This window comes from Artibeus jamaicensis, unplaced genomic scaffold (genome assembly GCF_021234435.1).
Source record: "Artibeus jamaicensis isolate MK-2021 breed Jamaican fruit bat unplaced genomic scaffold, CSHL_Jam_final scaffold_833, whole genome shotgun sequence".
Taxonomy (NCBI): Eukaryota; Metazoa; Chordata; class Mammalia; order Chiroptera; family Phyllostomidae; genus Artibeus; species Artibeus jamaicensis.
The window spans coordinates 17,486,174-17,774,531 of record NW_026522056.1 but is presented as its reverse complement, the minus strand read 5'-3'; the positions used below and the strand labels follow the sequence as shown (position 1 = coordinate 17,774,531).

At 39.0% G+C, this 288,358-nt stretch overlaps 1 protein-coding gene across 3 annotated transcripts; it reads right to left on the bottom strand.

Annotated features, from left to right (window-relative positions):
• Nucleotides 1-137,776: 137,776 nt before the first annotated feature.
• On the bottom strand, nucleotides 137,777-255,777 carry TUSC3 (tumor suppressor candidate 3). Of its 3 annotated transcripts, none has more exons than XM_037128855.2 (10): nucleotides 255,474-255,777; nucleotides 229,782-229,951; nucleotides 203,152-203,269; nucleotides 199,027-199,167; nucleotides 195,310-195,450; nucleotides 195,104-195,193; nucleotides 160,511-160,574; nucleotides 152,920-152,994; nucleotides 151,514-151,604; nucleotides 137,777-145,024 (listed from the first exon to the last, which is right to left on the bottom strand). In XM_037128855.2, exons 1-10 carry the CDS (start codon nucleotides 255,609-255,611, stop codon nucleotides 145,009-145,011), a joined length of 1,044 nt encoding a protein of 347 aa, XP_036984750.1. In that variant the 5' UTR covers nucleotides 255,612-255,777; the 3' UTR covers nucleotides 137,777-145,008. The 3 variants fall into 3 exon arrangements, with proteins under 3 accessions (XP_036984750.1, XP_036984749.1, XP_053516007.1); XM_037128854.2 differs by lacking the exon at nucleotides 137,777-145,024 and adding an exon at nucleotides 150,984-151,046; XM_053660032.1 differs by lacking the exons at nucleotides 137,777-145,024; nucleotides 151,514-151,604; nucleotides 152,920-152,994; nucleotides 160,511-160,574 and adding an exon at nucleotides 165,559-165,611.
• Nucleotides 255,778-288,358: the final 32,581 nt, after the last annotated feature.

Here is a 288,358-nt window from a genome sequence, read left to right as displayed (position 1 = left end):
TTGAGGGTGGGACGTGGGGATAAGTAGTGTAGGGAAAATGGAGACAACTGTACTTGAGCAATTTAAAAAGAAAAAGAAATCCTACAGTCTCATCTGCTTCACAGCCTGCCACCATTCGTTTCCCGAGTAGCTGTCCTAGCTCACTAGCCAGTCTGTCTGACTCTGCCATGGCTTCCCGAGAGCCTTCATCCACACAGCATCAGAGGGATCTTACTCTAGGGACCAGCAAAAGGTTACCCATTTCACTTAGTGAAAAAAAAAAAAAAAGGGTCTCACAATGGCACGCTCACCCCATCTGATCTGTCTGCACCTCACTCGCACCCCCATTATCTCTTAAGCTTGTCTCCTCTTCCTCTAACTCACTCTGGTCCCTGGTTGTCCATCATGCGAGGCATGCCCCTGCCTCAGGGCCTTTGCACTTGCTGTCCCCTCTGCTTCACATGAACAGATCTAGATAATGGATAGCTAACTCTCCCTCTTTTATTAAGGTGTTTGCTCACATTTTATCTTGTCAAAAACCCAGAAGCTCAATTTAAAAGCTGAACCTGCCTCCCGACACCAGTTCTGTAATCCTTCTGTTTTTCATAAGTGAGATAAGCATTCCTGTGCTTAAATCCAGGCAAGAGAGGCCCCCGTTCTCCAGCTGAGCTCTGCTTATGGGGTGAGGAGCAGTCCATGGGCCCAAGGGGCTGCCAGTGGAAACACAGGCTTCCCCTTTAGACCAAGATCCAAATAGCAGGAATCCCCCAATTCCTTGGCCTGCATCCCCTTAGATCCTCTTCTGTGTGTGGCCCTAGGAGATTCTATAACACTGTATTTGCATCCTTGGGAGATAAGGAGCCAAGGAGAAGCTGCTGAGGGAGTAATGTGAACTGAGCTTGCAACATGTAGACTGGATCGTCCACCTGGGTGTGCGTAAAGCTCCCTCAGTTTGAGACGAAAGGATTGGAAGAATGGGGCTGGGCAAGGAACCCGTCTCGAGTCTTCACTATCATTTTGCCTTAGAGCTTTGAAAAGGCTGAGAACCATAAATAGAAGTTTGGAAAATAATTGTCACACAGCAGGTCTGAAATCCATTCATTCCCTTTAGACAGCTCTTGTTTAAGAATTCTTAGGAGAAGAAAGTAAACTGCCTTATTCCACACCTCACACCCATGATTTGCTTTTGTGTGTAGAGTTTTCATTTTTCTTTTGTTCTAAACTGATAGCAAGAGTCAAATACATGCAGATACATTTTGACAAGGAAGAAACTGTCACATGCTGCTGTTGAAAATATAAAGCTTTTCTGCAAGATAAAATGTGCCAATATGTATCAAGTCTTAAAAGTGAATATATATATTTTTAAATTCTAAAATATCACTCCTAGAAATGTACATAATGAAAAGATGCATAGATGACACAGTATTTTATAAAAAAGGGAACTCTTGCCAGTGTTGTATCATAGAAATATCGTATACCACATAGGTCTCCATGAAGAAAAGTGTTTAAATAGTGTGTGATGCATCTGTATATTACAAAACCACACAGCTCCTAAACATTATATGGTAGCAGAACATTTCATGCCACAGAATTATATTTACACCCTATTAAGTGGAAAAGCCTGCGTAAAAACAAATTGAATATAATTCTTTTTCAAAAGAAGAAAGTAATAGAAGTATTTGTACACATATAGGAATATTTGTTAAATATGTAGTTTGCAGTTAACAATGGTTGCCTCTAAATTTGATAGATGATACAATGGGTTTTTTGGTTTCTTTTCTTTTTTTAAAAGATTTTATTGATTTATTTTTAGAGAGAGGAGGAGAGAAGGAGAGAAATATCAATGTGTGGTTGCCTCTCATGTGTACCCCACTGGGGACCTAGCCCGCAACCCAGGCATGTGCCCTGACTGGGAATTGAACTGATGACCCTTTGGTTCACAACCTATACTCAATCCACTGAGCTACACCAGCCAGGGCAGATTTTTTGGTTTCTTTATGTAGATGTTTTGTGTTGATAATAAAATAAAGTAAAATACTGAATATTTTGTTTAAAAAAAAAGCATCTTAGCATTTATCTACTTTTTAATCAGATAAATTCTATTTTAAGAAATTTGTAAGGTTTTAGAACAGTCAAGTCTCTAATTGGCCTGTGCTCACTCTAGTGCCTTGAAACAGAATTCTAACATTATCTTGTTGTTTATCTTTCACGTTGTTTGTTCTTTATATTGTTAGTTTTTATGACAAAAATCCATGTTTTTTTCTCATCTGTAAAACAAGGACAATAATCATCCTTATTCATAAGGTTGTTTTTCGGGTTAAATGATATAATGCATGAGCAAAGCCAAGTAATGAAGAGACAACTCTCTGAGAATCCCAAAAGTAGAGCACCAAACATAAGGGTTTTAGGACAGAAAGGTAGGGGCTTTGGGAATGCTGTAACGCCAGGCATCTTTGAGTTTGACTAGACAAGGCGAAGAGATCTAGGAAATTATCACAATAAAATACCTGGTTAAGAATGCAGAAATGCATGAAAATTTTCTCAAGTGAAAAGAAATTTGCATCATTTGTATTCCAGCAATTATTAAGAAAACACACTAGAAAAATAAAGTAATTTGATATGTAAAGCAACAATTTAAATGCTGTTTAAGAAACAGGGGAACTGTGGAAAATCCACTTTTGCATGACAAATTTCTCACTAGGGCTTTTGTAAGAAAGACACATAATATTCTTTGTTGTAGGTAGCTTTTTTCTTTTGATATCTGCACTGTGGCAATATGTTTTACAGTGACTTAATAAACGACCTCAATTTAAATAGCTATGTTTTCTCCTCCTTTGTGATTTAGCTTGAAGAACAGTAAAACAGTTTCTGCACTAATCTATGGAGTAATAGAAGCCAGCAACCAGGAAACCATAATGCTAATTTTTAAATCAGTCCCAAAGTTCCGTTCTCGCAGGGACTTTTAGGCAATCAACAGGAGATTATTAAGAAACAAAACCAAGGCCGTCTTAGAAAGTGTTCTTTTTAAAGAGCTGTTAATGCTCTGTGGTGTTCTTAAGACTTTAACACACAGCATATCATACCATGGGATGAAAGGGAACAATTCCACAGAGCTACAAACTAATATTACAGAGCCTTTGTGGCATGATTATTAGCTCATTAAAGCCATCAACACCTTGTTCTTAATGAAAATGACTGAGTCACTACTCTGAAGTAACGCTGTGTGGCTACCCATTGGCTACAATAAAGTCACAAAGTGATTTATTGGAAGGTGACAGAATGCTGCCTGGTAGGGGCATCAAGAAGAAAGGACATTTGGGGGGGTTTTTCACCAGTAGAAATTTTTCTGAACTAGCTCAATCTCATGATTAAACTGGTAAATTGGTTACCTGACCTTTTCAGCATTTCTTCTCCTGCTCCTACTCCTGCTTTGTAAGTTGAATGCGTGTTAGTGTTTGTGAAAGTTTAGTGGCCGTGATGGTTCCGGAGATGCTGGCTCCTCGTGAGTCCACAGGAGTCAATTGGCAGTACGCTGCCCACCCAGGAGATGGGCTCAGCCATGCCGTCCCTGAGCCGAAGGTCCTTCAGCAAAGTTGTTTACGAGGACGGCAATGAGTATCAGCAGAAAGAGGTCAATGCAACAAAGTCTAAGAAAAGAACTGACTTTCTGTTTCATGTGTTTGAATATAACCTTTGGAACATAAATCAATATTGAGGAACAAAGCAGGGAGATAATTCCATTGTTCAGGTTAAGTCAACAGATTTTTACGTATTCTTTCTCAAAGATCCTAACTACCCATAGGCATACTTTTTTAGATACTCAAAATCTTAGGAAAAAACTAAAAGCACCAAGCAATCAGAACATACAGGCATCATAATCAACATGAAAAGATTCTCACTGTAAACTTCTAATATGACATTTTGCAAAGTCCTGATGTCACTCTATGAGTTTCCCCCACAGACTGTCATTTCATTCATTCATTCCCATTAACTCCTCTTCCACCCATACCTACCTAATACTTCCCAAGGGCTGAACTTACTAAAAAATTTAAGAGGTCAAAATGAGGAGCAAGAAAACTCATCAGTGTAATCTACTGAAAACAGCACAAACTAAAGTCAGTTTGCTAGTCATGAGTTTGCTAGACTTCATCTACTTAACCTGAATAAATGACCTGGGACTAAGTATGACACCCTATGAACATCTCCTTCCCTAGATGTAAATTGAAAATAAAATAAATTATTGAAGAATAAGATGAAAGCTATACAAAGTGTAATTAGCCACTAGAGTGTTTTACAAAGGTTAAAAGTATATGCAAGCCAGTCCAATTCTTTAGTGGGTGACATATACTAATGCTAATGAATTAAATCCCTATAGCCAAACAAATGGTGATTTTCAGTTTGATTGCATCAAAACAAGGAGAAGCAGGGCAGTATGACTGCTCAAAAAACAAAATAGGGAACAACTGTGTCCCTTCAGCCCTTCAAACACCACTCATCACTCTGATTCAAGGGACCTGCAGTGGTTATGACATCTTGGTCAATTTGGGGGGAAAACTGGGGGTTATCATCAGATAATGTATAACATTATCAGTAAGTTAACTCTAAGGGAGTAGATAATAGATACATATGACATAGGACATGTTGGTTTCAGTAGCTCTTATGATCCATTTAATCAAATGATCAGTAATCCTTTGCTGGTCTCTAATTTTGCTCCCCTCAAAGAAGCAACTATATTCTTCTCTTTCCCACTGAATCTTGTTGAGCAAGTGCTCATGCAGTCAGGCATGAGCTTCCATGGTGGTCGTGTAAGAGGGAGCACAGCTTAGATCAAGATGGGTGGGGGCGCAGGAGCAGTGCTAGCAAAATACTTTTTGAGGAATGCTGCACTGGTGGAAATTATGTAGGCTTTATACTGGGGGCTGTATTTCGAACACTAATGCTTAATTTTTATGCTTTTACTAGATTTGCATAAGTTAAATAATGTGGAAGGTAAGAGGAGTCCCTGTGGTAACTAGAACATAACATGGAACCTGAAGTCTATTCTCGATTATATTTCTCAGATTAGTTATATTCAGTTAATAACATTGAACCCTTGTTACACTGAAGTTAATTGCCCTCTGCTTTTTGAGCCCTATTAAAAGCAAATTGACTGTATGATCATGAGCCTTAAAAACAGTCATATTCATCGATATAATAAATATACTTCTAAACATCAATACAAAGAAAATAATTTAAAATATAGAAAGTATCTGAATACTAAAATGTTTCTCTGAGAGCTATTTATATTTTAAAAATATTGGAAAGAACAGTAAAGAAATAGTAAGATAAAATCAGCTTTATTCATAATGTGGAAAATTGTACATTCAATAAAATGTTTATGAAGTTTCATAGGAGCAATATGATAGTTTTACAATATTAAATTGTTCATGTAGAAGTCATGTACATTATGATTTTGAGTGTGAAAAATGTTCTGAGACAGATGTTTAAAAGAAAGACATGAAAATATTAATGTTGATTTCTTGTGTAAAGAGAAATTTTTCTACTTTTTTTGACCTCTCGTACTCATTACTATGCATATACTCCATTTCCAATCAAAAAACAAGTTATAAAAGATAAACAATTATGGACAGCATTTAGCTTTAGAGAAATTGGCAGTTCAGAGAAAATTTTAAAATGTGTAGTCATTTAGAGATTAGATCTCAGAGGAAACTGAACTTCCCAAATAGTACTGAAACCCCCTCAAAAAAGATTTTGATTTATTGCTGAGTTATTTCTGTATACTGGTAAATCTGATATGAAGACTCTGGAAGTCTTTGAAACTTCTATATCAAAAGCATCTTTTCACTTCCTAAGTCAAGCTAGAATTTAAAAATCAACATGTTAGTGATTTTTTAAGACATGTCACTCCATGCACTGCCTTTAGGATGCTTGCTGAGGGTATCTGTCACCCCAGCAATACATCACTGTGGCGTGTCACGCAGGGAGGACATCCTGATGAGAGATCACTTGCAAGACTGAGTGACATCTCTAATAATATGCTGCTTGAATATGTCCTTGACATAACTGATAGCTGCAGAAGGAATTTTCTAAAAGAGCCTCCAAGGATCTCATGAGAAAAATAATATATGGTTCACTTTTAAGTTACAGATTATCATAACGGAGAGAAACATTGGTGCGGATGCATGTATAGTGTATACATGCTTGTTGATAAAAAGAAAATCTGCTGTGGAAGCCAGGCTCTGACAAGGAAACTTGTGGTATAATTATCAACTGGCAGTCACAGAAGACTATGGGACAGAGGCCATATGTAGGCCACCAAGCTGAAAACAGATGTGTCTTTACAGAAAAGGTTGCTGACCTCTGTTCTATAATGTCACACATTAGTATTACAGGGAATGAAAGGATACAGATTTTTGCAATGTAAACGCTCTTCAATAATAACTACAATGATCAACATATAAACTTCCCAGCCAAGTAAAGATCATGGAGTCAGTGAATCTCTAAACTAACTGAATGTATTCCATTAAAAGTGTATTAACAGACAACTTATGTTTCTACTTTAATGTAGCTTTATAAACAGAAAAGTACAATACCCTTTAAACAAGAGGCTGTGCTCTCACTCCCATTATCAAAGCAGGATGGCTGTACAGAGGCAGAGCAGAGTATCCCCGAAGAACACGGATTCCTGCGCCAGCCGCCTGGTGCTGGATTCCCCGGCTTTGCCACTGACTCACTGTGTTTTTCATTCCGCGTTTAACCACTTTGAGCTTCAGTTTCCTCATCTGTAAAATGACGGTAAAAACAACACTTATATCCCAGTGCCCCATGATGATTAAACGTACATGTAAAGCATATTACAATGGTTAAAACACTCCATGAAATATGTTTACTGGTAAAGTTATTAATTACATACCATAATATTCATTGTTAACACAGCCCCCAAATTAACAAATTATTCACATCTCCACCATCTTAAGGAGCTGATTCTTTTCCGTGGTAGCTTGCCTTTATAATATTTGAGGAGTTTGCTATTATCCATTCATTCATCACATATGGATTAACAAGCTAGCACAGTTGCCATTGCCGTGAGGGAGGTTATGATAGAAAGGCATTTGGCAAGCCCTCATGAGGGCTTCACAGAGGGTGCCCTGATCCTTGAAATTAGTCCAGTCACAAACCTGTGTATATCACTCAGTATAAATGCAGGTAAATAATATTCTATAAAATCTAAGTGCCTGCATGTAAGCTATAGTATATTTAAGTATCCATATCAACATAATAGGTTTCTATTACCTATAGAGCAGAAATCTTGAAAACATAAGCAGAAAACTAAAAATAAATTGCTTTATGACTATGGAGATATAAAAATGGTTAGGCTTTTTTTTTGCAATAGGAAAAATTACCTTAAACTTTGTGTTACAGAAATAAATCATGAATCATTCTAATTCTGGCATAAAATTACTGTATACAGTTTTTACATAATAATAGTGAAGCAGACACACAAAAGAATGCCTCATTCTGACTGCAAGTCATCTAAACTGCATCCACCTGGGGAAAAAAAAAACAAATTTAAGACTATGAGAGAAAAAGCTACACTGAGCTGATAAATCACAGTGAAAAGGCAAACCGAGCCTTGCTGATGTACTATAATGATCAGAGTCTACTCAACCGCAGGCTAAAATGCTGCACACAAGAATAAGCTTTTCTTTCTGCATATTCATCTGTTTAGCAGAGTTGGTTGTCTTCCCAAGTCAGCTTTAAGATCTACTTTAAGCCCCGGGTCATTGTCTGCAGAAGATGCCAGGCTGAGTCTACTTTCTGCAAAGGGAATCTCCTCCCTCAGTTGTCCCCTTCCAGCTGAGTTGTTCTGTTTCCCAGTTACCCAGTAAAGTCAACGCCTTTGTACTAAACAGCTAATAACCTTTTGGGGGAAAAAACACACAGTTTTTCATTACTAAAAAGTAGGAAACATAAATATTTAAAAAATGCAAGTGAATTTCTCTACAATCTTCTATAAGAAATTAGCTTCTTTGTAGACCAGTGACTGAAAGGAGATCCCAGGTTGTGATTCTACAAAATGCCTTTAATTCCAAATTAGGGAACATTAAAAAAAACGGGAATATTTAAATCCAGTCCCCGAAGTGTTTTCTCTCATTAATCACGTCTCCTCAGTCACTAAAATCTTTAACTAGTAGTGTATCCATTGCAGTCAGAAGGCACAAGGCTGCTGGTACCAGCACATAGACCAGATGGGGAGGGTATTTAGACTTTTGTGTGTATTAAGCAGTAATACTTCACTTGAGATACCCTTTGCCTTGTGCTTTGTAAAAACTTCATTTAGGATGTAATAGAAATCCTAACTTCTCTGTATCATAAAAAATACCTCCTAACCTACTAAATCTCTAGACAAAGGTCATTCAATCTGGCTTTAAGTACAGTCTATCTAATACTCTACCACAGACATATCCTGTTCACTTTCAAAACCTCAAAGAGGTTCCTCAATCCATTGAGGAACGCAAGTAACAATTTCATGATTGAAATATGCATACTTTCACTTTTCTTTTAAAATACCATTTCAGGTTTCTGAGTATGTGAACAAATTTGTGTGGCCCATGTCTCAAATAATTTTAAAAAGTAATCTCAATCAGACATAGAATTGTTATTGAGCTGAGTTCTCAGGGCTTGTCAGGCTTTTGATGTACATTTGACCTTGAATGAACTAATGATGGGCATATATTAGCTAAAGAAATTCTGAAGCTATCTTGTTTGTAGAGGCAACCTCTTAAGTCCTGGATCCCTAAAAACTCTTTCTCTGTCGCCAAATTGGAGATTAAATAACAATGTAGTCATTGTTTGTTCTAGCATCCGTATATATTCAGCACCATAAATGCAGAGAAGCATAACAGAAAGTAATTACAGGCCTATATTTATGCCATGGGTATTAAGACAAGGCATACTGCAACAGGTAACTACATAATTTACGTTAACAACTTATCTCTCAGGCAGCTGTCATTCTGGTTAAGATAAGGAAGCCTCACATCAAATGTAAATTACTTTCCCCCTCATCCATCAGAGTCAAAAAGGAGCGTTTAAAAGTAAACAAAACCACTACAATGCTCAACTCTCCATATGATTTAAGGCAATAGTTGGCATGAATGCTGGAGGTGAGAAAAGAAAAGCACATGCCTTTCACTCTTATCTTAGACAAATAACTTCCAGAAATTTAAATCAATTAACCAAATATTGACCAAGTCCGTACCTTGGGGAAGGCAGAGCAGGCCTCTCTCTATTCAAAAGTCAGTAGTCTATTCAGGGGACAGAAATGGGCTGGAGAGCGGAGAAAGGGGAAGAAGGAAAAGGAGCTGCTGTGAGAATACAAATAACTGCCGATTGAGATGAATACGCACACTGCCCTGAAGAGTCAAGGGAAGGAGAAATCTTGTCCAGCAAAGAAGAAGTGGCCCAGTGTCCATAGCTAAATACAACCCCCAGTTTATGTTTTAGGGAAATAAAGGCAGTGCAGTATATAAGACTTGATCTTTCATGGAAAGGTCTAATTAGGCCATAAGTAAATCTTGAGCTTCAAACAGCATTAAGCAGAAGCCCATAGTTGGTCAGTTGACTACTAAGTTAACAACCTGAATTAACAAACCTGGTCTTGTCATCCGAGTGTCATAAAATCTACCCCAAAGATGAGGACCCCGCCAAATGACTTGTTAACATTCCTTCAAGCTTCATGTTTTTATAAAATTAGAACAATTGGCTGAAATAGAAAAATTAACCAAGTCATGTAATTGTAAACCTGAACATCTGCGTTAACAAGCACTGATATGACTAGATTAAGTTTTCATGAAATAAAATGAAATTGCACAGTTATATCGGTTTAATGATCATTAGTTTCAGAATGATGTAGAACAGGGGTATCAAACTCATTTTTACCGGGGACCACATCGGCTTCACAGTTGCCTTCAAAGGGCCAAATGTAATTTTAACTCTTTAACAGTTAAGGAGTGGTTACATTTATACAGTACTATAATTATTTTGGCCCTTTGAAGGCAACCATGAGGCCGATGTGGTCCCCAGTGAAAATAAGTTTGACACCCCTGATCTAGAATAATCCTCCTTTTACTGAAATTGGTACCAGGTTTTTAAATTCTGTCATGCGGATTTATCATGTGGGTAGAAGTGGCCCTTTGAAGTATGCGTCTAGCCCAAAACAACTTTCTAAAAGTTCTAATAACATCAAAGTTGTATCAGATAGAATTAGGTTGAGCTACATGTAGCAGAGTCAAAATAACAGAGGTATAAATGAAAGAGGGGTTTATTTCTCTCTCATGTAAAATCTAGCATAGGGGTTTCCAACCTTTTGGCATCTCTGGGCCACAATAGAAGAATTGTCTTGGGCCACACATTAAATATACTGACACAAAATCACACACAAAATCTCATAAGGTTTTAATTGACAATTTTATACTGAGCTACATTCACAGCCACTCTGGGCTGCATGTGGCCTGTGGGCTACAGGTTAGATACCCCTGATTCAAGCCCAGAAAGGGGGCACTTAATGGGAACTTAGGGTCCTTTCAGTTTATCAGCCTGGGGCACAGTCCTTATTATACCCATGACAGAGGATGACTGTGAGTACCAGCCATCACATCAAGTTCCAGGAAGCTCAAAGGAGGAAGGAAAGAAAGGAGGGGTCAGCAGGTACCCATCAGTGATCTTTCCTAGAAGCTGCCACACAGGGTGTTCGCGTTTCATTTCATCTCGCTCAGCAGAGCTGAGTCACAGGGCTGCACTGGGTGAAAGAGAGTCTAAGAAGTGGGTTTCTTCCCAGCTGTCCTGTGCCAGCCAAACAGCAGGGCTCCTCTGAGAATCGGGAGGACAGTGGACACTGGTCTCTTCTGTGCTGGTGGAAAAAGTCATCATAAAATGACAAATGTTTTAGTTCATGGCTTTTTTGTAATCAAAGTGTGCTTTGCTATGGTGACAAAGTATTTGGAAATTTTTATCCAGCAATTTCACTCCTGCAAAATCATTCTGAGCAAAACCAAAATATAAAAACTGCTAATTGCACAAAATGTCTATCACAGTATTATAATAGGGAAAAGTAGGAAGGTTAAGTGACCAATGGTAAACAAATAGACAAATAGTGACAATTCCACATAATGAAATAACAAGCAGCAGTAAAATATACATTTAAGAATTTTATATGGGCTCAAAGAATATATTAACTGAAGAAGTATGTAAAATGCCTATGTACAAATTATTATAGTAATTCAGTAAGAGTATATATGCATAGAAAAAATAGAAAGTTATACATCCACATAATACTAATGTCTATTTTGGAATGGTATAATTAAGAGTAACTTTTTTCCTTTCTCTCTAAATGTTTTCCACTAATAATACAATTTATTAAAATATTATACAATTCAAATAATGATTAAGAATTTCCCCATTTCTCACATTCTTTCAAGTCATGATATTCTACTTTTATTTGTATTTCATAACTCTAATTATATCTTTTATGTTTAACACCCCAGTTATATGTGAAGCTTTCAATTATATTAAATATTAACTTTGTCACTTATGAGATGTGAATGAATAAATATATTGAACTTTGACATATACATGTCAATATTTATAATACAATTGAACCACTATTTAAATGATTCTATTATTTGGAAACTGCTCCTGTTAAATATGTTGGATCTCCATGGTAAATACTTCAAGTGTTTAGTGAGATCTGTACTTTTTCTGTTTGAAGTGTGAGAAATATATTGTGTAAATGTGCTAAATAGTGAATTTTGTTAAATGATAATGTACTAATTATTTAAAATTCATGCAAAATATTAGTATGGAATATTATTTACTGGTTATTATGTATTACTTAGTATCAGTTATCATCATTTATTTCATTGGTTTGAAGCTGTCTATAGTAAATCCAAGAAGTGATAGAACCTATTTGAATAATTCAGACGAATGACCACTTTCTGCACTGCCTAGACAGTAGGATGCCTTCTGTGACTATAAGGGTACTTGAATGTGTCCTCAAAAAATGACAAGGGAAACAAAAATGACTCATCTTATTCAAATGACATTCAAAAAAGGGCACTGAAAGTAATGATATGAGAGATCAACTGGCATTTAACGTTGCTAATGATTTTTTGCACTTTTCATGTGACAGTGTGCAAAAAGCAAATTTTGTATAAGAAGGATGATAAAAGAAAAACAGAAATGACTCAGTAGCAGGTTGAACTTCCTCTTTGTAAGACAAGTTGGGCAAATTCTTTATAATTCTGAGGAATTCACATACAGGAACTTAACTCCTATGAAAAAACTCAAGACACTCTGAAGACAGTCTATAGTGTTCCTAACTACCTGCAGACTCGGACCACAAACCCCTATATTGAGAGAGGCAGATTTGCTAGGGGAGCAGAAGGTGGAGGTAGGTGTGAGAGAAAATCCAACTAAAAGAAAAAAAAATGAGTGTCCACATGCAATCACTCACAGACTCTGCCTCAATCACAGACTCAAATGCAAGTACGTCTATCCAATAAATCACTTACAAAGATATCACAGATTAAAGAAGAGCATTCTCAATACGAAGAGTCATTTAATGAATGTTGTGCATTCCGAATTCTACCATCTAAGTAACCTCTGCCCTAGTGTTTGTGTGCCCTGTTGTTAAAACTGAGAAGAGTTCTTCAGCCAGGCACAGACATCATTAGAGCCCCATGTGTGTGAACACAGTGCCCTCTGTTTGTTCATGGGCGATTTCCTGTCCAATTATTTAATTACCCCCCTCACACCATGAATGCTGTCTGTGGGTAACGTCCTGACATTATCAGGGAGCCTCCTTGCCGTTCCAATTTCCACGCAGTTCATTTTATAGGCACTCACATTTTCAACCACGCTTGTTAGTACTTAATGAGGAAAATGGTTATCTCCCCCCAAAGTCCTATTCTGCCCCTTTCAGTGACTTTAATTGATTGGCTGGGTTAGTTAATGAGGTACTGTGCATGAGTAATTCTAAGGAAAGACCTCTATCCTTAAATATTTCACAATGGCACAGATTGATTGCTCTATATCTGCTGGAGACTGGCAAATGTTACTGGATGTTTCCTGTATTTCATTTTCTGTCTATGCTGCTGAGATACTGTTCGATGCTTGGGAAATTGACATTGGATATACTACTTTTAATAAAAATATGTAGAGATGCCTTTTAAATTCTAACTTCAGGAGAGCAGCACAGCTTGGAATTTAGTCTAAAAAGAAAAACTTTTTCATAAACACACATTTAATAGAAACCAGAAACATGCACCAAATGAGACCAAGAAAATATGGCATGTAGTATCTAAAAAAATTTAGCATAAGCTATTTACCCTCTCAAATGTTATAAAACTAGAGATGATTTATTTCTCAGGCAAAGGAAAAATAAAACAGAAATGAGATTTCAAAGTTCATCAAGAATTCGCAGTTTGTTCAAAAGTCAAAGCTAGTTGTTTACTTGTTGACAAGAACACCCCCCAAAATTTCCTAGTAGTGAATATCCTACTCAGAATATCCTACTCAGTCCTATTCAAATACTCAGTCTTGAGCATTTGAATATTTTCCCACTTTTAATTCATTTGGAGTTCCACTAAGAGTCATGAGTCTTAGCTCATGCTGCTATAACAAGATACCATAGATGAGGAGGCTGAACCAACAGAACTTTATTTCTCACAGTTCTGGAGGCTGGGAAGTGCACTATTGAGGTGCAGAACACTGTGCTTCTCAGGAAGAGCCCCCTATCTGGCCTGCAAGTGGCTGCCACCTGTCTCGCTGTGTCCTCACATGGCTTTTCCTCAGTGCATGTGTTGGGGGGAAACTGAGAGGAAGCAGCTCTCCAGTGTCTCTGATTACAATGGCACTTATCCCTTCCTCAGGAACCCACCCTTCCGAGCTTGGCTCGCCCTCATTATCCACAAAGACTCTAATCTCCAAATACCATTCCGTTGGGATTTTAGGCCTTCCACCTGTGAAATTTGTGGGGCTACATTCAGTTGGTAGTATCATATATTTTCAGAAGAATGGTTGACTTTGAATTCTAGCCTTGAGGTTTGTGCTTGGTACAATGTGGACATATATAAAATATTCAAAAATATATACTATTTTAAATGTGAACGATACATTTTGCAATAGCGGGAAGTGTAAAGTTATTTGTGATGGACATAGAGATGATAAAGACCATACCTCATGTAGTCTGAATATAGACTTTATTCAGCCTCAGTGAAAATAAACAAATGTGCTTTAGTTGAGACAAGAACATTAAAAAGTAATAGTTTTTATATACAGATATTTTTAAATAGTAAACTTTCTAACAATTTGTCATGCCAGAGCTTAATAAAGATATTTGTGTACAATGTCATTCAGCACAGCAAATATATATAATAATCGTGTTACCCTTCATGACTATTTCAAAAATTGTTATTAACCCACTTATTTCTTCATTTTGTTTTAAATTTATTTTTCAATTATAATTGCCATATAATATTATATTAGTTTCAGGTGTACTGCATAGTGATTAGGCATCTTTATACCTTACAAAGTGATGACCTTGATAAGTCTGGTACCCATTTGGCATATTTCTTCATTTCTTGAAGTTGCTTGCTGTGTTCATTCTTAGCTTTATAAATCTGCTTATAATGAAAAGTGATATTACAACATTTACCTGTAGCTATTACCAACCATTACATTATTTCATAGATACATGAGACAATACTCTTATTTCTACAAGTTTCAAAATCTTAAAATACTCCATTATCTAAGCACCTTGTGGGGCAGAACTGTCACAGAGAGGTAAGCAGGAGTGGAGATAACAAGGCAGACTCAAAGCCCCAGAGTGAAGGTCCGGGTACTATTATCACCAGGCAAATCCCACTTTGGGAATCTGTGTAAAAACCTGTTTGCTTTGACCAGGTGGGGCAGGGTGGCGTATGTGGGACTTCACTCTGTTCAGTGCTCTGGGTGGGGATGTAAACAATGGTTTTTCATCAGTCAATCCCTAAGAGGTCAATATCCTCCCTTTCCCTAAACCATCAACCTAAGTAGAATTGTCTGCAAAATCATTAAATTCTATTCCTTCCAAGTGCAGTAGATAAGAAATCATCTCAAAGGTCAGGTTCCCTTGGAAGCACACTCTGGAGATTTCTGTGTAGGGTATTTATCAGCGACTGTGTTTAGAAATACCTGTGAGTGCTGAGGGCCACGGGGTCAGCAGAGAGAGAGAGTGGGCTGCGCTGCAGTTGTGACAGAGGCCATAGGAAGTCCCTTGGGACGCCCTCAGCTACCTCTTAAATTAAAGCAAGGGAATGCCACTAACCTGGATGCACACCACAGGAAGTGAGGCAGGGTTAGGGTTGAGGCATCCGGTAGAAATTTCCAGAAAGCACTTGTAAATGTAGGTCGGGAGTTCTAAGGAAAAGTCAGAACTAAAGTCCTAATTTAAGAGACAGGAAAGCAATTATTTAGGGGAAACGCGACAACAAAGGAAGTCCAGTGGTGGTTTGGAGGGTTAATAGCCGACTGAAGAGGATGAATGCGTCATCAGAAACTGGGAGTGAGACTGGAGACAGCTAGGGATGCTCTTTAGCAGGGGTGGAAGTGGGGTCAAAGGTTGCCACCAGGTAAACAGAGCTAGGTTGAAATATATCAACTAGAACCAGAAATGTGAAATACATTGGTGACCACTGAAGACGTGTTGATATTGCCATAGTCAGCAGAATTGGAATTTGGGGATAAGAAACAAAGCAGTGGGTTAGCAAATGTTTGATTTCAAGAAATGTGGTTCCAGACAGAGAAAAAACAGTCTATGCATAGCAGGTAGGCAATGGGCATTTGTTGAAGAAAATAACATAATATATAGGCGTAAAAGACAAACAAAAATACAAAAGGGAAGAGCTCTCTGAACTTAGGGAAAAAAAGGTTATTCCCTTTAGTTTTGTGTGATCCATATTTTATTATTTTCTCTTAGGAGGCTTGGGGATTGTATTTGATTATATTTTATTTTTGGCTGCCAGGTCTATTCTCTTAAGTGTTCAAGAAGCAAAGGTAGAAACACCACTTAAAAAGGTTCTGTTGGCACAAAGTATTCTTATTTTTGACACAGGCATTGAGAGGAACATGCCTGCCATCACCCTTCCATGGTCTGCCTACTCCAAACACATCAGCTGAACAGCATTGTGAGGGAACACCAGACAAACCTAAACTGAAGGGCATTCTATGAAGTCGCTGCCCCGTACTCTTCAAACACATCAAGGTCAAGAAAAATAAAGGTTGAGGAAATTGGTACAGATTGAAAAAATTCAAGCAATACGACAAGTATACACAAATCAAGAGGTTAAATTGGATCCTTCATTTGCAAAAAATAGCTACAAAAGACATTTATGAAGCAAGCAGTGATTATTTGAATATGGATTGTGAATTCAATAGCATTGTTGTACCAATGTTCAAATTTCCAATTTTGAGCATTGTTGTGTGTTTATGTGAAAAAAAGTCTTTGTTCTTAAGAAATGCACAATTATATCAGCGTAAATAGGCACAACATCTCCAATATCCTCTCCATTTATTTAGAAAATAATATAGATCTAAATTATAGATAGATGATAGAAAGATAGATGCATAGAAACATAAAATAATAAAGTAAATAAAAATGTGAACAATTGATGAATCTGGATAAGAAATATGAGAGTTTCTTATGCAACTATTGCAACTTTTGTAAGTTCGAAATTATATTGAAATAAAAAAGTTATAAAAATTACTCTAGAAATGAAAACACAACATTGTATTTCCAAGGGTAAATCTCCACGTTGGGAATTTTTAATTACACTTTAAATTACATTCGAAAGGTGCCAATGCACTGCAATCAGATGCTGCCAAGCAAATGCAAAAACAGCTCTGGGGAGAAGAAAACAGCCATTTCAAGTTGTACAGGCAAAGGGAGTACAGAAATGAGCAGGTTTTGGGTGAACAGCACCTCGGCAGTCTATGGAAACTGTCAAAAAGTAGTTCATGAAACACATTGTCAGAAAATTCATCCACATAAAGACTGCTCAAATTAACAGAGAGATGAAATGAGATCAGCTCACTGGATTTTATGAACCCTAAAATTTATGCCTGGTGCTCTTTTGAAAGATGGCACAGTCAGGCGTGTTTGTGTTTTCTCTGACTTTGTAGGCTTTGAACATTGATGCTGATCAACATTAATGTATCTTAATGGTTTGAAAAGAGCTAACAGAACGAAAGATATGGAGAAAAATACAAGAAACCGATGTTGAATAGAATGGGAATCTCTGCCCCCAAATGAGAAAGTGACACTTTTTTGAAGATCAGCCTGAAAGGTCACATTGGCAAGCAAGAAGACATCTGACAACCAACTGCTAATGTTGGCTTGTGTTCAAGGAAGGCTCTTCTTTCATGTCCATGAGCTATTTTCATTCTCAAAGTCTACTCTACAAAGAGGCCGTGGTCCACTTGTGAGCTAGCAGCCTCAAGTCATAAGTTTATTATTCTTTCAGCAACCAGCTCCTTCTTAAGTCACCAGGATCTGCATTGCCATTTGACAGAAGGCTGAAGCTTTTGTGAATACACAACTAAGTCACAAGCAGCAAACCAGCCCTGCCAGGCAGGCCCATGGTGGCCAATGTCACCACCTTACTTTTGCAACACACACACACACACACACACACACACACACCACACCACATTCTAGTCACTGCCCAATGTCCGGTAGCCATGGATGTGAGTGCTAAGTGAGCCTTGCCGAGACTCTAACATGAGATGCCCTCTTTGTAGAAAGTGTTCTAGCACTAAGGACAGGCATTTTACTGTGCAATCTGAATGTGAACTCATAATCTAGGTGTCCTCATTGTTTTCTTATGATTCTTCAAGTTTACTGCCAGAAGATATATATTTCAGAATAGCCTGGTAGAGGCAGTAACATCTGACTTATGTTATAACATTGACTGTGTCAATATTAAGCCGAAACAGCAGGTGTGAAGGGCTTATTATCCCTGGGAACGGGTGTGAAAGCTGGACAAGCACAGACACAGTGACAAGTAACCTTTAAAAACATGTCATCTTGGATTTCACTTTTTGAGAACACAGAGTCAGTACTAATGACAACAGACAGTAGTACATGATATATCAAAAGACACTTCAGTAAACGAAGAAAATGCAGGAGACATTGGTCTTTTTGCTTTCTTGCATGCTCTAATAAAATATAAATCAAGGTGCAAATTATTTGGTAGGTTAGTGTTAAGATTTTAAATTCCTTTTCTAAAACATTTGTACTTTTTTAGACAAAAAGAAAATGGGTTTCATTGAAACACTTCTAAATCCCCCCCACCCTCGAAAATTCCGATCATCCGATTCATTTGACTTACTATCTTTATACACTTAAAGGGTTTTTCAAAACCCCAACTGTGATATGTGTTACTTTATGTGCAGTGAGACTATGTTGCGCATTTCCTGTTTATTCTTTGCCTCTTCATCCTCTAGCCATGTCCCAGCTAAAGATGTCATGACTATAAATAATAATTATCACACAGGTTGGGAATTTGTCAAAATAGTCTTCTCTCCCTTCTAGAAAACTAAGATTGTATGAGAGTACCAAGATTATATTTTATTTACTTGAAATCATTGCAGGATTTTTCTTTTTGTCTGAAAGCATCAGCTCCAGGTGATTTAGGCAGCGCTGTGATTTTGTGACATAAGGGAAGAAAATGTATGTTAAGGTGCCGTTGGCTTGTTCCTGACTAGTTCTTTCTGTTAGTTTCTGTGGGGAAGGCTGGCGGGGTGAAATACATGAAATACATTTTTCCCCCTGCTGAGCTTACGCTGTTGAATCACTCTTGTTTTTCAAAGACTCTCCCTACTTTTAGGAGAAAAAAGAAGCTGTGAACTATTTTGTTGTGAAGGGAATTTTACTTTTCAGAACATTTAATAAAGAGATCACGCAGTCATGATTCATTATTAGAAGCCCAGCTTCTCCTGTTTCTTTCCCTTCCGAAGCCACCCAGGCACACATGTATTCTCAGTACACCTTTTGTGCACATCTCTCATATTAATCTTCGCTGATGATTTTCTGCTTAAAATATAAAAACATTGGGTGGGTGAGTGAATATTGATTAAAACTTCAAGGACAGCTTCTAATGAAATCCCTGCATGCTAATCCCTCAGAGTCTGCTTGTCAGACATTGGAATGTGTGACTGTACCCTTTTTCATAAATGTCCGACTGTCCCAGGTCTACAAATACTTTCTCCACGAGTCTTCTCCAAGAAAGGCTTGTTGTGAACATTTGGGTGGAAACCCAGTAGTTCAGGTTGACAAAAATTCTATACACAGGTCAGGTTCCCATTTATTAATATTAGTAGTACTATGTCTCCCCCCCCACCCCTCCACCCCCCAAAAAAAGCCCACTGGCAGTCTGCCTGGGCTTGTGTGCTAAACATTCTAGTTTGTTTCTATCATTGTTCCATTAGCTAAGCTTTAATTACCCTTCACGTTAGGGGACCAAAGGGAGTTACAGAAACACACTGAATTCTTTCATTCACATTGGTTAGGAGAGTCAAACAGCTCCCTGAATTCTCCATGGATGTTCATAGACAAACCTGGAGGTCAGGGGGACCCTGGCAAACATGTGATCTCATCATGCCTTTTCCACATGTCTCTGCTACTCCTCAGTGACGATTTCCACTTAAAGCATGACAGTCATCAGATTTGTGTGTGGACACTGACCAAGTTGTGGATTTGGCCAAGGTGACAACTCGTTGCCAACATCCACCAAGTCTGTCGAAGATGAGGATGGCAGTGTGGTAACATGCTGCCTCTGCGTTCTGTTTTATTTCTGTTCCCTTTGTCCTCATGTAGTAAACACATTACCTACTCAAATAATAGGAAAGTGAAGCATTTTTTAGAAAGCAGTACTGAGGGTAAAAAGAAATTTGGCAAAGGCAGAAAATAAGGGACAGTGTAATAAAGGAATAATTAAAATGTTAGTTCATTGAAAAAAATCACTGAATAAAATTTTGCCTTGTTGCAAGATAGTGTTTTTTAGGTGACAGTGCTCCAAGAAAACAAAGCATAAATGTGGGACACCTTGGGTATGAATAAAACAGGGAGAGGAAGGGGGTGGTTAAGCATAGCACACACTGTGTTTGCTTGTGTAAGTAACGTAAGTTCAGGAATCATAAACAGTGGAGAACTAATACCACAGCTTTTATAAACGTATTTTTGAAGCCATTCCTGCCAGAGCTGACAAGGACCAGAGAAAAATGTGTGTTTATCTAACCCATCTGGTTGCCGGTGTTACATCAAAATCACGCACCAGACAGGTAGGGGTTGTGACTGCAATTTTGAGCAACAGCATTTCAGGACTGCAGAAAATTGCCACCTGAAATCCCAGAGCAGAGATGCCACAATAGATGAGACCCAGATCTTAATGCTTTTGTTTTTAAATTAACAACTCCATTCTTGAAGGAAAATTACTACCGATCCCCAACTAGTGGAACTAATGAAATCCTGTGCAATTAAAACGGAGGGCTTATTTGAAGATACTGACACTATTGGTGGCGGCAGCCGCTGCTGCCACGGGCAACACTGATAGCCCTCGCATTGCAAGAGCTTTCAAAAACAAGTGCGTTACCCACCCCTGACTGTTCTTGGTTTTCTGGTAACTAATTTCTAACTTCTTTGCCAACTCTTCACCCACTCACCCATTAAATATCAGTGGTCACCTCCTGATGGATAGGCTCTCCTGTCCATCCCATATGACCCCTTGGGTGGTCGTATCCCATTTTCATGGGTTACAACCATGGGCCCAAACTTGTATCTCTCACTCGACGTCCCTTCTGAGCACAAGATTCAGACATTCAACTGCCTGCTGAACACACTGAATGGAACGTCCTACAGGCAATTCAAATTCAGTGTGTCTGAAACCAAACCCAGGACTCCTGGTTTTTCTTCCAATTCGCCTTCAAACTTGCTGTTATTCATATATGGTCTCTTTCTGTTAGCAACATCCTATCTATGAATTATATCTCCACCCTTTCTCTTCTTATTATTCCAGCCATGTCAGTTCCGCATGGATCCCCTGCCCACCCCACCCCCCAGCTCTCACTTAGACCATTGCAGAACCCTTTCAACAGGCTGCTCTTTCTGCAAATCCCTTCTCTCTACAGTCCATCCCCAAACTCCTGATACACTCATCCCTCAAAAAACACCCTTCATGCCTTCACATTCCTACACAATCAAGTCCAAAGCACATGCTTGATGGTCAAGACCCTTTATAGGTAGGTGGGTCCAGCTGTGCTTCTGGTTGTCCTTTGCTGTCCCTTTTCCAAAGTCCTGCGTGCACCTCTGGGCTTCTGTGCTTTCACTCTGGGCTTTCTCTCTGCCTGCAGTGTCTTGTCCTTATCCCACGCTTGACGAGCTCCTTAAATGACTGCGTAAACCTTAAATTGCCCCATCTGTGAGGCCATGCTTCTGTGCGAGCTTAGTTACCCCACGCTGCACACCACGATGCCTACTACGATCTTGTACTCACATGTCAGGAGCGCTTGTGCTGTGGTTTACTCAGGTTTATGAATCTTTCTCACCCCCAGTCAGGACAGGGATTAGGTCTTACCCTCGTGTGTACCTGCCCAACTACACTAAAGGATGACTTGTCCGACGTTTCTCATCAAACATCTATTTTGAATAATTTTTCTATCAGAACCTTGACTCTAAAACCATGTGGCTGATCCAGACTTTCCCGATGTTGTGTCATCAGCCGATGCCATTTATCTTCCCTCCCCAGCCTGTGGCCCGACACCTACGCTCCGGCAGCTGCTTCCTGCCACTCGCTCGGTTTCCATGCCCCGTTTTGTGCTGCGTTCACATTCACCCCAGATACGGTTTACTCTTTGTGGTGCTTCGTGTACTAGATGAAACAAGTTAATTTATTCCAAATTACATTCGCTGCATGCACACATGCTTTGCTAAATGTGTAGTTGTGGTAAATGTGTTTATTGAAACTTTAACAACCTGAAAAAAAATCCCGAGAATATTGATTTATGTGTCTGTAAGAGTGTAATAGAAAATGATAATAGAACTCAACATTTGTATTTTCTTATCTCTGTAAAGCAAATGTTGTTTTCACTGGGTGTTCGTTCCTCTCCTGACTATGAGGCGATTCTAAAAAATGATGTTCATGGATATCAATCACATCCTTTTCCAGGCTGAGCTCTACATTTCTGCTCAATGTCTGTTTTCACATTCTCAAGCAACTTTTTTTGACTTTCTATCCATCACATTTTTCCTGTGATGCAATTGGTTTATTTTGTAGTTCTGTTTAAAATTTAGAATTAGCCATTTTCATGTGATATATATGTTGCAATGATGAAAATCAAATTTTATAGCTCTACCAAAAATAATGTACACTCAAATGGTACTTAAAAATAGAAGTCAGTAGTTTTAATTTTATTTAATATAAATATCTTAAAGTACTTCACAGTGCTCAGTTTTTTGATTAGTGGTGAGTGTGAAAATCCTTGTCATTTATTCCATTCTTTTACATACACCTCTTAAACATGAAAATTTCTAATATATTTATCTATAAACAATACCAAAGCTTAATGTAAACTTAAAATAGTTTATGAAAAAATATTTCAAATAATGCAGCAATATTAAAATAGTACATATGCAACTCAGAATCATAGACATTCTTGCACAAAGTAAGATAATAATAAATTAATAACATTAAGATCCCCACACCAAAAAGTCTCATCTTACAGCATAATGATTCAAATGTAAATAAATATGAAACATTAATTCTTATAAAATATGCATGCCTTTCTAACGAGGACCTATGAATGTCTCAAAGTAACTGCTTCATTTTAAATCATTATACAATCATGTATGAATACATGCATAATTTGAGTTTCATAATTACCTTTTAATGGAAACAGTATCTTCATATTCCATTTCTTTTTCAATATGCATATGACTAAAGATAGCAGAACACATTTGAAGAAACTCCATCTGGGGGAGTAGAGCTTCAACTCTGTAGTAACATAAGGAAAGGTTAATGTGGCACTCTGCAGTTAATTAAAGCAGAGTCCCCCACAGTCTACTTCTGAACTAATGGAATGTTCTAAATAAGACATTCGTTTTATCTTCATTTTAGTGATACCCAGTGGTCCTGGCTTGCCAGCCTATGGGGTTAGAGAAGTTTCTCCTCATCCTGCATTTGGTGAACCTTCATGGTCAAGGAGAACTTATTCTTTGTCTGCAGTCAACATTCTTTTACTTCCAGCAAGTACTCGTGTGTCCCCAATAACTCCTATGGGCCTAGAGCGTGTTGGGGGGTCAGAGTGGACATTCATAGATGCAGCTATGGGAAATTAGTTGGGAGCTTCTGTGTTCCTACTCATTCCTTTAGTGCCCCCCACCCCATATCCTGGTGCACAGAAGCCAAAAATTCATTTTAACTCAATTGATAATATCCTGATCATACAGCTCAATTCATGTACTGCAGTTACAAATACCCACCTACACACACTCCTTGTTTTGGATCCTTCTTTTAAGTCTTAATGTCATAAATGAAGTGGCCTGATTCCCAGTTTGGTCCCCTGATCATGGCATAATGAGTAACAGTGCTCTCTGTCATTCTCAAAGGTGACCTTGTATAGGCAAACAATGTCCCCAAAGATATCCATGCCCCACTTCTCAGAACCTGTGAATAGGTCATCTTACTTGACAAAGGGATTTTGCAGATGTGATGACAAGTACAGACCTTGAGATGTGGAGAGTATCCTGCATGAGCTGAGTAAGCCCAGCCAATGTACCCTTCAAGGCAGAGACTCTGTCCTGAATGCATCAGGGAGATGTGGCAGAAGAGGAAGAAGAAAAGATTTCATCTATGGGAGGGACTGGCCTGTTTTGGGGGTTTTGAAGGTGGAAGATGGGAGTAAGAAATGATGGGCGGCTTTCAGAAGCTGGGAACAGTTCTCTGCTCACTGCCAGCTAAGACAGGTGGCCCTCAGTCTTACAATGAAATTCTACCAATCCCCCAAGTGAGTAAGGAAATGAATCCTTCCCTAGAACCTTCAAATAGGAACACAGCCTAATGACACATTTGATTTTAGCCTGAGGAGACCTGTACCGTATTTCTGAGCTATAGGATTGTTAAGGTAATAATTTGTTTAAGCTGCTGACAGTTAAGTAATTTTTAGGGCAGCATATTATTCAGCTCAGGCTAGCATTAAAAAATACCATAGACTATGTGCCTTAAACAGCACACATTTATTTCTCACAGTTCTGGAGGCTGGGGAGTCCAAGATCAAGGTGTTGTCATATTCAATTCCTGGTGAGAATTGTCTTCTGGCTTGTAGATAGTCCCCTTCTCACCATGTCTTTACATGAAGGAAAGAAAGAGAATCTCATCGTGAACCAAATGACCTCATCTGAACCAAATCACTTCCCAAAGCCCCTGTCTCCAGACACCATCACCCCGGGAGGTAGGTTTGTAATGTGACTTTTGGAGTCACAAACATTCCATCACCACAGCAGCAACAGGAAACCACCTGGACCTCAACTGCAGGGTCACTGTATTTGGGGAGCTTGCATGCAGGAGCTGGAATCGTGAACTCACTTCAAGAGTCAGGCTGAGGGCAGAGTGCAGAGAAAAGCTAACCCTGTGTCTTCTTTGGTGTCTGTCCTCGCACCTGCCAGCTCTTGAAGAACAAGAGTGTCTATTTTAAATGCAGCAAGATGTCAGGTGCTGGTCTGGTGTGAATATGTGTTGAAAGTTTAACTTCATCTCTTCAAAAAAAGCAGTTTACAGATATATGCAGAACGGCAATGTTGGTATTTTTGAGAGCATCATAATGCAGTGGAATGAATATGAGCTACAGGAAAGAAGGAAGAACTCAAGTATCTGAACCAACGCAGCCCTGGATTTCCACTGATGGAGTGCTGACTTCTGCCACTGCCTCCTCGGCTGTTTCAGGCTTCAGGCTCCAGGTTCAAGTGCTACTCTATCTTCTCATTGGACAGGCTAGAAATTAGTTGCTTTAGTTTTAACTAGCTCATTTATTGTTCAATGATAAAATCCATCTCTTCAGGAAATCATTTTTCTCCCTAGGAAAAGAAAGTACATAAGTAATATGAACATACAAAGTTGGCAATTGAGTGGCAAATTCCCCTAGAGTGACACAGCCAATGTAGTCCTGAAGGAAGATTCACAGTTGCCCTGAATGGTGGGTCCCATGGAAACAGATGTGGGGACACATGGGGAGTGGCCTGGGTGGAGATGAGGAATATTTTGAAGACAGGGTAAAATGTATCAGAAAGTGAGGACGTCTGGGTCCTTCCCATCTGCTAGCACTGTGGTTGTCTAGAGGCTGTGACCTTCTAGACCAACAGCATCAACAGCATCAACAGCATTGGACACCTTGCTAGAAATGCAAATTCTTAGGCCCTACTGCAGATGTATGGAATAAAAAACTCTGGAAGGGGAGTCCAATAACTTACACTTGAGCTAGCCCTCTGATGGATTCTGCTGTGTGGTGATGTTTGAGAAGGTGTCCCAACAACACATAGCAAGCCCCAATCAGTCACTTTCCAAATTTTTCTCTTAGCTTTCTCTGAAGTTATCTTGTGAGCTGCCTTCAGGGACATAAACAGCTGGTCGACTTAGGAGACTGTTGAAGCTGGAAAAATGTTCTTTTGGGGAGCTATCTTCTAATGGTCAAATTCTTACTGTTTGTCAGGTGGGATTCTTACACAGCTGGTGCTTCATAAATGCAAAATAATAATTAAAATTGATGCTAGGATAACATTTTAAATGGTTAGCAATCCCAAAGAAGAGTCAAATGCATCATAGTATTTGGTTAATTTGTGTTTGATTTGCTTTTTGGCAGAGTAACGATATTACAGAGGAAAATACTTTGCAAATGTACAGACTGACAGATTCATACACCTGTTTTCTTCCCTGCAGATTACCATATATTTAAACACAACATAGGTTGACCTACCTATTTAGCTCTCTATGTATTTAGTTTCCTGATAAAAGTTTGACCTTGACCACTTTTGCCTAGAACTCTGATAGCCTCCGGAGTAGCTGGAAGAGCAGCTTAAAAATTAACATCCAAGTAACAGAAGGTTAATGATGTCAGACCTAAGAAATACAGTATTTGAAAATAACAACCCATAGTTGTAACACTCTAGCTTTTAGGATGCAAAGCTTATCAGAAAAATATTAATGAGGAAGATAATTCAGACAGTATGGGATTCTTAAAGCCTCTGCATAATTAAAAGATGATTTTTAGGAAGAATGACAGCAAGTAGGGCCTATACAATTGTAGATTTTAAATTCAGCTTAAGTATCTTGCAATGCTTGTTGGTTTCAATGCACATTAGGCTGAGCTATTGTTAAATAATGTCTTTTGGAAACATTAATTCTTGTTTCACTGAGTACCTTAAGTGATTAGTGCCAATTCTGTGCTGTGTACATTTTGATAGGTTTGCTTATTTAGATTTTTATGACTAACCAGTGTTCCCAGTGAATCTTAGAAGTATTGTATGCAACTAAAAGCAACCCCAATGGCAGGTGAAAAAATTTATAGGCAATATCTGGGTTCTGAAATCCCCTACCAAGCTTGCATAAGTTGGGAAAGATGGGGAAAAGTAGTTCATGGTGATTAATGAGAACAATCTGGTTATTTTGGACTTTCACATACACCACTGTATTAAAAGACCAACATTAATATTTACCATCTTCAAAATCATTAAAGGCTCAAGTGTCCGCTCTCAGGAAAGTTTCCATGGAACCAATTTAGATGACACTCATGTAGTCTCAATTTTTTTCTGTTACACTGTAGAACAGAGTGCATGATACCACTACTCATACCTTACTGTGTCTGCTACATGCCTTCTCTGCTTTCACGGCTGGGTCACAGTGTTCCACAGTCAATTTGTCTTCTATGTCCTGTCTGTCAAAGTAGTTAATGTGTTGTGTATTCTAAATAAAACCAACATGGAATGAGTAAATAAACAAATGCTTATATCTAGCCTACACAAACATGACTAACAGTTAAAGGAAAATATGGTTGATAAGCCAATGGTTTTCTCAATTATATGCTAGTTTTTTAGAAACCTGTATTGAGGTTTTATAAAATCGTTGTGGTTTGAAGAAGTAAAATTTTTAAAAAACTGTAGTAATCATGTTACAACCTTTCATAAAATAATACATTTATATATAGTAATATTGAATTACATTGTCCTTAACAGAACAAGAATTAAAGGAGGGTGTGTTCAACAATGGGTACCAGTCAAAGTGTGTCTGCACCTGCTTCCTGCCTACTTGTCTTCTCTTAGTGCTTCTTCCTTCAATCCCATGTTATGAGAAGTGATGGTTCTGTGAGCTTTAAATAACTAACTTACTCGGTTTTTAATGTAATTTTTAGCGAGAAATTCTGAAGAACTGACGTCCTGCTTTTCATACTTAAAGTCCACTTATGACAATGGCAGAAAAGCCCAGGTGACTGGTGGCCTTTATTTTCACCGTGTCTGGAACTTTCCCGCATATTTTCTATCATTTTATAATAGTATGAGCCCCTGGAGTAGTTTCTTTACTGTCATTACTTTTTCCTTTCCGTTCCTATCTGTCAAAAAGAAAATATACCCATATTTTATACACATAATGTACACAGACATCTTAGTCAATGTTAGAAATTATTCATCTGTAAACTCTGCCTGCTGCTTCTCAACTGGTGAAGGAAAATGAGGTTTGCTTTTTAATTCATTAAAGTGCTGGACAGTCATGAAGTGAGAATGGGAAGTGAAGTAACACAGGGCCATGAACTCATTGTGTGGCCCAAGGTCAGGTAACCTTAACGCCTGTGAGCTGCTGCTCCACCTCCGAAGAATGACATCTGCACTTAGACCATGTCAGAGGGCCCTTGTGTCACAGATGAGATGCGTCCACATGCTTTTCCCTGTCCCTGGAGTTTTCTGAGCTGTTTCTACCCCAGGTCACACAGTCCCTTTCAGAGGGTAGAAATGATGTCTACTGGTTCGTCCCTGTGTCTCTTGAATGACCTAGAGTCATAAATTGATATACTGCTGACTCCCAGCTATAATATCAAAACAACTTTTTCAGTTTCATCTTCAAAAGCTTTCTTTGAGAATATTTTCAGAAAAAGTGCAACACTGCTTCCTTGGGAGCTGGGATTGCACATGTATGTATGATATATGAAGAAAACCTCAAAATATAAAAGTTGTAAGAGACACCTCGTACAGAAGCTGAATGGAGGAGAATTTTTAGTGGGAAGAGCTTCAGTGCATCTCGGCCTCAGGTCTGTGTGCATTTTATATGAGACTTTGCATTTGCTACTTACAGAACCAAATAAGTTTTTATAAAACAGAAAGAAAATCAAGATACATTTGCCTTTTAAAATATATATGACAGTATTTGTTTCTCTCTCTTCATGTTCTCTAAGTTATAAGTGAGGAAACTTGAAGGAAATCTGTGCCACACTTTCATTAAAGACAAAGTCTCTTAGAATGGCTTATAAATACTTTAGATTAGATGCACATGAAGAGTTCTGTTAACCACCCCAGGTATCATGAGATCTGGTCTTTGTCAAGGGCTTTAGAAAAGTGAAAGTTCTGTTCTGTTCTTTGCCTCTATTTGCCACCAGAAGATACCTGATAAGTATTTCTCCCAGAGAAAGTGCAGTCTCAGATATATCCTTGAGGCTCCATCAATACGCTCATTTCGGTTGCTACTCATAAATAGTTAGAAAGCAAACGAGGTCAGGAATATATGTAGCGTAACCTTTATATTCCATAAAAGCTCTTAGCCTCTAAAAAAATATATCACCTTCGTGTAGGGAACCGGATACAAAGCAAGGACACAGGTTTGCAGTCAGAGGTGGAATCAAATCCCAATTTTACCACCGAAGTTATGTAATTGTTAGCAAAACATTGAACTTCTCTACAACTGCATGTGCTCGGTTGTGAACAGTGATGTCATCATGCTTCCTTTTCTGCACAGATGGGGAGTTTAAACAAAAGCATGCATGGGCTCCCTCTGGGGAAGTGTCCGTTGTTGAAGACGCTCACCCTTCCTCCAGCACTGCAGAGTGCGTGGCTTTCATGGGCTTACAAAGCAGGTGAAGTCACACAGAAACAGCCTGAGAATGACAGGGTATTCAGAAATAATAAACACAAGAAAACAGAAAACAAATGTGGATTATGCTGCAAAGTCAAGTCCGCTTGTGGACAAGAAGAGGATCCTAGCTGTGGCACAAGAACCAGTGGTAACGGATGGCCGGTCGAGCTGCATAAAAGCAGAATCTGAGGTATATGTGATATATGCAGCGATAACTCTCTGGACTATGAAGTGAGACAGGGGAGGCATATTCTTTTCTTATGCTATTGGCATTAGCTATTCATATTGTCACAATCTCCCTCCTCTCTCCCCTGATCCCAAGTCCTTTGCAGATAATCTCTCCATGTAATACATGTTTTCCTTGCACTGTTAACAGTACTCCGCCTGTCAGTGGAGGCAGTAAAGGTTAACACTCATTTAAAAAAAGAAGTTAGCACTTTGGAGACCTAACTCATCTATTTATCTTTCCGCATGGATATTTTTTTTTTGCCAAAAATAGCCTTGTTGTATTACAGACGAGTTCCTTCTAAGAGGAAGTCAAAATGTTTCTACTTAAATCTTGGCTGTCACCTTGGGTTTATTAAATGCTGACATTCCAAGCATATTTTTCAAACCTTTAAGCACCGTTTTTATTTTAGGTAATATACATCTCAATATTAAGACCTCACTTTGACAAGATAAGCACCTCCATCCATTCTTTACTTATCTCAAAACTGGGTTTCCAGGCTGCGTCTTCTTTGTGCACGAAAAGATCAGGAGGAAAGGCTTTAGGCTGTTTCCGACGCCCTTCGGAAACTCTCCTTAACTCTGTGTTATCAGGCATTACCAGGTCCAGTGTGGAAATCGTTACAGTTTATTTTTGCTGACAGCCAGGTAATTAACCCACACCTCTCAAGGATGGAGTGACCAGTAGAACAAAACAAGACCCTGGGCAGAAATAAATGTTAAATGATTAACTCACAAAACAAGTTCTCTGGCCTCTTGGCTCACTTTCCCCTACTGACCAAGGGAATCCAAAATTGTGACACATCTTCCAATGTGGACATTGTCATGTAATCTACACCCTAGGGTGGACCTCACCGCCAGTCTTGGCGTTTTATTATTCTCCCAAATAATGAGTTGCTGAGAACCTTAATTAGGTAAGATATTAATGGGGAGTAAGACAAAAGCTTCCACAGTCAAACTCTTGGGAATCACCTAGTTAAACAACATTAAAGGGATACCTTCATTGTAGGACTTTTCAGAGCACCTAACACACTGATCCATAATGCGAATCTCAGATAGATAGATAGATAGATAGATAGATAGATAGATAGATAGATAGACAGTTCACAGCTTATATATTTTTGGGGAACATTTACTGTTTTTCAGGTAAGACACTACAGACTATGTTGGCAGGAAATCTATATCAATATGAAACATGAAATATTTAGAGATAAATTTAACAAAATATGGGCAAGACCTTTTCTTGGAAAATTATAAAACATTGCTAAAAGAATTAAAAAGATAAATAAATGGAGACATGCCAACTTCATGGGGTGGAAGCCTCAATGTTGTTAAGATGTCAATTCTCTCAAATATATCTATATATTCAATGCAACCTCAGTTAAAATCTCAGCAAGCTGAAATGTATAAATTAATAAAGTCTAAACTTTACTTGAAAATGCAAATGACTTATAAAAACTGTACTTCAAGATGTAGCACTTAAAAGAACAAGAAGTGTTCTATTAGTGTAATAATATAAAATAAAGGTCTATAGAACAGAGTCCAGAAAAAAACCCACACATATACTGTTAATTGATCATTGAGAAGGATCCGAGGTAATTCAATCAGTGAAATGATAATCTTTTTAAGCAATGATATTGAAACAACTATGGAAAAACTGTGAACCTTGATCCTAACTTTTACAATATACCTAAAAATTACCTCAAAATAGGGCATGGATAGGATATACTGTAAAAACTAAAATTATAAAACTTGTAGGAAAAAAGAGAAGAAAATCTTAAAAATTTTGAGGTAAACAATCATTTCATAAGAAAAAAACTGTAAAAGAAAAAAATGACAAATTTGACCTCATCAAAATTAAAAACTTTTGCTCTTTGAAATATACCATTAGTACAATAAAAAGTCAAGGCATAGATAAAAAGATATTTGAAGTACATGTATCAGACATGTATTTTATGTTTGTATCCATAATATATAAAGAATCCTTACAACTAAATAAAAAGACCAAAATATATTTGCAGAATTGGTGAAAGATTTGAACAGACACTAAACAAAGGGAAATATTAAATGGCTAATAATCATATAGAGTTATTTTTCATTAGGGAAATTAATACTAAAATAATAAACTATTATAGACCCATTAGAATGGCTAAGATGAAAAAGTCTAGCAATACTAAATATTGATAAGGATGTTTAAAATTCACAGATGTTGCTGGTGTGAATGTAAAATGATACAGCTACTTTGGGAAACAATTTGATATTTTCCTATAAAGTTAATCAAACTCTTACCACTGGACCCTGCAAGTTTATGCCTAGGTAATTAACCAAGAGACATCAAAACTTCAAGCAATACTTGTACATGAAACAAAAAAAAACACATTTGTTCATTATCAGGTGGATGGATAAGCAAACTGATATATTTATACAACACTACTAGCCATGAAAAAGAATGAGATACTGTTTCCCTAATCAATACATGGGAATTTAAAAATACTTCTGAGAGTGAAGGAAGTCAAAGATGAAAAGTTGCGTGATTCTGTTTGTAAGAAATCCTAGAATAGGTGCAATTCGTCTTTAGTAATGAAAGCAGACCTGCGGCTGCCTAGTTCTGGCATCAGAGAAGATGTTGATTGCCAAGGGCATAAGGGAAGGTGATGGAAATGCCCTATATCTTGCCTGTGGTGACAATTATATGGGGATGGCCATTTGTCAAAATTCACTGAGCAGATTACTTAAGGTATATTTTATTGTACACACATATATCACAATAAATCTGATGAAAAGGAAAAGATAAAGAAGAAAAAGGAAAGAAGGAAGAAGCCCATGCAAAGGACGCTACGTTGCCTGTCTACTCAGGAGAGTGAACTTTGCCCTATCCCATTGGTAGAGCCCTAGAGAGTCCAAATCCTCAAGGAGAATTTGAGGATAAGGTAGGGAGTTGAACATTAAAACATCAGCTGAGAGGGGAGTGATATTGTATTATTTTATGAAGTTCGAGTCCTATATCTCATCTTCTCCAAGTGAAAATTGTGGCCTAAATGTCTTTATATCTCTTAAGTATAATCAATATATTCTAGTTTTTGATGATACAAAGTAAGGCGAATTATGAATTAGTTGCTTCTGTTCTCACAGATTAGGAGTTTATAGACACAGGACATTGACCAGTATTTTGTTTTTTAAAATATGAAGGCATTTCTAAAGTTTTATCCATAAATATTTTTGTATGTGTCAATAAAGATAAGGTTGCTTTTCTAACATAACCACATTAACCTTATCATATATTTAAAAATCAATAATAATTCCACCCTGACTCAATGGGTTGAGTGCCAGTCTGTGAAAAAAAGGGTCGTCCCTGCTTCAACTCCCGGTCAGGGCACATGCCTGGGTTGTGAGCCAGGCCACCAGTAGGGGGCATGTGAGAGTCAAGCATATATTGATGTTGCTCCCCCTCTCTCTTCTTCCCTTCTGTTCACTAAAACTAAAATAAATAAAATCTTTAAAAAATCAACAACAATTTCTTGATATCAAGTCTCCAAACAGTATGCCCCAAAGTTATAATTAAAAAAATCAGGGTCTATATAGGTTCACACATCGTAATTGGTTTATGTTTATTTTAAATCACTCAGTCTATAAATTTGCCCTCCACCTCTTTTGTCCCCTTGCGATTATTTGCGTGAAGAAATGGTGGGGCTGGTCCTGAGTTCCCTACAGGCTGGCTTGTGAGGATGGCATCAAGGAGTAGTTTAAGGAGTTCCTGGGTTCTCTGCATCCTCGTAAGTTGGGAGTTGGAGCTGGAACTTACATAGCCTTCACATTCGATGTATTTATTAATTACCTACTTTTTACAGCATTGCTTCACAGACAGTAATAAGTTCCTCCCTTACCTCTCACTTTGTGGTGTTGAGTCGTTGACGGGCAATGTCTAGGTAGGGCAGCATTTTTCTAATGAAAATATCACAGAAATACCTGGATGCATATCCTGTTAAAAAAACAATCCATTAAAAATTAGCAAGAGCTAAGTAGCAGCTATGTACTTTTGATGAGGTCTGTGTTCTCTGACCCATCAGTCTCCACCAACTCACTCCCCAGGGGTCTGCACTTGGCTCACTCTTCTGTTTATATCGCCTGCACATTTCCTCTTGAAATTTCAGTTTGTAGGATCTCACGTGGAACTTTCTGCTTTAATGCAAACAAAATCAAAACTTGAAGCTTTCTTTTTTTAATTAAAGCTAGTAAACAAAGAACAATTACAGTAGAACAAGAAAGAAATAAGATATTTGCATTGAAGAACAAGAAAACTTTTTGGTGGTAGAAAATAAACAGTAGTAAATATGGCAACTAGTAAATAAAACATAGCATGCATAAAGGATTTGTAGTTTGAATATATATTAAAACTCAAGGAATGACAACTCAAGGAGAATTTAGCAATATCTCAAATATTTCTCTAGCAAGGACTGATTATATTTTATGTCTAGTCTAAAATCATGATAGGTTTTATTTATTCCAGTCTAGTAGTATTGAGGTATCATTTTCCAAATACAGTGTAACTCTGCCAAGGTTACATTATTTTAGCCTAAGTAAATTGCTTCTCCATCTGCCTTACCTTCATCTTGTAGTTATGAATCCCTCAGAGGAAGATGTCTTTGGGTTTTCACTGTAGGTTCTCTAATCATCAGGGTCTGGCTCACTTGATTATAAATACAAAGAGGTTTTTAAATCATAAGCAGTGTCCCCCAAAAGAAAGCAAAATCAACAAATGTTAAACAAAATCCTAGCTTAAAAGTTCATTGAAACCTATTAAAAGAAGAAAAAGTAAAATATTCTCCAGCCTCATAACCTCTATGGTAAAATAATAAAATCATTTTGAAGGGGTAAAATTTGCACCTAGATAATCTTCTTTAACATTGTCTTGATATTTATTCTCTAGGTCTGTTCTGGATAATGAGAATCATTCTTCTACCCTCACAGATGCTAAAATCATGTTCCTTCCCTTGTGGGAAATCTCGTATTTGGAGGACAGAACAGAACTGAAGTGTTATTAACAGTAATGCTCTGTGTAATATTCCAAGAACAGAGAACTCATTAAGAACATACTCAACCCCTCCTCCAATCATGTCTGGAAAGATTTGTGGAGGATTATTTATATTGCAAGACACCTGCAGGATTACTATTTTCATTTGTCAGTAAGCACCACTAGACAAAAATAGACTCAGAAAAGGAAAGCCAGAGGGGGAAAAAGTCATAGTTACACATTTTGTGCTTGGACAAGGCAGCCAAGCCCATCAGGCATAGATGAATGCATTTAATGAGCAGCTATTAAGCACTTACTGGTGTTAAAATATACACTGCTCCTCCCTGTACACAGGGGACATGTTCCAACATGCCCCCCAGTAGGTGCCTAAAACTGTGGATAGTACCAAACCCTACATACACTCTTTTTCTTATAGATACGAACCTATGATAGAGGTTAATTTATAAATTAAGCACGGCAAGAGATTAACACCAATAACCAATAATAAAATGGAATAATTATACCAACACACTGTAGTAAATGTCTTCTGAATATGGTCTCTCTCAAAGTATTTTATTGTCCTGTCTGGCTCACTTGATTATAAATCAAGTATTTATAGTTAAAGGAACAATTTGCAGCTTTTCTTTGGCATGTCTAAAATGCCAGGATTACTACTCTTGTGCTTTTGGGTCATTATTAAGTAATAGAAGAATATCTTGAACATAAGCGCTCTGATACCACAGTAGCCCATCTGGTAACCGAGATGGCTACTGTGTGTCTCATGGGAGGGAGGTGTGCATGGCGTGGAGATACGGGACAAAGGGAGGAGTTGTGTCCCCACTGTGACCCCTCTGAGAGATTTCATCATGCTACTCTGAGTGGCGTGCAGCTGAAAACTTAGGAATTGCTTATTTCTGGAATTTTTCATTTGATATTTTCAGACTGCCATGGACCCCAGGTAACTGAAACCACGGAAAGTGAAACTGGATAAGGGAGGAGTGTTGTAGGTATAGAAACTCTGACACCTGTTCTTGAAGAGCGGACAACCTGTGTGGAGCAGCAGGCTCACAGAATGAGTTATAATGTAACGCGAGAAGCACTAATAAGACATGAATATATTGTTGCAAGAACACAGATGAAAAAGAATTTTTTTGCCTGAGTCAGGAAATATTCACAAAAGAAGTAAATTTTGAGCTGGGACTTAAGGAATGATGACAAAAAGTGTGCCAGGCAGAGAAGAGCAGAGAGAGAAAAGTGAGTCCAAAGATGCAAAAAAAACAGCTTCCATGTTGTATCACATGTAGCATGGCTTAAAATACAAGGCTTTTTCATAGAGAATTGGATAGGTGGTCACTGGCACTAATGAAGTGGCCCAGTGATGTTCGAGGTGGCATCTCAGAAATTCTATTGCTTCCTCATGCTTGTCATTTCAAAGTCACCAGATGGCTGCTGCAGCTACAGAAATCACGTACACATCCAAGGTGAGAAGACACGTAGAGTTTTGTCAGCAACGTCTGTCTGCTTTTGTCATGAAAATAAAACCTTTCACAGAAATTGCTGGTCAGTTTCACTTACATCTTATTAGCAAGAGTTGTGCTAAAGACCACCCGTTGTAGCTATGAAGTCAGAGAATGAAGGCATTTAGCTAGCGTGTGGCTTTAGTATTCTCTCATTAAGAGAAAATGCGAAAAAATGGATACTGGGTAGGCACAAGTACAGGTTGTACTATATATTCAAGAGGTGGAGAGAAAACAATGACAGTCTAAAAGTCCGCAGTCAGTGGAAAGCTCTTTTAAGAGTGAGGGAGGCCGTGGCCCAGTGGCTCAGTTGGTTGGATTGTTGTCCCATACAGCAAAAAGTTGTGGGTTCAATTCCTGGTTGGGGCATGTGCCGGAGTCAACTGATCGCTGCTTCTCCCTTGCTCCCTCTCTCTTCGTCTCTCTCTAAAATCAATAAACATATCCTTGGGTGAGGATTAAAAAAAAGGAAAGACTTGAGTTTAAAAAAATTTTTTAATGAAAGACAGTGAGGGAGAAGCAGGCCAAGGTGCTCTCTCCTACTAGAATTTAGGACGGTGGTTATGTGGAGGAAAGAGTGGAGAGTAATGTTGGCAAAGAACACAAGAAAGACTTCTGCAGTGTAATCAGATGCAAAAAGTACTACTGAATAAAACAACTGGGAGCGATGTGAGTAAAACCTCGATAAGTAAACAGTAATACTGAACAAAACATTTGAGACATGTGACTAAACTTGACTGCATATAATGATAACAACCATCACCAATTTGGTAAGATTAGAAATATAGATAAGCTTAAACACTAGACAATATTAACATGTATGATTGGCTAGGTTAATGAACACTAAAACATTCTAAAGTTCTTACACTCTTCAGATAGGAGATAACTATACTGATAAATATTTCGTTGGTTAAATGTACATATAAAGTTTTAAGCTCGGCAGTCAAGTGAGATCTTTCCTGCTCTCCTTTTAACCTTCCCTTCTCTTGCTTTGACACTAGGTCAATCAGAAACTCGTCAACAGGAGACAGGGATGGACTCCAGCTCCTGAAGAGAAAGTGAGTACCATACTCCTCCAGCAGAGGGCACCCTATTTAACTGGGGATGAGGGAGGAGACTTCTTTACAGGATGACTGATATGGAAATGAACTTACTGGATTGGACATGCTAAATTCCAAATCAAGACTATGTTTGTGTGGTTCTCAAACTCTGGGTAGTTTTAGAAATACCTGAGGAATTTGGTAATAGTACATGTCAAGCCTTTTTGTTTTTAAAATTGGTTTTCTTTTAAAGTTATTACAAGATAATATGCTACCTAAGATTTATCAGGTAAGCCATGCATTACCTGCATTTTTATTTAGGAACGGGAGTGTGTTTTCTTCACTGAATCAGATTTTTAGGAGTAGTAGGAGACAAATACGTGGCTGCTTTCTGATTACAGTTTATGAATCTTGCTTATTCAATGACACATTACATACATACATTACAATTCTAAGGGCAAGCACTAGAAAAAATAGAGTAGAATGTATAACTTTCAAGTCCATAGAAGAGAAAACATTGAAAAGATGAAAGTGAGTCATTTTGAAGAATAGGGGGAAATCTGCCCAGCACACCACTGGGTCAGGAATATGCCAAGTGAATAACAAAACATTTTAGAAGTAGATGGTCTCATTACGGTAAGGGATTCTAGCTGCTCCGTCTATCAACCCCAAAATATCAGTGACTTAGCAATTAGATTCTCAGTCACGTAAAAGTCCAAAACAGGTATTTACGGCAGGCAGCTTCTTTGTAAATAAGGACTTAGAGACCCAGGGTTCCTCTATCTTTTGGTTGCTATCCATCACCAAGCCCAGAAGCTCAGATAGGAATATGTACACCACCTGTTCCTGTATAAGAAATCATCCCCTCAACTTGGAAGCTTAGAGCAGCAATGCTGACTACCTCAGAGTATCCGTGGGTCAGAAATGCACCCACAGTTCAGTGGGGTCCTCTCCTTCAGGGCCTGTCACAAGGCTGGAGTCAGGGTTTCTTCCAGGGCTGCTTTGGTCTCAAGGCTCAGCTGGGAAAGGAGCCACTTCAAGCCCATCATGCATAGTGGACAGGACCCAAGCTCATGCAGAGTATGGGACCTAGTATCTTGTTGACTGTTGACTGGTGGTCATGCATAGTGGACAGGACCCAAGCTTCCTGGACTATGGGACCTAGTATCTTGTTGACTGTTGACTGGTGGTCACCCTCAGTTTCTTGTGATGTGGCCTCTCTCTGGGGCAGTTCCCAAACACGACAGCTTCAGTATATTGGAAAGAAAGCACCTCTCCTCTTTGCTCCAGAGGGGCAAGCCATCACTACCTCTGCAGTCTGTTCACTGTGCTAACATCTTGCCAAAGACAGTAAAGAACAAAAAGGCAGCAAGTTGAGCAGAAATGCGAGAGACCCTAGAGAATTGCCTTGCAACAAGTTCTTAATTTCAGACAAATTACTCTAGCCAGTTGAACAGAATTAATTAAAGAGTATAAATATGCTGCAGAATTATCATAAAGGCTGAAAACTTGCACTGTACACCAAACTTCCAACAAGGACTTACCACTGAGCTGGACCACCAAGATAGATGCTACCTCTCCCACTGATGGGGAAGCTGCAGGTCAGAAAACTTATGCACAGGTGCTAGTTCCAGCGAAATCCCTCTGAGCCTGGTTAGGGAACAGCCCGAGCAGGCAGTGGTCAGCCAGGTCATCAAGTTGCTATGACTATTGGCTCCAGCATCATTTCCCGAAAGCTTGATTGATGCCTGACATCCCTTCTCCTACTCCACCCACATAACTCAGTTCATGAGATTGACAAGGATTAAGTTACTTCCAGGTCCTCAGCAATGAGAGTATCACAAAAATATTTTTTCTTTAGTTTTCTAATCCCTAAAATAAAAGACAGCACATCAAAAGGTATTGGAAATGAGTGTTTGGAGAGACAATCTTTATATCTACTAAACTTCCTACCCATTGGTTGGCCTCTTTCAAAGTTTCTGGTCAACTGTTTTCTACTCCTTTCCTTAGAAAATTCTCCCTCATGTGCAGGGGGACAATTTTTCATCACCTCAGTTCCTCTTTGTGTCTTGCAAAATCTAACACTTTAGAAGTAGTAGGAGAATTATAGACCCAGGGAGAAGGATGATAGTGTTGGTGGTGACTTTTCCCCACTTGCTGGGTGGCATTCTTCCGGTGCGTGTGTCCCTAACTTGGCCCCCTGTGGCCTGCAGTGCTGACACTGTGGGTCTCAGGAGAACATGGCCCTCAGGAGTACTCGTGCCTGAAGGTGTTCTGTTTACATCAGAAGAGGCACCACGAGAGTCAGAATTGGTCCTCCCCTTCCAATTCCTTCAGGGTGGCCTCAGTTTACATTCCCTTGGTTACAAGTAGTTCCTCCTGATCCTGAGAAAGGGTGGGAGTATGAAACCATTAATCCTGTTGCTGTTAATAAATTATTATACTGTGTTTCAGATAGTAGAGGTAATGATAGCCTTTATCAGCTTGTGTTAAATAGTAAATTTTCTTTTCTGGTGTTGTTAAGTAGTCCCATAATTTGAAAAAATTAGAAGAACAATTGATCCCATAAAGAATGAGGGCTTGTTTCTGAAATAACACCCTTGGGAGAAATTAGTCAGTGAGAAGTAAACTATAGTTTCTGATGATAAAAAGAAAAGGGACATAATAAGAAAATTAGACCCTGGTCATAGAGAGTGTCCATCCTGCTTGTCTACACAGGATTCTCAGACCTACTGAAACAAGCACTCTAAGTCATGGTGCAATGATGCTCAGAAGGAGTTACCACCCATGTCTCCACTGCTGGACATACCCAACCTTCAGGAAGAACCCTTGGTACCCAGCATGGGGAACAAGGCTCCCAGACTAAGGGGACAGGGTGTTTGGTGCTGGTATTTCTGACTTTATGTACTACACCACCAACAAAAAGCCATTTTGCATAGGGATCTGTTATCATTACTGTAGTCAGCTTACAGGGTTGTGTTTGTTCAGTTCAGGAAAAAAAAACTATTTCTAATATTGGGCTGGAGGAAGTATCCAGCAACACTCTGTCCACAGTTTCTCTCAAGAAGGCTTCCACCACGTCTGATATTAATCTCATGTCGTTCTAGCTAAGGACACCCTCTTTACATCCTCATGTTTTCTTTTTGCTAATTCTGCCTGCTCCTCTGTCTGTTAGAGTTTAGGTGGATGATTTATATCTCCTTTTCTCCTGAAGCCAGCCTCTTCAACTGTGTACAGAATTCTGAACTCAGCTGTACCTCTGATTTCTGAACCTTTGTTTATTCAACTCTTATTATGTTTTGCCTTGAGACAGGCTGGGTCCTAGTGAGCTCGTTGTCCAGGTAACTCTGCATGAGCTCACACAGTTACTGCCACATATCCCTGGTCTCTTCTTGTTCTCTCCTCGCTCTCTCCCTGGTCTCTGCTCCACTAGGTGGCCAAAGTATCCAAACCCAAATTAGGAAAGACCTTCTGTGGGCATCCGAGGAGGCCCAGCTGGACCTAAGAAGAAGTGAGAGACATTAAGGGTGTTCTTTTGTCATTGTACAATTGTTTGTTTGAGAGGGGACAGAAGAATAGCATTGCGTGGTAGCTTTTTGATCAAACCATCATTCATGCTTTTGGTAGACATTTACCGAGCACTATGCCTGCAGAAAGACACTTCTCTTTAAGGCTGTGCTTTTGCCCTGCACAGTAATAAAATGGCATGAAGAGAGCCCCTGCCTTCCTGTAGGCAACTGAGAATCACCAGCAAAGCTTTTGCAAACCCTGTGGGCATCCCTCTTTCTTCAGATGCCTCAGTAAAACAGGCTTAACTCGGTGTTTGAAATCCCTGCACCAAAACACAACTTTTATTGCCGGACTCCACAGTGCACCTCCACAGAGAGGAGAGAGAAGCAGACTTGGAAAAGACTGTTTCTGAATGTGAACTAAGCAAGAATCATTCCTTTTAAAAGCACTGGAAGAAGCAAAAACTTAAAGTTTATAGTTTAGTGTACTGAAGAGGAATAAGATAAACCCCAAAACTTTATTGTGTTATTTTTCCACTTAAATATCATTTTCTCCCATGTTTAGCCCTTTCTGAAAGCCTTAGGTACAGATAAAGTATTAAACTTTCTATCTCTCTGACTTCGTGTAAACACATAGGTTTCTAATGGGTGAACTGGGAGAAGACGCTCTAATCCTAAGGTGCAAATATCTTGAATCATCAGTCCTTCCCCACCAGAGTCAAATATAAAGAATCAAAACATGCATTATTTTCCCCAAATAATTTTAAAACTTTATTCAAATCATGTAATGGACAACGTTTGCATGTCGCATTTTATAAAGCCATGTGACTATTTACCCTCAAAATTAAAAGGAGAAACATCTGCACTAAATTGTGGATTGTTAGGCTGTACAGCTTGATAATTTATCCTCTGTGAATCATTCAAAGTTTTATAGATTTAAGAAAAGCTAGAAATATCCACCCCGATGGCTCCAGTGTGTAAATAGGTCCTGGAAGTGGATTAAGTACATCGAGCAGAGTGCCCACTGCTCTTGCCATGCGGGTGTCATTGAGGAAATGGCTGTTCCAGCAAAATCTGTAGAGGGCGGAAGAGGGAATACTTCCCCAGCTGATGAAACGAGGTCCTTAATAGGACTTTGTGCCAGCAGTGTTGCTATTCTGCACTTTAAAATGTACCATTAGATAGTACGTGTTTGCTGGGGGTTTTTCTAATTTAAATGAAAGATAAAATTTTTAGTGTCTAGTCCAAACTTGCTTAAACTGAATGTAGAAAAGCAATTTCTTCAACCACTGACATATGTTATTAAATAAATTGGACGTCTTTTGTTGATCAAACAAATTTGGTAAGCACAACATTACAAAAAGTTAAGCAAGACTTTTTTTGATGGGCACAGAGTGCCGTGAATTGTGATCTTCCAGAAATGAAATGTATTACATACATTTATCAAACAGAGATGACCAAGTTATTTTTATTTTATTTAGAAAAGTGTTCACTAACATCTTGCAGAAGATCAGGTCTTAGGACACAGCTGATCTTGTGTGGTATAAAATTTGGGTCTTTTCAAAACACCTTCCACTCACAAAGCCCTGTTACAGAGCGTCATCGCAGCGGCCAGAGAGCAAAGGCAGAGCCTCCTGTTCTCATTTCCACCTGCAGATGGAGAAGCTAACCTCCCGAGTTTAATGACCTGACCAAATCTGCATGAATAAGTATGGCCAATAGACGGGTAGACTCCCAAGTCCTGATCTCTTAGGATAATTTGGTAACATGGTTTTTAATGCTTGCTCTGTATACTTTTATTATTACTTTATCATTATGCAAGATACAACATTAGAAAGCTCATTTATCTATATTAACATTCTACTTTAACGTCTATTTAATAAGTTCTACTATGTCCAAATCATATTAAGCTTAAAGGACTAAAAAGCTACAAGACTAAAAGACATGAACAGGTTGGAACTTTTCATTACAGAAATTAAAATGGAATCTCCAGATGGACAAAGAAGCTTTTAAATATTTCATTGTACATAATTACAAAATAATAAAATTATGTAAGGCAAGTATTTAAACTATAAATAGAAGTTGAGAAATACGCATGCGTTTGAGGGAATATAAGTAATTAAACACAAATTTAAAAGGGGAAGAACACAAATTTAAAAGTATAACTTTAAAAAAACTAGAAAAATTATCTTTTATCAGCAAATATCCTTTAAATAATAATCATTTACTAAATAAATGTTCACATAATGTTTTCATTACCCATTGCATTAAGCATTGAAAAAACATAAGGAGAGACTGGTGGTAAGCTCTCCTGACTTCTTGGACCTTTGGGGTTTGTAAGGAAGATGATTCATGTACGTAAATGATTAAAATATGAAAAACTAAGGTGTTACAGTGAATCCTCAGGATAAAAACTGCGCTGTGGGATTCTGGAAATGGTGGGGCCACACACAGTCCGTCACTGGGGGAGAGGAGAAGTTCAGTTTAGGCAAGGACTCATCATTGGCCAGACACAGAAAATAAAATATAGGGGGCAGCTTGATTTTTAATGTGCTCTTCTGCTCTCTTGAAGAGATATCTGAATCATGCGAAATTAAGACATCTACAGAGTTTGGGTTAAAATCTCCAAGTTAAAGTGACCCATACAATACATTTATAATTCAAGGTGACGTTCCTTCCAGGTAGTGTAGCCAGAGGCAGCCTTACAGGTCAATGAAGTATTTGAACAGAGCTTCCAGGAGCCCATTGCACTGTGGTCATCGAAGAGATAGGAACAGCATTTACTCATGTAATAACTTTTTGGAGTACCTACTATTTCCCCTGGACTGTTTATCCATAAAAATACTGAACTGTTGTGACACAGTCCCTGCCTTCAAAAAATCTATAGAATATTAGAAGAGACAGAACTATAACTGGAGGTTGAGAAATGCACATGTGTTTAAGGGAATATCAATAATTAAATGGGAAAGAAGTCACATAAAACAGTACAGCTATAAAAGGCTGACATAATAAGTTGTTTCAGACTTCATATTTCATGCCAGCAAATTTAGAATAGAGGCTCTGGGAAGCCACTAAACTGTTCTGTGTAGAAAATGCTGGTAAGCCTAGCAGGAACCCATCCCCTCCTTCACTAATGCACTGGGTTCCATAGACACAGCTCAAGCAGTCTTTCTGTCCCACATGCTTTAGAGGTGAGTCACACATACTCTCCATGATCAGTGTTTACCCTTCAGCAGGACATTCACTACGTGCACACAAGAAAAGCATCCAGAAAGTTGTAAGAGCATTGATTATTGGTGAGGTTGTACCTGAGATTATATCTGAGATCAGGAAAGATTACGTGGAGGAAGCAGAGTGTGAGAAAGACACCAGGCTTCAAGTTCAAAATGAATGTAGTGAAGAAAGTAAACCAAGCAGAAAAAGTTGTGTACTTTTGCTTTGGGGGAACTAATAGGCTGTTCTGAAATCTATTTTTGTACATTGGTGGTTTTCCTCTCTCAACTGGGAAAGCTTTTCTAAAGAGTTGGTCCTTGAGGGTCTGTGGGAAAGCCACACTGCTGACATGGAGACCTGTGGGCCTGCCTGGAACCTGTGGCTGATGAGAGCCTATAATACCTGCTTTCAAAGACGCTTGTTTACTGTGAATTCATCTGCCTTCCCTCAAGGCTGAGACTTACACAATGCTGTCTCCGCAGGAGTTTATCCCTCTGCAGGAACTGGTTTTACTTTGCAGACTGCATTTCTAGGAGACCGGTTCATTAATTCAAAGGGCGAGGCAGTTACTAAAATCTGCCAAGGCCCAGATTACAGCTACTGAAGTTTCAAGGGTCGGGCAGGTCAGTTCATCAAATACTTAGAACTAGTGGCTCATTGCTTGCCAAACACTTTTAAATAGGTTTTGTTTTGTTCTTTAAATAAATGGCCTGTTTGCATTAGGGACTTTATTCACAATTCTGAAATGTTCCCACAGGTTATTAACTGGATCATAAATGTATTAAGTTATTTTGTGGCATTAAATCTAAGTGGCGACATATTTTATTGGTTGTGCAAATACAATCGGTTTCATACAGCATACACATATAACATTTCATTTCATGGAAATATAAGTGCTGTTTCTAAAGAAAGGGAGAGCAATCTTTATTAATCAATTAGTGAATAAACTCATTCCCAAATGCAAAAATAAAATAAAATATCAGTGACTTTTCACGAAAGTTAACATACCTAAAACATTTTGTGTTTCTTGTTTAAACAACTCTGAAATTATAACAAAAAATAGCTGGAAAATAGCCTTAATGACAAGAGGCACACATTATGGCACCATGATTAGAATGCTATTACCAGCTCACAAATCAGGGACCCAGCTCTCTTGGGGCTATCGTGATTGATTTTTGGGCTATTGTGATTGACTCCAGAGTTATTGTGAAGATTTCATAGGCCTCATGTCATTGTCTCACAGAAGTTTCTGGATACAAATTATCCATTTGTAAATTCAGTGGCTTTTTCGTATCGATTGATTCTGTTTCTTTACATTCTTGACTGGCTTTGGGGAAGTAGAGAAAATATGAAATTGAGATGATAGCCATTCAAACATACCCAAGTCTACTGACAAATTATAATTAAGTTAAAATATTATTCAGGAAATGCTCAGGTACTAAAACAATCCATTTGTCCCTGGTTTGATCTATTTCCAAAAGGAAGTCTTTTTTTTTTTTTTACCTTAATAGTTCTTTTGCATCCTCAAGGAACATTCATTTTATTTTTGGACCTCTTTTCCCAGGAGAGAAAAGACCTTTGAACCATTTCTTACAAAGATTCCCTGGAGGATAGACTGGCACAAATTTGGAGGCGGCATAAAACGATGCTGCCTCCATCACTCTGACTGTACAGCATGCAGTTTGCCACCGGGGTCATTGGTGAGGGTTCACGGAGATCACCTGTGTTATCAAGTGCAGGAGAAGGAATTAGCGTTGGCACTGCCTAGAGCAATGTTTTGAGCAATGGCACATGAGAAAAGGAAACAGATTAAAAAAAATAGGGCTCAGTCAGAGGCACCTAAAAACTAGAAGCCATACAGAGGAAAGAAGGTATGAGAAAATTTTGTAGACAAAAACTCTAAGGCCAGTGTCTGTCTTCTCTCTTTTAGTCTCTTAAGTGAATAAATTTGTGGTGCTAGGAGATTTATGCCTTTGATTTCCTTGGTGTTTCAATAAAGGAGAGAATGAAAATTATTTTGTTTCAGTCTCAGATGCTAATTGGTGTCAACTGAGTCAATTTGTTGAAGGTCCTACTTGCTCAACAGTTCAAGGGTCTCAGGGCTGATACCTCAGTTGTTCCTTGCTTGGCATTGCTTCACAGTCATAATGTGGCTGCCACAGCCTCAGCCATCACTTCCACATTCCAAGCTGGAAGACGAGTAATAGCCTTTCCAAGTAAGTACATTTAGAAAACTGAGATAATTTGGGAATTTTGAAGGAAAAACAAAAGCTTTTCCCAGAACTTACACTCTTTAGTGGAGTTTTATTTACATATATTGGCTAAAATTAGGTCCCATTGCTGGCTCTGGGTGGGAAAACAACCTGGAGAAATGGGGAACTTGAATGCACCACTCCTACTACCTGAGCAGAAAAAGCTGTGCCAGAAGAAGAAATCTGATAAGGAGTGTGAACTACAATGTATCTATCATATAACATCATATGCCCGTATACATATTATATACATATACTGATCTTAAGACAGGATGTCTCCCAATAAATTAACATCTCCTTGATGGCTAACCTTGGTCCATTTCCCTCCTGGTATTCACGTTATAATGTCTTTTGTGAAACAAACATGGCCCTAGACCCAGGGTTGGGCGAGTTTCTTCATTAAGGCCTTGCAGCCACACTGTTTCTATTGCAACTACTCAGTTCTGTTGCTGTAGTATGCAAGCTGCCACAAAAATGCAAGAATAAACATGTGTGCTATAATAATAATTAAAAAAACCACCTCACTTCACGTATGGAATGAGGTTTGAACTTCATATAAATTTCTGTCAGAAACATTGCTCTTTGTCATTTTTCAACCATTTAAAATGTACAAACTATTCTCAACAGAGATTTACATCTTAAAATGCTCATACCTCCCAGCTGTTCTCCATAGGGCCCATGCGTCTTTCCTAAAAGGCACCTGTTCCCCGTAATAAGTGCCCTTTTTCCCTCATTTGTGAAGGTTACACAAACCTTCCCTGTTTATACTGTAGGTGTGTTAGTCCTAACATCTAGCTGCCTCTTTGAACTACATTTCCTGTGAGCTCCTGCCAAAATAGGTGAATAACTTTTCTTTTTCTCACCAATTTTTTCCCCAAGTTTAATTCCTAGCCCCTAATTCTGAACCTCAGAAGGTAGAGGAAAAGGTTTTCCTCGCTGACAACCCAGAACAATGGGAACCGCTCCTCTGATCAGAAATGGTTACTTGGGGAAGGGGTGTGGCGGAGGTCATGTAGCTCCAGGCGCTCTCCTTGCCAATTTCCGTGTAAAATACAAGTTAATTTCTATGGTGCCCATTATGAGATGTGATTAGTAAAATTTCCAAGATCGTGGCAGCCAAAGCCCCTTTGTTTGGTGGCAGCGTGGGATTTCACATGACCAGTCACCCTAAGTGACAAAAATCTTCTGCCTGGGTCTCTGCAGTCTTACATCTGCAACTCTATTTTCTGTGCCACAGCCGTGGTGACCTCCTACAAAGCAAAGTGTTCTCAGGTTAATGCCTTAAATGGCTTCCCATTGCCTGGGGGAAAATAGCTGCAATTTTGTGGAGAAGAGACTCCTTGATCAGGTCCAGCCTTAGAAATACTATTGATATTATAAATCATAATGCAACAGTGATGTTGCTTCTTTTTTGTATTTCTAAAATGTGACTTCAGGGTAGATTTCTAGAAATGGGATTGCTGGGTCAAAGGATAAATGTACCTGTGAATTTGTGAGATGCCACCACCAAATCTCCTCCATGTGGTGCCCGGTGCCCGCCACCAGCCATATGTGAGTATCTGTTTCTGTACAGCTTCATCATCAAAGTAGTTTATCTTTTTTTGGCATTTGGACAGATGAGAAAACTTTTTCAAACATTTCATTTGCACTTCAATTACGAGTGAAGCTGAAAAAATTTTAACCTTTGTTTTTTAGTGAACAATCTGCTTATGTTTTTGCCAATTTTCTATAAGGTTCTTACTCTTACTAATTTAAAAAAAATTCTTTATGTATATCAGGAGTTGGCCCTTTGTCTAATAAAGTTCAAACACTTTACCCTTTTTTTTTTTATCATTTTTTGACTTTATGTTATTTCCATGCAAAAAAAATGTATTCAGTGTGTTAAATTTATCAGTCTGTTTTCTCTTACTTCTGGATTTTATTCCTTATTAAAAATACACTGCCGCTCTCAGATTATAAAATAATTCCCTTCTGTTTTCTTCCAGAACTTGCATGCTTTAGTTTTTGTCATATGTGTCTTTGACTCACTGGATCATACTTTGTTTACTCTGTGACATAATAACCAACTCTATATTTTTCCAAGTGTTCATTGAATTTTAAAATGAAATTTTCTTAAAAGCACAGCTTTTCTCCAACTGCTTTGAGATGCCACCTTTATGATAAAATAATTTTTCGTAGGTACATGGGTCAACTCAGAACTTTCTTTTCTGTTTCATTGGTCTGTTTGTTCTCACATCAATAGGTGCCTCTTGTGATTATCAAGGTTTTATATTAGGATTAACTCTCTGGTGAGGCTGATCCCCTTTGCTCTCCTTTTCCAGAATTTTCCTGGATATTTTTGCTTATTTACTTTTTGCATGTGAGTTCTAAAATTAAATTTTCTAACTGCCAAAACAAAGTTATTGGTGTTTTCTCCTGGGCCATGCTGAAATAATATATGAGCTAAGAAAGCCATTCTATTAAAAACTTAGGGTGCTTTCTATTTCTTCAAGTGTATTCCGTGGTTTTCAGTCCCATTTTTAAGTTTTCCTCACATAAGTTTACTGATTTCTTGTTAAGTTTATTCCTAGATTTTTAACTTCTTTCTTTTATAGATGGAATTTTTGTTTTTATTTATCTTCTGTTCAGAGTTTATGTATCAAAAGACCAGCGATTTGTGTGTATCAACAAGATCCTGCTGCTTTACTGAATGACTTTAATGTTTACAGAAGTTTTTCTTATTGATTCTCTTGGGATTTCTAGGTACACCTTTATGTTATCTGCATATAGAGATAGTTTTATTTCTTTATTTCAATTCTTATCTCCCATTTTTTAAATATGACTATATCATTTGATACCTCCAGTATGAGTTAAATAGTGAGGTAATGATACCAAAAATATCTCTGTGTTTCCCCATCAATCCCCATAGATAGATGACAGGCAGAGGAACCTATAGATAGACTGATTGATTTTAAGGTGTTATCCATTTATTGCTGTTAAGTTTTCCTTTTGCATGAAGGGTGATTGAATTATATGAAATCCCTTTTTAGTATTAATGGAGAAGATCAATTCATTTATTGTTCTTAGATCCAATTAATATAATAAATTCTGTAATATATTTTCTACATTTCAAACATTCTTCGATTCCTGGAATATAGTCTCCATAATCATATTATATTTCTATATGTCATTGAATTCTGTTTGCTAACACTCTAGGATTTTTGCATCAATATTTACAAGTGAAACACATCTGTGTCTCTTTTATGTTAGTCTTTTCCAGTTTTATGAATGAATTTTACAGAAAAAAATGGACTAATTTTGAGAAGTGATCATAAAGTATTACAAAGCATAAGTTCCTTTTTTACCTTTTCCCTGATGATACGATATACTTTCTGAGCTTAACAGGGGAGGTATATATGCCCTTTCCCCATGGTCACTAGCAAGGTGTTAAGCCAACAATGAAACCACCTACTGTTCTGCAAACCATAACAACCTGCCTTTCCTAAGTTCTCCCAAGTCTCAGATGGACCATCAGAACTGTGCTAGTAAGAGAGGGTGTCTCTCACAAAATAAGGTCATAGGATGTCGAAGGCTAGAACACATTTTATTCTAAGGCAAAAATATATCCAACATCTATCTTGTGCTCAGTTTACAGTACGGAGGGTTTGGGAGTGGCCTTGATCTTCAGGTATTCTGTAGCCACTGGGTCTTGTTCCCTTCTTGGGACATGGAAATGGGTCAGGAGTACTCCTCTGTGTTAACATGACAGAGAATAAAATCCATATATTGGGGTCCGAGGAATTAGAGCCTTTGGTAAATGCACTTAAAATAGCTCCTTGTCCCTAAGTTATTATTATGTCAACTAAATTTACAACTGCCTTCTCATAGACACATTAGTTTACACTATGGATTGCTTTAGGATAACCGGTGATGTAATAATATAGAGCATGTTAAAACCTCAGTATATTCTAATCACTCATGTTTTATCGTATTTAAATCTTAAAAACCACAGCTTCATATAGTTCACAAATGATGTTTCCTTCTTTTCTGTGCTGAGCTGTTTTCACCAGAATTCCTAGTTTGAAGCTAAGTGTACAGTAACTGGCTTGTGTGTCGTACCACTGAGACAACATGTACCTTCACTGTTTATCCAGAGCTCTTTCTCAGCTGCGCCTGTGGTTAATGTCACACTGTCTGCTGGACTATCTTACAATAATCAACAATGTTTAGTTCATGTTCAATGTCAAATTGTTTATGTGGTAGTAGAATCAATGAGGTGATTTGAGGAAGCACAGTTACTACAACAAATGTTTCCAAAGTCAGATGATATTAACCACAGATTGATACCTTTTTTCACCCTCTTCATACTGCCCATATGGTCAGAGAACACTGGACAAATATAAGAACACAGACATAGATGAAGATGTATTTGGACATAGGCCTGCCACCCTCCAGGACTGACTTGTGTTACTGGTCAGAACGTTTGTAGCCGGGACATCCCAGGACCATTAACTGATCCTTGAAAGAACTTTATCTTAGAAAAAGTAAGAGAGCTGAGAGAAATTGCTATATCAAAGGCTGCAAACCTCTGGCTCCTCACAGAAGCTCAACCCAGGGCAGAAAAAATGGAGCCAGGCACATATTACTGATAAAGACTGTCAACTAATGTTCAGTTTTGTATTGGAAGACAAAGGCAGATATAAGAATCTGATTGACTTCATGAAAAACAAAAATCAGTTCTTTTTAAACAAGTTGTAGATAGGCTTTCTAGGGGGTATTTATTTCTAATATTAATGAAAATTTTAAACAGAGCAGTATTGGTATACAAGGGCATCCAAAATACATATAGAAATAGTATATTCTTCTCTAAGATACAAGAGGTTTACTTTCTAAAGTAATGAAGATCATGTTTCTATAGTTTAATAGTTCCTTGCCTCCCTCATTTCTAAGGGCCCTTGACCCCATCCCAGAAACCCGAAGTCACCCCAAAGGACTTGCAGCCCCTGTCTTCCCAGCTCCACCGCTCCCTTTCTCCCCTGCAGCAGTTCTTCCACGTGGATTAGACCTCTTTTCACCCTTCCATTTTCAGCCTTGTTTCCCTTTTAACTTCACTTCTTTCCTAACCTTTTTGATCTATCCCCTCAACTACACCCTTCCCCATGTTCTGATTTCCCTTGCGTTTCTGCTCCTTTCCTGAAGCCTGGCGGGAAGAACTCTCCAACCGCAGATCAGCCCCACCCACCTGCACTGCGCCTGCACCTGGTCCCTGAGCTCTGGGCAAATTCCCGAAGCCCCTGCCAAACCTGTAGCTCCCTACTCACATCTCTCTCCAAAGTGGCTATTTCAAAACCTGTCTTCTTTGCTCAGTCACTCTTCCTTTATAAACACCTCCAGTTTCTTGCTGTGGAGTCTCACTTCCTATCGCCTGCCCCTTACCATTAAATTATATCCATGAGCGTCTTTTTCTCCTTCTCTCTGGTCTTAGTGGAAGAAACAGTCCAGTTCCTGCTCCTACATTCTGGACCTCATACTTTTCCTAACTCCTCAGAGAATTCATTTATTCAATTATAGCCCCTCTCATATTTTTAAAGCTCTCTATTTTCTCTACGCCAAATATCCTCAGGCCTCTCTTGTCTTAAACAATCCTTCTGTGACCTGATGTGCACCCCACATAGGTATGGAGGACTCTCCCTTTCCTTGTCAATAAAACAGTTCCATTCTCCACTACAGTCCTCACCTCCTGTGTCCTGGGTCTCATGTGCCCACCTTCCAGTGAAGTCACCCTTGACAAGGAAGTTGCTGTGGGCCTTGTTGCAAAGTGCCCAAAATCCAATGGAAAACTTCCAGTACTTCTTTTTATCTCTTTATGATACTTCACATCATTGATCAAATCCTTAAAACACATTTTAAGTACCCTTTTTTAAAAAGTGCCATTTTTCATTGTTCCCACTGACCTTGTGTGGCCTGGACCCTAATACGTTTTCATCTGTAGTAGGGGGACTTCCTAACTGGCTTCATGGCCCCCCAGTCATGCCTCCTGTCAATCTTATTGTTTCCAAAATTAAAATGGGGTCCAATTTAAAACTGTTTAGTGACTCCTCATTACTGTTGGGATATGATCCAACTTTTCCAGAATGTGAGGCATTCTCTGAGCTGCCTGCAGTAACCAGATGCTCCTCCCTCCCTCCCTCCTTCCCTCTTTCCCTCCCTCCCTCCCCCCCTCCCTCCCTTCCTCCTCCTTTGCCTTCAAGCCACTGACCTGGGCCTCCTCTGCTTTAGGCTTGTCTGCTTCTGAACGATGTTAAGCATCAGTGTCCCCAAGCGACCCATCGCTGGCTCTCCTCTCATTCCGTTCTCTCCCCCAACACGATCATTCCCTGCTTATGACTTCCATAGCCAAGACTCATCCCTGAATTCCAGAATGTGCGTTCTTTCTCTATGTAGAAGTCATATACTCTTTGATGAACCATATCTTTAATTCAACTTCTTTGAAACTAAATTTATTATCATCCCTTGTAACCCTACACTTTTTATCCTAAATTCTCTATCCCAGTGAGTTTTACATGCTCAGATGCTGGAAGAAAGACAAATAAATAAAACCTGACACTAATTTTTGGCTTTTACCGCTCCTTCACGATGTCTTAACTTTCCTCCCAAAATCTAATCTGCTTTTCCAACTTTCTTAATATTCTGCCAGTGTCCTTCTGCATTCTCTCTTAATCCATGACCTCTTCATTTCTGAGAAATATTGCTTCCAGTGTCACTGCTGCTAAGCAAGTCTTCACTCATCTGTCACTGGAGCTTTTCTGGACCATAAATCTGACAAGGTCATATTCTTTCAAGTGTGCTACACTGTGCTGAAGACAAAAGCTGGCATGCAAGGCTCCCAGTCTGATGTGACCACGCACTCCCCATTCCTCACGCTTCGAGTGGCCTGCCGCACCACCCTCCAAAAACTACATGTGGAATCACACCAAATTTCCCATCCGCCCACTAAGAGACCGCACTGCTCTTCGTTCACGTTTTGCTTTTGTAATTTGCTTTGGGCATTTGGTCCTACCACCTATGTTAACTGCCAGAGTAGAAAGGCAACTCAATATTTACTAACTGTGCCCAGTAACTTCACTAACTCCTGCAGCTGTGATGCCCCATGTATAGGACTCTGAGCACATTTCTCATGTAATATTTATTTAAAACTTTATTGTAATTTCCTATTTCCCAACAGTTTAGGAGTTTCTTGAAATCAGAGGCTTTGCTTTCAATTCGGTATTCACGATGTCTAATTCAATGGTGGGCAGGTAATAGGTACTCTATAAATGCTTAGTGAATGAAGGCAGCAAATCTCAAACCAGCAAATCCAACTTCCCATACTGTGGAGAATGTGGGGAGGGAGCAATGGGGCCAGCGTTTTATTTGAGCCCCTGTTCTCTTTTCTGTAGAGAAATCCAAGGCTAACATAAGAAAGTGCCACTAGTACATTTGAGATCATTCCCAAATTCCAGAACAGGCCTTCATCATTCATAATATTTGTACTTGCATGGACTACTTAGAGTTTAAAATATAACCTACATATGACCAATAAGATATATAGAGAGAACTGGCTTGGGAAAATAGTGAGTATGTAAGATAGGGAATTCTCTCAATCTAAATTCTTTCTTATTCCTAATGAGCATATGGATTCATTCATCACTAATTTATTATTGAGAACCCACTGTCTGCAAGATATCGGGGTAAATCCCAGGGTCACTAAGATGAGCAAGACATGTCCACTGCCATAAAGAAATTCATGGTGGGGAGGTTGCACTTGAAACTAAGTACTATGAATGAATAGAGACATATTCTCATTCTTCACCATCTTGCGGAAGTACAGAGAAGGGAGTACTCAGTGCTGAGTAAGACCGAGTAGCAATGAATTGTTCAGGAAGTTGCTGCAAGGGAAATAATTTGAGCACAGGAGTGAGGTTGCCTCAAACATCCATCTCTTCTGCTTTCTCTTACAAACCCGTATAGTCGGCATCCCTTATCCACACCTTAGCTTCAAGTCGTGTTTATATACTTTTAACTTTGTGAATTTTGTGTTTCCTTAATGAGATTTCAAAATACCTTAAATACAGGATTATATTTTCATAATCCTGATACTGAATTATGTCCCTGTGGGTACTTAATGAGTACTTATTGATGCACTGGCTAATGTTCCTAGCATCATTAAATTGTAAACATCAGGTTTTATGTTTGGTGATTTTCACTTTTTATTAATTTATGAGTAATAAATTACATTGTTTCAAAAAGTTCTCTAATTCATTTTTTGATATGTAATTATTCATTATAAATTATTTCTCTCTTCCTTCATAATTTCAATCAGTTAAGGTTTCAGTATACAAATAGTATCAACAAACATAGCTTCTTAGTTTGTTTCTCCTGTCAAGGTTGTAGTAAGTTGCAAAAGGACTCTTTAAACCCCCATAGAATGTCAACATAGAATAGACTGTTACATCGTAAACTTTCACCTAGTATCCCTGGTAACTTACTAGGAATGATGAATGAACCAAAATAGGCTGTAGCGTAATAATACGTAGGACCTGGGTAATTAGATCTTTAAGAGCCAGGTCAGGCTCTAGCACTCGCTTCTACACAAGCTTGAAAAAGCTGTAGGAATTCTCCGAGTCTCAGTTTTTTCACCTGTAAAGTAGGATGGATGTGCAGATCAGTAAACTAATGAGCATAAAGCACTTACCAAAGTACCTGGGCATACACAGGTGAATGGCTCACGCATTAGCACACACATTAATACGAACTATTAGTGATGTTATTTATAAGAGAAGGTATCAATATGGCATCACAATCATTGTTAAAGAAGGTTTGGAATTAAGAAGGTCACAATCCCGATGGTACCAGAGAGTGCTTGCCTCATCATAAAACTACTTTCTCAATTTTAGCAAGGTTATTTTCATTGTGCAAAAGAAAAGAAAAGCTTCGGTTGCAAGAAAAAGAGACTACTTTAAAGAGGAAACCACTTTCACCTAGGGCAAGTGAACTCCAAAGTGTTTTCCTCACTTTACAAATTTCTCTTCTAATGAAAGTGGAATCTGTCCTATGAACTGTCATTCAACAACCTGTGAATGAATTTTCTGCACTGGTTTGATAGCATGACATTTGATTTAATAAGACTGGAAAAATAGACCGTGTCTGAACAGATCATCTGTATAATTTTAATATGTTTATAGAGATGATACCTTCATGGAGTATGTCATTTTATTAGCAAGGGGAAGTACAGAAAATCAATTTTAATTTCTTTTTAAAATCACTTTGTGTATTGGAAGAAACCCCAACTTTGGGGCTGTTTAGAGAGCTCTTTGGAAATGAGGGACGGCTCTACAGCCTCGAACTGAGGTTCTGCTTCCTAGTCATCTGTCTGGCTTAAAACAAGAATGCCAAAGCTCCCCCCTATACGTTTTCCCCGGGGAAATTACCTTTTAGGTTCTTAAAGATTACGGTTTCTTTTTATACTCTTAAACTTTAAAAAATGTTTTTATAACCTTGCTGAAAGGTTTGGTCTACTAATAGAAGATATCTTTCTAGATCTCTCATCACTAGATCATTCTATACCTATATGGAAACATACCTTCTCAGGGGTCATTCACACTTTTACATCACAGTTTTATTTGTCTGGCAGGAGAAGAGTCTGTTCAGAACCTGACAACGTTTTTCATATACTTCCAGAGAATAATACATGATTATGTATTACGTCAGTGTCTTCTATGTCTTTTCAGCTATTTTAACTGCATATTACCTAATCTTTAAATTAGTTAATGTGGGATAAATAGTAAGCACTTAAGTTTAAGAAAGATACTTTAATTCAATTACTTCTTTACTTTCTAAGAGAACACATTTAGCTCTATGAGTATTTGAATTATTATTTTTAAGGGGATAATCGTGTTCTCCATTCTTAAATCTTCACTAAAGAATCTCGAAGTAGCCCTGGCTGGTGTAGCTCAGTGGATTGAGTGCTGGCCTGAGAACCAAAGGGTTGCTGGTTCGATTCCCAGTCAGTGTACATGCTTGGGTTGTAGGCCAGGTCCCTGGTGGGGATGGTGCAAGAGGCTACCAGATATTTCTCTCCCTTTCTTTCTCTCTCCCTTCTCCTCCCTCTCATAAAAATAAATAAATAAAATCTTTAAAACAAAGAATTCCCAAATACTTCATTCCCAAATTACCAAATCGTATTTATTACCAGCGATTAGTTACAACCAGTTCCTCTTCAAACCAGTATTCATTAAGTATTTCTTCAGCATTGTTATAAGGGAAAAGCTGAGTCCTCCTGGGAGACTGGTGTGTGTGCGGGGGAGATGGGAGATGATGGTAGATTACGGTAGATGATTGATGATAACCACACTCATCCTCTCTAGAATCCTGGCCACTCTGATTTTGTCCCAGCCTTGAATTCACAGCTTAGCTAAACCAGGAGAATTAAGCAGACCCACTCCTTACAAAGTTTAGCAAGCACCTACTGTTATTTGAGCATTGGCCCAGCCTCTCAATCTGCTTGTACATGCTCTAACCAAAGTCCTGGCCAGCACACCTGTTTGCCTCCCAAGTCTGCAGTGGTGTTTTCTTACGTCAGCCGTGCTCGGTGATGCCGACAGGAGGGTGCCGTGAAACACTGCTCAGCTAGCCTACCCTTCAATCCACTGTAGCTCGCTACTTACTGATTTCCTTGAACTTCACTTTGCCCACCATGGCTTCTTGTCTGGCAACCCTTATTATGCTCCCCTCCCCCACTCATCTCTATTCCCAAATCCTAAATACAATGTCAGGCAACCCTCCCCCCTCCCCCAGGTGGACAGTCCCCAAAGATCTGGGTCCTACTCTCTCTACTTTCTCTGTCCTGTAGTAAACTCGCCGCCTTTCATTGTCCTGGCTGTTACCAACACTTCCTTTACATTCTTAAACTTCAGGCCTGATATCCATTTCTCTGCGAGATTTTTACCCTTTCATTTTCAGGAATGCCTCAGGTTGAATATGTCAAAAAATCCATAAATTTCTTCTAAAACCTGCTGCTTGTCTTACTTTGTTTCTGTAGGTAACATCAGCCTCCGGAGCAGACTCAGACGAGGGTGGTCTCACGCCCCCACGCTCTAACCTCCTACCCCTCTGCAAGCCTGAGTTAACCCCCCACCCGCCTGCCTTTCACCTCTGCTGACAGTCCTCTAGCTCAGGACATCACTGCTCTTCTTCACTTAAAGTTGCTGTGGTCTGAACGACCTCCTCCTGCGGTTCCTTCTGAAATGCTGCCCCATCTCCCTAAAGTGCAGCTCTTCCAACCACTGATTCCCTGTTTTCTTCTGATTCAAGTCCACGTCCCAGGTGATTTACATCTCACACTTCCTTTGGGTGGTTTTACCGGTATTTTTACACGACCCAGGCTTGAGCTTTGGAGATGTCCCGGGGGTAGACTCTGTACTTGCCCTCCCATCGATATTCTTTTGTGTATGTTCAACTCAGTAGCACGAACACTGTCTCCATCGCTGATGCCACATTGAGGCGTTCTTTGCTTATCCTTCCTAGCCAGCTCTGCCACAGCCACTCAGTCATTCTATAGAACCTGGCTCCACAGTTTGTGTCATTCAGGGCTTTTTACATTTTGACTTTTATGGAAGGGTTTATATGTTTGTTCTCCAAGACTTCAACATTCAGAGGTAGGAACTAAGAGGTTTTTTTGGTTCGTTCGCTTGCTTTTTATTTTTGAATCACCAGTACATTCCTGGTATGAAGAAAACTGGGAAAAGATAAAAATGTGCATAGAAGATGCACACCATTGTACCGTGTGCTGGGCATTGTCGCGTTGTGGTGAGGTGTTCTGGTTCCATGATTTGGGCTCCCAAAGCATGTTCAATACAGTATTTTAATGACAATTAGATTGCTATTGAGAGACTTTATTCAGAAGTCAATTTTGGGAAATAAACCCCATTTAGCCAATCTAACTTTTCATTAATTGATGCAAATTTCTCAGATTATTTTTTATTATCTCACTAAAGTTATTTATACCAGTTCAACTTTTCTCCACTTCAGGTGTTAAACTAATATTAGATTTTTATTCAGTTTCTATTTGACCATAGAAAAGTTTAAATATCGACATTTCTGCTATTATATATTTTATTTTGTAGTCATTTTCTTCCACCAAGTCTTAAATCCTTTAGGTCCTATTTGGCAGTAAATGATGCCTAGATTTTTTGCTTCCTCTATTTCTTATTGATAGCAGATTTTAAAACTTCCATATTTAGCCATTTTCAGGGTAATTTTGTTGATTATTGCTACTAATAATATCTATTATGGATTAGAAATAACTGATGATTTTATGTATTCATTAAAACTGTGATCAGTTCAGTAGAAGGAGAGAAGAATCGGGGGCACTGACTCCAGCATCAGCTCTCACGCAAGGGTCCAGCTGCCAGCTGGGCCCCTCAAAGGCTGCCCTGCTCCACCCATCCACTGATCCCTCCCCTTCTCTGCTCCGCTCACCATTGCTCTTTATTCCTTTCTCCCACTTTTTCATGATATTTGACTTATTCTGAAATTATACCACTTATTATTTATCTACTGCATTTTGTCTTCCTAACTAAAATGGAAGCTTCACGAAGGCAGGAAAGATGCCTGTTTTAGTGCCCGTTTATCCCTATTGTATAGAAAATACTCGGTGCATAGTGATGGCTTGATAAATATTCATGCAGTTGAGTAACAATTTGTAGCATGCCATTTTGATAACATAACTGCAGAATCACTCCATCATCATGAGCCTGACTATAACAAATTAAAGGCAGTCTCCATTTGAAGCACATGTACATTATGCAAAATATGAATAGTTTTGCATAAAACTGTATGAGAAAAATCACAAATGAAACACAGCAGTTATTCATTTTTATCTCACACTCTAGAAATCTGTGGGCTTCACTGCTTTGACAAGTTCCTTGACATAACACACACAGCTTCTTTTTGTGGGCGTGTTGGGTCCCAGCAGGCCGTTCTCCCAAGTTTAGTTTTGTAATAAGGTAGCAGTGGTCTATGCGTTTCATCTGAGATGGTGGGTGATACTGGACATCGATGCTGCTGCTCTGGTATCTTTACTGACAGGAACTCCACTAAGCAACTGCTGCAGATTAACTGACACTCAAAGGCACTTGGTTCAACACTTTTTCTTAAGCTTTTGAGAATTATTTTGCTAAGTGTTCTAACACATTTGTCCACCCCACAGGCTTGCTGATTGCCCCAGGAGGAGGACTTGGGGAACAGGACAGGAAATGTCTGCCATCCCTCAGCCAGGACTCACTCTGCTCCCCAAACAGCCTTCCGAATAAGCAAAAGGTAGGTCTAGCTTCAGTGCTTATTAAAACACACTTTATTAAAGTACACTTCGGTGAATCTAAACTGTAACTGAAAAAATTTTAAATTTAAAAGAATAAAAATAAAATATTGGTTTTTACCTGTTCCTCATGAACAAAATTAAGTAGTGTTTATTTCTCTGTACTTATGCCTGAGGAAATGACTCACTGGGCTTAGATCACATTTAGCCAAAAAAATTCCTTGGTGCCTTAGGAAACAGCTGGTCCCAGGGGCAGAAAAAGGGAGTGAAAGTCATGTCTCCTTGGGGAAAGGGTGCTGGGGAAGCAGGGATTGGTCTTCTTGAATATAGGTAACCATCTTAAGAGTAGTTCTTTTCTCAAAACATGGTTTTGTGTTTCCCATTTTGTCCTTTTCTTGTGAAATTTATTTTTTATATTAAAAGATGCTTAAAGGAAATGTTTTATTTTTTTTCTCTCTTTTTTTAACCACATAAAGATCCTATACAGCTGCCCAGAGTAGGATGATATTGTGTCATTAACAGGCCATACAAGTGCAGAATAAATAAAAGCAACTAAGCCCATGTTATGTATGAATACTTAGGCAATAATGTTCATAAGCCTATTTGCAATTGAACAAATGGAAACAGTAGATGTAGCATGAGAGAAACCAAAGGATGCACAGGGTCAGCCACTTAATGGTCAGTCTGCCCCCAGGAGCTAATGCCAGCCAAGCCCTAGCATCTTGTGCTAAAAAAAATAGCAAGAACTAAGGGAGAATAAAGCACTGTCTTGCAGAAAGCACATGGCGGTCTATTGTACTAAATATAGAGTGGTTTTGTTCCTAAAAATATGTGGAAGGGATCTAGGGTTCTGATTATAGAATTAGATACTGAGCCCTTCGAGCCAAGAACTTGGTACCCCCCTAAGCGATGGGTGCTAGTTGCCCCCAGCACCATGAGTCTCTATCCAGGAGTGCACCACAGGCAGTTACCGAGAGACAGTGAGCATTCTCTAAATCAAGGATTCAAAAGTATATCCAAATCCTGGCAGTCTGTTCACCACTTAGGAGAAGTCTAGAAAAAAATGGATGTTTTGAACCAAATCCCTGCCTACAGACGCCCTTGAGGGTACCCGGGTGTATGAGCACTTAGAAAACACTGAAGTCTCCAGTTTGTCTCCAACACGAAATTAGCCACTATCCCTGTGACAGAGCTACCAAATATGTCATCTAAAGTGACTTTCTGACCTACAATGACACTGCTGGGCATGTTGATGCCCCTGTAATATATTCAGTTACATACAAATAGGAAAGATGAGATTCTCACTGTTTTCTTCTAGGCTGAATAATTCTTTTTCCTTTATAAAAATAATAGACTGCATTTCTTCTTCGAATTGCCTAGTATTTTAATTAGGGAACCGGGGAAATTTCTCTTGCCTAACCTTCCCATCTCTGTTGAAACATGACGATTTGTTTCAAGCTGTCAGTACAGAACTGATATTTGCAGCTGCCCGGTTACATGGGTGGTTCTTTTCCTCTCCTTCAAAGCCGGATCCTTTTCACTTTTGGTCTTCAGTGAGCAAATTAGGAGAAAGGTAAAATGAATAAATCTTCATTACTTTCCAAAAAGAAAAAAAATTATAAAGTGCTTGCTTAAGCTCCGCCAGGCAAATTTAATGGAAAGGAGGTCATTATTACACCAGAGGAAGGTAGGATGACTTTTTAACAATTGGGAAGAGTCCCTGCGTGTGTAAATATTCTAACTTCACTCCTGGCCCGAATACGTCAGGAGTGATCTACCTTCCACATTTGAAACATCATCCTGTCTAACTAGACAATGGAGTGGGCTGCATTTGAAGTTGAGTTCTTAAATGAAACTTTTCAGGCTGCTTAAAATTCTGCTTTCTCATGATACATGTGAACTTGTTTTTTTCTACAAACTTTTCTCTTTACCCAAGCTTCTCTGCTCAGTTTATATTAAGTAAAGTAGGCTCATTTTCCAAAGGGTATTTTTATTCCAAATTTTAAACTTACGTAAATATTCTGCCTGACAAGCTTTGGCCACATCTGGTGGTCTCAAGGCTGTCATCCAATGCAGAGGACAATGTTGGTGAGGTACAGTGGACTGTCACATCTTCTCCCAAATGAGCTCAACACACCTTCCATTATTCATGGCAATTGACGATTAGCATCCAAGGATGCTATCTGTGTAGCAACCAAGGATGCTTATGTCTATAGGCTCTCAGTGTGTGAGTTATTTTTCAGTCTCTCCCTAGGCTGGTGCAGGTGTATTCAGCAAAATTTAAGCGGCCCACCCTTCTTCAGAAAACCCACATCAACTGCAACCTGTGTATGCCAGTGACATTCACCCTCATCCTCCCTATTATGTCTATTATGCTCAGATAAGAAGCAAATTCAGTTGAATTCAAGTGTAATACAGTGTATTTAATTCCATGGAATTTTTTTCACACATGAATTTATATAAAAATATCTTACTCATGTGATCTTTTAAAATACAACTTTATCTGTGTTTTATATGGATTTTTACTTTTTATTTGAATGTGTTCCCTCAGGGGCATTACCATAGGACATTTCATCTTATGCACCGCGCTTGTGACAACAGGTATTCATAAAGTGATGCTGGCTCAACTTTTAGCAGCACATTAAATTTTAAAAGTTGTACAGAAAATTTAGTGATAACCCCCATCGTTATTATTTTGTGTATGAATTCCTAGAGACAGAATCTGGCTCTCCAAATAATTAAATGCTGACACAGTCTCATGAATGAAATAAAACTATTTAATATCACTGTTTTTAAAATTACTCTTTCTTAAGATCTTCAAATATTTATATATCCCAATATTATCTACCCTGCAATATGTGGACTATAATCTTTCTCAAAAATTAACAATCTTTAACAAAAATGAACAATTCTGTGCTGTTCTATCAATGCCTGAGAATAACTAATATTGCAACATATAAAAGGAAAAACTTTCAAACTTCAACATCTTTTGTATTCAGTTCCCATACAGCTGGTGCAAGCCTACCATAAATGCAATGGCTCTCTGGTTATTAGGGTGCCCTCTTCTTTCTCTCTCTCTCCCTCCCCTCCTCTGCCAACATCTTTCTTACGTTTGAGATCCAACACTACAGTGAGAGAAGGGATGTTCTCATGCAGCACACAGAGGTCGGGCTCCTCCCTGCCTTTGGCAGCTGTGCTCAGACCTCCTTACTTTTTCCAGCGGTTTCCTTGGCTCCCACTTCACTCACCTTGTTACCAACACCTACCCTGCAAGTCCGTGTGCTGGGGCTCCCCCTCCGAGGGCCTCTTCTAGAGCAGGTATTGGTCAAAACCAAGGGGGTTAGGGGTTGTTTTGTTTTTTGGTTTATTTGTTCATTACTTTGTTCTGTGTTGGTAGTGTGAAATTTATTTTAGTCGTCGCTTTTCTACAACTCACAAACAATGTTTGTTACAAGCGTATGTTTTAGCAAGGGAGATCGATAACAAACAACAAATATGATAAGGAAATTATCTAACACTTTCAAAGGTAAAAAGTGCTATGGAAAAAAAAGGGGAAAAAGAAGAGCCAGTTAAGGGGAATCTAGATTTCAGGGTGGGAAGGTTACAATTTTTAATAGGGTGGTGAGGGAAGGCCTCATATGATATTTGAGCAAAGACATCTTTTCGACTATAATTCATCAAAGAAGGCTAATTATAGGGTATGGTGAATAACTACAAGAAAACAAAACTATGCGGGTAGTTTTGCTGGGTAAAGCTGAGTCACTGACTGTTTAGTGTTCTGTGAGCACAGACCTGATTTTTAATATAATATTATAGAGCACCAGGACATTGTAGCCAATACCTGTGTGTTTTACCACTCAACAATCCCAACCGACCAGAGCTGGTCACACACTTCTTTTCAAGGAACATTACTTTAAGAGAGGAGTTAATATGCTGGTTCCAACTTGTACATTTGAGAAATAACCTCTTCCTTTGGTAAACACACACATTTGAAGGACACAGGCAGAATTCTTTTTTTTTTCCTTTTTGGTCTATTTCCCTGTCACTGAACATGGCTTCTTTGTGTATTTAATGGGATAGAATTAGCACCTTCATCTCAAATCAGCTGGATTCAATGCTGGAGATGATCACCTTAGAGAAACTTCCCTCTGAAATCCTTTGGTTCTTCAAGTTTTCTCCAATTAAAAATTCATATATCTGCTTACAAAATGCATTGTTTTTAAGCAGGTATATTCAATGGAGAGGGAAAAATAGTTGCTGGAAATGGACAGGTGAATTGAACCTACCAGCAAATACATTTCTGGAAAGGCGTGCTGTCGGGGATGTGTTATTGATTTAGGCTGTAAGGGGTCTAGGAGTAGCTTATTTTTTTCATTTCTTAGCATTAACAGCCTCATTTGTTAGAACCAGCAGGTCACTTTTAAAAATGCATTTGGAAATGACTTTTGAGCACACATCTACCAGGTCTGTAAGTGTTTGGAACATTAACTACAGAACTCATAAGCTATGATGGAAAGATTTTCTCCCTTACAGAAGAAAGAGTCTATGGTCATACAACAAAACAATTGCAGTTATCATAATACTGAAATCTGTGAAAATGCAGGGATGAGATAGAAAAAGAAGCTTTTTACTCATCAAACCAGCCAAAGTTGGGCTCCTTTATCTTTGGTTGCTTCAACCCTTTGTAATTATTTTTACTCCCTGGCATTCCCTGAAATACAATCTAATAAAGTGAATTTGGATTCAATTTACTTATTGCTGTACTTTTGGAAATACCAAAAATCAGTAATAGGACCAAGATTCGAGGAGGCCTTTTCTGTCATCTGAAGCTCGCACGACCTAGTTTGCAGAAGCAGGTTCATGCTGTGGGGTTCTGGTGCCCTTCCTTGTCTCACTCCACAACTAGTCCTGTTGCTTCTGGCAATGGAACATAATTTAGACTGCCAGGAGTTCACAGCTCATGGGAAAGCTACAGACTATTTCTTAAGAAATCTGTTCCCATTACAGCATGTTGTGAAGGTTTAGGCTTCCATTGTTACAATTTTTTTAATAGGGTGGTAAGGGAAGGCCTTACTGCAAAATAACATTTGGGCTTATATACACTCAAAGGTGTTCTAGTTTTTGAGGATGGGCTTGACTAAAAGAGTGTATTTGTTTGTCTTTTAAAACTACCAGTGTTCCTGACAATCAGTGTTTGCTTTCTTTGCAGTGCTAAAGACATTTACAGGCATTTCCTGGTAACATTCCAGAAATATGAATGGATGCTATTTCCATAAGTCAGTAAATTTCAGTAGGGTTTAGAGTGTGTGTTAAAATCAAGTGCATACACTCTTCATTAAGCATACTTGATGCCTAGGTCGTAGGAGCCAAGAAAAGTGCCTCAACCCAGGCAGTATTATTCTCCTTCTATAAACATTTTTGCCTCTGCTCTGTTTTCGAATGGAGCCTACAATTAGCTGAAGAAAAGTTATTTAAGTTCACAATCTCAGGGAGCAGTATTGTTCTAAAATGGAAAGGAATAGTCTCTGAGGAGGTAAAGTAAATACTGTGTGAAGAATTTATCTCTAGAGCAAATATTTCCCATTTTCAGTTTCGTACAACTCAGCCCTCACCAATGACGTTTCCTAATACTTTCATTTATAACCCAAATGCTATTTCTGACAGCATGTCTGCCTCCCCGGACGCCCTATTCACTCTCACCTCCCCACACACCGTGGGGTCATAGGTATTAATTAGCATGGGCCCAGACAAAGCTTTCCCTGAGTGTTGAATATGTTATTATTAACTTCACCACAATGTACAGGGTCCAGTACAAGGAGCACCCCTTTTTATTATAAAACCTCTTATTAAAAAAATCATAAGCATGTAATTCTCTAACACCACAATATCACACTCAAGCACACTGTATGACATTTTAGGTGACATGTTCAAATTAAAACTATAAATTATTACACCCATATTATTACTCTACCAACCACACTCAAGCAGGTGTTACTTCTGCTGGACCCTCATGTAGAGGAAGTAGACAAAAACTATTTCTGCCTTAGGAATTTGCAGTTCTCACTAACTTTTGAGCCTTCCATACTGCTCCATTGTGAGTTTTCATGCTGCGGGTTGTTAAGAACTTATAGTGGTATAGTTGCCTCAGAGGTTACCGAAGCACTGCCCTGAATGTTTTCTGGTGTGGGTCATTGCTCTGGGAAATAAGGCAGAAAGCAGTTATTACCCCATTTTACAGTTGATGGAGGTGCGTATAAGAGAAACCTCCATCCTAGGGATGGAGCTGAGATTGAAAACCCTGTTCGCTGCACACCTTAAATGCTTTCTACTACTCCATAGACTCGGTTCTGATAACATATGGCTTACTTGATACAAACCAAAAGGCATTAAATCATAGACTGCAAATCAGTTCATTTTCATGGGCAAAACGTCTCAATCTGTAAACTCAACTTGTTGAGATTACTTTCCTGAAATTATTACTCTGGGAAAAGCCATGAGTAATGGCTTTATTTCCCAATATGTAAAATATATTCTCCAATAAAGAGATCTTTATTTCCAAGATCTCTTGGAAGTTTTCTTACCCATCACTGTCTAATCAAAGCCACTAAAAACCAAAACTAACATAATTTACACAAGGCAAGATGATAGAAGAAACTACCTTTATACTTACATATTAAAAATCTGTATTTAGATACCTCTAATTATTACATCTGTATTCAGAAATCAGAATATTTATTCATTTATTGAGTCTGGCATTAATATACTCAGTAAACCTTACTTTGTATCCTTCATATTCCCGTGCAGATTTTTCTGGAATAACATATAATACAAACATATTTTCCATTAATAGGGAGTAAAGCACTTGCTGCCTCCTCATGTCTTAGGGACACATCCTTCCCTCTGGTTGTAAGTAACCAGGGACTGGCTGGAATGGCCATGGAATGGAGTGAAGCATGTATGAAAGATTGATGGTACCACCTTTTCCCTTTTATTGCTTCATTGATTTTAAATCAAACTGAGTACAGATTCGAACTGTGATGTGTATGTGTGAGTTTAGAGGAAGCAGGATGAGTGGACCGAGGACATAATGCTAGGGAGAATGAGAAGAACAAGGCATCCAGGTGAATGATGGGGCAGGTAGGGTTGATAACCGTGTGAAAGAAGTGATCCGAGTTTACTTCTCACACCCACTCCTACCATTTACCCACTCTTGGCTGTGTGACTCTCTCAGAACCCTTATCATCTGCTGTGGGGCTCATGACCCAAAGTTTGAAAACCTGCTTCCTAGTAATAGCCAGATGCCAACTACTATACCAGATGCCAATTACTATGCCACACCCTTTAAATATGTTTTCGCATTTAATCCTCTCCACCATTTTTAGCCTAATTGTTCATGAGAGATTTGAGCCAGAAAGGAGCCCAAGTTTGATAGCTCCTAAAATAAGGAGCAGGGAAATAAACCCAGACAGTTGGCCTCCTAGGGATGGAGTTCTTGACCACCTCACAGCTCTGTTTCTTCCACGTTCTGTGAAAAGCTTTGGGCATCTCCAAAATAAGGGTTTCATTACCCTCAAAGCTGTGCTTTCCTTGCCTGTTCTGTCCCACAAGAATTTCCTAAGACTATTAGATTTATCATTTTCTTTAGTTATAAGCCTTATGTATTTTTACCAGTGAAATTATTTCATGCATCTTGTGCAAAAAACAATGTATATTTTCATCTGCTTTCATTATCAGACATAGCTTAGCATAAACTAAATATAAGCATTTCTACACCTAAATGAAACCACAGATAAATAATACAAATATGGTTTTCATTTAATTTTCAAGAAGCAAAAATTCTCACTACTCTCAATGGCATGGTTCTAGATGTGGACACAAAGTGTAAAGGAGACTAAAAGCACCTATTACCTCTAAATAGATAGAACTGCAGGCAAATGCCTTTGATTCACCACGTCATTATTCACCAAAGAGCATTGCGAACTCGGGTGACATGCTTTATTCATTTACTTATGAACTGTCTACTAATGCTCGCTCGCAAGAAGATTGGACTCACACTGCCAAGGACAGCAGGTTGGTAAGATGGACAGGTAGTAGCAATGGAGAAAACGTCGGAATGAGCAGGGTGTGTTCTTAACAACTTCTACCTCTAAAACTCAGACTTCTCTCATCACTTCTGGACACAGGTTTGCCAAAGAAACACAGCCAGACTCCATTTGGGTTGGGGTGGAAAAGTGGCGGCAGAGATATGAATTTGAGAAAGTGTTCCTGATTTTTAGGTGAAATGACACCGTGCCATGGATTTAATTTAGTCAAAACTTCTTACCCCAAACTGTCTGACTGGAGGTAGATGTGTTACATAACTGACTCACTTATCCCAAAAGTCTGATATTATAAGACATTTCTTCAATGATGATTGTTACTGTTGTTACCGGTTTGTCATCGATAAACTTGTATTAAATCCCCAGCATTTTAAAATATGTATATGGCATCACTATATATATAAGCATTTCCAATGATAGTGCCGTGTAACATACATATGCACATATATAAATATATGTGTATATATGTATATGTAAATATATATAAATATATGCACATATAATATATTTCTGTATTTATATATATATTTTTTCTGACCAAAGCAGAAATATAACTCGAAAAAGTAATTTTTAGTACTGAACTGAAAAATTATAATAAAATTGGTGAGTTCTTTAAGAAAGTTTTAAAACTTTGTATGTTCTTTTAAATCTAACATTATTCTGAAAATTAAAATTTTATCATATATTTTCTTAGCTTATGTTATAATGCATAATGTACATTTCTCTCTAAAAATCTATATTGTATTTATCTCATTTCAAAGACAAATATATTTTAATGTAAAACTAGATTTTAAATAATAACAGTTTTATGCTAGAAGGCTATCATATAAATATACTAGGTAGAATATTATTGATCAAAAACTAATGAATACTACCCAGTAGCAATAAAATGTCAAGACACTGGTGCGGTTGATAAATGTGTATGGAAGGGCACACTCACTTTTTTTTCTGAAGCCAATAAGAAGGTGTAGATTTTTCAGAAAAGAATATAATTTTCACCAAGTACTTCAAGATTGTATTCTCTGTGTCTTATTTGTCAAGCAAGAACCAAAGATTTCAGAGGAGGCACCAAAGAAGCCAGAGTTTCAAACTGAGAAAAATCACAGGAAAAGGGGTTGAGACAACAGGAATTAATCAAGTAACCAGAGACCTAGTCTGGCTCTAATAATGAGCAACAAGGGAAAGTGGGCTTTTGGAGGGTTTCCGTGGGAGCCAAGAGGGAAGCTGAGCACGGGGTCTCTCAGCTGGTGGAAGCAAAGAATGGGGTCTGGTCATCTGTGAGACCCACAAAGCCTGAATTGGAAGATAAAAAGACTGTAAACCTTGGCCAAAATTTCTGAAATGAAAATCTAGTAAGGTCTCAAGTTAATTTTAACTGAAATTAAAAATAGTCCTGAAGAGGGAGGAAAGACAAAAACATCTAAAATAAGATGCAGTTGCATAAGTGCTCTGAGATGACCTCAGATTTTTAATATGGGAAAAGCTTAAAGACAAAAAGCAACAATACATATATGATAGAAAAAGCATAAAATATATTGGTGCTTACTTCTGCATGGTGTGGTTTGTATGTATGCTTTAATTTTTTAGGCTTTTCAATCTGAACATTTTTTCTGCAGGGACCTACATTGCTTTTAAAACTTGGAAATTGACAATAAATATTACTTTAAAATAGAATTAAAAAATCATAACCAAAGCCACATGTAGAAAAGTGACACAAATATGTAAGGTGAGATCTGATAAGAACTATTTTGGTGACAGGAAGAAAGGAAAGAAGGAAGGGAAAGAGGGAAAAATTAATCATAGACCAAAAAAAGAGAGGAAGGGAGGAGAAAGAGGAAGGAAGGAAGGAAGGAAGGAAGGAAGGAAGGAAGGAAGGAAGGAAGGGAGGGAGGGAGGGAGGGAGGGAGGGAGGGAGGGAGGGAGGGAGGGAGGGAGGGAGGGAGGAAGGAACAGAGGGAGGGAGGGAAAGGGAAGGGAGAGGAAATCTCACAAGATTGAGAGATGGATATTTGTTGATAAGAAGAGAAACAGAGCTATTCAATTCTTATTTTGTGTCTCTGTGTTTCCCCCTTTATTTGTTAACATGATTTAAGTTTAAATTATTTTTTAATTAAAGTATAGTTGATGCAAAATAATGTATTAATTTCATATGTACAATATAGTGACCTGACATTTATATACCTTATGAAGTGATCACCACAAAAATTTAGTAACCATCTGTCACTGTTACCACTTTAACCCCCACAAATTACTGCATTAATTATATCAACAGAATATTTTAGCACATGTGAGAGGTAACAGAACTATTTTAGTTAAGAGTAAGAATTAATAAATAACAGGCTATGTTTAACCAAATATAACTTAAAATTTTAGAGAGCTCTAATGTTTAAAATATATCTTTCTTCACACTACCTGGAGAAATATATTTGAAAACTGGCAGATGTGAGAAAGTATTTAGAAGAGAACCACCAAGTAGGATAAAGGTTAAAACATCAAGGGAGACAGAAATATACTTGAATTCTTATTATTTATGCTGGAGGAGACTCAGGAAGTTACCTCTTCATAATCAAAGAACTGTAAATAGAACAAGAATGAGACTTTACTGTTACCACAAATGATAACTGAGATCAGTAGGTAGAAGCAACACAGAAGTAGATTTCATTCAATATAAGAAAAATTACCACAAGAGGGAGAGAAAAAAAGGAAAATTACTGCTGAGAGAAAATTCTCTGTCACCAAAGGTGTTCAACTACAGACCCAACCACTATTTGGCGAAGGTGTTATAAAGAGGATTTCGTTCTTTAGTGCATAATTGTCAGGCCACCTCCCCACTGGAATCAACATAGAATATTAAAAAAATGACAGGTTCTTAACATTTACTCTCGCCTGTAGTACCAGAATTTCCAGGGTGGAGGGAAGTATGTATATTTAAAAGCTTCCTAGGTGATTCAGATGATCATCCAGGTTTGACAACAATGGAAGTTTCTAAGGCCTTTTTCCTGGTATGAGATTTTATGATGAAGCCCATTAAGGACCTCGGCTAACATTAAAGTCTGTAGCAAAAACAAATGAAAAAAACAATAGAACCATTAATAAGAATAAGAATGGGGACCATAAATATTATTTTGCATCCAAGTTGTCTTATGTAAGGTTTATATAGTATGCAACAATATTTTGAGAGTTTTTTCCAAATTTGTTTAGTGATCACGCTTGTCGCATTTATATTTCCTGCTAGATGTACATGCTCATGTACAACTAAATATGCATATGTGCTTTGACAAGTGTGTTATGTTATAAATTATAAAGACTGAGATGTTCAAAGCCTTTACTGACATCTTAAAATGAACCAGTTTTAAAATGGATATTATGGGTCAATATCTTGCATTGACACAGATGTATATGAAATTTAATGCTCTTCCATTGGAGTAAAATAAATCTGAAGCTAAAATTTTCAGTGAGAATTCTAAAGAAATGATCATTCAGCATTTTGAAATGACAGTTGTGAAGCTAATATTTATATAGTTTCACACTATCATTGTCTTTAAAGAGAGAATAAAAGTACAAACTGAAAGTTCAGTCGAGAAGACATGTTCAAGTTACTTTATGATGACAGTTATTTGAAATTTGAAAAAACACATGACAATATGCATTTGGTTTCCTTTACTTTGAAAAGAAAGTTGCAGAATTCCAAACTGGCCGAAGTGCTTCTCTTGGGTTCAGATCCCCACAGGCAAGGCAAAAGGGTCAAGAGATGGGGCACATTTATGGAGGGAAAGGTGGTAATTATAAGAACAAAGAAACAAAGGAAAATTGGAAGACCCCAGTAACAGGAAAGCCGTGTTCTCAGCCACGTGGCACCGTGGATAAGCCAGAGCACACCCTGGTTTATTTCCTTCGGGAGATGACATGCTTCCAATTCTCCATCAGAGCAACAGGAGTGGGGCCTCTTCACGACAATTAAATGTACTTAGAATATACTGGGGACAAAAATAAAGGTTTCAGGGTGCATAGTCAAAGACAGGAACTTCGGTTTTCACAGTTTGGTGTTTGAGGCTTTCAGTTACGTCATGGTGAACACTTTTACGGGAGAAAGTTGACAGAACTTTGACAGAACATTGACAGGTGAAGAGAGGGGAGGAGAAGCAGCCTAGTGATATTTGGTGGGTACCTACTGTATGGTGGGGACCTTGTAAAGGGCCACAGTTAATATTCACAACAACTCAAAATAAAAATATTATCCTTCTTTGACAGATGAGGAAACTGAGGCCACGTCAGACTCTAGGATTTAGTTTTCACTTCAACCATAACATTATGGGATTCCAATGAATTTTACATTTTATCCATCACAAGGGGATCCAACAAGGCTGATGGCATATCCTAGTCCATCTTAGATACGTGAGTAATTCAATACACACATAATTGTGTGGTAACTTCTAATTATAGAAATGATGGACTTGGACAGCTAAACTCGTGTGTGCATTTCCTTATCCTAAAATAGGGATCGTATACTCGTTCACATACACTTCACTGATTTTTGCAAGCTTATAAAGTATGTGTATTCATTCTCATTTGTTTAGGATGAGGATATCGCACACAGGAGTTAACAGCTGCCCAGTTTGCGGGGCTGGTGCAGGGAGGCCAGGTTTGGACTTTGTTCCCAGGAAGCTACACTGAGAGCTCTCCCATACGCTGCCTCCCAGACCCAGACTGCAGCCACGAGTGACATAAAGAAAAGAAGCTGTTCACGAGAGAAAATGGCTTTTCCAAACCACTTCTAAAGAGATGATGAAGTTGAATTTAATGGATCATATCTTATTATGTCACCTACATATATGTTGTGTACGTATAGGCACATCATAAAGACTTTTAGTGATAATCTGATAATACAATTGTGACCAAACATGCAACTTCCTTCTCCCCAGCTCCCTGCCTTTTGGACATCCTTTTCATTCTCATTGTCCTGCTCTGCCATTTTCATTCTGAGTAAGTAGAAATGGCAACCCAAACACTCTGATGGAGCTGGGCCTTCAGAAGTACCTTTCAGAGACCAGGACCTGCTGAGCAGGAGGATTTGCACTGCAGCCAAATCAGTGCTGGTGACCTGAAGGTGTTGCAGAGCCAGCGGGTTGGATGGCCAGCAAATAGAAATCCATTCAAGACTTAAGATCATTGACTAAAATAAATTATTCTGAGGCTTCATCAATAGCAGAAATCACTGTATGTAGATAGCTACTTTATCTCCCTTCTACCTCCTCTGCTAATGTTAGTCGATTAGCTGTTTATGGTCTCACCTCAATGCCAGTCGGCTAAGGAAGAATTGTCATCTATGCCTATTTGGTGCATCGTTCCTAGTGTTTAACGCACATAAAGGTTGAACAAAGCATCTTCATCTGCCAAAATTTAGAATCACAGAATTATCTGAAGCATGTATTGCTTTGCATTTTCCTGCTAAATGCAATGGGAATACTAACGAATTGAAATTTTCCCCAGCCGAAATAATTTTGTAGTTCTTCCCTCTGAGATAGGGGAAGGATTTACAGGAATTAGTATAAAGGACACATGGACGACAACTAAGGGGGGTGGAAATGGGAGGGAGGTGGGGAGCACTGGGGGGCGGCGGCTGGGGTGGTAGTAAAAGACAATACTGTAGTTGGAAAATAATTAAAGAAAAAAAAGAAAATGTGCATATTGAAGGCACACTAAAAAAAAAAAGAAAAAGAAGAAGAGGAATGTGTTTCACTGGTGCCGCTGCCATCTGAGAGTGCAAGGAGTCAGGACCACAGGCTACCTCTGGCTTGTTGACAGCACGGAGGCCTCTGCCCTCAGACCAAAACAGGTGGAAGCAGTCACCTCCGCATGGCAGGCTCTCCTGTCCCAGCCACAGCAGAACTCCACCCTTCCTGCCAGTCACTGGATGTCTTCTGGGCACAGACTTCATGAGCGCAAGGGGACCATTCACTTAGTGGGATGTACAGTGTGTGAGGGCGATTGATCATTCCCCTGAAAAAATGTAAAACTTAGAAGGGAGTAGAACTATAATCTCAAAAAAAAAAATCTAAACAGAAATCAATGCAATGAAAAAGCCTCATGTTTATTTAATCAAATCAGCCAAACTCACTAATTCGGTGAAAAAAAATTCAACAGAAAGTCCAAAAATTACCTGGCATAAATATTTAAAATGTAAACACCCACAAACTGAAATTGATTGGCTTAAATAGGTAACTTTTAAAATTAGTTTTGTGAAGCATATACAAATGTGAGCTTATAGCAAAGAAACACAAAATATTCTCCCACAAAAATAATGAAAAGAATCACAATGGAAACATACAACACAGCCTATAAAGTCTTATCTTAAAAAGATTGAAATTGATTAAGTGTCTACATCTAACATCTAGTTTTCAGGGAATGCACAGGACAGAGGAACATCTGAAAGGATGGCATAGAGACAAATGAGCAAAATCCAGGTTGTAGAACCCACTGAATCCAGGTTTTCCATCTCACACTTTACAACGGGAAACCAAACCAAGCAGTTTCCATGTATAAAACTCATTTAAACAACCTGTACAAATATCTGACAAGACAGTTGGGATGTGTCGACTGGATATTTCTTGCTATTAAAGGAATTATTAATGTTTTAGCATGATGATGGTGTTCTTGGCAGTCTGCTACTTTTTCTCTCTGATACTGCATTTTTCATTTGGAGCATATCCATTCAGCTCTTGAAAAGATGCATAGTTTCGATCTTTGTTGAAACTGGCCATCTGTTCGCACATGTTGTTCACCCTCTTGTTCTACCATGTTTATCGTTTTTAAAGACCCTCTCTGAAACTTCCAACATCTGGACCCCTTTAAGTCTGTTTCTGTAGACCCTCTCTTGATGATGGCCTCTTTTTATGGCTTCTTCACAGTGCTTCATAATGTTTTACTGTATGTCAGGCCTTATGTATAAAACATCAGTAAAAACCGAAGTCAAGGCATTCACTTTCTCCTGTTAAGCTCCTGTATGAGCATGGGAGCTGAGTCCCCCTCCTCTGTTGTTGAACTGAGTCTGTGATGTGTTGGTACTTTAATTGGATTCAGTTCATTGCTGGCTTCAGATGTTTGGTAGGCAGGATCAGAACCTTCCTCTTAGCAGGACTTGAAATCTGATTGTCTCTAGAGTTTTTCTCAGTTCTTTTACCTTGCCCTCAGGCTTGGGCAGAGCCCCTCAGCATTCCTGCTCCTCCCACCACTGTCGTGGCCTGTCACTCAGGCTCCACACGTTCCTCTTATTCTTTCTGCCCTGCTTCAGTCCTGGGTGTCAGCGCCTGGCGAGGAAACATGGCCAAGAGTGGACAGGTGAGCCTGACTCTTCCTGGCTTGGGCTTCCAGGGATTCTAAACCAAGCAGCCAGGTCATATTCAGCCTTTAACAGTTTAGTTAAGTCATACGCTGATTTCTGTTCACCAAATCTGTAGTGGTTCTTTTTTTTTTCTTTCTCCCATTGCTTTGCCAAAAATTAAAGCAACCTCGGATGGCTGCGCCCCTAGCGGGGGTGTCCAACCTGAGGCCCGTGGGCCACATGCATCTCAGGACGGCTGTGAATGCGGCCCAACAAAAAATTGTAAATTTATTTAAAACATTATGAGATTTTTTTTTTTTTGTGATTACATGCCACGATGTATTTACTGTGTGGTCCAAGACAACTCTTTCTCTTCCAGTGTGGCCCAGAGGTGCCCAAATGTTGGACACCCCTGCAAGGGACCATTTTAGAATTTAATGCCATTTACCATTTTTTAGATTTCATTTTATTTAGGTTTCCTTGAACGCTTAGACGAAATTTTAGTGGTTTTATAGATAATGGTGTTGGTTGTTCATTTTGAAATGAGAGCCACACTGTCTTACAACTTTCTGTATCTTCCTTACCAGTAGAAGTTCCCCGGTGGAATCTTTGTTCTTTAGAGACAGATACTGGGATAAATGTAGATAAAATGACCAGATGCTGGGAATTACTTCCAAATGGCCCAGTGAGGGAGGAGGGAGGTGGGATGGAGACAAAAAGATGGGTGTGGCAGTGGCTGACGTCAATGTTGACCTGAGTGTTAGGGAAGCAGAGGTTTGTGATACTGTTCTTTCTCCTTCTTATGTGTTTGAATATAATTTTCCTAATAAGCAGCTTTTTAAAATAGATACTGTAATATTTGAATACCATGCTACTGGAAGGTCACAAAATTATCTCTAAGTTTTCTAGTGACATATCCAGAAAAAATCTAGTCAACCACAGAATTCAAACTGTCAATATAGAAATGGGAGCAGGGGGAGAGATTTTTCACAAGTTGCTCTTTAAGTCCAGACAGAAATCTTCCCTGAGGGTTCTCATAAAGAAAACATTGGGTAATTTAATAACAAAAAATGTCCATAACAATCTACTCTTAACAGAAACAATGATGAATTTCTCAGAGACAATGTTGAATTTCTCAAAACTTTTATTATAGCATTTTTCAATAAGGGTAGATGACATTCCACAGAAGTATAAGTCAGCAGAGATCATTTAACCAATGCCTTGCAAATTTGCTCTACTCATCCAGATTATCTGGGAAGACCCATAAAGTTTGTTTCCTTCAGATTACTCTCCCCGAGCTCCCAACCAGAGGTGCCAAAGCTTTCTTCAGACCTCTCCCCCCCTCTCAAGCGGGATGGCCCCTGGGCTCCGAGTGGAAGGCTAGGTACCATCAGGGGCAGGCGAACGGGGCCTGTGGGCCTCCTGCTGTCCCTGGGCTGCCATGGGGAAGGCTCCTTCCTTCTCGTCTTCCACTCCAATGTAGTTCGTTACCTTTTCTCAGGCAGTTACAATGATCGCTTTGAAGCTGCTAAGCCCCTTTATGTCTCTCGCTGGTCCTGCAGGCCCCAAACCCAGGCATCTCCTCAGTCTGGCTCTGGCATTTACTTTGACAGGTTTAAGTCCCCTGGCTCCATACTGCTAACATCTCCTGGGAAAACCACTGACGCCTTTCTCAGCCGCTTTCCTCACCCCAGTGAAAGAGCCTAACAGCTTAATTGCATATCACTGCACCCCAAACCTATGGAGCTCCAGTTGGAGAAAAGAGGTTGGCCCCATGGCTTTGCTCTGCGGGAACTCCCCACATACTATTCTTGTTCATGCAAAGTTATGCCACAGGTTCTGAGTACCATGGACATTCCTGGAGAAGCAAAGCAGAATTCTCTTGATCCTCTGCTCTGCAGACACAACACTTGATCAGCTTTTCCTCCTTCATCCTGTAATTCAGCTCTGGTAGGAAGCAGGAACAAAAATGCATTCAGAGTCATTCTCTTATCTTTCTCTCTTAAAGCCTCTCCCACCACCCTGGCTGGGTTTTTATTGCATTCACGACCTTAACTCATATTCTGACTCTACTCTATGATTAACTTGGAAATCCTTTGCTCTTGTGCTCCAGGACTTGGCCCAGTCATTCAGCATTGAGTTCAAATGTCCTTAATCTGATAAGGTTGACAAAGATTATATATATTTAATGGTGAAATTCTAAAACACTCCTTATCTTTTAGATCGAAAATGAAATACTAGGTGGTCATTTTAATCAATTTGTTCCACATTTTAGTGGTGTTCTGAATTAGTAAGGGAAGGGATGGTACTAAAAGCACAAGATTAGAAACAAAGAAATGAAACTGTATTGTAGATGATATTACTGTGTATGTACAGAGTCTTGTAGAATAACTATTAGAGAATTTAGTAAGGTTGCTGGATATGAGGTTGATATACAAAAATTAATTGCATTTGTAAATATTAAAAACAAATAAAAAATAAAATTTTGAAAAAGGGAACATTTGAAATATCAAATATATCAACTATCAATAAATCTAAAGAAATGCGTCAGACCTCTTGGCAAATAAAAAATTCTATAAAACATTGAGGAAAATGAACACTCCAATAAATTGAGGGATATTCTATACTTATATGCCTTAGAAATCATATTTAATGATGTCAGTTCTTCTCCAGATATATTTATTGCAATCCCAAATTTCCAGCAAGATATTAGTGAAAATAGACTAGCTATTCTAAAAATTTTATGAAAAAGCATGTAGCAAGAAAAGCTAACAATCTTTAAAAAGAATAACAGGGTATGAATGTTTGTTTGACTGGATATCAAAACACAAAAAAGTTACAGAAACTAATGTGGTATCAAAAATTAATAAACAGAATGGAAATTATCATTAACTTTGTCATATTAAAATTATGAGTTTTGATGCATCAAAAGACAGAGTAAGATTTAAAGGACAAGCTACGTACAACCAACAAGTGACCTATGTCCAGGAGAAGGCAGGCAACCATGTCAAAGAGGCAAAAATTCAGCCATGTAGCTGTGGATAACAGTCAATAGACACATGAATAGATACTCGGCTTTGTCAGCTACCAGGGAAAAGCATATTAAAACTTTAATGAGACAGCTTCACACACATACATCCCGGCATCCAGAATTAGTGAAAGTGAAAAGAATGCCAACGACAAATGTTGACACGGATCTGGAGCAAGGGTTAACTTCCTACGCTGGTGGTGGGACTATTTAAATTGGTATGCACATTTTGAAAAATTGTTTGGCAATATCTACAAAAGCTGAACATATGTATAGTTTATAATCCAGCAATTCTATTCCCAAGTACATATTCAGCAAACCTCATGCCTGAATGGGAGTGATAAAAATTTTCATAATAGTATGATTTCTAAGCTAAAAACAGAAAATAGCCAAGTTGTCCCAAGATATTCAGGCTGTATAACCAGATGAATATATTGTGTTCTGTTTATTAACTGAATATTATAGAGGAAAATTGCATATGAATGGGCAACCATTACACTCAACAAAATGAATGACTTTCACAATTATAATGTTGGGAGCAAAAGAAGCCTAATACAAAAGCTCCAGATGTATAAACTATCGTATTTAAACTATAGTATTTAGTGAAAATGTTTGAAAGGTAAAGCTTCCAAGAAAAGCAAGTATGGTAGTTACTTTTGTTGGAAAAAATGAGTCACGATTGGAAAGGGGCATGAAGGGAGTTTCTCTGTTGCTCACAATATTCTCTTTTTGGACCTACAGCTGTAACACAAGTGTTTGCTCTGTGGTAACCTCCTAAGCTACCCATTTTTGCTTTGTGAACTTTTCTGTATGTGAGCCTTATTACACACACACACACACACACACACACGCACACACACAAATAATTGACAGAAGACTATATCATTGAGTCTTTATTTTGATAGAGAGTTTAGCAGTGGTAAATTGAGTGGAAATAATGAAATGAAAATAACATCACTATTTGTCAAAAAGTGTATAATCAATTAGCTGAAAGTTCAATGGAAACAACAAGCAAATCTTCTTTACCGTATAGATGCAACTGAGACTTGTTCAAGTATAAACAAAGCAAATGTTACAGGTCAGGCTAATGTTACAATATGTGTTGGCTTTATATATTAAAGGAGTTAATGTTATAGTGAAAACAGGCATTAAAAGAAAGGAACAGTTAGCATTTTAACGGAGAGAATAGATTCCATGCGGCCTTTATTCAACGAAGGCAAATCCTTTAAGCAAGTGCCAATCGAGTCAGAAAGAATGGCTCCTGAATGCAAGTGAAAATGTCAGGTGTATGCCACTGTCATCGTGGGGAACAGAAAGGAAAGGGAATATACAGTCACTGAAGACATTCAAAGGAAACAGAAACATTAAGAGTGGCACAGAATGTGTGAAGATTTGGGTCTCCTCCAGGTTGAGATTATAACCCATGGGCAGCAATGAAAAGAAGGTGGGAGAACAAAGCAGTAAGGTATTATTGTCAAGAGGAGGTTTTAAGGCAACTCCAGTAAAACTGGTCAAGAAAGACATTAAGAAATCAAATATTTATTGAGTACCTGCTCTTTACAAAGCATTTTGTTAAATACTAATGGATGGAGGGAGATGGTGTGTGTGTGTGACAGAGAGAGAGAGAGAGAACATATGACCTCAGAGAAGCCAGAATATGATTTATTCTATTGTAAATATAACAGAAATGTGCTTTCCTAGGGCTTATCTGAGGGACGCAGAGAGAATTCTTGGAGGAAGTAAGATTTTGACAGGGCCTTATAGAGAAACAGTAGAAAGGGGACAAAGTATGCAGGAAGAGAAGCACAAAATGTACTTGGCATTCAATAAAGGGTTGGTTTTGCGAGACTGTATATTTAATCTAGGAGATTGCAGAGAGATAGGATTGGAATTGTTAACTGGGAAAACACATGAAAGAAATTTAATGTCAGTCGAGGCAGCTATAACTTCTTTCTAGCAGAAGCCATTAAAGTTTTTTAATAGAACAACATCGTAAAATTCTTTTTGTTGTTTTTTAGTACTAAGACACACTTTTTTCTTTTTCTCTTATAATTAAAAAATACCTCTAATTATGGTCACTTGTGTATAAATAGCTGTCTTCTCTGTCTGGATTATAAACTCTTTGAACAGAAATCACCTTGTGTGCCAGAGGACCTAACCCAAAGTCTATCTGGTTTGTGAGAGAATAACGAGACTGGTGATTTTATAATAGTTGACAAAGGATATGGATACAAGGGAAGCAGTGAGGGAAGTTTCTAATTCTTTTCTGAACTCGAACCAGAGTTGTAGCTGTTGGAGCACAGAGGGATAGGTGCTGTGGGCATAGAGTTACTTTGTCCCCGGGTGTGTGCGGCGAGAGAGATTCCAAAATGAAGAGAGTGGAGAACATGGCAGTATTGCCACTCTGTGACATTTTTCCTCTGTGAAAGGCAATTTGCATTAATAATGACATACCCCAGGTATATCAATAATTGGAAAAATAATGACATATCTCTGGTGCTAAAACAGTTCTTGGCACCAGATGGTATTCAGTAAATTGTCATATAATGAATGAATGCATGAGCAAATGCCAATTTCATTTTTCAATATTCTCTTCCTTTTATGGCTGATCAAATTCTCCAACGAGGCATATGTCATGACTTATTTATATTATTGTAAGCCAAGTTCAAATAACTAATATAAACATTTCTTTCTTTTTATATAAATAAAGCACGAACACTTCTTTCTCCTTATGGAATTAAACTCCTGCAGGGCATTTAATTCCAGGAAGGAGGATGGTAGTATATATTTTTTTCTTGAAGAACTAGGTCCAAACTGGGCTGACCAGGACACATTATTTATTCATTCTGGCTTTAGTCTGTTTGTCTCAAACAAACAACCCTCCCCCTTGTATTTTAATGTATCTTCACTGCACCAGTAAACTCATCTGCCTGGGTTGCTACTCACACTAAAGAAACCTTAGGGACAAAGTCTAGTCTTATGGAAAAGTGTGACTGTACCCACCAAAAGGGTAAAGCAATTGACAAGGAGACTTGAAGAGAGTGTTGGTGATGGGCAGGTCTTCATGTTGAATGACAGAGAACAGAAGGGTGCAGGACACATCAGAGAAGGGCCAGGTGACAGAGACGGTGACACAAAGTCCCGATTGCTCCTCAGCTGACATAGATGACCCATTGAACAAGAAGGTGAGACCCAGCAGTACCCTGACCACCCTCCCACTCATTCTGGCTTAGAAAACTTTTATACACTAGGCCTTGGGAATTCAGAAGTGAACAAGGCCTGACATCAAGTGACTGTCAGTTTACTGGCGGTAACAGCCATGACAGAAGGTCAGTATAATGCATAATACTAGCAGTATACACTGAGCAGGAGACCCACTGCAGAAATGTGTGTGGACTGCATCCCGGGCAAGGAGTGAGAACACTGAGAGCGTTTTAGCCTCACAAACATCTTCTGTCTTCGGCACCTAATTCTTGCCCTCTTCTGGTCTGAGCTCTTTCTGAAAGCCAAAGTGCTAGAGAGCTATTCTAAATAGAATCAATGATAAAATGCCATATTTTATGGGCGATGATTAAATCTCTGGGCATTTTGAGATCATTGATGTAATGTCTCCCCCCCAAATTTGTATACCTAAAAATGCCATGACTGTTCAATTTCTGAGCCTTACGGGGTTTTGTATGTGTCTTTCTCACAAGTGAACAGGCTAGTTTTGTAGGAAGCCGCTCAGTTCCATGGCTCCGATCATCAGATAAGTGCACTGAACAGGGGCATGCCCCGGCAGGCTGTTGTAGCCACGAGTGAGATTTTTTAAGTACTGACTGTCGTCCTAGCTGCAGCTCTATCCTGGCCATCAAAAAACAGAAGTGGAAAGGGAGAACAGGCCATAGACAGGCACAGCACACATCACCATCTTCGACCTCCACAATGCCCGCATGGATTCGGTATTGTTTCCACAATACGACAGAGAAGAAAGCATCCTTTAAGCAGTAAAGTAAGTTGAAAGTGACACGGGCTAGATCAGTGGCAGGACAATACTGAAAATGAAAGCAGCAGAGTCTGAGGGAAAGTCTCTTCCCAGGACCTCAGCACCACATTGTCTCCAAAGTGGCAGTAAATCCATGTGAGCAGATGGATTCTGCAATGAATCTGTGACATCTGGTGATAAATGGACGGTCTGTTATCAATGTCATTGTCAGGCTTCTACATTCCCATGTATTTGTCCAGAGAAAAACTGCTGAGTAGGCTGTACATTTTGCAAAAGTGGCATACATTTTTCATGGTAAAACCAACTGCCAATCCATGAATGCCTTGAGGGTTTCATGCCAATAATACACTTTTGTAGTCTAATGAAGAGTAATGTGTTCCTAAACTCTTTATTGATGATTTAGATAAGGGTGGGAAAGATGAAATGCCTTGTTCAAGATTACATAGCCCCTAAGAGAGAACCCACAAAATGTTAGATTCCAAAGTCTTTGTTGTTTTGACTGTATTATACTCCCTCCTTCACTACAGCAAAAATTTCACAGTTTAAGCTCATCATCATAAATCATAGAACTGCTAATGGCAAATGAATTTGTATGTCATTTTGAATAGCCCTTTAATTTTCCTTCTTTAACAAGAATTTGTAGGGTTTTTTATTTTAATTTAGAGAGAGAGGAATGGACGGAGAGAAACATCAATGTGTGGTTGCTTCTTGTGTACCCCCAAGTGGGGACCTGGCCTGCAACACAGGCATGTGCCCTCACTGTGAATCGAACCAGCGACACTTTGATTTGCAGCCCCCACTCAATCCACTGAGCTTCACCAGCCAGGGCCAGATTTTTAGTTTATGCACAAAGGAAAATTTTGTTTTTGTTGTTGTTGTCCTGTTCTCATCCCCAACTTGAGTAGGGACCACAGACTCAGAGCATGTTCCAAAGGAAAATCGGATCCACAGAGCAGGTCATCTGCATTCAACAATGCGTGGCAGAAACACTGTTTCTTGTGTGTACTGATGATGCAGTCTGCGAAGCCAAAGAATGTGAGCTTCTCTAGCACCCGGCTGGTCTCCAGGGTTCAGCCTGCTTGGATTTCTCCTCAAGTCGAAATAGGGCAATAAATCAAACAATTTTTGCCTTCAGGCTCTCACATGGCATTAAGGAAATTGAAGCAGTTTAATAACTTTATTTCTTTTAAAATGGTTTATAGTTTAAGCTTGTTCAGAAGGATATCCTTGAGCCAATTCCAGTGAGTGGCATCTAGGAAGCAAAGACAGGAGTTCTGGGTACATCTTTTCTCATGGACCACAGTGGGTGGGGTGGGGTGGGACCTCTAACTCACAAATTCACCCCGCCACCCCAGTAAGGCAGGCTGTGCGGAGACCAATAGAAAGATGAGGTAAATCCCAGATTAATTTTTCTCCTGCTCTATCTAAAAGTGCCACAGAAATTTGTGTTAGAGTGTGTAAAACAAAGTGAGGAATATATTAAAGTTTAAAGCAATCTGATTTGTTGTAAAGCAATGTTTTCTGCAACCCTTTCACTGTTTATATAACCATGTGATTGCTTGAAATGATGATCGTAGATAGCACCTACTAAAAGCAATGACTATATTTACTATTTGTGTTATTTTTGTTCAATGAGAAAATTTGTACTATATTTGTGCATGTGCATTTCTTTTTATAAAGGTAACATTAACATGAACTATTACTCTATTAAAGAGGGACATTTTATTCAGGAGTAGAACTGTATTATATATCTTTTTTGCTTATGCATATTCTAATGAAAGTATTTGATATTTTCCAGTTGTACTGTTATATTTTTTAAAGTAATAATTTTATTCAACTATAAATATGTATGAATACAGTTATTTATTCCTCTCTGAGAAATAGGAGTAGCTATACTATTTTTTATTTTAAGGTCCTTTGTCACATTTTTATTTTCTTACTAAAACATCTATTGTTAGATGACAACTGTTTGTTAGTGACTTGAGGGGAAAAAGTGAAAATCTTTTAAGTGAATTTATACTTTTATACCCTAAAATGAAAAGGTGAACAATTATAATTGTGCTGAGAAGACTCATTTTTCTTTCCCTTCCCCGGCCCATGCAGGCCTTCCTGGGCGTGGTGGGCACTAATAGAATGACAGAGTGTTTTCTATGCAGCAGCTTGAGAGAGAAGTCGGAATCTCACATGTGTGTATTTATTGTTGATCATTCTCCAGTGAAGGTGAGGACAGACTCTTACTTGACCTCCTAGTATCCAATGGCATTAGTTTGTGAAATGCTGGCCAGGTCAGAGGTGCAGGGAAAGTCAGTGACTCACGGAGGAGGCGTCTCTCAATAAAACCCCAATGGGGGCCCAGCAAGGTTCACAGAAGGTCATCTGTGTTCAGAGTGCTGTATTGCGTTTTTGTTTGTTCCTTTGTTGCTCTTAGTTTATTTAACTGAAAAAGTAACTCTAGGGGTAAACAGAAGAGAATGGCTTCTTCAGATGCCAGGAAGTGTGAAGAGAGGTTGTGATAGTGAGCAAAGAGAATGACCCTCTAGCTGTGTGCTATTCATTTTGACCTTTTATTCATGAGTCATACTTAAGTCTGGCTTGTATTTCTAAAACAATACCTTACAAAACAAATCACAATATAAAATGAGATACAGGGTAAATTTTAAGACAAGAGAGACCATAGAAATTAGTGTAAACCAGGATGGTTAAAGCATTTTCCATGGACAGATAACATTTAATCTAGGTTTCAAATAAAAGGATTCAGTATGCATAAGCCAGGCTGAAAAGGTAGGATTTTCATGTAGTATTTGGGAGGACTGAGAATGGTAAACACTGAGTCGAAATTCAGAATATGGTGGTTGTCAAAGATTAGGTCGGAAAAGCAGATTGGCGTGACATTGAAGAGACCTTTGAATGACAAGATGGTATCTTCTTTTTTTCATTGAATTTTATTGGGGTCACATTGGTTAATAAAATGATGTCCCTTTCAAGGGTACAGTTCTGTAACACATCATCTGTACATGGTACTGTGTGTCCATACTGCCCGAAGTCCAGTCTCCTCCCATCACCATTTATCCCCACTTTACCTTCTTCTCCCTCCCCCACCCCGCTTTCTCTGATAATCACCACACTATTGTCTGTGCGTAGGAGTTTTTATTTGTTTGTTTGTTTTTGCTTAATCCCTTCACCTATTTTACCCAGTCCCACCCTCGCCCTTCCCCCCACAGCTGTCAGTTTTTTCTCTCTATGAGTCTGTTTCTATTTTGTTTGTTTATTGGGTTCTTTAGATTCCGCATATAAGTGAAATCATATGGTATTTGTCTTTTTCTGACTGGCTTATTTCAGTTAGCATAATACTTTTCAGGTCCATCCAAGATGTTGCAAAAGGTAAAATTTCCTTCTTTTTAATGGCTAAGTAGTATTCCATTGTGTAAATATACAACTGCTTTTTTATCTACTCATCTACTGATGGGCACTTGGGCTGCCTCCAAATCTTGGCTATTGATAACACTGCTATGAATATAGGGGTGCATATATTCTTTCAAATTAGTGCTTCAGCTTTTTTTCAGATGTATTTCTAGCAGTGGGATTGCTGAGTCAAAAGGCAGTTCTGTTTTCAAGAAACACTGTGCTGCTTTTCATGGTGGCTACACCAATCTGCAGTCCTGCCAACAGTGTACAAGAGTTCCCTTTTCTCTACATCCTCTCCAGCACTTGTTGCTGATTCACTGATGACAGCCATTCTGACAGGTGTGAGCTGAGATGTACACAAAGGAAAATGCTGAAATTTGAAGAAATCATAAATGCACTGCCTTGAAAATATTACTTTCATTGTAATGGGTAGTCCAGATGCAAAGCAGGAGATGCTAAAAAGTATGTGTAATGAGGGAGCAACCAGCAAGCCGATACTGGAGACGTGGAAGAGAGGCAATCCCAAGTATCAAAGAAACATAGAAACAAAGTTGTTCACAAGTGGAGGACTGGAGTTACAATCTCAAGACTTGGAGCCCTGGCCCTGGCTCTGTGGCTGACTTACTTGACCTTTCTTCCTGGAAAAGTATTTAAACCTCTCTAAGCACAGTTTATTTACCTGTAAAACAAAATAACATGCACTTCATCATTTTCTGTGTGTGTTAAACAAAGTAACATGTAAATAATTCACTGTGGCCTCTGATCAAAATTACTTATTGTATAGTGTCTGTTTTTCTCTACAATGTAAGAAAATCTGCAAGTGCAGGGATTCTTGTCCACTTCGCTCACTGACGAACAAGGCACCCAAACCTAGAATAATGTCAGACACAGCAGATTCTCAACAAATAATGAGTCAAAAAAATTATCACCTTGATTTTGACATTGGAAACTAGAAAAAGAACAGGATTTTCATCAAAATGAGCAAGTTGAAAGAGGGCACTATGTTCTAGCTATTTCCAGATGTTTTCAGATAATGAAACATATTTTAGATAATTGTGAGCTGTTATTAAAATATACACCTTCCACCTAGCACCAATCATTGCTTATATGTGTTATACCCATTTAGCAGAAACGCTCAGTGAATGTGCCATCATCACTAAAATACAGACTCAGAATGTGGGGAAGAACATGCTTACCAGCTCTCAGGACTCAGAAAGAGAAGAGCTCCCTCGCTGTGTGCGGAGGGTATGTGATTACGATGGGAGCACAGGCAACAGGACTTCCACGAGCGTTTCAATTCACGGAAGCTAGAAAAGAAGCCGACCTGTTTCTGGAGATTCCCAGGCCCTTCTGTTGCTCACGGAAAGAACTCTTCATCTCCTTTTGTCTTTTTTTCCTTCCTTTTTCCTTTTTGGCCTAAATATTATCTCAGGACTTCTTTTTGATATTTACAATATGCTTTTAAAATTAGTTATCATTCACTCTCCCATTTCTTTCTAAACTGTTTCATTTTATTTTTAAATTAATTTTGGTTGACCATTTCGGACAAATAGAATTTATACAGGGCCAATGGTAATTTATTGCTATTGAATTAAAACAGTGGAAGAGAGGTGAAAAGCAAGATATTTTTTTATAAAGGCTGAAAGTATTATGAAAAATGAGCAAATTAAATATTCCAATGAGTGCTAATAGAATATATCACTAGTGTGTTAAATAAGCAGGAAATAATTATATAAATGTCAGAAAGTAAAATGTATTATGTATCCAATGATATAACTACATAAGACTAGCCATTTTATACATTCAATATGAGAGAACAAATCCAAACTATGGAATGATGTACTGAGGACAAATACGCATTTTGAGATTAAAGACACCACCTCAACATTTCTGATGGAAATAACAGGTTTTGTATGAGTCTTAGCATTGCACAACATCAACGGATCTAGTATTTACTTTTCTAGTTTCGGAGTTCCACCAACCTTATTGAGAGAGTCAGGTTAAATTGGACGTATGAGAGGTGTAATGTTTGAAAAATAAGCTATGGCGATAAAAGATAAACGTGGTCTGACATCTTGATAACTCGCTGTCCCGGCTACTTAGGCAGATCACGGATGTAGTAACGGGCCCTGGGGAGCCAGAGGATGGTAAAGGTGAATGGCATTCAACAGCACCCTTCGCGAGACACACTTGGGATGGGATGCTCTCGGCATGCAGGCTTCTCAGCGCTGCTCCCTTTGTACTTGTGTCTTGCTTTCCTTCTCCGTTGGGAAGTTGATGCACTGCCCGGACCACGTCTCTAGAGTTTAGCACTGGGGTGAGGCACGGGAAGGCTGTTTTCCAAGCTGTCTGCTGTGCTTTCTATGATCTTTAACCCAAGAGAAAGGCCATGGGACCAGAATAGTCGATTGTGTTGGGGGCAGAGAGCCAGTCACTTCAGTGGACAGGCACTAGGTGGGCTGAGCAAAGCTCAGTTCCATCACAGCCGTCTGTCCCTACCCTGCAGCCTCCCCAACAGGGCGTGGGAATCTGAGGGGGAGGCTGGAAGGTGCAGAGGTCTGCGGTCAGGGCTGCCCCACTGAAACCGCTTTGTTGCAGGGGAGAGTGCATGTCCCTGTGGATTTCTTTGAATTAGGCTTTGTATATTTTATGTTGTTGTACTTTATGTTATCTTCTACAAATCTAACACAATACCTTTCCCCAAAGCCAAATATGCTTAAATTTTGGATTTACCATGTAGAATTTTTATTTTGTTTAAGGGCTGATGGACCTTTATAAGAAAAGCAAATATATGTCTTCCATAAAACAAATTATGGGATGATAAAGCTGATGCTTACACAAGACCCCTATGTAAAATTAAGGCTATTCTTTTTTTAAAAGATTTTATTTATTTATTTATTTATTTATTTATTTATTTATTTATTTATAGAGAGGAGAAAGAAAAGGAGAGAAGCATCAGTGTGTGGTTGCCTCTTGAACACCCCTACTGGGGACCTGGCCTGCAACCCAGGCATGTGTCCTGACTGGGAATCAAACCAGCAATCCTTTGGTTTGCAGCCTGCGCTCAATCCACCGAGCTACACCAGCCAGACAAATTAAGGCTATTCTTAATGTCTGATTTCAGGTATAATGTGTTCTATATAATACAGTCACCCCCAAATATTTCTATAGATGTAAAGTAAGTTACCAGTTTTAAAATGTCCCAGGCTGAGTGTTTGAACGCTGACCAAATAGAATGTTTTTATTTTTAAGCCCCAGAGTCTATTACATAAATCTGAAATATTTTCTATTCCTCTTGCTAATCAAAGAGAAAGGAGTTGAGCTCCTACTTCATTAAAGACTGTTGTGAGCATGCAAGGAATACAGGAATACCTGTCATAATCTCTGTCTATAAAAAGTTTTCCATTGGGATAAAGACATAAGACTTGAAATAAAAGAACACACTGTAAGATATTCCATGAGGTTAAGTGCAAGGTAAGTTCTAGGTTTTAAAACAGGAAGTACCTTGGAGATAACCTAATTCAACCTCCTTGTCTTAGGAGAGATGGAAGTTAGTCTGGAGAAGTTACCTGTGCATGAACTTGAAAACCTACTCAAACGAATGCACTCTCCTAACTCCAAGTTGAACAGTCTCTATCGTAACCTCGCTATTGCATGTAACAGTGAGGTGTCAGGTGAATTGGTCTCCTGTGGTTGACTACAGACAGAGAACATGCACTTCCTTTGCTTGCAGAGAGGTTCAGGATGACAGACAGCACCAGGCTGGGGTCTGCACTGGGAAGGAAAAGCAAGGTCCCAGCACCTGCCAACAGTGAGTCATGGCCAGGGGTAAGGAAAGGAAAAGCAAGTTAACATGTGGTGTCTGTGTCCCGCTGCACTGATTGGTATCAATAATTTGTATGTAGCAATTAATAGTTGCTTAATAAAAGAATCAATGATCACCTTTATTTCTTGGAACAATCCTGCAAGGTATGGTTATTCCTAGCCTCAAGGACATCGAGGCTGTTCACTTAGTCAGCAAATGCTTACTTCTAGCCTGCTGAGTACCAAGTCTTGGATTAGACACAGCAGTACAGAGAGGGCCCCCAGTTCCTTCTTGATTAGAAGGTAGACATATTAGAGATTGAACTTTACATGAATTGTGTGTACACTCTGCCTCTGAGTTTTAGTCCCATAAATGTAGAAACGTTATCTAACATTTTCAAAATTGCAGGGTTTAAAAATAAAAAAAATAAGTTTGCTTTTCAAGTGAGAGCTTTAAAAAAATACTTTAAAATTCCTATTACAACTTTTCATTAAATTCTTTCCATTACAACTCACAGCTCACCATGTGAGAGGGCCACAGAGATGATGGTGTCATCTGAGTAGAACCAGTTTGGGTTAGAAAATGCCATTGAGAAGAACAGGAGTCAGTGGGAGCACAATAGGAGCACAGAGGACACCCTGCACACACCCTGTGTTCAGGACAATGTCACTGAGACAGCTGTTTAAGTGGACAAACACCCAGGCACTTTGAGTGAGGGATTTGCACTCAGACAAGGTTGGAAAGTAAGAAGCATCTGGGAGAGGAATGGGTAGTCTTTCTGGAAGATCAAAAAGAGTTAAAGAGAAATACACCAAATGTACCAAAGACAGATTTTCCCTTACTGCAGAATTCGCATAAGAACTCACTCTTTTCTCCCCTGTCTCATAAACACCCTCCCATGTGTGCCGGAACCCAGTGGTTCACAATTCTTCCTTTGCTGTCCCTCTAACCTCCAATCCCCAGTAATCCATGCAAACCCAACCAGAGATCTCTTTGAAATCCTGGGGACACAATGGAGGTAGGAGGTTGTATCTAATTTCAAAAATCGTGGGCCTTCTTCTGGGCTTGATGTAGATTTGGGCTCATGCTGAGGTGCTGAGAGATTCCTTTTCTGGGTCAGGGTCTATTGTTGTGAGTCAGAGAGTTGGGCATGAGTGTGCAGTGTGGTGAGCAAGAAATACGTATTATGGAATATGTTTTCTCCAGTTTAACTCTGTGCATTTTCAGCCTGTCTCTGGAAAGAGAGCTTACCAAGCTTAAGTGAAGCAGTCTTAAAAATATAGAGGCATGTAAACTTGTGCTGGTTATGTAAATACAAGGATCTCCATCTTTGTGTCCAAAAGAACGACTGTGAGAAAGTAGAATTGTCTGAAAGCAGGCGTCTCTTACACATGATGACTTTAAGACTGGCCTATAGTGTTGGGATAAACATCTACCTGTAGTGAGATGGAAAAGAATAAAAGGCATGCGACTTTCGTGCTCACTTTTCCAGACTCCTGGAGCAGAGGAAAAGGCTGCCCCCCCCTCCCCAGAATATGACAGCTCAGGCCTTCAAATGGATCAGTTATTTCAAGGGATCTAATTTACTCCAAATGCTCTCTGTGCCCTGAGAAAATGTGACTCAAATATAAATGGTAAAAATCACAGAACCTTAACGTATTGTCAGCTGAGAGGGAATGTTAGAGACCAGCTAGTTCAGTGGTTATTAACCTTCTGGCAGGAGAAGAGAATCCAGTATAATTTAGGAACTTGTTCTCTGAAAAAATACCCAAAACTGAACATGTGCATAACTAGGCAGTCTGCATACAATTTTAGGGAGTTCCGAGAGTTCTTTAGTCCTGGTTACCGAAGGAAGATCTCCTGAGCTAGTGGAACCCTCAGTTAAATCGGAAGTCTATTTTCCAGAGCACCAGCGCCTTCCCTAGGATCACGGGGCTAACTGGTGTTGGAGCCGGACAAGGACCACATAGCCCAATAATTACCCCGTCTTTGACGAGAGTTTCCACCCAAGTGACAGGAAGCCATGATCTGAGGGACTTAAAATTACCTAATAAAGTTAGCCATCAAGGTTCGTCCGTGTTGTTGCAATCCAAGAATATGACCGACGGGAACCAGTAATAACTTTCGAGTTAAGTTCAACTTAAAAAAGTTCAACTTATCATTTTTGATAAGGTTGTACTATTTTCATTTCACAAGTTGCATTTAATGATCTGCTGTTTTCCTTGTATTTTTAGTTTTTTGTTATTTTGAAAAGTCAAGATAATATATCTCTTTAAATGCAGTAGGAAAAAAGTTAAGACCACTTGTGATCATCCCAGGGATAGTTCTGAGCATCAGGTATTCAGGCAGCTCCATTATTGCTCTAAAGTAATAATAGTCATTTCTCAAAGTGGATTCTAGAATAAGCAGGTTTTATAAAGATCTGAGTCAGTATTACTCCTGTTGAAATTCACAGGAGGGTCATCGAAAGTAGGTGTTAGGTTTTCTGATGACGTAGGCATGCTTATCTTAACACACAGGCTTAAGGAACGACTTTCCTAAGACTAGTAGGCAACTGGGGGTTATGAAGTTCTCATCATGCAATAATGGAGACTATGAGTACCATAATATGTGACCATTATCTCTTTATTTTAATGACATTCATGGGCAGATAAAAAAGCCCCACAGTTCTGAGTTCTGTAGTCTTTGTCTGACTTTACCTCTGTCTTCTGGGACAGCAGTTGAGTTCATCACACCTTCCTCTGTCCCTCTCATGATGGATTCTGTTACATTAGAACAAAGAAAAAGACGAGGAGGAGAATCATTGCTTTTTTAGAGGTAGAATAAATCAGGAGGATGATAAACTTACAGATTTATTAAAATTGATTAGGACATTTGAGGAGGTATACCTAATGGATTTGCCAGAGAGAAGGTGTCCCTTCTACCTCCCAATAAACCAAAGAAATTAATTAACAAAAAACAAGTGCTGTCAGTAGGGCTTAAGAAATAATTACCTGGAGACTTTATGTAGTATTTGTGTGATTTGATTAATGGTTCAGAAGATATCTTATGGATACATCAGATATTCAAGGTCAAAGTCATCTCTTAAGTTATTTTTAAAAAAGATTTTATTTATTAATTTTTAGAGAGGGGAAGGGTGAGAGAAAGCGAGGGAGCAAAACAACAATGTGTGGTTGGTTGCCTTTCATGCATCTCCCAATGGGGACCTGGCTGGCAATGGAGGCATGTGCCCTAACTGGGAATTGAACCGGTGACCGCTTGGTTCACAGGCCAGCACTCAGTCCACTGAGCCACAGCAGCCAGGGCTTAAGTTATTTTTATACTCTCAATATTCAATATAAAGTCTGACAAATAATTTGTGGTACACACATACACACACACAAAGGTCTGTCCAGAAAAGGTCCAGCCATTATTAATATAATGAGAAAGGTTTGCACAACATTAATGTAACGTGACAGCCAAGAGTAGACATGAACAATAATGACTTCACTGTACTAGTTAGTGGGGACAGCAGATGCCCATGAGCAAGCATGTATACTGTGTGGCTGTCGTGTTCAAAAGGATTGAGCAAGCAGAGCAGTGAATCTGCATCAAATTTTGCGTTAAACTTGAACATTCCTCTGCAGAAACTATTTGGATAATTCAGGAGGCTTTTATGGAAGATGCAATGAGTGCAGCGCAAATAAAACTGTGGGACAAATGCTTCAAAGATGGTTGAGAATCTGTTGAAAGTGATCCACGTTCTGGAAGACCTGCAACAAGCAGAACACCTGAAAATGTTGAACATACAGGCTGCAATCCACAGAGATTGGTGACTAACAATGCAAAAACGAGAAGCTGATTTGGGGATACTGAAAACTGCTGTGTCCAAGATTTTCATCCAGCATCTTGGCATGGAACATGTCATGGCAAAATTTGTTCTGCAACTTCTGCTACCAGAACAGAAGGAACATTGTGCTGTGGTTGCTAATGACCTGATTCAAACAGGTACCAATGAACCAGATTTCCTCAAGATGGTCACAACTGGACATGAATCATGGATGGGTCTCTGTCTATGAACTGGAAACAAAGGTCCAGTCATCCCATTGGAAGTCACTTCGTTCTCCACACCCCAAGAAGGTACAGCAAAGTTGCAGGAAGGTCAAGGCCAGTTAATTGTGGTTTAGGATTGGGAAGATGTTGTCCATCAGAAGTATGCCTCCCCATGCCAAACAATTAATGAGTACTACCTTCCTCTGTTGAGAGATACAATACAATGAAAATGGCCACAGCTATGAGTGGGCAACTGGTAACTGGCAGCTTCATCGTAACAATGCACCGATTCATGCATCACATCTCATGCAGAGTTTTTTGGTGAAACATCAAATCTCTCAGGTGACTCAGCCCCCCTATTGCCCACATTGGGTGCCCTGCAGCCTCTGGCTTCTTCCAAAATTAAAATGACCTTTGAAAGGGAAGAGATTTCAGACCATCAGTGACATTCAGGAAAATACAATGGGGCAACTGATGGTGGTTCCAGTAAAGGATTCTGGAGAGTGTTTTGAACAGTGGAAGAAACACTGGGAGAACTGAGTGAGGTCCCAAGGTGCCTGCTTTGAAGGGGACTGAGGCATCATTGTCCTATGTACAGTGTTTCTTGTATCTTGTGTCTTCAATAAATGTCTCTATTTTTCATAGCACATGGCTAAATACTTTCTGGACATAACTTGTATGTATATATGTATTTATGGGTGTGTATATATATATACATATAGCTTTGCTATATATCTTTATGATATATATATATATCTTTATATGTATAGATATAGATGCAGATCTGTGTTGAACTGGTGTTTTCCTTTGTCAGATGATGGTTGAGGTGGTAGGAAAGCCCCACAGTCTAAATTATGTCTTCTGCACAGTTGCCTCAGGATCTGATACGACACTGCTGTAGATTCATTCTTTCTTTAATTTTCATATTTATCTTGAGAGGAAAAGGGAAGGAGAGAAATAACAATGTATGGTTGCCTCTGGTGCGTCCCCTGCAGAGAACTGGCTTGCAACCCAGGCATGGGCCCCGGCCCCCCGGGGAATTGACCGAGATTGTCTGGTTCTCAGGCCTGCGCTCAATCCACTGAGCTACCCCAGCCAGGGCCAGATTCATTCTTTAAATTTTGCTCCTTGCACTTGGAGTTTTTAAAACTAACAAAATTTCAACAAAGCTTAAAATGTGTAGCATAGTTTTGTCTTCTGACTGTTCAAGAGAACCTAGCCATTCCTGAATTTATTTGACCCAGAATCTTTTTTCAAGAAACTTAATGTTTTAACTCATGTTGCATGGACTACCCAGTAGTGATAGATGCTGTGACTACTTCACACTATCATATTATGGTTTTACTGTCATAGATAAAGTCCAAGAGGGCCCTGCCATGTGGAGAACGTCCATGAGGAGATATCCGAAGTAGTTAAATAGAAGAAAAGCAAACTATGAGGACAAATGTCATTATTGTGTGAAGGATGGGTCACTTCTCCAAAACTCTCTCTCCTGGGACATACACCCATGTTCCTATGCTGTAGCTGTTGCTAATGACGTTTACAACAAGGCACACAAGTAGTTACAAATGTTGTCAGAAAACAATGTGACTGTTTTCCTTTTTCTGCATGGTCAAAAATTACTGGCTACCTGGCTGAAAGAATAAGCTTACAGCAAGAGCCTGAAAATTCAAGACAGTTCAACAGCTCAGGGAGTTATACAGGTTCCCCACCCCTGTCTCTCTTAGCCATACATTTACATTCCAAAGGGTGGTAAACACCAAGGCCTTTAAAATTTTTTTTTTCCTGGAGAGGCTTTGTTTACATTCCAAAGAAGTTTTTCTCCCTTCTTGGGAGGGGGAGGGTAAGCTGTCCAGCTCCTCTATAAACCGACACTCATAACTTCAGGCTGCTGTGCTGGGTGAAAATCCCACCTTTGCACACAGGGCCCCTGCTCTCCCGTGTTCCTCTGTGGGAAGCAAGGGTGTGGGAACAGTGCTGAGAGTACCAGGAAGCAAGTCATTCTGCCTCTGGTCCAGAAACCTTGAGGTTAGCGTAAGGATAACCTAAATAAATATAAATGTTATCAGTCATTATTTCTTCAAATAGGTTCTTGCTCCCTTGCTCTCTCTGTTTTCTTTCTGGTACCTCTATGATGCTGCTGCTGTTATGCTTCACATTGTCCCAAAGGCCCCCTTAAACTATCCCCACTTAAAAAAATGTTTTTTCCTTTTTGGTGCTCTGGTTGGGTGTTTTTTGCTGCCTTGTCTTTCAAATTGCTGATTTAATCCTCTGTTTCATCCAACCTACTGCTTAGTCCTTCCAGTGCTTTCTGCATTTCAGGTACTGTGTTCTCCCCGAGTGGTCTTTTTTATGGTTGCTGTGTCCTTTTTCCTGCTGTTGAGCAACCTTCCGAACACCACTCTGAACTCTGATCTGACGATTTGCTCGCCGCTGTTTCATTTTGACTTCTTCGGGAGAGTTCTCCGGTTCTTTCACTTGGGGCGTGTTTCTTCATCTCCCCATTTTGGATGCCTCTGTGCGCTTGTCTCTGTGAATGGGGTGGATCCTCTACGGCTCTGAGTCTTTTCAGGGTGGCCTTTTGTTGTAGGTGTCCTGCGGAGTCTGTGGCATGGTCTCCTTGACTACCTGAGCTGGGTGCTCCAGAAATGTCCCTTGTGTGGGTTACGTGGGCCCTCCTTGTGTCATTGAGTCTTCAGTGCTGTGGGTCCACTGGTGCCTGGGGTCACTCCAGGCTGACTGTTTAAGCCAGGCCACAGCATGTGAGCTTCTGTGCAGGATAAACAACACTTGTGCTCCAATAGAATGAGGGAAAGATTTTGACCTCGGGTAATATGTTTATTTACTGTATATTTCCATGTAGTCTAGTAATTACTACAATGAATTGTGTTAAATATGTAACCGAACCCCTAGCCCAGTTAACCTACAGAATACTGAGTTTGGAACCATATGTCTGGACCCATAGAAACTGAAGCAAATGAATTTTAAAAATTTTAAATAGTAAGATGTAGCTCTCTACAATTTTAAGATTCGTAGCAGCTGAAGAACAGATGAACAATAAATTTGGATACTTGCTGCATGGCTGTGGTAATCAAGGCCAAACTAGGGAACAACTTCAGCTAATGGAAAGTATAAACAGAAGTTTTAATTGGACGAAAGGGATTCCTAGCGCCGTTAATAATGGATGCTGAAACACAAAATACATGTCCTCTAGCAACCCCTCTAAATAAAACAGCGGACCAAAAATCATTTTTTGCTTCAAGTTAATCCATATATGCACACTGCATTTGCCATGAAATTAATGACTTTTTACTCCTTGTTTATCACACCATGAAGCTCAGGGATCTACACAAGTTTTTAATTGTCGCTTGAGCATTGTAATTCAATTGGATGTATGATTAATTGTAAGACAAAGCCATTATTTCTTTCAAATAGTGAAATCATGAGCATGATGGGATTTTCTCTGGATAAATATGCTCAATTTGTTATCACATTTATTCTGATTTTTTTTTGAGCTGGGTCTATTTTTTCTTTCCAATTGTTAAAAAGCTATTGAGTGTTAACTGGAAATTTATTTTAAAACACTTCAGAATTAGAAGCTTACTCTTCCTGTTTTTTCTTCCAGGCCCCAGTAACATTTCCTGCTTTCACTGTCTTATGTTATTAAATAGTGTCATCTATGAAATTTCTGAGCGCTTTAGTCTTAGAGTTATCTCTTACCAAATCTCTAAGACTTATTCATTTATTTACTTATTTATTTGCTTCTGCTGTACTGAATTTTGTTTTTTTAAGTAAAGGTTCCTATTGAATAACATCTCAGCCTCCTTGAGCATCACATGGATCAAAATTTGGGTCTAAATGTGGAAGGCGACTTTATCACCCAAAACATTGGGAGAGAAGTGATGTGAGAAGGTTGTTTGTAGTCATGATACCTAGCTGAGTCTAGAGACCGGACTCCTTTGGAATGAGAATCATGGCTTTGATTAAAATGTAAATAATCTACAAAATATCTGGAGTGGCCTTGAAGCACTCATAATCTAACTGGGATGGATGCAAAATGAATCAGAGAGAAGACACCATTCTGTGTCCTTACAAATACCTGAAAGTATGTGTCAAAGGTAAGTGATACGCATTGAGTTTCTAAACTAAAACCCTCTGTTTACAATAGTAGAACATAAAGCTAAAGCTGGTAGGATGTTTTTAAAGCACAAACAATAGTATGGGTTTTTTTGTTTGTTTTTTGGCAGATCACATTTGCAGGGGGTGATCTGTAGATGAGGCAAGGGGCAGAGACGGAGACTTCATTTATCTTCATGCACATCATAAACAACTATCAAGTTGACTATTTCCACTGGGGAAGAAGTACTGCATATGTAAAATTTAAACAATACAGTCAACAAAGTAGGACACATTGACACCCTTCCCACCAACACCCTTCCCACCAACAATGAATGCAGTGAGCGTAAATAACGTCTTCTCTAGTCCCATGGAACATTCCAAAACTACCATATACTAGGTCCAAAAAAAAACTTCCATAAATTTTAAGTATTAAAAAAGAACATTATCCGGATTCAGTAGGATAAAACTTGAAATTAAAAACAAGGTATGGGAGGCATGATTAAAAAGTTCTCAGAGGAACATTCATAATCCTAAATGTTAATAAAGAAATAAAGCTAATTAGGAAACTAAAAAATGAGTATAAAAAGAAAATAAAAGTAACAAATAACTATAAAGGCAGGAATTAATGAAGTAAAAACATTTGAACCATTACTGAAATTAGTGAAAGAAAGGAAGGAGAACATAAATTCTAGAATAATAAATTCTGCAGACAAAATCATGGAAATATGAAAGGAAATTTTAAGAATCATAAAACATTGTTTTGTCAACTCTGTATAAATAAGTGTAATTACCTGAATAAAAAGGATAATTTTCTAGGGAAATATGGATTACAAAAGTGACTTGGAAAAGGACAAGTCTAAACAGATGAATTACCATAGAAGAAAAATTGGAAGTTACTAAAGAGCAGCATAGAAAAGAAATAGTGTTTAAAAATTGTTTTTGAAAGGAAATAAAAATGCCATAAATAATACATAATGTGTGTACTATAAAATGATAATACATACAGAACAAAAACTACCACAAGTCACTGAAACAAGTTTTATAAACAAACTTTTAGAAAAAGAAGGCAACAATGTGTTAAAAGAATGATATGCTGAGATAAAAAAAATGGAAAGTAGATTGAATGTTAGCAAATACATGAATTTATCATATTCATAAAAAAATTTAAGTGGTAGTTTATTTAAATGCTAAAAGTGCATATAACAAAATTTATTGTTATTCTTGATAGAAACTTTTGAAAAGGAGAATAAAGGGGCACTTACCTAGCATAATAAAATATGAGGGAAAGATAGCAACTCTCCCTCTGGAAGCAATAGCGTGACAAAGCCATGTATTACGGCCACTGTGTGTGTGTTCTGGAGGACTGTGCCACAAAAGATAAGAGGAAGAAATTGGGGATATAGGAACTCGAAAGAAAGAGTTAGATTTTTTATTATTTTTGTATATATTTAATGTAAAATGAGCAAGGTCAATATGAAGAAGACAAAAATTCTATCCATAGAAAAGGGAGACTTAACAGATAGAAACCTGTATTATGCCCTGAAATTTAAAAATAAAAACCTCAACATTACAGAAATTTTGGTATTAAACAACCTGATAGCATAAGTATCAAGAGAATTTGAGGACAGCACTGCAAAAAAATACATTATAAAACCATGAAAATCAATTTAGTGTGGTACTGAATTACAAATAGTGTAGTAGACAAATTAAAATGAAAAGAAAAATACAAAAATAGTTCCACATGCACATACATATTTATTTGATAAATGTGACTTTTCATACTAGAAGGTTAAAGGTGTTCCAAAAAGAATAAGCATTGTTAAGATTAGAAATCTAAAAAAAATATTGGATTTATGCCTCACATTTTAAAATGACTTCTAAATGAATTACAAATTTAAATAATTGTTAAAGTAACCCAAAATATTTTTAAAAATTAATGAAAAATATTTTCATTAACTCAAAGTTAAGGACATTTTAAGTGTGATACAAAAATCCAACAGTGTGAAAATAAGCATTGACAACTTATATTAACATAGGTGACTTCTTATGCAAAAAATTAAACTTTTGCAGAGCCAAGTTCACTATAATCAAAGATAACTTAGATATATATTTGCAACTCACATCACAAAAGTCTAATATAAAAAGGTATTTAATATTACACACAATAAGAAAAATATAAAACTGAGATAGCTCCCTCTTATCAGATTGGCAAAGGTTGAACAGTTTGGCAACACGCATTTACAAAAGGGGGTGGCCAGCGTCCTTGTGATCAGCCTCCTGAAGGGCCATCCCACGAATGTTTTTGAACTCCAAGTCCACGCAGGACTTTATCTAACAATTCCACTTTACGGACTCTATCACACATGTGCCCAACATTCGCAAAGTGACACGAATGAAGTTGATTCTTTGCAACAGCGTTTCTAACAGAAAACAATCGAAACAACACAAACCTTCCTTAATAGGGAACTGGCCGAACAAATGGTCGTATGTGCGCAGTGGAAGTGCGGGACACACAACAGAACACAACAAAGCAATAAAACGTAGACACAGAAAAAGGGAAAATGGTAGGAATGGGAATGATACCTAAATGGAACTTTGGGGAGATTTGATAAAAAGGGCACGAGTTAGGAGGCTGACCTGAATTCTGCTAGAATTGGATGCACCTTGCTTTTCGCCAACATGAAAAACACATTTAAATATTTAGTGGATTCCTCTGTGTGTGTGTGTGTGTGTGTGTGTGTTCACTACAACCTTTTGTTTGTTTGGCTTCCCTTCCTACCCCAGTGATAAAACAAATGACACAGAAAGATTTAACACACAAAAAAAGGAAAACAAAAGAAGCTGTTTTCGGCCTTAATAGGTTTGTTAGTCTAGCATGGTTGCTATGAAGATAAAAGCAACAAACAATTTTTCTAGCTTCTGTCTGTGGGACTATAGATTAACTGAAAAGTCAAATATTAAATAATACCTACACTATGTTTCCTTAGAGTTTTATAAAGAAAAAATATTTCCTGTTTTCCAACATGGCATTATTTTTTGATCCAAAAGCAATAGTAGATACATGCCGTTGAAATTTAGTTTTTCTAGTAAAGATGTATTATAAAAAATATATAGTTCTAATTTGTTTGCTAGTTAAAATGAAAGCTTGATAGCACATTCCAGCTATTAGGAAAGTTACAGGAGCAACTTGTGGAAAATTAAAAAAAAAAACTCAGCACCTGAGTCAAACCACATTCTGTTAAATGGCAATGGGAACCAGGACATTAGCTGCGAAGGTCTGAGAGGGAATGAACACCTGCAGCTGTTCACGTAAAACCCAACGGCCCAAATTGCAGATCAAAAATGGTATCAAAGTCTATGTTTCCTGGGGCTGCCCTAACAAAGTACTGCAGACTAGGAGCTTATAACAAAGAACTCATCTCGTCGTTCTGAGGCCAGAAGTCAAATTGGCAGCTGGCAGGGCTTTGGCCCCGCTCGGTGCCGGAGGGCGGAACCTGTGACCGGCCCCCTGCCTTGTTCCTAGTAGCGTCAGGTGCGCCGTCAGGTGCAGATGGATGGTCGGGTGTTCCCTGTGAGTCTCTCCGTGTTATCTTTCCCCTGGACTTGTCGGCCTCTGTGTTCAAATGTCCTCCTTTGCATGAAGACAGCAGTTACACTGGATGAGGTTCTACCCGGATGACCTCATTTTCACTTGATAACTCTGTAAATACCCAGTTTCCCAACAGAGTCACACTCTGTGGTAGTGGGTACTAGGATTTTAACATCATTTGGGGGAGCAATTCAACCCAGAATAGTCTCCCTCTGTCCCCCCAGATTATGTCCTTCCCACGTGTAAAATACATTCACTCCATTTCAACATTCTGAAAAGTCCTCTTCATTCCATTATCAACAACCCTCATCTAACTTACCAACATCATCAACTCAAAGTCTTAAATGCCATCGTCTAAATCAGGGGTCACCAACCCCAGGGGGCTGGACCTATACTGGTCCACCTGTGGTCAGTTAGGACCTAGGCTGCCTGTTTGAGCTCTGCTTCCGATCACCCTCCCCATTCCCAGCCCTCACTCATGGAAAAACCAGTCCCTGGTGACAAAGAGGTTGGGGACCAATGATTTGGGAAGCAAGTCCTGTGGGTGAGAATCAGGATGCGATTCATTTTGAGGCAGGTAGTTACATTTACTGGCAAAACTCACAAGGGGCAGGCACTCTGATAGAAGAACTAAGTCCAAAGACCAAATATATAAATAAGCAAAGTCTGGGTGGGTGAAAACATTTTTTAAGTGCTTCAATGGTGAAATCAGAGCAACAATTCCAAAACTCTAGCAATAAATACTTACATTTTCTGGTTTTCTGAAGGCATTTTTTAGGGATATCAACCTAGAAACAAGAAATTATCTATACAGTATTCAGTGTAAAAAATTTTCTCTATCTCAAACTCTTAACAGCACTCCCTGACCCCCTCTTCATATACCCTGTCCAAGCTGTTGCAAACGTATACCCAACTGTCTTCAGGTTACTCGTAGAGGAAGCTCCCACCATCCTTTAAGAAAAGAATATGCATAAATATGTACCACACTAGAGTTTGGTGGAATATAATTTGATAAGTGTTTTTCTAATGTGTCTTAAGTGAGATGTTATTCTTCCATGAATAATATAGTTTTTCAGTCTTACATGCGTTAGAATTAAAGAATGTTTGTATCACACACACGATCCCATGCTCAACTTATAAATGCTCTTGCTGAAGCCAGTGTTGCTCCATTGGTGACTAGGGATAATAAAGAGGGGTATACTCTGGGCCCTCAATTTGTCTTCCTATCAGGGAGAGATAGTAGACAGTAGTGGGATAATGTCACAGATGTGGGGAGGAGTTTACAGGGAGAGACCTTATACAAACGGACCATGAGCAGACCATTTATAGCAACAAAACTTTGACCACAAGTTTAGCCCAGAATGGTCAGGACCTGATCCTAGGCTTGGACTCTCTAATTATTTTAACCCTCACTTCCAACTCAGGACAAACGAGAAAGTCCAAAATGTTTCCCAAACCACCTAAGACATGCTCTTCCTAGTTAGCCCAGCTCCACCTTCCCCTGCCAACAACTTGCAGCCAGAGCACATCCCATCTCTTCCTCCTTTTCACTAAATCTTTCTTCTTCCTCTGCCTACCTTTGAACCTCTGCCAAATGCAATTGCTGAGCTGACTTCTGTGCCATAGCAGTCTCTGAATAAATAGTTTCTGCTTGTTCTCATTCGGGTGGTTGTCATTTACTTTCACAGAACACTTAGCCCTAAAAGCAGAGGCAAATGGCTCAGATGAAAACCCAGACCCAGGGTAGTTGACTCCTGAGTGTGGCAGAACAGAGCTACTCAGCCAGCAGGGGAATGGTGCTCTCTATGAACAGCTCCATTGTATTCCTATTTTGTGCCTCCTTGTAAAGCTAGAAAATCCTTATTTTCCTGTACTTTCTAGAAAGAACATACTGAAAAAGCAATTAGAAACATTTTAAAGGTACAGAAGGCACTAATTAGTATTCACTTGTCAGTTTGCTGTTTGGAAGATGAAGGTCTGGCAGCTAAATCATGTTAGTGCTGAAAATCCCCAGGGTCCATAGTAACTCCATGAATCTCAAAAGGCCCACAGCAGCCAAAATGCCACCTTTCAGAATTACATTCTTAAGTGAACCCTAAATTTTTAAAAAAGGTGTGTGGCCTCTATTTAAACTAATCAGAGTCATGTATCATGTTTATGCATTACAGACTCTGAGCTCAATTCTCAAGCAAATATAACGTATACCTAGAAATACCCTGTGAGGTAGAAAATGCCACGCCGATGGCATTTTATTAGGAGCTAAAAACTGGGTCATGTAGCAAATTTCCATTTTATTATGCTCAAATTTGTACATGAATTTTCCCATGGAAAGAAACTTATTACTTTAAGAGTGTTGAATCTTTTTTCAAGAGTCAAAAAAAAGTTATTAGTGACCCAGTAATTGATCACCACGAATCATTATACACTAAAGAGAATGAACTTAAGGTAAAATAGCCAAAACCATACCAACAGGATATTTGGGTAAAAGATACATAGGAGCTTCTTTCTGGCTTGTCACCTCAATGGGTGTATCTCTTGCTTGTCTGCCTTCTTTTAATAGACCTTAATTTCCTTAAGAATAAAGACAGTGTTTTATCAGTGCTTAAGTATCCTAGCACTTTGTTGCCAGAATAAAACATGGTAGGTGCTTAATATGTGTGGAATAATGATAAATGAATGAATGAAAAGTTTATTATTTTCACTTTGTCCCTTGGCACCGATTATAATTTCTGGCAGCTGGTATCAGGAATGCCTTGAAAGGACACAAGAGCATGACTCTGGAGTTTGGTCAGAGCTGAGGTGCTAGTCCAGGGAATATTCACTCTGAAACTTTAAGTGAATAAACTACAAAGAAGTTAACTTTTGTCTCAAGTTTCTAGTTCATATACTGGAAACCCATAGTCAAGCAAGGCAGAGAGGGTGTTCCAAGTGAATTTCACCATCAGGCACTAAAATGTTTAATTCCAGTTCAAAAGAGGCAGGAAATGCTACACCATGGGAGAAGTAAGAGATTGGCTTAAATTTGTGATGAAAATTCTGTGATAATTACAGTGGAAAGATATAGGACATTGAACATCTCCAAAGAGTTTAAAGGGCCCCAGAGCAAAGATTGTACATATTAAACCTACTGGTTGATACTCTTGCCTTGCTGATGGGTTCAAGGTCTTTGGGAAAACATTACTGGGTGTTAAGTACATTCACTTAGACTCTGTTAATGTGCAGATGTTTAAAAGCACCTTAGTGAGGAGACTGGGGGGTGATTCATGCACTGAGTAATAGTTAGACACTAATAATAAAAAAAAGATATCTTCTACTTCTGCGATGGTTTAGTTCTATGAGACGACAGGACTATTCTCAGTTCGGCTCTGCCATGAGTCAGGTCTACTGGGCACTTATGAGCCTCATCTTCCTCCCCCTTCTAAAAAGACAGGGTAAAACTAACCTATTCCTAAAATATGTTCTTGCTCTAAAATTGTAAATAATTTGAGAAATATAATTTTATAAAAGAATAGAAAACAGTGCTTCTTACATCTAAGTTTTCTTAATGCTGTGTCAATATAGCAGGGGCATCGTATTTAGTTCTAGGTTATGTTGCACCTTAATGAAAAGTGCAATAACACATAACACTGTTCAACAATGATATGTGGTAGATTCTTGTTATGCGCTGCTCCTATACCGAAAACAGGAGTGGCTACCTTTTAACAAGCTGAATTTGGCAATCACAGTTTCATTTGGCTGTATAATTAGAAGCCTGATTTCTGTACTATTATTTTAGATCCAATAGTTAATTTCTCTAAATAATAAAATGTCCACCTAGAAGTTATTATTCTCTCTAAAGAATAGAAATGTTACACACATCTTACATGGAGAAATCCTCATTTGATTAAGGCTTCTTTTGTACTCTAAATATTTCCCCAATATTCTGTAAAATCAGATTTTTATGAAACAGACACTTTAAATACATAATGGTAGCTTTTATTTTGAAGAACCTACAATAATAAGTAAGTAAGAATTACCCTAAATTCTAACTATGATGTAAAAATATGGAAATTTAGAGGAAAAAAAAGTGACCTGACTGCTTTGTGAGTATTATCTTAAATGCACAGAATCATAGAATTTTAAAGGTGAAAGTAACTTTTGAAATTATATAGTCCCAAACCCTTGCTTCACAGAATCTCTCCACATGGGTACATGCAATAGTCAATTCTCAGTTCTTATTTTCTGGTTGTGTCTGTAGCAGATGACAGCTGATTACATCTCCTTCTCAAAATATTCTTTTCCAACAACATTTGCCTGGTGTTCTGAACTCACAGGCGGCTCCGCCTCTTTCTCCAGTGCTGGTTCCTCAGTTTGTCTCTGATCTCGACACTCTGATCCCCAGGTTAGTCCCTGAATGTCTTCTCTCCAGCATCTGCATTCCTCTCCTACAGCGGTGCTTCCCTAAGGGTGGTCCTCAGACTAGCAGCATGAGCAGGACCTAATTCTTCATAAACGAGGATACACGGGTGGTCCGTGGCACATGAGATGCTCTGCGTCATTCATTATAAGAACAGCGCAGGTGAAAACCACAGTGGGGAACCATCCCATACCCATTAGAAAAGCTGAAATTGCAAGGTGACCATTCCTGCTGCCTGTAAGGATACAAAGCAACTGAAATTTCTCCTACAGTGCCAGGAGGAAGGGAAATGGTACAGCCATTGCAGAAAACAGTTTGGCAGTTTCTTGAAAAGTTTCACATATGATTTCTATAGGTTTTTAGCCTTTTCATGGCAAGGAAACAAACAGTTTATGTCCTCATAAGACTTACATCTTTAACTCATCTCCATAAAGTCTGCCCTGCCTGCCTTGTGTAAAACTGCTATTTTCCCCTCGTCTGTGCCATCTGTCTACTGCATCCATTTTACTTTATTTTACCTAGAGATGATCTCCTTATAACATTTTAAATGTATCTTTCCTTCCTAACTTTACAGGAATATAAAGTTTAGGAGTATAGGGACTTTTTTTTCTGTCATATTTATTCCTATGTCTCTAGAATCGAGAACAGTATCTGGCACCAGTGCTGATATCTGTTGAATGAATAAATGTCTGTCAAGAAGTATCCGAGGAATCATTTATCCTGAACTCGATAGCAAGAAACTGACAGTGTATTACTTTTTAGGCTCCCCATTTTCGTTTCTTTATTACACTGCTGTGTGCAACATAACCGATCAGACTTTAGCTTTCTTTGTAATATTCCTCCTCTAATTATGATTTCTGTAGACAACCTGTTAGTTGTATTGATTGTTATTGAGTTGATAAGGCAGTAGTAACACTCATGGTAATAGGTAACACTTATTAAGGGCTTACTCTGTATGAAACACAATATTGATGCTTTATAAATATTTTATTTTTTTAATCCTTGTAACAACCCTGTAAGATAGGTGTCAGGCTTCTCAACACCCCACAGGTAAGGAAGCTGAGGGCTGGGTGCTGAGTCACTTGTGCAATGTCAAACAGGTAGTAGTGATACCTGAACTATGAACTCAGGCCCGTATCCTCCAACTAACTACTGACCCTGTTGGATTTCTGTTTATATATAGTCACAGCAATTAGATGTTGTTTTGACACATTTAACTTTCATAAAGCAACCTAATTTCTAAGATCATGGAGGAGGACATATGTTGAAGGCTGTTACTGTATCCTTCAGTAGGACTAAAGGCCCAGAGAGGTACGTAAAGTCCCCAAGGTCACACAGCCACCTGATGACCCATCCAGGATGAGAGTCTTATGGATCCTAAGATACCTCCTCTCCCACAATATCACAGTGGACATAAATCATAATTTATCCAGCAAATTATAGATTTGTGGCTATTTGCCAGATGACTACTTAACCACTTTTGGTGAAAGATTTCTGAATAGTTCTCAGTTATTCCCAGGAATGCAGTGCAGCAAAAACAGGAAAACAGAACCACACTTGATTTACTAGTGAGCGCCTTGAGAAAAGCAGGATAATTTAAAAAGTCAGATTTAAATCTGAAATGCTCAGCAGTGATTTCCTTCTTCTCTTACATATCTAATTCCACTAGAAGGATGAGAAAATATAAACGTCATTAGTATTTGACATTTTAGAGAACTAGAATGGGTTTGAGGTAAATGAGAGGAATTCTGGTTCCTGCCTTCAGTCAGGGGCTATGCCTGAGATTGGGCTGGTTGAATAACAAAGAATATTTAGATAAGGGAATAAATGGAGATAATAAAACAAAAAGGGCAGATCCCATTTTCTTTTATCTTAACTAATCCAAGAATCTAGAAAAACTCAGTATCTCTAAAATGTTTATATTGTGATTCGTGAATTAGAACATTTCAGTAGCTCCTCTAGCCATTTGGTATCCTCTTTGTACAGTAGATATTCTCCTAGTGTATTGCCAGAAGCAACAATATGAAATTCAGTTGAATTTAGTGCAACAAAGTTTCATTAGTTTTCAAGTCTGTATAACAACCGTGGTGCAAAGTACTGAAAGACATACAAGTATGAGAAAAACCCAGTTACTATCCTCAAAGATACCATTAGTGAGTGTAGAAATAAAGGCGTTGGTAGAGGCACCATTATTACAAGAAGTCAATGAGACAGTCACATAGATATTCATGGGACAGTTACATGAGGACTCACACTCAGGAAAATTTCAAGATATAAATATAAGTTAGGAAAGATCCGCCTGGATGTGATACTGGGGAAGGATGAGATAAACTAGTTACAGAGAACTCCATAGAGCTAGGAAGAGGAGGTGGGACAGAAAGGGGACTAGTTTTATTTTAAGGTTATAAAGTTAAAGCAGGAGAAGAAAATTGAAAAGCATGTTAAATGGTGCAGAATGAAGATGGGGTTAGTAGTGAATTAAAATAGTTCTCTCTGTTCAGTCTACTGACATTACAGCTGGGAGAATGCTGAATTACATTTAGGCATCAACTTTCAGAGAACCATCAGTGAGTTTTGATAATGGAAGATGAAATAATCTCTATAATCAAGAATTCTCTGAACTTTGATCCAAATAAAAGAAATGATTTTGCCCATATTGATTTGTTTTGTTAAGAAAGGCAAGGTGAGCATGTTGCATGTTTTTCAAAAGCCCTTATCATTAAGTTAGCAATGACACAAGAACCACAATGGTGATTGCATGATTGGGATGAGTCAGGGCAGCAGCAATTTAATTCATTTGTGTAGCAGAAGCCAGGGAAGTGACATTTAGTTCTTAAAAGAATAATTACAAAAGTTTAAAACATGCATCCCAGATGTAGGTTATAATTGTGGTTGCTGTTTACATCTATAACCTTAAAAGGCGAAGTAATCTTATTTGTACCATTTTGCTTACCTTTCCTCTTCTGATCCTTGGTGTCAGTCACAGAGGATTTGGGAAATGAAAGAGCTCTATACACTTCAGATGCTCAGGTTTAACCACCTGTCAAATGCAAGGGCTGAGTGGTAAGGATGAGAAAGGTGACTCGAATAAATTGAAGCTGCACAATGAACAAATCTAAGAACAGTTGATTTTGTAAAAATTAAAACTAGAGTACATCTGAAGGTATTTTAAAGAGGCAGGTAAAAGTGCCATGATAATTTAAACAGAAAGACACTTCTAAGGAGAAGGCTTAAAGGCTGTTTGAAAGAATTTCTACTGAAGTCGTACAATCTTATGTGAAATCTTACATGGTATCTGCTTTGAATACATGCTCTCTCGGCCACTGAGAAGAATAATGAACAGTAGGAACCATTTCAGTGTATCACCCGAGGAAAGAAAACTTTTTAATGGTTGGATTTGACTGCATCCTGTGACAGGATCTCATACTAATCCTGGGCCTCTCACTACGGAATCAACCTAGTCTTCTTTTTGATCAATTCTTCTAGAATTGAACCTGAAAATGTGGTTCCCCTCCCTGCCCATCTTTCCCACCTTTGTAACCGTTTCTTCGGCAGCCTCCTCCTTTCCACTCTGTGGGTCACTGGTGTGTCACAGCTTTTGACTCGATTCTCATGCTATTGCAGTCTACTGAGCTTCCCTCCTTCTCAGCTCTAGCAGGTTTACTTTAGCACCACAGGTCAAGTTCACTGGAAGAACAGATAGAGTTTAGGGACAAGATCTTTAACAGGAACCAATACCTGTGACAGTAAGGGGGAGGAAGCAGATTTGGAGAGGAAGGAAGACTATGATACAGCCCCATGAAGCCTCACTTAATCATACATAGCTTTCTACAGGGTTGATTCTAAGAGTGCCTGCATGGGGCTTTTACTCCCCAAGCCCCAGCTCCCACTCTCCGAAGATCCGTGGAAAACTCCAGCATAGGGGGACAGCAAGGAGGCTTTGTGCTAACCAGGCCTAGGAAAGGCCAACAGCTTAAAACTGGGAAGACCGCAGTCTCCAAACCTGGGCAACATTCTTGCCTGACATGTCAGCCACATTACTTTACTAAAAAATATATTTAAAACATTTGTTAGTTTCAAGAACATGACCTTTGGAGGCAGAAAGACAAGTATATGAGTTGCCGAATCTTCCAGTTAGTAGATGAAAATTTCTGGGTGAAATATTTAATTTCTCCAAGACTCCTCCTTGTCACATCTCAAAAAGTGATTGCACACACTTATTTGGGTGGTTATGAAGACTTAATGAGGCCAGGAATTCAGATTTCTTAGAATAGTGCTAAGATATAGTAGGAATTCAATCAATGCCCCTACCCTCCTTGGCTATAGTAACTCAGTAAATATTGTTGTCAAGCCTCTTTTGCTCAAAATATTATAATCTCATCCTTTTCATGATATTGCACTTTCCTGCTTCTTCTACAACTTCAGTGACATTCTTCTCTATTACCTTTTTGCCTCCAAGCTTTATTGAGCTATAATTGACATATAACATTGTATAGATTTGTATTTGTATTTATTTATTTGTATTTGTATTGATTTGTATTGTATAGATTTAAGGCATACAATGTGATGATTTGATACATTTATGCATTGTAAGATGATTGCCTACTTTTCACCTCTTAATCATTCATGTCTGTGTTTAAATGTATATTTCAATTCTCCGGCTAGCAGAAAGTCTCCATTTCAGGCCCAACTCCTTAAGCTTTTACCAGTTCAATGGTAGCCACATATTGAAAATTCAAAAAACTTTATTCTTGATGATACCTTTTGAAAATTAATAAGGCAGAGGAAATACTGAAATGTCAGTAAAGCCAACATTTTCTTAAAATATATTTACAATAAGAACTAATCAAGAAAACAAAGACAGGAACATAGAACATGAAACAAGTGTTGCTTCAGAAAACTACAATATGCTCTTATTTCGAGTCAAGCCCAAGGAGGTCTTTTTTATGCATGAATTTTCTCCTCCTCCTGTCTTTTGATCTGCAAGGTAAACTGGCATTAGAATACCTAAATCAGGTTATCAGTTGCCACATACCACTATTGAAAATATCAGGTATTTTTTTCTAGGCTGCAAATGGTGCTCATAAATGTTTCTTGGTTAATGACTGTACAGTGCATCTCTAATGAACTTCATATGTATAAATATTGTGATCTTTATGCATTTTAATGTAAACATGTCTTCTCAATATTTCCTCTCTGATGTCAACCAATCGTCTGCATTCTCAGAACTATGTCCATCACATCCACTACTCTACACAAGTGGATTTGACCTCCTGAACTCCAAGAGATTCCTGCTTTCTGTTCAGTCCCACATCATGACACGCTGGCTGTCATACTCCAAAGGATGACTTAGATGGTTTCTCAGACTCATCATGACTATACTCCCATTCTTGTTGCTTCATATCCAGACCAATGACTCTGTCTATCTAACTGTGTGACGCTGAGGACCTCTCTGGCTCTTTGGTTCCATCCTTCAAAATCTATCCTGTCTAGAATCATCCAAATCTTCTTCAGGCTGCTCATTTTCTAACATCCTCTCCCCAGCTCACCCATAAATCATCCATGATCTTGTCCAAGGATTTCCTCTGCAGTTTACCCTATTAAAATTCCCTTTCACCTTCTGTCTATTTATCAATTTCCTTCCAAGCCCCAGAGCCCACAGCCAGTTCTTCCTCCCATGTGATATTTCACTGATGGCTCAGCCTACATCATCTCTGTTCTTTTTGTATTAAGCATTTACTGAGAACTTATATCCTTTTACATGCAGTTAACATACTTTTATATGTTATTATTATCAAGTGCTCTATATCAGTAGTCTTGTAATTGTAGCAGCATTTTATGTATATATAGATAATATCTTATTTGTTTTATCTATTTTATCAACTAACATCTAAATATCTTATGAATAGCCAATATTTCTCACATTTCTCTTATCCTAAGAAGTACTTAGTACAGACCTGACTTTATCATTAGCATTAAATATACAGAAGGCACTTAAACACTTGAGTCTGTTGGGTTTTCAGTACATCCTGAGACCTCCGTGAGCATTATTGGTACAATTCATTAAATGACACATACCACTTACACAGTGCTTTTAATCACGACATGAGGGAACACACTTTATTTTATTCTTTCTCTGACAATACATGTGTATGTATGAGCATCACCTACACAGATTCTGCTGTTGGGAATTAGCATAACATTTCCTGTTTGAAAGGGTCCTCATATTCCAACCTTTGCTCTTTATGTAAGACAGTGGCTCTCAGATGTTCTCATGCATTTAGAACGACTCAGAAGCTTGATGTAGCACAGAATGCTGGGCCCACCTGGGAGTTTCTGATTCGGTGAGTCTGGGACGGGGCTTGAGAATTCAGAAGGCTGACAAGTTCACAAATGACACCGCCGCCACCGCCGCCACAGCCGCTGCTGCCAGGACCGCACTTTCAGAGCCAGTGGTCTAAGAAATGAGAAACTCAGGTGCAGGACCATATTTTTGTCACCGAAGGGTGTCAAAAAGGAATTTGGGAAAAATGCCAACACAAAAATGACACAAGTAGAATAGATTTTCAAGACAGAACAGTACTCTCCTATATTAAAATTTTACAACTATTAATTTTGGGATCTGTTTGCAGCCTATCCACGTACAACCAACTAAAGGTCAGCTATGACTAAGTCGATGTATTGTTATAGTTGACAGTTTAAAATAAATGAATGACCATTTTTTATTGTGATCTTTTCAAATAATTGTGGTTTTGGTTAAAATATTTTTTCAGCTTTACACACTTGATATATAGAGTGCTAAAAGAAAACAAGTATTATTGACTGGGCCCCTGTTCATAATTTAAATAGCAATGTTTTCTTTTGGAGGAGTAGTATATATGTGTTCTACATGCGCTTAACTTATTTCAGAATATATATATACACACACACCATACATATAGACAAGAACACATTTTAAACACGCACACACAGACATATTCATTAGTGCCATCGATAGAAGGAAGTGTAATGTTTGGGTTAGGACTAGCCAGAGCTCTGATCTCTGAGGGATCTGAACTTGAACTTGAGCACACTGGCTGTAAGATGTTAAACAAGGTGTTTCACCTTTCTCAGCTTCCATTTCTTCGCCAGTAAAGTGCAGATAATAATGCCTTCTTTAAAGTCTTACAAGAAATAGACAGGGTAATGTATATAAAGTACTTAGCAAGTATCTTAAATATAAATGGCATCTGAAAAATAATCACTATAGTTATCATTAATTAGATATTATATTCTATTATGTTAATGCTTGCATTATTGTTATTAATAATAAACAGTACCTGTAGAAGTTACTTAGTAAATGCTTGATGAGTAGAGAATAGAATAATTCATCTTACTGCAACCTTAAAAATATACCACATTCAAATTAAATTGAAGAGACTTATACCTTGGAAATATTAACACACATCAATAAGCTAAAAAAAATAAGCCCATTTCTTGACAGGATAATCACAGACACAATATTTGTGATGGTCTTTTTCCATGTTTCTGTCCATATTTATATTTTATATGCATTTGTATTTAGTCACATTTAGTATGATGTTTCTCCATGGGGTGGGGCTCAGTGAGCGCTGACCGATTACCTACAAACAATTTGGAACATAGAAGGAACAGTTTCTGTTGTGTTATTTTCCAGCTCATTCTATGCATTTGCGAAGTGTGTTATATTGTCATCCTCTGAGCATGTACACTTCCCGATTGAACTCCTTTGTTCTCCACTTGGGCAGAAACCCAAGTGCTAACCGGTAGAGATAGTCAGGGGGGCAGTCACCCAGCACCATGAACAACCTAAATCCTGATTAGTATTTTCATACCTGTGCTTATTCCACTACCTCATACTCCCAGCTAACAGAGGGAAGACAGCATGACTGAGTTTTTAAAGGTGCCGTCATGAATAGCAGTAGTCTGAAGGGCAGTACCGAGGGTCCCTTTGAGATGATGGCCAGATTATATTGGAGTTACAACGTAATGATTCTTAGTAATGGCAGGCTCCACATTACTAATCAGTAATTTCAGCTCCTGGCTCTCACATCTTGGATTGTATTCTCCAGTCAAAGAAAAAAGGAGAACATTCTAGAGCAGCAAAAATAGAAATAAAAAACCTTGTTTTTGGCCTTTCTGTGTCACGTCAGAGGGCTGGCCCTGCTAGGCACCGCAAATCTTCAGTTATGCTGTCAGCACAAAAGCCAGGCTGAATGATGATGGCGAGTTACAGACATGTCATTTGAATGGCACTGGATTCCATGCTCAAAACACAGTTACTCTGTGAAGCTTTTCAGTTGTTGGCAAAGCTTGACATCTGCGGCCAGTGTGGGAATAAATGTGGTAAGTCTCCGACTCTAGGGGTTGAGCGTGGATAAAAGCCTTGACCTAAAAAGATGTACTGGATGAACTGGATGTTAGGGCAGAATCACCATATGAATTAATAATCTGACTCCATAGCGCCAGCCAACTCTGCAAACACTCGGGATAGAAGAGTCAGCCCTTCCAGCATTCACTGCTGGTTGATACAATGCTTGGGTACTTCGAGATCTATCTTGTTCCATAATCTCTCCCTTCTTACTTTGTTACCTGAATTCTCACCATGAGAATTATTAGTGTATCAGATGACATCAGTTGGACGTTTGTTCCCAGGACAAGAGTTAAAAATGCATTCACTGCTCTCTTTTCCACTGTATCCTCTTTTTACAAGTATTCCCAGCCTGCACTTGTGATGTGCAGCCTAAATCAGAGCATGGGACTTCCCGCTGTGCCTCCTGAAACTCAACTTCAGTTTTCTCCGTTATCTAAATCAGTTCAGAAAGTTGGGGGTCTGACGCAAGCTCTAGGACACAGACAAAGAAAGCTTTAGGCTTATCGAAGCCCAAGACACCTCTCCTCGGGTTGTATTTGTCCAAAGATGCTGCTCCCTGGGAAACGTAGTTACTCATCCTGACTGCCCTTCATGTCGAAAGCTCCCCGGATACACTGGGTAGACGGCTTCACTGACATGTGCATGCAGTGTGTCTAATACCACTTCCTCCCTCTTCTGACAACTTTGCCGGAAGACAAAATAAAGCTTGTCCCATGACTTGCTATTGATGAGCCTGTGCTGGCACCCAACAGTGCACTTTTTCCATATAAAGTGCCCTTAAGACGATTTGTTCTGGAATGCTCCCAGGAAACCATGCCAAGTTTGCTATTATGTAATTTGTAGCACTCACCTTTAAAAACAATGATATTATCTGCAAGTTCTTTAGTAAGGAGCTGAGATGTCATGTATCTGAATCAGGATGTTTGAACTCCTTGTTGAAAGAACCAGAGAAAGAGAGGCAGCGTGCCAAATGGAGTGGGACGTGCTGGTGTTAGAAAGCTTAACTGTCTAATATTTGCTCCAGGGACAGGCCACAATTATGCAGCCCAGTGTGCGGACAGACACCTCCGCTCCTGGTTCTACTGGTTCTCCTTGTTCCTCCTGCGTCTCCTCTCCCTGCTTGAGTTTCTCCTGTATGTTGCTCTTGGTTGGAGCTTCAGATACAACATTTTCATGTTACTGCCCCATTCAAAATCATACAATGACTCCTCATTGTCTACTACATTTAGTAAACGCACATCTGCCTATCAGAAGGGTCTCTGAAATCTGACTGAATCTTGAATACTAAATATTATTTCTTCTTATTTCCCCCAAAAACTTCATCTGATTCGGGATGCTCACTTCTTACTATTTCTCCCAAATCCACTCCCAAGAACCCTCCAAGATCATATCCATGAATGTGCTCCTGCTTTCCCCTACGAAAGTTCCCTTCCACCATCTCTCTGCTTATTAATAGTCTATCCATTCTTCAAACCCACTTGCTTCACGGTACCTTCCTTGAAGATTCCCAGTCACTTTCCTCCTAAGATTTGAATGTACAAGGCATTTACTGACAGCTTATTATTCAATTAATTTCTTTTTACACACCACATTACTATCTCATTATCTACATTAATAGTTATTTAATTATCACAACATTTAACTGGTGTGTTTTTGTATATCTTTTGTGTTTTATGAAGTATATTCTTATTATTTGCATGATAACTAATTTGTGGGTCACTGGCCTATCGTATATGATGCATTTGTCTCATACTCATTACACTTAGCAGCGACCTACCTTGACTCTTATCGTTAAATACAGAGTAGGCACTCAATATATACTTGAATGCTGGGCTACTGGGTTTTCAGCACATTTCTAGGTGGTCATGAACATTTTTGTGCAATTACTTATTTGACAAAATTTCTCAGTCTCGGTATTTGATATTGGTGCATCTCTGACCCCAGAGGCCATCTGGAATCGTCGGTTTGCTCAAAGGAAGAACTTGCATAAGGCAACTCTTTAAATAATTGAAGTGAACAAACCAAAAGTATATCATATGTATGTTTGTGTGTTAACATGAATGTGTTAACATTTCATTCAACTTCTGGGCAAGTAGATCTTTGTGAACTTGAACAAATTCTATCAAAGTCCATCCGTATCCTAATCCCTTGAACACTTTTGTATCAGAAGCATATTTAGAAGCAACGCATTGCATGGGAGTGGCTAAAAATGAGGCATCTTTATTTATACCTTCATAGATCAAAAACTGCATCATTCTCAGTTCTCCAAAGTGCTACTCATATTCAGATGTGAATTTGTTCCTGCAACAGGTCAAATAATACAAAAGTAAAAATTGGCTTTAGTGGGCTTACCCCTGAATCTTTCTAGAAAATGATGTTTTGATTATTGAACTTTGTACGAACACTACGTACCCTGTCACGGAAACACTAAACATAACTACAAGTCACTCAAAAATTAAAATGACATTATAATCTCTTAATTATGGCAGGAGAAACCTGCTGAAGCTGTATGAAAATGATGAGTAAATCATTTATTAAGTCCCCAATTTCCGGATACTATATGCATTGTTTTCTAATATAGAACTAAATTAATACTAAAGTTTTCGGTGTCCAGGCACTAAAGTGCTTTACAAGCAGAATCTCCCGTAGTTCTCACAGTAACCCAGTGAGAGAACTATCACTAGGAGTCAACTGGGACACAGAGAGGCTAAGTGACTTGCTCAAAGTCCCAAAGTAAATCATGTCAGGGCGCTTCATTGCACCCAAGTAGTCTGCCTCAAGAGACCTCGTACTCTTCACCATTTCATTATATTTCATTGGTGTAGTACTTTGATAGTTACCATTCACACTGAAAAACTAACAATGACTAAAAGAGAAACTTTTCCTTGCCAGGGAATAAGCCATCTAGATCTTTCCAGGAAGGTATAGATAGCAGGTAATCTGTATAAACTTGTCAAGATCAAACGATTCTATTTTCTCATATATTGCATCTCACAGATTCTAAGAAACATCATTTTGACATTTTAATCATTTAAATTTTTACAGTTGACATCATTTTTAATGTAAACATTTCAATGTGCCTTAAAACTTATACCACTTTCCAGTTACTGTCAGCAAAAGAACATTTGGAAGGTGGTTACTGTCACTTGGTACTTTTTGGTGAGCTTAAGTAAGAATCAGCATCAGAATTTGCAGGACATTATTAGAGACTCACGAGAAAACCCCAGGGACTGAAGTGATACATTTTGCTTTGTTGTTAAGAAATGCTACATTACCATATTCTTATTAATCCAGAGGACTCAACTACTTTGATTTGAAAGCTATTTCAGAAAAGTCAGAACCTAAATTGGAAGAACTTTCAAGAACATTTTAACCAATCTAGTTTCATTACCCTTTCTTTTGGTTCATTGTATAATGTCAAAATCTAAGCGAACTTTTCCAGCAAGTATAAAAGGTAAATTCTCAGTGATTCGAGGGCATTGTGCCCTGAATTAATGGTGGCACTTCCTTCTTTCTCAGCATTGTGTAAAGTCACAATGCCTCTTACATTCCATGAGACAGTGAGATCAATGGTATAGGACAAAACATATGTAAAATATCGCCACTCACATATTACTAACAAGATTTATCTATGGATTTTTCCACTACTGGGAGCAATTTGAACACCCACTTTTTCTTCTGTGTCCAATAAACTGCCCTTCTTGGGCTCAATGGCAGCTGCTACGCAAATATCCATTAACAATTGTATTTTTCCTAACGAGAAGGATGGGCTGCTTCTGGTTTCCATGTTCTTAACTTAAAAAAAAACAATAATGGCAGGTATGAAGGTGAAATAGAAATGAGTAATTCTAAGAAATCTGACCTCAGGCTGTGGAGCAGAAATGCCCAATAAAAGGTAAACATAGAAAGAAAACTATAACTATCCCCTTGATTTTTCTTTGTCCAATATCAAAAACTCTCATTTCTGATACTCTTATAGCTTTCAGATAATGCAGAGGAATATCAAGAAAGTCTTGGCTATCTACATAAAATATACTCATTTTATCTCCTACTACTTGCAATAGACTTTTTTTTCAAAATTATGTTGTTTTTGTTTTATAATTTTAAATATAATTCAGTATGGAAATGATAATAGAATAGAATTTGTGACAAGTCTGTGTGATGCTATTAAGTTCCTTAAGGAACATGTTTTACCACATCAAGGAAGTATGTGATAAGGATGGTAGGCAATTATTATGTAGTCAAATCTATCCTAATGCAGATCAGAAAATGAAGCATCCATAAAATGATATAGGCTAGTACTTTAATAATATGTTGATAATCTAGTTTATGTAGGAGGCTTAGACATATCTATTTAAGGTTTAATGCTACTGTCAATTTTTATTTTAACCCGCTATAAAAAATGTTTTGTTGTCAGATTAAATTCTTCAGTTCATTTTGCTAAATATGACCTTTCTTATGTTTAATTAGAAATGTTCTATATGATTTCAGAAATTATAATGTAGACTGAAAGGAGTTACACATTTTTATAGTTATATAGAGGCTTATAAAGTTATTTTACAACCTAATAACAGTAACAGGTATTAGAGTGTTTTACACTGCCTTTTATGTGTCTGATTCAGATAGTAATTTACTAAATTTACTAAGACATATAAGCATTTCAGTGCAATATTTCTCATTAGGCTTTACTTTTTTTTCTGGAAAAGAATGATCAAAACTAGCCACACAAGTGCATTGCCTGAAAGAGAACTCCTATTTTCAGAAATGAAGCACTTCTTGAACAATTTGGAAATGACATATCCCTCACCATTGACTGGCTGCCAGGATTATTACATCATAAGGGGGGTAAACTTTCAGGAGAACGGAGTGAACATCAGCACTGACCTTGTTCTTTTACTTCATTTTTTTCCTTCTCCCAGCCAACATTTGTGTGAAGTCTGTGCAAGGGTCACACATTTACTTAAAGATAAAGTGGATACTGTCTTAATCCAGCAAGATTTGCAAGTGCCATAGTACACTTATCAGACTTGCTTATGATTATAATTTTTTAAGAAGTGAATGCTGGAATGACCACTGAGTCTGTATATAATTAGCAGTTTTCTGTGACATTTAGCCAAATCCTGGGTACGTGATTACACAAACAGCTTTTCTTCGTGAAGTTCTGCCTCATTTGAGCTACCTAAGAGTTCTGTCTGCTATCTGATTGGTGTGTCTCAGACAGACCGCAGGGTGGATTATATGACCAGGAAAGAGATATTTCTAGATCAAAAATAACTGATTAACCTATATCTATTCAGTAGAAACAATTGTAACCAAAGTTCATGTGAGGAAACATAGGATTTTCTGTGTAGATCTACAAACTTAACAACAACAACAGCAGCAGCACTATTTCCAAAGACACCCTAACACTCCCCTTATGGAAGGGGTCACACAGATGTCACCCTGTGTCAGCTTGATAGTCGCTGTATTTTAACTGAGGTGTCACACATTCCTCCTCCTATTGCTGGTGAGGAATCTTTGAACCCAGTGTGGACAAGTAGGAGTCTGTTTTTAATGGCGTTGCCATTTTGAGGCTCTCACACTGTGGCCTTATCCAAGATTCTTCTCTGCTGAGACAGCTGATCTAAGTTGAGGGGTTAGGGCACAGATGGAAAGTAAATATGCAACATTTTTGGCATTTTATGTCATGCTATTTCAATAAAGGTAAAAAAAAAAAAAAACAACTGAAAAGCCAAAAAAAAAAAAAAAGATTTGTGCAGTACATGAAGAATGTGCTGTGACTGATCGAATGAGTCAAAAGTGGTTTGCAAAGTTTCTTGATACTATTGATATTTTGACCAAATAACTCTTTGCTGTGGGCTCTCTTATGCATTGGAAGACGTTTCGCAGCACCCCTGACCCCTACCCACAAGTAGGCCAATAGCGGGAGACAGCCGACATCCTCAAAATAACCAAGTCAATAAAGTTATCGGTGAAAATGAAAAACGTGTCTTTTATTTTATGGAAAAAACTAAATGGGCTTTTTGGCCACCCCAATAAAAGCATATCTAAGCTCAGTTGGCGATGTCTTTTCCCAGGTCCCCTGAGTTATCACTCCCTTCCTAACCACCCGCCCACCACCTTGCTCAGGGGCATTGCTCATTCAGTTCCTGGAACAGAGCAGCACCAGCCACTACACTCAGTTGCTACGAGTGCCTCCAACTGAAAGGAAAGAGTTCCCCCAGTGTCTGGGGGCCCCTTGTGGCAAATACCATCCCACTTTTTTATCAGTTGGTTTTCTTGTAGCTCTCAAATCATCTGAGGCACAGAGAAGGTTCAGCCTTCACAGACTAGCACACCTCCCTTCTACAATGTCCTCACAACCGGCGTTGTGGTTTTAATGTCTGTCTCTCCCCGGATGTGTGTCCAGTTGCCAGGGTCCGATTTATCCTGCGGTTCACAGACTCTGAGCCATCACATTTATTAACACTACAGGGTACATAACGGACAGGACATGTTGTTTTATCTCCTCATGAACGCTAGTTAGTAGTAGACTTTGATTATTACTGCAATACAATTTGTGACGCTGTTTTATCACAAATATGATCTCTTCGGTAAACATGCCGTCTACAACCATATGCATTATCGAATTCTCCTTCCAACTGTCCATCTCACTCCCCACAGCTCCACACCACCAGGCTTTAAGCACTAAACAACATAGTAAAAATTGATCCCTGAAAAGTTTAGGAACACACCAGGCATAACACTCAGGGAAGGGCTTAATGGACAAAGAGATTGATTTGCTGGCCTCACTAAATGCCTCTCCTTGCAGCAATCTCAGAGTCTATGATGGCTTTGTGGCCCATCAGGAATAACTGTAGTTATAATTTTATTAGTAGCTGAGGGATACAGTTATATTTCTTCCCATCTTCCTTTTCAGGCAACGTTGCTGTGGACTTTTCTGCATCTGAATTTAAGCAATGAGCTTGGAGCACCCCCTTGCCACTCTGCATTTGGGAGTGCACAACCATTTCAAGGCATTATTTACCACCCCCCAAAACTCTTCCTATTCTTTCCATGCTTCCGTCTCTTACCAGGTCTTGGCCTAAGAGGCCTTTTTGCATCATAACTTTCAGTGCAAATGCTTATATTTAAGAGTTTGTTGCCCTCACCAAGGGACTATAACCTAAAGGACACAAACATTCTTACTTAAAGGGAACCCTTGAGTGCCTGCACATTTTAAATTTGTCAATTTGGCCTGTGTCTTCCTCACTGTTAAAGCCTCCTATCCTTTTTCCCCACCTGCGAGTTGTCGACCTTCATTCTGGGGCTCTCCTGGTGAGATTCCGAACACGCGAAGGATGTACCTTAAACATCTCTCAAGCCCTGGAATTTTAAAAAGACACTCCAGCCTCATATGGGAGTGCAAGGGAATTTTGCAGAGAAAGATGTTTCCCGGTAGAGCAGAAACTAACTATGTCTGTCCTCCAATGTGTAACTGCAACCCTGCTTTTACGATCAGGGCCACCTGACTCTGAAGCTGTATTGAAACGAGCTGGTTGTATATTAGGAGAGTGAGACTTACTGGAGTCAGATGCTCCTTGAAACAAGCCACGGCCTACGTCTAACTTGTCATTAACATTAGTAGTTTGGAAGGACTAGAACTTGTAAAAAACAAGGTGACAGGCCCCAAATAGAGTTACTTCTGCGAAGCCACACATCACCACACTGAGACTTAACTACGGTTTGGGCTCTCCCAGGAGTGGAGCTTGGAGACGGCACAAAAACGCAGACACTCTGACTTCTGCTTTTGGGGGAAGGGATGCACTGTCTTTCATCTGTGACCGGGATTTTCATGACATCTGCCACCATCCGTGCAACGATGGCAGGCTAACTTATTTGCTTGCTAGCAGGGTCGTGTTTATGACCCTCCACAGGTTTTGACAGTTAGGTCAGTGAGGGTGGGATGCTGACTAAGACATGCCCTTCTGGAAGGTGAAGAATGAGGACCTCATGGGCTGGTTGACCAGGTTCGATGGGAGTCCAGGGGAATTGCTAGTGAGCCTGGAGACCAAACGGTATGGTTAGCTGGAAACGCCTGGCCCTTTCCCATGGTCCACTCTTCTTTTTTTAAAATTGTTTTTTAAAAGATTTTATTTATTTATCTTTAGAGAGGAAGGGAAGGAGAGAAGGAGAGAAATATCAATGTAAGGTTGCCTGTCGTGAGTACCCTGCTGGGAACTGGCCTGCAACCCAGGCTGGGAATCGGACTGAGATCGTGTGGTTCGCAGGCCCTCGCTCAATACACTGAGCTACACCAGCCAGGGCCCCATGGTCCACTCTTGAGGAGGGGTGGTCACAGGCTGACGGGACCAGGAGGCAGGTTCAAAAGCAGTGGCCTACGTGGTATGTCATTGTTTCAGACAGCCCTACACGGCGTATGTACGCTGTGAGTGTGAAAGGAGGGGCGTCTGGGACTACTGTTTGGAGAGGCTGAGCTAGTGGTCGGCAGGTTGGCTGGTTCCTTGGGACCGGGGTGGAGCTGGTCGAGGAAAGTCAGCAGCTGGGGCCTCTTACAGCTTAACCCCTGGGGGCGGGGAGTGGCAATCAATGCAGCTGCAGGTCCATTGGAAGACCACAGTGTAAGGACTGAGAGGGTTGTTGGTGGTTTTATTTTCCCACAGATCCTGGCTGTGATAAGGCAGTGTTAAGCCTCTCGGGCGGATTTCTCTGAGACAGGGAGACTCATGGGGAAAAGAGGAAAACCACGGACAACACACTGATGGGTCTGCATCTTCCTGCCCCAGGGTGGCTGTACAGTGCTGATGAAGGAGACCCCGGTGGACAGTGGGAAACCGCCCCAAAGCAACGGAGATAAATGCTTGCAGTCAGCCCCACCACCCTGGGAAAAAGTTCCCGAGCCCTTATGCTAAAGTGAGGTGAGTGGTTAAGAGGTGTTAGGTGGGCAGTCGGGCCGCAGGTGTTTCGTATTAACTGGGCTCCTTTAAAATTGCTGTTGTTGGTGCTAAGCGTGAGTGAGCCGGCGGGTGCAAAGCTTGTGGTCCCGGCGGGAAAGCAGTGTGCCTGTGCTGCTGAGTCGGGGGGGGGTCTCCTAGACAAGGAAGACGGCTTACCCCCCAATGTGGATTGCAGGGTGGGGTGAAAGCTGTAGAAATTCATTTTACTGAACCAGAATGGCTGTCCCACTCCTCAAATGCGAAGGTGAGTGTGCAGCCTCGTTTAATGGTAGTTTCTTTCTGTTTTTTGTCTTCATTCCTCTCTCTCTCTCTCTCTTTCTCTCTCTCCCTCCCCTGTCCTCCCTCCCTTGTCCTCCCTCCACCCCCAGCCTTCACTTTTCGTCTGTGCTGACCTCCGTTATTTTAAGTAGAAAAAATGGTCAGAGGTAGAATCGAGGTCTCCCTGTACCCAAGTGGGAAACCACAGACCATATCCGCCCACCTGAATATGCCTGGGGACTTTGAAAGTGGAGCAGTTCAAACTTTTATGGATTTAGGGGCCTCAGGCAGGAACCTACACAGGATCGTAAAAGGAGAAGGTGCCTGGGTTCAGCTAATTGGGTTTGGAAGGAGTTCACAGTGGGGAAGAGGATCTAATGTGACCTTGTGTGCCTACTCTATGCCCTGTTAGTGATTCTACATCTGAACGCAGAGTGGAAATTGATGTGTGTTAATTGTCCTTCCCTGTCCCATAGTGCCAGGGGCAATTCTCTAGATTGGGAAGAGCCACATGTCAAGAACCGCTAGTGGGACATAAAAATTGTACCCCTGGCTAATCTAACAGAAACAGTATAGCATCTCAAAGAAATGAAAATTGCAGGCTCCATTAAGAGTATGCAATAGCTCAGCACAGCGACCTTACACGGCAGAAAAAGCTAACAGGAGCTAGAACTTCACAGTAGATTATTGTCAGTTGAATTCAGCTGTTCCCCCCATAGTCTCAGCTGAGTTGGGGCAAATGCCATGTGAGTAGTCGAATCCATTGCACAGACTGATGGCTCTTGGTGTGTCTTGTTCCCTCACTGTCTCGGCCTGGTTCACTGAGGAGTTGGCTGAGCTGAAACCCACCAGCATAACTAGGCTGCTGGGACTATTTTATCTCAGCTGCAGCTTGTAAAAAAAAAAGATGCGGTTCCCTTGGCCAGTGGACATAATTCAAGGCCATTCTTATAGCTCTGGCTACAACAATTGTAGATGAACTTTGTGATAATTTTATGGATTCTTCGGCTGTTCCCGATAGCATAGCTATTTGGTATGCCACTTGGAAAACTATCTACTGGCAGATGAAATATAGCCCTTTTGGAGGTCAAGAATGGGGCAAACAGTTCAGAGCTGCTAATGAAATCGTCCGGGTCACTCATGTAGACTCACAGTAAGGGCCCATTCTCTAAGCACAATTTGGAATTAAGTACCAGATTGTTCCCTTTGCTTCCTGGATCCATCACGACACCAGGTATGGTAACACATCTACGGATCTAGACTGGGTCGGGGGCAAAGGGCTGTACTTCTGCTGCAGAGGCCGCTCATACAGCCTGACTGAGGACTCCTCCAGAAGCTGAATAGTTTGCGTCAAGGGGAGGGGCCCTGATCCGATCCACTCCTGGCAGACTGAAGGCGCTGAACCTTTAACCCCTCTCTGGACTATCTGTGGTGCTTCAGGACTCTTGATACGTTTTCAATTGGCATTGTTGCTGTTTCGGTCTGTCCATCCGACTCTGGGGCTCTCGGTTGGGTAGATCAATGCCACTCAGCTGGTGGCATGAACTGAAGGACAGGCTAGGCTCAGTGACCTCAAGCAATCCCTCCACAACAGGGACTGACCACATTACCCACGCTGAACTGGAGATCGGCCTTTACCAGCCAGCCAGGAGGCTAACACATCCTGCTGCACTTGGATTAATACATCCTGTTGTACCTGCTGCTCCGGCAGGTGAAAAGGTCAATGCAAAAACATAGGGAGAAGGCCATCTGGTGTTCTAAGGTAAACCCTGGCTGCCTATGGGGTTTGCTCGGATGGCTTGCAGGCTAACTTCTCAGCTTGCAAGTATGTAATATTTCAAATCCTTCTGTCCTTGATCAATCACAGCAAATTCAAAAAATATATTAGGCCTCTCCTTGGATTCAGGAGGGATCATCAATATTATATAATAAAAATATAACCTGATTTCCTGGCTAGAGGGAAAGGTGGGAGACCCAACTGTCCCCTCTTCAGAATGCAGCTTATTAGGAAGTACAAAGCTTTCAGACTGGCTGTGTCCTTCCTCTCAGAAAAGGCTGGGTCCTCAAAAATGGGACGGGCAGGAAGAGCGGAAAAGCCAGGAGTGGAAAGAGAGTGACTCCGAAGGGCCAGACAGGCTGAGGCTCTGCAGCGGTCTGTAGGGGCCTTTAGGGAGCAGAACCTGTGTGTGTTCCGAAAGTGCTGGGACGGAAGCGCACAGCACACTCAGCACTCGGTGCCTGGGGGCCATCGCTAGGAGAGCCAGAGAAGCCCAGCCCATGGCAGGCGTCACTCAGGAACCAGGGAAGACAGTTGTCAGTTTTCCAACTCTCACATCCTCAGGGGGTCGTGTTTTAAACCCGTCTCTGCCTCTTCTCATCTGTTCCAGCCACACCGGCCTTTGCTGGTTTCCTCAAACATGCCAGACTTTTCCCTGTAGAGGGACCTTTGTGTGAGCTGTTCCTTCTGCCTGGAATATTCTTTCCCACGATCCTGGCAAGGCCAGCTTCTACCTGCATGCATTTCAGTTCATTCAACAAATATTAGTGAGATCCCATATGTGCCAGCTTCCCCCTACATTGTGAGATAAAGCAATGATAGAAAAAAAAACAAACAAAAACAGGGAGTGTTTAATAAAAAAACCCCTGCCTTCCTGGAACTCACACACCAGTGGCACCTGTGAGGGCAGACTATACAGTATATAAATAAGTGAAACATGGTGTTCCAAACGATGAATTTGAAGTGAGAAAAATGAAGCTGGCAAGGGAGGTAGTGAACAACAGGGTACCAGTGAGGAATAAGGTCTGGTATAAAAGGAAAACCGTTCTAACAGCTGGCCAGCAAGGGAAGACAGTGGGTTTCCCAGCCTGTCGTCCAACAGAAACCAGAGCAGGCGATTTCTCGTCCAGGTTCACTGTTGAATTGATGTCAGGCATTCTGGTGGGTAGTTCTGTGTGCATGCATTAATGTCCAAACAAAAGGGTATGTTCTGTTACTATTTTTGTACACAAGTGATAAGAATACCACTCTTTACCATTACACATAATCACATAGTCAAAGGCGGAGTCGGCGGAGGGAATTCTGCTGGTGATTCTCATAAGACATTTAGTAGAGAAGAGGTTTATTTTTTCTAAGATAAAATCTGTTTTCTCCATCCTCTCTTCCATTTCCCATCATTACATTTCTGCCTTGAGTATTCCAACCTCCTCCGTACCTGCCCCAACCCAACCTATTCTCCACACGGTAGTCCTGGTGCCGTGTCTATAAATGCACCTCTGCAGGCACCACTCGCCTGCTGACAACCCCCAGTGGCTTGCTGATGGGTCAGGACCAGGCCCCTTGGCGGGTTTCAGGACCCTTCGTGAGGAACCCAAAGGTGTCTCCAGTCACATCTCTGGCCCGTCCTCTCCTACACCATATAAGCCCTGTCGAACTAATCTCATCTCAGATTGTACCTTGATTGTCCTCAGGTTTGAGTTTCTGCCAGCAATCCTCTCCTTAGAGGGCTTTGTTGGGGGAACCCCTACCATGTTTCAGGTGTTTGACTAACCAGCACGTCTGCCCTTCTGGGGGCTGGGTGCCCTTCCTATGTACTCCTACAGGCCGATCACTTTCTTTTCTATTGCCACTTGCTTTTTTATCCCCTGTCATTGGTAAGCTCATTAAGAGCAGGGCTTGTTTTTTTGTCTTATTCTTTATTGTAGCCCCAATGCACGAGCTAGTGTTGGGCTCACGGCACAAGTTCATGGTAACTTTGCTGAACCAGTAAATTCTCCCTCATTGTAATAGATTTAGAATTGATTGCATTTTAATTATGTATCTGCATGTACAAGATAGAATGGATACACACACAGGTGATCTTCATTTTGTTTTTTGTGAGGGTGATTTACACTTGCAGAATGCTTTTGATTCATAAAGTTTCATGGCCTCATTATGTTAATGGCCTTAATTAGGCATCTGTATGAAATTCTCTGTCAATAAACGTCTGAGCTGTCTCATAAGACTGCATCATAAATCCAATGAGCCTACGATGAAAAGGTGTGCATAGTGCCATCAAAGCAGCCTGGGTTTAGACAACAGGAAGCACTATTTTGGGAAGTGGTATTTTCTGTCAGTCTCCTTGCAGAGACTTGGGATTGTCTGTCCTTGCTCCTGTGCTGTTGTAGGGGATCAGATCCATTTCACGGTACACTGAACACTGCAAAGGCCACCGAGACACACACACACACTTCCTCTGAGCCGGTGATGTGAGGTGCCTCGGTGTAACCCACTGTGGCGGCTAGGAGTGACCCAGAAAACCCAGAGCGGTTTGTGCCTAAGACTCGGGGATGATGCGGTGGTGCTCTCCGTTCACGGGGCTGGGCACGCTTGGATGGTGGCAACAGCTCTGTCTCCTCCAAATGGCAGGAGCTTGATTAAACAAGCATATGGGAAGCTAAGCCTGAGGGTAGGAATTCCTGGCAGCTGAGGCAACAGGGAGGCCTTGTTTGCCAAACCCCATCTGCTTGATTTTTCCCTAATAATCGAACACCTGCCAATGAGACTCATCTCATTTCCCCCAAATGGCTGAGAACAGTAGAAACACGAATAGCTTCTTCCAAGCACCTTGCTCTCGCAAGGAGGGGACTGGTTTTCCAGCTTACCTGTTTGCTCTAAAATGATGCGGATGATCCAGCTCTTGGTGACATCACCATGGCCATAAGTCCTGCTTCCTGAAAGCCCCCAGCATTCTTGGTGCGCTCGGCAAAAAGAGGCTGATGAGAGAGACCAACCTCTCACTCGGTAGACAGGGAGTCTCAGTAAAAACTTGCTCTTCTCCTCACCAGCTTTGAAATGTTATTCTTGGAAAGTACTTGCCTCCCTTACAAAAAGGGACAAATGCCTGTTTTCTAATGGAAAGTGATCACTAGTTGTTTTAATCTGTGTCTAGATTACTTAGATCTTGTTTTGTTAGTGTTGACCAAGTTCTGTCAATGTAGAATTTTCTCCCCAATACCGAGGGCAGGTTTTTGAAGGCCCACACAGCTGTGGTTTGCTAAAGCCCTTGTCACCCTGTGAAGGTGGCAGACACACAGGGCAGAGGGGGCTCAGGCCAGACAGCACCGGGAAGTTTGAAAGTATTCTCCTGGGAGTTACAAACCTCTCCCGAATTATTACTACTTTTTAATAGAAGAGGAAGAAGAGTATCTGTGAAATCATAATTGGCCTGTTGTGACTAAACTCCATTCATCTCTCTGAATGATAAATGGTGACTTCACCAATGCTAGGGCTTATGACTAAAGTTCAATGGGCAAGCATGGATTCTTTGAAGAGTGAGAAGAATCTATATGAACTGTGCTGTTAGCGTTAACCCTGGGAAGCTGGTTCACGAGCACTCTGGCGATACACATCTTCTGGTCAGGTTGATTTTTGTTGTGTATTAAGATCCTAAGCAGAAAACAGCTCTTAGAAGGCAAAAGCATCAAATTCTAATCTTTTGGAAATACATATCCCGAGAGAAAGAAGTGAGTGGTTAAAGCGAGAAAGTATACAGCGGCGACTGATATCAGTTCATTATTCTAAGGTTTTTATTGGCAATGTAAAATCCTTTAAAATAATGTACTTTCTTGACAGTTTTTACAAGAATTTGGCCCAATCACTTCAGAAAATATCAATGATAAATACATAATCTATTGGCAGAATTTGACACAAATCAAATCACCATCTAACGTGTTCACTGCCTTTTGTATTTTTTGCATAATATGGTCAAAGATTGGTCTTAATCCACTATTTGCCAGTACATTGATATTAATTTTATTATTCTATAATTAGTGTATATGATATTTTTAATAAAAACAATTTGCTTATTTTACTTGCTTTTGAAACCAGGTTGAAAAATAATCTTAGAATTTAATACTACCTGTGCTAAAACAATATTTAATTTCTAAGGTAATATATTTTTCTGAAAAAGATATCATCAATAGCCTAATTTTGGCTACAGAAAAATTATAAATTAAGTTACAGATTAATACAATACATTTAAAATTACATTATCTAAAATATTTGGGGACTGTCAAAATTTTCAGTCTGAAGATGCAGTATGGTGGTGTGAATGAATAAAGAAAAAAAGACAAGAAAATAGGAATATAGCAAATAACAATATTGACTAAAAGCCATTGAGTTACATGATTCCCCTTCCACACTTAATCCTCTATCATTTTGTTCTCCCCTGGTCTCACCTCTGACTCATCTCTAGTATGTTTTGAGTGTGTTCAGGTGTGTACTTGTGAAGACCAAGGGAATTAGAAATGCATCATGCATTTTTTTCTTCTTTTTGACCTCTCTGTTCTAGTTAATGAAAGGGAAGAAATCATTGCTTTATGAATTCTGGTGATAAAACAAGAAATCACCAATTTTCTCTTGCGTACTTCATCTCTGTTCTTTTTTAAACTGTCACACTGTCTTGTCTTTTACACTTCATCTTAAAGACCCCTAGAGGGGTTGTACAGTTTCATGTTATACCTTTAAGATATATATTTTCAATTTATAAACATTTGGTGGGATAACATTAAAAGTGACTTACAACTGTATTAAGGTAGAGTTATAAGTTCAGAGTAAGAGTTCACTTTTTCCCAAAGGTAGTTCACTTTTATAAAGCTTATCTGGAAACTTGCTAAACACTGGCTCAAAAACATATGCATGAAGAAATATTTCAGATATAGTATGAAGAAGATATAGATACTTGACAATTTAGCAATTAAGTGAGTTACTATGTGTACTGTGAGAATAACTTGGAAAGCGATAGATAAATGCGCTGTGAAAATACCAGCGAGAAGATTTAGAATAAAACAATATCACTTTCCAATATAAATTCACGAGTCCAAATATTTAATGTGTTTAATAATACATTAAAACTTCCTGGAAACTTACTCTGAATCCTAAGAAAAAGCAATTATAGAGCTAGAAGGGACCTTAGCTATCACTGGATGAATCCTTCCTTGCACGGATTGACAGCATGGCTTCACAGGTGACAATGTGACTTTTTCTAAGGACATGTGTCTGCTTATGACAGAAATATGATTAAGGTTTTAAAATTCCTAGGCTAGAACTAAAGTGGTAGTGGTATTTTTCTTATTAGTATTACTGTTGTTTTAAAGATCTTGACCTATAAAATATACTGAGAATTTTAAAATATTTTCTTAATAGCTTTTCTTTGCATAGAGGTTTTGTGTCTCTGGACCTGGCATTGATACTAATGCACATGTATATTTTTTATTTTAATATTTTTTCACCTAACAGTTACATAAACACATTGCAAATATCCTTTGCATCATTCTGAGTTTTTCTCTTTTCCAGCGAAAGATACAATTTTTTTTTTTAAGCAAGGGGCGGGGGAGGCTGGGATGGGAAAAACAAAAAAGATACATTTTAATAGGCATTATAAAAGTAATATGAATGTACATTGAAGAGAATCAGGTAAGACACCCACCAAACTGTCAACAAGGCATATTTGGTGACGTGGAACAATGAGCAGAGAAGACCTGACTCCTCACTCTAAGTTCTCCTGCTTTACTCTGCTTTACTTTCCTCACTGGACTTTACTTGAAAATATAATACTTTGCAAAGGGAAAAACAGCTAGGTAAACAGATACAAATTCTTTTCCTTGCAATAATTCCAGCCAATTTAGAAACAGATTCCACTGAACATTATCAACTACATACTAGGCATATTACCACCTCAGACCTTAGAAAAGTATATTTAGGTATAATATTTCAGTTGTTAGTTCAGATTACTAGAAGAATTTGGCAGAATGGTATTGGAGCAATCAATAATGGTATAACACGGCTACGTCTCTCTCACCCTCCTTCTCTTGTAAACTTCCGCCCTGCGTCCCAAGTATCATTCCCATTGGCAAATACTTCAATCATTGCTTGTCGAACTACTACCGTGTTTCTAAATGAGTTTTTTTAAATTTTCTATTTCTTGATTGACCAACTTGAAATAGCAGAGGAATGTCCCCTTCCTCCCAAGCATCTCTGCTCTTGTTTATCTCCTAATAAGGTCCCGTCGGCAGTGTCTTACTGAAATCCACTTTTAAAAACTGTTGTTACGAACTATATAAATGATCCCTGAAAGTATAGAGACCTTACAGGCAAGAAGGGGCTGGAAAGAGCTATTCCAAGTCATGAAATCCACAGACCTACAACCAAGATTGCTCTATCCAGCAAAACTTTCATTTAGAATGGAAGGACAGATAAAGTGCTTCTCAGATAAGATCAAATTCAAGGAGTTCATCATCACCAAGCCCTTATTATATGAAATGTTAAAGGGACTTATCTAAGAAAAAGAAGTTAAAAAAAAAACCATGAACAGTGAAAGGACAACAAACTCACAGTTATGAACAACCATACCTAAAACAAAAGCAAACTAAAAGGACAGCTAGATCAGGAGTGGAAACATAGAAATGAAGATCTCAAGGAGGGTTAGCAACAGGGGAGTGGGAGGAGGAGAAGAGGGGAGAAGGTACAGAAAATAAGTAGCATAGACGGTAGATAGAAAATAGATGGGGCAAGAATAGTATGAGAAATATAGAATCTAAAGAACTTGAGACACATGGTCATAAATTAAAGGGGGGGTAATGGTGAGGATGGGGGGGCAGGGTGGAGGGGAATGAAGGGGGAATAGAACAACTGTAACAGCATAATCAATAAAAAAATAAATTAATAAAAATAAAAAATAAAAACTGTTGTTGATGGCAATTTTGGGTTTTTTTTTTTGTCATGAACCCTGTTTCAGATTGATGGTTTTTGTCTGTTTTTCCCCTGTAACAAACTCTCAATGTTTTCCTGAGAGGTGGGTGTGGAAAACACGTGTGTTTAGTCCACCATCTTAGCACTCACGCTTCTCCTTTGCGATTCTCTTTTGACTTTTTTTCTCTGAATTGTCTCACCGCTGGCATCTCCTTTTACTCCTAAGTCTTACCTTAATCATGTCCCCTTTCACCTTTCCTTACACTGCTCTGGGCCTAATGTTTTCATTGTTGTCTATATTTTACTGAAAAAACAAAGCAGCTTTAATTTTTCCGTATTTACCCTTGACTAGTGAGCCTATTGACTGATACAGCAGGTCTGCAGGTCACACCATTTCATTTTGTAATAATATTGATGAGAAAAACAAACAAACGAACAAACACCCAAACTGGCTCGTGGCCCTGGGCTCTGTCCTATGGAGTCTGCGTGTTCTTCCCATGTCTCAGTAGGTTTTCTCTGGGTGCTCAGGTTTCCAAAGACATGTATGTGAGGTGAACCGGTGTGTCTCCATTGTCCCTGAGTGGGTGTGAGTGTGCCCCACGATGGCAGTCCTGTCCAGGGTGGGGGCACCCTGAGCTGCCAGGATAGGCTCTGGTCACCTGCAACCCTGACCTGGAACAGATTAGAAAATAATTTTATTTTTATTTGATTGTTGTTCAAGTACAGTTGTCTGCCTTTTCCCCCAACCTCTCCCCCCGGACCCCAGCCACCCCCACCTCCCTCCCCTGATTCCACATCCCCTTGCTTTTGTCCATGTGTCCTTTATAGTTGTTCCTGAAAACCCTTCCCCTTTTCTCCCTCAGTATCCCCTCCTACCTCCCCTCTGGTTACTGTCAGTTTATTCTTAATTTCAGTGTCTCTGGTTATATTTTGCTTGCTTGTTTGTTTTGTTGACTAGGTTCCACTTAGAGACAAATACCATATGATCTCACCTTTAAGAAAATAATTTTTAGTTTTTATTGCTCTTTCTTAAATGTATTTCTAGCTCACGTTTATTTCAATGTTTAATTGAAATTAGAACTATTCTGGGTCTTTATAAGAAGTATGGTGATATTTCTACAACCAGAAATATGCCATAGGAACTTAACTCTTGTGTCTATCAATCAGCTTGTGGTAAAATCCATCATTTTGCTTAAAGTTGCAGTTTCCAAGAAGCTATGGCTAACACTGAGGATTTCACTACACAACATCATGATTCAAATAAGAAACAAATGACTTTTCCACTGAAATTTGGAACATTTGTGCAGATCTTTGGACAAATTCCTCGAGTGTGTCCAGAGTCTTGTTAGTGTTATAGAACACTCTCAAGAACGTCATGAGGACTTTTACTGACACTCTTGAATTCCAGAAGACCCACCAACAGGTCCCAGAAATAGTGGATTCCCTGAGCAAGGGTGTGTGCTGCTCCTTTTGTTCTCTACATCCCTGACCTCTGTTTCATACTTTTTCTAGGGGATGCCGGTGCTCCAGTCTCCAAGTGACTTACGCCCATTGGTGTAGGGATAGTGGCAGAAGTCCAGCCCTGATGGAAATCTATGGAAGCTAAAGGTATGTCTGTTTCTTTAAACCATTCCAGAGAGGTCCCACCCAACACCTGGGATATAAACTCTTGGCCCTAAGGACATTATGACTTCCAAGGCAGAGCTGGTGCTCACTAAAAAGGTGCATTCAGATAAGGTGGAAATAGAGATGGAGACAGAAGACGTGAGCATCTGCATAAATTATTTTTTTAAGCGGAAAAGCAAACTTTATTAAAGAAAACTGAGATTATACATATTTTGTGGACAAGAAAAGACTGAAGGGAATTTAATAATTAGAAAGAAATAATGTTTTCTTCCAACACATTGAGAGCAAGGATAAAAGAAATTGGCTTAGAGAATGAAACTTTTTGTTTAAATATTACAACATACTTTTTGATGTGTGGCTTTTGCTGCATCTTTTGAACATATGGTGACTCTCCTCAGAACATCTTTATAAATAGATGGTAAGTTATGAGTTTGGCATCTACAGGTGAATAATTAAACCTTTTGCAAACTAGTATCCCCAATGTTCCAATGCCTTTCCACTCTTTCTGTGATAAATATACTATTTGATGACTGTTTTTTCTTCGAGACTTTGGTGTCATCTCGTGCGTGTGTAACAGAAGTTATTCATAGGCTCTCTGATATTTTTTTATTAAATTACTCACAACTCATTAAAAATAGAAATCGGGGTTCTTTTGACAGTGTGTGTTCTAATTTCAGGGTTTCTGTAGGACTGATACCCAATCCTCCCTACCCATCCTTTTCACAGCCCTGTTCATGGGGCTGTGTACCCTCTGTTCAAGGGCCTGGTTTCTCACGTTGGGATGATATGACACACGGGCTTCCCTGTGGGCCCATGGATCAGTGTTTCGAGATCATCTGAAGCAGCGTGCCATTATTGTTTTGCTAGAAGTATCAAGGAAAAAAGATAATGCTAAGGGTAGACTGGTCCTGGTACTTTTTATGATATATATGAAAATAAGTGAAACACAATATCCCAGCTCCAGCTGGGATGATATTACAGTGAATTAAAAAATCTTAAGGTTTAGTAATTTTCCAATAGAATTAATGTAAACTCAGAAAGACAGAAACATCTGAATGCCTCATTCTGTCGTCATTGTTCCATATCTAACAACTCAAGTCAGAATGATCTGCAAAAAGAGTTTCTTTACTGTTTATTTCCAGATAATCACATTAGACTGTGACTAGTTAGAGTACCCTTTCTATAAGGACACATTTGGAGGAAAGTATTGATATATTTGGAAATATACACTCCCTTTATTGGGTATAAAATGTAGGTGAATAGTGGTTTCAGACGAATGGCATAAGCCACCTTTTACACTGTGCTCAGCGTGGTGATACATGTTGGGTACAGGACAGAGGGGCAAAAATGCTTGCATTTATAAAGTCTTCGTTAATAGCTGTTTGCTTTGAGTCAGGCTTGAATGCAGTCCCTGGGCATAGCGGGTTCTGATTAATCAGTAGCATCTAGTATTACAGCCCAAAGATCTCTCTGCCTCATCGTCTTGTCTGTTATTCCTAGGACCCTAAAGAGAAAATATTTTTGGGAAAAATGGTTTCTGCTACTGGTAACACCTTCCCTTTGTCACTTTAGGTCGTTGTTACCTTAATGCTAATTATAGTTTCCAGAATAAGTGTAGTTAATCAGGCCCTTGTGGAGGTCAGGTGGGTGAAGCAAGTCCTAATTCCAAAGTTGGGAGCAAGGGGGATGTTGGATGGTTTTTGTGCCCGACGGTCTCAGTTGGGTCTCTGATGTGAGGGCACATTGGGCTTGTTAGGGGCAAGGAGAGGGAAATGAAGATGCCCTTCAGTGCTCTGTTTGTTTCAAAGATCCGGACAGATTTTTTGATCATTTCTAAGATGGTCCATTTACACTGAAGTTATGCTAATTCCTTGAAGATACTGACAAAACTGTGTATCAATAGCCTTAATTTTTAAGAGCTGTGCTTTTACACTTTTTGTGTGTTTGTGATATCTGAAAAGAGAATTTCAAAGAGAAGAAAACAGGATGAATTGTTAACAGCTGATGGGCACCACAGTCCATCAATTGTCGAGCTTTTGCATTATCAACTATAAAAATCTCTCAGGATCAAATGGGATAATTTACGTGTAAACACTTCAAAAGTAGGTGTCATGTCAAAAAGAAAAACTATTTATATACTTTATTTCTGCTTGAGCCCGAGGCTGTTTTTCCTCTTTGTACCCACTAATAACTAGCAGAGTGCAAAACTGAATTATATTTTCAAGCTTTTATTTAAGCAACATACATAGAGATGTATATCTTCTATTAACACGTGTTCTGGCACCAATTTTACACATGGTAAAATCAAATCTCCCTCTATGAGGAATGAGGACTGAAGCTGGGGAAATGCGGGCTGCAGGGAAGTCACAGAAACCATGTAGGTGTTTCATCTTTTGGACTAGGTGGTAACACCTCTTACCCTCCAAAGAGGGGGTGAAGGTAATCATGGTACTTGGTAATTTCTGGGGTGTCGGTACACATTCTCTGAGTTGTATTCTGTTAAGACAGAAAGTTGGAGATTTAAGCAGAGTTACCTTATCCTTTATTTGATGTAGTATTCCATTTCACTTTCTAAGACAGGGCCAGAAAGTCTCTGCTTTTGTGCCTCCTATTTCTTCTAAGAGTCCAGCTAGAAAAACTTTGTGAGACTTGAAATAAATGGATAAAATATGTACGGTCTGTCTGGAAGAACTCCAGCCATTGTTAATATAACAAGAACAGTTTGCATGACATTGATGTGCCTGTGTGAATGATGGCGATTTCACTGTACTAGTGAGTGGGGGTGGTAGATGTTGTCGGGTGACCATGCATACATGCTATACTGTGCGGCTGTCGCATTCAAAATGACTGAGTGGGAAGAGCAACGGACCCGCACCAACTTTTGCGTGAAGCTTGAACATTCCTCCATGGAAACTATTTGGGTGGTTCAGAGGGCTGCAGCTGTGGGCACCTGGTGATGGGCAGCTTCATCATGACCACATTTCCACTCACGTCTCATTCAGTTTCTTACTGAAACACCAAATCACCCAGTCGAATCAGTCTCTGTACATACAGCCCAGATTTGGTTCCCGGAAACTCCCGGCATTTCCCAAAACTAAAATCACCTTTGAAAGGGAAGAGGTTTCAGACCATCAGTGAGATTCAGGAAAATATGACAGGGCAGCTGATGGTGATGGGGAGAACTGTGTGTGGTCCCAAGATGCCTACTTTGAAGGGACCGGAGGCGTCACTGTCCTGTGTACGATGTTTCTTATATCTTCAGTAAATATCTCTCTTTTCCATATTTCATGGCTGGATGCCTTCTGGACAGACCTTGTATTCTATAGATTTCACACCCAGCCAGTCCTAGGTACATACAGTGCCACTACCTTGTTCTAAAGGCAGACATAGCACCATCCAGAAGTTCAATAGTTTTATAATGAACGTGAAAGTATAACAGTGTTACATTTAACTAACACTTCAGCCTCATTTTTTTCCATGTTACTTTGTTCTTTTCACATAATAGTACGTTTGATCTTATAGAGATTTATGGAATCCACTGGAAGATACCATTTTGCATATTATTTATAATATCCAAGAAGGCTATAAACTGTATTTTGCAATGGTAGCATGTAAAATGATTTATGAAAAAGTATTTACATGATAATATTGCTCATTGCCAATGGAATGAGACAAAAATATTACTAAAAATTGCTCCAGTGTTAAAAATTGATTTGAAATTCTAATGCCGTGATATCACATTTTAATACTTCTTAAACACTAAATAATGGTAACACAGAGAAGGTTAAAAACTGAGTTGAAACTAATATAAATAACTATACACGGGCCACTATACACAGTATAGAGTGACTATACTCTAAATCATGCATTTTGAGATACAGCAGGACTGAACTTTGAGAAGCGCACATTGACAAATCCAGTGTTGCCAAGATGCTTCAAAAACAGCATCACCTGGGTGTCAAGCAACACCCCTCTCTCCTGGGAACAGTAAACTGTGTGCTCACATTTTTAGGATATTCGTTCTTTCCTAATGGGAACTAAAAATATGCTAAATACAGAAATACCTTCTTCCCTGAGGGGTCACAGAAAAACAGTGTAGCTACATGATCAGAAATAAAAATCAGGCAGCAGAAATTTAAAAAATGTAAATGAAGGGAAAAGCTTGTCTTATTACCTACAAAAAAGCGGCCGATGTCAAAGCCGTCCCTGGTTAAGACCTTCAAGGCTACGGCCCAAGCAGGGAGATCAGCTAACGGTGTTTCAACATTCAGAATCCATTATGCATTCGAAAAGTAGGGAGTTAGGAAAGCATATCTTTTCTTTATTGAAAAACTATACTGTAAAACTTAAGCATTGAAAAGCCATCAATTAACCTCATTTCCCATCATTTTAATTTGCTTTCTTTTTCTGCTTTGGTTGATCTTGCTTTCTGCCCATTTTCTTTTTTCCATGCTGTTCAACCTCTTTATTGCTACAGAAAGGTTTAACATGGCAGGAAAAAGGCACATTCAGGGGCCATGACTCCCTTCCTCAAAGGGTTGAAAAGTTGCCTTTTACTGGTGTAGATATTTATACACACCCCTGTATGTACGTACCTGCAAACCTACACATTTTGTTGTGATGAACCTAATGAGACACCGGAAGACCAGATTAATAGGGTGAGTCTTCTTCACTAACATTAGTTGTAGTGTGCCATATTTTAAATAGCTTCATGTGTAATTTCTTGGTGGTAGTGGTAAAATAAATACAAAATGTATCATTTTAACAATTTTATTGTATCATTTTAACAATTTTATTCACTATAATTCAGCAACATTAAGTACATTCACAATGTTATACAACAATCAATACAACCTAGTTCCAGAATATTTTCGTCACCACAAACCCATTAGGTTGTCCCTTCTCATCCTTCTCCTGCCCTAAGCTTCTGGCAACCACTCATCTGCTTTCTAGCTCTCTATGGATTTCCTTATTTGGCTCCTTTCACTTGGCATAGTGGTTTCCAGGTTCACACATGCTGTAACATGCATCAGCAAGATTCTTCACTTATCCCCTCATCAGCTGATGGTCATTTGAGTTGTCCTGCCTGCTGGTGATGATAAAGGGCACTGCTATGTACATTTAAGCATATGGTTTGTTTGACCACCTGTGTTCAGTTCTTTGGACTTTATACCTAGGAGTGGGATTGCTGGGTTACATGGTAATTACATCTTTAATTCATAGAGACAGAAAAACAATTAAACTGTCTTCAAAGCAGTTTATTCATTTGATATTCCCACAGTTTGTCTAAGAGTCCCCTTTCCCTCCACATCCTGGTCAACACTTGTTATTTTCCTTTTTAAGTTATGGCCCTTCTCGGGGCACAAGGTGGTACCTGATAGGGATTTTGATAAGCATTTCCCTAATAACTAATGACACTGAACATCTTTTCATGGGATGGCCATCTGTGTATCTTTGCTGTAGAGTCCACTCAAGTCCTGTGCCCACTGTATTAGTTTTCCAGTCCACTGTAACAAAGCACCACAAACTGGATAACATGTGACAAATACATGGTCACAATGTTTTGGAGGTTAGAAGTTCAAAATCAAGGTGTTGGCAGGGCCATGCTCCCTGTGAAATCTTCATGGGAACCCTTCCTTGCCTATTCCTGGATGCTGGTGTTTTTCTGGCAATCTTTGGTGTTCCATAGCCTGCATTATAGATACATCATGCCAATCCTCTCTTCCTATGGGCTCTTCCCTGTCTGTCCTCATGTGCCTGCATTTGTGTAAGGACTCAGGTCATATTGGATTTGGGCGCACCTTATTCCGGTATGACCGCATCTGAACTAACTACACCGGCAACAACTCTATTTCCAAGTAAGCCACCCTGAGGTACTGGTATTAGGACTTCAACATACCTTCTTGGGGGGGGGGGATACAATTCCAGCCAGTACAACCATTTTTTAAATTAAGACTTTGTCTTTTTGTTGATGATTTGTACAACTGTTTCTATTCTGAATATTAGGTCCTTGTGTTCGATTTACAAGTATCTTCTCTACGGATTGTCTTTCCACTCTCTGGATAATGTCCTTTGATGTACAAGCTTTTAATTCTGATGAAGTCAAATTTATTTTCTTTTGTTGCTTGTGTTTGTGGTGTCATACCTAAGAACAGTGACACAATCCAAGGTCATGAAGAATTATGCATCTTTTCTTCCGTTCATCTATGTATTTATCCTTACGCCAGTATCTATATTTGGTACCTGTACTTGTCAGTACCAATGTTTTTTCTGTAGCACTGTAGCAAGTTTTAAAATTAGGATGTGTGAGCCTTCCAAATTTGTTCATCTTTTTCAATAGTTTTCACTCTTCAGGGCCCCTTCTAATTCTATCCTACTTTCTCCTGGTTTGCAGGATTTCTGCTGGGAAATCTACTTACAGCCTTACGGAGTTCCCTGTATGAGTTTCCTCTGCTGCTTTCAAAAGTACCTTGATTTTTGACAGCTTTGTAATATTGTATCTGAATAAAGACCTCCTCAGGTTGAATCTCAGGAGTTAAAAGCTTCATGAACATAGATACCCAAATTGCTTCTAAATTTGTCCAGTCATTATTTCTTTAAATAAGCTTTTTGCCTCTATTTCTTCTTCTGATATGCCCATAATTTGTTTTGCTTGATAGTGCCATAATCCATAGACTTTTTAAAATTTTATGACTACATAATTTGAAATGATTCATCTTTGAGTTCAGATTCTTCTGCTTGATCTAGTCTGTTGTTGACACTCTATTCTTTTTTTCATTCATTGTATTCTTCTACTCCATAATTTTGGTTCGGTTTATTTCTTTCTCTGTTGAACTTCTTATTTGTCCACATATTGTTTTCCTGACTTGACTATTTATTCTTTTGTACCTCTCTGAATTTCCTTAAAACAATTATTTTCTTTGTCAGGCAATTTAAAATTCATTAGAAAATAGTTTTCTTTCACATCATGTTTCCTTGCTATTTTGTTTCCATGGAGTCTTGTTGCTGTTTTGCTTTTGAAGCTGTATTTACATCCTCTGTTTTCTCTCTATTGAGTGGCTTGGAGAAATACTTGAACTCATTAGCCCTGTTGGGGATTTTTAGGCTATCTCATGCTTTTTCTGTGGATGAAACTGCTCTACACTCTTCATATTTTAAGGATAGTCTTGCTAGATATAGAATTCTTGGATGACAGTTATTTAGCGCTTTAAAAATGCCTTCCTGCATAATGAAGTCAGTTACTGATCCTACTGAGGACTCCTTTACATGTCAAATTACTTCTCTCTAGCTGCTTTAAAGTCTTTATCTTTCAACAGTTTCATTATAATTTGCTTGTAGAGCTTTTCCACATTTACTTGGAGTTTGAGCTCCTTGCATATTAGATGCATGCTTTTTATTTTCAAATATAAAGTATTTGAACATCATTTCTCCAAATATTCTTTCTGTCCTTGTCTCTATCCCCTTCACTCTGGGAATCCCATTATTACACACTGGTGTGCTCATGGCGTGTGACGTCTTAGGCTCTGTTCGTTCTTCTTCCTTTTCTTTTTCTCCTCAGACTACACCAGTTCAATCAAGCTAGCTTCAAATTCTCTGATTTATTCTTTTGCCTCTTCTCTTGAGCACCTTTAGTGAAACTTTCATTTCTATGGTATTGTTCAACTTCAGAATTTGTATATGACTCCTTGACTTATAATCCCCATTTCTTTATTAATATCCTGTATTTGGTGAGAATTGTCTGTTTCCTTTAGTTCTTTGAGTATATTAAATATGGTCAAGCTATTTGTTAAGTCCACCGTCTGCTTCTGGAGAACAGTTTCTGTTCATTTCTCTTTCCTGCGAATGGATAACATTTTGTTCCTTTGAATTCCTCTTTGTATATTGCTCCTTTTTATTTAAACTGGCCATTCCAAATATTGTGGCAACTTTGGAAATCGAATTCTCCTCCCCCAGAGTTAGTTTTTGCTTGTTGTGGGATGTGGTCATGTAGTAACTCTTCAACTCCTTGTAAAAACCATTATTTGCCATGCGTAATCTATAAAGTTTCATCATTATTCTAGTGGGCACTGAGTGGTCTGACAGAACTTTCCTTAAATGCCTGGATATAAAAAGAAAAATAAAACAAAAGAAAGCCCTCTCCCGGTCTTTCCTGATTGGTGTGGTGCGGAGCGCTCCTTCAACACGTAGCCACAGTGTTTACAACACTGCCCCAGCCTGCACTTCCTGTGTGGGCTGGGTCTAAAGGTCGGCGAGGCGGTAAAAGCTTAGGGTCTTCTCAGGTCTTCCTGAGTATGCGCCCTGCCCTGGGTGTGTGGGCATGTCCTTCTAGATTCCTTGGAACATGTGGGAGCTTTCCAAAGCCCTTACTTTCCAAAGTATTTCACTGCACAGCTTTCCTCCCAGGTCTTAGTCGCCTGTGTCCCAACTGTCTGTCCCAACTGCCCTTTTGCCCCAGTCAGCAGCGTGCTCTTTGACCTGCTGATGTTTTCGAGAAATGCCCCTCTGCACAGCCACTCTCCCATCTTCCTGAGTTAGGTGAGACAAAGGCAGGCCCCGTGCATCAGTCCTACTGGGAATCTCCAGGCAGGTCAGGGCAAACAGGATCCCAGGGGCACGAGGTCCACCTGGCTCCCCCTAGAACTACACACTCGCACCAGTAGTACAGACTGCCGGTTCTCAAAACCACTGCTGGCCAGGGAGCAGGGGATGGAAAGAGTTAGATGCAATGCCATTAAGTTGTACTATGGGGTTTCAGTTGCCTTTCTATGGCTGAAGCATTCACTTGGTTCCTGTAAACTTTGTACTATTTTCCAGACTTTCAACAAAATTTATTCTGACAGTTTTGGCTAGGCTTCCCCCACTGCCTAGTGTTTGTAAGGTGGGAGTGAGTCCCTATAGTTCCTCACTCTACCATTTTCATTGACATATATGCCTAATTTACATACACCAACATTTAGGTGAATGTCACATTTTCCTATTATAGTCTGAATGTGTGATGCTTTATTAAAACTGTATAAATACTTAGAACTCTCTAATTACATGATATAAACATCTGTATATTTCAGGCATTTAAAGACTAATAAAAGGAGTATACAAAATTCCTATGTTAGATGCTCATAAATTAAATAAGATAATTTAGGGGCTAATATGCACATACTAGTATTCTTTGAGTGTGATCAGCTACTTTGTTACCCTTTTCTTACTATTAGAAAAAATACTATAAGCTATATTATTGGTCTGACCAAGTACAGCTTCTTGTTAGAGAATGAAAAACATTGTTTTCATATTTTAAACTTAGTGAGCTCTGTGGACTTGGAGGAACATTAAGTCTCAAAGAACTCATTCAAATGCTTTGTCCCTGGATGCTCTAGCTAATGTGTTCACCCCTTGATACACGTAATGTGTATCACGAGTCCTTCTTAAAACACAGTGTTTAACTTCACTGATTGTAAAACAGTATGTCATGCCTCGATTAGAATAACCACTCTCTTCATGCAACTTAGGATGGTTCCCGTAATAGCAAGAAATACTTGTCAGTCTCTATGGTGACAAAATCTAATCTCTCCAAATCACCATGCTTGCTCACAAGGGATATTACTTTACATGCAGAAGAAAATGACAGTAAACATAAGGACACTGCTGGGCTTACTCAAGTGAACACCTAACGCGAGGAACAGTGTGCTTGGCAAAAAGCAACATGTTATTGATCAGATGTTAGTGTAAAATGAAACTCCTTTTGATGGAAGTTCATATTAGGACTTTTCTCTCCAACTTAGTAGGAAAGTAATTTTTTAAAACTAAACATACAATCAGTTTTTAAGGGAGTCTTTACTATAGTGAATCTGGTTGAAAAGTGACTTTGGAGGATATAACATCAGATATAAATGAATTTTTCTATTTAAACTGTTTGGCGAAAGTAAAGATGTCATACATCATGTATGAGATTTTGTGCATTGCATTCAAAAACTGACTGACTATATACATATAAGCCCACATGTGTTTTGGAGTTTTTCCGATAGAACTTACCAGCAACTAATCTGGAGGCAGTTTATTTCCCTCTGGAATCACTTCCCTAACATAACCACTGACTACAAAGAATCAATAGCTTTTTAAACTATAGAATTCTGAAATCATTGTTTTGATAGTGGCAGATATTTAATATTCAGAGAAAATTATATCATTTAGGCTACAAACCTTTTCCTAACATGGAATAGGGAAGTCCCTTTTCCCTGGGTCACGATGTCTGAGAGCCGACTGTGTTCACAACTACACACTATTAAGCTTTATAGGGAGAGCAAACGTGTTAATATCACTTGGTCAATTGTATACAAACCGGAAGATACAAACTTTGAGCTTTAAGAGGACAAACACGAGTAATTATAATTGATAAACATATGCTTATTATTTGTAGGATTTGGCCCCAAACTCCAATGGCAATGTCTGTTCTGAATGGACTTTAGGACATGGGAAAAAGACTCCATAGATTAAGATTTATGGGTCAAATGCTACCTAGGGGACAGGCATTAAACAAATGGCTGAGATCGCTCATTGCTCTTCCATAAATGCCATTCCAATAGTAAATATTAATTTTTGAATAGGAATTAGGGGGAATAATGATTTTTAACGACAGATCTGGAGATAGAGAAGTTTAACATATTTCCGAATTTTCAGTAGCCTTCCCTGCTGAGTATCACCATGTTTGGGAAGAGAGGTTCCACCCCGCAAGCACGCACGTTTCCCTGGGCCGTGACGCACTCTGCCGGGTGGGCCTTCAGTCTCCATTCCTAACTGAACTTCCCGGGTGCAGAGTGAGGGTGTGCAGTGGGTGTGCACTGGCTCCTCCTCTTGGAGGATACAGCTGCTGAATTTGTTCTTGGTCTAGTATTTGGATCCTAACGAAAATTAGGTAACAAAGCTTTAGGAGGAAAAACAAAAAGCTTACTGAACTCACTGTTTCTTGTTCCTTCTTTGGGTAGCACCACAGGAATGAAAACTCAGGTTTGCGAGTGTAAAAGCCTAGCTACGAGCCGTTTTTAAATTTTTTGGCATTCAGCTTGTAAATACTTAATATGTCCAACAAAATTTACATTTCCTGTCTAATTTACAGAATTGTTGAAAAAAATAACATATGCGAAGGTGCTCTATAAGCAAGAAACAGAATATGCAAACATCGTAATGGTCACTCCTATATTTGGTGTCAGAAAGGCTTCATTCCCCCCTCGTACCGGGAATGGCCAGCTGCTTCCACACCACGCCAGGAGAAAAGGGCCTTGGTGCACTAGTTTTGGGGTGACAAGTCTGGATTCCAGGGTGGCACTTCCAAAGCTGAAGAGGAATTAACTCCCAGTCCCGGGGCACTGCTTCCGTTGTCTGATGCCTCAGTGGCACGTTGGCTTAGTCACCTTCGCTTTAGATTTATAAACTGGGAAAAAATCTCCCTTTCCCTGGTGAGGCATCCAAGTCGCAGGTACTGTTTATCCAGTGTCCTGTCCTATACACCTTTCTGTAGTTATTATTTGTAAGAACAAAACACTGTATGTGACCATACACACCCTTTACACTGAAACCGCAATAAATACAATTTCTGAGAACATGACATAGTTTCATGCATATACACTATCTCTGTACAGCCCTAGGATTTATTAACATACATTTCTTAGTTTTCCCTTACTAACACGGTGGTTTTCTTTACTAGTAAGTGAACAGTTCTAAAGCAGGAATTGATACACTGTCATTTATTTCAATCCTACAGCACACACTGAATATGATAATGCTTGAAAACACATGGTTTCCTTTGTTCTTTCCTGTGATAACATTAGATTTCACCATCCATTTCTATAAATTACTAGGAAATCTCACACTTAAAAAATTATACAAGAATAAGCTAGAATATCACAATCTACATGGGAACGAACTGAAGAATTCATAGTATGTCATGAACACGTTATCTTCATGGTAAACTTTCACTGCATGGAAATCCCACTGGCTTCATTTAATTAAAAAGCTGAAAAAGAAAGAATTATATATGTGCAAGTGAGAATAACACAGTACGCTGTTTTTTCCATTCTAAATTAGTATGTGTCAATATAACAAAAATGTCATAATTAAATTCATCTCATTCTAATATTCATGTCCAGGTAATTTCTTTGAACTAGTTCCTGTGATGGGGTTAGGCTTGTGTTGAGTACAGGACAGGGTGGGCACAGACACTGACAAGAACTTGAACCTGCGGTGGCTGAGTCTGGATAAGGCACCTTTGCAAGCTGCTCTCCTAGGCGGCCAGACTGAGGGTTAAACCGCCATTTACCCTGGCAGTGTGGCGGAAATAAAGGAAAGGCATTACAATAAACATGTAAAGCAGGTAACTGCTGTGTCTTAAAGAAAATATTTATAATTCACTTACTTAATATAAACACTTGATCATTTGCATTAAATTAATAATATCATTGAATAACCACGAAATATGCATAAAAAAGCCATAATAAAACTTTTACCAGATTCTGATGAAACAACACACAGATACTTGTCCATACAGAAATAAAAGTAAAAGATAACTATTATTTTTCTTTTTGAACTTCCCCAAGAAAAGCTTTAATACAGAACACAAATAGTTTTTGTTTGATATCTGTGCCTTTCCACTAAGGTGGCAATTTTAAGTCTTGACGACATAACTTTGTAGGACCATCAAGAGACAAACCAACTTTCAACTAAATATTAAAAAAAATGAAAGTAGTGGTTAATATAGTTGAAAAGCTATGTAGTTAGTAAGTTTAATATTGGGGTGTTTAAGTTACAACATCCCAGGCATAAACTGCTTTGTCTTTCTGAACCTCGGCTTCCTCATTAGTGAAGGAACGCTTGTTTTGGATGCTCTCCCAAGTTCTTTCCAGTGGTAATACTTATCATCTTAGTGTTACTGTGATAAAAGTAAATATATACTCTAAAATATTTTATTATAAAATGTGATCTATAGTTGTTATATATTTTGAATAAAGTATGCAATGCAAACTAAAATAACTGTGTACCTGTGTCTGAGAAATCATTAAAAGATAGAAATCATGCACTGAGATTCAGAAGCAACAAGACACTGCTTCAAGGCAAGCCCTGACTGAAGTCCTGCAGGCGCAGCCATCTCCCTGGAAAGATGAGCATTTGAGGCTCCAGTCGCTGTTCAATCCCCAAATCCTCAACAACACCAACAGCGAAGCAGCTAGACCTGTGACGTGTAAATGAACTTGTTTCTGTCTTCAGTAATAAGCAGGCCCAGAAGATAAAGCTAACTAAAGAATAAGGGATAACGAAAACAGAAAACTTGATCATAAAAAATATTTTTAACTGTAATTAATGTAGGAAAAACTATAATTTAAAGAAAATGAGAGTTTTTAATTTAAAGGCCTGGTCTGATCATTTCAAAGCTATGGATCATTACAAGATCACCTTTTATCATTGCTAAAAATATTACCAAGATAAAAGCAAAAATAGTAATATGACCCTTTGTGATTTTATACTTCCTAACTTTTTTGGGTGCTAGGAAGCTTAAAAGGGTCTACGACTTTTACATGTTGCTACATTCAGAAAGTAAAAGGATCTTTGTATTTTCTTATCACTGAAATAGCCTAAAATGCTTAGCTGTCCTGGTATTGTTCATGTGAGGGGTCTTTCCAAACTAAAATACTTAATTATTTTTTTAAAACCTGTTACAAAATATTTTTATATTTTATTATGAAAAAACAAACATGTACTTAGTCTTAAACTAAGGCTAAAATAAAAAAACCTTTTATTAATGGTCCTATAATATGATAAATCTAACAGAACACTTCTTACTCTTTTACATTTAAAATTATCTTTTTTCCCAAAAAGAGGTATAAAACCTTCTTGACGAGTGTTTGTTCAAGACACTGGGAAGATGTGAATTACCAGTGTCAAAAATGTTTTGTTAGTTAAAATGTTGTTTAGCACAGTATGAGCTATTATTCTCTAGGCAATGATTCAGTAGCTTCTGTTTGACTTTTATCTCCATTACAGAAACATTAAATGTCCAATGCGTGTTCCATTATGAAAGTTTTATCCTGAGTCCATCATCACTCAAGAGAACAGTCTCTTGTTTCTGTCTGTCAGCGTCTGACACACATTTTTTTCATCTTTGCACATTTACTTGTCTAATAACTTTGTAAAATCTAACAGTTCTCATATGCTGCTAACTGTGTTTAGGTACTACCTTTCTGAATGCTTATCATAATAACATAACACAATGCTTTTTTTGTCATACTTAAAAACTGTCAAGAATACTGCAAACTGACTACGTTCCTCTTCTCTGGAAAGTGCTCCGGAGCGCTGCAGTCTGTTTCAGCAGAGAGAAGCTGCCTTGGGTGCCGCTGTCAGCTTCTGTCTGGACTCCTCTCTGCCCTGCCCTGACCTCATTATCAGCTTCTGTCTGGCCTCCTCCCCACCCGCTGTCATGATCTCATTACAGTTCAGGATAGAGTGCAATGCGCAGCACTGACTAATGACTGGCGTATTCTGAAGTGGGTACGTGCATGGTCAAGTTTGACTTGGGTAGCAATGTAAGATGGGCGCTACTCAGCAGGGGTAGTGAACTGTACAGAGGGAGATTAGACCGCAGCCCAAAACCAGCCAGATGTGCCCAGAGTCTCCCCTCTCCTGGCTTAAAAGGGCTGCAATTAATTCCCTTCTAGTTTGCATAGCTTAATGATTGCTCCCAGTACATCTGGAAGGCAGAGGGGCACTATGTATACAAAGAAGGAATGGAATGAGGGTCTCAAAACACGGCTCTTTTTTAAGTCTGGCTCTCTCCTAATTTCTCCCCACAAGAGCAAACATTCAGGATTTAGATAAAAGTGTTGCCCTTGATTTGTTTAGGAGTGCTATTCTGAAAGTGTTAGCAAGGTTGTTATTTGAAATTCTAAATAAGTTTTCCTAGAGAACATTATTGAAAGTGATAGTTCTTTTCTCAAATTCAGGTCCAAAACAGTTAGTTGGGATCAGTGTTCAGCAGAGACTTACTGGGCATCTACTTGTAGAAGAGCACCGTGCACAGGGGAGAATGGCGTGGGCGTGATTCAGAGTAACACAGTGACAAATGTGACACGATGGCAGGTGTTATAGGGGTTCAAACGCAAGCCGACAAAGCACAGCTCTGACACTGAGAAAATGTAAAACGCGGACAGCAGCCTAGGCCGAAGGGGCTGACCAAAGAGAGGTAGCAGGGTATGGGACTGATCGGGCAGTCTGTGCGGCTGACCAGCAGTCAGCCAGTCTGTGGAAGGCCAGGGGCTGATTTAAACTTTGTGAGCCATTTATCTGTCAAAACTACTGAACTACGCTGTTTTTTGTGCAAAAGTAGCCATAGACAATACATACGCGACTCTGGCTGTGCACCAATAACACTTAGCTCATGGACACTGAATTGTATATAATTTTTACATGTCACAAAATACTTTTTTCCAAAAATTTACAATGATCAAAACCGTTCTTAGTTTACGTGGCACTCAAGAGTGGGCAGCCGGTGGGTCAGCCCACGCAGTGGTGGCTGACCCTGCAGGAGGCCAGGGGGCACCCTGAAGGCGGCGCCATAGGAAGAGACAGATGGAAAGTTAAACAAAAACTAAGGGGACTTGTACAAAGGTATTACTACACAGCTAGTAAAATCTAGTGTAGAACAGTTGACACTGAAATACACTCATGGGAAAGGAAAACCGGCTTATAAAATATATGGTATAATCCTTTCCTGGGTTCCACATACACACAAGCCTAACTGTCAACATCGATAATCTGGGTGTTAGGATTACGAAAACTTCATTTTCTTCATCTCGCTCATCTGCATCTTCTGGAAGGAACAGGTACTGACTTTTCTCTCTTCTTTATCCTTGGCCTTAATAGACTGTGGAGAAGCAGCAACACAGTCTGCGTGGACTGGAATGACCGTACGTTACTCTAGGGTAAGGGCTGGCTCACAGACGGTGATGGCTGCCACTCAGGGAGCTGAGTTAGGAGGCCGGGCAGCAGTGTGAACGAGACACTGTGCACAGCAGTCCCGGCAGCAGCACTGGGGGCAGAGAGTGACGGAGGCCAAAGTGACTCCAAGGTGTCTGAGTTGTGGGAATAATGGTGTCTCAGGGGAAGTGGGGAGAAGAGGAGAAACAAGGGTGGAAGCGGAGACGAGGCTGTTTTTGCACATGGTACAGGGTCAGAATTTGACGAGTACATTGGACCGAGAATCATCTAAAAGAAAGGCATGGGAGTGTTGTGTTGCCAGGTCCGCGGTGTCACACTTCAGAGGAACTGGTCAACTCTGAACAGGCTATGTGGGTCGCAGAAGGGAGAGACCTCTGTTTGCTTACCTAGTGGTCACTGGAGACCTGTATTACATGAAAAAATGTTTGTTCCTTTTCTCCTCCTGTAAAGAAGCTGAAAAGGTACCAAACACTGGTCTGCTTTTACTTTTGTTTTTACTTATCTAGAATTACTTATTCTTTCTGTTCTTGCTGTGCTACACACCAGGACAGGGTCAGTGCTCTTGAAGGAATGAATGCTGTCCAACTGGGAGCTGGGTAAGTTTTCTACTGACATGCTCAGCTGGACAGAATTCTCCTGTGTGCAATCTTAACTTCCTGTAGTGGTGACAGTGACATTAGGGCACACTGTCACAGGTTCAGGGTTGGCTGCTTGGCTTTTATTTTGGTATCCAAAAAAAGTGCAGATGGGAGGAAAAACTTGACTGCTTTACACAGCACGGATCAGCTGCTAGCTCAATTTTCACCCCTATGTCATTGCCTCGTAGTTAGTGGAGCTCAATAGTTCACTGTCTTCGGGACTGGTTAACTTGCACTCCATGTTCAAAACTGGTCTAAGGGGATAAGAGGCTGTTAGCCAGACATCTTTAGCCAGAAGCCTTGGGCTTTCTTCTTTGTAATAGGTTACTAATCCCAGAGAAGACTTCAGGTCAAAAGAAAAGGACCTAAAAAAGAAAGGCCAAAAGGAATTCAGGGCTTTATTAGGAGTAGGGAGAGCTCTTTAGCAATCAGAACCTTTATGTCACCCACCGTGGCACAGGGTAGCCGATGTCAAGTCTACCAGCTGCCAAGGCCACTTCCGCACACAGTCTACACAGAGAGGGACACGGAGAGCTTTGATACCATCAGAAATGGGGAGAAAGAATAATGCACTCAGCACGTGTGGGGTAAGGCGGAGAAGCGGATGCAGATGAGAACTCTCGGAGCTCCCCTGCTTTCTGTGGGCTGCCACGTAGTGACTTTCTGCCAGTTAGAAACCTGCATTTCCGTGGGGAAACGAACGACCCTGCAGAGCTCGCGCTGATGTAAGTGCCTGCTCAGACTACGTGTTTGGAGGTTCGAGGGGCTGAAAAGTGCGGGGCAAAAGTCAAACCAAACACTGGATTCTGAATAATCTATAAAAATGACTTTGGCTTTATTTCCGAAATTATCAAATATTTATTTAAAATATTAGCACACATTTAGAAAACTTGTATTTTGTTTTATTATCTGGGATGTTAAAGTTTACATTGTTTGTTGTGGGAAGAGGAATTTGACTACAGCTTTCCTGGGCAGAACTGAATATACTCTGTCTACAGTTCCAGTGTGGCTTTCTTCCCTCAAGTAATAAAGCAGAGAAGTAACCAAATGAAATTCTATTTTATTTGGAGTGAAGGGCATATGCATGTATACAAATGTTACTGTTTAAAATATGTACCGCTTTTGCTCAGTGGTTAATTCCATGTGTCCAAGTCTGCAGCTGGAATTTTTATCTGAGGAATTATACCTGTAGTAGCTAAGTACTAAATGGGTAAGGCTGGAATTTGAGATCTCACAAGTATGTTATTTTGCATTTGTAAAACTAATTTGCTGTAACTTGTACTCATGAGATAAAAATGGCCATTTGAAAGATGAGGAAAACTGAGGCTCAGAAAAGATTAAAACACTTGCCTGAGGTTATAGTTTTAAAGTGCCACGGTCCAAATCATATCTTCTCACTCAGAGTCCAGATCACTTTCCAAACACCATGAGGAAACACAACAATACGGAAAAACGGTCCTTAAGAGTCAATTTCCACATGCACGTTATCATTACCAGAGTTAGTGTATTCTTTACCCAGATACCACAGGAGAGAGACAGAGGTGCCTTCACAGCGCTCCTGCTTCAGGCTAAACCTCAGCATGAAACGGACGACCCCAGGGACATGCTCATCCGGAAGGTGTAGTGTGGCTTGATCACCACACTGCCTCTGTATCCTCTAAAAAAAACTACACTCTGCCTGGAAACACGGGCCACGTCTTACTTCTCCTGTTATAATCTATGTGGAACATACCGCAGGTGCTCTAAACTTGCTTAACTGAGTTTAGAGTCTCCGAGCAAATGAGTTAGTTACCTTACTTCAATCCTTAAACACAGATTAACCACTCTGCTCATCCTATTAGTTAAAAGGGAAGATGGTCATGTTAGTATAATAATATTACCTGTAAGGATAGCCGTGGTACTTGGAACGAAATATTGAAAGTAGAAAACTGAAGAAGAACACCACCAGGCCTAACCCCACTAGGCAAATTACTAGAAAGAGACAGAAAATACTGTTAATATCTAGATACACACAACCCAAATGTCCATATTTTAGAAATGCATTAAATTAATTACAGTATACTTACATTTCATAGTTCACGACACATACTGGTGGAACAAATCAGATAATCCAAAATATAATGCATTCGTTGTTTTCCAAATTCCTCTCATTTAACAGTGACACGTAAGAACTTCTGTACTTTCCCAGCCTAGCTTCTCCTGTAATATTTTCCCCATGTGTTTGCCCACTTCCTGCCAAAATTGGTTACTTTACAAAAAAAGGTATTTTTCCTACAAGCCTGAGAGAAGGAGTTTCATCAAAGGATAAAACAACCAACCTGCCTAAAAACGCAGCACTGGCTGGTCCCATGGTAGTGGGTTATCAGAACTCAACTAAAGTTAGTGTCACTGAAGACGCAACGCTGTGTTTAAGACGTGGTGGGACTGTTACGTCTTGGACTGTCACTGGAAACGAGAGCACCAAGACATGCTTCCTTTCACAACGTGGACGTAGAGGTCTGAAGGTCATTGGGAAAGTAGTCACACCTCCGTACTTGTCGGCTTCAGAACTGGTCAAACCCGGTACTTGTCACATTTTGACAACATAACATGCATCTATTGTCCCTTGCTTGTCACTCCTCAGAACTAATTACCCCAGAGCCCAGGGCACGTGGTGACACCGACAAGTACCAAGCCATGAGGCATTTTCCTTGCAGGACGGTGTGGGACTCATACAAGTCTAGCAAGTGCAGTGAGTCCTGAGGAAGTGTGGAGTGTTGAACATTTTTTTCTCATCAAAATGCGACGAGTACAGGGACTGAGGGGTTCTGAAGCCGACTGCCAAGGTATGACTGTATTTCAGTGTACAAACATATGAGAATACTTTTCCTGAGTCAGTCTTTGAATGCACACTGATTTTTGTGGCATAGAAGATACAACATTTGACAACAAAATCTCTGACTCCCCCGCAGAAGTTTCCTTCTCAGCCACTAGGGTGGATGTTGTTACTATGGAGACCGGAGCCTCAGTAGAGATGGGTCCCAGCGCCCCTGACAAGGGTGCAGAGCAGCTCTCCTTTAGGGGCAGTTCCACTGAAAATCACCCCACTCCATTCTAGAAGAAATATACTTCTATTTATTTGCACAGATGTAAGAAGTAGAAGAAAGTAAAAAACCCAGTGACCTTCCTCAAACCAGAACGTTTCTTCAGAAGTTTATGTTTACAGAGGACTTTTATAGTTCCCATTTGATTTAAGTGACTCTTAAGTTTAAAACAAAATGACAAAAACACCGACACAAAAACTTACTCCGTCTTTTCCCAACATCTCCTTTGGACGTTGCTGCCTCATTTAGAAGAACCATCCCCATGGTGATGGCGGCATCTATAGTGATTGTCAAGGATATGGTAGAAATGTGCACGAAATCTGTTAATTTTTCTGGACCCGAAAATAACACGCATTCTGTCCCAGAATAGTTAAATTAAAATGCACACGGAGGTACATACAATATATCCTCTTCATACTGCTTTTATGCTTTGGAGTATAGTTTTGAAATCTGGAAACAGGATACCTGCCTCTGTTTCTTTCCTTAGGACTGCTTTGGCAATACCTGGGACCTTCTGTGGCTCTGTATGGAATTTTGGAATTTCTTTTTCTTTCTGTAAGAAATGTATTTGGTGTATTTTGATGGTATTCACACCAAATCTGTAGACGGCTTTTGGAAGTATAGCATTTTAACACTATGATTTCCTCCAGTTCCATGAATAAGGGATGTCTTTCCATTTGTTTGTGTTGCTTTCAATTTCTTTCAGTGAACTTGTAGTTTTTGTTGTATAAATCCTTCACTTTCTTGGTTAAATTCATCCCTAAGCCTTTTTTTCTTGATGCTATTTTGAATGGGGCAATTAACTTTTCTCATTCTCAGCTATTTTATCAGTAGCGTATAGACATGCAGCTGATTATGTATCCTGCAACGCTGCTGAAATCCTTATTGGTTCCAAGTTTGTTGGTTGAGTCTTTGAGATTTTCTACATAGAAGGTATCAACTGCAAACTGTAACAAATTTACTTCTTCATTTCCAATTTGGATGCCTTCTCATTTCTTTGTCTTGCCTAATTGCTTTAGTTAGGACTTCCAGTATTATGTTGACTAAGAGTGGTGAGAATGGACATCCTTGTCTTTGTTCCTGATATCAGAGGAAAATATTTCAAGTTTTCTCCTTCATTTTTTCTACATTGTTAGCTGTGCATTTCTCATATGTGGCCTTTACTATGTTAAAGTATGTTCTGACTACAGCCAGTCTGCTGAGGGTTTTTATCATGAAAGGATATTGTATTTTTGTGAAATCTTTTTCTGCACCTGCTAATGTAATGTGACTTTATTTCAGTTTATTAATGTTATTCATTACATTTACTGATTTTTGTGGGTTGAAAAATGCTTGCATCCCAGGGATGAATCTTGCTTGGTCATTGTGTGATTCTTTTTATGTATTTTTGAAATTGGTTCACCAATATTTTCTTGAGAATTTCTGGTAGTGTCCCTATATGATTTCAATAGCAGGGTAATGCTGGCCTCATAGAATGAGTTTGGAAGTGTTCATTACTCCTCAGAATCTTGGAAGAATTAGGGGAGGACTAGTATTAATTCTTCTTTAAAGGTTTAGTAGAATTTTCCAGTGAAGCTATCTGATGCCAGGATTTCCTGTGTTGGTAGGTTTTTGATTACAGATTCAAGATCTATTTCTTCCTGATTCAGTCTCGGTAGATGTGTTTCTAGCAATGTATAAATTTCTTCTAGGTTATATAATTTGTTGGCATATATAATTGTTCACAGAAGTGTCTTATGACCCTATGTATTTCTGTAATGTCCGTTGAGTCTTCTTTTTTGTTTGTTAATCAAACTGATTTGTCAATTTTATTCATTTATGTATTTTTAAGACTAACTCTTAGGCCTTGGCCAGTGTGGCTCAGTTGGTTAGAGCGTCATCCCTTAAACTGAAGGGCTGCAGGTTCAATCTCTGGTTGGGGCGCACACCTAGGCTGAGGGTTGGGTCCCGGCTGGGGAGTGTACAAGAGGTAACCAACTGATGTTTCTCTCCTGCTCTCTCCCTCCCTTCTACTTCCTCTAAAAATCAGTAAGTACGTCCTTGGGTGAGGTTAAAAAGAAAGTTCATCTCATTTCGATCTTCTTTAAGTTAAAAAATCTTTAGTCTAAAGGGTGATTCAACACCAATGTTTCCTTGTTGGGTTTCTGTCTGGAGGGCCCGCCCACTGCTGATGGCGGTGCAGTGAAGTCCCTCCTGTTAGAGCGATGCCTGTTTCTCCCAGTATATCGGTCAGTATGTGCTTAAGACACTCAATACGCCAATGCTGGGAGTGCACGTATTACGGCTGTTTTACCTTCTTGCTGTACTGAAACCTTTCTCACTATATAGCTACCTTCTTGGTCTCCTTACTGTTTTTGGCTTGAAGTCTATCTTGTCTGATCTAAGTGTAGTACTCCAGCTCCCTTCTGGTTTCTACTTGCTTGGAATATTCTCTTCCATCTTCTCATTTTGAGCCTATGTTTATCTTCAGAGGTGAAATGAGTCTCTTGCAGGCAGCATATAGTTGGAGCCTATGTCTTTATCCATCTGGTTACTCCGTGCCTTCTGATTGTTAAATTAATCCATTTACATTATGATAATCGGTATGTAAGGACTGTCTACTGCGTGTTATCTTCTCCCAGTGACTGCTGTGTATCTCAAGGGCTTCTTTTCCCTGTTTCTACTCGCTTTTGTAAATTGGTGGTTTTCCATGGTGACTTGTTGAGTCTTCCTTTGTATTTTTTAAATGTTTTCTATTATGTTTTTGCTTGTGATTTTTGTGAGGCTTACATATATCATCTCAGATGGAGATGCTGTCGGCAGAAAAAGATGATCTTCATTCTTTTATAAAGATTCCATCCTTTTAGTACTCCCCCCCTTTCATATTTTTGACATCAGAAAATACCTCTTTTCCATTTGTGAATTCCTTAACAAATTGCAGCTTTTATAATTTTAATGCTCTTTACCTTTAACCTTTATGCAAGTGGTTAATATATGTACAGTTTTCTAATTCTAGTCATCAAGTATATCTGAGTTTTGTGTGCTTTCATTTTGTGTGTGTGCTTGTCACTAATTAGCATCTTTTCATTTCAGCTGGAAGGACTCTCCTACATTTCTTGTACGGCAGCTCTAGTGGTGGTTAACTCCTCCAGCTTTTGTCTGGGAGAGACTTTATTTCTCCACATCTAAAGCGTAACTTTGCTGGATAAAATATTCCTGGATGACAATTTTTATCTTGCAATAATATGAATATGTCATTCCACTCTGTCTTAACATATAGAGTTTCTGCTGAGAAATCCAATGACTGCCAAATGTCAGTTTCTTTGAAGGTTACTTTATTTTCCCTGGCTACCTTTATGATTTTTTTTTAATCCTCAGTTTTTGACGGTTTCACTATAACATGTCTTGGGGAAGGTCTTTATGCATGGGTCATTTCTTTAGCTTTGTAGACTTGCATGTCTAGTTCCTTCCCCATGTCTGGGAAGCAAGCTGAGGTCCCATCCACCTACTTTCTGATACACAGGTGCCTGCATCTCCTAGGGGCCCTGCTGTACTGCACAGAGGGACTTCTGTTTGGTAAGGGGCGTCTAGCTGGTTGTAAATCAAGGGGAGAGAAAAAAAAGAAATGACTCACAATGCAATGCTAATGAGGTCATTTGTTATCTTTTCCCTTTAATGCGGCAAAATTGTGAAGTCTTTTCATTTATAAATTTTGGTTATTGTTTCTCGCTGATGAAATTCAGTCCTATCCCTGAGTCTTAAGAATACTGCCTTCTAATAGCATTGAAGTTATGTCATTTTCTACTCAGAACACTACTTTCCACCTCATTTACAGTAAAAACTAAAGACCTCAAGATGGCCTCAAGGCCACACATGATTTGTGTCCTGACCCACTGCCTATCCTTCTAGACCCTGTTTGCTCTTGTTCTTGTCCTTGCTCTTCCAACAAGACAGCCCCTCTGCCTTGCAACCGTGTACTTGCTGTTCTTCTGTTTGGTGCGCTCTTCCCCCAGTGAAGAGGGTAAGAGAGTGAATGTATGGTGAATAAACTGTAATTTTTCTGAGACTTGTTCTGTTGTTCTAAGGTTGTTAATGACTACCCCACAAATCCCCTGGTCTAGTTTGTGAATAATTTTGCACATCTGTATTAACATCACAGCAATACATATTTCAACTACTGTGTAGACTCTACACTTTCTCTGCTGATCCTGCCATCATCTTATTGCTTAAAAAGTTAAAATACTGACATGATCCCGCATACGATAGAAGCTGCTAGTTGTGTAAATTACACACAATACCCCAAGGCACTGGGCATTCTACTGAACCAATAACAAACCCATTCGTATTACGTTATGATTCATTCTCAATTGCACATGATGTTAAGTTCACTGTCGCTCCTAGGAAGAGAATCACAATTGTCAATTTAAAGATAAATGAGAACAGATGTTGAAAAAATGTATTAGCCCCATTACAGAAGATTTAACAGTATCTAAATCTAAAATTATCTTCAATTTGCAGCTATCATTAATTTTCTATCATTTTCCTTGGATACGTAACACATTAAAAGAAACATTTTTCTCTATCATAGACTGAAAACAAATGCAGAATAAAACATTTTCATAATAAATGGAAAACAAGTGTTTTCTCAAGTGAAAAGCAAATGTGATCTCACAAAAAATATATTAAAATATCTTGTAAGTATTATTGCTAGTATAACCTTTGCAGTTTTATTTCCAACCGATACTTACCCATGTCGTCGTCTTTAGATTTCCGAACTTGAAGCATGTGGGGAATTATGGGATGGGTCAGAGTTTTATAGTTTGCAGTAAAGCCAATCCAGTGACTTACGTGTCCTCTATCCTCTGGCCCATGCAGACCATATTTTGGTGAATTCAGATAAGGTCCGAATCTCTTAGCAAAGCGCAGGTAGGTTTCCAATATCTGACCAAAGTAACTTCTCATCCATCCCCTCTTCACAGTCTGTGACTGTTTTCCCTCATTTCATGTTTGGTTTTTTTTTTACCTGTTGTACCTCCTACTGGAATATTCTCCCTTCCTTAGTCTCTGACAGGGACTTTGCTACTGTATGAAAACGCAGCAGAAGAGTCAGCTCAACCATTCTAGACACCAGGTGCGCCCCCCTTGCTGCCCCCAGCACTGGTTTCCGCACCTGTCATGCCGCACCACAACTAGTTATCAGTCACTTTCTCATAAGTAGCAGATGTCTTATTTTCATCAGGTACGGAAACATAACTGAATGAAAAGTGAAATTTTACTGGGAGAACATAAAGGATTACATTAAGTTCTCGGTTCACACATTCTGCATTAAAATGTAGTAATGTTTCTTATCCTTTTTATTTATATACCATATTTTGATGTTTACAATGTACAGCCATCCTTTTGGCCCAAACTTTCAGGAAAAAAATGTTTCGCTTTATTTTTTAATTCAATGTTTATTTATTTATATTTAGATATGTGTTTTTTGTATTATAAAGGAATTTTAGCATTTATTTTTGAACATATTATGGTACAAGAAATTTTATGTAACAGATAATTACAAAACACAAGAACAGATACAAGGTATTTCAGGTACTGTCCATGTAGAATGTGCATCCTCATTTTTTCCTAAAATTTGGGCGGAAAACTGTACATTATACACAGCAAAATACAGCAGTTTTCTCTCATTGACTACTCAGGACTGTTCCCTCACCCCGAATAAGACACCGAGAAAATGAACACTACTAGTAGGGAGGAAAATCACATTCTTAGTAAATGTAAGGTTGCAATCTATGACATCAAACAACTCCCTCTGTGCTTCCTTAGGTTTTTCCCAACAAAATTTTATATACAGCAATTGCACCTAATCACATCTGGCTTTACTAAATTTGGAGGGGGGAAAAAAAGGCAGAAATGGTCTCTATAGATAAACAAAAAGTAATCATCTGGAATTTACAATTTTTTTGCATAAGGGAAAATATATACATAAATGACAAAAAATACAGTGAGTTAAAAAAATAGACTCTGCCAAAGAAAAGTAAAATCAGACATTATTATATAATGGCTTCTTTTTAACTTTTACCAATAAATTTAGTAAGTCGACTACTTTAAAAGAAATTTTCTTTTCCATAAATATCTATAAAATAAGAAATAAAGCAAAAATAATTACTGGTAACATAAAGAGAATGGGGGCTGCTAATAATTGTTTTATGTATTACTGTGAAAGCCCTACATAGAAGATTGCATGTTTATAAAATTTCTTTGCATCCTAAATGTCAACATCATGTCAATAAGCTATGAAGTGAAACCTTAGAGAATTCCTGCCATCCCGTGAAGCTCTCGTTCCTTTCACTGGGTACTGCCGATGTGTTTAGTGGACTGGCTGCTTTGAGTAACACATGCTGCTAAAATGCTACATCATACATCAAAACAGGATAGAAAAAGGAAAAAAATATATGAATAAATAGGAACTAAAAAATTACCTGCAATAAATACTTTGTTTCTTACTATGGTACTTTAACACAGATGTATTTTGCTTCATAAATACATTTATGTAATTAAAAGATAAAGTAAGAATACACATGACCTTGCCATGTCTTTTTATCATGGAGATGTTCTTATAAAGATATCTGTAAATATTTCATTTTCTCACCTAAAGCCCCTCTGATACGCAGAAAATATTAATCCCTTACCATATTTAAGTTGGAACACAGAAACCTTGTAGTTACTGATGATAATCACAACATTTGAGAATGTTTACTCAAATATAGGTATTTCTAAATCCAATCTACAAGCCAAAGTAAGACAAGAATAACTCATCATAATAGCTTCTTAATTTTGAAGCCGTGAAGGATATGGATGATTAAAGACAGACAAGAAATGGGCCACGGATATGTATTGTTCCACGTACGCAGTGAGTCTGTGGGGTCAAGTGTGGAAGTAACAAACATGCTGAAAACTGACAGGGGAAGACTCGGTGATTGCTCAGTGAGTTTCAGAGACACTGCAATTAAAATGGAGTCTTAGAATCTCTCTTCTGAAGCTTCACGTCCAAGGTCAAAACTTCACACAATCACACAACCATTAGTGCTCCTCCAAAATACAGTTGTTTGTACAAAAAGTAACTTTGTTCTAAGAATATTCCGTTTGTTTTTTTTTTTAATTTTTTAAATTTAATTATTTTTCAAGTACAGTTTTCTGTCTATTTCTCCCACCCCACCCCGTGCTCCCCACCTCCCTCCCATTTCCACCCCCCTTAGTCATTGTCCCTGTATCCTTTGTTTTTAATTAGACACTTGAACCTTACCTCCTTCCTAATCTATTTTCCTCTTCGCCTGTCTACCTCCAAACCATAAATTGTACTGTATTAACTGCTTCAAAACAATAGTTGGTATGTTCCAAAAACAGATTTCCAAGTATCCTATACTCTTCTGACTAATCCTAATATTTAAGGGAACCAGCACTAAAACAGTGTTTTCCGTCTTGATTTTAGCATCAAAGGACACTTTCTTCTCCCCATTAAGATCCTACAGAGAAAACCACACAAACTTCACGATTAAACTCTAGCCAGAGATAATCAATGCAGTGCAAAAGCTATAATTTGGAATTTGATAGTCAGTAAAGAAAAAAGAAAATTGTAGTCTGTTAATGATTCAAAATAAAAACAAAAATTATAATGGAAAATAATTAGCATAGGAATTAGAAAATTTCACATAGCAAATTTAAAATTTCCTATATTTTACAAGTCCTGGTATTTATTACCAGGGAAAAATAACCTGGCAGCCGCCGGCTCTGTGCTGTCGGCAGGTCAAAGGATACTCAGCACCAGAATGATGTGCGACTCAGCCACGAACTGAGCCTGGCTGCTCCCGTGGATGTAGCTCTGAGAACACAAGACGGAGAAGCGAGCGTTACAGGCTGGGGAGGAGAAGTTCTGTTTTGTTTTGAATATTTTGCAGTTTTCTGTCATGAAGATAATGGAAAAATCTATCAAACTCCATTTATAGTTCTTTTGAATAAAACAATTAGTTAACTAAAATAACATGAAAATGTTGGTAGCTGATAGCACTTTAAACTGTAGGAAGCAACTTAATATCACAATAAACTTACATCTTGTTAAAAAGTTAACCACAAACACAAATAATGTAATGATTTTTCCAGAGTTACTGCAAAATGATCGCATATGGTACAGATTAGAGCAAGTAAGTATACCAAGTCTTTGTCCATTAAAATAATTAAAAAAATGACCTATCAAATAATTTTTTAAAATAAGGAGATAGCTTTATAAATGCATTTCATTAGAGCATTTTCACTGATTTTAAATATATAATTATTAAAACTGGTTTAGCTTATTGAGAAATGTACAGTTTTCTGTATCTTATAAGACCTGTATTAGTTGGTGCCATAGTATAGGAAATCTGACATAAATATTCATCTAGGATATTTTGCTTCTAATCTGAATTCCACAGTATTTCAGCTGTTAATCTCTCATGAAAATTAGTTGCTTTGCAATTGCTTTAAATAAAAGTCATTTTCCACGTTTTCTGTTATTAAAAAAATTCTGAAGAAAAAATAACTATGATATAAGATCAATATCCTCAACTTTACATCACATATGAAGAATAACTGTGTCACCAAGAAGGAAAGAACCACTTTGGTCTTCTCTAAATTTTCCTGTGTTTTTATTTTTGGCAATACATATGCATGAGAGCATGCATACTTCACTGGAGACAGTTTTTAACTAAGAGAAAATTATTCCTTCTTGGCCTGAACCCTAAATACATCACCAAATGTCTCATATTCAATATCCCCTCACTTATAAAGTTGGGGAAAAAAAGTACATGATTCCCATCTCTTTCAAGTATATAAAGTCTTCTGGTTTAATCACTAATTCTATCTTGATATTTTCATATAAAAGCTGTTCTTCATACACTAATCTAAACTGTCTTTGCTTTCATCTCAAATTGCTCATTAATTTCATAGTGCAGCTGCCTCATCCAAAGTTGTATGTAGACATACTCTGTAAGCACAGCTTCAAGCAAACTGGATTCAAACTATTTCTGGTCCACTCACATTATAACTTCCGAGGAATCTTATCCTGTGTTTTATTCTGACTCTATTTATTTAAATGTCCTTATATGGAAAAAGTACGGCTTTGAAAATCATAGAGCTCATCATTTAAGGCTCTTAACATTAGGAAAAAATGACAATGTAGCAAAACAAATATCGATACTATAAGTTATGCTCGACATCAATTCAAGTTTGGTTAAAAACTAAAACCCTCTGAACTAGGAAATGAAGGATTTATTTTAATAATTGTAACATCAAGGATAATAAGAAAATAGAACAATACCAAGTACTAATAATAAACTTACCACTCATTTTGCATAAGACGCTTAAAAGTTCTACATGCAATATACCATTGCATATAATATCACTCATTTACATGCAATATCACTCAAACTTTTTTACATGCAATGAGAGGTAGGCATTTTTTATTATGGCCATTTTGTAGATAAGGTGCCTGAGGTTTAGGAGAAGTGGAGGAACTGGCCCAAGATTTCATATGTAGTGTACACACATGCTGGGATTTGAATGAAGTCTCTGACTTTGGACCCCAGGCTCTTATACAATCTACTACCTTGTTTACTGGACATTTGACTGGATGTTCCACACATGCTAGCGACCCCACTGTCGTTCTTAACACCCATACAAAATAGTTATTGCCTTGTCATCTTCCAAACGAGGAAATTGGGATTTAAAAGAATCAGTTTGCTTAAGATTGCATAACTGGTAGTTGGTGGAATTAGGATTGAAACTTGAGTCTAATGACCTCCAAGATTCATGCCTTTTGCACCATACATTGATAACAGCAAAAGAAAAGGAAATCAAGTGAAACACTTTATAAAAGCTTTATCTGGCAATCAATTAAACGATGAGCATGAAAGTAATTAAAGTCAATATCTGTATGACCGACTGAAATGTTTGAGCATAACAATACTGGATATTGCAATAAGATTTATATAGACCAGAGGGTAGTTTGTCTGTATTAGAATCAACGATTTAGAGAAGCAAGAACTTTCCAGGCGAGTGGTTTCAAAATGGTTTTCAGTAATAGACTCCATTCTGGTCAAAGTCTACTCAGTAGACTTCCATCTTTGAAATTCTGTGGTCAAATCTCCACCTCACTGGACTTGATCTGATAAATCGGCTGCGTGTGATCATTCCCTCCTGTCTTTGTAATACTTCCTTCCCTTGACTTGTGAGATGTCACTCTGGATTCGCCTGCTTAACTGGCTCCTCTTCATCAGGCCCCTTGGCTGATCCCTTTCATTATCTAAACTCTGAGTTCTGGAGTAACTCAGAGCTGCAGAGACTTAAGCCCCTTCTCTATATTCGACCTTCTCAGGTGTTCGCATTCAGTCCCATGACTTTAATGATCATTTCTGTATTGACGATTCCTACCTTTCCGTCTCCAGCCTGGTCCCTCAGACTTGCATCTGCTCTGTACATATCCACCCCAACTTGGTAATATGACAGTCTTCTTCGTAATTAGACTCCACTTGGAAGTGTAAAACTAAAATGGTCAAAACAAACTTTCGATATGCACTGCCCTCTCCATCCAACCTCCTGCCTTTTGATCTCAGAAATAGTGACTGAATTTTTCCAGTTTTTTAGGCCAAAACCTTGAAATCATTCTTTTCTCTTCCCTCCCTCCCTTTCCATACAGCCAATCGTTGAGAAAGCATGGTTAACTCTATTTTCAGGACCCAATTCAAATTCAACCCCTTGTGACCACTTTCAGGAAGTGCTGATAGAGCATCCCAAGGGCTGGAACAGACTTGCCCCAGGCCCAGCAGTCACGTCTTCCATGCTCATGGCAACAGCCTCCTTCGTTCTCCCTGCCTCTACCCTAAGGTCCAACTGTCAGATTAATCCTGCTCAAACGAACCAGATTCTGTCATTATGCTACCAGAACCCTTCAACCCTTTCTCAAATGTGTGAAGAAAATACATCATTAAACCTCTTTTCTGCTTCCAGTCACCAAGACAGAGAACCTACACATCTCCAACTAATTTAAAAATACAGCTAGGCTAAAAAAAATTCACACTTGGTCTTTAAAGACTTTTTTCACTACAACAAATCTCTAACACTTGTGCCTTATTTCTTAAATACACGAGGTAGTACAGAGTAAAGGCTTGTAGACCATCCTAATTCTATCACCTGCTGTGATATCACGAACACATTTCTTAACGACAATGATCTCATCTTTAATAGGAAGACATCCTCAAAAGTGCTGTTCTGAAACTCAAAGTCGTGTTAAGTAATTAGCACGGTACCTGCTTTTCTCAATTGTAATTAAGAAACACCCCAAAATAAATCATTTTAAAGTCTCTATTCCAAAGAAACTATTTATGTTCTGACCACTAGAAGAGCATGCTTAAATGCCATTCAGAAATCCATTTTATTTTACAGGTAAATTTAGTGTTGAGCTGGTAATTTGTAAAGATGATATGTACGAACCTATACTAACATTTGGCTTTTGTCCATATTCTTTAGTTATATCAAAATCACCTTAAGGCCAGATACACAAAAGATTTCACAGCTTAATAAAGTAGAATTCATCTAATAAATTTTTACTGGGCAATTATTATGTCCTAGGCACTGATTTAGGCAATGGGATCCAGCTTAACCAAAACAGAAAACAAACAAAAAACTGAAACAAGAAAACTATATTCTCACGAGTTTACACATTCAAAGTGTGAGAACGCATTTTGTCTGTCACAGGGCACCAGAGAGATTTCTGGCACTGACTAAAAGCCGTGTGAGCAAACACAGCAATAAAAGGATAAATATGCAATCCTAGAGGACTTAAGTATCGACCTTAGGAAGCTATCTTTCACTTGGGGGCTGGCTACTATAATGACTTAATCTAATTAAGATTGACCTAAAGTCCACGTTTTAAGCTCTTTTTAAAAATTTGAATTTAAGTGATACATGTACTTTCAAAATCCTTTATAGAATAATGAATTCCTTTACAGTTTTAGCATGATGTTCATTTATATCTTTCTCTCTCTGCTATTTGCTAATTCTCATGAGGAAGATATTAGTAAAATGGTCATTGAATCTTAAAAATATACATATTTAATTTGCATTTATAACTACAGTGCATTTATTTGCAGATCAGGCAACAAGACAAGAAGAAAATCTGTATGTCCTTTGATATTGAATATGTATCTATTTTTTCCATGGAGACAAATGGTTTGACAAATGGTTAATATAAATGTTCTTCCCTTATCCAGCCCATTGAACACTTCCTAGAGCATACGAACTACAATTGAACAAAAGAATGATTAATAAATAGTACTACATCAGAACTTTCATTACCATGACTTACTTAGAAGCCATTTTTATACAGGAGAAAAATGAGATGACTTCAAGTTTGCATAGCATAACATAAACATATATGAATAATACACTTAATTTCAAGTAACATACTTGAAAATAAATTAGTATGTTTTATTACAATGGTTCTGATACCTCTTACACAGCAGTATCAGAAAAGGAAATGGAAGTTAAGCTAAATATAGTACATTTCAGAAGACAGAAGAAATTTTAGTCCCTTTACTTTATTCCTAAATTCTTGGAAGGTAAAAGCAGTAATTATGTTCTGCTTTTTCAAAATAGTAATTGTGCTGGTAGTGAGTAATCGTTAAGGAATCCTTTTATGTCCTTAAAGTTCTGAAAATAATGCCACTGGGCCAACAGGTGGCTGTCTGGGAAGGAGCCATTGAGATGAAACGCTCCCTGAACTTCAAGGTCAGGAGTCTTGGTTTCTGGTGCTGATGCTATGCATTCAATTTAAGAAACTAGTTGTTAATCTTGATCAGTGCAATCATCTGGATTTAAGTTTCCTAATCTGTGGAAGAAAAACACTGAAATTTATTTTACCAAGAAAACAATGTAGTAGAGCAGTTTATAAAATTGATTTCAATCAAAAATCCTCAATCTGCCACAAGTGTGACCTTGAACACAATTACTGTAAGCCCCAAACTGTTCAACCGTGTAATGGGAAAAACAAAATGTGAAAAGTGAATTAGATAATATACGTAAAATACTTAGCATCGGGCTGAAAACCCAAAAGCAGTCAATAAATGTTATCTATCATTCTTATCTAAGATTCAAATAAATTTAACAACTTTATTTTAGTCATGTGACTCACAGATGAACATAATGTCTACTTGTTTATGACTATCATTAATCAATAACAGTTGACTATATCTGGCTTAAATTCTCCTGCCAGTGAATAGTTTTTTTAAATTTCTTACTCAAGTCTCTTACATACCAAGCTAATGTTAAAAAGATTATCCGTGAAGCAAAAGCAAGATATAAACAACACACCTATTCAATAAACCCTAATGAAGATCGTCTTAGATAAATGAGCTTTCAAGAAAAACCAAGTAGTAACATAAGCAGAGTACAAAATATTGTTCAGTAATGTATATAAGCCAGGAAATAACTCTTTTGAAGACAATAACATGTAGGATTCAGATTAGTTGTTGTCTCTTATTCACTGACAAAATGTGTACTGGCATCTATCTTCTTTGGAATAAGTTTCATGAAAAAATAAACAAATAAATAATGTGCTTATTAAGCCAATACCATGCAGATTTGATTCTAATCATTCTAAAAACTGTAAAGTGTTTAAAAAATCATTTATGACACCAAGAAAATGATGAATGAATAAAACTAGGATTAGGTATCATTGGCTGTTACCCAAAGCACAACTGTCTTAGTTCAAGGTCATATCCATGAAAGCGCTCCTGGTCCTTTGTATCATATTAAAATACATGATTACAGAGTGTACCCAGAGCCCGTCAGCAGCTCCGGGGACACTGCTGTGACTACCCTGTGCCACCCACACAATGCCGTCCGATCTCTTCATGCAGTTTGACTCAAATCGTATCAAATGAGGGGGACGCTTTCCGTGTGTAACAGAATGACACGCACATTTTCTCTTTGCATTTTCATTCCTGCTCTTGCATACATTATGAAAAGTTACCTGTGTAAATCCTTTCAGCCTTTTTTATCCCCTTTTTTTTACTTGTCTGTACAAGGACAGCAGATACTTGAAATTTAATAAATCTTTTAAGTGATAATCTCCCAAATACCTAGCATAGGAGTCTTCTAAGTGTCACAGTAGTAGAAAAAAAGAACACAGTAATCTCTCTAGCAACAAAAAAATGTGGAGTATGAAAGCCTGGTGTTTTCTTTGACACTATTTCCTAAGAAGTGAAAAGGGTTGTCTCATTGCTTTTATTTATTTATTTTTATCCTTTATTTTTTACTGTATTTTTCCCACCTACTATTTATCTCCCTTACATCCCCTCCCACCTGCACTCACCCGCTCCCACCACCAGCACTGTCGTCCAGGTCCCTGAGTTGTTCTAATTTCTGACCCCTCCACCTCTAACCTCCTCCCTCCCAGAGCCGTCAGCCTGCTTTTAAATAAAGTTAGCTGTTCTCTGAGGTTAATCTTGGCTGTTTAAGATTTGCCAGTAGAAAAGCAACTGTTTTCCTCACAGCCTACATAAAATAAGGGATCTGCTTTTTGTGTGTATAATAGAATCAATTGTTTTTTTACCATGTCATTCTAAGTAAATAGGATGGCATTTCAAAATCTGTAAGATAACAGGAAGGCAGTAATGACACCCTGGTCCTGAGTCTCCTTTGTGTGCAAGAACACTAAATAAAGTAATCTTTATTAGTTCCTTTTCCATTTCTTTCTGGGGCTATCACTGTACAGGAAAGGATTCTTTTGAGATGTACCACCCTGTTTAGTATTAAAATTAACAGAAATACTTAGAGGCATCCTATGATCTTCCCACTGCATGATGCTATAATCTTGCATAAGATGAAACCAATCAATTGGGTGTTTATCAAAAACTAAGTGTGAGAGCAGGCAGGTGGGCTTCTATTGAGCTAATGACAAAAAGTATTCTGGGTCACCACTGTTCCTGAGCAAAACGAGCTGAAATCCCAAGGTACTTAGCACTGTGACATTCTGATAAAAGATTTATCTATTTCCTGTTAGTTATACATTTCTAGCCCTTTCCTTAGGGGTCTTCTTTTTATTCATCAACCTACATCCACTTCTCTGAGTCAGCACCAGTTTTTGCAAGGCTGCTACGCCAAATGGCAGGTGCGATACAACTCATAAAATAGCTAGGCCATGACCTTCTGGATTTGCCTGGAAAAGAGATATAAACAGGTATTATCTATAACCAGGTGGCAAAGACCACCACTGTGTTTGATTTCTCCAGAGGCTATGTATAGCTCACACTTGAAATTCTTAAGTACTTCATTAAATATTCAGATTAAACTAAAATAGATTACAGTAGACATAAAACAGTTCTTCGTGAAAACAGTGATAAATTGTATTGCTTGCCAAACTCACAATATTTTGTCTCTGTCATCTCTTAGCAATAAGGCCCTGCTCTTGTTAACTGAGATTTTAGGACATCTTTTAGCCCTGTTCTAGCTGAACTTGTTGCATGGCCGAGGCGGAGTGTGAAGCCCTTCTCTACCCTAGCCATACTCTTCCATAAGCACAAGTGCCAGTGAATTAGCAGTGCAGGTAATGAAAGTGGGTGGGGGGGGGGAGTAACGGGGAAGCAGGACAATGACAAAACCCTAACGGAAACTTCCACGCAGTCCTAAGGAAATCTTAAGCAGAATATGCTAAAATAGCCCTGGCTGGTATGGCTCAATGGATTGAGCACTTGGTTGTGAACCAAAGGGTCGCCAGTTTGATTCCTAGTCAGGGCACATGCCTGGGTTGAAGGCCAGATCCCCAGAAAGCGGCACTTGAGAGGCAACCACACACTGATGTTTCTCTCCTTCTCTTTCTCCCTCCACTCTCTAAAAATAAATAAATATTTAAAAAAAAAGAATATGTTAAAATAGTTCATTGTAATCATGCATCTCTAGAAGGTCAGCTAGTAAGAACCCACAGGGCAGGGCCAGAACATGTCTGGGGTCATATAAACCCCCCTCAGGCCCCAGACACCAGGAAGACAGTTACTGGTGACTCACTATGGCTAAGCAGCACCTCTTACTTTTTGAACAAAACTGATAATATGGCCAATGGAAGAGAGAGAGTGTGCTATTCATACCTACTGTACTTTGAAAATTTCATAAAAATAAAAATATAATAAGATTAAGTTTCTTCCAAGTGTACAGCAAAAATTTAAAAGTTCCTATGCATCACCTTCTAAGTAATTAGAGTAATTAATATTTTGTTGACAACAGATTTCTAGACTTATTATAGATTTCATTTTATTCAGTAACAAAAAGAAAACTTGCAATGTATTGTATAATGAATTACTCCCAACAGAATTTTCTTTTGTAATTAAAGTAATAAAAAGATGAAAATGAAAAGCAGTTGCATTCTGCAGCATTTCACATCCAACTGAAAAGTGTCTGAAGTGAGGGACACTGAACATGTATATTTCTAATTCTTTCAAAGCTCTGGTAGCTGCCACATCAGGTATATATAAAAAGAATAACATACTCAAAATGTGTGGGTTTTTTCTCCCACTTTTAACCTCCAGGAAGAAAGATCAAATAACAAGGCAGATTAATATTCTCATGTCATTATTGTAAATGTAAATTCAAAATGCAAGTGCATCAACAACATGAGAACAACTAATGCAGCTTAAAACTTACATGATTCTCCGTTACAAGTAAAATCACTCAGCAGCCAATTTTTGCACCTATAATTTGTCTAAGAAATACATCAGGAATGGAGTTTCTCTGTCCTCTAATCTAGCTTCGCCAGTATTTGAATGATTTCCCCTGTAAAGCCATTTCACCTCTCTGTAATTCATTCGCCTCGTACAATCACTGTTTTGTTACTTACAGGGCTATTAGGTGATAAAAAGATGTTATCAAGCAAACTGTATAAAATGCATTTAAACAAAAATTAACAAGACTCACTGTTTCAAAGCATAGTCTGCCTCTAACATTTCTTTTTATGTCTCTGTAAAAATGGATGTCCACATCTCCATTGCCCAGTAAACACTTGAATAATTCTATCTCTATAAGCACATTCACGTAGATGACAAATGCCCTGGTGGCCAGGCAATTATTTCCTAATGATAAACCTTTTAGCATATCTGTTAGATCATTCTCTGATCATTATTTGTACGTTGTATTTATTCACGTCACTGCTTCATCGACTGTAATTGAAGGAAAATAAGCGGAGCCCGAGTCCGTCTTTCATGCTGAACTATCTGCTACGACAGTTTTTCTGGTCCAGTGCTTCAGACAACTTCAGTTCACATCCTTACAGCCTCTCGCACATTGTCTTAAGGATGACACTTTCTCCAAAGTTCACCTAAGGCCAACTGCTTTAGAAGTCCAGTACCTCCGCTGTCTGGCACACTGCATTCTGATGGGCAAGTCTGGACAATCACTGTCTCTGAATATGGGACATCAGAGACTTCACCTTGACCTTTGATGTGAAATACAGTGCAATGGTCGATAAATGGAACCTAAGAAATTAAAATGACACTGATAAGGACTCAGACGTTCGACCCAGACAGCACAGCTGACAGTACCACGGCTTTGCCTGCCTTGGGGACAGGTTTAACTGGTGATGGATGTTACAGGTGGAACCTGCTTGTCTGCCAAATATGACTTGACTTTCTTTGTGTCAATTTCTATTTCTCTAAGCTTGCTATTGCCCTGCTACAAAAGAACAACATTCACCTTTGTATTCAATCACTATACTATGCAAGTGAATCCAGGTATACAAGAGGTACTCTGTATGTAATAGGCTGCTGTACAACTTCTGCTCGTACTATAAGAACTCCACACACACACCGCACCAACCATCTTGCACGAAGCACCACACTCCAATGGTTGAGAGCTCAGGTTCCGAGCCGGGCTGTTAGGTCTGCGTGCCGGCTGTGTGAGACTGAACTGCTGCTTCCCCAACTTCCACGGTTCGGTCTCCTCCTCTGGAAAGCAAAGCTGGCTGTGATAATAATCTAGAGCTTTTAGAAAAGTATGACCTGAGACAAGCCTTCAGTAAGTGAGCTATTACGTCGTTATGTTTTTGTGTTCCATACATATTTACTGAATGTCAGATGGGTTACCTTTCTAGGCACTTGAAATAAAATAGTGAACAGAGCAGATGTCTCTGGCTTACAGGTGTGTGTGTGTGTGTTGGTGACAGGGAGTGGGGCAGAGATACACAATAGTGTAAACAGTGAGTATACAAGTATATGATATGTATGTACATGTAAATAAAATAAATTGTGCATTAAGGACATTAGGTAGCCACACTGCTTTCGTGGGAAGCACACGTAAGGCAGAGGAGAGTAAGGACTGGCCCCAAGGCCTTAAGAGAGAAATGTGCTCAATGAACAGTAAGGTGAATGTGTTGGCGAGGCCAGTTTCTACTGAGTCACATGAGAAGCCATAATAGGAAGGTTTTGAGCATAAGAGTAACGGGGTCCAGGCTGAGAAGAGACAGGGCACAGCAAGGACAGAAGCAAACGAGAGCAGACTGAGGTGACTACAGTGACCTGGTCGGACGATGCTGGGAGTGTAAAGTGTGTGGGTGGCAGCTGGTAAGAAGTGATCAAATCCCAGATACACTGTGATGGAAGAACAGTTATTTTTTGTTCCTGTGTGTTTTATGCAAAAGGAGACTAACTTTATAAGTGACAGGGTATTAATTATTTTAAAGTCCAAATTCAGAGTAAATACACATTGCAGTATTTATACTAATACAAATAGAGAAGATTTATATTCAGTTGGAGGTATATGAGTTTAAACAAAATCTGCATCATCTGTTACAAATTTATGAATATTAAAGTAAAGAAGTTGCTAAAAGGGCAGCATATACTTTAATTATAAAGAAACATGTCACATTGTTGGTCCGTGAAAGTTCCACTCTACTGATATTTTCTCCTTTGATGATGCATGCTCCTACAGTCAACAGCTCCCTGTAGGAAAGACCTGTTCCCAACCAGGTCTGTGTTCTCACGTCCTCCGGGGGAACTGCTAATCGAGTATTTCCACTGAAATATCCCACTAGAATGCCCCTAACCCTCGGAAATCAATTTTCTTCAAATAAACGTCAATACTGTCCACAACAACTAATGTGTCTCTGCCAGACGTCTGTGCTTCCGTCAATAACATAAACATTCTTCTAATGATCGAAGTTTCAACTCTGCCATCTCTGTCCACATCAATCACAGAGCCAGTGAGCACTTCCTGTCCCTGCTAAACCTTCTAAAATCACCGCTTTCATCAGTCTGTTGCTCACAAACCTTTGAAAATTTAAAATTGCCGATAGGCCCTTCAAAACTTTTGGCAACATAAGTCAAACGCCTTTGAATCAATCAATCCCTCAACCATAAATAAATTCAACAAATATCTATATAGTCCTTAAGACTAGGAGATACTGTACACCATAATGTGAGAAAAACAAGTAAATATAACACGGTGGTTTGGCTTTTTTTTTTCTTCAAAGCAAGCATAATATATTAGCAGGAAAATATTCACCCAGGCAAAACCGAATGGGGGCACTGTGCAAATGCTCCAGGTATAGCGGCCCAAGGTCTTGAGTCTGTGCTTAAGTTGCCTCATTTGTCAATGGGAATAATAGTATTTGTCTTACTGAGAGATGCTGTAGGACTGGATATCATAATTAATACGGTTCCCTGCTAAGTTACATGGTGTTTAGTAAAGACTATCATTTTGGCTGTAAATTTAGGTATGTGTTCACTGCATTCCAGAGAAATAGAAAAGGTGAAATTAGCATAGGCTGAACTAGAAGAAAACGCTCCAAAGACGATTAACTGTAAACAGGACATTTCAGATTTTGTTGAGAAAAGTCATGGATCTGGGGAGAGGACTGAACGGGTAGAGTGTGAAAAGGGAATGAACAGAGGCTGGGAATCCTACAGGAGAAGGGAGCCAGGCCCTAACACGTAACCTTCCAGCTTCAGGAGTTAAGTGCTGAGGAGCAACTTAGAACTAAGTCATTCAGAAGAAACCTTTCAGGACTTTTTACTGCAACGGAGAAAGCTGGCAGGGAGGGGAAGAAATAGGTAGTTTGGGAGCGTGTTTGTTATTAGCCCAATACGAGGAGCTAGCCTGGATTTAGGGCAGAAGTTCTTTAATTTACTGGACACGAGGCTCTGGAAGGCCGGGAGGGTCAGGTGGAGGTGGGGGATTTGTCGGTCACTACCAGTCCCCCCCACAGGGCACTATTCAGGGGCCTCAGTAATGCAGGTTCCGTTCCGTTTCCTGGTCTGGTGCTACTTATGTGGGTGTATTCTCCTCATGAAAATTAGCTAATAACTTGTGCATGTTTCTAAATTCATAGAATGTTTCCATAGAAATTCCACTGAAATCAATAAGTAAATAAGTGGGAATCTTGCTACAAAGATACATTTCGGGATTCCATTTTCTGGAAGCTGCATTTTAATAAGTCCCCTGGGGATCTTCGTGGCCAACATGCAGAACGTGGCTGGGAAAACAGCAGCTGAGAGGTTCAGTGGCATTTCCTTACCACACAGCGCGCTGTCCCTGCCACGAGCACCCCCGGGCCAGGAGACGCACCTGCTGGGTCTGAATCCCTGGATTCCCGGTGCGCAGCCGGCAGCGGGGCCACTGGCTGCAGAATGAGGGCTCCCTCTAGGTCAGAACTCATTCCCGCTCTTACTCTTCACTTTGTCCAGGTTTAAAAAGACCCAGGCCTTATCGCAGATAACAGAAAAATGAGAAATCGTCGTTTCTGCCTTCCAGAGTGTATAATCTCATCTAAGTACACGTTACCAAAACTACAAAACGGACAATTAAGTGGTTAGCGAATGAAGCACTGTAAAAGAGGAAGAATGAAGGAGTGAGCACGGTTTCTAGGAAGATCTCAGAAAAACCTACAGTAACATGTCAACAGACAGGAGCAAAAGGAGGGGACATTCCTGACACGGCAGGCGGGGGGACACCGAGGAAGGAGCGGCAGGGGCTGGAGCCCTGGAGACAGGGTTGCCAGATGAGGCTGCCACCACACTGGAGGGCCCCTGGGTCAGAGAAAAATAACTCTACCTAATCTTAATTTTATAGGCATGAGAAAGCCACAGGAGACTTCTGGACAGGAGACATGACTGAGTAATTTCGGGGACCTGGGTCCGGAAGCCACACGTCGTGGACTACAACGAGAGAACGATGGGGGTGAGTCACCGCGCTGGATTCCGGCGGTTGTGAAGCTGGGTGGTGCGGCTGGACGGGTCTGGACTCCACCGCAGCTCCACCGCGATCCGGCCCCTCGCCCCTCCGAGGCACCCATCCCTCACTGCTAACTGGGGGTGAGAGTGACCACTCCATGTAAGGTACTATCCGGACTGCCGGAGGCAACAGGTAAAGCTCCCAGCACATCACAGGTAGTAGCTCTTCATCACTGTCAACGTCATCACCACTTTTTCACATAGCTCGTATTTTTCCTGTGCTGTTAGATATGAGGCATTTAGATGGCTTACCTAACTTCTGGGGAGAAAATTCTGGTGGAGAAAATAAAGGTAAGGCACGATGAAACAAAGGAGGTATAAAATACATGCAAAAAATGGATTAACCAGGTCTACTTCGATATGCCAAACGGGACCTGGGAAGTATATGAAAGAGCCAAAATGCACAACATTCAACTTGTCTACCAGTGCTCGGAGTCACCACCTCAGACCTGGACGTGGGCGAAAGCTGCCACGTGGCTTTCCTCCTCCTAACAAAACGGTACACCCGTATATTGCTGTCAGGCTAATCTTGCTAGAAGCAAACTTCTCTCGATGGTACCCAATCAGCTAACCTGCCTACCCGACCTTCCAAGACAGATTCTGTTGGCTGTAATAGACCTTTCCAGATTTAACACAATCTTACAACCAGCGTTTTTAACCCTACCTGGTAGATTGCTTATCTCCAATTTGTTTGCTTATCTCCAATTTGTTTAGTTCATTTTTTTTAGTTTTGTTCTGTTCTTTCATTTGAGAAATGTTTCCTTGTCTCTTCACTCTCGCTGATGCTCTGTGTGCATTTCTGTGTGTCAGGTAAACTGTTGTGTCTCCCAGGACTGCCAGAGTGGCCTTATGCAGCAGGTGTCCTGTGAAGCCCAGTGACAGTTTCCCTGTCACCTGTGCCTGGTGTTCCAGGAGTGCCCTCCTGCTGTCTGCTCCGTAATTTCTTTTGGCAGGTCAGTGGGCAGAACTGACCCTCAGGCTGAGTGTGAGCTTTGGTTGTGGCTAGAGCAGAAACGCTGTTGTGTGGGGGCTGAGCCCACGGAGCTGGAGTTACCAGAGCAGGGCTCTGGTGACAGGCAAGTTTGCCCTTTGGGTGTATCTTTCTGGAGCTGGTTGGGTGGTGCTCTGGTGTGGTCTGAAGCTGGCCACTAGATGTGTTGGTCCTGGAGACTCTTGGGAGGGGCTCCGGTGCAGGTCAAGGTCAGCTGCTATTTGTGCCCAGCTAGGGGCCACCTGGCGGGAACTACACAGTGATGTGTGGTTGGCTGCCACACCTGCTGGGCTTGTAGGTTCTTGGACGAGGCTGTGCTGTGAACTGAGGGAGGATGCCACTAACATCAGGTTTGGGACCATTTGGCAGGCACCACCGTGGGAGCTGAGGCCAGCGCTGCTTGTGCCAGGTTTGAAATCACTTACTTGAAGCTACATTTCAGGCTAACACTGGCCACAGCTTACACCAAGCTTGGGGCCACCTGATGGGAGTTACAGTGCAAGTTGAGACTGGTTACCCCTTGTGCCAGGCTTGGGGCCACTTAGCAAGATATACAAGGCCTGCTGAAGCCAACTGCTGATTGTTTGGGGTTTGTAGAACTTTAAGGTATTTTAGAAAAGTCCACATCGTGAGCTGAGGCAGGTGGCTTCCATGGAAAAGCCGCTGGAAGGAGATGAAGCCAGGTGTGCTCACTGGGTGGGGTGGGCCCTCAGGGAATCACCAGGGTTGGGTGAAGTGTTGGCTGGTCAATGGAGAGCTCAGATTTGGTGCCCACCTGCACCTGCCAGGTGGGTGGGGTAAGGCCTGCCCCTGGAGAGAGCCACCTGACCCCTGCTCCTCCAGCTTTTCCCACAAAGCCAATAAATTCAGCTCCTTCCATCATGTCCCCGGTGATCTTCAAGCTGCTGCTCTTGCACTGAAGCCAGAGCGAGCGAGTCTGGTTCAGCCCCTCAAGAAGAACCGCCTGGGAAACCAGCAGCCTCATCTCACTCTGATGCAATCCCTGCTGGTTTGCACAGTCAGAAGTTATAAGGACTCCTCTTCCCAGCACTGGTGCCCGGGGTGGGGAGCTGGCTTTGGGGCCAGGATCCATCACTTCTTAGGGGGTCCTCCGCAGCTCGCATAGCTCTCTAGATTCTTAATCGTCACAGGGGGTGAGGGACCAGCCTTTTTCTCATCCCTGCCTCTCCTATCAGTCTTGGTGGCTTCTGTATATCCTTAGTTATAAGGCTTCTGTTCACCTAGCCCTTCAGTGGTTCTCAATGATGGTCGCTCCATAATTTAGTTGAAATTCTGATGTGGTCGTGGGAGGAGGTGTGCACAAAATTTACTTACTTCGCTCTCTTGACTAGCAGCCTGCATAATTACTACTTGGTTTTCAAGGTATAAAATACTTATCATTGTATTAGTATCTATTGGGTATGGTAGACCACACTGTAATATATGCAACACGATTGGCTATAGCATAAAAACACCGATAATAGTGCTATCTTTTCTCTACTCATGCAAAGACAATTTTAGAACAAAAGCTTCTGCTACTGACATTTCAAACACTTTTTAAGTATTCACATTATGACTTTGACATTTGTTTGACTGATAAGTGCAAAACTGTAAAGTTTGAATCGAAGGGTATGTTCTTAATTAGCTTAAGAACCCGTAGTTTAATACTTAATCGAATGCCTTTGTTAGATTACACATTATAAGAAATCTGTCCTATTTTCTGGGAAAGCACCTCAAACAGAATGCTGTTCCTGAGAAATAACATTTTCTTCTTTTCCTTACCTTCTTAAACTGATCTACAGATAAAAATAAACATGAAGAACAACACTACTATGCTCTAAAACAAAAATAAACCACAGATACACAAATACGCATCTAAATACACCGTTAAGTATATGCCATAATAGCCATCCCTTACCTACTGCATATTCAAAGGAGCATTATGCAGGACTGTGCTGAATCAGGACCGAGACAATAAAAGGTACTGCACAGTCCCTCTCTCTAGTTTACAGCCTGGTTCAATTAGATGCAAAACCTAACTATTTCTGTTAGACTTACTACTGGAATTTGGGAGAGATTCAGCTATGTACAACATGAGCATCCTCAAAAACTGCATTTAACCGTCATCTAAAAATCTGAATTTACAACATACAAGAAAACAGGGAGCAGAAATGGATGCCTTGACTTTGATTACTGTGGCATCACAGCACAGGGGTTTAAGCTTGATGAGCAGGAAAGGGAATATGGAGTTTTAGCTGCTTGTAAAGAAGACTTAGAGCATGAAGTGGTGGACGGAAGGAGAGCGCTGACCCTGACACCTAATAAATGGTACTAACGGAACTCAGCTCCTCCGCTCCCCCGTTTCTCTGAGTGGTGACATAAGCCAGCTCCAGGGGGACGGAAGGCGGTCTCCCGGGGAAGTTTTATCCTCCTGGGCTATCAGTACGTAAGCAAGAGTCGTCTTAAAGGTAGTTTGGCAGCTCTGTCACATCACTAAAAAACTGGTCACATAAAGACTTCACTCAATGTTCATGTTAACTACCGTGTGTGGCATTATGGGTAGGTGATCAAATCTAATTGAACCAATATTATGTTCCCCCGGATTTCTAAATGTGGGGAATCAGCAAGGAAGGGTCTCAGCAGTACTTCCCCGTCCCGGGTCTAAGTTAAACAATAACAAGATGGCCTCTCCTGCCTCCTCCTCACAGCCGCTTTCCGCTTCAGAAAAGGAGGACGTGTGCCATTACATGCACGGCACTGCTCCCTGCTGCGAGCCAACTACCAAAGGACACAGGCTTAGTTCAGAAGATGAAATCCAAAAGCTCTCTATTCGTTTGAGCTTCCGCTGCCAATATTTTTCTAATCTCTGTTTGGAAACCACTAACTCTTTGAGGGGGGATTACTTCAGAAATACCTCCAGCTTTTCAGCTTTAACTTGAAGTGTGGTTTTTACTTGCAGTCTCATGACAAATACTTTCTTCCACCATTCGGTTTCAGACAGTGCAGCTTTGAAGCAAAAGCGTAGATGTGCATTCGTACATCAGTAAACAGGGACAAGAGACTTCCAAGACTCATGCACGCAGCTCTGGTAGTTCCAACTCCCCTCTCTGGAAGTCAGTTACCTGTCCTTTTCAAGTGTCTCTAGGAATGATTCACATGATTCTCGAGTTTAACAGTCTGATGTGGCCACTGGAAAAGCAAAATTAGCTTTGTTTTAATTACTGTTGTTTATTTACTTAAGCAACATCAATGATCTAGAAATAAAGGTAATACTTCTCCTTCCTGTTTAAAACCCATCGTGAGGGCAGCATTCAAACTTGAACATCGTAGTTGTGAACAGTGGTGCTGACACACTGGCGAGAGGGCAGAGCTCAGTTGCCAGGATGGAGAGCAGCTGCAGATCTGCCTTGTGACAGCGGCTGCAGGAACTGAAAGCAGGCTGCGGAGGAGAGTCCAGAACGACAGCCCAGCTCCAGTGTGCATGCAGCTGATGTGCGGAACTTAGAGGTACTCACTCTCTGAGACTCGGGGTGAGGAGTTCTAGTATTATGTGTTTCAAAGGGACAGTTTTCAACTCAATATAAGAAACACCTTCTGAACACATAAAGCTAAAATTGCCTGTCTCACGAGACAAACATTTATCATCTACACTGCTTAAAAAAGAGGCTCAACAACTATCATTTAATATGGATGCCGTGAAAGGGTTTCTTACTTAAATGGAGAATTCTGGCTTTGATAGCTTCTAGAGTCCCTTCCATCTGTAAGATCTATGAAAAGTCTTTAAAGAATAAGTACCCAAGTTCAAAAATAAGCCCCACCAGGACCTGAACACAGTCACTTTATTTTCCCTCCGCATATGGTACCACCTCCTTATATAACCGTTCTTTCCCTCTCATCACATCGCTATTACCTTGGATGCAGCCTTAACAATGTGCAATTCATCAGCCACCTTTTAACTTATCTCTGAGAACTGAGACCATCCGTGTCAACGTGACTTAGTAGTTTGTTCAAAGAAATCTCTGCGTGACAAAGATAAGATTATAAACCAAAAAAATAACCTCTCTGTTCACGTCAGGAAATTCTTACAGATCAATTTATCAGAGACAACAGTCCACACACCTGGACAAACAACTTACTGTAATATTCTCGCCTTGCTGTGTCCAGCAAACCATTTGTGTCCTGAGCCCGAGATCCTATAAATACCTGCCTACTTCTGAGAAACTGTGCAGACTTGCTCTCTGCAGTGAATTCTACACGTTTAGCTTTGCTTTATCAGCAGGTTGTCTGGTGACCTGTGGGGAGGTCAATGTCTACACTGAACTGCCATAGACCCTTTCAGCCCCAAACACTGACTGTGCCTACTCCCAAATTAACTTCCTTCCTAAAACAGTACTTGTAACATGTTGTTCTATGACTTAAAGTTTTCAGTTATAAATATATAGACATATATAATATATATGCACACACACACACACACATATATACATATAAACATCTTACAAATCATCTTCAATCTCAAAGAGATTATGTTAAGTACGCTCTCCAGACACACAGTACGTGATTTCTTTTTGAAGTACAGGAAAATTAATCTACGTTGATTAAAACCAGAGCAGCAGCTTCTTTGAGGGAGAGAGATGTGAGAAAAAAAAATCCTGAAGAAACCCATGGTGTGTGCCCAGGGGGGAGGGCAGTTACAAATATTACAGTGTGTACATTTTACATCCATACACAATTTTAAAAGTCAATTTAAGACTTTTGATTCTTAACAAGATGTGAAATACTTCCCCCAACCCTGGATGTTACACATGAAACAAAACATAAAAAACTCTGGAAGGCAGAGAAAGAGCACCCAGGCTACAGGGACCTCAGGAACCAGGGAACAGTGAGTGCAACGTGGGATCCTTGGATTTGCTGTGCAATTCGTATGTCCCAGACCAATTGATGCTGGAGACACTGGCCAGCACAGAAATACTGGTGGGCACAGATTTTCAAAATGCTCCGACCAAAGCCTGCTCTTTCTACCTAAGGGACCAATATGAGGAAAAAAGAAAAAGTAAAGTAAACTTTTAGGCAGACATTCTCTCAGCTCCATATTTCTTCAGATCATCCCATGATTTCCTACTGCTCACGTGATTAAGAGCAAATTACCAAAAGGGCTTCCGGGGGCTTCATAACCTGGCACCAAGTTTTTTTGCAGCCTCTGCTTTCAACACACATAGGCACGGGTCACATCACATTGCTTTGCTTTCTGATCAAGGCACATGGCCTTTGTTCATTCTTTCCTCCACCTTGGATATACTTTCCACTTGTCCTTTAACTGATATGCTATCAGTTTTCTTACCAATCCACCCTGAGGGAAAAGGCCTTTCATTTCTTACTCTGAGCTCACATACTTGGCTTTTCTCTTGATTACAGCTCTTGTCACACTTGTTAGAAATGAACTGTATACTTTCCTAACTAAATTGTAAAATTCATGAATGCCAGAATTAAGCCCAAACTATTGACATAATGCCAGAGCAACAATGAGTGAAAGGCACATGACGGTTACTCACTGAACTGAAGAGAACTGATCTGAAATGTAAATATCTCTGCTGGTGTAGCAGGAGGAGCTCCATTTTTCTCTGCGTCAGTGCCACTGATTGCCCAGACTCAGATTAGCTGGATTTCAGTGGGTTTGGATGCTTGTAACATCATCACCTAGGCTGACTGCTGGCACTGCAATTTAGCACAAGGTTATATTCGATCTCTACAACTTATGGCTTCTATTCCAATGTGTGCTCTACATAGACTACAATATTAGAATATTCTTAATGTTGACCCAAATCCTGCTTATGAAGAATGGGCAAGATGTTTTATGTGGGTTTTTGTTGTCTGCGTAACTCTTGCTTCTGTAGCACTTGTTGTAAGGACAATCTCTTGGTCAAAAAATTATTTTTAAAGTTCTATTACAACTCAGTGCTTTATAAACACTGAATTAGATTTTCCCAGTGTTTTAGTTATAGCCTGACAGAAAGTCTGTTCTCTTTGTGACCTGCACTAAGTCTAACAAGCCACGAGGTAGTTCAATGGCTTGTCATTCTCATCCAAAAGTTATAAGAGAAAAAAAATCATGCACTATCAAGATCTAAAATTCATTAGGAAATGCAATTTGTTAATAAAGAAGTAAGCTTCATTCTGCATTGAAGTTTCTTTCTGCAGCAAGTAGCATTTTTAAGAAAAGTGTTTTTCCCCCTGTCTGGTATAGCTCAGTGGATTGAGTGTGGGCCTACGAACCAGATGATCCTGGTTTGATTCCCAGTTAGGGCACATGCCTGGCTTGCAGGCGAGTTCTCAGCAGGGAATGCACGAGAGGCAACCATACATTGACATTTCTCTCCCTCTTTCCTTCCCTTCCCCTCTAAAGATAAATAAAATCTTTAAAAAAAAGAAAAGTGTTTTCTATACAGTGTTTTTTCCAGCTTGAGACATAATTGATCTATAACACTGTATAAGTTTGATATGCACAACCTGTTGATTTGATAAACATATACTATAAAAGATTAACACTACAGTTTTAGCTAACACGTCTATCTAGTCACATAATTATCAGTTGCCTATTTTTTTTATGTCTGCTAAGAACATTAGAATCTACCCTGTTACAAACTTTCAAGTATATAATACAAGTTTGCTGACAATATTCACCCTGCTATAAATTATATCCCCAGAACTTACACATCTCATACCTGGAAGTTTGTACCCTTTGACCAGTATCTTCCCGATAACCATCACTCTGTTTCTCTAAGTTTTATTTATTTTTTAATTTGACATACATGTTATCTCATACTCTGTTTGTGTTTATCTATCTGGCTTATTTAACTAAACATAATGCCCTCAAGGTTCATTCAAGTTATCTAAAATGATAGGATTTCCTTCTTTCTCAAGGATGAATGGTACTGTGACTCTACCGTAGGTTTTTACTTTTTGGTAAGCGCAATAAGGCTTACGTAAAACATCACATGTATATTTATCGGTTTATTTTACCCTGGTAATAATTTAACTTTGACCAGATATAAAAACTTGAATCATTTACTCTTCTGTTTGCCTCTTGATGTCCCCATTTATAGCTTTTTATATTGTTTATCCATTCACAAATTGAATCCATAGCTATTTTTGACACTTCTGTCCTTTAACCTTCACATTAAAGTAGTTAATGCGTCACATCAGCAGGTCAGGGTGTTCTGAATTTGAACACTATGCTTCCCTTAGCTGGTGTGTCGTATATTTTCCACGTTACTAATTAGCGTCCTTTGGGATCAGCTTGAAGAACCGTTTCATCCCTCTGTAAAGCAGTTCTGGTGACGAATTCCCTCAGCTGTTTATTAAGGACGGTCTTTATCTCGCCCTCATTTCAAAGGACAACTCTGATGGGTAGAGAATCCTTGCCGGGCAGTCTCTTCTTTTCTGCACTTGAATGTATCATCCCTCCCTCTTGGCCCGCAAGGTCACTGCTGACAAATCTGCTGTTAGCCTTCTGGGGATTACCTTGCATGAGATTTTCTTTCTTCTTGTTGCTTTTAAAATCCTGTCTCTCATTTTAGACATTTTATTAGAATGTGTCTTAGAGAGTAGCTTTTCTTATTGAAATTCCGGGCTTACTAATTAGCTTCAGAACTTGGATGTCCCAATCTCTCCCCGTGTTTGGGAGGTTTTCAGCTATAATTTATTAAAATGAGCTTTCGACTTCCCTCCACGTTTCCCTCCTTTCTTCTTCTGGGATCCACCCGTGATTTCTTCTGACGTTGTCCCATGGGTCTTGTAGGGCTTCTTCATTCTTTTGTTTGGTCTACTTTTGTTTTATACCTCTGATTGGGTAAGTTCAATTAATCTGTTTCTAGCTCACTGATTTCTCTGTTTGGACAAGTCTGCTATGAAAGCATCTTATTTTTCAGTTCTGAATATTTTTCAGAACAACAAAAGAAATTCTGTTCTTTCTTAGGCAATCCCTGGATTTCCATTTCCCAGGGGGTAGTTACAGGAGGCTTTGTGTGTTCCTTTGGCGGTGTCACGTTTCCCTGGCTCTTTGTGACCCCTGAGGAGCTGCAGAGGTGTGTAAGCCATTCCAGAAGCAGTCACTCCCCACCCAAGGACTAACCAGGCCCAACCTGCCTAGCTTCCGAGATCAGCTGAGCTGGGGGAGTTCAGGGTGGTACGGCTGTAGTATACACTTAGAATGGACACTTGAAACCAAGTATTTTTAACCGCTGTCACCCCAATACACTTAATAAAATTTAAAAATGTGTAAAAACAAACAAAAGCAGCAGCCACCTCTTCCAAATTTCACAGACTGATTGCGATAAGGGAAGTCACCTTTCACCTGTGGGTAGGTACACAGTGGAGTCTGCTGTCACCCCAAGTCTCGTGGTCCAGGGCTTCACATGTGGGGCACGTGGTAGCACCAGGTGGGGGTGAGGGGAATGATGCGTCTTCAGCTCAGGCCACTGGGCTTGGCAGGCTTAACAGGCTGTCTAGGCTTGCACTGCAGAGCCCCAAACTGGCTGCCGGCACAGCTCCTGGCCTCCTGTGCAAGTAGCGGCAGACCCTGGTGTCCTTCCTACGTGTGCAGCTGTGGAGGCCTGCTGGCGCAGTTTCTGGGCTTGAGCAGAGCAGGGAGGAACCCAGGCTGCTGGCATCAGCTGATGCAAATGCCAACGGGGTGCAGGCTGGCAAAGTCTGCAGGGCATCCACGGTTCCCCGTGCTGGCTGTGAGCTTCAACGGTGGAGGAATCAGAGGAGTCTCCCTCAGAGCTGGTCTCCGTAAACAGCAGCTTCGCTGGTCTGACTGGGTGAGACTGAAGCAACTGTTGCAGGGTTCCTCACGAGGCTGGGGGAGCTGTTTATCATCCCATTCATTCTTCATTTTTTAAAATGTGTTGTTGATTATGCTATTTATTGCCCCAATTTTACCCCTTTGTGCCCCCCATCATTCCCTTCAGTAACCCCCCCCCCCCAGTTCCTGTCCATGGGTCATGCATAGAAGTTCTTTGGCTTCTCCATTTCCTATACCATTCTTAACATCCACTGTCTATTCTTACTTGCCACCCTGTACTTCCTAATCCCTGTACCTCTTCTCTCCCTCCCCTCTCCCAACTGAGAACCCTCCAAATGATCTCCATATCTATGATTCTGTTTCTGTTCTGCTTGTTTGCTTAATTTGTTTTTTTTTAGATTAAGCTGTTGATAGTTGTGAATTTATTGCCATTTTAATGTTCACAGTTTATATCTTTTTCTTAAGTAAGTCCCTTTAACCTTTCATATAATAATGGTTTGGGGATGATGAACTCCTTTAGCTTTACCTTGTCTGGGAAGCGCTTTACCCTTCGATTCTAAATGACAGCTTTGCTTAACAGAGTAATCTAGGTTGTAGAGTCTAAATGGTAGCTTTGCTGGATAGTGTAATCTCCGATGTAGGTCCTTGCTTTCCATCATTTCAAACACTTCTTGCCAGTCCCTCCTAGCCTGCAGAGTTCCTTTTGAGAAATTAGCTGACAGTCTTATGGGAACTCCTTTGTAGGTAACTCTCTCCTTTTCTCTTGCTGCTTTTAAGATTCTCTCTTTATCTTTAACCTTTGGTGTTTTAATTATGACGTGTCTTGGTGTGATCCTCTTTGCATCCATCTTGTTTGGGACTCTGTGATTCCTGGACTTGCATATCTACTTCCGTCACCAAATTATAAAGGTTTTCTTTCATGATTTTTTCAAATAAGTTTTCAATTTCTTGCTCTTTCTCTTCTCCTTTCAACAACCCTATGATTCTAATGTTGGTATATTTGAAGTTGTTCCAGAGGCTCCCTAACCCTATCCTCATTTTTTTTGGATTCTTTTTTCTTCTTGATGTTCTGACTGAATGCTATTATCTTCCTTCTTTCCAAATCATTGATTTGATTCTCAGCTTCATCCACTGCACTGTTGATTCCCCATAGATTTTTCTTCATTTCACTTAATGTAACCTTTATTTCTGCCTGGGTCTTTTTTTATGCTGTTGAAGGACCCAGTGAGTTCTTGAACATCCTTATTACCAGTGTTTTGAACTCTGCATCTGATAGACTGCTTATCTCCATTTTGTTTAGTTCTTTTTCTTGGGTACTATTTCACATTTTCAGGTACTATCATTTTTTAAGAGCCTATACCATCTTTGGCCCCATTTAATTGAGTATCTGAGAATAAACTGTAGGTAGTAGTTTGCATTTCCAATTAAGCTGAACCAGACTGACATGTACCTTAAAGAGCGTAACAGTGATGAAATCTCATATAATGTGAAAAGCATTCCTGAAGATTTGTAGTTTACATTTTGAACTGAAACTGTAACATAAAGATTTAATAAGTTTATTGCAAACCAAATTTCAGACACAATATGTAGTTAGTGAATACTTATTTCATTATGTTCCCTTTATTATTAAAATATTGTTTTCATTCTTTCAGTGAAAGAAAATTGTATTACCTAACTTCTAGAGCTTTTGAAAGATTCTTGCAAGAACTGATGTAAGAAACAATTTTACTTCTTGGCAGAAATAAAAGGTGTTCTCCATAGTAATTGCTTATTTGGGAGAGAATTAAAGGATTTTTGCTTTATTGACACAGCAGCTCTGCTAGTACATCTATTATAAAATTCATTTTAAGAATAAGGTGCCCTGACTGGTGTAGCTCAGTGGATTGAGTGCGGGCCTGCGAACCAGAGGATCGCGGTTCGATTCCCAGTCAGGGCACATGCCTGGGTTGCAAGCCAGTTCCCATATTTCTCTCCTTCCCTTCCCTTCTAAAGATAAATAAAATTTTTAAAAATCTTTAAAAAAATAAGGCTTACTTTAGAATATTATAAACATCAGTTTTTAAAAAACTTTTTATACTCAAGGATAAAAGATTACAAGTTATAGTAGAGGCATGTGATATTTAAAAAGTTTTAAAACATTTTATGATATAAACTCTATATTTCAACACATAGCTTGGGGTAAATATACATTAAATATCTCCTGGATAAGTCTAAATCCTTTCAAATAAATGAGAGTACATGTACTTATAAATCTATATGGTCTTATAAAGAAGGCTATAAAGATGAGGAATATTCTTACTCTGGTCAAGATCATTTCATTTTATTAGTGGACATGATTATGCAAAAATATGACATAAAACTGAAAGAAATAAATAAGACAAATAACTACCATGGCCATTCAAGGCAGAAGAGTATCATATTCACCCAAGGTCATAAGAAACTATATAAAAAAGTACGCCCTTGAGCTAGGAGAGAGGAAGAGAGTGTTAAAGGTGTAAAGAAAGGAGTAATGTCACTTCAAGAGCACTTACAATAAAACAAAATGTATTATGTACTTGAAACCAAAATCAGCAGAAAACAAAATACAGCAGACTCATTAAGCTACCTATATACCATTCTCATGTATGTTTTAGGCTATTCGCTAAAATGACACCAGAAGTTTAATAATATTTGGGGAGAGGGAAAGATGGATGAGAGAAAAATAAAGGAAAAGGCAGAGAGACAGACACACCTACTGTTCTTTTCAAATATTCAGAATAATAGATACAAAATAATGAGAAATTTCTCTAAGGCATATCTATTGCTTCTTTCCTTTAGGGTTATTAGTCATTCTGAAATTTTAGAAGTTATTATAACTAAAGTATAATTCGGTCTACAACATGAGACAATCACACTGTGGCTTTTTACTAGAAGAAGGACACAGTATATTCTGTTCTGTTTTGATAAATATACGTGGCATTTAGGACACGTAGTGTTTAAGACTTTATGGGGAAAAATTCCTTAAATGCAGAGAAACACTGAAACTTATTTTTCAAATGGCATTTCTTTTTTTCCTGTTTAATTAAATTGAGTGGGGTGACACTGGTTAATAAAATTATAAAGGTTTCAAAAAAAGAGAAGAGAGTGACAGACACAGATAGCAGCAGTATGGTGACTGCCGGAGGGACAGAGGGGAGCGTAACAAGTGGTGATGTGCGCCTCAGAACAACAACATTTTATGAACCAATGTCACCCCAGTTAATTCAATAAAGAAGAAAAGGAATGCTTAATAATGCAAAAAACCAAAACCAAAAAATTACATAGGTTTAAAGTGTACAATTCTCTGATGTGTCACCTGTATCCTGTACTGGATGGCCACCACCCGAAGTCACCGTGTATTTGACCTTTACTTCACTAAGGCACATTTAATGTAACCTACTCTTTAAATTTCATACAAATTTTCCTGTAGTTCCTAGTCATTTAATCTAAAGATAATAGGAATGTTGAAGTGATAATTTTTAATGTTAATCCCATCCACGTTTATGAAAACTGTAATTAAGTCAATGATTACCATAGCATTATAGAGACTCAAAATATAATAATGCTTGAAAAATGTGCACTGAATGAGAAATACTGAGTTATTAAAATTTACATATTCTTTTTGATGGTGTAGAAACATAACTTTAAAGTGCTTTTCTGAAACTAGTATGTATATGCTCATGAGTTATGTTAATATAATTAAATTAATTTTGATAGCATGAGAATAATTTCCTTGCTGTTTAACCACACCAGGGGTCTATTTAGTGCATTACTCTTTCCAGTACACTAAGTAATTTCCCAAAATTGAAAAATGTTTGAACAACATGAACCAGTTAACAAGTAACTTATCCCTTTCTCTGTGGGAGGGTCAATTCTTCTTGTCTTCTCTTTGTTTTCCATTTTTTCCCTCTAAAATCACGTTTATTCTGGATTCTCAGAGAGAATATTTAACTGTGTCAGATTAAGTCTGGCAAATGAAAATTCATTCTCATTTTCTAGTTTTATACTCCTTCTGTGCATATGCTTTCAAGGCTTTAATTACAAAGTACCAACTAACCACAGGAGGGAAAACCATTTTTCTCCCCGATATACTTAACATTTTCAAATGCTAAAACTATAACCTGAGTTCTTATTTGCAAAGATTTATTCATCTATTTAGCTATTACTGAGTTAACATTTATTTTGTGTGAAATGCTTTGCTAGGGCGTAAGGATACAAAACCCATGGTCCCTCTCAATTAACTGCCAGGGTCATAGATGACAACAGTTGAAAGGAAGCAGAGTGGCCGTGTGGATTGGCTACCAAAGCTGGTAAATCAAGATCAGACTTCAGGACCAAGAGTGCATGCAACTAACTGTGAAGACGGAAGTCAAAACCAGGCGGAGAGAAGGCACTGAACAGCGGCACCACGCGGGAAACCAAGGCAAGGAGTTTTACCGAAGGCCGAATAGACAGACAAAAAAACATAAAAATCAAAAGGAAAAAAAGGTTAGGCAAAACTTGCTAGAGGTAAGATGTGGCGTCACAGCAACAAAGTGACCATGGTGCTGAAAAAACAAATCCTGAAACAGTTCTCCTAATTCCATGCAGTGCAGTAGTAAGGGAGGCGCTGATGGCTGAGAGGGGGCCAGTCCGTCCCCTCTCCGCCACCTATGAGCTCTGTGATGTGTCCGCACTTCTCTGGCAAACACGCTACCTGGAATCAGATGGGCTCTCAACAAACATTAACTGGACGGGAAGATCAGGAGTAAATTAAAGGGCAGAATCTCAGCTGTGAACTCTACCACAGGCTGTCTGCGCATCTTTAGTGTATTCATTATTCTTTGATTTTTTGTTTAAAACTTTTGTTTATATGTCAACATTCTCTTTGCTGGTGGTATTGAAGATCTTAACAAAAGCAGTGAATATTCCTGTAAATATTTTTACACAAAAATGATTACATTTAGCTTAGATAAGCCTATATATTTTTCAGCTTATGACTAAAATATGTCCCTTAAAGAACTAGCACATGCCAAATCCTGAGGCATGAAAGTGTAAGGCTGTTTGGGATGTCTTCCTGAAACAGAAAAATCACTTCATTAACGGTAAATTCTAGATTAAGCTGCAAGCCATTTTGCAATAAAATGTTACATATAATCCAGAAGTTTTCACTGTGTTATAGTTTAATTGTTAATGAAGCTAAGAGCTGTGTCCTAGGTTTTGTACCGCACCTAGAACACAGCTCTTAGCTTCATTAACAATTGAACTATAACGCAGCAAAAACTTTTGGATTATATGTGGTAAACCCAGAGCAATCCTCAGGCAGGAGACAAAATCCAAATATCTAAAAAAAATTATGTTGAGAGTTATAATCTAAGTATAAGCTTTAGCTCATTAAGTGCATTTCATTTAAAATGACTGTTTTTTTAACAGAAAATGTCTCTATGGCCCACGTCGCTATACGGTTACTTGTACAGTTTCCCTTTAGCTCCATGTCAGTGACTTTGTTCGTGATGACTCTCACACTGCTCAATGGACCATCAGGACCTGTGTCATCCACAGCACCTTCACAGGGACAGACAGACAGGCTTGCAAATCGGCACAGCACTGCACTGCCTGCATCATACCTTCTCTGCATTAACTTACCATTTTAGGTTTGATGCAGTGAAACTAACTTGGTACCATTTTTAGATTCGTCTAGACATATTTTACCCCACAATTAACACGTGACACTGTGAAGTCACCACCATTACAAATATGTTTAAGATTTTAAAAACAAATAGCTAAAAGAAGACCCAGCAACATCCCCCACAGTCTTAGTAACCCCCTGCCGGATCCAGTTAGTTCAGTCCAGTGAGAACACAGAACTATTCCAGCCAGAGTCAGCGGATCAGAGATGACACAGGCCGTTACACACCGACTCACTCTGTTGACGGCCGAGAACGATGGGCCGCTCTGACTGGCGTTTCCCTGAGTGCACGTTGATTGTTAGGTGAATGGGCAGTAGGGACGCACAGCTCAGAGGACTGCGGCACACACCACTTCTGGGAAACACAACTCAAAACACAGGCCCTGCTGACAGACCATCAGTAACAAACCTACTATAAGGAAACATATGATCTGTTTACCTACGTAAGAATTGTTAAAATGTGTGATAAGGATAAAGTCATTTCTGATGGACATAGATATCCTTAAATATATATGTATACATTTTTACACTTTTCCTTAAGGACTGTTTACAAGACATAAATGATATTGGCTTAAAAATCACCCACAGTTAGTGAGACATTTTGAGTACTATTTGTTGCTATTTCTTTCAGAGCATGGTATCTGAAAAACAGCAATGCAAAAGTAGTTTTCTTCACGACTTCTTTCCTCTGCTGTGGAATCTACTACAAAGGAATAAACCCGGCCTGTCAGTGGACAGTGCAGCAGACACTCCCTGTGAGTGCCCCGCCCGTGTCCCCGGCCCCCACGCCCTCCAGCCCCAACCCCACGCCTGGCACCGCCTGTGGGGTTTCTTCCACAGCTGAAGCCCGCCAGTCTGGGGAAGCCGGGCCTTTCCCAGGGAAAAGCACTCGGCCAGTGACTGATGGGGGACTCAGCTCCCCGAGATCCCACAGCAGGGACTGGCGTCTTTTTTGACCGCCTCCCCTTCCTGGACGGTTTCCCACCTCTGCCTCGAGTTTCCTTCCCCTCTGATGGAAACTACTTCCCCTCAAATGCCTGTCTTTGGTTTGGAGAGGACCCTAAACTAGGACTTTCAAAAGTGCTTATACATATATTATCATATTTTATCTCAAACAACTACGAGGTAAGAAAAGTAGTATTAGGCGCATTTCACAGAGGACCAGAGTAACTTGCCCTAAATCCCACAGCTGATAAGAGGCAGAACTTAGGAAGAACTCAACCCTGTTTCCTTTCTCTGCCTGAACACTTCAGGTCTGCGGGCCAAAGACTTCACTTGCTCTTATGTAAACTTCTTTTAAAGCACAGAAAATGCCTCAGAGTAAATCATGTTTTCTAAGGTATATTTTAAAAAATGATTATATCCCAACTATTTACATAGCAATCGTATTTGCTGATGGCATTCAATATATATACAACCATTCTAAACATTAAACTATAGGTCACTGTGATCCTTTGAGCATATATGCTAGACGGAATGGTTTCTTTGGCTATGAAATACCTATGACAAAATTCTATCTAAGCCTCTCTATAGCTCTATAGCCAGGCTTCTCATTTTTAACCCCCTGTCATTTTGTGGCTGATGATTCTTTGTTGGGTGCTGCCCTTGGCATTGCAGGATGTTTAGCAGCATCCCTGGCCTCTGCTACTAGCTGTCACTAGTGGGTACATGCCCCACACCCAAAAGTGAATCCAGAAACTACCACTGTCCCAGGGAAGGGGGATGGAATTCATCCCAGATCGTATGACACGAGTTTTACAGCCCGAACATCCCTCACATCTTCATGAAAGACAGCTAATCTGTAAGGGCACTCCAGTTTAATGTTGCATTGGAATGAAACCATTTCTATCTACCTCGGTATTTTACAAGCAAAGGAAAGATGTACCTGGAAGTCACAGGGTTCCAAAGTAAAACGTGTGGGAGAAGTAACAGTAGCAGTGAATCTCACACTTCTGGAACATTGCTTAGTGGTGTTACACAGAAGGAACCCAGGCTTTTCAGGTTCTGGCCCGACGGTGGGGCCTGTGACCAGCCAGTATTCCCCACTAACGGTAGCTCGGCAGAGCCACGGTGGCATGAGGCAGAACACAGACCACTCTGGTAAGAAAGAGATGCTCTGTGATGTAAAACAGTATTTCTGGGGAATAAGTAGAATAGATGTAAGCATTCTGGTGAAAACATAAAATGAACTCTGATGCTCACAAACACAAAACCTCTGCACCAATGTCCACTTCAATCGATCTGATGTCAGTGAAAGTTCTGCACTTTGGCTTAATAGCTGTACTTTGTAGTCTCGTTGCCTGTTGTGCATTTTGGTGAATATCAGTGTTTTAACAAAAATGCAGACAGAGGTGCATCAGGCACCTGTGGTCTGCCACCATCAAACCCTGAAAAATCTCTCTGCACTTCTGTTTGGCTGTTGGTTTGTACAGCCTCTTCTTGGGAATGTACACATGAGAAGCGTTCCCTCTGTTAAACTGTGTGTATGCAGAATGCTTCATATATATTGGCTTAATGTAAGAAAAGACCATTCCATTTTCAGTGGCCATTTAAGCTCTCTACTTATATTTTGGATGTCTAGCTTGGCTTTTAACATTCTGCATTTCATATTTGTCATTATATATATATAGCTACATGCAACAGAATTCTCTAACCAATTAGCCACAGATGGGCAGTTTGCTGAACTGTATAATGTGTTCACTCTCGTTGATGAGGTAGTGACTTTCATTGGTACCTAATATTTTATAATTTTCTAAATTTCCATAATGAGTGCTTATTTTATAATCAAAAAGTACACTGTAAATGCAGAAGTTGAAATTAAAAAGTTAAAGCATCATATTTCAAAGAATATTCTGAATAATCAAGTACTAGAGAAAAGCAGATATTAGAGAAATACATTCCAGGATGGCATTTAAGCATACATATGTTTAGGGCCTTATTAATTCTTACCCATATTAAAGAACTGTTTGTCAATATTATGGAGATTTCATGATCTTTTACCCTAATTTAATTAGTCAATCTCTCATACAGAAAATACGTTTCACCCAAGATTTATATATTTAAGACCCTTAGATTTCTTGAAATTTCTATAAAAAATTTTAAATAGATTTTATCAAGATTAAACATTAGTCACTGTTGCTAATATTTCTAAACTTTAAGTTTATATTTCAAAATAATGTAGTCTAATTACTATCAACTTTTTCCTCAAATGACTCTCAGTCGTGTTACATTGTACGCCCTTCTAATCTTACCTTTATTACTTTCTCTTGGAATATTACTGTTCCCCATTTGTAAAATTTTATTCTGTATCACTGGAAAGGGTACATAAATAGCCTCATTATAGTTATTTTCAAAAACATAAGTCCTTCATGAAAATTTCTCTTGAGAAATATATAGAGTTTAAAACACGAAAGTTACCAAAGAAGTAACTGCTACTTTTCAAGTTACAGTCTGAAATTTAAACACACATATTATAAAGAAAAACGCTGACCAGTAGAATGCTAATAGTAAATCATTGTTTAAGGAAAAATCCTGAACCAGCAACCATTTCATTTTATAAAGCAAAGTTAATCTCCTATTTTGTTCCAGTAGTATAAAAAAAAACATTATGCAAATCAATTTGTTAAAATTTAAACCCCAATCTCCTATTTCAATGTATGCTGACATTAAAAAGGAGGAAGTTTCCCTGCAATTTGTTAAAGGTGGACAGGTGAAGAATCACACAGCCACGGGCAACGCTCTTCTGCCCAGTCCAACGTGCTGTGTGGGCAGCTGGCAGGCCCCGTCCGTACTGCTTACAACCAATCGCTCACACAACCTCAAACTCTATCTACGTCTCTTTGGCCAAGAGTGCATTCCTGCAATCGTCTCTGTGGCAAGAAGTACCTATATTTCCAAGACCTATATGATTGTTTCCCCTTCAATTCCTAATACTCTATTCAAATACAAGGTGATGAAGGCTCAGGACAAAATTTATCTTTGAAATATTTTGGTTATACACGTAAAGTTCATCATTTCTATTACTTTTGATTAAGATACAGAAAAGCTAAAAGCATTTCCCTTTTAAGAGTAGAGAAAAATGTACTTACTAATGTGCCATGTGGGCCTCATTAGTAACTGAGGCCTTTTCCTAAAGGCCACGCCCATCTCTGTGAGCAAAATGATAATGCATTTGTGGGATGCTTTGAAGGGGAGGTAGTAATTCATTGCTCAACAACAGCTTCCAATATAATATTAAAGTCACTCAAATTACTCCTCTCTCTAACGACAGATTTCAAAAACATATACAAATAGCAGAAACCATGCTGGAATTACTACAGTAGCTGATTACCCAAAAAGCCCCATCTTGTCTCCATACCCTTGCCCCCTACAGGAGAAACCTGAAAATGTTCGCAACCACATGAGACTAGACCATTACATAGTATCGATGACTGTAACTCTGATCATTTGCAGCTAGTCCCTAACACCTGATTTGGGAGAACATACAAAAGATAAATTGAATGATATCCCTATATTATAGTTCTACAAAGAAGTTCAGAGAAAATTACTAACAATGTAGAAAGACGAAATACATGTAACTTGTTAGCTCTCTTTAATGTCATAAATATATAAAGTACTATAAGCAATGAGATCAACACCTCATAAGCAATGAATAAAAAAACCTAAGCTTCCATTAGTTACATTTATATCTACAGAGAATTTATAACATTGTTTTACTCTGCTCAGAACTGCAGTTTTAGAAATTAGCAATTATTATTTTAGGTGTGATAGTATTATTGTGGTTATGACTTTTAAAGAAGACCTTATGTTTTTAGAAACATCTACTGAAATATTTATGTGTGAAATGATATGGCGCTTCAGAAGAATTCAACAGTGGGTAAAAAGAATTGGGTGAGAGAACAGATGAACCTCTATTGGTCATGAGTCGGTAATCGATTAGGTTTGGTGATGGGTACACAATAGACATCATTACAGTATTCTCTCAAAATCTAATTTCCAAAAGAAAATAAGGCACATTTTCAAGTGATTATTAACCTTCACCAATCTAAGACTCAAGCCTCAAAGATAGTATTTTGCAGAATTGATCTATTACAATACTTCCCACCAACCGAAAGGAAAGGGAAGACAAGTTACATAAATTCAGTAGCAGTTACTAATGTGAACTCTGCTAGTGATTAACTACACATCAATTTCACTTTTAATTTTGTGGCAAACAGTTCCTAGAATTCTAAAACAATGACTGCCAGAGTTCTTAGTACTGTTTTAATTCATCTCTTCTGAAATAAATTAAATTTACCATTGATGGGACACTGGCTACAAACTATTCCTATTTTCTCTTGTGACATTATATATTATTGCCATAACAGCATATACAAAATTGAAAAAAAGGTGTTTGCATATAAATTTGATGTTGTAGGTACAGTGATTTTTCATCAAAACTGAAACAGCTATCGTACTAGTATGTACACAGACACACACACAAACATACACGGCAGAGGTAGTAAAGGAGAAGAGAAAGAACTGACTTACCTATGCAATCCTTTCTTACTAAATAAGCATACTTAAATTCTTACATAAAGCAGAACTGAAGTTCAAAATAGTGATGCTTAGGACATGCACCTACCACTTGTCCATTGTGCGGGTTCTTATGAGCATACGGAGGTCCGCGGATATGATTCCACATCTGACCCGAAGTCATAGCAAAGACTATACACTGAAAGAAAGGGTACAATGTGTTTCCATTGTAGTAGTAATTGTCTCATTTTGTTAATTCATACAACTCATGCTATTTTGCAAAAAATAGGAAAAAAATACAATGTGATAACATACCAGGGATACCATGGCCCAACCAGTCTTGTTGTAGATGAACTCCAAGTTGTTCCTCCTTAAATAGAGCAAACCACCAACCAGAGACACCAGCAGGGCGAGGGCGATGGTGCCGGAGTAATTCGGTGGTCTGAACACGCGAATCTGCAAAGATGCAGCGGGAATTTGAAGTGAAAGAAAAAGACTAATTTCTTCTCTTGCCCATATTCTAAATTCTTCAATGCAAATATTTATGAAGGGGCTACCTTAATTTTCATACCTGGCATTAACGTACCTGTTCCTCTTTTGAAGTAAAAAATATGTACCTTAAAACCTCATGGCAATGTAAAAAGTCTGCTCTTCGTTTTAGGTGAATATGGATAAACATATGCAACACCTACTTGTATTCAACCCAGAGCTGTTCCGATTAATCCATGGAACATAGGATCATGGAGTAAAGAGTAAAGGCGAGGTGGGGGTATAATATTTGTATTATTTCAGGTTAGGACTTTTTAAAAAAGGCTTCTTACAAAGGGCTTTATTGAGACATAACCCACATACCACACAGTTCACTGTTCAAACCACACAAGTCAACTGTTTTCAGCACATACACCGCCATGTGCGACCGTCATCACAGTCAGTGTCAGAAGATCAGAACCACTTCGAAGGGAGGCCCATACAGGCCCTTTAGCATTCACTGATGTGCTTTCTGTCTCGACAGACTTATCTATTCTGAATTTCCATACAATATGTGGCCTTTTGTCACTGGCCTCTTCCTCAGCATAGCGTTTTCAGGGTGCATCCTTGTTGTGGCATAAATCAGTACTTCATCTCTTTTCATGGGTGACCACTCCATGGTATGCATATACCGCATTTTACTTACCCATTCATTAGCTGAAGGTCATGGGTCTTTTCTACCTTGTGGCTACTATGAGTCATGCTGCTAGGCACAGTCTCGCACAGTGTTTTGTGTGGGTATATGTGTAGGAGTGGAATTGTTGGGTCCTATGGTAACTCTATGTTTAATAGTTTGAGGAACTGTCCATCTGTTCTCCAAAGTGGCGACACTATTTTGCCTTCCCACCAGTAGTGTAAGAGGGTTCCAATTTCTCCATTTACTTGCCAACATATATTATCTCACTGATTGCAGCCATCCTTGTGTGTGAAGTGGTGTATCAATCTGGTTAGAACTGCAGTGCCCTGATGAGCATCTTTATTAGACATGTGTATACTTTCCCTGCAGAAATGGTGATTTGGATCCTTTACCCATTTTAATTAAATGATCTTTATATATTTTATATATTGAGTTGTAAGAGCCCTATAAATATACCAGATGTCAGTCCCTTCTAAGAAAACAATGATTTGCATATATTTTCTCCCATTCTGTGGTTGTCGTTTCACTTTCATGATGATGTGCATAAAGGCTACTTTTTAAAAGGAGACATAATTCATAAAGAACTCATGATTTCACAGTATGTACAGATCTTGGTTCTGATAACATTCACCACTAAAAGAAACCAAGGCTCCTAGGAGACATGGCTAATTAAGTGCTGGGTAGGGCAGATAAGTAGATGCCAGATGGGCCTGAAATAGATCAACTGGTGTTTATCATACTCCCTGACCTCAAATGTTACTACAGACCTACAGTAAGCAAAACACTATGGTATTGGAAAACCAAAGGAAAAAAATTAAGAGCCCAAAAAGAAACCCACAAATATATGGGCAAAAAATATTTGTTTTTAAAAAGATTTTTAAAATTTATTTTAGAAGGGAGGGGGGGAAAAAGAGGGAGAGAAACATCAATGTGTGGTTGCCTCTTGTATGCCCCCTACTGGAGACCTGACCTGGCCCACAACCCAGGCATGTGCCTTGACTGGGAATTCAATGGCAACCCTTTGGTCCGAAGGCCAACATTCAATCCACTGACCCAAACCATCCAGGGCACAAAAAATGTTTTGATAAAGAAGGCACAAACAAACAATACAGTAAGGAAAGCCTCTTCAATAAATGGTGCTGGGAAAATTGGAGAGCCACATGCAAAAGAATGAAACTAGACTGCTGACACCATACATAAAAATTAACTCAAATATAAGGCCTGAAACAAAGAGAAAACATAGGTACTAAACTTACAGAACTTGGTCTCAGAGGAGCTTTTGTGAATTTGACCCCAAGGTCATGGGAAGTAAAGGCAAACATTAATGGATGGAACTAGATCAAACCAATAGTTTTTGTACAGCAAACAGAAACCATCAACACAACAAAAAGGCAACCAACCAAATGGGAGAAAATATTTGCAAACAATATCTAAGGGACAAATATCCAAAATGTATAAGAACTCATACAACTCAACAACAACTCAAACCACTCCAATGAAAAATGCGAAGAGAACCTGAACAGATACTTTTCCTAAGAAGACATATAGATGACCAACAGATGCTCAACACTCTTGATGAAAAGATGCACAACTTCACTAGCTATAAGGGAAAGGAAAATCAAAACTGCACTGAGACACCACTTCACACCTGTTAGAATGACTACTGTCGAGGCAAGAAGTAACAGGTGTTGGAGAGGACGTGGAAAAAGGAAACCCTCATCCACTGTGATGAGAATGTAAGTGACACAGCCTCTGTGGAAAATAGTCCAGAGGTTCCTAAAAAATTAATAAAAGTTACCATGTGACCCAGCAATCCCTCTGCAGGGTTATCTACCTGAAAAAAATTGAAAATACTTAATCATAAAGACACATGCACGCCTATGCTGATTACAGCATTACGTACAAGAGAAAAGCCATGGGAAAACCTAAGTGTCTTTTGACTGATGACAGGATAAACAGAATATGGTACCTATATACAATGGAACACTACTTAATCATAAGAAGGATTAAATATTGCCATTTGTGACAGATGGATCTTGAGAGTATCATGGAAAGTAAAACAGGTCAAGGGAAAAGGATAGAACCATATGATTTTACTCCTATGTGGGGTGTAACACAGAAAGAAAGAAAGAAAGAAAACACACATACACACAGACACAGACAACAGTATGTTGTTACCAGAGAGGGAGCAGGGCTGGGATGCAGAAGAGGAAGAGGGTCACACATAAGGTGGCAGGGGAGTCTGGACTTTGGGTGGGGAGCACAGAATGCAATATACAAACAAGGATAATAAAACTGCACACCTAAAACTTCCATAAGGTTATTAACCCAGGTTACTCCAGTAAATCCAATTTAAAAAATAAAGTGACTTCCTCTTTAAAAAGTTTCTATGGCTAAATAATTTCAACCACCCTCAATTGTATCCTGTAAATTCCATAAAGATATGACACCTACTTCTAGTTATACCAATTTATAGTCCCAAGAATAGTAAATGTGGCATTTTCTCAGCTCATGAAAAGAGTGTTATCCCATTTTTACTTGCCCAAAAGATAAAAATTATATATCTTGCTTTTTAATTGAATTCTTTTGATTGTTAATACCACTGAGAAATACTCAGCATATTTTTTACCCTCTGAAATTACTTTGTGGCTAACTCACATACTGTTTAATGATTCCTAAGATACCACTGTTCTAAAAACCATTTAAATTCACCTAACTCAGCCAGAGTTTGGCTTACACCATATAGCTATCCGACAGTTTTCTCTAAGCAAGGAAAAATGCTGCACAGAGAAATTTAAAAAATCCTGTGGCTCTAACCAACCAAACTAATTAGCCGACTATTAAAACTGTGGGGAATAAAAACATACATGAACATCCGTCCTGTCAGCAATCCACTTCGCTAGCTGTTCAGCGGCAAATCCGATTCTTTGAAGGTCAAACGTATCAGCTCTCTTAGGTCTGCCTTTGGGAGGAAAATGCATGAATGTCGGAGCAGAGTTCATGTTGAGCTGAAATACATGAGGCAAGAAAATACTAAATATAGCATCAGCCCAGCAATCTTTTTTTATCCTTAATCTAACATTTTCTTTCTTTCTGCATGAATTTTGGGAAGATAGAATTTATTATGAAAACTCAAGTGGTTTTCAGAGCTTAATTACTGATTTATTCACCTTAATGCACTACTTAATAAAAAAGAACTTATAAATTTGGCTGTCTGCTGAACCTTCACATTTAATGTACATACATCATTCATATTCTCAGCTCTATCCTCTATATTTTATCAGCCCTTTCATTCTTTGTCTATCTTGAAGTCTGTGATTAAAGTAAAGAATGAAGTCATTTAAAGTGCAAAATAGAAATATTGTGATTTGGCAGCACTATTCCATTTCTTGAGTGGTTATTAAAGAAAAAGTACTGGCATTGAATGAACAATATAAACATACGATGGCCTCAATTTCAAACAAATTAGTAGTAGATTGACTTCTCTGTTAAATTTGAAAAACTGTTTAAAAATGATAATGACTACAACAGAAGCCAACATTTTGGCCCTAAACAACTTGAATGTATCCAACTGTTTCAGAAATTCACCATGATAATCTTTTCTGTTCAATTATCTATTAATTGAACTGTCTTGAAAAGGTTATATCTCACTGTTATTTTCTAAAGGTAAATTCTACTCGAAAAGTATATGAATAGAATACTAGCATAGTATAAATGGTGCTCATTAAGAATATAATATCTAAAAACAATTATTAGATTAACTTATATTGAGGAGTAAACTGCAAAAATAAACTTCTTGCTGCCCAAGAATTGTGAAATTAGAAGCCAAAACATTTTTGGCCCTGACTTGAAGCATAGTTTGGCATTTCCCATAAAAAGCAAAGTCAACAGATGCTAGACCCCGGTTGATATGGAGGTAAAGCCAGGGCAGTGTGAGCAGTGAGCTGGCGCATGATGGACCTTTTAACACATTTAAAGTGGAACAAGAGTCACCACTTCCTTTCTTCCTGGCATGTTCTCCACTCCAGACCTTGTTCCAGGGTGACTCCCTGATAGATGGGTACACCAGGGATAGCTACAGCTCACGTGTAAATGTATGATTTCAAGGGAAGAAGTCCCCGCACTGAACAATCAGAAAATCCATACTAAGGTTTAACATTCTAGAATTTTAGAATTAAAAAAAATCATAATTCAGCTTTCACCTTAATTAAAACGTACAACTCCCCCAAGGATACAATACAGCAGGGGACAACCCGGGACTGATTTCTGGTCCAGAGCTCCTTCTCACACGCCATTTTCATTAACTCCCTGGCCTGGTGGTGTTGGGCACTTAGCCTTGGCCATCACATGGGAGTCAAGTGTACTTGTCCAACAAGTCCCCGGAGTGCCAGGAATTGCCGAATTTCCGCACTTGTTATTAATACTGTTTTCTGACACCACAGTACTGCTGACAGTACTTCAGAACATCAGTGTAGAGAGAGGACTTCAACAAAATGTGATTCAATAGTGAGCGAAAACATAAGGACTGAACTTCTTTTAGTGGGTCTCAAGTAAAACAAAATAATATACTTTTCCATTTTTGTGGATTGTAATTCCCCATACAAATCATTAACTGCTATAACTTTTATGCATTTCTGCATTTGCAAAGGAAAACCCTTATTGCTGAGCCGAGGGCGAGGCTTGGAAGAGAGAGACAGAGCATATTCACGTTCGTGATTCTGCTGAGTCGGAATTAACCTGAGGAAATGTTTCAATTAAAAGCAATCCTGACTTTAACTCGCATATCTGTGCCAAACTTTAGAAGGTGTTTAAAGCCTAGAAAAGGTTTCGGCGATTGTGTCCAACAGCACAGCCATACGGCTGGACACTGACCGGCAGCCTACAGCCCATCCGGGCGCAAGGGCAGGGCTGCCTGGCCCACAGTTTTGTTTAGTCTGAGTCAACTGCCAATATTTTAAAGACAGGAAGTGCATATAGACATTTGTATTTGGATCTCCTCTTGAAAAGCGGATCTATCTACGCGTGGCGTGTGTTTCTTCCATCTGGAGTTGCATCTCTCACAGAGGTCAGGTTTGTCTCTCCAGTTTACTGCGGTTCCCCACCCACACCAAAGTGTATCCTCAACAGTGAGACCCAGGGTTAGCTGCGTTGCATTTGCCAATTTTATTTCTTACCATAGTTAGGAGAAAAGTAAAATATGAGAGGTTCCATGAAAGATTGATTTTCTTGAAAAAAACTAAGATTTTTGTTGTAATAAATACAGAAGAATATTTACTTGTGCAAATGAAGAACTAATGTATTTAATACACAAAGTATGTACATAAATAAAAATACCATAACAACGTGAAACAAATCCAACCTACTTTTCTTGTCTAGTTTACAGCCCGGCCAGGACAGAGGTGGGGCTGGAAGCTTCTGCTCCAGCAGTCAGCTTGGGTCTGGGTGACTAGTTCTAATGTGGCAGAGAGGAGTCATGTATATACAGAACGAACAGCACTTGCCTCTGATGATCTCTAAGGCCAATTCTGAGATTCTGTAGAGACTTACTAATTACAGGAAGGAATATCTGGTTCTTCTAGTACTGTCGTTTTCCTTTATGAGGTTATTTGAAGTTACATGTTTATGTATGTGTTTTTCTTTATTTTCACGGTATTACTATTACTATCATTATTAGCACCCTAGTCTGTAAGCTCCTCATGGGGAAGAACTGTGTGTGCTTTTCTTGCCTATTCATTGCTCCTACAGAAGGGTAGGTGCTCAATAATATTTGAATAGATGAACAAAAATAAACACCCTCAAAAAGCCAAATAAATTTTTGGAGGACAAAATAAGTGAAGAATACTAAAAGACCAAGGGTAAAGGGTAGTGAAGGCAAAAGAGGGAATTTATCCTACTCGGCTAGAAACTGGCAAAAATGAACAAATAACCAATCTGGAAGCAAACAAGCAAAAATACTCTAAAATGACCCATTTACAGTTAGTGGGCTAGACTCTTTACAGAACTGCATGCTTTCCCCAACCCAGTAAAGCATTATGCCAAAGAGCGTCATATGTTGAGAAAAATAAAATAGACCAAGGTATCCACACTAATCAATGATGCCTGGTAGTGCAGTAAGCTTTACACCTGAAGGTACTGACACCTGACTATCTGTACATGACAATGTGTTGGTGTGCTCAGGCTGCTGTAACAGAACACCACAGGTGGGTGGCTCAAAGGAGAGAAACTTGTCTCCTCACAGTTCTGGAGGCTGAGCATCTAAGATGAGGTTCCAGAAGGGTTTGCTGCTGGTCTGAAGAGGGCCACCTTCCTGCTGTTTGCCCTCACGTGGCCCTCTGTCCTCTGTGCACACACGCCCCTCGTAGCTCTTCCTAGAAATCACATCTAGGAAGTGGTGTCCTCCTTCCCACCAGCTGAAGGAGGGGTCAGGGTCCCATCCTTAGAATGGCATCTAACCGTAATTACCTCCTTAAGGTCCCTGTCTCCAAAAATGGCCACACTGGGGCTAGGGCTTCCACATATGTATTTGGGAGGGACCCAATTCATTCCACAACAGAGAACAAAGATCTTTTAAAACATATCTAATATTTCATTTGTAAAATTATCTGTATCTCCCATATGGGGAGAAGTGAAGGTTAAGTAAAACCTTACATTGACTTTTATATAAAATTTCATAAATTTCTGCACAATACTACCTTAAACCACATACAATTAAACATCCAAATACACGTAAGGTTAATGCAGGTAAACTGTCACTGAATGCTGAAAAAACACACTTCCTCCACCATGCAAAAGTTAAATGAGTTTACCCTACTCACTACTGGCAAACACTATTCAATGATAAAAATCTGCATTTTAATCACATCGAATAATTTATTCAAACTACTGTTTTATTTAATTAACTTATTCAATAAATCGCATTTTATGTGACAGACCAAAAGGTATCAACATAAGCAACTCTTGAATGTATTAGAAAAACAGAATTTCCCTGTTACCTGCTGGAAAACATCCGTGCCCTCGTCATAGTCCACCATGCTGAAGAAGAGTCTGTTACAGAAGGCGGATGAGTAGCGCCAGGAGTTGGCCAGGATCTGGTACTCCTCATTAGCCTGCCTGGGGAGAAGGACGGAGAAGAGCAGAACCGTGTCAGGACCCCAGGGCTAACAGAGCCGTTCGACAGGTTAATTCTGGGGAGGAGTTGGCTGGGTTTGGTAACGGAAAGCACACTAAGAATAACTTTTTAAAATATTTTTAAATGGTTGTAGAAAATTTTTTTAAATGAACTATTCCATGACATGGGAAAACTATACAAAATTCCACTTTTGTAGTTCATAAATAAAAGTGTACTTCTCCAGAACCACAATGATTCATTTATATTTTTTTCTGGCACTATTTTGCTATATAAGGGCAGAGCTGAATGGTTGTAACCGAAATGCTATGGGCCAAAGCCCATCCGGGCACCTGAAAGTTCAACAACTCTTATTCTAGAGGATAAAATCATTCTGCAGCATCTCATATACATATCTACATATGTGTGTATGTGTGTATATATATTTAAATCCTCTGATAATTTTAGTAAGAGATACAGAGCTTTTTAAAGAACATTTGCAATTCAGTTTAACAAAGAAACAGTAACCATGAGAACATACTTTAAAATTGTAAATACAGTTGTACTGTACTTTTATATATTCCACTTATCTAAAAATACATTTGCATTCAAACCTAAAAGTAAGCAAAATGGCACAAAGAAGCAAACAGTACAAACAAGCCCTCCTTTAAGAGCATATTTCCATTTATTTTAAATAAATTTCTGTTGGATATTTTATTGACTTCTCAATAATAAAGCTCTATCCCTAGGTGTAGGAATGGGGTAGGAACAGTGGAATTGTGTTTGGAAGGATATCAGCACAGTAATGGAAACAGAAAACCAGTAAGCGATTGCTAAAACATTAATAAAACAACAGAGTTCTTCTTCCATGCAGTTGTACCTGATTAATCACAGGAGTTTGGGGGACTCCCTCTCCTAAAAATGAAAGTAAAGAAATAAAGTATTTCTTTTAAAAAATAACGATATTTGTTATTTGTTAACAAATATTTTTGTTAACAATTAACAAATTTGTTAACAATATTTGTTAACAAATAACAAAGGTACTTGCAGTAAAAGTCAGCAACAGATAAGAGATTCCAAGAATATCTGGAAGATAAATTAGTATAAAAACTTTAATGGAGAAAGCTACACTCTCAAAGGGGACCACGGGACAAAGCTAGGAAAAATACTGGATCAGAAGCAGCAAAGATGCTGGGTCTGAGATCTTATCTTGTGAACAAGCGAGCCTGTTACAGTTTCATGGATGCTGGCAGAAGACCCGAGACTCCTGGGTCAGAGACAAAGGAACGTGGCATTAATTCACATTTGTTTGCATCGAGTCCCTGTGCCCCCCTGGTCTCACAGGGTGACACAAAAGGTCCTGTGTGGCTGCCTGCACACACCACTGACTGTGCCACCAAAGAGGAACACTAATAACTTGTTATCAAACAAGTTTGTTTGATAACAAACTTGTGCTATGTTCAATGGGAGACATGATCTCACTACTTAAGCTTGTCCTTGCACACATGACACTCTGTATCCTTGGCACACCAGCAAGGACGTGCTGCTTCTCCCAAACGTACTCACACACACACACAGAGAACAATGTCATGCAAAAAGGGCACGAAGAAAATAAAAGAGAGCACTTAAAAATTTTAAATACAAGTGTTCAAATTATATCACTATCAGAAGATTGATTTCATTAAAATTCACAATACAAAAAGTGATATAGGAGGACTATATTGGCGGTAAGGGAGAAAAAGGGACCTAGAGATTTAATCCAATAAATGAAATTTTCAAACAGAAGGACACCCAGCAAGAGAAGAGAGTCAAAGTGAAGGAAATGTTTCTGGAGACCGAACACAATTCAAGGAGTTTAAGTCTTCAAATTGAAATTATTTTCCAGGTTCTGAATAAAAGGAATTAGGAAAGATCAACACCTGGATGTATTGTAATACTTCAAAACATTACAGATAAGAAGATCCTAAAAGTCTTCAAAGAAAAAAATACGTAGCAAAGGCTGACAATGAGAATGGGACCAGACTGGTTGTAGCAACACTAGATACTGGCAGATAACAGATCAGTTCCTTCGCAGTTTTGAAGGTGTGTAATTTTCCATCTAGAGTTCTGTAACAGGACAATTCAGTTTGAAATAAATATTTTCTAAGAAACATAGGAATGTGAGATGACCTTAGGATATAATTGATAAATAGAAAGGTAATATGAATAAAAATATAAGAAAACCCGAGACTATGACAGAAGCTCTACGAGACAGGGAAAAGGGCAACCAGCAGTATGGTAAGGTGGGAAGGGTGGAAGACGTACAAGAAAGTTGTGATCCAGCTATGACACTACAAAGTACAAACTAGAACAGGGCTTTGTTTGGGCTTCAAGAGGAAGAGAATGGATTCTAAGCATCCACTCTAATCAGAAGGAGCTGGAAAACTTTAAGACTATAGCAAGTAAGACATCTGGTCCCACAACAAGAAAAACTAGGAAACCAACATAAAACGCAAGGTCTAAATATGAAGCAAATTAAAGTGTATCATAATTTTCATGAATTGAGGATGAAGAAGATTAATGATTTTGAACATTTTCTTTTGAGTGGGACAGAGATCATAAACAGTGACACTGTAGAAGAAAAATAATCACAACCTACTACTTTGCAGTCAATGCTAGTTATGTAGAAATAATACAAATACTGCTTATTACCATTCCTCATTGTAAATTAACCTAATACAGAGCACAGATGTAATGACAGCTACGGCACAGAATGTAAATGCCATCAACTGCGACAATTAAGAAGCACCGTGAGCAGGACTTGGTAAGCAAAGAGGACAAGGAGAGGTGATGGGGGAAAGGTGCACCTGCTACTCTTCCTGTTGCCAATTAGAGAATCAAAATATACAGTTTATAGCTAATGGACAAGAAACAGAAGGATGCTATTTACTGTTATAATAATAAAAGAAAAACTAAAAAGCTATAAAAAAGGGTTGAGATGAGCTAAATCCTCACGTATTAAGAGATGGACGGATCAAGTCTTTGCATGTATGAAATGAATATGAGTGTGTATGAGACAGTGTTATAAGAATTACACTTAGAGAACATCACCAGACAGTGGCAGCCATGGCCAAGATCGCAGGTGAGGGCAAGGGCTTCGCAATGTAGTCGTTCACGGCGGGCCCTTTTTTAATCAGTAAGGAGCACATACCGTTGCTGTGATTAAAATATAGATACTAAAAAGCGCTAAATACGAACAGGGCGGTAATCATAGGTCATTTAGCGTAAAGACCCAAGGACACCACTTTATTTCAGCATCATGTAACAACTGGCCACTGTGAGGATGACAGAGGCAGGGAGTTATGCAGTGTATTTTTAGAATATGTGCAATAAAAATGGCTACGAACTTTTAAAGCTTTGGTGGTTAAATAAGATTTAATTCATTATAATTCACTGAAAAAGTATTTGCTGAGCAGCTAATAGTAGGAAGAGAGCTAATCTCCAAGGTCTCTGCTTTTAAGGAGTCAGTTTTTTAGTGGAAGACATAACGAATCACCAAATAATACATCGAAATAATTAAAAGCTAAAATACACACCGAGGAAACTAATACATGGGATGGTATCTCAGAAAATAAGGTGGATCTACTCAGATGGTACGGGCACAGTCCCTCAGACGAAGTGAAAGGAAAGCTCGCATCCCGGGGAAGAGAGAAGCCACTCATCTCTGAAAAGAGCTCGAGAAGGAACCTTTCAGGGAGCGGGACCAGCAGGCGCGGGAGCCTGGAGAGGGGCGGAAGGGCAGGTGCCGCCCCGAGGCTGGGGGATGGACCAGGCTGCGCTCTGCCGGCCAGGGGAATGAATGAACGCACAAGACCTGCACAGCGTACACCCGTCCCCCAGCCCCCACCTCCCCCGTCCACGTGACACGGGGCCTCAGTGCTCCTCTTCGGACACTAAGGTCACAACACAGCTCAAAGCGGGACGGAATACAGTCTTACTGGTAAGTAGTCAACAGCGGTTTTCAAAGAGAAAAGGTGTAATAACTGCCTTCGGTGAATGGCACCGACAATGGAGTTGGTCAGAGCCTCTGAGCACATTAATGAACCTTAGAGACCGATGCTGCCTTAAAAAATGTTTAAAGCATGGCACTACAATTAAGAAAATGGTATAGTTTTACTCATAAAAATATTTTACATAAAATTTTTACACATTTTTTTACTTTAAAAAAAGATTTATTTATTTATCTTTTAGAGAGGGAGAGAAACATCAATGTATGGTTGCCTTTCATGTGTCCCCTGCTGGGAACTGGCCTGCAACCCAGACATGTGCCCTGACTGGGAATCAAACTGCAATCCTCTGGTTCACAGGCCTGTGCTCAATCCACTGAGCTACACCAGCCAGGGCTTTTTTTAACTTTTTAAGCGTAACCTAGGGAAATAGCAAATCAGCAAAAACTGGCATTTTTTTGTGAAGACGTTTTAAGAAATAAAAATGCCTCATTTGAAAAAATATGCATGAAGAAAAGAATCAACTTTTAGCATTCACCCTATGTGTACAGAACCTAATGGAATGGCAAAAAAGAGATCATGTTGCATTTCCTTCTCTTGTATGTTAGGACCCAGCACTGACCGACTCATCCCTACGAAGTATACACATTCACACACGCATCCATCCACTCCACAAATACACGTTCATGCCAACAGTGTGTCAGGAGTGCAGGTGTGGACAGTAAGGCAAAGTCCCTGATCTCAAGGAGGATAAATGTCAGCAAGAAAGAGGAGCCTCACACAAGTAAACACAAGATTTCAGACAAGTACCTGAAGAAAATAATAAAATGGGGTAAAGAGTATAGATTTTCTTTGGATAAATTCCCAGCAGTGAAACTGCTGGGTCGTAAAGCAGTTCCATTTTTAGTTTTTTGAAGTAACTCCATAGTGCTTTCCACAGTGGCTGCACCAATACACCTCCCCGCCAAAAAACTCGAAAAACTAGTTTGAAAGAATATGGGCACCCCTAGGTTCACTGCAGTGTTATTGACAACAGCCAAGATCTGGAAACAGTCCAAGTGCACATCAGTAGACCAGCGGGTAAAAGAGCTCTGGTACATTTACACAATGGAATACTACTTGGCCGTAAAAATAGAAGAAGAAAAAATGTTTACCCTTTGAAGTAGCATGGATGGACCCGGAGAACTTTGTGCTAAGTGAAATAAGCCAGTCAGAGAAAGAAATGATTTCACTCATATGTGGAATCCAATGAACAAACTGAACTAAAGCTCTTTCACCTTAACTTCCCAACGATCACTTTATCCTCTATTCCAAAATCCTGAAAAGTCTCTCCACACTGACATCATAAAGACAACACGCAGAACAGGAGACAAGATCCTCCCCACCCTGGCTGCAACTTAATCCCCTATCTCTGTATCTAGGAACAAATGGTATCAGAAGGGCCTCTGGTTTCTGACATCCCATGTTCATTCTTTAAGCATTCAATCCTTTGCTTAAAAGGTCCTCCCTCCTTTCAAAGGCTTGCTCCAAAACTGCCTGTCCTTCAGCAGTCATTCAAATGCCTTACCTGCCACACCTGCTGAGGCAGGTGTCTGACATGAAAACCCGTCACTGCGCAGTGCTACTCACTGCACCTGTACCGTTTATGCATTCTGAGTTTATGCACTGACTGTTCAGTGGCTAGGACCTGCTACCGAACAGGCATTTAATGAAGGTTCGGTGATGGTGATGATGAATAACATACTTTCCTAAATAGTCAATATATCATTTATACCCTGGAGCATGAAGAGACTCAGAACTCTGGAGAGTCTGACTAAACGCCCACTTGTCTGCATGTAAGTCCCAGGATAATGTCCCTTGTACGACCACTTGCTTTACTTTATTGGTGGTCTTAGGAAGCAGAAAAGGAAACTCTACGTCTAAGTACTGCTGCGAATGAATAGTATTTGTCAAAGGAATAGTGTTTGTCACATGAAAGGTCGCAATGACTAAAGCATCATCTAACATGTTCTTAACATTAAGTTCATGTGCAAAAACAATCTAGATCTTAATATTCATTCAGCATTTTCCTATGTGCTGCAATAATGAGAGCTTAAGTACCTTTAAGATGCTCCTTAGAGGAACACACACACACACACTAACACATAAATAAGACACAGATATTACAACAAGATCACAGCTCATAGGGACTGTGTGGCACATAGAGCTGAGATCGCGGGGCCCTGGGGCAGCTGGGCAACGTATGAATGTAAAACGTAGAAATATTCAGAAAACAATGCAAGGACTAAAATTATAAGCAAGAGAGGACAGAAAGAGAATATTAAGGTAAAAAAAAATCAGTATAGACTACCAAATCTGAAATATGTATTATGTGCTCAAATAATACAATATAAGTTTCATGTTAAAAAAATAAGAGACCGGAAACTCTCTTCTGGTAGAAAGATAAAAAGGACCTTGACTTTATTCTGCAAACTGAAAAATAATGAGTGTTTTGAAGAAAGTGAATTATGCAAAATGCTAATTAAGAAAGCTGTATCTGGCAACAGTGTGTATATTATATTGGAGGGAGAGAAAATAAATGTTTGCAAACCATTTAGAATGTTAGTATAATGCTGTACTTGGGAAAACACATGAAGGTATTTAAATAGACTGTAAATGAAGATATGACCTATTTCCTATATACTCTCCTTTAGAATCTAGAGGACCAAATTCACCAGCAAAATTTTCTACACAAGTTTCTTCTACTTAGAAATGTATCTAGGTGGAATAGAGAATTTCAGGGGAGCTAAGTAAGTTACTTTTCAACAAAAATAAAATACTTAGAGAAAATTTAACACTGACAAGTTAAGTGGGGGCTTTCTTCTGTACAGATGTAATTCACTAGCAATAGGATTGCTGAACAGACTTGTCTGTCATTATAAATAACTCAATGAGCCCTAGAAATACAAATTCCAATGCTGATGACATCTACTGAAAGTATAAAAGACCCATTAGGAAGAATGTGCCCCAATAACAAACTGTTCTCTAAAGGTAACCCCATTATCCTTATTCCCTCTGAGTCCAGCTTCTCAATGGTTAACAGGGGACAGAAGAAGCCTAACTAGTGACAAATAAGAAATGCACGGGATCCTCACATAAGTTGATGTCCGCTTCAATGAGCAAAGACATCACGGGTGCTGATAAGCACACTTCAGACTTCCCACCATCTACAATAAAATTGAAATCTGAAAACCACAAATGCTCCAAATATTTCGGTCGTATAAGTAATTTTCCAGCATTGTTTACTAAAAAATCATTTTCTGTCTTGGTAGTTCACAAGATGAGAGGCCCCATTTTATGACGTTGGGAATTGTTCTAGCATGTCCACCTGCAGCCTGCAGAGGGCAGTCGAGGCGCGCCATCCAGGGAGGCTTCGGCAGGCACTGCAGGCACAGCCCTGCTACATCTGTTCCAGTAAATCTTCCCAATTTTTTATTATGAGAACAAAAAAAATACCGCTTAATCCAAATGCTATAACTTTTATGTCATAATCATTTTTAAAGGTTATGTAAAACTAAAAGAGATTACTAACTCATTTGTAGTTGTATATATTTAACATATTCCCATAAAGAATGTGATTTTTCTCTTTAATGCCCTTGAAGAGATTTTTAAGAACTACAGTTTACCTTTTAATGTTAATCAAACTTCCTATAAAGTGACAGGTTTATACCAAAATCCCAAAGTGCGCTTTTTATACTCACATATATAAAGTGGCCAAAAGTTTGTTTGGCTTTTAAGTAAAAAAAGGCACATTCTTTATATTCACCAAAACTTTATTGAAAAACATATTCACCGTTTTGTTCCACTACCTTCCGCCATCATTCATGCAACTTAGTAATTCCATCTGCTCAAAACTTTTTATCTTTCTGAGCAAAGAACTGTTCCCAGTGCCTTTTGCAGTCTTCCAGGGAATTGAAATGTTTTCCAATGAGAGAATTTTGTAAAGACTGACATAAATGGAAATGCGAAGGTGCAATGCCTGGTGAATACAGCAGATGAGTCAGAACTTCCCAGCCAGGCTGTATGCTTTTGCTTGGTCATCAAAGAAACGTGCAGTCTTGCATTATCCTGATGGAAGATTATGCATTTTCTGTTGACTAATTCTGGATGCTTTTCGTGGAGTGCTGCTTTCAGTTGCTCTGACGGGAAACAGTACTTGTGGGAATTATTTGTTTGGTTTTCCAGAAGGAGCCCATAATAGAAGCCTCCCTTCCAATCCCACCACACACACATCAGCTTCTTTGCCTGGAGACCGGACTGGTGTGGTTGGTGCTGGTTCATTTCACTGCCCACAATCTCTTCCATTCCGCATTATTGTAAAGTATCCAATTTTCATTGCCCTTCACAATTGTTTTAAAAATTGAATGTTTTCATTACATTTAAGTAGAGAATCACATGCAGAAATATGGTCAAGAAGGTTTATTTCTTGCATAATTTATGTGGCACCCAAACATCAAAGCCATTAACATAACCAAGATGGTGCAAATGATTTTCAATGCTTGATTTGGATATTTTGAGTATGTTGGCTCTCTCTCAAGTGGTATAATGTTGATTGTTCTCAATTAATGTCTTGATTTGATCGCTGTCAACTTCAACTGGTCTACCTGGTCAACTGGTCTGACCGTGGACCATCATCCAGTGAGAAATGTCTATCATGAAACTTCACAAACCACTCTTGACTCATTTGATCAGTCACAGTACCTTCTCTATTCACTGCACAAATTTTTTTTTTGCATTTTAGTTGTATTTTTACCTTTCTCAAAATAATAAAGCATAGTATGCTGAAAATTGCTGCTTATTTTCCTCCATCTTCAGTATTAATATGGCTACACAAAAATTCACCAATGTTGATGTTTTTTAAATGCACACTGACATGATAGCTGTCACTATACAATCTAACAAAATTGTTTCAAATGAAATTAAAGACAATTATGCCATCTTACACAAACATCTTAAAGATGACTAGAGCCGCCCTATGAAAAAAAACTGAATGAACCTTTTGGCCAGCCTGCTATATTGCAACATGATTCCAAAGTATGTCTTCGTGAAACCCCAAATTAATAATTTCTGTAGATAGTAATATTTATATATAGAGAGAAAGATCTAGTATGAGCAGAAGCAGCTATTACTGATGGTTCTAAAGGGGAAAAAAACCAACAGACTGGTAAAGAGAACCCTACAGAAAGATTTTCACAGAGCGCTCTCTCTCCAGTAGGGCTACGCACACCTGGGACCCTACTGAATACAGGGGAACACAAACGCAGACCCAGGGCTGAGGAGCTGAGAAAGCAACAGTGCCCTCCCACGCTGGAACTGACTCTGCGTAACTCACTAAATCTTACTCGGTGAGATAAATGAAAGAGACTGTACTCATTACGCTCTGTATGTCCTAGGCATTTATATTTTCCTTTATCAGACCTAAGCAGATACTTTTCCTGGGAAAACAACTCTAACATAAAATATGTCATTCAAATACTATCTTAAAGGGAAAAATAGACAAAAAACTGTACTTGAAAAATAACTAAATAAAATTTTTTAAAAAAAAAGGAGAAAATGGATATGAATATGATGAGATACTAAATTGCATAAAGCATGCATAGTTTCAACTTGGTTCACGAGACAACAGATTTCTGTTCTCTTAAAAAGCATGATAACACCAACATATAAATGCTCAACGGTCATATGCTAAAAAGACTGACATACAACGTAGTAAACAAACTCACTCGTCCACTGTTCATTTGGCAAGTATTCTTATATACTATGTATATACTATAAGGATTATAACATGTATCTGATGAATATTTGTGGAACTAACAATAAAGAATCAATAGGCGAGCGAATGGATAAATCAATACAGACCTTGGAAAGGGTAAGAGTGAGCCGAACAAAAGACACGGGCGCTTGCCTTAAGATACACCACGCCATTAGGGAAACATTTATAATGTTAATGAAAACAGAACAAGAAATGAACAAATTCAAAACAATGTAAATCTTGCTGAAGATACTATGCCCAGGGATTATGATTCTCAAAAATATTCAATGCATAAATGAATTAATGCATTTATCACAAAGCCTGACAGGTTGAAAGTAGGAAAGCATGAACTCTGACCTTAAATTCGGCAGGATTCCGCAACAATTCTATGCTTTGGCGTCCGTGGTGAGGAGCCTTTACAGAACTTGGTCGTCATGAATTGAGAAGGCAGGCGTAAGGTTTAGAAACTGTGTCCCATGAGATGGAGACGAAGTGTTTCCCACTTAACGGAAGGCGTCACCATCGCCATCACACTTACTGACTTCACTCACTAGGGGCCAAGAACCCTTTAATCTACATTTATCTCATTTAACGCTAGTTCCGTCTGTTTGCAGGAGCCCAGAAGTTAATCCACTTGTCTGTACCCTGTGGCCAGTGATTGCTGGAGAGCAGAATGCAAACTCAGACAGTAAGGGAGAGGTTTTAACAACACCTACAGTGATACATAAAGCTATGAATACAAACACAATTTTCAAAGTGTGGTCCCCAGACTACTTCCACCGAAAATCTTCTGGGATATTTTTAAAGACTTCAGCTTTTTAGAGCAGTGTTAGGTTTATGACAAAATGAGAAGAAGGAACAGACTCCCCATGTACCCCCACCCGCTCAGGCACAGCCTGTCCTCTTATCAACATTGCTCACCAGGACAGAGGTGTTTTTACCAGGGCAAACTTAAACACTGACACATCACATCACCCAAAGCCCCAAGTTTACCTTAGAGTTCACTCTCGGTGCAAATTCTCTGGGTTTGCACAAGATTATACTGACACATGTCCACCATTATAAGGTCTGTGGAGTAATTTCACTGCCCTGAAAGTTCTCTGTGCTCTGCTATTAATCTCCCACCACTGACTCCTGACAACCACTGATCGCTATTGTCTCCACAGTTCTACCTTTTTTCCGAACGTCGTACAGCTGAAATCATATAATATGTAGCCATTTCACTTAGTAATATGCACTTTAATGTTCGCCCATGTCTTTTCATAGTTCGATACTCATTCTTTTTAGCACCAAATAATGTCCGCTGTTTGAGGCACCGCAGTTTACCCCTTCACCTACCGCAGGGCATCTTGGTTGCTTCGGAGTTGTTGCCAATTATGAGTGAAACTGCTTTCGATTTCTTTGGGTAAATAACAAGATGAACGGTTGCTAGGTCACATGGCAAGAATCTGTTGAGTTTTGTGAGGAAGTGTCTTGCAAAGAGGCTGCACGTTCTGCATCGCCACCGGTGGGAGTGCCTGCTGCCCCATATCCCTGTCCAACTCGGTGCTGTGGGCTGTGCTGTGGATTTTGGCCATTGTCATTGGTATGTAGTGGCATCTCCCTGTCATTTTCACTTCTATTTCCCCGATGACATATAATGTGGAGCATTTTCTCATATGCTGATTCTCCATCTTTGTATCTTCTTTGGAGAGGTGACTGTTAAGGTCTTTTGTAATTTTTTTTGAAATTGGGTTGCTGGTGTTCTTACTGTTGGGTTTTAAGAGTTCTTTGTATATTCTGGATAATGGTCCTTTATCAGATACGTCTTTTGTAAATATATTCTCCCAGAATGTGGCTTTTCTTTTAATTCTCTCAAGACTGTCTCTTGCACAGCAGAAATTCTTCATTAAATGAAGTCCAGCTTATCAGTGATTTCTTTTAAGGACTGTGGGGTTTTTTGGTTGTTGTTGTATCTAAAAAGGAACCGCCATGGCCAAGGTCATGTAGGTTCCCTCCTTTGTTACCTTCTAGGCATTTTGCACTTTTGCATTTTCTATGAGGTCTATGCTCTGCTTTGGCTGAACTTTGCTGACAGCTGTGAGATTCCCTTTTTGTCAGGTGGGTGTCTAGTGGTTCCAGCAGCACTTGTCGCAGAGACGACCCCTGCATCTGCTGTGTTTCCTTTGGTCCTTCACGTTGCCTTTGCTTCTTTCCCAAAGATCGGCTGACTATATTTACGGAGGTCTGTTTCTGGGCTCTCTATTCCATTGATCTATTCTTTCAACACCAGGCTCTCACGATCACTACAGCTTTACAGTGAGTCTTGAAGTCAGGCAGCACCAGTTCTCCAACCTGGTTCTCCTTCGGTGTTTGCTGGCTTTGCTGGGCACGTCGCCTCTCTCCATCAGCTTCAGACGGTCTGTCTGCATCCGTAAGGGGACTGGCTGGGATTCTGACTGGGGCTGCCCTGAATCTGTACACCAAGCTGGAAAGAGCTGTCATCCTGGCAAATCAGAACATGGAGTAACTCTCCATTTACTTAGTTCTTTGATTTCATTCATCGGTTTTGTAATTTTTTTCCTAATATGAATCTCGTACATATTTTGTTGGAGTTATACTTCAGTATTTCATTTTTGGAGGTTCTGATGTGAACAGTATTATTTTATTAACGTTATCTTATTCTTTTATTGTAAGTTTGTATTTTTATTTTGTTGGTTGATTCTTTTGGCATTTATCCTGCTTGGTGTTCTCTGAGCTTTCTCAACCTGTGATTTGGTGTCTGACATTATTTTGGAAAAAGCTCAGTCATTATTGATTTAAATGATTTTATTCTGTTCCTCTCTTCTCCTTCTGTCCTACAGCCCTTGGCTATTATTGTTTTTCCAGTCTTTGTTCTCTTTGCTTTTCAATTTTCAAGGATTTTACTGATATATCCCCTAGCTTAGAGATTCTTTCCTCTAAGAAAGAATGCTCACCTACTAGTAAGTTCTTCAAAGGCATTCTTTTCTGTTAGTTTCCTAGCTTGAGCATTCTTTGTGGTTCTTTCTTAGGACTTCCCTCTGCTTATATTGCCCATCTGACCTTGAATACTATTTACTTTACCCATTAGAGTCTTTAGTGTATTAATCATAGTTCATTTAAATTCCTGTTCTAATACCGCCAACATCCCTGCTGTATCTGGTTCTAATGCTTGCTCTGTCTCTTCAGACTGTGTTTTTTGCCTTTTGATTTGTCTTTTATTTTTTTGCCAACATGATATATGAGGGGGAAAGACTGCCATAAATAGGCCACTAGTGATGGACTGGTCGGACGGGGGAAAGGAGCGGCCTTTTTGCTCCTTTCTACTATTCTGTGTTCTGCCACTCTGTGATTCGGTTTCCGTCTTCTGGTGAGCCTATGCCTCAGAACAGTGAACTTCACAATTGTTTCCACTTTTTTCCCTCCGCTGTCAGGTGGGACAGGATGGCTGGAGTAGTCTGGAGGGGGTACTTCCTTTCCCCTGCAAGGAGAGCTGAATCAGGTGGAGTTAGGTATTTTCCTTCCCCAGTAGGTTAAGCTCTGATTGATACCCCAGCATACGGGGGTCTGGGTAACTATTTGCCCTGAAGGCAAGCCTTATTAAGAACAGTGCTCTGGCCATGGCTGGTGTGGCTCAGTGGATTGAGTGCTGGCCTGAGAACCAAAGGGTCACCGGTTTGATTCCCAGTCAGGGCACACGCCTGAGTTGAGGGCCAGATCCCTGGTAGGGGGCGTGTAAAAGGCAACCACACACTGATGCTTCTCTCCCTCTCTTTCTCCTTCCCTTCCCCTTTCTCTAAAAATAAATAAACAAAATATTTTAAAAAAAAGAACAATGCTCTGTTACATTTCAAAATGATTCCTTTCCCACTCAAGGATTTTCCTCTGGTATCTACTGCAGGAATCTGGTCAAGCTCCTGGAGTAAATTTTACAATACTATAGGGTCTCCTCATGACTGAATCACCCTGAGGTTTTTAACTCTAACAGTTGTCCACACAGAGCGTCCAGCAATTTATCAATGCCAGGTCAGGTCTTCCCACCCCAGCCCTGGTTCCCACCATGGTTTCTGCTTATGAGTCTCTGCTCCAGTGAAGTGTGACTCCCTGTTTTCACCGTCCTCTCTGATTGGATCTCTGTGGGTCCAGAAACAGGTGGCCTTTCAGTCTGTTCCACATTTAGCTTGTTAGGATGGAGAGGCAACGTCTAAACAAGCCTGCTCATTAAATGCAGAATTGGACTCAAAGTGAGTTATTTTTTTAAATATAAATTCCTAAACACATTAATATATTAAATTAGACCCTTCTAAGGATGAGAATGTTTTATCAGCTTTCCAAGTAAAGTTTATACACACACAAGTATGAAAATAGCTGGAATAAATAAATACTGGAAAAAATGGAGAGGCTTCTTGAAGTAATTTCATCTGACTCTGCAGTGTATCCGTCTACAAATTACACATACTTGTCTATGTTCAGAAAGAAAAAGCATGTGCAAAAGTGTAATAATTTGGTGTAAAATCAAACAAATATAAAAATAACCATAAAACTGTCAGCGTAACTTCCAAATGTCATACTATGCTTATTAGCTTTTGTCCAAGTAGAAGAATTATAGACAGTGTTTGAAATCTGGACTGTGTACCAGCTCTCCACCCAATGGATGAACTTGGCAAAGTCACAGATCCTGTTTATTTCCCCCTCTATGGCATGACAACACGCAACCCCGGTCTCACTGGTTCCTGAGGTTAAAAGCATCAGGTATGTGCCTCTCTCAGGGGAGCAATCTCAGGTCTGCCTGGTAATGCGTTTCTTCACCATTTCATCACAGTCACTGTTGTCTGATAAATAAAAGCAGCAAGTCATGTTCTCACTGGGTTTCACTGTCATCAGAGACAAAGAAGGGCTCAGTCTGAAGCTGTTTCACCTGACAGCGAATTGGAATATATCACTTCATTCCTATGAGACCCAGCCTCCTGTGCATCTAAGAGACATGATTTAGGGACGAACATCTGGGGCCATGAGCAACACAAACCCTTACTGAACATGTCAGATGACTAACATACAGGGTGGGAAAAAGTAGGCTTACAGTGGTGAGTACGTGGAGCACAGAGTTTACTCTTGCTTTATTATTTATAAATTACTGTATTATTCTCCATATGAGTAACTGTAAACCTACTTTGCCTCACTCTGTATGGTAAAATTAGGGCAATCAGGGAAAAATGCTTAAAAGTAACATGAATGTTACTAGAATTTGTGAACATACATTTATCTATATGAGTAATATTCCTAGCTTCAAGGTAAAATGTAGAAACTTTCATCTTCAGTTTGAATGATTGAGAATAGCTATCAAGACTCTACATTCAAAAATAATTATATTGTTTCAGTTATAATCCTTATAAATGATGTAGGTTTAGAAAAATAAAATGCTATGTTAGAGTCCATTTACTTCTGTAACTGTAATAAGAAACTTTTCAATGTGGGTTTCTCCAATATGTAGTATTCGCTTTCATTTCATTCTATGAAATCCTAGTAAGTACTTGGAAATTGCAAAGCCCTGACCTGCATGTGGTTGAGCACTTACACATCATCACTAGCCTCATATTAGCTTAACGGTTTCCCTTCAAAGAACTTTCTAACTTGTGGTCAGGCTCCACATTTTCCTACTGAGATTAAACCTCTGCTGGAAAAATTATTGAGTTCCTGTAGGATAATGACCACCAACTAATAGTTTCTAAAAACTAACAGATCTGCAAGAACAAACAAAACTGTTCATGCCTATAACATAACTAGGACAAAAACAGTAATACAGAAAGTAAGAGTACATAAAAGTAGAAAAACTATCATCTGTAACCACAGAAACACATGCAAGAACAGGAAGCAAGGTACGAATTGTGGAAAAGGGAAAGAGGAGAAGAGAAATCCCCGCGAGGTGGAACGCAAGTAAAATCAGCTCAGAGAGAAAAGATCTCACCTGAATTGGGAAATAGAGAACAGGGCTGAGACAGGTGGATAGAACAGTGGCTACTGGCCAATGCAAATGAAGGGGCTTTGGAGTACAGGGAACACCCAGTGCAGCCTTCCCGGGGAGGAGGAGAGAACTCAGACAGAAATGCAGGCCTTGGAGGCCTGTGGCACAGGGAAAGGGGAGAGACAAGTCATGGAAAGTACAGGCTCTACGGAAACATGTAATTGTCTCAGTCAAAAGACACTACCGGGAGGGAGGGAGGGAGGGAGTCTCTTGTATTCAACCTATTCCACTTCATAAACAGAAAAAGATACTTGAATTTAAAAACTACTAGTCTACTTAAAAGCCTAACCATCACCTCCATATATAAACTACTATTTCTGGTCTACGAAAGAAAAAAAAATAAAGAGCAGCAAATAACCAGGAGTATTCATACAAGGTCACTAAAAGACAAAAATAAAATCCCAATTGTTCAATTGATGAAAAGTTTTCCTAAAATACCACCATAAAAAAGAAAAACAAAACACAATGTTCCAACTTGAATTATGTATAATTAAACAAGCATTTGAAGACATAAAAATATCTCAAGAAAGTAAAAAAATCAAAATAGAAGTAATATACATACAGAAAGATGTTATGTGAAAGTTAAGACAAGACTCAGGAAATCAACAGAAGGAAAAGACAAAACAAAGCAAAACACTGAATTCCTGTAGACATGGACACTGCGTTACAGGTGCAAAAAATACAGATGACTGAAAATGTAATAAAGGACACTAAGAAATGGAATTAAAAACAGGTAAGAAAATAAAAGTTACATGAAGGAAGAAAGGGTAATAGATATAAAAGACAGACAAGAAAGATTAAACACGTGGAGAACTGGAACCCTGTAACAGAAAAAAACAATGAAACAGAACTGGCATTTTAAACTATACGCCAATAGAACTTTCTGGAAATAAAACAAGACCTATATCTACACATCGAAAGGCCCCACTGTGTATCTGGAGAACATGACCCAGAAGAGTCAACTCTGAGACACAGTGTAGTAAAATTATTAGGTTCTAATGAAAAATATATTTTGCCCTCTAGGTAAAAAGACAAATCGAGTGCAAAGTAAGACAATGAAGTTGGCATCAATTTCTCGAGAGTGTCAGATAAGATCTGGTGAGGCTATGAATGCACACTCAGAATGCACACTCAGAATGCTCAATGTCTCCAATCAAAGAAAAACTGCTTATCTCTTCCGTCTCCATCACCATAATGAAGGCCCACAACCTAAGTGGGCTCTTCAGATACCGAAGTAAGTGTATCCCCTGGTTTGAGCAGTCTTCTTCGACAATTATATAGAGCACCTCCAAATCGGAATCCCCCGAGTAGGGATCAATCCAACAGGTTGAGCAAGCTCTGGCTTGCTACCTGCCTTTGGGGCTATTAAAACCTAAGGACCCATTCAAACTACACAGTCATAGTTTCCTTCCTACTGGAATCTATAGGAAGGGAACATGAGTTGTCCTCCACTTATCAATAGTCATTTGAATTTTGGACATGGCCCCCTCTCACATGGCTACCAAGTACATGTAAATACCTGATTTCCCTATTTTAGGGTTGGTCATCTTGGACCGAATGGGTAATAAGGGAGAAGAGGCTAACAGACCTCACTGGTTAATGGAAATGGTATGTTCAGGAGGGCAGCTGACCTAAGCATGGCAGCCTGTCTGCTTTACATGAAAAAGACACAGTAACCTTTTGGGGGAACCTTCTCCCCCACTAGTAACTGAAACAAAGCCAGGGCCTCATGCCTGCCAAGCAGTCATTAACGCGTCACGACTGTAGATGCCACCAGTAAAGACCCATCATCATCTGACGCGATCAACGGGAATCAAGCTGCTGATGGACCAGCACCGCCCAGGTCACCAGCACTGCTACCTGACTCCACTACTGTCACAGACGTCACAAGGTAACCACCATCACGGGCTGAGTGAGATTTCAAGCAGAAGCTAAGACGCACACTGGACTTGGGACTCTTACCAACACTTGGCCTATTTATTTGGTGGAGGAGGCCACATTAGTTAGAGGATTATCCCCATCCATTTTTAGCAATCTGGCTATATTAGCCTGTGACCTCCACTCGGGGCCACCACGGGCACCAAAGGTGGTCGACGCCCTTTCAGACTATGGTGTCACTGCTGCAGATAAACAATGAAGTTGGCTTAGAGTATCTGGTGAAGCCAGAAATCAAAAACTAATGGAGGCTCGTCATAACAGGTCAAATTAAGGGCACCATGAACAATGAAGAATCATCATCATAATGGATCAGTAAATAAAATTAAAATCTTTGAGTTGAAATACTATACCTATCCTACCTTTTCCTACCTTACTTTTCTCTTTTGAGTATCTCAAGGAATTAATGTAGAAAGGATGACAGAATTTTTAAAACATCGTCAACTCACAATCACCAATATTAAGTTCAGGCAAAGATTATCAATGGACGCTAAATTGATAATGGCTAAATCACTGGCTAAAATGGTAATGAGAAACAGGACGGTCACATGACCTAACTACCCCTCCCATCCAGTCACCTCCCCCAATAACTTAGTACAAGGGAAAAAAGACAGACTTAAACAATAGAGATGTGATCACCATCCTACTAACAGTAAAAGAGTTGGGGTTATCCAATCTCAGCAAGAGACTAGGGAAAAAAAATAGTACAGTGAGGTTATATCATATGCCTTCAACTTAGGAAACAATGAACTTGATTGAGCTCGGCAATAACCCTAGAGCATCCTTTATATTAAACTGGTCACAGATTCAATCAAGCCTGAAACAGTCCTCATGTATTATCCAAACCAGGCAAATAATGTGTGAATGCCATGAGAATTTGCTAGTCTGACAAAGAAGTGAAATCTTTTGTTCATATAGCCAGGCCTACTAGGGTGACAATAATTAAGGCCACAGAAAAATATTATCTAAGGGACAGAGGGACTGATAAGGGCTGTAGTCCCCAAACCATTTACCAAGCACTTACTAGAGCATTACGTGATGTACAAGGGTAATTTTATCTATACACAATTTTCACCTTATGTGCTCACTTTAAAATCTAATCTCATACGAATGTGACCTCGCTTTAATGAAACAAAAGGCTGATGAGCTCTTTTCCACACGGCTTTTGTGGCCAGCTATCTTCAACTCGCCAGTCCCTGTTATGAGATGCTACTCTGAATAAAAGCTTTTCATGATCTAATGAGTTTAATAAATGCTGGCTGATGGATCCCTGCCCTATAAGATTAATAATCTTAATTAGAAATGCAAAAGCAAAATGCAAATTACTGTTCACAGGGTAAAGGCAGTGATGAATTTGGACACTTAATAAAAGCATTTAATTCTATTAGCGCTAGAGTCACAAATCCCAACCCTGACGGATATAAGCCATCTGACTTTGGATAAATCATAGATTCTCTCAGCTTTGATGTTCTCACCTATAAAATGGATTTTATTGAGACTGAACTTTTATAATAGTCAAAATGATATGAGCTTATATGTAATGTCATATATCTCACACATATTAACATATGTATGACAACACAGAACTCTCAATACTTATACATAGTAAACAACAATTTTTTGAAGACTTCCGCCAAGATGGAAGCATAGGTGGAAGCACTGTGCCTCCTCCCACAACAAAGTTTTAGCAACAGAAACACAGCCCAAACCACAGAAAATTGTACTATATGGAAGTCTGACAACAATGAACCCTTCAGCCAAACCGGTAAGAGGGGCAGAGCCAGCAGCAGAGCGGGTCGGCAGGAAAGATCCACCGGACCTACCTGGGTGCGAGACCCAGGTGCGCCAGCAGCTGTGGGTGGATCCCAGGTGTGGAGAAGCGGACGGACCCACTGAGGGCGCAAGGCGGTGGACTCACTGAGGGCTGACTGCAGTCACACATTAGCACACAGATAAACGAGTGAAGGAGGGAGCGGTGAGACAGACCATGCAGGCCCCAGTGGCAGGAAGCGACAGAGGGGACTGCCATTGTCTCTCTCTGACCCCACCCCCACCTACAGCGTCACAAACCAGCGACCTGGGTGGCCCCGCCCTGGTGAACAACTAAGGCTCCGCTCCTCATACCTAACGGGCACGAACAGATCAAAACATGGCTCAAGAAGAACTTACGGCCCCAGAGCCGATAAATCTAACCAATGAAGAAAAAGCCAAACGTTCAGATGCACAGTTCAAAACACTGGTGATCAGGATGCTCACAGAACTGGTTGATTTTACTCACAAATTAGAGGAACATATGAAGGCTAAACTAATTGAAATTAATGGAAGTGCACAGGAAACCAATAGTAATGGAAAGGAAACTGGGACTCAAATCAAAGGAGTGGACCAGAAAGAGGAAAAAAATGACCAAACAGAAAAGAATGTAGAAACAAGAATTTAAAAAAATGAGGAGAGGCTTAGGAACCTCCAGGACATCTTTAAACGTTCCAACATCCAAATTATAGGGGCCCAGAAGGGGAAGAGGAACAGCCATGAGTGGAAAACTTATTTGAACAAATAATAAAGGAGAATTTCCCCAATCTGGCAAAGGAAATAGACTTCCAGGAAATCCAGGAAGCTCAGAGAGTCCAAAAGAAGTTGGACCCAAGAAGGAACACACCAAGGCACATCATCATTACATTAGCCAAGATTAAAATGAAGGAGAGAATCCTAGAAGCAGCAAGAGATAAGGGGACAGTCACCTACAAAGGAGTTCCTATCAGACTGTCAGCGGATTTCTCAAAAGAGACCTTACAGGCAAGAAGGGGCTGGAAAGAAGTATTCCAAGTCATGAAATCCAAAGACCTACATCCAAGATTGCTCTACCCAGCAAAGCTTTCATTTAGAATGGAAGGGCAGATAAAGTGCTTCTCAGATAAGATCAAATTCAAGGAGTTCATCATCACCAAGCCCTTATTATATAAAATGTTAAAGGGACTTGCTTAAGAAAAAGAAGATAAAAAAGATGAACAGTGAAAGGACAGCAAACTCACAGTTATTAACCACAACAAAAACAAAATCAAACTAAGAGGACAGCTAGATCAGGAGCAGAACCATAGAAATGAAGATCACATGGAGGGTTAGCAACAGGGGAGTGGGAAGAGAAGGGGGGAGAAGGTACAGAAAGTAAGTAGCATAGATGGTAGGTAGAAAATAGATAGGGGGGAGGGCAAGAGTAGTAGGGGAAATATAGAATCTAAAGAACTTGAGACATGTGGTCATTAACTAAAGGAGGGGAATGGTGGGGGAGGGGTGTGCAGGGTAGAGGGGAATGAAGGGGGGAATAGAACAACTTTAATGGCATAATCAATAAAATAAATTTAAAAAAACAAAATTTTTAGAGAGGGATGTTAGACAGTTAACATGTAATTTGTCAAGGTAATAATTCACCTTCCCTTTTAAAATATTTTTACATGTATAAGTACTAATTTTTTTCATTTAAGTCTAATAATATATTAATCTCCAAGACTTCACCAAAACTCCGGTTATACATGCATCCTGCCTGATTGATCCTACATGTACTTTTCCATTTTCTTTCACCTGCATTTTTTTCTTACTTTTAATGATCCAGAGTAATAACCTTAAAAGAGGATATTTTGTTCTTAGAATTTTTTGTGACTTCTGCAAAAAATGAGTAACTTTGTGGTAGACTATATCTAAAAGATTTTAGCAATTATGGGTAATATTCCCTTTACTACAGTTTGATAAAGGAAGTTGGAGCTAACACTTACAGGAGAGAAGTGAGAATTGTATCAAGTAGTCTTAATTAACAGCTTTATTTGGCCCAGGAGTTTGATGTTAGCACTGGAGAAGGTGAGAATTAAATTCTGAAGTTTGTGAATAAACTGACTGTGTGCAGGAAGAGCCGAAGGACTTGCTGAGAGGGCCCAGAGGGCAGCCAACAGCTCACTCAACAACCTAAAGTAACTGGAGAATCTAGGTGTGAGTTAACTCTGGAAGAAAATGTCTTAAAGAAAAAAGCAGAAAGTCGCACAAACAAAAGCAGTGAGATTTTAAAATTATAGCTATGAACTTTACAATGATTCTACAGAATTATAAAAATTATAGCAGTTCTATTTTTAAATGGCCCAAGAGTCCACTGACACAGAAGGACCTAGAGTTTAATTCATGTTTAGGAAGGGAGGAATGGATGACGGATGGCTGCTTATGATAGGGTGTGTTTCTCAATGAATCTGAGGCTTAATTTAGAATGCAATAAAATAATTTGAATCACTTTTTCCAACACTCTTTACCGTTTCTTACCTGAGATCTTTTGATCCACTCTACCCACCATCACAGAGATCAAAGTATTCTCTGGGCTATTAACAGTAGATCTTAGAATGCTGCTCATCCACAATAATTTCACAAATCCTCCTTTGAAGATGTTATTACTCTGTCATCAAAATTTGTCACCCCATCTGACACACTCCCAGGCCTCCCTCTATTGGCTCACTGAATTTTCCTCCTCTCCAATTCCATTATCACCCTGAGTAGTTGTGGCACATGTACATGATGTAATCCAGACACCACCACAGCCTCATGGTCCCTCAAGCCTCTTCCCAACATCAACAATTATCTAGATTATACTGCAGTAAATTATTTATCAAGTAAACCCTTTATGACAACTTCTAATTTTCAAGCCCACCCTGTTTGTACACAAAATCCGTTCTTCACACCTGGGAAAATACAGCATGATTATATCACACCTGGTTTTATCAGCTGTTCCCTGGCTTCCTTTCGCCCCCTAAACAACGATGAGCCCACAGTTACACATTCCAAACAAGCTCTCTCACTAGCACTCTTGAAGCATTTGCCTAAACCATGAACCAAACATGTTAACCCCTAACGAGGGTGTTCTTGCTGCTAAACTGCTTAGTACTGGGCCAGAAAATGATTGAATTCTACAAATTCCTCAATAAGAAGTTGGGCATTCTAGTTTCAAAAGGGACCACCAATGCTATGTGATCATCCAACTAATAATCTTTCCATCCCCACTATTCCTCAAGGAAAATAAATAAAAACTGAATCATGAACCTGCTTCTTACCTTCCCTTTCTCAATACTGGTCGCTAGGATTACCTAGGTCATAGTTTTGTCAATGTCACCGCCTTGGGCCCATCCCCAGAACAATTGAATCAGAATGCCTGGGTATGGGAGCCACATAGCTGTTCTACATTTTTTATTCAGTTCCAAAGCCTCACCTGTTCTTCCTCTTCTCTCCTAACAACCCACCACCACCTTAATCCACCAATTATATTAACTTTTCCTAATTTCACTAATTTTCTCTTATAAATCTAAAACTATTCTAAAATGTAAATTTTATTACAAAATAGGTTATAATAAGCAGACAAACAAAGGTTATTTTGAGCTAAGTGTTATTTAAAAAATTAAGGGTCCACAATTAACAATTTATTTAACAACATAATGTTGTAAGTAACATATTACCTAAAAGGATGTATGACTTCACAGTATATTATGGTTAATGTTATTAGAATACATGCAATTATACGTAACTGTGAAATAAATACTTCGAAAATAAACTATTTCTGGACTATACCTTCCAGAAATGCAACGATCAAATAAATGTATTTCTTCATGTAGTGGTGATTATAGGAAATCAATGTAGTCAATTTTTTGTAGCAAGCAAATGATTTTCCTAAAATATATATGGCATTATAGTACACCCAGAGACGTACTGTATTTTTAGGGAAAACTGAACTCTTATACCCAAATGTCAATTAAGGTGGTATTTTTGCCGGCGCAGGGCTTCGCAGCACCCCTTAGCTGTATGTACCCCCTCCACACCCGCCAGCCCTGTGCTGCAACGGTCTTAATGCCCTCGAGTACCTGCTGGTCCTCAAACTGGGTAGGAGGGGAACTCAGAATCATCTGAAGGGCTGTTTTTCAAAATGCTTTTCTTCACCATCTTCTCTACCCACTTTCAGCCTCAACATACACTGGTTATTAGGTTGTGACAAGGTCCTTCTTGAAAATGTCAGGACACTGAAATTCCCTGTCTGTGAGCTCTTATGAACAAAAGTTTCCTTCTTTCTTTCATTGACCCACGTTACTAAAAACTTCAGTTTCCACTGAAGTTCAAAATGATTTAGAAATCTATATAAAGTCTACGTATGAATCTACAACGTGCACAGTATGGATGTGGAACCATCACACAAAAAGCAATTGTTCTGGAAAAGAAAGAGTGGGCGAGTGGTCAGCAACAAAGAGACAGACGACCTGAGACGTCCTCAACCTCACAAGAAGTGGAATATGTCATTTAAAATCTCCTGAGACGAATTCTCCAGACCCAAATGGTTTTATCAGAGAACTTTTCAAACATTTAAAGTAGTAACGCAATCTTCTAAGAATTAAATTTTAATTTTTCACAATCTCTTCCAGAAAAATAAATGAGGAGGGAACATTTGCCAACTCACTTTATGAGGCCAATATTACTTGGGTACCAAAACTAGACAAAGAAACATAAAAATGATATAAAAATGATACAGATCAATCTGTATCATAAACTTAGATACAGAATTTTTAATAAAATATTAGCAAATAGAATTCAGCAATACATAAAAAGAGTAGTATGCTACAATTAAGTAGAATTTATTCCAAATTATAAGACTGACCCAACATCTGAAAATCATTTCAGATCAACAGACTAAAGCAGCAAAATCATATCAATACACAACAAAAAAAATGACAAAATCCAACACCCATTCAGAATAAAAACTCTCAGCAAGCTATGAATAAAGAACTTCCTCAATTTAATAAAGACATTTATAAAAATCCTACTGCTATTTCATACTTGATGAAAGACTGAATGCTTTCTCTCAAAGATCAGATCAAAATGAAAAACATATTACTTTTACAAAAAAATACATAGAAAATAATCTGGGGATCTAGGGCCAAGCCGAGTTCTTCAATTTGACAAGAAAAGGGAGAACTTTAAAAAGGAGAAAGTGATAAATTAAAATCTGCAAAGGACCCCATTTTGAGCATGAAAACAAAGGCATGAACTAGAAGAAAGTATTTGAAAACCAAGGGCCGTGACAAAGAACTAGAATCTACAATATATAAAAACCTCTTGAAACTCAGTAAAAAAAATCCAGTTAGAAACTGGCAAAAGGCATGGACAGATATTTTACTGAAGAGGATATACAATGACAAATAAGCACAAGAAACAATGTTCCACAAGAGAAATAAGCACATGAAAAGATCTTCAATTCCATTAGTCATTAAAGAAATGCAAAATACAACCACAATGAAAGAGCACCCCATCCCTCTCAAAATGGCTAAAATAAACTCGTACTGACACCAAATGCTGGTGAGGACACGGAAAAACGACCTCACTTGTTCACTGCTGGTGGGAATGCAGAAGGACACAGCCACTTGGAAAACACGTGGACAGTTTTCTGAGAGAGCTGGACATGTGACCGCCATACAACCCAAGCACCACACTCTGGTGTTTATCCCACAAGTTCACACAAAAAGTCTGTACGAGAACCCTGGCTGGTGTAGCTCAGTGGATTGAGCTCGGGCCTGTGAACCTAAGGATCATGGTTCTATTCCCAGTCGGGGCACATGCCTGGGTTGCAGGCCAGGTCCCAGCAGGGGATGCACGAGAGGCAACCACACATTGATATTTCTCTCCCTCTCTCCTTCCCTTCCTCTCTAAAGATAAATAAACAAATCTCATTGTATTTGTTAAAGCCAAAAACTACAAATGATGTTGATGTCCTTTAACAGATGGATATTTAAATAAACTGTGGTATATCCATGTTATGGAATATTACTCAGTAATAAAAAAGGAGAAATTGTTGATAAATGCTTTAGATGGATTTTGAGGGAATTATAAGAAGTAAATAAAAGCCAAACTGCAATGATTCTACACCGTTATGATTCCATTTCCATCAACAGTCTTGACAAAACAGAGAAATGGAGAACAAATTCTGGAGGTGGGACGTGGAATGGAGGTGGGAGGTGGCAAAAAGGGCAACAGCAAAGATTCCTCTGGGGATGAACTGTCCTGTATTCTGACTGTATCACTACCAACACCCTGCCTGTGATACTGTACTACAGTTGCACAAGATGCTACCACTGTACACAAGAGGTAAAAGGTATATGATTTGTCTGTTTTATTTCCTACAACTGCACATGAACCTACAATTATCTCAAAATTTAAAAACTGCTTAAATAAACAGCATGTGTTATATATGTATTATATTTTCACTTGTCCAAAATTTTGTTCAGTATGTTCCTACTAAAGAATATTTCATACATTCCAAATTGCTTACTTCTATTTCCCAGGAAGCAAGTTCTAATCAGCAGAGGGATCTAAAACTCAACAGACTTCCCTAGGAAGCACATCCTCTCCATTAAACTGTTAAAAGAGATGGTCTAAGGGGCCACCTCACTGTCTACAAGATGTGATTAGATGAGCTCCGTAGGCAATATTCAGACCCAATTCTACCACGTTCTTACCTTTGTACAGGAAATAAAGATAACAAATTTTCTTATATGTGGAACTGGTCAATAAATATTTTACACACTAAAAGAATATGGGCCTCTCAACGTCATTTTTTTAGAATACGATGATTTTTAGTTCACTTTTAAATGCTCATAATTATATTTGACCACAACACTGAACAACTGTTTAATTCTTATATACTGATATGAACTCTAACAGAACAAATATGTAAGCATGGATACTAGTTTTTAAGGGTTTTTAAGTGCATTAGTTACCTGCACACCGAACACTGCCGCTGAGGCTGAAGGGCCGTGAACATGACGATCATAGAATAGTTTCGAGGCGGCGCCTTTATAAATTTTCGGAACTTGTCGCCATTCATTCGGAAGATTGAGCGCCTGGAACTCCATTCCATCAGTTGTTCTACCTTTTCAGCTAAAAGATTCTGCAATTAAACATAGGAATTTAAATTTAGACAGGGTTTGAATCCTTCAGTTTGTATTTAGTATAAACAGAATCACGTGAGATTATATTTTAGCTAACATTAACTTTGGTTAAACGTTCTTGTTTTGGTGAATATGTTCGTTGTTAATTGACCTTACATGCATAAAATATTTCATTTTACTTTCCTTAATGATGTCAGAGGTTTATAAAACAGATACCAAAGGTAAAATAGACTTTCACCTCCAGGAAGATGGAATAGACATGTTCCCTGATCATCCCACTAAAGACGACTAAAAACACTGGTCATTGTATAAAAAGCAAGCATACGAAGGCTTGAAAAAGTGGAAACGAGGAGGAGGACTCATTGCAGACCTGGGGACCTGAACATACACACCATGGCAGTGAGTTTGCTGGATGGTTTTTGGTTTTTTTTGGCCTCATCTATTCTAGCCTGGTTGCTGCAGTAGTTGGCAGTCCAAGAATTCCAATGGATACAGACCAAAAAATAAACATAAAAACACCAAGAAAAGCCCAGTTTCTCTTCAGAAGAGGATAAAGAAGGGGTGAGATGGGTGGGACCATCACAACAATAACTGCTCTGCTCTAGCAAGACACCAGGTCCCACCACCACCCTGACTAGCAAAGCTGAACTTGATCTTAAACTGCCCTCTAAGTTTTAACGTGTGACAGCAGGGAGGAATCTCATAAATACAAAGTGAGGGAAAGAAACTTATCCACAGTCTGCTGTGTTCAGGATGTTCTATTTACACCAAGGTCAAAAGAGGAAAAATTAATCTACTGTGCTTGAAATCAGGAGGTACAGAAACCCACACAAAATGGAATATTTTTCAGTCTTCAAGGAGAAAGAAACCCTGACATTTGTGACAATATGAATGAACCTGGAAAATATTACACTAAGAGAAATAAGACACAGAAAGATAAGTATCACATGATCTCATTTATGTGTAGAATCTAAAAAAAGAAGAAAAATAAAAAGTAGTTAAATTCATAGTAACAGAGAGTAGAATAATGTTTACCAAAAACCTGTGGGGCGGGGGAGATGCTGATCACGGGATACAAACTTGCAGTTTATCAAGTAAGTTCTGGAAACCTAACGTACAGCATGGTGACTATAATCACAACCATGCACTGTACGCTTGCAATTTGCTAAAGGAATAGTATTCTTTAGCATTCGCACATTTAAAATAGGTCGATATGGAGGGGACAGATATGCGAATTAGTTGCATTGTGGTAACCATTTCACAATATATACATATCTGAAAACATCACATTGTATTCCTTAAATATACACAATTTTTATTTGTCAACAATAAGTTAAATTTATGTGACAAGCAAAAAGTTACTTAAAAATGTCAAGGGACTTCTGTTTTAGAAAGACCTCTCAAGTTGCACAGTGGAGAGTGGACTGGAGGGGAGAGTGGACAAAGCCGCAGGTTGAGAGACAGCACAAGTCAGAGGAGAAGTGAAGAGATCCGAGAGCTACGTAGCTTCCTAATCCACAGGACTGATGACCACACGGGAGGGGAATAGAGGAAGGAGTCAGAAATGACATCAAGTTTTTGCGTAGAGCATGTGAGTGGATAACTTTCTCACCCAGTAAGACAGGGAAACACAAGGAGAGGAACAAGTGGGTGAGCACTGAGTTCGGTTTGGGTGTGCCGATTTGATGTGCCTGCGTGCTGTTTAAGGACAGGGACCTGTGGTCTCTCTGTTCATTCCTACACACCAGATGCCTACAGTGGGCACTAGCACACAGCATACATCAGTAAATATTTGCAGAATTGACAAATTACAGCATGCTAATCTTTTGAAAAGTAGTGTTCGAAAAGTACAGACTTGTTTTAAATTTCCAATTAAGGTGACATTGAATATTGTACTAGTGTTAGGTGTACAGCATAGTGGTTAGACATGTAACTTATGAGGTGATTCCCCCAATAAGTCTAGTAGCCACCTGGCACCATACATAGTTATTAGAATATGATTAACTATATTCCCTATGCCGCACTTTGCATTTCCTTCCACGAGTATTCTGTAACGGCCAATTTGTGCTTTTTAATCACTTCTTTTTCCCCAGCCACCCACCCCACTCCTATCTGGCAAACATCATTTATTCTGTGTCTATGAGTCTGTGTTTCATTTGTTTTTGCTTTTTAGATTCCATATATAAGTGAAACTATATGGTATTTGTCTTTCTCTGTATGACTTATTTCACTCAGCACAATACCCTCTAGGTACGCTCACGTTGTTGCAAATGGTAAGATTTCATTTTTTTTATGGCCAAGTAACTGTATATATGTACCACATCTTCTTTATCCACTCCTCTACCGATGGGCACTTAGGTTGCTTCCATGCCTTGGCTATTATAAATCATGATGCAGTGAACATAGGGATGCATGTGTTTTCCTGAATTAGTGTTTTGGGTTTATACAGACAGACATCCAGAAGTGGAACTGCTGGGTCATATGGTAGTTCTATTTTTAAACTGAGGAAACCCCACACTGTTTTCCACAGTGGCCGCACCAGTCTGCAATCCCACCAACAAAGCACGAGGGTTCCCTTTCTCTACATCCTTGCTAACACTTGTTGTTTGTTGATTTACTGGTGACAGCCACACTGCCAGCCATGAGGTGATACTTCACTGAGGTTTCAATTTGTGTTTCTCTGATCATTAGTATCACTGAGCATCTCTTCACATACCTACTGGCCATCTGTGTGTTCTGTTGGATAAATGTCTACTCGGGGCATCTGCCCATTTCTAATTAGGTTGTTTTTTATTTATTTTTGGTGTCGAGTTGTATGAGTCCTTTATAAAGTCTGGATATGAACCCCTTATTGGATGTATCATTGGTAGGTTGTCTTTTTGTTTTGTTGGCTTCCTTTGCTGTGCAAAAACATTTTAGTTTACTTTAGTCCCATTTGTTTATTTTTCCTTTGCCTGAGGAGCTGTTTGATATATAGAGATATAGAGATATATCATGTATAGCACGATCTATATATGAGCAACATTACTAAAAGCCATGTCAAAGAGTTTATCGCCTATGGTTTTTTTTAGGAGTTTTAGGGTTTATGGTCTTACATTTAAGTCTGTTACCCACTCTGAGTTGACTCTTGTATATGGTGTGAGAAAGTAGTCTAGTCTCACTGTTTTGCATGTTACCTGCCCAGCTTTCACACCATTTACTGCAGACATTGTTCTACCCCATTGGATATTCTTGCCACCTGTGGCATAGAGTACTTGACCATATAGGTACGGGTTGGTTTCTGGGCTCTCTGTTCTGTTCCACTGATCTACTCAACACAGTAGTGACCATATATGACAAATCCACAGCTAACGTCATACTCCAGTGAAAAGCTAAAAGCACCTTCCTTAAGATCAGGAAGAAAGCAAGGATGTTCACTTTCACCACTTTTATTCAACATAGTCATAGACACACAATTCAGACAAGAAGAAATAAAAGGGACCCAAACTGGAAAGGAAGAAGTAAAACTGTCATTATTTGTAGAAACGATACTGCATATAGAGAGCCCTAAAGATTACATTAAAAACTTGTAGAGCTAATAAATTTATTCAGTAAAGTAACACGACATAAAATATTCAGAAATTGGATGAGCTTTTTATATACCAATAATGAACTATCAGAAATGAAGAAAACAGTCCCATCTGCAATTGTATAAAAAACGAAATACCTAGGAATAAATATAAATGAGGTACAAGACCTGTGCAGTGCTGAGACAATTATAAGATACCTCATATATCTCGTACCTGGAATGGAGTACCTAAGAATCAGTGTTTTTCTTAATGCAGTTCTTCCATAGTTCTAACATGAAGACTAATTTGAGAAGCCACTGCTTTATTCAATCTCAGAAATATGGCGCTTTTTTATATCACCAGGCCTAGCATAAAAGAAACATGCACCTTCCGCTTCTTCCGCTGTCACTTCTTAGTGAATTTCTCTTGCTCCACTGAAACCAGCTCGTGCAAGGATTCTTCCATCAACCACCTAGGGACTAGCAGGCCCTCCTTTGGAGAAAGTCTACTGGACCACGTACCACATTTATTATTTCTCACATGGCTGCTTCTCCCAATACAGTCTCAGTTCCTCAGCGGCAAAACTCACGCCTTATGACCTTTGCAGCCCCAGATTCTTGAAAAGTTCAAAGGATGTAATAGATACTTAAGCTGTATGTAACTGAAGTAGGAGTTCTGCTACCCTTTAATTAGAAAATTTTAACTAATAATTTAGGAGATACTTCTAAATTCTCCCTACAATATAAAGATAGGAGAGAACCAAAAATATCGCTAATTGAGCTCTAGTAGTTTTTTTTGTTTGTTTTTTAAGGTTTTTTTTTAGAGAAAGGGGAAGGAGAAACAGGGAGAGAAACATGAATGTGTGGTTGCCTCTAGCGAGCTCCCTGCTGGGGACCTGGCCCGCAACCCAGGCATGTGCCCCAGCACATGTCAACCAGCGACCCATTGATTCGCAGGCCCGTGCTCAGTCCCCTGACCTACACCAGCTAGCGTGAGCTGTAGTGGTTGTAACACACTTTAAAATCACTAAAAGAGACTGGTATTCTACAAACACATGTCAGAAGCAAATTTCTAAGAGCTTAAATTTTATGTACAAATTTATAAACTTCTAAAATAGAAATTAATGGAGAAAATACTTCTACTTTTGGGGGCGTATTCATTTCTGAACCTATTCCTATAATATCCTAGGTTAGTTACTGTTATTCACTTCCCACCCATAAGGAGCAAAGTATTCAGTATTTTTATCTCTTGCCTCAAGCAACTTACCCCTGTTTTAGAGTCAACAATCCAAGAGTTAGAAGCACCTGAAAATTGCTACAGTCTGTGCTTTTTGACTGTTTTAGAAGCCTTGCATCTGTGCACACTAAAAAACACTAACAAGGCACCGTTAACAACATCATTTCTGAATTTTCTCATTTTTGCACACCAAAGATACACTAGAAAGTCTACAATAAACTATGTTAACCACATCGATGGTCCTTATAAGCAAAGAAAACCATAAGCCTGCTGAAGCCAAATGAAAACGTGTGCCTTCCCACCTGGATACAACGTATCATCACTGATGAAGAGTCCATGACAATTAGCCACATGCATTATGGAAATCATAAAAATTAAGTTTATTTTAAAAATGGAACATTATCATCCATACCTTAATATAAGGCTTATAATCAACAAGAAGAAAGAACTATTTCATGAGGACTTCCAATGTGTCAGGTGCCACACTGGGCACCCAGAATGTCAGGTGCCAACCAACACCCCTATTGCACAGAGAAAAAAACTCAGGGTCAGAGAACCTAAGGTACTTACTCAGGATCAAAATAGTAAGTGCTTAAGTAGGGAATCAAACTCGGTTTTTCTGCTGTTCCTTCCTATGCTGTTTTCTCCATGTAATGGTGCATGTATGTGTTATATGTCTGTGTGTGATATATTACTCTCTCTATCCCACCCCCCCATCACATACGCAGTCTTAAAAAAAAAAAAACCTAGGGAACTATGTAAACAAAAGTAGACTTTTCTACACAGTAAGACAGTTTATTTTAAAAGTTCCTCTAATTTAAGTCTCTGGCTAGGCCTAGAAAGTAATTCTTTGTAAGCATGCATCATTTATGGTAAAAACTAGGCCAGATAAACAAATTAACTTGTAGTTTCCAGTTGCTTAAAGGTTTTAAGATAATACAGGAAAATGTATTTAAACAGTGCCAGTGCACTTGAAGAATATAACAGCAAAAACATTGTGTGTTAAAAGTGAATTGAGAACACATAATTAAAGAGAGTCAAGTGACAGATTATTCAGGAAAGTACAGAAGTAATCGATGGATTACCTTTGTACTGGGGAAAAAAAGGTCTAGGCAGGGAGGTTTTCAGGGCGCCATGGCTGACTCACACTTTCAGAAGCAACTATTATAAAGAAGGGTGAGCGCATTCTCCAAGGAAAATGTTACAAGTGCTGTGGTAGAAATATTCCGTAAGGAATGAAAATCTGATCTGTGATCATCAAACACAATGATCTGAGAAAGAAGCACAGGCTGAGCCATGGTCTCAAACAGGGTTTACTCCACTGTTGCCGCTGCATTTCTCTGTGATAGCACTATTGCCTCGTTGTAGGACAAGGTTGGGCGCATTTGTCCCTTCAAAATATTCCCACTTGCAGGGTCATCTGTACTCCTCTCTGCTGGGGTTTGGGCCTTCCCACCACCATTCACTTCGCCAGGACTAGTTTGAAGACTTCACCATCTTCTCCATTTGGTTGTCCCCCTTGGTCTCTTACAGAAAGTAACAGTCATGGATGTTAATTTCCTGTTCCCAATGGAGAATGAAATAAGCTAAAAAAAATTCATTCCTAATGGAACTATGTATTTCAGGGGCCACAGAAACATTCAAAGGATGGACTGTAATGTATCCTTAGAAAACTGAGAAGGCACCATTGTGTATTTTAAAACTGAAAAAGAATTTGATGGCTGAAGTTCAAATGGTGATTCTGCATTTATATGCAACATTACTTGACTGAATTATTTCCGTGAATCTCAGTTCCTACATCTCCAAATTTGACAAAATATCTCACAATGTTGTTGGTAAAATTAAGTGAATGGATGTACGGAAAACTCGTAGCACATCATCCTGCAAAGGACAGGCACTCAAATGTGGTTCCCTTCCCCTCGGGGCCATTTCTATCAGCAACAGTGATCGGGCTGCTACAGGAACATCTGCAGTGAGGATTCTTAAAATCTCATTAATACCTTAAATCTTGGAGCTACCAAATGTTTTCTCAGTACTTATTACATGTCAAGTACTGTGCTAAGTTTATAAACAAGCAATGCAGATTACTAATTACTTGACAAGCATTGTGTTAAGTTTATGGAACGTGAAAGAGGAACAGTACAGCAGATCCTACTGACAAGACCTTATGGCGATGAAGCTCTAGCAGCAAAGAATATTGCTGACATTGATGTCATGGTCGTGGCCTTGCTGTTGAGTAAGCGGCTCAGTGCCAGCTCAGACGGGATGGCACGAGAGATCTTACTTCTGTGAACACCAACTGGCTGGCAGTGGCTCTTTAAATTTAGCACAGAGGAAACCTAGACTGGTCCTATGTAAAGAGCGTGTGAGCAGTTTGCTACTGGCACAAGGCTGGGAAATAGGAACACGGGTGTCATAAATCTACCGTTTCAGGAACGGAAAAAGATACCTAATACTTAAAATCTTCAAGAAGAAACCCTGTCCTTACCTATTACATTGGGAAAAGCAAGAGCTAGCAGGTCCCACCTATTCATGAGGTTAAGAGTCAGTCATATTACCTATAGGGGCCCAGCCATCTGTCTTCTATTTTTACCTTAATGTTTTTATGAAAGCTGAATTTTAAGGCAACTCACCATAATTAACAAATTGGTCCTCAACATATGATATTACTCAAATTTTCTCACATTTTGACAAACCAGTTCATAAAAAATACAAAGAAATGATACATTTCACGAAACAAACGTAATAAAATGGCTCATTCCAAAGTGAAGCTTACATACAAAAAACCCCTCACTAATCTAATACTTTTATCGTCATATACCTATTTCCAGCCTCTTATCCCTAGGTACATTTAATGATGACCAGATGCACCAAAACAAAGATGGCCGTGGTCTCACGTCTTGAAGAAAAGGGACATCTTCCCAGAGGAACAGCCGTTCACGTGCCCGCGCACCGTTCTCCTACACAGTGTTTATGTAGGTGCTCACCACCATCAAAATATCCAGCATCCAGTTTGTCCACAGTGACTCGCTGGATAAGGTTTGGGATGAGAACAGGAAGGACATGCTGAAGGCATCTCTTGATGATACACACGGAAACTCCATGACCCTTCTGTCCCCCCTTCTGTTTTATCGGAGTCTTTACTTTTCTAGACTTTACCATCCAAGAGGCGTACTCCATGCCCACTGGTAAATCCAAGAGAAGTGGCCAGATACATGCTGTTTGCATTTGGGAGAAAACTTATCTTCAATTCCTGAAATCATGTAATCCTAAAAATACTTACTCATTTTCCTTAATATTATATGATTCTCAGATTTGAATAAAATATATGGGTAATTAAATATTTTTGGCTAAAAGCCAAAAATACCAAAGATTAGTCACTACATCACCCAATGAACATTAAAAAAAATGTTCAATAAAGATCACCAATATCCTTACGAGCACTCAGAAGACCACAGTGAGCTACCCAACAGGGAACTGGACTATTCTGATGGAAAATATAAAGTACATATAGCACACAGGCCATGGAGAGGGCGACGATTTGAACAAGAAGTTTACTCAGTTAGGAACTCAGCAAATTACGGCACCTCTGCAGTCCACGTAACACTCTGCTGGAAACTCTCACCTCCCAGTACTTCAAAGGTCAAAGACTAAGAGATTCAAAATACTTTAAATAAATCAACTGAAAGTTTTTTGATGTATTTAATATCAAGCTCTTTAAAATTAAAAGGAATAGAAAACCTCAGACCAATCCACCTCCGAGGATGCGCTAAAGAGAACCTGGTGTGTGTTAAGCACATCAAAGGGAACCCAGCGCCCCATGACACGTACAGCCGTACTTAAAAGCTGGTGCGTGGGGAGAGCCTCACACACACTTTTTTTAAGCCCAACGTGTCAAAGAGGGTAGTACCTAACTTAACTCCCATCTAAATGGAAAATGTAGATATCAAGTTATTTGAGAAAACTCTTATTCAAGTGTTCCATTTTTTTAGAAAGGAGAAACCTTTGACTGATGCCGCTGCGGTACTCACTTAACTATCTCTAGAGACACAGTAAAAGTGTGCCCAGTAACACTCGGTACTTAGTGGCTTTATCAGCCTGAACTGCCTCAGAAAGTGTCCCTGAAGCAAGATCCACATGTTGGCTATTTTGTATCCCTCAAGGTATCCTGAACGTGGCTAGCTCCAGACAGGCCCTTTATTTCAGAGTGTCAAACTTCAGTTTGAACTAGACTTTTTATTCACTGGTTCAAAAGTGGAAAGAATATGATAAAGAAAGCAACTGTTTCCTAAACTTGTATATGTAATTGGCATTTTATATGTGTACAGGATATATAGTGAACTTAAGAATTACAGCAGCAAAATTTAAAACTAATAATTTAAGAATTTAATACTAATTTAACTATTTAATTTTTTAAAAAAGCAATGCATTTACATAAAGACATCAATATAAATTATGCATTGAAAAATATCAGAATTCTTGCTCCATAAGAAGCTTAACTCTCCCATGGCAATAATACATTTTAAGAATCATACCATTAAATGCTGTTCTACCTTAATTTTATTAAAGAGAACTTTATACAGTGTTTTGAAAATTTTGTACTTGACACTAGTAATGATCATAAAGCTAGATTAATGAGTGTATTAAATTGTATAAATTCAGGTATATCGGATATAAATCTCATCCCCAAAATGTAAGGCCCTACACAAAATCATTGATACAAAATACATTAACCTGATTATATTGGTTAATTTATTAATCACACCTTTTAAAATATACCCTAAAAATTTCAAAAAGAAAAAAACCTAAGCATAGGTGTATAGTTAACAGCAATAAAAATAAAAATAGAGCACATTAAAACAATGAAATATTACGGACTGGAATCATACATATGTGGTCTGTAACTAATGAAAAAATTCTACCATAAGTGAAAAGAGAATGGAAGGTTAGTTATAACTATACAAGTTCATCTACGGATAAATCATAAAGTCATATGTATAGTAAAAAATGAGAGTTTTTTCAGACTTGGGAATTATTGTTTTATTTGTTACTAAAAAGTAAAGACGTTTTGATTGTTGTTTGGGGGGTTTTCTAAAAATTCACATGAGCTGCCTTCGTGACTGTTTTTCACTGTAAAATTGCTTAAGTATGATACCCTGCTGTCGAGAGACAGCATCGTTAGAACTTTGATCGCTGAGGGATCAAAATACAAAGTCATTTTGATATGGGACCGTCATGAAAGAGGCTAAATAAGCATCCCGTTTTTATTACACTGCATTAGTTTCTGTCATCATCTTTCTTGAACTCCGTATCTTTCTGTTAGATATTTACTATTGTATAAAGAAATATCGCATTTTAAATCAGGCACCAGTTACAAAGAATCGTGGCAGCTGTAAGAGTGGAAAAGAACATCTTCTTGCAGCTGCACACAGCCGTCTGGCCTCACGCCCTTGAGAGCACAGGTCCAGGCAAGAAAGCCATTACCAGCGTCAGGGAGTGCAGCAGGTACCCCGTCATAACAAGACGTGGAGTCACAAAACAGCCTTCACTGCCCTGGAAGGCGGGTTTGGAGAGAGCTCCTCACTACTGAGAGCAACCTACTGTGTGTCACGGCGAAAGAAAACTCTTTACTACAAGAATATGTAAAAACAAAAGCATCAATTATTTATAAACTGCAAAATAGAGATGATTTTTCTTAGCAAGTTTATTCTTAAGTCACACAAACTAATCAGTAAAATCTGTGATGGTTAAATTATTAAAACCAAGAAAAATTAAGTGGACTCCAACAGAAAACGAGACAAGAGCAAAGCTTTAAATTGTACTTAAAATGTTTTCCAATGCCTTTCAACAACCTAAATTCTATTTCGCTTACCAAATTACTTCCGAATGGCAGGAACCAGCCAAATATTTTGGGTTGAGCAAAAGATATGCCTGGTTATTTTGTACAAAAGGTATTAAAACTGTCATGGCTACCTACTAACTCAAATTTGTATTATCAGCAAAGGCCCAGAAATTGGAAGCCCCCAAATCTCCAAAGGAACTTCTTATGTGGGGCTTTATGTAGAAGTCACTGAGTAACATTAGAGAAAATATCCTGACTTCAAACTGCCCCCAGGACAGAATGAGATGTCCCACTATTGTTCCATTTAGCCCTTTAATACCAAGAACATATCATATTGAAATACACTGTTTATTAAAAGTACAAAAGTAATGTAAGGTAGCAAAGCAAGCACAAAATTAATGAATTCATTACAAATTAGACCCTTTGGGATTGGGGGAACTATTGAGGATGAACTGCAGCCAGGAGATAAATCAAAATAAAGAACTCAGGAAAGGAGAAGCTACCAGGGAACTTCCATTGTACTGGAAATGCAGAAACAGAATTAACAGAGCACTCTCATGGCTGACACGGCCCTTGGTCCAGACACCCGTCCCCACACACCTGGGGCAGAAGTACTCTTTTTAAAACCTTTGCTACTACGATCAGAGGTTGCAGTTCAGGATAAAAATTTATCATTAAAACTTGGAAGTAGTATGTATATAAGGCCCCATGTTTAGTGCTAATATTCATTTGGTGAAAATATTATATCAATATTTTGCTTCGTTTAACTCACAAATGTCATGGTATATTAAAGATACCACTATAAAATGTGAAGGGACACAACATGGATATACGCTGGTATAATCTTTCAAAGTCTCCCAAATGATACACATAAGATTTTAATGAGTGCACCCTTTAGTACGGCAGTAACACTTCCAACAACTAACTCATCCTGAAGAAATGATCAGTCACAGCACATGTGCTTACGTAAAAGGATATTCGCTGCACTGCTGTTTGTAACTGCAAATATTTGTTAATCTTAGGCGTGCCTGCAGAAGAAAACCGGTTAATTATAGCATGGCAGAGAACAGAACTCTATTATAGCCATTAACAAGATGAGACAGACTCACCTAAGAGGGTACTCACAATTTACCTGTAAGTGATTGACAGGATTATCATATTTCAAAATACATGAGTGTGTCTGTTTGCTCAATTTATTTTACATACATGCTAAATATCTGAAATGATATACAGCTAACTGGTTTACTTCTAGAGGAGAAGGTTACAGAAGTATGTTTGTTTCTACTTTATAAATTTCTATGCTGTTTGAAATGTTTATCTGCATCACTTAATAAACAACAGAATGACAGTCACCACCCTTTGGAAAGAGTCAGTGAAAGAGACAACCGGAAAGAGTGGCTAAAGGAAAAGACACTGGCGATACCGCTAAGAGGAAATGGTGAGTGCTGCCGGGCAGGGCAGCAGTGACCACATGCCTCTTTGCTGGCCCTGCACTAATCTTCCCATCTATTGATTGATTCTACTCTTTTGAAATCTACACTTCCTTCCCTTCAATCTATTCCTTACTTTTGGTCAGGTTGGTATTTGAGAAAATGAGGAATTTTCATTATATTGTAACTTGTAGTTACCACTATATTTATCTTTACCAATGGATACCTCAGATCATTTCAGAAAAATTACCTGGAATATGTATCAAAAGTTCTTTGATAACCAGGGTTTTATGTATCTCTTTACTAAGACTGAAGAAAGCAATCTCAGAAATTTCAAATCTGATTTAGTGAACCATTAGAGAAAAGAGAAACAAGAAACCAATATAAGCCCAACAAATAAAACCATATTTCTGGGTCCAGCAAAGTACAGTTTTGAGCTTTTCTGGTGATCAATAGGCCAGAAATAGACAAATTAAGTTATTTCAGAGTAACACAATCCTAAACGTTAATGGAGTTTCCACTCTGCTACCACAATCATCAACCACTATTCAAAGGCTTACTTTTGCAATCTAAATATAACAGCAAAAAGAAACAAATCCTAATGTCTAACAACCTCTTCCAATACCATATTGAAACTGTTACATCAAAATTTTGTTTTAAAAACCTATGCATGTGAACATATCTAGGCATAATTCATTTATCTCCATTGCTGTAGAGAATCACTTCATGTTAATTTTTTTCTATTTATCTTGATGATGTCCATGCACATTTTTCCAGTTATTTTTTAATCTTATAAACTGCCACACACACACACACACACACACACACACACACACACACTCTCCGTATTTAACCCACAGTTCTCATCAACATGTCTAACTCCTCCTCATCAGTCAGGACGAAACTCAGTCAATGACCCGACTCTGAAACCTTTCCAGTTCTCAGCACACAGAGACAGGGACTTCTCCTTACAGATCAGATAGTGGATCCACCTACGCAGACCTTCTCATTTGTGTCCGTTTACAGATGGGCCTCCCTCGCTAACCAGGGTCTCTGAGTAAGATGTGCTTGCTTCACCTTGAGATTCCCCCTGAAACTAAACACCTGTAAGGGTACCAGCACACATTTCATCAATTATGATGAGTTAATCAAAACAAATAAAAGAATTATAGAAAATGCCTGTAAGTTAAATTTTTCCATGCTTTTATAATATAATACAAAGAGAAAGAAAATAAGACAGTCCTCACCTCCTTGATTAGTTTGCCATTAAGTCAATGCTTTGCTGAGATTAGCAATTTTAACAACCTATCAACTGTGTATGCCTTAAATCCAAGAAATAACATGTAAAAAAGAGCAACTGTAAAAACGATACGCATTATAGCTGTTACTTTTCTTATTTTAAATCACTAAAAATATTTTATGCCATATATTAATAAGCAATTAAATAATCTTAACAAGGCCTACCAATTTTGTTGAGCAGCACAACTACCAAAGATGTGTGTTCTTCACATACGAACTGACCACCCCTGTTGGGAAGAAAATTCCCTGAGCAGCTGCAGACACACAAGGGACCATTAGAGAGGAGGGCACGTCCATCTAGACTTACCCAGATCAGCCCTGGCAATCACTGGAGAGAAAGATTTCACAGCCACACCAACCACAACCCAGCTAGTTTGGTTTCAGAACATGCCACATTATCTCAAAATTTAATTTTTACATTACGTTAATAATATTGTCAATAGTTTGAAGCCACTGGAATTGTAGAATGAGTAGAACATAAAATTAGGAAAAATTAAAAAGGGTCCGATTCTTCACCAACTAGTTCATGGCATTTTTAAGTCACTCAGCTTTCCCTGTATTGGTGTCATCGCCTGTCGGATGCCTGATGCATCTGTGAAATGGTTTCTAAAGTCAGGATTTCCAAAACGGCTGCGAGGGGACCTTGGCAGAACCTCTTCCTGGGCAAAACAGAATGAAACATAAAAAGTATCGAAACAATACTTTATACTCTCTGAAACCTAGGGACATGCAAAAAATTGAGAAGCATTTATTGGAGCTGATTCACCAGATCTTGGTAAGCACAGCAGGAACACGTGGCATTTCAGCCAGAAGTGCTGGGCCGCAGGTGTTCCCTTCCTGGGCAGAGAGCCCGGGAGAAGAGGACAGGCTCCCTTCCTCACCCAGCCCCGATCACAGTGGTGCGGGCTCCACACTGGGAGGGGCGAGCTGAGAAGACCAGAGGCCCCCTTTCCCTCCAACTCCTGCTCCTCCGGTGGGGGTGTCCTGCGGGGACCCCAGCCCCAGGACAGTTCACCAAAGGCTCTGCCCAGAAGAGAAGACATGAGAACCTGCAACAACACAGAACTACCCGAGGTATTCTGTAAAACAGGTTACATTGGCAAGCAACTGGATTTTTAAGAACAGACATTAGAATCAGCGAGAAAAACAATGCAATGGTTATGAATTTAACAGAGAGATTCAGCAATGGTTATGAATTTAACAGAGAGATTCAGGGAAAGAGCCAAACCGTCCTGCACAGGTTACACTCACCCCTGGTGGTCTGCAAGACTGCGCATGCTCAGAAACAACCAGAAAAGCGCCTCCCGGCGTTCAGCCTGATCCCAGGCTCAACGTCGGGCAGACGGGACAACTCCCTGGTCTCTGAAGACGTCCCACCAACCGCACACAGATCTCTGGCAAGGCTGGGAGACTTGGTGGGTCAGGGCTCTCAGTCACAACCTCTAATCAAAACCTGGGAATTCCTGGGAAGCCAGGCTTACAAATTAAAAAAAAGGAGGGCACAAAGTTCAGCGTTATTATAATCAGAGGTTGATCACTGCAGGAAAAACACACTCCACAGAATCAATCCACTAAACAAATATTATAAAAAATGTAAAGTAATAATGATGATCTGGAGAAGGGGGCGGGTAGTCAGAATACAGAGTTGCTCAAATATCAAAATTCCAGTTTTCAACAACAATAACAAAAAGACAGGAAGAGACAGAGAGAAGTGTAATATTTTCTTGCACAGGAAAGAAAAAAGTGGGTGAGAAAAAAAACCCTCTCTGACTGGGCCCAGCTACTGAACTTAAAGATGTCAAAGTAGCTATCACGAATTGGTTCAGAGAACTGGAAAAACCACGTTTGGCGAATTAAAGGAGAATGACAACAGCTCATCAAATAGAATAGAGAAACACACTGTAAGATGTAACCAAATGAAAATTAGAGAGTCCAAATCATGCTTCCTATCTTAAAAATATCTAAGCAGATGTAAACGGTTCTGATGTGATTCACATCAAAAAATTTTTATTTTAATTTTTAACTCTAGGATGCACAGTGTAAAATGGTAAATTTGCATCTTCTAAATATGTAAACCAACAGATACCACTCACGCTGTCCTTACGAAACAATGTGATTCATGCTATTTGCATTAGATATGCTTGGAAGAGTCCTAGTTTATTTCTATTGCCATGGGGTCATTATTACCAGCATCTCCTTTTCTTCCAGAATATATTCTAATTCTGATGATGAATCATACGCACTTTTAAGTTTTTTTATAGCATCTTTAACTTTTAATCCCTTTAACCTGTCATTATTTAATTGCCAATTTTCAAATGTTAATCTGCATTTTTAGAAACGAGATAAAGTTGTAGATACTCAAAGTGGTCCAAGTGTCCTTCCTTGGAGCATGAAGCTGTCCTCAACCCATTTGGGTGCACAAGTAATGAAGAAAGGTGTTGGAACGACAAAAAAGATTTGTAAAAACTGGTTTAAGTCTCATTCTTCAAAAAAACAACAACGAATTTAATTTAGGTCCATTTTCACAACCTGAGAGAAAAAGCAATGAATTTCCTGATTACCTAGAAAAAGGCAGCTGGTCTGTTGACTAATGAGCTTACGATTTAGTCTCTCACAATTAGGAAAGCAAGAGTCCTGAACACATCATTCAAAACCTCTGATTTGTTGCTTTAATACAAACTTTTACTTAGAAAGATTAAAAACACAACTTTTGTGCTAAGTAGCTTCAAGTAAGTAACAAGTATACTCATAATTTTAAATTTCAACACGAAAAAAATGCTAAGGTCAGTCTCGGAATCTGAACCTGGTAATCTTATCAGTTGCCATTATATCCACTTGCAATTAATACATATTTTAATATACAGATCATAAATTTCTGATTAACTTTTATAATACTTTCTTAGATTTAAAATTCACATTAATTTAGGATGTAAAAGTATCATTTATAAGTCTAAAACATGTATCATTTCTATCAAAAATACAAATTATGCATTTGTAAAAGTACATCTCAATTTTGACATAAAATATATATTATCCTCTTAATTAAACATACATACACATACATTATATATTTAACTTCTTAATATTTCAGTTAGTCTCCATGAAGAGATTCAATTTCACCAAGAAAAAGGACAATTTAAAATAATTTGAAAATGAAATCTAATGATTACAACTTAGTCTTTAATCTAAGCTGTAATCTAATGATTACAACTTAGTCTTAATACCACAACACCAGCCACTTCACAAGGAACCTCTGTCCTTCTTAAAACAAAGAATCAAACACACAAAGGAATTAACTTTACAAGTCCTACTACTCGCTAATACAGAAGATATATAAAAATATTAAGATAAAAATTATTCAATTGATTGAATAAAATGTGTATTTTAAAGGACAATATTTAATGTATTTAGTATATTTAAAATTGCAAATGGCTTTTGATTAAGCTTACAATAAATATAAAAATTTTCTTAGGAATAAAAATAAATAAATAATTACTAAGTACTTAGTAATTATTTACTTAGTAGGAAAAAGAATTCCAAAAGTCAAATTACCTTTTCTCCTTCCAAAAAACCTTAAAATATAGTAACAAGAGGCTAGTGAGTCCACAGCAGGAGACAGTCCTTCTGACTAGATGAAGTGAGACATGCTTATTAGGGTCTAATTGACTGACCCCTATAAACGACTTCTAAGTGATTTATACCCACATGAAAACCCATTTGAACACTAAGTGTAACATCTACCTTAAAATGGTTTATTGACCTATTTCTCTAAGGTGGTTGCGGGAGACTGAATATGTGTGTCACCCCTAATTCTCAAAGCGATGGTACTTAGAGGCGATCGGGTCCCCAGGGCGAACCAGATGACTGCCCTAGGAAAGGACAGAGAGCTCTCCTGCCCCTTAGGTGCTATGTGAGGTTGAATGAGAACTTGGCCACCAGCAACTGGCAGCGGATCTGCCCCAGAACCAACGCTGCCGGCACCCTTATTGCGCTCCCGGCCTGCAGACCTGCGAGAAACAAGTCTCTGTGGTTTATAAGCCATCCTGCCTACCATATTTTGATATAGCAGCCCACAATGACTGGGACCACGATATAACCCCCCCCCAAACCTCCCCTCTCAAGAGGAATGAGACCACACTATGAGCTCTGGCCCTTAAGGAAAAACAACTGCGACTAAAAATCCTGAAGTAAGCTTTGTGATGCAGAGTTACCAGAAAACAAATTATCAACACATAAATTACTCTCATGGGGTAAAGAGGCAGCTGAACAGTTTATTAAACCACATCTATTTTCCAAGCCTACCCTGACCTACCTATGGAAATGAGAAAAGAGCCTCCAGTTTTAAGAAAAAGATCTGAGCAAAAAAAGAGCAGCTGATGAACTCTCACTGCCCTGGGGAAGAAATGAGGACAGCGGACAGCCAAGCACAGAGGGACAGAAGTGGAATGAATGCTCGAGAAAGGATGTCTCCTGTGCAGTTACCCATACTCAATGTACTTATCTTATAACCATAGCTGTATCCTTTTGGTAACAACGAGGAGTGCAGAAGTTGAATCCCTGGAGGTCTCGATGGTGCAGGTGGAAGATGGAGGGAGGAAGGGAGGGAGGGAAGGAAGGAGGCAGCCATCCAGTGAATACAGGAAAACTAACAAGAGACCAAAACCTGGATTAAGGATTTGAAGATCTGAATGCCAGTTAGGCTCCCTCAACAGGAAAATCCTGAATTCCCCAGCTAAGCCTGATAAAAGATTAAAAAAAAAAAAAGACAGGAGTATCTTCCAGGATCAAAGTATCACCCCAAAATGGCAATGAAAGGAGCTAAAATTACCTAAGGAATAGGACTGGCTTAGCCAGTGTCTTCACACTGAACCTGTACTACAAAAATAAATGTGTATTTCGCCAATTTGAATTTATTTATATAGTTTAAATTCTGTATTATCTTCTTCTTTTTTGGGGGGGGAGTTTCTTCTTCTTAATCAAAGCTCAAAGAAATGACAAATGGCTTTCATACTTATTGAACTGCTTTAATTAAAAATGACATAAGCCTAATGAGATTAGGCTTATGGAAATGACATTTCCATCTCGCCCGGGGGGAAAACTGTGTAAAAACATCAAACAAGGAAGCAGAGAGAGAGGTCTGGTGTCATAACCAGATCCAGGAACTTGGGGCTCTTCATACTCCCTGCAGCCACAGACGCTCCGGGAGGATGACAGTTTTTACATGTTTTGCTTGTTTTCTGCATTGGTGTCACCTAGAACAAAGGCTAACATTGAGTCAGTACTCAAATATTTATTGAATCAATGAAAATCTCTTCTGTTTGTTTATCTGCTTAGCTTCTGTACATCAGAGTTTTTCATGACGAAAGTGACTGGCACAATTAGCAAGGTAACCTTACTGCTAGTTCCCCCTAGAAAACCCCAGTGAAGGACTCTCAGTAAGGAATCAGAGAGGATTAGGCAGCTTCTAGAAGCTGACAAAGACAGGGAATGGACTGTCCGCTCCAAGCTTCCACAGGGGGAACCAGCCTTGTAGACACCTGGACGTCAACCCAATGAGGCTAATTTTGGACGTTGGGTCTCCAGAACTGTAAGATACTAACTGTGTCCTTATAAACCAGTAAGTCTGTGATAACTTGTTACAGCAACAACAGCAAGCTAATACAGAGGTCTCTTGAATCACCTCCACTCTTCCTGAGAACAGTGGCTGTCTCCTCCTCCTCCCCACCTAACCCTCGGTGGCACTGGGGCACAGGCCCTCTCAGGAAGCCTGGGATGCAACATCACAAGCTGAGGGCCACTCCCCCCCTTTTTTTAAAGATTTTATGTATTTATTTTTAGAGAAGGGAAGGGAAGGAGAAAGAGTGGGAGAGAAACATCAATGTGTGGTTGCCTCTCATGCACCCCAAACTGGGGACCAGGCCTGCAACCCAGGCATGTGCCCTGACTGGGAATCGAACTGGCGATCCTTTGGTTCACAGGCTCGCACTCAATCTACTGAGCCACACCAGCCAGGGCAAGAAGCAAATCCTTATGGGCCAGGCTAGAGATGCCTCACATCACTTCCAGTCACATTCCATAGCCCAGAACTGTCACATCGCCCTGCATGGGTGTAGAGGACGCTGGACATGTGGTTTAGCTGGTGTCTATTTAGAAGAAAAAACCTGATGTGTTAAACAACTCTGGCACACCATCAGAGAATACAGAAAAAATATAATAAAATCTGATAAAAAATATTAAAGCCATGGCAAGAAAGCAACAGAAGCATCTCTAAAAGCTGTGACAAACACGTTTGATGTCATTGTGTATGCACAAGCAAGAGTGGCTATTAAAAAGATGTAGGTGTCTTCCCAACCAATGCAGGATAATGCCGAATAAACTGTTGATTTTATTAAGGCATTAATTTTAAATCTAACCCTTTTCAGACTTAGTAAGGAGAGTGTAGACAATAAATTCCATAACTCACTTGTTATAATACCAGTTGGAAGCTGCATGAAGGCAAGGTGCTACTATGAATATTTCAAATATAAGAAATAAGACATCACTTTTCATTTTTTTAATTTTAGCTGACAGAGAAATGTTAACTTAAAACAATATGGCCATCTCAACTTGGGTATCTTCTTAATATTCTCTAGAGTATTAATGAGCCAGAGTGGAAATGGAGGTCCCACTGCTATGTGGCTTATGAAGGTGCAGAAAAAATGAAAAAACATCTGCACTTAACACTGAAAACAATTAAGTTTTTTACTTTGAAACCACACATATGTGAGAGAAAAATAGTGGTTTGTCCTATAATGCGTAGGGGGTGAGGAACATTTCTGTGAACTTAATTCCTTTTTAATTTTTAATTGTTAGTTTCTCCTGTGAAATGGAAGTACTTATTGCTCTTCCAAACTTATTTACCAGTTTAACTGGGATCCTGAGGCTACAAAATGAGTGAACTGCTTAAAATAATTCTTATCAATTTTAACTACTTATTTTTGTAAATTAACTTTTTCTCAATCCTATACAATTTCAGAATGATGAGCTTTATAAACCTGTTTATGTTTAAGCCACCATTTAAACATACATAAATACTCAAAAGTGTAAGCTCGCCCACTTTAGTAGGTAGAATTCTGAAATAATCCCCCATGACTCACACGCTTATACAATTCCCTCCCCACAAGTATACAATTCCCTCCCCCACAATAAGACTGTGAATGGGATGGAATAGCACTCCCATAATTATGTTACCTTATATGCCAAAGGTTTGCAGACGTCAAGTCCTGAATCAGTTAACTTTGACTTACTCAAAAGGGAGATTCTGGCCCTGGCTGGTGTAGCTCAGTGCATTGAGCACGGGCCTGTGAACCAAAGGATCGCTGTTCGATTCCCAGTCAGGGCACATGCCTGGGTTGCAGGCCAGTTCCTAACAGGGGCCAGTTCCCAGCAGGGGATGCCGGAGAAGAAACCATACATCGATATTTCTCTCTCTCTCTCTCTCTCTCTCTCTCTCCTTCCCTTCCCTTCTAAAGATAAATATATAAAAAAAATTTTTTTTAAAAAGGGAGATTCTGTTGGGTGGGCCAAACCTAACCAGCATTTTCAAAGCCAGTCAAGTATCAGAGAGATGACCTGCCAGCCTGGAAGAGAGCAAACACGTAATAACTGTGTCTGAAACTGTCCCCAGAGGGGCCCACAGGGTTAGGACTAAGGGTGGCTCAAAGAGCCTAGAGAGAACACAGCCAGCAAAAAATAAGAAACTTGGTCCCAAGACTGCCCGAAACTAAATCCTGCCAACAAGCTGAATGAGGTGCAGAGAGGACCCGGAGACCCAGTGGGAACATAGCCCAGCCACACCTGACTTTGCACTTCACGTGATCCTGAACAGAAAACCTAGATATGCCCTGCTTCTGACCTAGAGAAACTAGGAGATAAACAATGAGTATCGGTTTAAGTCACTAAATTTGCAGTGATTTGTCATGCATTGACTGAAAACTAACAGACAACCCCAATATACTCAATAAAAAAAAGAATGCCAATGGGGTATATATGAAAAAGAGAAAAGGAACAACAACAAATAAAACATACAAACCATCTTTGTATTTATATCCCATTTCTTAATGCTCATCTTAAGAGGAGCGTGTAGGAGTGATGGAAGGACAAACTGCGAAGCAGTTCTAGTACCACCTCTAAGAGATGAGGCTATTTTAGACCAGGCCATTTTACACACAATCTGCTAATGACAATAACTGAGAAGAAATCCAGGAAACAACAGCGATTGGTAAATCACTGTAGTATTTAACCTCAGGCAATAACTCTGGAATGCTGGAAAGAGCTTTTATCTCTGAAAATCTCTGAAGACAGACTCGTGCCCAATTGTTACTGCTGCTGTTTTTCCAGGTCCTTCCCTACGAAAGCTCACTGAAAAATTGATTAGGACTTCTATTTGTTAATGGCTTTGATCATTTATATTCACAAATCATACAGTGTCAGGATATTTTTAATCACAGAACTATGAATTCTTATGAATTCATATTGGTGTATATCTCATAAAATTATCCACAGCTGAAACAGTCTACAAGAAATTTCATTAATGTTGGCATCATTAAACAAAAGGCTACAATCTGTACCAGATATCTACAGATCGATTTCAACAGAAGCAATGTTCCACACATCTATGAAATACTGCAAAAACAGAAAAGTTTATCTGATCCATAAAAATGTCCTAACATCAGAAAATTGGTTTGAGACCTTGAAAGTTAAGATGTGAGAAAAAAAACGAAGGTTACCATTAACTGCCTTACAATTTCTCATTTTGACTACAATACTGTCACCAAATCAAAGGAAAAGACTTAGGTAAAATTTTCAACACCCCAACTAACTCCTTACATCTTATATATCTGCAATGAGTTTTGATCTCTTATAATTTCTCCGTCAGACTCTCAAGCTACTGAAATGGAAACCATTCATTCTCCTTTCTCACTCAGCAAGGAGAGTCGAGTTAGCACCCTACCAGTTCTGCATCCTGCTCTTTTAGGAGTTGTACCTTAAAAATATAACGTTATCTACCATGTTTAGACACTGCCACCTAATGAACTCTTGGTCACCACCCTTCATCCTCCCATTACTCTGAGTATTGGATAAAGTCCACACAACAATATTGCACCCTATCCTTTCACATCCGTATCCCCATCATTCCCGATAGGAAACCTCAACACTTCAGCCTCCCACTACCGGGGTCTCATCTGTACTGACAACAGACACAAATTCACGTAAGTGCTCTAAAGAAATAAGCTCAGAAATGCAGAGATGTGAGCATAGAGGAGGAGTCCCCCATCCAAAACGCGAGGATGGGGTAACCTGCATAAGTTGACACTGGAGGGGAGCGAGTACCAGGGGTGAAACATAAAACAGAAGAGTCACACAAAGGCTCACTCAGGAAAAGCACTAAATAGCACGCAAAGAGCTCTACATCCTACAGGCATTTCAACCATATTTAAACAGCACTGCTCCAAGCAGCATTGGTCAGAGATGTCTCGGGGGATATGTTCATCACTGAGAAAAAGTCAACCCTGAGATATAGGCATTATATTTGCATTTTAAAATAAAGACACTAAAATTCACGGAAGGCAGGTGGTTTGTCTGATGTCATATAATTAGGGGCTGAGTTGTAACTGAACCATTTGTCTGACTCGACAACCTATGGTCGTTAACTATTACTGTCATAACTATTAGGTCCTTAAAAGCAACTAAGGTCCACTCTTGATTCCAGGCTCAACTTTAGACTTCAATGTGTTTTCCCCAGAATGAAGGAATACACCATTGGTCCCAAGTCCACCTGGGACTTAGGTCAATAACACCTAACATAGTAAATTAAGTCCCAACTTCTATACTTTTTGGTTCAGTGGTGTTAAATTTTATATTGGGCATATGTTTCTAGAGTCAGCAAAGGAAAAAGCCTTGTACGGTCAAAAACAATCCTGGAGTACCCCTAGAAAAGTACCACACTTTTCTCATTTCCAGTGAGAACCTCTTCTCATTTCCAATAGAGAATGTTTTTCTTCCACCCACTATTGGAAGAGACCACCATTTTTAAACTGAGTACTAGATAGAGAACTGAACAAGATTTCAGGGATACACATGTTCACTGAGCAAGGTATCAAAATATCAACTATTTAAGTCATCATTTTGCTCTTCTCTCTTCTTTAAACAAAACTGGTGTATTCTGCGAACCACCATACAATTCAGGCATAGCTCAGAGATGATGACGGTCTGGTTCCAGGCCATCTCAACAAAGCGAGTCCTAAACTTTTTGCTGGTGGAGGCGCTTGCCTTCAATTCACTGAAAATGCAACATCTGTGAAGTGCAATAAAATGAGGTATGCCTGTATTAGACTCTCCTGTTTAAAAAAAATAAAAGCGGTTTTGGAAGAAAATCTTTTTTGATCTTCAACAATTTTCTTCTTAATTTTTAATTAAAAAAAGATTTTTTAATTTTCTTTTTTAAATTCATTTTAATTGTTGTTCAAGTGCAGTTTTGTCTTTTACTCCCAACCCAGCCCACTCCCCCAGTGCTCCCCACCTCCCTCCCATTTCCACCCCCCTTAGTTTTTGTCCATGTGTCCTTTATACCTGTTCCTCATTTTAAAAAGATTTTAATGAAAACATTATCATAATTTATAATTATACTAGATTAACAAATGTTTTCACATAACAAATCAAAATTGAAGATGCTAAGATGCTTTACATATATACATTTTTTAGACTTTTTAGTTTTTTCTTTCAACTGAAAGCTGCTGGGATCACTATGACCCTTCTAGGAGATAAAACAATTTCTATGGTGTCCATGGAAAGAACCTATTTTTTAATCTCTTACCTTTCTTAAGAAAAATTATGAAACCTAAAACTCTTGAAACATGGTATATAAATACCAAATGCTAAGAAGACATGTCTTTAATTAATTTACCTTTTTTAATATTTTATTTCTTTACTTTTAGAGAGAGAGGAAGGGAAAAAGAGGGAAACATCAATGGATGGGGTCCTGGCCCACAAGCCAGGCATATGCCCTGACTGGGAACCCAACCCCAAATGCAACCTTTTGGTTTACAGGCCCTTGCTTGAGCTACGCCAACGAGGGCTATTTTATTTTTGTAAACACAGTTTTAACTTAATAATGGTTCTTTTCTAAACCTCTTACCAGAACTTGGCCCACTTTCACATTAAAATTAAAAAAAACTAAAGGGAAGAAGTTGACATTGAGTTGAGAGTTGTTTAAGGCAGAGTCAAGAAAAAGAGAATTGTAATTACTGTCCGTGTGAGGCCACTTTTTAACTCTACCCAGATATCAAGAAAGTTATAATATTTTAAAGCCGAGTAAGCTTTTGAGTCATGTGTAAAAAAGTTAACCAGGAAAAACCCCGTGACTTATATAAAGAAAATACTCTTACTACAATTATATACAATTACAAATCTGCCATTCCCAAAATATTTTCTGATTTTGCTAGACGGAACAACTACCCAAGGTATAAAGACTGATTACTGAAATTCACAAACAACTCCACAACTACTTAAATAGAATCAGTTACTTCAACCCTTGGCCTACATCAAAGTCTTCAGAGGACTGAGATTGAAATCAGGTGATCTGATCTTTACAAAAAAAATGCGTAACTTAATTTGACGTTACTCTCACGATTATACATTGAGTTCCACATAAAAAATAAACACGTATAATTGTATACATGCTACAAAAAGGTATAATTAAGAATGCAGAATAACATATATCCTCAGTATGCTCTGTTGCCTTTTGAAAAGGATAACGACGGGAGCTTGAGCAAAAGGCACAAACGGTTCTGCAGGTTTGCTATTCCTAAAGGGCATTTTCACATCCAGCACATTATAGTGAGTCAAAGAGTCCCAAGGTATTTCTCCAATTTAGGATCCAAAGCCCCTGGGGTGTGAAAGGTGTGAGCTGCTGAGGTGCGTGTTAAGCTTCGTCGTTTTTCTGAGAAAGAACAAGGCTAACATCACCTCGGAGACCGTGCGGCCCAAAGGTTCCCCGCCCACTAGGATCCCGCCCCAAGGCCGTCAACGCCCACACCCGGAGGCAGGCTGCCTAGCAACGCCGCCCGCCCCAGCACGCCCTAGCCAGCCCCAGCCCGCAGGGAGAAGGCCAAAGGCATTGTTCTACCTCCTTTTTCTTCTGTCCTCCCCCGAGCTGGATGCACAGGAGCAGCAGGAGGAGAAGAAAGGGAAAGCTCCCGGTAGGCAGGTACCGCAGCCGCCGCCCCGCCTGCCTCCGGCGTGAAGGAGCGCCCCTGGCACCCATCGCCGCAGGGCAGTGTCTCCTCCACGCTCGGTAACCGTGCGCGCCCAGCTCCTACCGGCGCCCTACACCTGCCAGACCAGCCGTACGGAGCGCCCTGCCTGTGCCCTCGTGGGTGGCTGCGGCTTTGCCAGGGACCAGTGCGGCGGCCGCAGACGCGGAGGAGGAAACTGACAGAGCATCCGGTTCACGGGGAGAGGGGACCTGGAAAGGCCCGGGATGGGGCAGGAAGTGGGCGTGGCGAGGGATAAGGCCTCCTAGCGCCACGCTGTGCCACGCCCTCCACCCGTGTCTCCCCGAGACCCTCGCAGCAGGGGCGCGTGGTTCTCTCGCTGGCTGAACTGAACCCAAGGCTTGCTTGCTACTGAAGCCAATACTAGGTCCTAGGAATATGCGAGGGCCTGTGCGTCCAACACTACCTGGAGCCACAGACAGACATGTCTCATTGGATGGTGCAGAAGAGCTTTGAGGATTTAGTAAGGACCTGGCCACTTTAGCCAACGACAATCTCCGTTCTCATTGGAAATTTTTAGGGACACAGCTGTAGCTCACATACCCAGCCCTCTGAAGCCCTCTAACATAATCTGGAGAACCTGTGGGCTTAGTCGCCGCCCAAGACTTCACAGATGTACCTTGCAGCCCCGGTTGAGGAGTCAGCCAACCCTCAAACCACTTCGTTGATTCCTTTGGTGATTCATTCAGCCCTTGTGGAGCCCCAAACGTGCAAAGCACTGTACTAGACACTTTGAGTGCAAAAATGAATAGGACTTCAATCCCTTCCTGCTCTCTAACCATTCCAAGAACAATAGCAACAGACTATTGATTGTTTGATAGAGGCCAAGTACTGTTCTAGTGCTTCATATGTACACTTTTCTTCTTTTATCTCAAGATTTTTTTTTCACTTGGGTTGTGAACATATTTGATAGTCTGATGAAGCCTGTTGACCCAGTCTTAAAACAGTACTTCTAAATGCATAAATGAAATACATAGGATTACAAAGGAATCAACTATAATTAAATACCAATTATCAAAATTTTAAAATTCACCCCCCTCCACTTGGTGGTCAACCAACATTTGTATTTGGGAAATACTGGGGGCAATCTAGATGTGAGAACCAGTGTGTAAACATTCAAACTTCACTGCGTGAATAAGATTGAACAAGGAGCACAATTGTGAGAAACTTGACCTACTAAGTGACACAAAGGCTGTAGATAAAATCCCGAAATCATACCCATCTAGCAGCATATCTAATAGCAATTGTAATATATATGGTAATTTTGAAGTAGTGATGATAGTATTTTGAAATATCCACTACCATTGTACTGTCACATGAAAACATCTGTCATTTCTACTCGAAACAAAACCAGGTGCATGAATACCCTATTTTGTTGCCTGCCTTCAGGATTGAAGAAAAGATTTCCATCATAGGGTAATAGAAAAGAGATTCACTTTTTTTCAATTCGAGGTTCACAAATGCTCTGAAATTGCATGAACTCCAGATGCACAACTCCTGTTGCAAAACTACCCTACCGGATAAGTCCTATTATGGCAATTTTCAGATAAATTATGGCCAGAAGATCTAACTGAAAATCACATAACTAGAAAACAGTGGAGCAGAAATTTGAACATTGGCCGTCTAATCCCATAGTCATTCTTATATACCATGGGATGCCACTTTTGTAAAAGGAATTTACAAATAAATCTCTTTATCTCCCAGGCTTTTAATTTCCTATTCTTCTGTGAGCCTTTTTGCCCTTAGTAGTTATCCCCAAATAACAACTCCTTGCTTTTTTCCTCGAGACTTGTGAAAGCGGCCTCAAATTTTCTCTATTTGAAGACAAAAGTAAATTTATGATCTATAATGGCTAAACATATTCATTGAAATATACTTACCATAATCAAAATGTATCATCAGCTCCTTTCTCTCTCAAACAGACCTCAACTTTTTCGCTATTATGGTACCACCATCCTCCTAATGACCAATTTTAGAGCCTCAGAGCTGCCTTCCATTTTTCCCATTCCCTCCAACCATGCAGCATCTATATTCAGTTTTGAAGGTACTCTGCCTCCAGCATTCTAGGGCTGTGACTTCTACTCATTTTCTAATGTGAACACTAGCATTCATTAGAAAGGCATTAGACACCATTATTACTTCATCCTCTTTCCTTTGCTCATAATGCACTATTCTCCTCTTCCGTCTTCATCCAAGACTACTTAGTTTTGCATCTTGCATTCTATTCTTGGTAAAGCAGCTAGAGTGATCCTTTTAATACAGAAATCAATGCAAAGTATTTTTACTGCCCTTAAGCATAAAAAGCAAAGTTTTTTCCATGCCCTCGCGAGCCTACATTGCTTGGCACCTGGCTACCTTTGCAACTTCATCTCCAACTTTGTACTTCCTAACTCTGCTCCAGCCAGGCTAGCTAGCGTTCTTGTTTTCCTCAAGTACATCAACTGCACTGTCTCTGGCGTTCACAGTGCCATTCTAACTGGTGAAATTCTTTTCGTACAGTTAGATGTTTCTATGGCCTACTGGGTCATTTTATTTAGGCCAAGGCCCAGATCTCCTAAAATGTCCTCTCCTCTTTTCTCAGATCACCCTTTCTAAAAAAATAAACAAACTCCTTGCCTTTCACACATACCCCTTTAGCATTTTTATAGAATTTATCACTACCTGAAAATATGCTTTTGTTTTCATTTATTCCTAGTCTTCCTCATTAGGATTCAGACTCCATGAATTAGGGGCTTTATATCCATACTGTCCAGAATAACCCGTTTTTCATTTTTTACTGATGGTAGGTTTTTATATCCATTGATCTCTCTTTTCCCATTAGAATGTAAACTGTAGGAAGGCAGGGGCTTTATTTTCTTCATCTTTGAACCCACACTACCCAGAATGGTGCATTTGCTGAATGATGAGGTGAGTCCAGCCATTCTCTGTTCATTCCCTAAGTATGGCACTCATCCTGTCACTGTGTTTGGTCCACAGATTTTCAGTCATTCTTTACTAGGTCCAGAAGGAGGTCCAAACTATTGACAGTGGCTCATGGCCAAATTCAACCCTTCAGTCTTGCTCTAACACCACCGCCATCAAACTGGAGGGTACACCAAGGGCTACATAGACAACTGATTTTAAGAGAATTAATTTCCAAAATTTCAACTACTATGTGTACTTTCCTAATGACATCTACACACAATATGGATGAATTTTACAACATAAACACAAAATGAATACATTGGAGTTTGTGAAAATAAATGAAGGCCAACCAAATGAGAATAGGCAAAGGCTATGTATTCAGAGCTTGCTATTGCAAGGGAGTCAGCCACCATCATGTGAATTTGGGTGGAGAAAAGGCAGGCAGAGGAGTACAACAGATTGATAACAGAAAAAGGGGAAGGTTGCAGGCTTGCCCTGATTGGACGCTATTGGCATGCGGAAGCTGCAGGCAGGCTAACAAGAAGGACAACTTCTGTGATTGATTACTGGCAAATATTTGGCATTCTCTAGTTGGTCCTACGTTGAAAACAGGGACAACAGTTAGGGAGCTGTCATTATTTGGAGCTGTTACCAAGATTACTTATGGATCCCAGCCGAGAATGGGGGCTGGTTGCCAGCACCAACCATGTGATTAGAGGGATGGAAGTTTTAGTCCCACTCCTTGACTTCCAGGAAGGTTAAGAGGGGCAGCAGTTTCATTCAGTTGCCCATGTCCAATAAGTTAATCCTTTGTGGCTATGTAATGAAGCATCCGTAAAAATTTAAAAGAGTTTCCGAGTTGGTGAACACATGGAGAATCCAGGAAAAAGACGCATTTGGAGAAAGCCTAAAAACTCTACAGCCCTTCCTGCATACCTTGCCCTATGAATCTCTTCCATCTGTCTGTTCCTGAGTTACATCCTTTTATAATAAATTGGCAACCTAGTAAATAAAATGCTCCTTTGAGTTCTGTGAGCCACTCTAGCCAATGCATAGAATCCAAGGGGAAGGTCGTTAGAACCTCCAATCTGTAGCTAGTTGGTCAGAAACATAGGTGTGAGGATTTACAGGAACTTCAGTGTCATAACTTGGGAGCTCAGCATGTGAAATTTTGCAGTTTGAGCTCTGAAGTTGTTTCCAAGGCTTAGAAACCACCTGCAGAGCAAGCAGTCTCCCAGTGCTGATAGTATGCTTGATAAAGGGTACCCACTGCACGGTTGGTAAGCCACACCCCCTGTATCAGAACTGCTCAACCAAAACCATTGTTCTGTGAGCTTGAATGGACACTAGAACTCTGAGAACTGCTTAATTACATGTTACCCATTGTTCTTACCATTGAAATTTCCTTTGCCTTCGCCAATCAGAAAACAAATAATGTAAGTTAATGACCTCCTTTCCCTAGCAATCCTTCTCTTTAATGATGATTGTGTGCACCTTATGCCTTTTGAAATCCCTGCCTCCTCACCCCTGTCCCCATGTGGGAATGCATCCTTGGGTCATATCGAGGGCTCCATTCTCTGATTTGCAAATCATATACTTTACAAAGTATTCCTCCCAGTACTTCCAGTACCCATCTGGCACCATACATAGTTATTACAATATTTTGACTATATTCCCTATGCTGTGCTTTGTAAACCCCATGACTATTTTGTAACTACAGATCCACGCTTCTTACTCCCTTCACCTTTTTCATCCAGCCTGCTAACCCCCCTTCCACCTGGCAACCATCTAACAAACTTGTTCTATACATCTACCAGGTTTTCTTTTTCTGTCTTGAATGTTCATTTATTTTGTTTTTTAGATTCCACAGTTAAGTGAATTCATATAGTATTTGTCTTTCTATGTCTGACTTATTTCACTTAGCATAATACCCTCTAGGTTCATGTATGTTATTGCAGATGGTAAGGTTTCATTCTTTTTTATGGTTGAGTAATATTCTCTTGTATGTATGTGCCACAATTTCTTTACTACGCAGGTTGCTTTCATACTGTGGGTATTGGAAATAATGCTGCAATAAGCACAGTGTTTGTCTCCACTAGATATTCTCAGCATGTACCATACCAACAAAATTATTTTCCTAATCTGTCACTCTGTAACATTTCTCAAACACCAGAAAAAAAAAGAGAAATACAAATAGAAATATGAGTGAATAGCCAACTTCAGACAAATATTGAATTATCATTTTAAAGTGATTATCCCCTGTCTGCAAAGCAAGGAGACAAAGTTTAGACACAGGAAAACATGTTTTGACATATATACATGTGAAAGAGTCTATCACATTTTTATCAAGCCACAAAATTTAAAAGCCAGAGTTTATTGAACCCTGAAGTTTAGAAATGAAATGGAAGAGGAGTCTTCTAATGAAATAAAATAACCTTCTATAGACCAGACAATCTCTTCATGAGTGTCTTCCCCTTTTTGTTCCAAAGGAGTTATCAAATAAACATTTTGCTAATGTCAAAATTTCCCTCAGTAGCCACTGCAATTTCAAATTGTCTCTGGGGGTTGTCACCAGAGGGTAAGTACCCACCACACTTTGGATACATTAAGGAAACAGGGTTTGGCCTGAAAGAGCTGCAGTTTCAGGTTGAGAAGTGCCCACGAGAGCCCCAGCAGTCAACAAGGCTGGTACTTGTGCAAACTTATATCTCTGGAACTTGCCCTGATCAGGGGCTAGACAAAACGCCCTGACTTTGGGCAGCTGAAACTAAATAAATCATTTCTCACAAGACTGAGAGAAAACTCATTTTTTTTTTTTATCTAAAGCACCTTTATTCAAAGAACACCAGTGTAAGGACACCTGAATCCCTCCTTTCTCAGCATGGGTTCAGGGATAGACTGTCCAGGTCTATTTCTGTCCCCTCCTTATACATTATTCTTCATGGAGACTAGAAAAGCAGATGAGAGTGTTACTGAAGATACTCAGTTTTTCTTGCAGACAGAGTGAAGGATTGCAGATCAGCAAGCCTATTAGTGTGCAAGCAAAGTCTATTAGTGTTAAGTTCTCCTGAAACTGAACTGGCCTAGCTAAGGTTGGGGTGAAAGGCAAGAAAGAGCTCGGGTGGCAAGAGCAAGGGTGGCAAGGGACATCAAGTCCTTTGTTCTGAGGACTTATATAATTAGTGGGATGGGGGCGAGGGAGTTAGTATTGATCAGTGAGTAAAGGTGGTGCCATCTTCCCCTGGGGGGATGTGACTACCTAAATGTGGGTGTGTGTGGGAGTTCTTTCCTAGATCTGGAAATGGTGCATAGAATTTCAAGGACTCCCTTCCTGCTTTCTACTCCGTGGAATATTTGGGACACCCAGCAATCTTAGTAAGATTATTATAGAAGCCTACAGAAAGAAGCCCAGTCTCAAGGACTCTCCCCTCCTCCTGTACTAGTATAATTTTGTTTGTGGTGTTTTCAATGCCTGGCAATCTCACTGGACGAGGCTCAGAACTACTGGGTCAATGGGTGATACATGCCTTCCTTTGCTTCTAGCTTCTTGTATTAAGTTTGTTTAGATTATAAAGGCAAGGACTCTGCCTCTATTTCCCCTCTGCCTGCTCATTCCTAGCTGCTACCTAACAATAGAAATAAATACTACAAAGGCTAGAAAACAATTCACTAAAAAACAATATACATCTGATCATATGACTCAAAAATCCCAAGATAATGTATTCTTAAGTGAACAATAAGTAAATAAATAAGTAAATAAATAAATAAACCCAATGCTGAACCACCACAATTAAATATTTATTAAAACTCAGTTCAGAGTAAAATGGATCTTCCATCCATAGCCAGGGTGACCCCTTGAACACATGAACAGGCAGAGATCTCAAGGGTCCTCACTGTGCACATCATTACTAAGTCTAGCCCCCTGCTCCAATAGTAAGGGTGTCTGCTGAACTTGGCGGAACCTTCATTTCCATTAATATCCTCCAACCAAAGAACATACCTAAAGGCTTGTCTTTTTGGAGGATTCAAGGAAGTGTGGCTTTGCTCTGGATTGAGACCCATCAGAAGCAGGGAAGGTTCCAAGGTGGGATATCTTAATACTATTTATCTAGAAGGTTAGAGGAACAAGGTAGATCTAAAGATAAAATTAATCAAAAAAGACACATTCACTTTATTAGCTGGGAGAGGCAGATGTTTGGTTATATCCATGGTTTGCATGGCACCATTCTAGTCTTTGCTCTGACAGATTATGGAAGGGAACTGTTTTTCTCTTGCTCAGTCACCCTTACAGAGTGGACTTGTCTGATGCTCACCTTCTGTAAAAGCTTTCATATTCAACAGAGGAATACTAAGGCCCATTGTTAGAGCCAGATCAACCCCAAGCTGACTGTAGCCAGGTGGGGATTTGTTCTCTCTCATCCTAAGCAAAATTATCTTAATTTATATATATATAATGTATATTATTGATTATGCCATTATAGTTGTCCCAATTTCCCTGTTCATTCCCCTCCACCCTGCACACCCCCCCCCGCATATTCCCCCCTTTTAATTCATGTCCATGTGTTACAAGTTCTTTGACTTCTACATTTCCCATACTATTCTTGCCCACCCCCTATTTTCTACCTATTGTCTATGCTACTTATTCTCTGTACCTTCTCCCCCCTTCTCCTCCTCCCACTCCCCTGTTGCTAACCCTCCATGTGATCTCCATTTCTATGGTTCCACTCCTGATCTAGCTGTCTGCTTAGTTTGCTTTTGTTTTAGGTGTGGTTGTTAATAACTGTGAGTTTGCTGTCCTTTCACTGTTCATTTTTTTATCTTATTTTTCTTAGATAACTCCCTTTAACATTTCATTTAATAAGGGCTTGGTGATGATGATATCATAGGCTTCTTGTGAGGATTAAAATGAACAAAACTTGCAAGGGAATTATTGCAAAGCTCAAAATATATACACTCTTAATAAACACTTGATAGTGTTATGATCATCTTCCATTCCATTGAAAATATGTCTGTTTCCCTCACGCTGAGGACACTTTGAGAACAGGGACTGGGCTTTATGTGTATTCTCTGCACCAATTTGTACTCCCTGTCCCAGCACTACAATGAGTAGTGTTTGGGAACGAGGGCTGTGGAGTTGGACTCTTTACTGTGCTTCTTCACTAGCAGAGAGACCTTGGGCAGATTATATCACCTCTCTGTTCTTCAGTTGCTTTATTGCTAAAATAAGGATAATAGTAGCATGATGAAGATGAAATGGTGAATACAGGGAACTTAGAGCAGTGCCTAACACATTATAAATGCTATTTATTAACTCCCATTGTGGTCAGAGGTGCTGAATCAATATTTAACTAAATGCAGACATTAGGGTAAATACAGGACTAGGGGCAAGAGAAAAGATATACATAGTTCTCATCTAAGAAATGTGCATACTTATTCAGCATGTTTCCCTTGGATATACCTCTAGCTGCTGTGTGGAGAATGGACTACACAGCAAAAGGATATATATGAGCAGAGGCTCAACCCACATCCTATTAATGTATATGATGCAATACAGGAACATAAATGTTTTTGCCCCAGACTATAGAGGCTCGTATTGGCTGTACAGAGTTTGGAAACCAAAGGTTGGAAATATTAGGCATTAATATTTAATCCCAATGGACTTTTCTCATTTCTCAAATGCTCAATAAGCATAAGCATTTGTTGGACAGAATATCTAAGTGATTTTCATATATTTCAAAGAGTTGGGTATTTAAGCCAAGTTTTCTGTGAAGAGTGTTTCCTAGAGATATTCCAAAATAAGAGTGATTTTGTATGTTATTTTAAACTATCTTAATAAATAAATAAATAAAAACTGAAATGTTGAAGTATCTATGTAATTAATAGGAATTAAATTATTACTATGTTTATTTTAAATTTTCATCTGAGGATATGTTTATGGATTTTAGAGAGGAAAAGACAGAGAGAGAGAGAAAAACATCAATGTGAAAAAAACACATCCATCAGCAGCCTCCCATTAGTGCCCCAACCAAGATGGAGCCCGCTAGATAGGCACTCGACCAGGGGTCACACCCTCAACCTTTTCATATACAGAACACCTCTCCAACCAACTGACCTATCTGGTCAAGGCTAAATGAGTTTTATAAACATTGTTAGACCTTTACCTAAAACCAATTCCCATAGTGTTAAATGAAAATATTTCTTTTTATTCATATAATTAAGTAGAATTTATAAAAATTCATTGCCTATGATATTTTTATTACTGTTTGATTTTGGCCCTAGAACTTTTATCAAAGTCAATTTAAATTAATACTTAAAACACAGCATAACAGAACAGTCTGGTAAAAGATTTGTGAAATGGAGTCAGAGCACCAAAGAGCACACACCTGTGCAATTATGTTTTAGGACTTATGTCTGCATTTGGGTTGGTTTCAGAGCAACCTCCAGCATATGATTGGACTGTGTTGAATGTTTGGCTACTCAAACAGCTTTTCGCTTATTTGTTCGTCATACTCCATGTGTCTGGAGCTGCCAGGGGAACGTATGTTAGGGTCAAAAATATCTTTTCTGAGAACTGTTCATTGGTTAACTGAGGGGAACATGAGCGAGGGTATTATTTTCTTAAGTCCTTGTATATTAGATGCTCTAAGATCAAAGCCCAAAGTCTTGCTGCTTTTTGGCAGAATGCAGCCAGAGTTTCCTAGACACACTAAGAACGTTTCATTTATCTTAGAAATTATATAGAAGGAAAGTAGGAATATGGACAAATGATGGAAGTGGTTTAATTCAAGCAATCTGGAGCAATTTCTTAAAAAAACGAAAAGACTCCAAGAGGGTCAGGCAAGTGTGGAGCGAGTATCTCTGAGACTCTTAAAATAATTAAAGGAGTGTTCTGCAGAGCCAGGAAACACTGGGAAGGAAGCTGTGTGGCCAGGTGAGCAGAAGAGGTAATTTCACCTTCCTTATTATGCCAGACAGGTTGTCTGGGGTTGGACAGATGTGAGGTTGCTGCAGAATACTTACCCGTGGTATTTTGATTTGTGGTTCTCATGGCTTAAAAAAGCTGTGATTCATCAGGATACAAGTGAACAATTTAACTTAGTTTTTACTTCCTTTCAATGATCTTTTCTTTTGAATTATTGCGTGTGTATGTGTGTGTGTGTGTGTGTATACCCATATATGGTTAAATTAGACTTTTAAAATTAATAAGTGAACTATATACTGAATCTCCAAATACAAGACTTTCTTTCTATTTCCTAAACTCACTAAATAGGGTGTCTTCTATATATGCTTGTATTCATATGCCAACATTTTTTTTTTTTACTGAATAAATGTTCGTTTTAACATTGTCATTTTCGGGAAGAGAAACAATGAGTTTTTTTTAACACCACAAATGCTGAGCTGAGTAGTATGAGTTTTTTTTCATATTAGCAAGAATATTACACTGAATTTAAAATCAGTCATTAAGTTTTATTGGTAGAATATTATAACATATTCGGTTGGTTTCCTGCAAGAGTTCATAATATATTCTAGGAACTAAATTTGTTATTAAGAAATATGACAAGGGATATTTTTCTGGGCTAAAAGCAGGACTTAACCAAGAAGTTCTAAATGTAAGGACTACAATTTATTAGTCAGTTAGATTTAATATGCAATAATTTTATTACTAAAAATTATTTTACCCATTAAAATTATATATAAATTATTATAGGGTACAAAAGGGGAGTGTATAAAGAATATTTTTTAAGTGAGTGAAAAAGCACTTTAAGTCAGAGATTTATTTCACCCACTGACACTGAAGCTGTTGCTCATAATGGTGCTTAGTAAGCCATAGAGTGCCTGTCCAACTGAGAATGAAGCAATTTTAAACCAGCAGGACCTGTATTTTCTTTATCATTAAGTGAACAAGCCAATAGCGTATATCAGTCTGCAAATTATAGTAAACCTGTAGTGACTCGGCATGGTTGAAATGGAGAATTCATCAGTTATTCAAATTAATTTAAATTTTTTCATGCTCTTTGCTTATGAATTCACACAATTAAAAATTCTAATGTAGCCCTGGCTGGTGTGGCTCAGTGGATTGAGTGTTAGCCTGTGAACCAAAGAGCGACCAGTTTGATTCCCAGTCAGGGCACATGCCTGGGTCACAGGCCAGGTTCTCAGTAGAGGGTGTTTGAGAAGCAACCACATATTGATGTTTCTCTTCCTCTCTTTATGTCTCTCTGAAAATAAGTAAATAACATGTTTAAAAAAAACAGGTGTCTACCTTATTTACAAAAATATTCTAATATAGTCAGCATACTTAATATTTAAATTATATCAAATATCATTTAGTAGTTATGATCCAAAACCTCTTCAACATCAAATGGTGATTTATCTTCATTATTGGTATTTATCTGTACTTCAAATCCATGCTGTGTGCTCCGATCCCCTTAATGCTACCCACCACTCAGGTAGCATTCAAATCCTCAAACTCTAGTCCTGGTCCTTCTCATTTTATACGTGGAGTCCTATGTAACACTCCTGCTATTTCCCTCTGCAAAGAACCTAATCCACCACTGAGACGAATTTCCTGGGAGCATATCACCTTTACATTACCCTTCTACTTGAAAACCTTCCCTGGCTCTAACACCAATGATTACCTTTCAAATCCCAGGTTCTGTGTTCAAGCCTTTGTCTTTCTTACCTGTCTCTTGTTGCTTTCCTGAGCATTTTGTGGACACCTGCTTTCTCATTATAGCCCCCACTGACTCCATTTTGCTACTCCTACACTCTGTGTTTCGCTCAGTGTCTTTGCTTTTTCTGTCTCTTTGTCTTAGGCCCTTTCTGGTCTATGGTGCTGAAATACAATGCTTTATCATGTATGACCCAAGTTCCTGTTTCTCCAAGAAGTCTTCCCAGAATCCTCCAGTGCACCATGAGCTAGATTTCTGAGTTCTTTGCCTAGTCCAATCATTAGACAATTAGTAATATATTGCAGCAGTTCTCAGACTTTTTGAAGTCACACCCCTTTACACTTTTGAAAATTATTGAGGACCCAAAGAGCTTTTGTTTATGTGGCCCATATCTATCAATATATGCCCTATTGTCAATTAAAATTGGGGGGAAAAGTTACACAATTTATATAAAATAATAAGTTCATTGCTGGTTAACATAATAACATTTTTATTTTTTAACATATTAAGGGAGAGAGTGAGGTTTTTAAAAATATTTTATTTATTTTTAGAGAAAGGAAAAGGGAAGGAGAGTGGGAGAGAAACATCAATGTGTGGTTGCCTCTCATGTGTCCCCCCACTGGGGACCTGGCCTGCAACCCAGGCATGTGCCCTGACTGGGAATTGAACGAGCGACCTTTGCTTCATAGGCCTGTGCTCAATCCACTGAGCTACATCAGCCAGGGAAGGAAGAGAGTGAGTGTTTTATATTTTTACCAATCTCATTAATGTCTGGCTTAATAGAATAATATATTCATATTGTTCTGTATTTAACCTGTTGTGATTTTACACATCATATAATTTCTAGAAAACTCCATGTCCCCTTGTGAGAGAATGATAGTTAAAAAGATTTTACCATGAAATAAACTATGGATTTGGGGATCTGAAAATGAGTTTACTTGGCTTATTTATCTTTATCCACTTGTAAAAAAATAAAAGAAACAGGGAAGGTATATAAAGTTATAATTATTCTGCACAGATTATCCTATTTCTGGCATTAAATTTCAAATAAACTTTTTTCCAATACTAATACTGGGTTGCCCTTTACAGTGCCTAATCTTAATTGAAACAAATTTATATTTTCATATCAGCATAAACAAAACCCATTGAGTTTACATAAATGTAAGATACTATTTTTGTTATAAGTCTATAACATATTCCAAATTCAAAGGTAAATAACTTCAGGAATTACTTAAATCACCACTAACTCGTTTCCATTAGAAATGGTCACTATAATTTAGTTTATTAATTGTCCCAACTGTTCACTATTATTATGGCTGCATAGTTATAGATTTACTAGAAGATATTATTTACAATAGCCTGGACTGGTGTGGCTCAGTGGGTTGGGCATCCTGCTATAAACCAAAAGGTTGCCAGTTCAATTCCTTGGTAAAGGCACATGCCTGGTTTTCCAGTCAAGTCCTTGGCTGGGGGCATGTGAGAGGCAACCAATCAATGTTTCTCTTGCACAATGACCTTTCTCTCCTTGTCCTTCCTTCTTCCCTTCTCTCTAAAAATAAATAAATAAAATCTTTTAAAAAACATTATTTATAATAAATAAGCCTACTCTTCTTTATTCATTTATTTATTTAAGTTGTTGTTCAAGTACAGTTTCCTGTCCTTTACTCCCATCCCAGCTCACCCCCCCCAGTGCTCCCCACCTCCCTCTCCTTTCCGCCCCCCTTAGTTTTTGTCCATGTGTCCTTTATACTTGTTCCTGTAAATCCTTTCCCCTTTTCCCCTGAAATTCCCTCCCCTCTCCCCTCTGGTCACTGTCTGCCCATTATCTATTTCAGTGTCTTTGGTTATATTTTGCTTGCTTGTTTGTTTTGTGTTTAGCTTCCTGTTAAAGGTGAGATCATATGGTATCTGTCTATTCTTTTTGCAAGTGCTAATTAATTTCTATTTAATGTTACTACTTTCAAGAATACAAAGCTATGCATGTGGTATGATCACAGCACTTAATACACACAAAGAAAAAAGTGTTTTTATTAAAATGTTAGGATTATTAACTGGCCTACTCCTCAACTAAAAATATATTTTAAAAAGTTTTTTAAGGTCAATTATTTGAGAATTTGGCAATGCATTTATTATCTAATCAACAATTATTTATGCTACTATAGGGAACATGGCACATTGATAGGTAATGTTAATATTTAAAATAATTCAAATAAATAACCCTAACCCTCAAAAAGCTCACAGATTTTTTTGGAAGACAAAGCAAGCACTCCTGAAAGTTACATGATACAAGTAAGTGACACTGTAAGAGATACAGACTCTGCTTTGGCAATCATTTTCATCATTGTAAATTTGGCTAATTTTTTTCTCTTTCTACAGGACTATAAGGACAGAAATTTTGACTTAATCTATTTCTACATCTCCTAGTCCTACCACATAGTAAAAGTTTCCAGTATTTTAAAAATACAAGCGGTAGCATTTGTTGGCCATTTCCTACATGCAAAGGCAGTAAGAGGTTGCAGACTGGAACCGGACAGGTAGTGAGAACTGTGAATGCACCATCAAAGCTATGGAGCAGGAAACCCATGAATGTCCATCATTTGTGTACTCCTGTATTTCTGGGCATGTGAAGTAAAAATAGTATCGTATAAAGCAGAGGGGAGATGTTTTGTGGCATCCTAGAGGGCTCTTTTGATTCCACAGAAACATAGATTGATGGCATTTAAATAGAAAGTAGCTAAGAATAGCCAAAAATCACTTTAGAACCCTATTGGCCCCTGGACCAAGAGGTTGGCATGAACTGTCTCACTTGCACATGAGGTGATGAAGGCTTTCCGAGGTTTCACATCTTGCTCAAGGTCATAATATTTTTAAATGGTAGACCTAGAAGTAAAATCCAGTTTTACTGTGGCATTAATCTCCATCTTCCTGGTGTCGAAGATATTTAAATATGTTGATCTACTTACACAATCAGGAATCCTTATTAACAAAGAACACCTTATTCTCTTTGATTTCTCTCTTGGTGTTTCTTTCTATTAATGTCTTGCAAAAAAGAAGTGTTTGTTGAACCTGATACATGATTAACAAATATATCATGTGGCTTGAGAAAAATAGGAAATGAAAGGATAGCAAAATAAGAGGTAAATTGGAAGGATAAAAATCTAAGATTTTATAGTCTAAATCTCATCAGGTACACTGGTGGTGGGAGAAGGAGGGGGTTGGAGGTGTGCTCAAAAAGACCACCAGTGAAGTGGCTGTTTTGAAGAACCCCCAGTGAGCACACAGTCTACTAATTCATTTATCTATAGGTAACCCAGTTTCTCCCTGTAGGCATATCGAGAGTTACGATGCCTATAACCACATGCCAGGATTATTTTATTTCATATTGAATAGGACAGTCAAAGAATGAGAGAATGTTCATGCATAGAAATATTTAAAAACAGAATAAGCACCCAGCTGCCGTTGGTGGTAGATACAGACCTTTCTACAACTACAAGACTACTGAGTCTATGATTGCTCAAGGTGCTATAACTTATGAATAATAAACTAATGGAGATCCTGTATATCTACAACACAGGAAAGAACTGTGAAAAATGATGATCATATAAAATATACCTCTGGGACTAATAGCAGAAGATATTAATGTCTTTACAATATTTAATAAGTTTCAATTATGGTTTTATCTCCAAAGAGAGTTTTAAAACTATCCTAAAATTAGCCAAATAAGAGAATAAAAATGCAGTCATTATTCTCACGATGATGATTCCTCCATCATGCTCCACCAATTTAATTAAAAGATGGGTGATAAATTTTATGTCCGCAGATGTGTATATGAGAGTGACTGGGGAGCCAAACCAATGAGCCAAAATGCAGGACTCCACACCATGGCTATAATAATGTCTTTGTTGTATAAGCAAACGCTATTTTATGTCATATTTGCATACAGAGATTTCATTTATTGATTCAATTTTAGGGTAGTCTGGTAGTATTATGGGCATAATTCAATAAACAATTTCAAACACAGAAGAGAGAACAATATAATTTAGATTGATTCTATTTTATTTTGTAAGATGGCATTATTTCTTCATATTTAGATGCAAATGTGATCATAAAACATGTTTAATTTTATGAAAAAGATGACAGATTATTAGCATTGCTAACATACTCTTTTAAGTGTGTACTAACAGTACTCTAAAATAAACCTTTAATGATAGAAAGCTGCTTTCAGCCCTATATTTTTCTCTCAATATTCAAATGCATTGTCATGACTGGTGGCTATTCCTAAAAATATGTAGATCGTTTAATGTCCCTTTACAAGTCTACATAAAAAAAGAAAAAGACATAAATATTATGAAAACTGAGAGTATCTTTGACAAGATGTGACTTGAAGATATCCTAATCCAATTTGATTAATGAAAAAGAAAATTCTTCTATATAATACATGTGTGTACATATACACATACAATATTAAATATAATATTGTATACATTAATAATTCTAATAATATGCCATCAATTAACAGATATGTTTATATTATATATAAATATTTCCTCCATTACAGAGAATAAATAAACATTTGAAAGGGGCCTGATTATAACTTTTCCTATTTTTTCTGTTTATTTAATTCTAATCTTTCTGAATTAACACACTATAAGGATAAAACCATAACATACATAATTTGAGATTGTTGTAAATATAAGAGCATGAAAATTAAAATAATATATTATTGTGTAAAATACTTTCTTCTAAATGATAAAAGATGATGATTATAAAATACTAAACAAATCATAAAATTGGAAAAGGGAAATTTCAAGATATAAGCACACTAATTATGCTAAGTGGAAGAAGACAGACAGAAAAAGGAACATATGGTATGATTCTAAGTATGAAATCTGCAGAACAGATAAATACTTAGAATAGTTATCTCAGCGGTTATGAGAGGGAGGAGAAAGGGAGAGCAGAAAATGATCGCTAATGCCCACAAGTTTTTTTTTTTTAGAGTCATGAAAATATTTGGGAATTAGATAGTGGTGATGGTAATAGTAACAAAACATTTCAAACTTATTAAAACCATTGAATTATATGCTTTGATAGGGTACATTTTATTGCATGTGAATTATGTACCATTTAAAAACAAAAAAGAGAAATTGAAAACTATATTATAACTTTTATTTCAAGATGATGCACATCTAATATTATGCACAACATTGCTGGAAATTTATTACTTATGTTTCAGGGGAAAAAGAACAATCAAAGAATCATAAAACTTGGAAATATATAATTGAAGGTGAAATATTTATGATACAGCTCATATTCTAAAATGATAAATGTGATATCTATCAACTGTGTAATATGTATTGCAAGTTGAAATACAAAGAAAGTCTCCCTTTCAGGTATATTTTGTTGAATTTGATCATTTTGTCAAGAAGTACATTTATCCAATAATTTTGTGCAACCTTTAATGTGAATGTTGTGTTGTTTTTTTTACCTCATACTAAAAATTAGGAAGATCTCTTAATCTCTTTGAGTTTTCGTTAATCACCTTAGCCTTGCTGTGTGTTTATGTATATGATATGCGTGTGTGTGTGTGTGTGTAACCATGCTGGACTCTGTGTACGTGTGTGATTGGCAATAGAGTGGAGAGGAATGGTATGGAGGTCAGCTGGCTGAATTTGATGGGTACAAAGGATACTGTATTAGTAAGAAAGAGTTTTGAGTTATTTGAGAATAACTTTTTATGACCTTACAGAAATCAATTTACTTCTTTGTTCCTCAGTTTCTTCATCTATAAAATAGTGGGACTGGATTAAGGTAAATTATGGCAAATAGGTATGACCTCACGTGACAATTCTGAGCTACTGTTAGAGGTTCCCTAGAATTCTTGTTCAGAAATCCAGACTCCCAAGACAAAGCCAGGTATTAACTAGTGAAAGCAGTCACTGTTATAATGGACAGAGGGAGTCTAAGCATTGGACTAGAGGAATTTCAGAGACCTTCATATTTCTAACATTTGATTACATTTTTTTAAAGACTTTAGCCCAGTTGGCAAAAAATTCAACCAATTGTATTAAAAAGAGCACAAAATTGGTCATGTCACTCTTTAAAATTAAACCTAAACAATATTAACAATCTAACATTATATCCTACTGTTAAAACCATGGACCCATTTGGAAATATATTTTTTTGTAGTGGATCATGCCTGTTTTTATATTTTGTGTGATTGTCTGTTACTCATCATTTTTTTTATTCAACAAACATTGGGTGAATAGTGAATGACCTTTTAAATTTCATAGGATTAGTGGTCTAAATAGAGCCTGTTTAAAGGTGAAGCATTTTGGCCTTCTGGTTAATGGTAGTGTGAATGTAAGAGAACACTTCAAGTAATGAATAGTACCACAGAGTTGCGTGGAGAAGCCACAGGCTTCCAGCGCCAACTTATAAACCTGCTACCTTTAATTAGGAAAAGTAATCTGCATGGTAATGGACATCCAAACCATTTGGGGGGAAAATAATCACCTGCCATAGTACGAAGCAGCTATGTATGTATAAAAAAATAATAATACAAAGAGCCCCAGTGTAATGTGTTACAAATGAATAACGCCAGGAACAGAGTGAGAAGTAATCAAGGAAAGCTAGTAAAGAAAATGAAATTGAGTGAAATAAGCCAGCTGGTGAAAGACAAATACCGTATGATCTCACCTTTAACAGGAAGCTAAACAACAAAACACACAAGCAAGCAAAATATAACCAAAGACACTGAAATAGAGAACAGGTTGACAGTGACCAGAGGGGAGAGGGTAGGGAATGTCAGGGGAAAAGAGGAAGGGTTTACAGGAACAAGTATAAAGAACACATGGACAACAACTAAGGGGGGTGGAAATGGGAGGGAGATGGGGAGCACTGGGGGGGGTGGGCTGAGATGGGAGTAAAAGACAGTAAACTGTACTTGAACAACAATTAAATTTTAAAAAGTTGAAATGATTTTTATACATTGGTTAGCAATGCATTGCTCTGTAATTGTCTGAATGGTCATTACATGCTGAGTATAACAAGGACAGAATATAGGAAATACATCTCAATTCTAAGATCAGTGAAGCATTGCTGATACACTAGATGAGGATGAATCAAATTCAGTTAACTCTACCGTGAAAGTCATTAACGATAAGTAACTATAAAAATCTATACTAACCTGACCTCTTTCTATACTCCTCCAAAGTCCCCTAAACCTTTTTAGGATAGTTTTACAATAGAGGAAATTTTGGGAAAGTACTAAGAACATGATAAAATGATTCGAATAAAAAAATCTCTCATACAATAAACTGCGTAAATTTTTGTGTCTAAAAACACTTGATTAATAAAAACTCCATTGCCATCTTACTCTCGGTTGATGTTTGTACATCCAACAAAATTTGTTTTCAAATTCCACAACTAATGAAGATCCAAGGAAAATGGAACATTTTGACATTTGTTAGAGTCAGGGAGACTAAATATTCACACTAAATATCAGAGAGTAGGACTTCAGTAAAATATACGTCTATGTTATTCATCAATCTCCCTTAAATTAGTCCATCATCCAGTGGTCTTATTCCTCAATGGAGCAAGTTAGGAAAAGTATGTTTATCTTTGGCAGTATTTTTATCTCATGGGAGCTGGTAGAGCTGGATTAAAAAAGAAACAAAAAAGTTGCTCTTCAAAGAAAACAGTGAAGTAGAAATTGACAAGCTCATCCTAAATTTTATGTGGAAATGCAAGAGACCCTCAAAAGTGAAAACAGTCTTTAAAAGGAAGAACGAAGTCAACAGATTCATACTCGTTCTAAAACGCCTTACAAAGCTACAGTAATCAAGGCAGTGTCATCGTGGCCATTAGATTATCCACAGATAGAGGATGGATTCCAGACATAAACCCAGCATCTGTTGTGCACTGATTTACAAAGCGTAATTATGTACTAATATTATCCTTTATGGAGTATTCATTATAGGCTAGGCATTGAGCTAGAATATTTACATGCTTCCTTCTTATCATACCCACAGCCATGATGGGTAGCTTTTATGACTCCATTTTACTGATAAGAAACTTGAGGCTAAGAGAGTTTAAGTAAACCAACTAGTAAGTGGTTGAGTCATAATTCTGAATCCAAGTGCACCTGATTCTAAAGCATGATTATAAAGAAATCATGAATATCACTATATGTGAGGAATTATTCCAACTGACCGATATTGCGTAGGCTTTGTGGATAGAGGACACTCTATCATACTTTCATAATGTAGGAGGAACATGTTCACACTCTTGCCACTTGGCAATAAGATCTTTATTATTTGTTTAATGGATGTTGAGGTACTATTGTTGAGGAAGATTCTAACACTTAAAATGGAAAAGGCACAAATTACAAAAAATAAAGGCATTTCAAAATTAAACTGAAATGTTGCCATTAATAGAAGAATTTGGTTTGGCAAACAGGGACATAGTCCTGGAGAGTAGGAACAATATGGCAGTATTAGGAATGTATTTCATTTGCAGTAATTGAATAAACTTGTGTTAATAAAAATGATGATAACTAATACTAATAAAAAGTTATCATTGCTGAGTGCTTGTACCTTCTTTGTGCCAGGCACTAGATGAACTTATTTAATTCCTACAACACCTCTCTGAGGTAGGAATTCTAATGACCGTTATAACTGAGGACACAGCTCACTGAGTTAGGAGGCTGGTTCAGTGGCTGCATCTGCACTTGAGCCTGGCAGTCAGGCTCTGAGGCCCACATGATTAACTGTTACTCTGTAGTATTAAGACTTGTCTTTGCCAGATGCATTTTGGGGTTGACTGGACTCTGGTCTGAAGTTCAGGGTGAAAGATTGTAGAGACACCAAAACTGATGAAGGTAGATGAATGGGGGGTCAAGTTTTTGAATGTTCTAAATTTTCATAAATTGTCCCAGTCTTGAACTTTGATGGGCCTAGGAAGGTAGGGAGAAGAGACAGGAAAACTATTGTTTGGGATTTATCCATAAAGGAAGACTTACATTTTGTACTTTTAAACATTTCAAATTATTTTGTCTGTTCTACTATTTTTGAAAAATGTTAACCAGGCCAAGACTAGTGACCTGTTGAAAGAAAGAGAATTGAGAATCTTTAATTTTGGCAATCGCTAAAGACTTAATATGCATGAAGAGAGAATAAATCATGGAATTTTTTAAGTTCTAAAACTTTGTTAAAATAAATTACTACTGATGTTTCACATCCCATTCTCTTTGTCCTGGTAGCTTAATAACTTAAAAAAAACTATTTAATGTTATTTAGTGGGAGCTTTTTAATTTATTTTTAAAGAGGAATTTAAAAAGAACATGATCAATCTATCAGGCTTAACTGGAACCTACACTATTTTTAGTATTTCTGGAAACTGAACAAATATAAAAAATTTTCATTTATAAACTCAGATCACCTAAAATGTTCCTCTTCTTTGTGACAGCAGTGATTACTTCATGATGATCTATAGTTTTGATTGGCAGTTAGATCATTGGTTGACTAAAATGATTCAATGTATTTGATTAAAAAATACTTTGAAAACATGAATACCACAGGGAAAGAGTCTGGGACCTTTGGTAATAACTTGAGAACAAATGACATAAAATAGGAGCTCTTGAGAAAATTAAATGTGCATTCAGTATCCCCAGATCTGCTCACTTCCATCAAATATACTCTGAACTTGTGTTTGAAGTACAATCAGCCATCCGGACCTCTTTGCCCCTGAAAGGTGACTTCCAGATGTCCAATCTGCCTGTCTTCCATTTTCAGAGCCTCTTTACCATGGTCAGCCTGGAGTCCACCAGGACCAGTCTCATGACACCCTATGATCCTTATCATGTGGCTTTAATAAGCACTAATGTCCCATTTCACCTTCCACACCTACACCCTAATCTCCTATTGAATGGTTGCATTCACTCTATTGCCCAAACTATTGCACAATGTCTCTCCATCTATAGAAATACTGCTATTCCCACTGGAATTCATGGTTTGTCATAATTCCTCTGAATGTCCTTTCACCCTCTTGCTCTCGAGGAAGCCTGGCTTCCTCTTAAGCACTTAGCTTCCCCTACAGCTCTCTCAGGGGTTCAAGTGGTTGCATTGAACTGGGTCAGCTCAGCCAAGCTGGAACTATGTTTCTCAGAATTATCTTCCATGTAAGGCTTTGGGTGAAAATTGGCTGTAAGACAAATTTGCAAGATTGGGAAGCAGAGTGAAGTGGCAGCCCTTATGTTCTGCAGGTCAGTGATGTGTGCCAGCAAAACAGTCTCACTGCTCTCCTCGCTCACCTTGTCTACGTGTAGCAGCAGGGTGGGCGCTCCCTTGGCTTCTCCAAAACCTTCCAAATCACCTCCTTCCATTTCTCCAAGTTCTATGACAGGCAGGTGTGATGCTTCCTGGAGAAAGCCTCCATTTTTTTCTGCAAGTTATCTGCTTTGTCAGTGTTAGAGGTGAATAGAAAGGGTGTCAAGGAAATAGAAGGTATAGAAAAGGAGGTGATTATAGTGAGGGCCAGTGTGGGAGCAACTTCCTTGCAAGTCCCCCCGGGTGCTACAGTCATGAGTGAATAAATATGACCAAGACATGATGTGATCTGTTTAGGGAGGAGAAGTGAGCTGTGGCCAGTTTCTCAGGGGAGACAAAGGCCAGCAGCAGCCAGTTTCTCTGAGGAGGAAAAGGCCCTGAGCGCCCTGCTCCATAGCCTTTTATTGGGTGGTAATGCACAGGAATACAGGGCGGCAAGGATCAAACAGTAGATTACATTTCAAAGAAATCTGAGGGCTTCAGAGTCTGAGTGAGTGTCTGTCAGGAAAAGAGTTGTAGAAACTTTGGGAGACAAACTCATTTCCTCCCGGACCCTTATCATATGAATGAAAGCACTCTTAGCAGAGCAGATTTCACAGGTTTATCAGGAAGTATTTGTGGTGCCAGATTTTCCCCCAGGACACGCTCTAGCAAGACAAGGAGCTGCTCCTCTCCCCAACAGGTATTCAGGCTTAAGGGGATTAGAGCCAGGAAGCACTTCTCCCAGAGAACATGGGGACTTGGGCTATGTCAAAGCTGGGGGGAAGGGGGGAGAGTCCATTGCTCTTTGTTGCAGACACCCCAGTCCTTCCATGAAGGCCTCCCAAGTGATTGAGTATGGCTTAGGTTGCCTTCCAGTGAGGGGTCTTACCCATCATTGACTTTCAACCAAGCTTTGGGGGCAGGGAGAGGAAACTGAGGCAATGTTTGCTACCAGAGACAAGCTTTGTCTCCTGCGGGCTCCCATTCCAAAGGTCGTCCTTTGCCCTTAGCCACAAGGGATTGAGATACAATTCCTAAAACCAGGCAGAGTGGTCTACAACAGGCCAGATAATGTGAGGTGGGCAAGGAGGAGAGAGAGGGCATTTTGGAGATGAGGAAAAGTAAATGAGAGTAGGGTTAATAAGTGGTTCTAATAAAAAAAATCAAAGGAATGTTGCAGTGAGGATATAAAAAATGTATTGACATAAGGTAGTGATTGGAGGGTGAGATGCGCAGAATTAAGATTTTAGGAATGGGTGGATTCTCTTTTTGGTAATAATAAGGCTAAGGTTAACCATAGAAATGAGTAGTTAAAATCAGTTAGAAAACAAAGTCATTGAAGGGAATGAGTTCAAAATACAGAGTGCCAGAAATATTATCTATAAAGTTATTGAAGTTACTAAAATTAATATTTGATTGTAAATTATACTGAGTGACAGAATGCAGATGCAAAAGAATATATGCTGTATGATGCTATTTGGATGCACTTCAAAAACAGGCAATGCTAATATCATGTGACCGTAATTCAAACACAATTGCCTCACATGTGTGCAGGGGCAGGGAGTGGAGATTCAGTGGGAATGGGTGCAGGAGAATTTTCCGGGGTAATATAAAAGTTCTACATCTGATTTAGTGATAGCGACATGAATGTACCGATCTGAGAAAACTCACTGGACTGCATACTTTAGTCTTTGCATTCTCAATAAAAAATACTATACAAAAACAAATAAAAATATTTAAAGAATTTCAAATATGAAAAAGACAGAGATGAAAGAGGGGGTAGGTGGAGGGAGAAAGAGAGACTGGCTGGGCATTGGAGAGACCCACAGTGAGCCAGGAGCTGAAGCAGCCATGGAAAGTGGTGGGTGACGCAATCTGATGAGATGAGATTTGAGAATGGGATGTGGGAAGAGGTTGGGGAGAAGCAGGGAGAGTAATTTGGAAGCTGCAGTGAAAAAGTAGGAAAACGTCTAGCTGACCCCCATGCCCAGCTTCAGAAGGTCTGTGGGGAAAAATACAGGGTCGTGCATATTTTCTGAGGTTTAGTTGAGTAAACAGAAGTACTATGAGTGATATGGAATAAAGGAATTTATTATATAGATTAGACCTGACTCATTTGTAGGAACTGGCGAAGCAGTCTATGGAAGCCTCTAGTCTGTGGATCTGAGGGTGCCTAAAAGTCACTGTAGGTCAGTCAACAGGGCCCAAAATTAGGAGGAAAATCTTGAAGGGGAGAAAAACAAGTGAAACTGAAATGTATAAGGACAGACTAAAGCATGTGTATTTCTCATTGTCTCCAGTGCAGGTGATCTGCGAAAGAAAATGAGAAAACCTAAAACACTGTTTATTTCCAACTCTCCATTCAATCCACACCTGCACTTGTGCAACTAATCAAGGTTGGGGAAAAAAAAACCCTGCTGGGTGATTTAACTTCATGGCTAGAAGCCTCCATTGGATTTCTTGGCAATTGTACTACAGTTTTCTGATCCATGCCCTCTTCCACTCTCCTTGAATACTACTGTAAACCTATTCCTCTCTCCTCCAATCTTTAATACTTTCTCGTTTTCACTTTTAAGTTTTGCCCTAGCTTTCCCATTTCACTGAGAAAATCGAAACAATCAAAAGAAGCGTTCATGACTCACCACCCCATCTGTTCATTTGTGCAATCTGTCTTCTTATGGTCTCTTTCCTCTGGAAGCTATAATCTTCAGGCCGAAACATACACTTTCAGAAAAATCTCATCCTGTTTCTTTATTCAAAGTAACCATTTTAGGTTTTGCAGCCCCCTTTTCAAATTATCTATTTTTCTTTCTTTAATAGGTCATTCTCATCAGCATATAAACATATTTTTGCCTCTTCCATCTTAAAAAACAAACAAACAAAAGACTTGTCTTAAGCACATTTCCCTTCCTGTGGTCTGCCCTCCTTTGCAGCACGACTCTCCAAAAGGATTGTTTATAATCCTTGTCTCTAATTCCTGTCCTCTGTTTCTCTGGGAACTTAACTCCAATTAGGCTTTAAATCCTGTCACTCCAATGAATTGCTCTGGTCAAGGTCTCATTCACTGAAAGGTGATTTCTTCTAGTTCTATAGTGTTTATATGAGCTTTGTGAAAAGAAACACTAATTCCCTTTGCTCTAGGATATCTTTTACGGATGGTTTTGTAATAGTCTGGAGAGATGGATGTAGTGTCTCATTCCAGGAAAAAACTAGCATTATAAGTATTTAGATAGCTTAAGCCTAGGGACTTAGAAAGGGTGCAGGAGAGAGGGTCTCCATCTTATCTCCATTTAATGAACCAGTGTGGTGTCCAGGCAATAACCAGAGGGATCCTGGAATGTAACTCCCTGGACTGAACTGAAAGGAACCCCAACTTCATTTGCTATGCCTATGTGCTTTTTTTTTTCCTGGAAGAGATTACTATGGCCTCAGGTACATGGTTTGCAGCTATTGATTTGATGAATAAGTTAATTTGCATTCTTATCTAAAAGGAGGATCAGAAACAGTTTGCATTTACACAGAAAGAAAAACAGTAGTTTCAGTTTTGCAGCTAGACTATATTATCTCTCTCATCTTCTGTCATAATATTATGCAACCCACAAAAGTCTCTTTTGTCTGGACATTCTACATGATGTCACATGCTTGATGTCACATGTGGAATGTATAGAGAAAGCATTGGCCTATGATATAATGCTGATCAGATAGGATGTGTAAAAGATGCATGTGCTGGAAACCTTGGTAAGATGGCCAGAGGTAAGTTCTATGAAGATTGACAAGCCTGCTTCATCAGTAAAATTCTAGGGGTCCAGCAGTCAGTAAGTATCTTATCAAAGGCAAAGGGCAAATCATTGCAATTTTCATCTTCTGTTATGGCAAAGGAACACGAGGGAGAACCCTTTGGGTTCCTGAGGCAGCGTGTCTCATACCTCAGAACGATCTTTGGAGCCGTACGTACTCTGGATCATACTAAATGCTGCCAGATTTGGGAGGCTCCCAGAGCTGGAAGGTGCTCTGCAGCAGGTCCAGATTGGGTTACAATCTCCCCTTCCACTTGGGCCATATGACTCTGAAGATGCCAGGAGGTTTACTCATATCCAGGGTGAAAAAAGATGCTGTCCATATGGGAGATTCACAATTTAGATGGTCAGGTTCCTATAGCAAAGTCGTGACACCTTCGGCAAACAAATACACACTTTTGAAAGACAGCTTCTCAGCCTGCTACTGAGTGATGTTAGACACAAAGGGCCTGACCATGAGGTACTGCCATAGGCTAAAAGTGGTCCCCCAAAGGCACCCACATCCTAATGCCTGGAACCTGTAAATGTTATCTCACAATGGCAAAAATCTCAGTAGATGTAATTAATTGAAGATCTTGAGATGGGGAAATTATTCTGGATTATTTTCCTGGGCTTTAAATGCAATCCCCTGTACCTTTATAAAAGGGAGACCGAGAGATTTGCTACAGACAGATGAGAAGGAAGCAATGCAACCTTGGAGGCAAATTGGAGTGTTGCAGCCATAAGCCAAGGAATGATGGAGCTGGAAGCCACCAGGAGCTGGAAGTGGCAAGGAATGGATTCTTCCCTAGAGCCTCTTGAGAGAGCATAGTCTTGCCCACTCCTTGATAGTGGCCTAGGGATACTGATTTTGGACTTCAGACCTCCAGAAGTGTAAAAGAATAAATGTGTTCTTGAAGGCATCAATGAATTACAAATTCATTGTAATTTGTAATTAGGACACTAACAGAGATACTAAAGGACCCTGTAGCAATAACTACTAATTATGAGTGAGTCTGTCAGACACACCAAGTCATGATGTTCATAAGGCCACTGTAATATGGAAGTGACACATTGGATTAGCATGAAGAGGAGCAAAGGGCTCAAAAGCAAGTGTCCCAGACCCCCATGCCATCTGCTACTATGAGACCAGCACCTCTTCTTTAGCTTATATCTACAGACAAATGGAAGATCTGTGGGTGAGCCCACATTTAGTTCACAGAGTTTGGTTTCCCTGCTTAGGAAAGCAGGTCTGGTCTCAAGATACATGGGCTAAGGACATAAGGAAATGGGCACCAAAAAAGGAAACAGGCCCAAAGTGTGAATGTTTGTATTGCATGCTAATACCCACCAGTGAGCACTTATCAGGGAGGAGGAACTAACCTGGCAAAAAGATCTGGCCAATTGATGTTAGACAGGCTCTGCATCAGTCATCCCCATGCTGGTACAATGGCGTATAGATGAAGTAGTCGTGGGGGCCGGACGGAGGAGAAAAATGACCCATATTAGTTTCGGATTTAAGACCAGCTGCAGCGGTGGAGGTTGTAGTTGTTCCCCTGAGCTTTCTCCTCTGAATTTCCCTACAGAAGAGTGGTTCATTGGATTCTTGAAGGAGATGTTCACAGAATGCATATGAATGGTGGCTCCAACTGGGACAAGCACAGGGCAAGAGTGGACACTGTGATGTGCTGCCCGCGAATGAAGTGCCGTTATTCTAGCTGCTGAAAGCTGATGGAAAAGTCTTTGTCAGCCAGTCCTCTCCAGGAATTGCCGTGGCTCTGGAAACCTCTTTGCTTAATATCACAAACCTTCCTGATTATCCCCCATGCAATGGCTGATGTCAGACTGACTTGTGTCTACTCTGAAGGGAGCTTCTAGCTCCAGGGCCCCCCATGGCATTAGCTTAGGCTGTCATTTGTCCTCTACCAAAGCTCAACTTCTCTCTCTGTTCATTCTTGCTTCTTCTCTCTTCCACACATAACTCTTAATACACACCCTATATGCTAAACTTCATCCCAGAGTCTGCTTTCCAGAAAAGCTAATCTGCAACAGATCATTTAAAATATTCCTTGATTTAAAAAGTGATAAAAGACTATATAAATTCAGTAACTGAATAAATGTGTTTTCTTAGTCATACATATTTGAAAATTAGTGTATATATGTTTATGACATATTACTTATTCAGTCTATGTCAAGGGCATGAGTTTGAGAATAGCATGTGATAAATCTTTAGTCCAGTGGAGATATATTGACCATGAGCTGGAAATCCTTGGGTCTGTTTGTTACTTAAGTATCTTACATCTAAGGCGCATAGTTTTATTACCTGTTAGAGAAAGCATAGCCCCATGTCACTCACACGATTTAGATGATAGACTCCATATGACATGCATGCACTGTGAAGGAATTCTGGCCTAAAATGAGTTGAGTGTATTTGGCACCCTGAAGGACCAATGGGGACCACAAAACCTGGTAGAAACCCGAGGACAGCAGCCACAGCAGAGAGTGGAACAGCTGGTGGAGCAGCAGGCTGGTGTGGCGAGCTTATTCTTGAACAAAGATTTCAAGCATGTTATGAGTCTGAAGAGAAGGAAGTACAAATAATACCATGTTGTGCAAATAGCAGCTGGCCTTGTAAATCAAAGGGCAAATTTTATGTGCACAACTCACTGAAGTGCTTATAGTATATTTAATGCCTTTTTCAGTAAAAACCATTAGTGTAGCCCTTTTGCCACGAAGAAGGGGGTATGTAGACATTCTTATATCTTACTTTCCAAACCCAAATAAAAGTAAAGATTATAAGTGGCTAATTGATTACTAAAAAGGAACATATACATTTTATATTCCAGATGTAAAATGAATTTAAGATTTATCTGTCGTGCTAATGTTTGTGACTTGTTAGACTTTCAAAATATAGCACCTTCTTTTTCTAACAGGATTGTTCAGTTTCTGAAGAAAAAAATAAGTTTTATATTTATTTTTAAATTTTATTACACCTCCAAAATGCAGTTCCAGTACCAAGCATGCAATAAATATTTAGAGATTCATTTTTTTAAGGTGATGTTTAAGAGTTCGACTTATACAATACAGTAAGTCATACCAGGGTAGAATTTTAGCTCTTTGATTCAATGCATGAGTTTGCGTAAGTATTTAACAATGCTAATTCTTATTTTTTAAAGTAATACCCACCCTGAAGAATGTTTATGAGGTTTAGAGGTTACATTTATGAAGCACCAAGCACCATGCATGCAGCACAGTAGGGTTCAGTAAATGGTAGCTGCCTTTATCAGTTTTGTCTTTTTTACAATGTAGTATAGCACTACTAGACAATCAACTCCCTTATTTTTGCATACTTTGCATACTTTCTATCTACAAAAGGATAAAACCTATCATGGATATCATTAAATGATACATTAAAAGCTACTTAATTTGTGTCTGAAGTAACTTGCGAAGCCATCCCATCAAATCTCCTACTCAATGCATCATCTGTGATATTCCTAGGACCACCAGTTCCTGTTTGAACACTTCCAGATATAGGACTTCTACTGCCTCAAGTCTTCAGACTGGGACAGCTCTTAACATTAGAATATGTAAACTTTAAGGTAAAACAAATTAGGAAGCTCTTTATCTTCTTCCCACTGGCTCTCTTCACGTTCTGGAATTGTATTGAGACACCTCTATTACATAAAAGATCTTTGAATAATGAAATGGAAATACTACTAATAGTGAACTGCCACATTAACACTATTGATACAAGGGGTGGACAGTCAGGGAAGACGTCAAAGATTCAGCTTTTCTGAAATTAGTGCTAACTCCTATAGCCTTCACATTGTCCCTCTACCCATATAGGATTGGCTACTTGCTAATATATTGAAAGGAGTATATTGCAAGGCAAACCATTTGGTTTTAAAGATAATAGCTTTGGAAAGTGATAGCTTGATATTTTTAAAGTCAGTGTTTTCAGGGCAATTGAACAAAATCAAGTAAAAAAAAATTAGGTCACATCATTAAAGGAAGAAAGGTATGAAACAAACTAAGAAGGTTAAAATAAAACTAAACAAATGAAAAAATCAGGAAAAATGCTCCTCAAATATAATACCCAATGAAGAAAAGAGTATTTTATTGCTCAGCCAGAGAAGAAGAAGAAATGAACAACATATCATGGTATACACACTAAAAATATTCAATGTATACATTCCTGTCCTTTCAGATAAGATTATATGTTAGGTGATTGGCTGAATCATCTTCCCATTATACTCAAAGATGCAAGATTGAAGCTATTAGGAAAACATACAGAATATCTGAATAGCTACTTAAGGAACTGCAGATATTTTGCATTGCTATTAGCTTCAGTTTTTGAGAAAAGGAATATAGAATAAATTCCTGAAAATTAGTGAAATAAAAATAATATGTTTATCTTAGAAAATGTAGAAGAGGAAGAGAAGATTATTCATGAAAATTACAGAATGCTCAATCTAAAGAATGTCAAAAACAAGTCCCGAGAGCCCTTGCTTTGTATGGTTCCGATATGCAGAAATGTCAGTTACCACACTTTAGTTAAATAATACCTGTCTCACAATGGCGTGGCACATGGTTCCAGTACCACGACACCTTAACCCAAATAAGTGCACAAAGCACAAACTGAGCTGCTAGCTCTTCAGTCCACAAATTACTATGTAAATAATGGATGTGTAGCCTGATCAATGACCAATCACATCTTTCAAAGTCCATACTAGGTTGATCTGCATCTGTTATTCAGTTTTATGCACAGACAGCAAAGTGCATACTGGTGTTCCTTCCTTGTCTCCTAGTGATAAACCTACATGCCATTTTAGAAACGTAGTAATTGAAAGAGGGAATTAGCCAATAAGGAGGGAAATGCAGCAAAGAAACAAAAAGTGACAACACTGAAACTGACATTCTAATTGAGCATTAGAATGTGAGTTAGAGAAGAAAGAGCTGGTAACAGGAATGTTGACATTGGGCGCCCCCAAAGACTAGATATACAGCCAGGGAACATTGCAGAGTGAAACTTATAAACAAAAAAAAGGAAAGTGGTTGTGACCAAAAAAAAAAAGTGTCCTAGAAGGCGTGATACTGTTAATTTCCCCACTTCCGAGGGATTCTGGGAGGTACACTCTGACACTCACTGTGCAGAAGGTAAATAAAGTAGCTAATCCAAATTTAGGACAAGGTATTATGATTCACCAGGGAATAGAAAAGGTACGCACTCCATATCATAAACTGCACTGGGAAAAGAAAGTGAGCACTGTTTAAATTATTCCTAAGTTTTTCCGCAAAGAAATAAGACACTTCTCAATTTTTTTAATGTTTTTAGATTATGGACAAATAAAGCCTCACATTTATTTTACTGGTTTTAATTTCCCTATTTATTTATAATGAATAATAAGAGCTTCTAATATTTTGAAAAATGTGGAAGGTCATTGAACAATCATAATTTTTCCGATCAGTTATTAAGATTGCTTTGTATGGTTTCAGCTCACATAGTCATTTTTACAATTATGGGCCACTGTGCAAAGCAAGAACTATCTGCATTAAGCAACTAGTTTGCATGTACCAGAAGAATAAAGCACAAATTATTTTTATAGAGCAAGGTGCTCATTATTAACTTTACAAAAGTAAATATCCATCCTACTAAGGAATGAGAGAGGAACAGATAAGTTAGATCTTGTTTTAGATGCAGCTCACACAAATAACTCTTCTGGGGTTGTTGAGAATTTACTGTGTGTCTTGTAATGTGCTAGAAAATGTGGAGAAAACAGAAGCATTTGCTTCAGTAGCTTTATAAAATAATCATAAATCTAAATGAGCACAAATGAGGCAACCAGAGAACAATTAGGTATTGAATTCTATTCATTCCTGATAAGGAGAGATTAATGTGATGATAGGTTTCTGGGTGAATTGGCCTTAGGGCATAGTGAGGATTTGAGTTAAGATGAGAATCTGCCCTGGCTGGTGTAGCTCAGTGGATTGAGTACTGGCTTGAGGGCTGAAAGGTCATTGATTTGATTCCCAGCCAGGACACAAGCCCGGGATTGCAAGCCAGTTCCCAGGTTCAGGGCGTGCAGGAGGCAACCAATTGATGTTTCTGTTGCACATTGATGTTTCTTTTCCTCTCTTTCTCCATCATTTTCCCTTCTCAAAAAGTAAATAAATAGAACATTTAAATAAATAAATGTATAAGATGTGAATTATGAGAAGGATTTGGAAAAGTGGAGAGGATTATTCTAGAAATGAGATGCTTTACATCAGCGCAAGATCACAAGTGGCCCATTCACATACCTATATTCCTGGGGCATGGAGTGACAAAGAGTCCACCAGGGTATACAAACACATACTGGGGAGTCCACAGACACAGGAGAGCATAGGTCCTTTGGAGCCAAACACATAACCCTCTGTGGGTCAGTGCTGGGTCAGAACAAGGGGAGGACAAGATAGAATGTCAGACAATAGAAGGTGAACTTACCACTGACCCAAAGGACCGTGCAAAGCAAAGACTGAATTCAAAAGGCTAGAAAAACAGTCATAAATTCAAAAGATAGCATGAGCTCTAAGAACACTAATTTTGAACCTGACTAAAATTTACCTCCATCAGGAAACACACGTTTCTTTCTAAGGCAGGCATCCATTTATCATTTCCAGTTGTAGTTAGCCTGTGACCTGAAGATGGCAGTGTTGTATCCGTTCCCTTACAAGGGGGTGCGGATGACGGTGGTGAGAGCTGTTGACGAAGCTTCAGCAAAAGCACAAGAAAGATGACTACACTCTGGAAAAATGATGGATAAACTCTGTCCCCAAATGATAGCTCATAGGAGATGATGCACATCTCCTATGGGAAGAGTGTTGAAGATAGTTCATATATAAGAACTACAAGTAGGTCTGCACAAATCTGCCTTATTCAATCATGAACAAGATGTATAAAGTAAAATGGTAACTATGTAAGCATAATAGAGGCACAATAATGGGAAAAAAAGAAGAACAAGAAATATGCAGGAAAAGATCAAGGAATAGAGACTTTTCTTACAGTGCTGTGTGCCATAGTAAATTTTTAAAGAATATG

What these genes read in the sequence shown, in the direction of transcription:
- TUSC3 (XM_037128854.2), bottom strand. Translation starts at nt 255,611, where the DNA reads ATGGGTGCCAGGGGCGCTCCTTCACGCCGGAGGCAGGCGGGGCGGCGG. An exon ending in CGGCAGTGTTCGGTGTGCAG is followed by an intron (nt 203,270 to 229,781) that starts GTAACTAATGCA and finishes CCTTCTCCCCAG; the next exon opens with GCAGGCTAATGAGGAGTACC. An exon ending in ACCCGCACAATGGACAAGTG is followed by an intron (nt 160,575 to 195,103) that starts GTAGGTGCATGT and finishes TTGTGTTCTCAG; the next exon opens with AGCTACATCCACGGGAGCAG.